The following is a 257,541-nucleotide window of genomic DNA, read 5'->3' on the forward strand; positions in this document are numbered from 1 at the left end:
AGTTACCTGGTTGAGGTTTTTTCCGGAGGTTTCCTTCAACCCTATATGAGCAAATGCTGGGTAACTTTCGGTGCTGGACCCCGGACTCATTTCACCGGCATTATCATCTTCATCTCATTCAGACGCTAAATAACCTAAGGTGTTGATAAAGCTCCGTAAAATAACCAACTAAAAAAATACATGCACTTGCTGTTAATATCACGTAGATTCGAATAAATGGACAAGCACACTTTTATTGTTAAACAAATTTTAATTTCAATTAACAAAAAAAAATGAACTATTTACAATAACAACCACAAATGTAGCACACGGTTAAGCCACCGGCGTAGCTCAAACGGCAGAGATGCTTGTCTACTGATCTGAAGTTGCGCTCGGGCATGTGTTCGATTTCCGTTTGGGCTGATTATGTGGATGGATTTTTTCCGAGATTTTCTCCAACCATTAGGCGAATTTCAGGTAATCTATGGCGAATCCTCGGCCTCATCTTGCTATAACCAAGTTCATCGACGCTAAATAACCGAGTACTTGATATAGCGTCACTAAATAAACAACTTAAAAAGCAAAGGGTTACGCCTTCATTTCATTTCAGCAAAGTCACCAACTAGTTCCTCTTTTATTTCTTAAGCGTTTATGTAAGTGGAATATTTTAATATTAAAAGTATATTTTTTCACTAAAGAACAGTCGAGATATTTCAAACTATCAAATAGCACTAGAGAATGAATACAACACTAACGTAATCGACATCATAAAAATGACTGCACACAAACACGAGACATAAAGAAACACAACATAAACACATGAACACAATTTAATACAGCACTCTAATACACGAAAATAAAAATACATGCAATTAATTAAAATGCAACATTGCATACAGAGCATAAACACGCTACAAAAACATCTCAACATACAGACAAGACAAAGAAACAAACACGACTTAACAGACGTACACAAATACACATGAAATAATTGTCACAACTTCTACATCGGACAAATAGGAAGATATTTTCAAACACGAAACAAGGAACATATCACAGCCATAACTAAATAACATAAAAATTCAACGTACGCAGAAGACATGACAAACTGCAACCACAACTACAGCAATATAGAAACTGACATGCAAATCTTACACATTTAACTAAAAAGTCAGATACTCGACACGTTAGAAAATACAAAATTTATAGACACAAAAACACCCAACTGAATTTCAAAACACACGTCCTCTTCGATACAGCATTATCAATCATGAACATACCCCGCCAAGACGACAGGAAACCGGAAGATAGCGTGGGACTTCATTAGAATTCAGAAGTTGATGCATATCACGTCGAAACTTATCAATTAATGTAAAATTTCATCAAAGTTTAACATTCACACAGTGGAGTAGTTGTTTATTTTAATAACTTAACAGTTCTTTAGTGATGTGTGTGTGTTAAAAGAGTGTAGTCAAGAATGAGGAAGTACACTTTACTTCAGTAGTACCGGTACTACTCAATTATTATTCTTTTTAACTTAAACTCATGAGGGGAGAAATTTCTCCTTCCTGTCACTCCTAAATGACGTCTCTGGAGTGGAGCAGTTTGGCTATGATTTGCGCCCATTTAGCTACATCCAGAAAACGTTGTCTCAAGCTCTCGATAAGAAAAAGGGATTCTACAACTAGGTATTCCAGCTTTACTTGACTTCCAAATGAAGCCATGCGAAGGATTTTATTTCACTTAAAAATTCATCTCCTTCGGCCAAGTTTGAACCCACGAATGTCGAATCCAATGGCCAGCATGGTAACCACTAGACCACCGAGGACGACGTGGATCACAACGCCTTGCTAATGCTACGCAAACCACAGCAGATGAATGAAATGGATTTTTCCCAGAGAAGAATTTGATGCTGTATGACTCGTGTTGCACCTTTTCTTCTACACAATAAACTGAAGTTAATTTGCACTTACCGAGAACTTTGTTGGGAGTTACTGAAAGCAAGATGAACAAATTTCGAAGGTACTGTGGGTTAGTAACCATAATTGTGTCCTTTTCCAGATCGAGAGTCACATTCTCGACGTCTTCAAACATAAGCGTGAAGTATTCCGTCCAGTTTACCTGTAGGAAACATAAATGCATATGAAAACATTCAGAAGGCTTTAGAAAATGAGATGAAGGAATTGTGACTGCAGGTACATGATATTAGGCCCTATTATTATTAGTGACATACGAAATATAAAATTTAAGGGCCATATTCATAGATATTCTTTGCGCGGGCTTCCGGTGGATGATCAGCGAACTAACGTTTTCGTATTCATAAACCAGTGTTAGCGATATGATATGAAATGAATCCTGTACAAGTAATCACTCGATAGTCGGGGCTAGTTTAGCACGCTCGTAGCGCAGGCTAGCGAAATGTCTATGCATAGCACAGTAATTTTCTAAACTATTGCTCCTAGCCGTACTGGAACAAGTTTTTTCATGATTCACGATGTGTACAATGTAATTAACTCCAAAAAATGTTTCACTTGTCATAATGTTTGGATAAAATGTTCGTATTTCATAACTTTTTCTTTCCTATTTTTCACGATTTCCTCCACCCCTATTTTAATATTGCTGTAAATAGAATTGAACCGGGCTTTCCAGAGATATATAAGGAGACAACAGAGATATTTTCCAGAAACCACTTGAAAAATTAAAGTTATTCAATCCACCAACAATCCGGGATTCCCATATGTAAGAAAAATCTGCAAACTCCCTTTTAGAGTCATTGAACTCGTATAGTCAATAGATTCGAGAAGCGAAAACAACTGTAGACCTGGGTCTACGAGCGCAACTATAAGTATGTAGGGGAGGCAAGCTTTTAGAATTCCAACACGGAAGTAGGGTCTGTATTCAAGTGCTATTGGATATGCTAGTGGAGCTAAATGACAGCTGTGAGCAGTATGGGAGTAAGATAAGTGCAAACAATATGAAGGCCATGGTTGTCGGAAGTGTTTAATCTTGAGAGGCACAAGCAATTGTTTTTATGGCTTATTTAATTACATTAATTAAATTGTACGGCTATCTAGCATCGGTGATAACGAGATGGTATTTGGCGGGATGAGGCCGAAGATTCGTCATGGGATCGCCTCACATTCGTCGTACATTTGGGGAAAATTTCAGAAAAAAAACCTGAACCAGGTAATAAATCCTAGCGGGATTCGAACTTACACCCAAGTTTTTCCTCGTATAACAAGTTCAGCTCGTTACTCCGAAGTTACACCGGTGACACCTTAAAATTGTAACAGAGCCCTCAAATAAATCACGGGACTTAGCATGCATTTAATATACCGTACATTTCAAGATAATCCGGGACTGACCTGCATAGGCTTGTGGCCCTCACCGCTGGTCCAGTTCTGCAACTGCTCAATATTCATTTCAACGGTGTTGCTCCTCAACGCTTCTCTCTCCTGCAACACAACCAAGCATAACGTTGAAAAGCAGATTTATAAACTCATACATACATAATAAATAAAACTGTAGATTGTGACAATTCTTACTATTGTACACATAAAATTGATACAGACTGGTGAAGTATCTGTCACAACCACGCACGTACAACTGTTACAGCTTACTGAAAGTACTGTCACTGACGAACTGTTAAGTTATTTGAATAAATAATAACTATTTTACTGTGTTAACTTTATAAATTTTGATGTTATGTTACCTGATTGAAAGAGTTTCAATGTTGTTTACATCATCCTATGAAAAAAAATAATGTTAACACAGTAAAGTACGGTACGTAGTTATTACTTACTTACTTACTTACAAACGGCTTTTAAGGAACCCGAAGGTTCATTGCCGCCCTCACACAAGCCCGCCAGCGGTCCCTATCCTGTGCAAGATTAATCCAGTCTCTATCATCATAACCCACCTCCCTCAAATCCATTTTAATATTATCCTCCCATCTACGTCTCGGCCTCCCTAAAGGTCTTTTTCCTTCCGGTCTCCCAACTAACACACTATATGCATTTCTGGATTCGCCCATACGTGCTACATGCCCTGCCCATCTCAAACGTCTGGATTTAATGTTCCTAATTATGTCAGGTGAAGAATACAATGCGTGCAGTTCTGTGTTGTGTAACTTTCTCCATTCTCCTGTAACTTCATCCCTCTTAGCCCCAAATATTTTCCTAAGCACCTTATTCTCAAACACCCTTATTACTTATTCAAATAACTTAACAGTTCATCAGTGATTATATAAGTGTTAAAGGATTGTATTCAAGAATGAAGAAAGTATTGCGTATCTTATGCTTACACAGCTGAAAAACTTCACATTCTTGCGCACAGATGGCTGAAACTGTCAGTCTTACCAACATACAATAGACACAGCCGCATGACAAATGAACATTAATATGAATGTGGATATGCAGCTGAAATAGACTGCTGACAACTGCTACTCCTGTTCACATGCTGCTAAAAGAACTACCTAAGAAATGTTACTACTGCTTAAACACAGCTGAAAATTCCCGCTGAGAAAACTGGCACTAATGTTGAGAACTGAAAAAGCCTTTACACTAAATTGATGTATTTTAATACAGAGCTGAAACAGCATGTTAACAACAGTTAACAACAGTGACATAACTTTCAACACACATCTGAAACAGTCTACCCACACAATTGAACTACCTTCAAAGTACAGCTGAAATAGCCTACTAATAAAGTTGACACTAATTTTAACATACAGCTGAAATAACCTACTGATAAAGTTGACACTAATTTTAACAAACAGCTGAAATAACCTACTGATAAAGTTGACACTAATTTTAACATACAGCTGAAATAGCCTACTAATAAAGTTGACACTAATTTTAACATACAGCTGAAATAACCTACTGATAAAGTTGACACTAATTTTAACAAACAGCTGAAATAACCTACTGATAAAGTTGACACTAATTTTAACATACAACTGAAATAGCCTACTGATAAAGTTGACACTAATTTTAAGACACAGCTGAAATAGCCTACTGATAAAGTTGACACTAATTTTAACATACAGCTGAAATAGCCTACTGATAAAGTTGACACTAATTTTAAGACACAGCTAAAATAGCCTACTAATAAAGTTGACACTAATTTTAACATACAGTTGAAATAGCCTACTGATAAAGTTGACACTAATTTTAACGTACAGCTGAAATAGCCTACTGATAAAGTTGACACTAATTTTAACGTACAGCTGAAATAGCCTACTGATAAAGTTGACACTAATTTTAACGTACAGCTGAAATAGCCTACTGATAAAGTTCACACTAATTTTAACGTACAGCTGAAATAGCCTACTGATAAAGTTGACACTAATTTTAATGTACAGCTGAAATAGCCTACTAATAAAGTTGACACTAATTTTAACATACAGCTGAAATAGCCTACTAATAAATTTGACACTAATTTTAACATACAGCTGAAATAGCCTACTGATAAAGTTGACACTAATTTTAACATACAGCTGAAATAGCCTACTGATAAAGTTGACACTAATTTTAACAAACAGCTGAAATAACCTACTGATAAAGTTGACACTAATTTTAACATACAGCTGAAATAGCCTACTGATAAAGTTGACACTAATTTTAACAAACAGCTGAAATAACCTACTGATAAAGTTGACACTAATTTTAACATACAGCTGAAATAGCCTACTGATAAAGTTGACACTAATTTTAACGTACAGCTGAAATAGCTTACTGATAAAGTTGACACTAATTTTAACGTACAGCTGAAATAGCCTACTGATAAAGTTGACACTAATTTTAACGTACAGCTGAAATAGCCTACTAATAAAGTTGACACTAATTTTAACATACAGCTGAAATAGCCTACTAATAAAACTGAAACTACTTTTCACACAAAAGGGAAATAACCTAATAATAAAACTGACACTATTTACATCACATAGCTGAAATAGCCTGCTGATAAAACTGACATTACTTTCAACACAGCTGAAATAGGCTACGGTACTGTGATTATTGCACTTTTACTACGTCATACTACTTTTTACGAATAAAACGGTACGAAAGGGCGTGTTTCAACCAGTCATGGCTGTTTATTGCTACAATTTTCTCTCTTCCCTAGCATTTGCTTGTTTTTATCACTTCCCTAACATTTGTCTCTGTTTGCCAACATTTCAAACTGCAAATTCTTTACGGTACTATACAACATGCTTTGCGATCGTCATTTGTTTACCGCATAGATAGTCAACTGAAAATGTCGGCTCCGTTTAAATGTTCTGGGGAAGCTGACAGTAGTGAAATAGAATTTTAGTAAGTCACTTAATATTTTATTGTATTAGAGTACTTTATTTCTTGTAATCTTTATATAGGTACAGTACTTTCTTTCAATCATGTAATAGTCAATTAAATTCTACTCGAGTTTTGATTATCTCTAGATAAATCAAAACCTCTAGTGAGATTACTGTTGATAAAAGATTACCTTATCTTGCTCAATATCTAGTCAGAAATAACGTAAAATACAGGGACATCGTTTTATTTTTACTTCAATTTTTATTGTACCTGAGTTTTTTAATGTACTTCACTCCCACCCCCTCTACTAGTAAACTTCCAACCGTTCTCCACACAGAACCAAGCATATACGTCAAAGTCGTCTTAAGGTCATAGTAAACACAAAAAGTACTGAGTGAGTATAGTATGTTCCAGAAATATGTTCGCGTTTTCCAGTGACGAAAGAGCTTTCAATATTGAATCATATTTTTACACAGATAATGTCATCCGTTTGCCTACATCGCATCCTGGTTTCCCCCACCCGCTTCTGCTGGCCCTCTGTAAAGGCTAGTGGCTGGGCTGTCTTAGCTCTTTTCTGAAAACATTAATTTCTGTTAGGAATTGGACGTCTACGTAATATTATACAACTGTTTAAAATAACATAAATAAAAGGGCCTCGTTAATTAATTGTCACGTGATTTCCCTCCTTTTTATACGACCCTGCGACAAAACTCTTGGACTGACTATACCTGCATGTCTGAGTAATTTTATCTTTTCGGATCGGGCAGAAGTGAAGACTGAATTTACAGTACGTAAGGTACTCTTTTATAGAGTAGGTACAGAATTATTTCAACATGAGTTACTCGTACCAAGGACGAAACTGGTAATTGGAATTTGATGCAATAGTCTGTAGCGCGATAATATGCAAAAAAGAACTGGAGCCTGTATCGAAATGTTAGGCCACCATTTTCAAAATTGTGTTTAAATATCCAAATTATGATCATTTTGAAATTTAACTTCGTTCTCTATATTGTACGCTAATGTGCTGTAGACAGTATAATATACACTGCATAATGAATACGTCCGAATGGATAGTTCATTTCGTGAGTAAAAACACTTCTTGTTAATACTGTACTGTATTTTGATTAAACAAAAACCTAATGACAATTATCGAGCTCAAAATCGCGACACGTGAGTTTCCAAAGACAATAGACACTTTCGTCAGGCATTGGAATGAGAAATCGAAGTTAAGAGCCTGTTTCCACTATAATTTAAACGTAGGGGAGACTGTTGTACCTTTAAACACTTTTCACATTTTATTATTTTTTAATTTTAGGAAATTAAATTTTTAAATAAAAAAATACACGAAATAATTATTGAAGATTCCTTTACAATGTCCTGTATGTATTTTCCTGTTCTACACATCTATTAAGGATGGAAAAAATAAAATGAAGGAATATGTAATGTGTTCAAAGGTACAACAGGTTCATGCACCTTGGAACGTACCCTCTTGTAAGTTGGAACACATGGAATATAGGTGGGAATATAGCTGTAAAAACTAACGATCATATTTAAAATGTATTTGCCATCATAAACCAGAGCAGGCTTCTCTGATTGAGATTTTATTTCCTGGAGGAGCAATAATTGCTTCAACAGCTTTCTTCAAGGCATCCGGATCAATTGGGGACCTCTTAATTCCAGACTTACTTTCTGCCATGATCTTAAAATAAAAGAAGAACAAAAACCGATAGTCTTGTGTACCTTGGAACATGTTCCATGGTACAAAATGTTTTATGTTCAAAGGTACAAGAGGGTGCACGTTTAAACAAATATGGCTCCCAAAACTAGAGATTCGAATAAATCATGGAAACTAAAATATGTTATTACTCACCAGATGGTAGGGAACACACCGTACTTGAAAGATAGTAACAAATACAATCTGGTTTTGTGTTAGAAAACATATCAATGAACGAAATGTTTACTTTTGGTACTAAAAAAACTTATTTTGTCCACGGAACTCACACTTTGCAATAAATCAAACTGAAACTACGACCAGAGCTACTTAGCGGCTTTCTCTACAATATACTTCAGTTTGAGTCCTCTAGGTAGCAGCAAAAATTAAAAAACAAAAAATGTTCAAAGGTACACTATACTAAAGGTACAACAGTCTCCCCTACATAGTTTTCAGTAGTGTTCATTATAGCTACAATTGAGCATAAATCAATGTCTTTATGTGTTTTATTTTCAAGTTGGCGGCATAGCGCTACCTGTCAGCTATGTTAGGTAATAACTTATAACATGACGTACCATGTGAACTGGCAAAGGGTCCGGCTTCAGTTTTGCCAGGCGTTCACTCATGTCGTATATGTGTAAAGCCGCCTTCAAGACTGCAACATCAAGCAGATCCTGGTCGTTGTTCCACTTGTATATGTACGACATGACCTGTTGAATGTACTCCAGATAGGGGTCCTCCAGGGCCTCCTCAATGTTCGACATCATCATTTTTCTCCGTCTCTTCTCTAGCCTTCTCCGCCTGTCGCGGTATCTGCAAACCAATAAAAGCGAGCTTTCACTCCAATTATGATATGCATAAAATATAGCTTCATGCTTGTTTAAAAAAAAAGTCGATTCAGCTATGGAGTAGCATGTTATGCATATCTATTAGTGTCCTGTAATGTTCGAACATGAGAGAGGCAACAGAACATTACAAACTTCGTCTTATTCCATATGAACACCTAACCGCAAGATCTGTGCTAAAATTCTTAAGTGCTTAAAACTTGAAGGGGTGGGTGTGGAGGACAGCGAATCTATATATATAATTTGAACTGGTAATGGAAATTACGGGAAAACGGCTGAACGGATTTTAATGAATGATCCGTCATTTTGAAGCTTGGAACCCAAAGTTTTTCAGAAAAATAGTAGTTTTCAATGAAATGTCAATTTTCCTACATTATTTTCCTATTTTCCAAAATCCATCTTTCTTCAGTTTTGAGAACTAATTGCATTTCAGCACGGCCGTGATTCCAGAATAAAACAAAACACACACTACAATAAACAATAGCTATTACACGAAGGCCATGACCTGCAGGATTGTTGACATATTTAGAGTTCAAATTCAATTGGTTATTAAAACTTAATTTACAGGTCTGATTCTGCGGTGTGTAATTTTCTTACAGCTGTGTATTGGATATTGAAATCTACAAAACTTGAGGTGGTTTGATGACATTATTACCATTAGAAATTAAATATTATTATAGTTAATGCCATGATATAACTATTTTTCATTAATTATACATATTAATGCTATACTGATTATATGAAAGTGAAACGTTTTGGGGTTATATAAGTAGATATAGAGAATATCTTAAATTAGATCTTCATTTCTATCATTTACTGAGTGGCGGCTATTATATATATGAACTACAAAACTTACGTAAGATAATAATATTGTTATTAAAAGCCAAATATTTTATAGTTATTAATCAAGTGTGATTGGGTCTTTTTTATATACTTAATGGCGGTGTATATGCGTCATTCTCTTTAGTAATGGCTCGAGAGAGCGCAAAAATTACAGTTCCTAAGGAAAGACGGTATTACTTACTGATAAAATAAGAGGCCTGCAAAATTTTGTAGCCTCCCGATCATTTCAGCAAGATCTCTTAGCAGAATAAAATGATTTTAACTTCTACATTTCAAGTTCTACATGGAGCAGCTATACCAAGATGCTATGTCTATTGTTCGAAAGCATAGCAAACCTGACTTTTACAATCCACTATGACCTGAAATAGCTATTGCTTTACTCCCACATGAAAACTCACTGATCGCCCTGACATTGTTACTTGCGTTTTCGCGTTGAAACTCAAGATACATACGATACATAGGTTCAAGAAAAAGTATTTGGCATGAAAAACCATTCAGAGGGAGTATGTTTCATTATTATGGAAGCAAACCTTTCAAAATGTCTGGTATTTTTCATTGAAAGAAAAATCTGAAAAATTTTTATTTGAACTTCTAATGAACTTAGTTTGCAGCGTTTGCTGCACAAGCCACTAGTATGTTTATAATAATGTGGAACAAACACAACAGGCCTCCTCCTGCAGAGCGGACATCGGCGAATATCGAACTTCACCATACTCGACAAAACTTGAACCGAACAAGGCGCCTGTAATGGACGACGCTAATGCCTATCGCATTTTCTACACAGCTAGAGTGGTCGTATTATAACAAGAGAAATAAGTGTTCAAGAACAACCCATTACAGTCTTCGTCTTTTAGTATTGTTGTTTAATCAATTGTGCGAAGACAGGTATAAAATTCTCAAGTGATACCAACAAGGCACCACCCATGAGGCAACTAGGTTAGGAGATAATAGGGTAGGGTGGTTAGTTTCTTCCCCTCCTTTATTGCATACATCGTTCACTATAGGGGAACAACTTGGAAAACTCCGTTGGTTTGCGCATACGTCGATCTTAATGAGTGACACAATATTCACCTCCTCCTTCCTAATTGTCAGCCAGTAACGGGAGAAAGCGTTACTTACGTAGACTTTCAATAAAGGAGAATATTTTCGCATGTTTTATACTTAATAATAACTCAAAAAGTAGTAGTCAGGTTCTAATAAGGAAAAAAGCATGTTGAAGAGTATTGTTTGCAGATTTTTAAGATGTTTGAGTCGCCGCAATGTAACAAATGTAAGACTTCTTAATTGAGGTTTGTTTTATACTACTTTAGTGTGGGAAAGGGCAAGGAAGAGGAAACTATGGGTCACTCTGTGGAATCATTCCCTGTTCTAGAGCGAAGTTAAAAAGTAAAGGTGATAGTGCATCTCCTTGCTTTAACCCGTAATGAATTGGAAAAGCATCAGATGGAAACTGGCCTATATGGGCTCTGTTGGTACTTTTCACTGAGATACATTTTAATTAATCGAATTAGTTTCTTGGGAATACCAAATTCAATAAGGATATTATATAAAACTTCTCTCTTAACCGAGTCATATGCCTTTTTGAAATCTATGAATAACTGATGTACTGTACCCTTATACTTCCATTTTTCTTCAATATCTGTCGAATACAAAAAATCTGATCAATAGTCGATCTATTACGTCTAAAACCGCACTGATGATCCCCAATAATTTCATCTACATATGGAGTTAATCTTCTCCTCACAGAAAGAACAAATAAAATGAACTAGTATTTGCAATACAAAATAGTACGTTATGCAACGAGCCTATAATGGTAGTAATTAAGACGCGAGTATGTTTGTTTATGAAACGAGCGCAAGCGAGTTTCATAATTTTCATACGAGCGTCTTAATTACCATTACAGGTAAGTTTCATACGACTTTTTATGCTCGACCATATTTCTAACTTGAAATTATTCATAAGCATTCATATTATTGTTATCTAAGTGAAGAGCGGAAGTGATCTTCTAAATTGTGAGATGTGAGCAGACGCGAAAGTATGGATTTTTTCCGAGGGACGAATGTCATTGACCTTGATATAATCTAGAGAATAACATGAACATTAATATTGATATAACCTGGAAATTGATTTAGAATTGAAAAACGAGATGACAAATTGAATTTATTTGAATATTATTTACAATTAACGCTAATTATTATAGTAACAGAACATAACCTTCTGCGACAGTATTGGATTTCCAGCCTCCGTGACGTTTCGCTAAATGTCTTTCGATTGCATATCCGAGAATAATTGATACTTGCGGTTTTATAATGTTACAATGGTGATTTCTCATTGGCTGAACAACTGAAGTATAATGAATAGGTGTACTTTAATGAGGTGCATTAAAGGGCTACTACCAGATGTACAGGGACATCATTTTATTTTTACTTGCATTTTTATTGTACCTGCATTTCTGAATGTACTTCACTCTCATCCCTTCACTAATGTCCTTGCTCCCGTCAGACACACAAACTTACGGCCGCTGTTGCATTCGAAGTCTTCAAGCAGTGAAGTAAACACTGCAGTGTATAGTGTGTTTCAGAAATATGATTGCGTTTTCTATAGAAGAAAGAACCTATATTAATAATATCGTACTAAAAAATTATATTCAAGAAACGATAAACTCAATTTCAGAGAATATGCTTCAAAATGTTTTTAATAATATGCGTACTGAATTGAAGCCTGCATTGTAATGAACGGCAACCATTTTCAGCAACTTGTTTAAAAATTCAGATTAGCTCTTTTTGAATTGAGGTGGCTAGAAGCAAAGGAATGCTAGTGACATTTGTAATAACATGAGTTAAGTGCATCCAGTGTAAGCTAAAGTATCTAAAATTTTAGTGGCAAAGGGATATTTTAATCGCATCACACATTAAAATTTAAATAAAAAAATTCACCGATTTTACGAAAGCTTAAATATTTAAACCCCATTTTCTCAAAAGTAACTTAAGTGCACTTACAGCCCTTTACTTATGACCCCCTCAATTTAAATGCACTCTCTATATTGTATGATAACATCAATAATTAATATCCTAAATAAAGTAGACATTACATAACGAACATAGCCGCCTGAAGAGTTGAGTTTTTGAAAAAAAATGTTACTACTCTACTGTATTTTGATAAATTCCGTAAAGTGATGATCAAACTGAAAATCGTAATATCGCAATTCCCTACAACATAAATGGATACACTACTTTTCTCTCCTCCTATTCCTAGTAAAATGATTGGAAGGGGGCAACAGTGTTTCCGAGTATAGCCAGGTTAATGTTAAAAATGTTGGTAAAAATAAAGTGATGTCCCTGTATAATTACTACATTTCGGCATGGTCGAGCATAAATATGTTTATTAAATGCTATAGGCTACTTTTATTCCTTATTTAACGATCGTTGAATCTGTTTGTAAAATAGTAATAATGTGTTGATGCCTATAGCCAAGGGCTTGAAACCAAATTAAATTTGAAGTGTCAGTATAAGCCCACGACTCTTACTCAGGCATCAGCGTAGAAACTTCGGGCGTGCCCAGGTGCAGCTTGTTCACAGTATTGTTGCGTTCCAGCGGAACCACGGATAGTCCCACCAGCAGGTCCTGCATCACTCGACGCTTCGCCTTCACGGAGACGGGGACCCACTTGAATGACGCAGTATCCCATTCGTCCACCACAGTCAGGTTGGGTCGCTCTGGCAGCCCTATTTCCCTCAAGAAGCGAAACATGGGCTCTAGTCCTTGAGCGTCCAGCTCTTCTGCAATAAAATGGCTGATATGGAAATTATCCATAACTTGAGACTAAAGATTTGGAATTTGCTTTCGTGTGTTGAGATTTAAGTTTTATGACGTTTCCGGTATACAGTTTTTGTAAGTTCCATCATCAGTCTAAACATGCATACCAAACTTTGTCTGCATAAACCACTTGATTATCCGACACAATTTATTTATTCTGAATTGCAAGTACTAAAAATTGAGCAAATATATAAACATACAGTGCTAATTTATTTTCACAAAAATCGAATGAATTTTATAGCTGAAAAACATATACATAACACCAGAAGAAATGTCACAACTCTTTTGGCAGAACCTAAATGCCACACTACAGCTGGATTAAGACACAGTAGGAATTATGGACCAAGACTATACAATTCAGTATTGAAGAATAATCCAGACCTAAGCAATTTACACATTCTTAAGTTTAAAAATAAAGTGAAAATGTTTGTATGATATTTGATCAATTTTATTATTTTTTAAGTGTTACTAGCATTATATGGTACTAATTTTATTGTATTTATCTGATGCATGTAACCTATAAGATAAAACATTGTAATAAATATAAATAGATCATTTTATTAATTAATAACAGTGTATATCTCCAATAAATAATTTCTCAGCATCGCCACAGATACACTTGATTGTACTTGTCACTATCTCTTGTCACTAGAGAGTTCTTGAAATTTATATTTTCCCCGCCATTCATAAAATATTTTGATATTATACCTCTTTCACAAAAGGGGAGATCTATAACTGAAACTAGATTAATATATTTCAGTATTATTTGTATTTATCCTGGTAATAATGAACAGTTTGACTCGTAGACATTTTGTTTTTGCAGCATTAACTTCCCATGATTGTACGAGAAGATTCGAAGAGAACGGCAGTTACAAAGACTTTCGGCTCCCCCCAACTACCATTAATGCACAACACAATGTCAATACGGCGGTTGCTGTCGTCTGCGATACAACAAACGTTTCTGTTGATTTTCGAGTTCGTCATTTTTTCCGGTTATTATATGCTTATTTAAGTTGTGTTAACTCTCGCTAGTGGTTTTATATTCTATTTTATCCGTCTTAGTATTTATTTTATTATTGTAAATATTTTTGTTTTATCACAATTATTATTATTATTATTATTATTATTATTATTATTATTATTAATGAATTATTTTGTATTACAATCTTTGTATCATTTCTGTCACGATTATTCTATTATTATTATTATTATTATTATTATTATTATTATTATTATTTCTATCATCAGCATTATTGTATGTAGACTACTGGACTGTACCCGAGCACGAGCATATGTGCTCCTGTCGGGTATCTATACATATGTATTCATTTCAAATGTAAATTGTAAATACATTTGAAATTTGAAATTTGAAATTTGAAACCCGACAGACCAGGCGACCCTCAAAAATATTCAGCTATATGAGCTTGAAGATGCAAACTGCAAATAGTTTACAAACGTAAAGGAAATAATTATCAACACATACATAGTTGAACTAAGAACCTTGAAACTCAATCACCGAGAAATCCTAACAAAAAGCATATTATTAACTTCTACGGGGGGGAGGGAGGGAGGGGGAGGGAGAGGGGGAGAGAGAGAGAACATCTGTGTATTCGTAAATTTTAACAATTAGCAGTAAAACAAAAAGAAACATTTCTTTCAGAGAGTAGCGACATCAAAGTAAATCCACGAATCTTGCAGCTGTAACACAACACTAAATCTTTCGCCGAAATGTATCCGATCTTTGATGTGAAATATCTATGTTCGAGGTTCAAAAGAGAAAAACAGTAATCTCACTAGAGTTTTTTATTTATCTAGAGAAAATCAAAATTTAATTGATTGATTTAATTGACAATTACACGGTTAGAAGAAAGTATTGTACGTTAGCACGGAGAAAAACCAGGAGTGGGGACTGAAAGCACAAGGCCACACAAGTTTCTGGTGTTTCCTTCGTCCCGCGCAGAGGTAAACACCATATAGTTGCCAGTTCTGTAACTACTTGGAGTGCACATAGTTTGCATTATCTGTTTAGTTTTCTTAGTGTACATTAAAATTAGTGAAATACGTGGCCACCATGGGAGTCTGTTGAAGGGAGTGACCAACATAGTGATGACGACAATAATTTAATGTTCGTACTTCTTTTGTTGGAAGAGGTTATTCATTAGAGAGACAAGATGCATATATTATAAAAAAATGTATACCTGTTTTTCAGTGCAGGAGAAAGCAAATGTGATTCACCAATTGCTAAAACTTCCCCTGGTTTTTCTCCGCGCGAACGTACAATACACCTTCTATGGTCTGTCCAAAACTACTTCCGACCTGACAAATGGGGCCTTTAGCATGTTACCATGGCAACCATTCAAATCAACCAATCACGAGAGACGCGTAACCATGATAACGGGACGGTGTTGCCATGTCTATGTTTACAAGTTGCACGTGAATACCACGGCCTAGTGGTGAACACAGTGCCCGGAATGATTTTGAGTTGGCTGGTTAGCGCGTGCTTTGTGTGAATTAAAAATATTATTTAGTTGTATTTTTTTTTTGTGTATCGATAATTATCACGTTTAAATTATATTAGTCGTATTATCTTCGTTGTTATTGGTGGAGTGTGTGACTAATGTGTGTTTTCTAGTTTCTGCGAGATTTTCTAGACAGGTGACTTGTGCAATGTCGGAAGGAAGGAAAGGCAGGCGGAGAATAAAGAATATTGTACGAAGTGCCACGTTAAAGAGTCAAATGCGAGAGGTGGTGTGTTATGTAAGAGAGTATTTTGAGAGGGAAAAAGATAATTTGGCGCAAGTCGTAATGAGAACTGCTGCTTGTGTTAAAAGTAATAAGAGCGCTGTTATCGATATTGGAAAAGAAAAAGGCCGTGGAGATTTTTAATCATAAATATTTTTTACAGTTTACAAGTTTTTCAACGCTTTTCTAACAATATTACATTGAAGAATACCGGCACTCATAAAAGTAAAGGCTTTGTATTAAATTTAAACCTGATTTTACAGTTTACAGTCCTTTCGACGCTTTTCTAACGATATTACATTGAAGACTACCACAACCACCACCACCACCACCAATAATAATAGACTAATAAAAATAATAATATGCACAAATTTTAATGCCTAGTGTTCAACGAATTGGTTAGAAATGTATGTGTTCATGTCAGCCGTTCATTACTGCACTCTATCGGCAGCACGCTCGCTTACATGAAAGATGGGAAACATGACAACACTGCTCCCCCTTCTCTGTAAGCTGTCAAGTCGGAAGTAGTTTTGGTCAAGGTATAGTTTACTTCCCCTTCTTTCTCTCCCTCATTGATTCATCGGCATTGGCAAGCATGGACAATACCCATACAGTGGCTAATCTCACCTGTAAGCATGCAGGATCTGTACAGCACTCTGGCTTGGGATACAGGTCGAGGTTCCCAGTCAGAAATGTTTTCTTGCAGACGACCTATAACAAAAGTGACAATACCTATTCATTAATCTACATTTCCTTGAAAGTAAACGAATCAGAAAGGATTAAACTCCACGTTCGAAACGAGATTGAACACAACCTACATTTCAGACGATATCGAAGGTCAGATGTTCGTGTGCGGCTCGCGACAGGATCATCTTAGCTGTCCGCGCATGCACGGACTTGGCTAATAAAAAACTAATCTAACCAAACCTAGCCTTAGTATATGCTAGATATGTAATTGGAGCACGAAGGCAACTTATTGATTTGATCTGGAATGTATGTATTTATTTACACTGCAAGTGGGCAAGCACCCGGTGGCAGTGGTATACACAATATAAACAATACACAATAAAATGATAAACAATACACAATAAAATTTACAATGCACAATACAATAAGAATACACAATACAATTTAACACAATAATTACAATTAATAATAAAACATAAATAAAATACCTAATTTTACAATACAACCTACATAATTATGTAGAGGCCCTACATAAGTTTCAATAGTCTTTCACTTTACTCTCATCTCACTCACTGTAGTGGCAATATGACGCATTTCACTGACACTTTAGAACACATTTCACTGACACTATAGAACACATTTCATTGACGCTATAAATTATCACTGATCGGAACTATTCATTGCACTGTAACACCATAACTTCACTGACTCACCTCGCTTCACTGATACAACAGTTCAAATAAGTCAAATAATTACACCCTTATGCATACTTATAAACAGAACTACAAAATTTACAAGCGAAAATAAATTCAGGTAAGTTTATTGCATGAGATGAGGTTTCAAATAGGCTACTTGTTTATACATATATAACAGTTGCCAAAGTAGATAAAAGTTTATTCTGGTATAAACAACTATGGCGATTCCAGACTGCTTGACGTTCGGGACATCGGGAGTGATCAACTCTCGAAGTCTTGAAATACTCACAAGCAGTCTTTACGTCAACGACGCGACGTATACAACATTGTCGTGCGGGTTTTCGGCTTTGCAGGCGCTGTTAGTCTTGCTTTCTCGATCGTTGTTCAACTGTAGTTTGAGTAGACCTGTACTGTTTTCGCTGTAAGAAAAGTCCTAATGTAAACATAAGTACGTGGCTGCCATACCCGTGATTGGCTCCCAGTCGAAACACTCACATAAAGCAGGAAAATATAATTCGTATTTGGAAACCATAGTCTTGTGTTATTTGAAAATAAAAAATTGAATTCTAGTTGTTAAATACGATGAAACGTATAACTTCACTCATACATAAAATGCTATGTAAAAGAAAAACTATTTTTTTTTTTACATATTATGTACAATGAACGCGGATGAATACCAACAGTAACACCGCGGTAGTCTGTTCTTGTAACAAGCTGGCGTCACTAGAGCTCATAGTTGTTCACGTAAGCACGTGGTACTGAAGTATGGCTTCTGCACCCTCGGTTTGTGTATGGTTATTAATCATAAGAGTGGAAACCTCTCAAAAGCGGAAAAAAAAATAGTCTTAAAGGTATATAATAAGTTATGTGATAATTTAATTACAGTAATTATAAAGTAAATGTTTCCTAAGCAAACGAATGCACAGTAGTGAGGTTTGGCCTACTTGACGAGTAACGGGAAATGTTTAACATGAAACAGAATGTACAACAGTAGGCGGGAACACGTACTGAGAATCTATGGCGCCAAACAGCGGCCAATGAAGCCTCACTTCAGTCATGTGCTATTGTTTACATTAGAATTTTTCTTACAGCGAAAAGATATATAACAGAGTGTAACTATGATTATTGACATTTATTTTATGTCGCTTTAGGGCCGAATTCATAGTCAACACTTATCGTAAGGAAACACTTAAGCAGTTGCTTATAATAATTTCCAATTCATAAATCCCACTGAAGTGAACACTTATTCAAATAAGGTAGCTTGTCAGCTTACTCAAGTGTTTCCTCATATGCATTGTAATCAGCTGATTCAGTGTACAATGGATGATGATTATAATTTAATTTATTGAGTTCTGTAATTAAAATGAAAATGAGTTTCGGCAAGTAAAAGATATATCAGAGATATGGAAAACACTTTAGAGATGTATAATGATCAACAATTTAAGAGGAGATACCGTTTCGACAATAACACTGTCGTGAATATTCTGGTGTCTCTCATTTCAATTCACAATACAACCATGAGACTTACTGATTTCGCCACTGCTGAAAGTACTGGTTGCTTTGAGATTTTATGATACAGCAGCATTTCAAGTAGGTTTAAGTGGCATTTTTTTTTTCGAAAAGTATTCACGTCACAACAAAGTGTTATTTGCATTTTTGTTTGTATTCTACCCAAGGAATAAGCTGTTTAAATTTGTGTAATTATATCATTTCCACTTTGTTTAGTATAAAAACAACTGAAAAATAAATTAAAATGATTTACTTACAGGAATATTTCCGAAGTTTGCATTAAACTCAACTGCAATTTTGTTCCATGTCAATTTCTTCTTTTGGAGAGAACAATAAATTATTATCAATTTTTTTTTACTTTCGACGATATCTCCATATTTCATAACTAGTTATCTTAGCTCACTTCTTTCTTTTCTGTAAAATGCTTTCTGGACATCTTGTATAATTTTTAGCTTTATAATATTTACTTCTGTATTTGTGTATGACAATAATGCCTATTTAACAATTTGAAGGCGCTGTAAAACAATTGAATGTAGGAAAGCGCTCACGTCTAGCCATGTTGCCATATTTCTTTCGATGTCAAGGGAATGCTCAGGGCATATGAATGAGAAGTATCTCTGCAATACGATCTGAAATAAGTGCTAAGGAAATGCTCATTACCAGGGAACGGATTTATATGGACTAAAAATATATGAAATATGTAAATATATATGTAGTTATTTTTACCAAAATATGGAATTAAATATGGATTTTTACCAAAATATGGAATTAAATATGGACTTAAAATTATAAAAAAATGACTATGTACGTTAAATATTGGTACATTTTAATCAAACTAAACAAAAAATATAATGGACGTACCTTATCTTCCAATGTAGTTTCAACAAAACACAATTTTTATTGTCTGTTACCATAACAATAGGTTACAAACATTTCTTTCAAGTGCTGAAAAGTGAATCTTCTTCTATTGTCTCTGAGGATAGATTTATACTGACTAAAAGAGCGTTCGACGTCACAAGAAGTAACTGGTACATAATTCAATTTCACAATGTCTGCTGGGGATAAGTCCAAGTTAATCTTCACTGTTGATTCACCACTCATCACAGCAACAACCTTTTGTAGTTCTTCATATCCAGGGTTTTTTGAAAGTACAGTGTCCACCTTAGCTCTTACTGCATCTGCAACTTTACCTCTACCACGATTCAGTTGTTCCACAGTACTATTTATAATTTCAAAACTTTCAGATAGTGAAAGGTGCCTATTTTGGAGACTTTTGAGCGTTTTTATGATGCATGAAAATGTATGCTGAATGTGAGCTAAGTCATTCTTCACACTTATGTCACAGGTAACTGTTTTCGCAGTATCAATTGAGACTGCATCTTCAGAGTCCAATGCAAGGAGAACATTGTTAATAGAGTCTATATGTTCGGCATAATATTCAACTGCTTCTAGCCATGTACCCCATCTAGTTAAAATTGGCTTTGGTGGCAATGGAATTTCAGGGTACATTTCTTTCAACACGTTAACTCTACTGGGAGCTTTGAGAAATACTTTTTTCACTGATGAAATCAACAAATCTACTTTAGGGAAATTGTCTCTGACCACTTCTGCCACACGATGAAATGCATGCGCCACACAAGTAAAATGAGTCAATTTAGGATATACAACAGATAATGCTTGTCCAGCTTTGACCATATAAGGGGCAGCATCGCTAATAAAGAATAACACATTATCGTACATAATACCCTTTGGCCACAGGATACCCATAGCTTCGTTGAACAGTTTAACTATAGTTTTGTTATTGCACTTTTCTAGAACATCACAATGTAAAAGAATTCGTTCAGAATATTGTTCACTTAACAAACCGATAACTACATTACCAACAAGTCTACCTTCTTTGTCGGGAGTCTCATCAATGGAAACCCAAATTGAACTATCTTTAATTTCATCTCTTATCTTCTGTATTGTCTCATCGTAGATGGATGGAGCATACGTCTTCCTAAGTGTTGACTCATCCGGGATTGTATGTTGAGTATATTTTTCAAGGAATTCCCTGAAGACCTTATTCTTTAGTTTGTAGAGAGGAATATCAGCAGAGATGAGAGAACGGCACAGGTCGATGTTAAACTCAGATCTTACATTCGATGTTGTTGGTTGTGTTAAAAACAATTGTCTCTGCTTGGAATTTAGTTGTTTGTTGGCCTGATGTTTACTAGTTGTAATGTGTTGTTGCACCAGGAACTTTTGTGTAGATGATACTGCACACTGACACAAATTACAAAATAATATTTTATTGTCAGTTGATAAACCATCTTCTTTAAATTCTGAAATGTAACTTGTTAGTTTTGATTTTAAATTGACTGAATGACGTACTTTTGGCATATTTACCGTCTTTATAGTATGATTTACAAAACTGAACCTATGTGTACTCTGACTGGCATTTAACTGTTGAGCTGCACAACTGAAGTCTGTTAAAAATTTTAAATTAAATTAATACAGTTTTGTAACTTACTTTCCCATTGTTGATAGGACTGCTAATTTTCAAATAACTCTGATGTTAAAGGGATTACTGAACATGTGTTTAAATCTCTATTGTTGAAATGTATTTTTAAAAGTTAATGGAATTTTGTTTTGTTTTATTGTTAAACCTAATATAATATGGACTGTTTTATATGAAATATGGAAAATATATGGAAATTAACGAAAATATGTACTAAACTCTAAAATATGGAAAAATATGGAAAATAAAAGTAGGATTTTTCAACCCTACACATTGTGAAACATAAAGATAATGCAAAATATAAATTATATTAGCTTTATAAGTAAATATGTATTTACATATAAATCCTTTCCCTGCTCATTACTTAAGTGTTTCCTCATTTTATAAGTGACGACTATGAATTCGACCCGTAGTTTGTATATATGGAGATTATATCTCCAAAAATTAACATGAAGATCTCATACTTTTGGATTTTACGTTGCTGCATTAATCACAATCAATGGATTTACCTTCAATTCGACGGAGCAACTTCTGCTGGCGGTCTGCGTACCAGTTGTGGACGACAGCCCCGTCCGGAGTGGGGTGCTCCTCGCCCCAGCGTCCACATGCGAAGGCGTAGAAGTTCTCGCAAGGATCCACATCGCGGTCCATGGACTGCAGCAGGGCAGCAGCTGACATGAGCAAGACAAACTACAGCAGTTTACTTATGGGGAAATACAAAGAACAAAGTACCCTTCCCACCCTTTACAAAAAGAACTTGAAAGACAATATTAGTAGAAGAGTTCCTCCTTAAGCACCCAACAACTACTGTCTTCCTCCGATGAGTTTAGCGCTGGACCTGAGGTATTCTTGCCATCGGTGCGGGGGGTTGCAGGTAGATTCTTTTGTTTCTACAGCCAAGCCGAGCCGAGCGGAGTGGGAAGTATTAATCGTCCAAAAATATGCAGTCTTCAGTTTGTAGTAGTGTGTGAATATTTCATATACATATTGTTTACTTAGGCCTATATGGTTTTGTTATTAATATATTAAATATATTGTTGCAATTTTTGCTCAAACATCACCCTGATGTTAGCTATGTTAATATTATATGAATTACACATGTTAAATATTTCACCGTTACAAGTCATTTTTTAGGAAACATGCTGTGGAAAAGTTTTTTTTTATTCTATTAGAATTTTAGAATATGTGTGATTGGTATCGTGAAAAATATATTCCTATAATGCCATGCGAAAATCATTTCTTGGTGATATCTTAAAATACAAATAAAGTAGTTTTACTTCTGAAGTGAGTTCAGCAGTACAGTATATTTAAATTGATTATAAATTTAATTCAATTCTACTAATCACTAAATTTTATAGTATGATTCTTCTTTTCATTTATATTATTGTAGTTTTATTATAATTTTTATTTTTATTTATTTTATTGTATTTGTATTTCTGGTGGTGTGATGGCCGTAACTTCACCAGAATAAATAAATAAAATTTTCTACAATACTTTCCTTCTCTGTACACGTAAGTACGATTGGTTGTATCTCTATTTCGCCAAAAACACGTTAGAAAACTAATAGGCATACTACTCTCGTAAATTGGACGAATGTTTTCAGTATGATTGTACCTCCTTCCAGACTGCCGCTGTCACTGTTCCCTCCCACTCCAGTACCGCGCTAGACTAATATTCTATTCTATTATCCATGTGCTAAAAAGGATCAATGTTCATCTCCCCTCTTGCTTAAAAAAGTCCCTTGTGCAGACACTTGTATTTCCCTATTTCGACTATGCGGACATTTTACTGACTGACCTCTCCAGCGACAATAAAATGAAACTTCAACGTGCTCATAATTTGTGTTTACGTTTTGTAAGCAATGCTCGTAAATATGATCATATTACCCCATCCCTGGAAGCAATAGGTTGGCTTAAACTAGATAAGAAAAGAAATTTACATTCACTTCTCCTTCTCTTCGAAATCTTGAACTCTTCTATTCCTTCGTACCTGTCGTCTCGCTTCACTTACCTTTCTTCCCACCATAATCTCAACACACGCTCTCGTCATGAAACAATACTAACAATACCATCCCATCGCACCTCCTCATACTCATCTTCTTTCACAATAGCCCTGCCAAGACTCTAGAATTCGCTACCTGCTAGCATCAGCGACTGTCGAAATAAAATTGAATTCAAACGAAAACTTACTAGGCACTTGGTCAGTAATCAATTTCTTGTAAATAGTTTCTTTAATCTATCACAAAATATTTCAATATTCATTAATTTCATCACTATACAATTTTGTTATTCTAGATTTAATTTGTAATTCAGTAAATATAAAATATTTTTTGTTTCTCTATGATAAATTATCTAGCTTTAATTATTCAGGTAATCTTTTCGTACTTTGATTTTATTGTAATTGTAAATTTAATACTAATTGTAATGTTATTTGTAATTGTAATTGTAAATTTAATACTAATTGTAATTTTATTGTTCATATTGTAGTTGGAATCTCCTGGTAGAGGGGCAGAGAAGGCCTGATGGCCTTATCTCTACCAGGTTAAATATATAAATACTAATACTAATACTAATCGGAACCGCATTCCTCTTAGCACTAAACTCCTCAGAGGATGACAGTATGTGCAAATTCGAACTTTTAAGGAAGTTTCATTCTTGTATAGAAACAAGCACAGAATATACGCCCCTACTACCTGCAGTAACTGCTGCGAAATGGGCGAGTATTATTGTAATTGGTTAGCCTATTTTAAGACGCTTTGTCAATTGCTGTAATTATCTAGCATCTGAATGAAATGAATGCAAAAATTATTTGAATTTTTACCCGATGACAAGTCTCCTAACTTACGTAATTTCGCAGGGCAATCTTTGAATCCACATATATCTGCAGACATTTTTTTTTTCTAAAATGAACCTGGTGAAAAATATTGCGCGTACACATCTATAGCTAGACCACTTAGAAAAGGCAGCTATGGCGGAAACCTAAATCATTTCCTTCTCCCACACTCGCTGCGTCTTCCCCTCTGTGCATTCCCCGACGTTGATCATCAATCAGAATCCGTGTCTTAACCGAAGTTGGCGATACTAGGCCGCTGTTATCGTGACTCTTATTGGATTGCGTTCTTTACTTCCGCTTCAACTGCACACTTCTGGTCAAAATATTTGTCCTCTATTTTCCGCACATGCTCACATAATTTCATCTATTTTTCGGGGGAATATTCATCAATGAGTTTATGATCTAACAATATTTCTCACGTAAAGACATGCCAATACTCCGGTTATAACTTAAACACACAGCACTATTACTAGTATTCATTTATTTATTTTATACTACCACTTCACTTCACTTTGGCGCAACTGTACTCCCTTCGAACTCAGCGTTCGCCATGAACAAGAACTGTGGGAGGGGAGGTTAGCGCATGCGCATTACAACTGCATTTACAAAGTGGTATCCCTATAACAGCCTATCATCTCGTAACTGCTTTATGTTTATGTAATACTAATAATTTTATTTATTTTAATAATAATAATAATAATAATAATAATAATAATAATAATAATAATAATAATGTTTTATTTTCCCTGGCAGAGTTAAGGCCATCAGGCCTTCTCTTCCACTCAACCAGGATCAAATCACATACAGAAAAATACATACCGGTATACAAATATTAACTTAAAAATAATAATAAACATAATTAAGTAAAAAGAGAGATTGAATACATATACACAATCAGTATTAACTTTAAAATAACAATAATAAAAAATATATAATAAAAAAGAGACTGAATACATAATCCCAAATAGGAAAATACATTCTAGTATACAGTATTAACTTAAAAAAAGAATTAATACATATGAATATAATCTCACAACTAAAGGAATAGTAGAATTAGTATGATCAGCACAGCACGTGTTACATTGAGACAATGACAATTATCTAGATATAAGTGTTAATGGAAAAATAAAGTAATGACTGTGTAAAATAATAGTAATATTAATATTAATATTAATAATAATAATAATAATAATAATAATAATAATAATAATAATAATAAATAAAAATTATACCTAAAAACTAATTCTGTGCATTTAAAATATTTCTAAACAACCTAATTTTAAACAACTGGGGACTAAGACTACCCCTGATTTCCAGCGGCAGCGAATTCCATGAGCGGGCCATGGCTATTGAGAAAGAACTTCAGTACAGAGATGTCTGATGACGTGGTATTGATAGCAACAGATTGTGCTGTGAACGTGTATTTCGATTATGATGTGAAGCTAGGAGAGTAAACCGAGAGGCAAGGTAGTTGGGTGTGGAATCATGTATAATTCGATATAGCAGGCAAAGAGAATGTACTAAACGTCGATCTTGCAAGCGGAGCCAGGAGAGTCGTAGAAATATGTAGTAATATATGTGGTAATAGTATTCATCCTAATAGAGAAAACAGACAATACAGGCTATCTAGAGTTTATAAGTGATTATTTATAATGAGTGCTAAGCCATTGTGTCCATATGGATGCCTATATTACGTATTTTACTTGATTTGTAATGGAATGCCAGATTAGTTGTGTACATTCCTAAGCGGAGGAGGAGCTAAGTTCATGCACAATAGTTATCATTTGACGTAAACACAGCAGCTACGTCCGAAATATTGTGAAAGAAGTGAATTCGATCATCTTTTCCTCCCCTTCCTTATGCCCATGCCTGTCCTGTCCTAGACAGCCATTCCTAAAAGCAGTGGTTCCCAAAGTGGGGGTCGTGTAAAGAGCTGAGATGATTTACAAAATAAAACAAAAAAGCTTACACTTTTCCAGAATGGACTAATTGTTGTTCTTTGAGATAAAGATTATTATTATTATGGTGATTATGATGGTTATGAACACTATAGGATCTAATAAAAATGTAAAAGTAAATACTTTCGTGGTGTCCATAATATTGTTACTTTCACTTGGCTAACGAGAAAGACAGGCTTCGGCACGAATCGAAGTCAAGTGATTATCATTGTCTAGTCAATGCCATCTTGACAATCGTTTAATATAAATACATGTTCAAAGTTCTAAAAAACAAAGGAATTGCTATATTAAACTCATGTTAAACGTGCATTTATATATAAACTTGTTCAATGGCTTTACGCCTTGGGTGTAAACTCTGCCACCCACACCAATGTATTTGCGGAGGAATTGCTAATATTTACGGTGATCAATCATCATGCACTTAGTTGTGCGAGGAGCAAGGGTCGCATTCCCAGACATACATCACTCAATGATATCATTAAAAGATCTCTGACGTCTTGTGGCATCCCGTCTCTTTTGGAACCACCAGGTATTAGTCGCGCGGATGGTAAACGGCCCGATGATCTCACCTTAATTCCATGTTCTAGAGGAAAATCTTTAATTTGGGACTCCACTTGCGTTGGCACTCTAGCTCCATCTCACTTGCCGAATACCTCCAGACGCGCAGCATCTGCTGCTGAATTAGCCGTGACAAAAAAGTCAATAAGTATGCTCATCTTTTAGACAATTATATCTTTGTCCCCTTTGCTGTGGAGACCTTCGGTCCTTGGAGTCATGACGCTAAAGTTTTAGTATCTCAAATCGGCCAAATTTTGATCTCCATTACCGGTGATAGTCGTTGCACTAATTATTTGCGTCAACGTTTAAGTATTGCAATTCAACGCGGAAATGCAATGAGCGTTTTGGGTACACTTTCCGAGTCCAGCCCTTTGGATGAACTACTTTTCTTGTAAAATTTATTTAACATAGATAGATATTTTTAGAATTATTTTTTTTTCATTAGTAGATAATATTTTATACAAAAAAAATTATATTTAGATGTCGTTCTATCTTATTTTTGTGTCAAATGATATGTAAACAATGCATTGGTATGCCATTTATAAAAGTAATATTCAGCGGAATAAAATATCTTTATATACCGTTTATTAAAAAAATTTATGTTGGCCATGTTATAACCAAAGCTCGGAACTTGGGGACTTGTGTCGTGTGCATGAGTAAGGTTACAGGTACAACGTACACAAAGCTCACGCTGCAAGTGCTCAGGGACAGTCGTGTGTACTAAGAAAGTGGCCACAACTAATGACACGAAGACGGACGAAGAAACTGTTATGTCGAAGCCAATGACGTTCAGAGAATTAAAGGTAAACGGTCTGTTTGAGGAATTAGAAAATACGTGTTATTCGAATGGGTATTATAGAAGTTTGAAAATACATTTTTTTTTTTCAATTTTAGATACAGAATTTCGTGGAGAATTCGGAGGAGATACATAATTTTTTTCGAATGGAGAGTTTATATTTTGTAAGTTGTGCCACACACAAACTAGAGGCTGGAAACGGAATTCATTGAAAGGCATTGCAGTCCCTCAAATTGTAGAAAAATCTGTCCATAGCCATGGATCGAGACGTAGAGGGACCTGCCCTAGTAGTGACATACTAATTGAAAACTATTTTCGAGAAAAAATTAGGATATACTTATCTTTCTCAGATACGAGATCAGCTAGCAACTGCTGAAAATCGAACAGAAAACAGTAACAGTGAAAAAATTCAGTATTTTAAGTCTGCTACCGAAAAATCTTCGAATGTAGGTAGTCATACACTGTAATAAAATGTACACAGCAGAACAGTAAATTTGATATATTTCTCATGTTTATTTTTATTATATATATGCTATGAAATTACGTGTTTCAACCGACCATAATATTATCAATATGTTGTTGCAGCCAGAAACCACTTTTGTAGCAGACCTGACAGTACCTCCGTGCTGGAAACGGGAGTTTGTTGACATTGAAGTCCGGTCGCTTAGTCACGTGCAAAGTCACAAGTCCCCAAGTTCCGAGCTTTGGTTATAACTAAGAATGTGACGTCGCACCGTAGCCTGTCTTTCCCGTTCGCCACGTTACTTTTAATAATGACGTAATTTAATATGCCTTAACTTTTTTTTTTTTGGTATGAAGGATACCACAGCAACATTATCAATGAAACAGCACAGCCATATCCCGGAAGTAGTGGCAAAGATAGCCGTAACCTCATTCTACCATCTCTTAAGCCTGGAGTTTGTATATCCGCATTATCTGACATTATTAAATATATCACGTCGGTGGTCACCAGTTACGTTGAGCGGTTGGAATTGCCCGAAATGAAATGAAAATAAATAAACAGTCGTCATCGGATCAAATTTCTGCATATTTAAAGGACAAAACTAAAATTCTGTATATGAAAGGAAAAAAAAAATCGGAGAAACAGATTTGATGTTCCCACCGTGTGCTGGAACTTAATATCTGCAACGTATCAGAGCTAATGGTTCCAAATAAATAAATTATGCTTTATTTAACGACGCTCGCAACTGCACAAGTTATATCAGCATCGCCGGTGTGCCGGAATTTTGTCCCGCAGAAGTTCTTTTACATGCCAGTAAATCTACTGACATTATTCCTGTCGGATTTAAACACACTTAAATGCCATCGACCTCGACAGGAATCGAACCCGCAACCTCGAGCGCAGAAGGCCAGCGCTGTACCAACTACGCTACCAAGGGCGACTAACGATTCCAAGATCAGGGTAATATACACTAGTTCAAGACTTGAAGTTAATTACATTTCTGAACTCACCTGTTTGAATGCATTCTGTGGAGTAGCAAATTTTAACAGTCGTGTCCTTTCGTGAATCTGCAAATAAATAAACAGATGTGAATCGAAGTACAGACTCCATGTTGAAGACCATTCATATAAATTAAGGCTACGTAGTCAGAAGTGGCTGATGGACAAAGCAGGATACTTATCTCCTCTCTTCTTCGTCTCTGTCTCTCTTTATCTCTCTTTGTTTCTATCTATCTATCTATCTATCTATCTATCTATCTATCTATCTATCTATCTATCTATCTATCTATCTATCTATCTATCTATCTATCTATCTATCTATCTATCTATCTATCTATCTATCTATCTATCTATCTATCTATCTATCTATCTATCTATCTATCTATCTATCTATCTATCTATCTATCTATCTATCTATCTATCTATCTACCTACCTACCTACCTATATCTATCTATCTATCTATCTATCTATCTATCTATCTATCTATCTATCTATCTATCTATCTATCTATCTATCTATCTATCTATCTATCTATCTATCTATCTATCTATCTATCTATCTATCTATCTATCTATCTATCCATTCATTTAATTTATTTATAATACAAAATTATAAAATCCATAAATACTTCTAAAAATAATTAAATAAAAATGTAAATTCAATAAAACAAAATTTAGTTCTTTGTTAAGATTCAGATATTCGAACATCACCTATCCTGCAATGGTCATCTAAAAGAAAAACAGTCCACTAATAATTATTTTTAACAAAATCGCCTTTAGAATAGCTAACCATAGGACACAGGAATAAAAAAATGGAAATCAAAGATCATGATAATATAAATAACAATATGAATAATAACATAAATAACACGAAAGAAAATAATTTGTTATCAAACAAACCCATAAATGAAGAAAATTAAGCTACATATTGAATTCAATATCCTGGAATTTTCATGACAAACTACCAAGGAAGTAACAAGATCACTCCACAAGAATAAAGTCAATTACTACTTAAAGTATATGAATTATTTATGTTATTCTTATTTCAAAATGTTAGTAGACATATAATAGACATAAAGAATTAAAAAAAATTGATATGGACAAAAATGTAAATAATACTTGAAATCATTAGTGGGGTAATTATATTATCCCCCTTGGTAGCAGGAGGGTTAAGCGAGTTTCGTTTCTGTATACTACAACAAAATACTGCAGGCTACTCACAGAGGACCACGACAAGGACAACGATGAGGACCGCTGAAAGCTTCAGTAGAGTCTTGAGACAGCGCTCGCGTTCCGAGCCAGATCTGAGAGCAGAGAGACGAGTGAGTGGGGAGTACGGACTGGAACTATCCCGAGAGGCATTGCCTTTAGGTAAGCGTTCACTGCATCGTATCGCACTCCTCGTACGAATCGCACGCAACGGATATTTTAAGTGCAGTGCGTTCACTGTAACGGCTCCACCTCATCGCCTCATCGGATTCCCCTATCAGCTGTTTAAAACATGACGTCGTACGATATTGATATTACTGAAAGCAGAGGAGTTGAGGTTAGGTCTATTAATTACGTCTGTTAGCGAATAAGAATTTGTAATTGCTTCATGCGTCTTAATTGAAAAGGAAGAAACGAAAGAAATATTGGTTACATAATATATTTGCAAGAAATGACTTGATTACTGTAATGGGAACGCCTCAAATTATATAAATCTTCGCAATTTTCTACACGCGAAATAAGTTTTCCGTCTGCCATTTTGGCGCGACACTGAACATGGCACAACATAATAGTAACAGTTGACCAATTAAAATTGACTTATTAAAGGAGGCCATGATCGCACGCATCGGAAAAGTTGCTCATCCGAGAAACGTGGACGGATTTGCCGTGAGGCGATGCGTCCGATACGATGTAGTGAACGCGGTTACATAACAATTACAGCAAAGATTGTCTTTTTCCGATCCGTGCGATTCGTCCGATGCGTGCGATACGATGTAGTGAACGCGTTACATAACAATTACAGCAAAGATTGTCTTTTTCCGATCCGTGCGATTCGTCCGATGCGTGCGATACGATGTAGTGAACGCGTTACATAACAATTACAGCAAAGATTGTCTTTTTCCGATCCGTGCGATTCGTCCGATGCGTGCGATACGATGTAGTGAACGCGTTACATAACAATTACAGCAAAGATTGTCTTTTTCCGATCCGTGCGATTCGTCCGATGCGTGCGATACGATGTAGTGAACGCGTTACATAACAATTACAGCAAAGATTGTCTTTTTCCGATCCGTGCGATTCGTCCGATGCGTGCGATACGATGTAGTGAACGCGTTACATAACAATTACAGCAAAGATTGTCTTTTTCCGATCCGTGCGATTCGTCCGATGCGTGCGATACGATGTAATGAACGCGTTACATAACAATTACAGCAAAGATTGTCTTTTTCCGATCCGTGCGATTCGTCCGATGCGTGCGATACGATGTAATGAACGCGGTTACATAACAATTACAGCAAAGATTGTCTTTTTCCGATCCGTGCGATTCGTCCGATGCGTGCGATACGATGTAGTGAACACTTACCTTTTTACTCCGTCTTATTTGATCTTTTAGGCCTATCTATTTTTTGTTAACATCCACAATTAAGTGACAGTGCAGTGTTACGGGTTGCATCGGCCTTCTGGCGCTAAGGAGCAATGATATTTCGCGGGTTACATTGGCGCGCTACCGCTAAGGTGCAAGATGCGCATAAGTATTACAGAAATAGTAACGAACATTTTTTCTAAGTCTTCTGAAGCTAAAAATGTGTTGTGAATTCCATAGCTGCTTCGTAAAGAATTTTTTTTCGATTTTTAACTACAAAATTACATTTTTCTTACGTATTTATCACAACAATTGTTACAAGTCACACCACTCTTGTGAATTCTTTAAGACTATATATTAATATGCATAATTAAACTGACAAGAATGAAGTTCCTAAAGTGGTATGATTTATAACAATAAAATTGTTGTGATAAGTGCGTAAGAATTATATAATTTTTAGTTGAATTTTTTTTTTTTTACAATTATGCCACATTTACAATCTGTCTACATTAGACAATAAGTAAATATTATAAAAGAATATGACATGAATGGAGATGTTATCCCATGACAACAATCCAAAAGAAAAATAACAATGTTTTAAATAGCTGTAGTAAAAATGAATGGAAGGTCAAGAGCATTGGTCCTTTTAAGCCTTCTTATTGTTTGACTGTTATCCAGCAAATAATTGAAAATTTAAAAACAAACTCTGTTCAAAGCAATTAACAACATAATTTTAGCTTCAGAATACTAGCCAGTTAAGGAAATGATACTTCTGAATAGTTCATTCTCTATTTGTAATATTCTTTTACCCTTAAAACTAAACAAAAAAAAAGGTATTTTAGTAACAACTTCAAATTAGTGTAACTCTGAAAATATTGAGATTAGGACACATGTTTATATGACATCTTTTGTTCAGAGTGTCTTCGGAAATAAGCTGCGTAAGTGGCGGTAAATCCTCGTGAATCACCCTCTATATGAAGATATTAAAAATAGTATCATAAAAATAATGGAAATATACAAAAATGTACTCATATTGTATTGCAAGGAACTGTATATGTAACTTTTAAATTATAAGAAAATTCATTCATGCGTTTCATACTCTAATGCAGCGTTTCTCAAACTATGGTCCGCGAACCACCTGTGGTCCTCGAGGTCTACCCTTGTGGTCCTTCAAGAAAAGACAGAAGAAAAAATAAAATTCAATCGAATTGTGTATCACACTATAGCTTAAAATCTCAGAGTTTGTAAATGACACAGGACAATCGTCTTTCACTTTTTCTCCCGTTACTGACATTTTACAAAATTTATTTACCCTACCCGTCTATCGTCTTCCCACTCTACTCTCAGCAACAAAAGAGGGATTTAAAGCACTATGAACGTGGTGTTTCTCGCCATCTTTTCCGTGCAAATCTGGCGCTGTGCCTGTTACCCAGCCAGGGACCACCCGAATTCATAACAGGACCGAAGTACCGAACCTTTTCATGTATTTATGACTTTCTTAATAGTTTTGCTGACACCCAGTCTGCACATTCAAATGGTCACGTACTGTACGTCGTACACCAATAATAGAACATGTGAAATTGCATCTTTACTTGTTGAAAATCAGGAATGTTTCTGCATTCATTTCTGTTTTCGCAAATGACGATATAAGACATTTTATTCCATTAACATTAACTTAATTAGTTAATACTAATATAAAATTAATTGAATTACATTAATTTTAATTAATTATTTCTACATTAAAATTTAAGTATACTGGGATTAAAATATGCTATATAAATGATGAATTTTCTTTCGAAGGGAACAAGAGTAAGGTGGTCCGTGAAACTGTTCTGACTTAAAAAAGTGATCCCCACTTCAGAAAAGTTTGAGAAACGCTGCTCTAATGGATATGACATAATAACTGAAAATAACACTAACTTTTAAGCAAAACATTTGAAAGATAATACACAACATTATTATAAGCTATAAGATAAACCTGTAGCTTGAGAATTAGCCTACTTCACTCTTTCAAACACTATGAGTATCATTTATTGACGTAAAATTATATTCTCATCTTTACTTACTTACTTACAAATGACTTTTAAGAAACCCGCAGGTTCATTGCCGCCCTCACATAAGCCCGCCATCGGTCCCTATCCTGAGCAAGATTAATCCAGTCTCTATCATCATATCCCACCTCCCTCAAATCCCTTATTTTTAATAAAATTAATTTAAGAATAATTATTAGTAACTTAATCTTGGTTGCTTCGGAAGCCACCATTTCTTTATATTATTTGTTCCGTTACTTACGAGACATCTCCGATCTCCACTCCGACGTGCTGGTCCCGATTCGGAGGTGTTGCATACATTTTTCCTAAGACACAAACGAGCTACCATGAAAGCATCCAAGTTCATAAGTAAGCTTATGGGCGTAGTTTAATGTGTATTTATGTCTGCATCTTCATGCCAATTAAATACTCTGTGCTCACTTCCTTTTTCCACAAGTCAATGTGAACAGTTGAAATACTGTATTTACAGGGAATGATAAATCATGTGAGATCATAGGGTAAATCCGGGTTAGATGGCCATAGTTTTCTAAATCACATAGAACAGAATAACCGTTTGGTAAAAAAAAAACGGAAAAAATCAAATACGTTTCTGCAAGGTTATATTTCACCACTGCAGTGTCTCAGGGCGCATAGAATTCACTAATAGTACATTATGCAACGAGCCTATAATGATAGTAATTAAGAATCGAGTATGGATATTTATGAAACGAGCGCAAGCGAGTTTCATAATTTTCATACGAGCTTCTTAATTACCATTATAGGCGAGTTTCATACGACTTTTTATGCTCGACCATATTTCTAACTTGAAATTACCGGTATTAAGATGTATACATTTTATTTGTAGGTATCTGACAAGATCGGAAGTGACCTTGTTCTAGGTCGTGAATTGTGAGATGTGCGCAGACGCGAAAGTATTGATTTTTTCCGAGGAACAATAATGTCATTGACCTTGACGTAGTCCCGTTAAACTTGATAATATTATAATATTATAACCTTGATTATTGAATTCGACATTGAAAAACGAGATGACAAATTGAATTTATTTGAATATTATTTACAATTAACGCTAATTATTATAGTAACAGAACATAACCTTCTGCGACAGTATTGGATTTCCAGCCTCCGTGACTTTTCGCTAATTGTCTTTCGATTGCATATCCGAGAATAATCGATACTTGCGGTTTTATAACGGTACAAAGCTGACTTGTCATTGGCTGAACACATGTAAGCTGAGTTATCATTGGCTGAAGACCTGTACTTTAATGAGTAGGTGTACTTTAATGACATGCATTAAAGTACTGCTACCGGGTGTATAATTAGTACATTTCGGCATGGTCGAGCATAAAGTAATAAAAAACACGTTTGAAATATAATAAGTCATTGGCCATCTCTCCCAACATGTATGAGTGAGATGGCCATAGGATATAGGGATAGATGACCACCATTATTTTTAATTATATACCTAACAATTTTTTTTTTGCAAAACAATGAGGTTTTATGTAATGGACACACAAGTTTAGTGTCTAAGTGCATAATTATGATTGTTTGAAATTTTTCAACAGCTTGATTTTTTTTCTCTTTTAGTGAATTTTCCTTAAAACAACACAGAAAGAAACTAAAAAGCCTATGAATTTTTATTGAAACAAAATCCCAGAAGGTCAGAGTAACAACATTTTCCACCATTCTTCTTTGTAATTTCATTTGCCATAGAATGATTCAATCCACTTTTTGTTTCGTCTCATTATAAGTCTACTGACCACATCCTGCACATTCATCGCTTTGGTCAGTTATTCGCATTTCACCTCTGAAAAAAACCCCTTGGCCCTACGCACCCTTTGTAAACTTTCCTATTTTGACTCTTCTTTCCAGGGCTTTTCTTGGAATATTAAATGTAATGAAGACTTGACGTACAGAAGTACCATATTTAACGACTTCAAAAGCACGGTTTAAGTCAAAGACGCGGTCGCTGCCTGACTTTGCTTTATATTTTGTCGGCATCTAAAAATAATGATAAAAAAATCGACACTATTATAGTCGCGACGCTGTTATTCCCGGCGTGACTCCGCCTCTTTGCTTACGTCTTAGAAAGTGATGGCTCTAAAAAGTCTAGGTAGGTAGTATCGTTCGCCATTTTTGTTCTTTCGTTGCCGAGCTACCGGACGAGGGATCTATTTGCCACACCGTTAAACGTTATCATGTCGTAGCTCCTATGATATTAAATCAAACGCACTGTAATTCAGCAAATAATTGAGCGGCAAATAACGTCCTCGTGTGCTTTCTGCGAACGCCAACGAAAGAGCCAAAATGGCGGGCGATTATATTAAGTATTTATCGAGCCTTCTTTATCTTCATAAGCGAATCATAAGACTCACACTTTTAAATGTAGCCGACCTGTAACGTGATTGGCTGCCGGAAATAAGAGCGACAGGACTATAACATAGTAATACTCCTCATGTGTAGGCCAACTATCCCAGAAAAATTCTGGCCATCTTTTCCTTTTTACGGGAAAGATGGCTATACCGTAATAATAAAAACTGACAGCAGTGAATAGAACAAATACAGTTAAGATAGAATGTTTAAAGATGCCTTACCTCTTTAATAATGCTTCAAGCAAAATTTTATCATAAAATGCAGTATTTTTATATTTTTATTCCAGAAGGTGTAAAATTATTGCTTGCTCACAAAATCACGAAAGGCTACAAAACGCGGAAATAATAACCTTATGTTTTCGCAGGTGCAACAATCACTTCGTTTAACTAATATCTCGCGGCAAACCGGTTTTCATTCGAAACGGATGATTAGAATAAAAATGAGAGCGGTTGGCCGTCTCACCCGTATGGCTACCTCCCCCGGAATTACACTAATACCACAGTCTAGTATATACAGTCACGAAGCTTGAGTTGTGAGGGTGCTAGGAAAAATAGACTGTGCCGTTACTATTTCGCATTGTCTGTAATGAGGCGATATTAGCGATCCTAGTGGTTAGCAACTATCTATGGATGCATATTTACTACGTATTGAGCTTCGTGATTGTATATACTAGACTGTGCTAGTACCTACTTGATTGTGATACACAGAGATCCGAATCAACTAAATTTTACGGAGTTCAAGAATAATTTAGGTTTAATTAAAGAGACTTCCAGGCCGGAAACCAATGCTGAGGTTTTCCTTCCCGGAAATGTCCCTTTCGATTTCCCCTGTTCGATACTGAAACGATATGCACAGCCTATAGGCCATGCTAGGTGTAAAACAGTCATAGTGTACGAGTCTCAATTTATTGCGTGTTACCAATAGAGAGAGAAAGAGAAGAAGAAGGCGGCGTAGCGACTGGCTACGGACTGGAAAGCCCTGGTGGTGGTGGTGGCGGAGTTAATAAACCCACAGTCTAGTATATACAGTCACGAAGCTTGAGTTGTGAGGTTGCTAGGAACAATAGACTGTGCAGGTATTATTTCGCATTGTCTGTAATGAGGCAATAGTAGCGATCCTAATGGTTAGCAACTATCTATGGATGCATATTTATTACATATTGAGCTTCGTGACTGTATATACTAGACTGTGATAAAGCATGGAACTGTTTATACCTGCATGCATCCATGAGCTTTCATGGCATGTACTTACTGACAAATGGCTTTAGAGAACACGGAGGTTCATTGCCGCCCTCACATAAGCCCGCCATCGGTCCCTATCCTGTGCAAGATTAATTCAGGTTCCTAGCATCATATCCCACCTCAAATCTATTTTAATATTATTCTCCCATCTACGTCTCGGTCTCTCCAAAGGTATATTTCCCTCTGGTCTTCCAACTAACACTCTATATGCATTTCTGGATTCGCCCATACTTGCTAGGTACATACTCCGCCCATCTCAAACGTCTGGATTTAATGTTTCTAATTATGTCAGTTGAAGAAAACAATGCGTGCAGTTCTGCGTTGTGTAACTTTCTCCATTCTGTAACTTCATCCCTCTTAGCCCCAAATATTTTCCTAAGCATCTTATTCTCGAACACCCTTTGCCTCTGTTCCTCTCTCAAAGTGAGAGTCCAAGTTTCACAACGATACAGAACAATCGGTAATATAACTGTGTTATAAATACTAACTTTCAGATTTTTTAAGCAGACTGGATGAAAAAAGCTTCTCAACCGAATAATAGCAGGTATTTCCCATATTTATTCTGCTTTTAATTTCGTCCCGAGTGTCATTTATATTTGTTACTGTTGCTACAAGATATTTGAATTTTTCCATCTCTTCAAAGGATAAATTTCATTGTTTATATTTCCATTTCGTACAATATTCTGGTCACGAGACATAATCATATACTTTGTCTTTTCGGGATTTACTTCCAAACCTATCTCTTTACTTGCTTCAAGTAAAATTCTCGTGTTTTCCCTAATCACGTCATCCGCATAAACAAGCAGCTGATGTAACCCGTTCAATTCCAAACCCTCTCTGTTATCCTGAACTTTCCTAATGGCATATTCTAGAGCGAAGTTAAAAAGCAAAGGTGACAGTGTATCTCCTTGCTTTAGCCTGCAGTGAATTAGAAAAGCGTTAGAAGGAAATTGGCCTATACGGACACTGCTGTACGTTTCACTGAGACACATTTTAATTAATGGAACTAGTTTCCTGGGAATACCAAATTCAATTGAAGTATTATATAGAACTTCTCTCTTAATACAGTTATATGCTTATGCAGGCGGTCCGGGTTCGAGTCCCGGTGAGTCCTCGGATTTTTTTTGCTGAAAAATTCATAGTGACACTTGTGGCGGACAGGGTCGCAATTGGGTTTTGTCCCCATATTAGGCATCTACATTATTTCGTTAACATTTATCCATTCCATCATCATTCCATAGCATTTCGCATTCTTCCTTTCTATCGCAATCTTGGTCAATTATTTGGCGATATTTATCATTACTAGGACTAGGATTTTGATGAAATTGCATCTTTTTTCTATTAAGCCAGAAACATAGCTGCTTTAGTATTTATATGTTAGGTGATAAACTGAGTGTTGAAGACATATTTGTTAGGGCATTTTTTTTTTTGCATCTTTTACCTGTTTCAGCTCTTGGGAGCATTTTTTGTTTTATTCGGTCATTTTTGAGACATTTTCATTTAATTTTGGCCATAAATCCCCATTATTAATGTAAAATAATGTTTATTTCCTTTGATATTTTCTCCACATATTTTGTCCATTAATACCCATTATTTTGTGTTTTATTTTAATCGTTTTTCTACACAAATATTGCGATTTTAACGTAGTACACCCCATGTAATGGATCAGTCCAATCACTCCTTCAATATAGACTCCTCTATACCTGCTAGTTCCGGATAAAAGTGGCCTTGTGGTGGACAACATGGTAACTACATCAGGTAAAATGATTAATTAAAGTGTACTACTTAGAAAAAATTGTGTAAAATTAAATAAACTTAAATGTTGGTACTACAATTTTAATTATTAGTCTAAATATTAGGTAGTACAAAACCTCTTTTCATACTAAACCAATTATGTAAGATTAATTTTTAGGGCATTTTAAGGGCATTTTTGAAAGATTATTAGGTCATAAATGCATTGTTCTTAGGACATTTTTTCATGATTTATAGGTCATCAAAATCCTAGCCCTAATCATCAGTCAAATAGGCCGAATTATCATCTCGCTTTTTGATAACAGACTAGCAAAAGCTTCATAAAACTTATCTTTCACATCGCTATAATCACACGACATTTTGTTGCCACTTCTGAAGGAAGATTGACCGGAGTTGAAGACTGACTGACCGTTGAACGTTGTAACAATGAACGGATTTAGTTCCAAATATTCTTCTAATTTTGGGACATCATCCAAACAAGAAATGGATAATGTCTCATTGGCCCGATGAAGTCCGAATCGACAATTTTACATTTAAATATTTAACATTTTCCATTTCCACACATGTTGCATGATATCAACATTATCCGGACAGTCTTCATATTATCCGGTTTTCGGTCATTAGCCGTAACATATAAATGCACGTTCAAGATGAGTTTAATGTGGCAATTCCTTTGTTTTTTAGAACTTTGAACATGTATTTATATTAGGCGATTGTCAAGATGGCCATGACTATTCCATGATAACCACGTGACTCAGATTCGTGCCGTAGCCTCTACGTATAGATATTATACAGTATGGACACTTCGCGTCGGTACCTTTGATGTAGCAGGACTGATTTCAATGACCTCCAAACCAGTTTGAGCGTGAGATTCTGCTTTCTCCCATGAGTTGCCACTGACATCACACCGGCTAGAAGTCGACACAGCGGAAATATAAAAGATACAATTAATACATCTAGGTACATTATGTACTGAAATAAAATAAATTGGACCGATGAAATAATAAATCCGTCATTAACTGTAATGTCTAAACTCTAGAGTTCCTTTATAATGAGAGTTGAGACGTTGATCCCCATCAACAATTAAAATATGTAATGATTTGATAGCGCTGAAAATGGAAAAACAAAACTCCTATGAGAAGTAAAACCATATACCTATATTATATTGTATACAAATATTAAACGAATTTGATACATAATTTTGTAACGTATTATATTATTTTATAATATAATTTATTATATATATAAAATATAAACAATTATTATTACAACTAGTTTGTCACTGAGAAATAAGGAAAAGCTGTTAACTTGAATTTAATTGAAGCGAAGCGTTACTGGATTATGCAATAAGGTAGGCGATGTTTGGATCCTGTGTCTCAACTCTATACTCAATTATTATCTTAGCGTGTGCTCGATTACACTAACCTCTAGCGCTTGAAAGTGGAACTAAACGCCGGCGCACACACAAACAAAACACAGGAAAATTCGCTCAGTGTCCATTCTTTGTAATCCCTATTCGCTGATAGTCTCTTCTACGTGTAGCTAACGCCTCTATAGGCTTCGGCACGAATTGGAGTCACGTGGTTATCATGGTCTCGTCACGGCCATCTTGACAATCGTCTAATAATAATCATAATAATAATAATAATAAATTTAGCTTCCCTTATGAAAAGGTTGCCAGATTTGACAAAGCGTATTACATATAATTTGGAAACACACCTAAAAGGTAAAATGATGCACATTAGAAACGGTTAGGGAATCAGATATGCAAAATGTCAGAAAAATGTATACCTAAGTAGCGTTTGTGCTCATTTGCAGTTAAGAAAGGGGGGGGGGGATATCATCAGATAGGGTAGAATGATTTGAATGTCGCGAGAAAAATAATAATACGGATTGATTGGCATAGATATCTAAACCACAACAGCCATCGGTTAAGATAACTTGAAATTTCCATTATCACTCCCATACAAATGATTTCTCAATATCTGAATCGATCCTTTGAGGGCATTAATGGCTATTTTCTTCACAATACTGTATGTTAGCCCCATGTTTTTACATTTGTTGGCAAAGAAGGAGGGTATGGTACCTCGTGCTCCCACCATCAGACCTATTACATCAATGTGGGACAGGTTATATTTACTGTATCTTTATAGAACGGGATTGTTGGTTCATTGATGCGTTTCTTTTCACTGTCCACCTCATGCGGTTGATCTGCATGTGTCTCAAATCTGATGGTGGGATCGAGAATGTATGCCGAGTTGTTCTTAATGGCAATGATATCAATTCGCCGAACACTTCCTTGTGTGGCTAGTCCCTGCACCTCTTGATGGACATGTTCAAAGTTCTCAAAAACAAAAGAATTGCCATATTAAACTCATGTTAAACGTGCATTTGTATATAAATTTGTTCAATGTTGGCATGTTAAGACTATGATGTCGCGCCGTAGCCTGTCTTCCTAGAAGTCGTGACTAATGCGTAGAAGCACTGAGGAGAAGTTTCATGATCATAGTCATTGTTGTTGTTGTGTCCAAAATGGCTGTTGTTTTTGTGTGATATTCGTTGTCGCATTATCAAAGATAATCTTCAGAAAAATGTTCATGCCAAAAACATACTGTAGACCTGCGTTTTTTCATTGCTGTTTTACCATAAGCTTCTTGAAGCATTCCTAATATCTCTGAAGGAGATTTATACCAAAAAAAAAACACATTTATTTGCGCACTCCTCTGTATCCCACATTTATCTTCATTTCGTTAGACACGTTCATTTCCATATTACGTGTTTTTTATTAAAAGATTTTAATTATAGAGATGCAAACAATCGACTATCACGTTTTTACCATATCCAAGAAGGCTTTGATTTGGAAAGTTATGAGGTATTTGTGTAACAATATTAATATTGTATTACACTCAATATTAACACATTATTAAAATATTGTGGTACAAGTGCTATGTGCTTAATCGTTCTAAGTAACACAATAATCTGAGAATTATTTTTGCTTTTCATTACATTTTTTTCCGAAAATACAATAAGAAATCTGTAAGTACCCGAAGCTGTATTGTGATAAATTATGTTTATGTAATGTGTCGTGAAGAAACTTATGTTGGATTCACCGATAGACAGGCGAGATTTGATGCTGAATAATTATTTATTGCATGGAGAAAAATTAAGAGACACTAAATTCATATAAAACAATAAAAGCCAGGGTCTCTTTTTTAATTTGTGATGAAAATGTTAGGCAATTAGAATAGTAGTTGAAATTATAACCTTGAAAAATGTGTCTGCAATGTATGTATGTATGTATTTATTTACACTGTAAGTGGGCATGCACCCGGTGGCAGTGTTATACACAATATAAACAATACACAATAAAGAAATGATAAGCAATACACAATACAATTATACAATACACAATAGGCCTGCAATTTTATATACAATACAATAAGAATACACAATATAATTTCACACAATAATAATAAAACATAAATAATATACCTAATTATAAATAATATACCTATAAATAATGGAAAGCTTCATGTTACCAACAGCATAGCTCCGGAATAGTCTACAATTTTGAGCTCCCAAGTTCTAGCCCTATTAAATTCAAATTACTGGAGCTGCTCAGGAAAGTGTGCTCGCTCTGTTTCTCTCTGTTATGTTCATACCGTAAACTGGGGTTACTTTGAACACAGAAGAAACTTTGACCATTTTTTTTTTTCAGAAAATCATATTTAGGTTTCTACATGCTGCGTTTGTTTTAGATGGAGGGAAAATTATCATAAAATCATTCTCATACCAAATTTACCCCCATCTATAACAAGTGTAGCATGTAGAAACCTAAATATGATTTTCTGAAAAAATGGTCAAAGTTTCCTCTGTGTTCAAAGTAACCCCAGTTTACGGTACTTCCGAATTAAAAATTAGTAAAATTTGCAGACCAATTGTCTGTTGCTAGCGAATATTTTTGGACAATACAGCAATAAAACAACTACTAGGAGAAATAGTGTATAATTTGGTGAGATCAAATGTATCCTAAGGTACCCAAAACTGTTCAAATTACCTGGGAAAGAATTACTGATGCTAGTGATATTACATTTCCTGGAGAGAGGATACCACAGGGTGAGCCTGTGCAATATCTAGGATCAGCATTAGATTCAGAATTAGTTTGGACTACTCACAATTCAAGCCTAGACAATCAGAAACTGAATTTACTAGGCTAATTGGAATACAACCTTAAAGGATCTTTTTAAAACAAAATATTTATCTTCTTAATAAAACCAATATGGATGTAATAATGCATAATATGTAGGGCTAGGATTTTGATGGCCTATAAATCATGAAAAAATGTCTTAAAACAATGCATTTATAACCTAAAAATCTTTCAAAAATACCCTTAAAAATGCCCTAAAAATTGGTCTTACATAATTGGCTTATTAGGAAAAGAGGTTTAGACTAGTAATTAAATTAAATTCTAGTATCAACATTTAAGTTTATTTAATTTTACATTTTTTTCTTAGTAGTACTCTTTAATTAATTATTTTACCTGATGTTGTTCCATATAGTCCACCATAAGGCCACTCTTATCCGGAACTAGCAGGCACAGAGGAGTTTATATTGAAAGGGTGGTTGGACTGATGCATTACATGGGGTATACTACGTTAAAATGACAATATTTGTGTACAAAAACGATTAAAATAAAACACAAAATAATGGGTATTAATGGACAAAATATGTAGAGAATATATCAAAGGAAATAAACATTATTTTACATTAATAATGGGGTTTTATGGTCAAAATTAAATTAAAACGCCTCAAAAATGACCGAATAAAACAAAAAATGCTCTTATGAGTTGAAACAGGCAAAAAATGCAAAAAAAAAATGCCCTAACAAATAATGTCAAAGTTCATCACATAACATATAAATACTAAAGCAGCTGTGTTTCTGGCTTACTAGGAAAGAGATGCAATTTCATCAAAATCCTAGCCCTAATAATATGGATTCGGTTCAAGTTTATAAGATAACACGGTCGAGACATAGGCCTAATAAAATTGGTACTTGGACTGATAGAGCATGCGCAGTGGTACACACACAGTAAGAAACTAGAACTTGATCAACAGACACCAAACGTGAACAGAGCAACTAATTTCTGTTACGTATGTCGGTATTAGGTCTTTCATCAACTATCCTAACAGAGTAATAATGCGTTAAAAATTTCCTCTACAATCATCACTACAGCGACTGTTTCTAGTTGCAGAAAAGATGGCTGAATTATAAATATCTTTGACTGTAAATACATATTATAAGGAGAAACACTATGGATCGTTACCTCAGTTCATGTTTCTGAAACATATAGGCTATGTGTACATAGGCTAGGCCTATAAGTTTTCATGATGATAATAATAATAATAATAATAATAATAATAATAATAATAATAATAATAATAATATATTAAATTAAATTATTAATACTACGTATATACAGTACATAATATTATCCTACAATTTCATACAACATATTATTTTAGTCCAACAGAGCTTCGTAAACGAATGGAAATAAATATAATTTCGAAGGAGAAATTGTTCCGGTGGCGGGTATCGAACCCGGGACCTTTGGTTAACGTACCAACGCTCTACCAACTGAGCTACCCGGGAACTGTACTCGACACCGATCCAATTTTTCCCTCTATATCCACAGACCTCAAAGTGGAAAAATTGTTCCGGGGCGGGATATCGAATGTGCACTCAATGTTGGTTGCTTGACGGTTGTCAGCCCACTTTGAGGTCTGTGGATATAGAGGGAAAAATTGGATCGGTGTCGGGTAGAGTTCCCGGGTAGCTCAGTTGGTAGAGCGTTGGTACGTTTAACCAAAGGTCCCGGGTTCGATACCCGGCCCCGGAACAATTTTTCATTCGAAATTATTCAAATCAACTTTATAGGGAGTTATACTTGAAAGCTTGATTTGCGTGAAAAAAATATAGTTTAAATACATGATATGACATTTACTGGTGTAAGAAATAAAAAAAACACTCGAATAAAACAACTTGCAGCATTGCGTCTGTGATAAGAAGAAGAATCACAAAAAAAACTTGCAGTAATTCACAAATAATCTAGAAGAGATGGGCGTACCCAGTCCAGGGCATAAAGGGGAAGGAAAAAGGAAAGGAGAGAACCCCGTCCATGTTCTTTCAGCTTTAGAAACGAACACATAATAAAGTACTGTGCATCAGTGGTGGATTTCAGGCGACCAGCGAGAGCCGAAAGTTATTATGCATGCATTATACAGGGACATCATTTTATTTTTACTTCAATTTTTATTGTACAAGAGTTTTTTAATGTACTTCACTCCCACCCCCTCTACTACTAAACTTCCAACCGTTCTCCACACAGAACCGAGGCCGCGTATGCAGTACTGAGTTAGTGAGTATAGTACGTTCCAGAAATATGTTCGCGTTTTCCAGTGACGAAAGAGCTTTCAATATTGAATCACATTTTCGCACAGGTACTGTCGTCCGTTTGCCTACGTCGCATCCCGGTTTCCCCCACCTGCTTCTGTTCGCCCCTCTGTGAAGTCTAGTAGCTGGGCTGTCTTAGCTCTTTTCCGAAAACATTAATTTCTGTTAGGAATTGGACGTCTACGTAATATTATACAACTGTTTAAAATAACTTAAATAAAAGGGCCTCGTTAAGTAATTAACTATCACGTGATTTCCCCTCCCCTTTCTACGACCCTGCGACAAAACCACTTGAACGGACAGTAGATAGCGTTTCTGAATAATTTTATCTTTTCGGATCGGGCAGAAGTGAAGATTAAATTTACAGTACGTAAGGTACTCTTTTATAGAGTAGGTATAGAATTATTTCAACACGAGTTACTCGTATGAAGGACGAAACTGGTAATTGGGATTAGGTACAATAGTCTATAGTGCGATAATATGCACAAAAGAACTGAAGCCTGTGTCGAAATGAACGGCCACCATTTAAAAAAATGTGTTTAAAAATCAATATTATGATTATTTTTCAATTTTAACTTCATTTTGTATATTGTACGCTAATGTGCTGTAACAGTACAATATACACTGCATAATGAATACGTCCGAATGGATAGCTCAGTTCGTGAGTAAAAACACTTATTGTTAATACTGTATTGTATTTTGAATAAACAAAAACCTAATCAAAACTATCAAACTCAAAATTGCGATATTTCCTAGTTTACATAAATGGATCAAATACTTTTCTTCCCTCCTATACCTAGTAAAGTGATTTGTTTTTATTTACGCCAGTATCATCGAACTCCAGTCTTGGAAGGGGGAGCAAGCGGTGTTTCCAGTTCTAGACCTTTAATCCAAAGATATAGCCAGGTTAATATTAAAAATGTTAGTAAAAATAAAATGATGTCCCTCTATAATCCATCACTCAGAAATGCTTGCATTCAGGTCTACTCGTATCGATCCGATACATAACTGTCTCTGCAGGGGAATGTGGAGTGGGGGCTTAAAGAGTAGTCTACAGTACCTCAATTGAGATATTAACGCCCAGGTTTGTATATAGGCCTATACTAGTCACAGGTGAAAAAATTTTATAACTTCAAGGAGATTTTATCTTCAAATACAAAAACTATTCAAGTGGCGTCTGTATAAAACAGCAGTGAACTAAACAATTGTTTTATTTTCAGGTGAACATATGTCAAAAACTAATGCAAGAGTGTTAATAATTTATCTGACCATATTTATTTTAGGATCAGGTATGTATTACATAGTTGAAGTCATTTCTTACTGCTAACAATGCATTTTTTATTTTAAAAATTTGGCTTGATAAAGCATAAAAATATATGCAAAAGTTGCGGCTTTGTTTATGAAACATCATAGAAATAATTCACATACTTTGAATGTACACTGGGCTGCAAAAGAACTGCCGATCCGAAATTATATCGTTTTCCGAGGACTTCAACAAACATGGCGAGGTGGAAAGCTATTTTCCTGAGATTCGTTTTTTAAACATGTAAACACGATCTTTATAACATGTCACGTTATTATTTAATATGAATTGATTTTCAATTATTCATATAATTTTATTTTACAACATTCATAAGAATACTACACGAAAATAGTGAAACTGCAATTTATATAGTATTCCACAGCCTTCCTTATTATCCATCGAAGCTGTCATTGTTACAATCGATATATTATATGGCCAGTTACGCTTCATATTGCATTAACAAAGAATGTATCAATTTATTTTATTATAAATACTGATACAGAACTGAAAACTGAATCTAATTGAAACATTTAACTACACATTTCTCCTTTGCATGGAATAAAAACTGTTTAGAAAATTCAGGCCAGTCTCTCTGTTTCTATTGCTTCCTAGGCCAAGTCCTCGTAACACGATAATATTTCAAATCAATAGCGACTTCGACTCGGCATTTCTTTTGCAGCCAATAACAAACATCGAAGACCTACAATTTTGGAACAAACGAAATAATTTTCTTATTCTTCATACGATAAGTCTTAGCCGTTGAACCAGCGTATAGGTAATTAAGTATGGACACTTCGCGTCGGTACCTTTGATGTAGCCGGACTGATTTCAATGACTTTCAAGCCAGCTAGAGCGTGAGATTCTGTTTTCTCCCTGGAGTTGGCGCTGACATCACACCAGCTAGCAGTCGACACAGCGGAAATATAAGACATATAATTAATACATCTAGGTACATTATGTACTCAAATAAAATAAATTGGATCCATAAAATAATAAATCCGTCATTAACTGTAATGTCTAGACTCTAGAGTTCCTTTATAATGAGAGTTGAGACGTTGACCCCAACAACAATTAAAATATGTAATGATTTGATAGCAGTGAAAATGGAAAAACAAAACTCTTATGAGAAGTAAAACCATATACCTATATTATATTATATTATATACAAACATTAAACGAATTTGATACATAATTTTGTAACGTATTATATTATTTTATAATATAATTTATTATATATAAAATATAAACAATTATTATTACAACTAGTTTGTCACTGAGAAATAAGGAAAAGCTGTTAACTTGAATTTATTTGAAGCGAAGCGTTACTGGATTATTATCTTAGCGTATGCTCGATTACACTAACCTCTAGCGCTTGAAAGTGGAACTAAGCGCCGGCGCACAGAGAAACAAAACACAGGAATATTCGTTAGCATTAGTTATGTGTTATTATGTAGATGTATTGTGTCCTCTGGTTATTGCTTTAATGTGTTCTTTGTATCGAGTTTGGAATGATCTGCCTGTCTGTCCAATGTAGAAACTGTCGCAACTAATGCATGTGAGTTTGTGTACAAACACAAAGATCAATTTCAGAACACACACACTATTTGACACCACATTTCAACACTTTTCAACAATCGAACGCACCCACACAACAGGCAGCGAAGTTCGAGATGACGCCGCGACCTAGTAGGCTCTGAGGATGGTGTAAAGAAGCACCGAAACAGCTGTAAGCTGCACATGCTAACACAATTAACACGAGTAAGATCACCATTTAATCAATTATTTAAATTCTAAAATATTACATTTTTCGGATCAAATTTCTGAACATTTAAAGGACGCGTTTAAGGTACAAAACTAAAATTCTTTCAATCATTCCTTAAATTGATTGAGCATATTGGGAATTAAATCAATGGCTTTTCCAAAACAGGCTATGGAATGTTTCACATAAAACCATTTTTTTCTCTTAAAAAAAAAGCAAAAAACAATCAAAATTGTATTATGCTTTTTTTGCAAATCTAGTCTTTCAGGTAAAGCTCCCTGTAAAGCAGATTTGAATAATTTTCCCTTGAAATTATTCAAATCTGCTTTACAGGGAGCTTTACCTGAAAGACTAGATTTGCATAATATATACGTCATAATATATACGTTAACAGAAAACCACAATTCCAAGTCACACAGAGATTGTGTGCACTCGATGTGGGTCTCTGGCGCTTCGTCAGCCCACGCGAGTTGTGTGGATATAAAGGGAAAAGTTGAGACGGTGTCGGGTGGAGTTCCCGGGTAGCTCAGTTGGCAGAGCGCTGGTACGTTCAACCAGAGGTCCCGGGATCGATACCCGGCCCCAGAACAATTTTTCCCTTGAAATTATTCAAATTATTCAAATTATGCTTTTTTTGTTTGAAATATCTCAAAGAATAAGCCCTTGAAATTAATGACATTACTTGCAGTTCATCCTGTATAGTTGAAAACCCAGCAATCAGAAGAAAGCTTTACAATTGATTAAGTTCTCAATTTGTCTACACTTATCTCCTAACTCTCTTGAAATCTTATTCACATACTGTACCATTATATGACAACCTGTTACCTGTCATCCTTATTTATGAATTCGTTTTCTTGTCGATTTTTTTTTTCTGTGAAATACAAAATGGATTATCTTACGAATAACGGCTGTCTTCAAATGTGATAAGATACGAGCACAACTGAAAACAAGAATACGACTGTCCTTTCAACATTTGCTAAGATAATGCTCGGACATGAAGCTAGAAGAGGCCAAATCCCGTACCAGGTATGAGTCTTCAGTTCATGTTACATAGCCTATGTGAGTGAGTTATTTGTTGTCAAGTTTTTATTGGGTTATTTTATCAACATCTCAAGTTATTTAACTTCTGAATGAAATGAAGGTGATAATGCCGGTGAAATGATTTCGGGATCCAGCACCGAAAGTTGCCCAGCATTTGCTCGTATTGGGTTGAGAAAAACTCGGACCACCTGGACTGGTTTCGCTGTCAGAAGCTCTAATCGTTACTCCACAGATGTGAACTATTTGTTTTCAAACTAAAGTACAGGGACATCATTTTCCAGTGACGAAAGAGCTTTCAATATTGCATCATTTTCCATTTGCCTACGTCGCATCCCGGTTTCCCCCACCTGCTTCTATTCGCATCTCTGTAAATGCTAGTGGCTGGGCTGTCTTAGCTCTTTTCTGGGAACATTAATTTCTGTTAGGAATTGGACGTCTGCGTAGTATTATACCCATACAATTGTTTAAAATAACTTAAATAAAGGCCTCGTTAAGTAATTAACTGTTAAGTGATGTCCTCCCTTTCTACGACGCTGCGACGTTAATCACTTGGACGGACAGTAGATAGCATGTCTGAGTAATTTTATCTTTTCGGATCGGGCAGAAGTGAAGATTGAATTTACAGTACGTAAGGTCTCTTTTATACAGTAGGTACAGAATTATTTCAACATGAGTTACTGATACGAAGTACGAACCTGGTAAATGGAATTACGTACAATAGTCTATAGTGCGATAATATGCACATTAGAACTGAAGCCTGTATCGAAATGAACGGCCACTATTTTAAAAAATGTGTTTAAATATCCATATTATGATTATTTTTCAAATTAACTTCATTCTCTATATTGTACGCTAATGTGCTGTAGCTGTAGACAGTATAATATACACTGCATAATGAATACATTCGCATGGATAACTCAGTTCGAGAGTAAAAATACTTATTCTTAATGCAGTACTGTAAAAGGTAAAAAAAGGTATCCCTGTAACATGCCATGAAGGCACTTGGGGGGCATGGAGGTAGAGCCCCATGCTTTCCATGACCTCGGCACTAGAATGAGGTGGTGTGGTCGGCACCACGCTCTGACCGCCTTTTACCCCCGGGAAAGACCCGGTACTCAATTTTATAGGAGGCTGAGTGAACCTCGGGGCCGTTCTGAAAGTTTGGCAACGAGAAAAAATCCTGTCACCACCTGGGATCGAACCCCGGACCTTCCAGTCTGTAGCCAGCTGCTCTACCAACTGAGCTACCCGGATCAGTTCATAATTAGCCTATTGCAAAACAGTAATACATTATAGCATAAAAAATACTAAAAGGTTTCATAACCTTATGACAATTTTAAATGGCTGTCATGTGAGTCATGTGATGTGAAAAACATTGTAGCCAACATCAGAACTGAAGTAGCACTTGATGATTTGAGTGTACGAACATTTCACTTGAGTTTCGCGGAATCCATTGTGCAAAAGCAGTTCTTAGCAGTAATAGCCATGATACTATCCATCACTCGAATTAAATTTTTACGCACTGTAGGAATGGAGAATTTCACACTTTCCTATTTAGACTCATACAACATCCCTTCGAAATGGGTGAGTTCAAGTGTTAAATTGAAAGATATTGTCTCTGTATTGTTTGAAAGGTCCAAGTGACAGGTTACCGATGCTATCCTCTACTCCAGAGAGACAACAGCTTTTTTTTTTGTCTCTGTTTTCACGCGTGAACAGTGTAAAGAGTTGTGCGATCTACAAAAACTCACATCTTCATCAGTAATGCAGTACTGTATCTTTATTAAACAAAAACCTAATGAAAATTATCGAACTCAAAATCGCGATATTTCCTAGTTTACGTAAATGGAAGAAACTACTTTTCTACCCTCCTATACCTAGTAAAGTAATTTGTTTGTGTTTTACACCAGTATCATCGAACTACAGTCTTGGAAGGAGGTAGCAAACGGTGTTTCCGGTTCTCTAAAGGTATAGCCAGGTTAATATTAAAAATGATAGTAAAAATAAAATGATGTCCCTGTATATGTAAGTGAGTTACTGTATTTGTCAAATTTTTATTGGGTTATTTTATCAACATCTCAAATTATTTAACTTCTGAATGAAATGAAGGTGATAATGCCGATGAAATGATTTCGGGATCCAGCACCGAAAATTGCCCAGCATTTGCTCGTATTGGGTTGAGGGAAAACTCGGACCACCTGGACTGGTTTCGCTGTCAGAAGCTCTAATCGTTACTCCACAGGTGTGGACTATTTGTTTTCAAACTAAAGTATAATCTAATACAGTGGGTGTAAAAAGTCTTTATACGCCAAAATATTTTAGCTAAATGGACATATGTGGGGTTTAATTACATAGTAAAAACAACAATTATTTTTCCTATACACGTAATAACCAGAGCTAGGAAAGTATAATATACACTGCATGATGAATACGTCCGCATGGATAGCTCACTTCGTAAGTAAAAATACGTATTGTTAATATTGTATTGTATTTTGATTAAATAAAAACCTAACGAAAGTTATCAAACTAAAAAACGTAATATTTCCAAGTTTAGAAACGTAAATGGATGCACTAATTTTCTTCCCTCTTATACCTAGTAAAGTGATTTGTTTGTGTTTTACACCAGTATCATCAAACTCCGCCCGTGGAAGGGGTAATAAACAGTATTTCCGGTTCTCAGCCGTTAATCCAAAGATATAGTCAGATTAATATCAGAAATGTTAGTAAAAACAAAATGATGTCCCTGTATAATAATAATTGCTTTACTTGCATCTTACACAACTTAGTATTTTATAAACATGGATTACTATAAATAGCAGCAGAATTACTATAAGAAATAATAATAATAATAGTAATAATTTATTTATTTATTTATTTATTTATTTATTTATTTATTTATTTATTTATTTATTTATTTATTTATTTATTTATTTATTTATTTATTTATTTATTTATTTATTTATTTATTTATTTATTTATTTATTTATTTATTTATTTATTTATTTATTTATTTATTTATTTATTTATTTATTTATTTATTTATTTATTTATTTATTTATTTATTTATTTATTTATTTATTTATTTATTTATTTATTTATTTATTTATTTATTTATTTATTTATTTATTTATTTATTTATTTATTTATTTATTTATTTATTTATTTATTTATTTATTTATTTATTTATTTATTTATTTATTTATTTATTTATTTATTTATTTATTTATTTATTTATTTATTTATTTATTTATTTATTTATTTATTTATTTATTTATTTATTTATTTATTTATTTATTTATTTATTTATTTATTTATTTATTTATTTATTTATTTATTTATTTATTTATTTATTTATTTATTTATTTATTTATTTATTTATTTATTTATTTATTTATTTATTTATTTATTTATTTATTTATTTATTTATTTATTTATTTATTTATTTATTTATTTATTTATTTATTTATTTATTTATTTATTTATTTATTTATTTATTTATTTATTTATTTATTTATTTATTTATTTATTTATTTATTTATTTATTTATTTATTTATTTATTTATTTATTTATTTATTTATTTATTTATTTATTTATTTATTTATTTATTTATTTATTTATTTAGAATATTAACGTGCAAAACAACAGCACAAGGCCAATTAGGCATACTGTTTAGCACGATACAGAACAGAACAAAACAACAAATGGTGATGAGCATGAATGATAGAAAATGATAATAATAATAATAATAATAATAATAATAATAATAATAATAATAGTAATAATAATAAACTCGATGCGCCCTGGTACTATTTTATTTACGACCTGGTTTAGATCTCTCAATGCAGATACGTAAGCTGATGATTTATTTTCGAATTTAATGGTTTAAATGTGTTACAATTTCAGGTATTCCTTACAATGAAAACGAAGAAGGGAATCTTACGGTGTGGAGGTTCTATAATCTCTTCTGGATATGTTTTGACAGCCGCCCACTGCGTAGTCAAGTAAGTATTATCTGACGGTTGTCCGAAAACGAAACAGAATCCATATATCTGAGAACTGATTTCAACCCGACTTTATTATAATGGGTCATTAGTAGAGTCCTGAGCTTAAACACCTAGGGCCGATCGTATAAACCATTTAATCTTAGGTCAGAGGTTAAATTGATCCTCGTTCTAGCTGAACTTGGAATTTTGTGTTGTATATAGTCTAATCTGAGATTAATTTGTCTTAAACTAAAGTCAACTTTGACTGAAGAAATTTCTCCGATTAAGTTAGATGATCCAAGTTCAGTTATTTATTTTCTGTTTGAAGTATACGAGTGGCAGATTGTGCAAAAAGAATAACCATTATTATTAATATATATGGTAGATAAATTTATATACTGTACATATCAATTTCTTGCCTTAATAGCCTATACAAACAGTCTTATATTTTAAAAAGTCTTTATCGTGTTCAGCAGTATCAAATAGCATAACCTATAATTATATTATGTTTATAACAACCATTAATTATTCATGAATATGATAGAAACATTCATAAATTTTCAATTAACTGTATTACTAAACGAAAATTGTCATTTTATAAAGCTTTATTATGTTTAGCAGTATCAAACACTATAACATAACAATTTGGAGAACGGTCAATCTTCTTATTGTACGCCATTATTTACAATGCACAAAACAAACCAGTGTCTCCAACAGAGTGTGCGGAAAGTCGCCAAAAAGTAGTTGGAAAGTCGCTAGATTTCTTATTATCAACAAAGAAAGATTAAATTTTGTCACTATGGGGTGCTAAAATGGTCGCTAAATCCCTATTTAAGTAATATAAAAGTTAAAAGAAATTGTGGTCTCGAAAAAGAGTTAAAGTCGCTAAATTGGCTATACTGAACAAACCTGTACAACATGGCCCGCGCATCACATACTTCACCTGTTTATGCGATGTTGCCAAGTCCTTTTCACGTGAACTTAGATTGCATTTGAACCTAGGTATTTTGATCGCAGAAGAGTTTTATACAATAGAAGAAGTGTCTGAACTCGGTTCACTTTCCGATCTTCGATCAAAATTGATCTTTAGTCAGAGAGTTTTATACAATTGGGCCCTAGAGTCTTCAAGCAACCCGCAACAGTGTAGGTAGGCCTATGTATGGAGTACAGCGCGAGGACATCCAAGCCCACCTAAAGTTAGATTTGCTGTTTTGTCGGTGACTGAAAAAAAATAATAAAGTTATCCAATGCAGGCCTACCTTCAATATAAAATGAAGGGTTCAGAGCCATAGTGGGCCAAGCGCCATTTATTAAAAACGAAGAAAGCAAGGGTTAAATTTAAGTGAATACCATAGTTTAATGAAGACTGACATACTTTTTTTTTTACTTGGTTGTTTAACGACGCTGTATCAACTACTAGGTTATTTAGCGTCGAAGGGCTTGGTGATAACGAGACAGTATTTGGCGAGATGAGGCCGAGTATTCGCCAAAGATTACCTGACATTCACCTTACGGTTGAAGAAAACCTCGGAAGAAACCCAACCAGGTAATCAGCCCAAGCCGGGATCAAACCCGCTCCCGAGCGCAACTTCAGACCGGCAGGCAAGTGCCTTAACCGACTGAGCCACGCTGGATTGACAAATCATTTTAGTTTGAATGTGTATACTTTATATTACTTGCTATATGTTTCCATTGAATTATGGTAATAACTTCATTTTAACCCTTGTTTTCTACGGTTTTAGTAAATGGCGCTTGGCCCACTATGGTTCTGAACCCTTCAAATGTTCTAAAATTTTTAACAAGAAAAATATATTTCCTGAAGAGTAGCTAAAAGATCCTAGACTATGTTGTTGATGTAGGCCTTTAGAATATTTCTATAAAAGAGCCATGCACTTATTTCATTGATTGTAGATTTTATTATGTGAAGTCCACACCTGTGGAGTAACGGTTAGCGCGTCTGGCCGCGAAACCAGGTGGCCCGGGTTCGATTTCCGGTTGGAAAAAGTTGCTTGGTTGAGGTTCTTTCCGGGGTTTTCCCTCAACCCATTACGAGCAAATGCTGGGTAACTATCGGTGCTGGACCCCGGACTCATTTCACCGGCATTATCACCTACATCTCATTCAGACGCTAAATAACCTAAGCTGTTGATAAAGCGTCGTAAAATAACCTACTAAAATAAATATTATGTAAACGCTTTACGGTTTAAAAAATATATACTGTAGATACAAATTTGGTATTATTTTTACAGATAATTGTTAGCTATTTCAATATTCTGAACAGTGTTTTATAAAGTGTAATGTATGTATATTAAGCATGAAAAGTTTTGTTCATTTAGCTTTTATAGTAGTTGAGATATAGAAAAATTATTTTCACTAAATTTTTCCAAGCCAATGGTGACCTCCCCCTTAACCCTTTGGAGCATAGTGGTTGTTCAGGAGAACCACCGTTTTCTTTCTTTCTAAATTTTATGGCACGGATATTCCACCAAGGAACCACCTCTTGAGTATACATACTGGGTGTTCATTTCAAATTGTGTCATGACGTCACTGTTGTGAGTCAGCGATTTGAAGAGAGTTTCAACTTTCATGTCAGAGAAGTTGCCTATTATTCAAGGCGTTCAATCTGAACTTGAGAACGTGTACGGTATAACTTGAACGTCGTAGCAACAGATGGCGGTCTGTACGGTCTGTATGCCACCATAACCTCTTTCGAACTTTATTTTGCGCGGGCAAATCGTACGCAGGGTATTTGTTATCATCGGTAACGGCAACATTCCACAACACAAATCAAATGCTCCGTGTCCATGTTGACCGTCGAAGTTAATGTCAACAAATACGTAAGTAATCGTCTTAACCCTCTCCCCATAAAGAAAAACCTCACCTCAGTACGTGTTTCCAAACAGTTCACATTCCTGCCACTACCGGCAATACCGTACGTATCGGTAAGTACTCTTCAGAATGAACGCCGTACTTGCCAGGCAACTTCTCTGGCACATAGGTAATACGCCTTTGCGGAAGTGTAGGAAGATTGAATTGTCTAGGCTCATCGGCTAGCCTCATGACGGCATACAGCGAGCCATGACACACTTTGAACTGAACACGCAGTAGAGGTGCCATCTGTGTTTTGAAATTGTGTGCAGAGTTAAAATGTTGAAAAAACTTGATCGAAGCTTTGTTATGATCCATGATATGGAAAACATACAAAATTAATTTGGGCTGCAAAGGGTTAAAGAAATTAAAGTTACGCTTCCAGACATTACTTTTTCAATTTTTCCAGAGTATTAGGGTAGATTACGCATAGTAGGACGACTGAAGGTGTTGCTTACTTAATATTCAAAGTTTACTTAATGTTATAAAATAACAATAATATTCATTCTTTCATAATTTTCTGCCCAAGGTCAGGTCTTTCACTGAAAACCCAGCATTCTCCAATTTTTCCTATTTCCTGCCTTCCTCTTAGTCTCCGCATACGATCCACTTATCTTAATGTCGTCTATCATCTTGTATCTTCCTCTGCCCCGAACTTTCTCCCGTTCACCATTCCTTCCAGTGTATCCTTCAGTGGGCAGTTTCTTCTCAGCCAGTGACTCAACCAATTCCTTTTCCTCTTCCTGATCATTCTCAGCATCATTCTTTATTCGTCCACTCTTTCCAACACAGCTTCATTTCTTATTCTGTACGTCCACTTCACACGCTTCATTCTTCTCCATATCCACATTTCAAATGCTTGTATTCGTTTCCCTTCACTTGTCGTAATGTCCATGTTTCTGTCCCATACAATACTCCACATAAAGCACGTCACTAGTCTCTTCCTTAGTTCTTTTTCCAGAGCTCCGCAGAAGATGCTCCTTTTTCCATTATAAGTTTATTTTGCCATTGCTATCCTTTTGACTTCCTGGCATCAGCTCGTGTTACTGCTTAGTAAGATTGTTATGGGGAAAAGTAGTCTATCAAAGGAATTTTAAAATGTCATATTTGTTCGGATCAAATTTCTACACATTTAAAGGACCTATTTAAAGTACAAAACTAAAATTCTTTCAATAATTTATTATCATAATACACTGCTCTCTTAAATTATTATTCCATACAAAGTAATAGGCTTTATCCTTACTTACTTACTTACTTACAAGGAACCCGGAGGTTCATTGCCGCCCTCACATAAGCCCGCCATTGGTCCCTATCCTGAGCAAGATTAATCCAGTCTCTATCATCGTATCCCACCTCCCTCAAATCCATTTTAATATTACCCTTCCATCTTCTACGTCTCGGCCTCCCCAAAGGTCTTTTTCCCTCCAGCCTCCCAACTAACACTCTATATGCATTTCTGGATTCGCCCATACGTGCTACATGCCCTGCTTTATCTTATGGGACAATTTATTACAAATTCATATGCACCATATGTTTTGAAGTTCGAACTAATTTCACTTAAAACAAAAAAAACAAACAGTTTCGTCCAGGGCTCCTACAAAAGACCTTTCCGGTTTCGAACGCATGTAATTTATGTTCTAGAAATCTGAGGTGCATAAAAATAGCATCAATGGAAAGAGATACTCAAAAAGTTTAGTTGTGGCAATATTGTTTTCCTGGTTGGTAATAGTGCCTCATATTAGCGCATATAAACAAATTTGTTCATTGTTGAGGCGAAATGGCTGCTATAGAGGACAGAAAATCGGTTGCGATTTCATCCGTACCGACTACAGTTGCTGCAAGCCCTAAAACCAGAGGCCAAAGTTCTACGAAGAAATTTCTGCATAAGTATGCAGACTTTAACTGAAAACGATGATGAATTTATTCGTTCCGTGGTGTTTTCTGACGAAGCCACTTTCATCTTTCTGGTAAGGTGAACAGACATAACCTCAGAATCTGGGGGTCGGTAAATCCGCGTACTTACGTGAAACTTAACTATAGGCTTGATGTGTGCAATGTTACCAAAAGGGACACATTGAACATCTTTAAGGTAAGGAATTAAACTTTTCGAGTTTCTCTTTCCATTGGTACTAGTTTCATGCACCTCAGATTCATAGAACGTAGGCATATGTGTTCGAAATCGGAAAGGTCTTTTGTAGGAACTCTGTATTTACATTTTGAAGAAGAAACAAGCAGTTATTTAATACTTTTTAAGCATAATCACTAATTTTACAGAATCAGACGCCCATCGGATATTACCGTAGGCGCTAGTTCTACCATAAGATCGTGGAAACGACCAACAGTCAAGAGGAAGGTGTCCAAAGTAGTTATTTATAATAAATATGTCACAGTCACCAGCGGCTATGACATAGCTCTTCTGAAGGTAAGCAAAGCTCATCCACAACAAATAAGATTTGTATGGTTTCCTAAAATCTAATCCAGCCAAGTCCAAAAAGTGAAATGCAGGGCAAATAACAAGTTACCGCTCAGTGTAGACCTACTCTCGGAGTTGAAGCTGGAGTAGAAGTGTCCGACTGGTAGCCCTACACATCTAACAACAGTTAAAACTAGTCTAGTCCGAACATACAAACAGTAGATATACGTACACAAAATGCCACAAACTGCGTGTTCTTTAAAACGGACATCATCGCCTACTAATGTCCAATAGGAACAAATATATTTGTCAAGTGTGATGGTGTGGCCTATCGTTCAGTTTGTGGAAAAGAAAAGGCATAAACTCACGAAATTTAATTTTCAAAGATATTACTCTTCATTCCGTAGCGCAGAATATGATAAATATGAAAACCAGGAACGTGTAGCTATTATTGATATGCTCAAGAATAAATTGTAGATATTATTATTATTATTATTATTATTATTATTATTATTATTATTATTATTATTATTATTATTATTATTCTGAATACTGTTGCTGAATTAGGTGTGAACAATGTAATTTCCAATTCAAATGTTCGTCAAATATTAAGCCAAGAAATTTAGTTTAATGTGACTGGCACACTTGGTGCTCGTTGATACTAATGTTTAAAATATTTTCATTTTCATTATATTATTATTATTATTATTATTATTATTATTATTATTATTATTATTATTGTTAACCAGCAACTTGTAGCTATTATTGATATGTTCAAGAATAAGTTGCAGATATTGTTGTTATTATTATTATTATTATTATTATTATTATTATTATTATTATTATTATTAATCAGAAACTTGTAGCTATTATTGATATGATCAAGAATAAGTTGCAGATATTGTTGTTATTATTATTATTATTATTATTATTATTATTATTATTATTATTGTTAACCAGAAACTTGTAGCTATTATTGATATGTTCAAGAATAAGTTGCAGATATTGTTGTTATTATTATTATTATTATCATTATTATTATTATTATTATTATTATTATTAATCAGAAACTTGTAGCTATTATTGATATGTTCAAGAATAAGTTGCAGATATTGTTGTTATTATTATTATTATCATTATTATTATTATTATCATCATTATTATTATTATTATTATTATTATTATTATTATTATTAATCAGAAACTTGTAGCTATTATTGATATGCTCAAGAATAAGTTGCAGATATTATTGTTATTATTGTTATTAGTATTGTTATTATCTTTATTATTATTATTATTATCTTTATTAGGCTATTATTATCATTATTATTATTATTATTATTATTATTATTGTTAGACCTATTAACCAGGAACTTGTTGCTATTATTGATATGCTCAAGAATAAGTTGCAGATATTATTGTTATTATTGTTATTAGTATTGTTATTATCTTTATTATTATTATTATTATCTTTATTAGGCTATTATTATTATTATCATTATTATTATCATTATTATTATTATTATTATTATTATTATTAATCAGAAACTTGTAGCTATTATTGATATGATCAAGAATAAATTGCAGATTATTATTATTATTATTATTATTATTATTATTATTATTATTATTATTATTGTTAGGCCTATTAACCAGGAACTTGTTGCTATTATTGATATGCTCAAGAATAAGTTGCAGATATTATTGTTATTATTGTTATTAGTATTGTTATTATCTTTATTATTATTATTATTATTATTATTATTATCTTTATTAGGCTATTATTATTATCATTATTATTATTATTATTATTATTATTATTATTGACTTCATTTTTCACTAGACGACGTGTTTCAATGAGTTGATTTTGTGCAGTATTGCAGTTTCAATAACCGGCTGATAAGTTATACCAAATATTCTTCAATGATCATTGTAGAGTATTTGGTTATACGTATGAAATTAGGTGAACGTCAGTCTGGCCCTTCCTACTTTTGGAATAAAGAGAGACAAATCCATAAAATAATTTTTGAAGGCATAAAAAGAACTGTAGGCTACAATAAAATTCATATTCAGTCAAACTCACGAGTCATGACATGTATATGATGTTGTTTAGTCAACTGTCCGAAGACAGGTCTGAACCCCGTAAGTAATACCAATAAGGAATGACTCATGAGGCAACTAGGCAGGAGATAATGTGGTAGGATGGCCAGTTCCTTTCCCCCTCCATTGCATACATCGCCGATTAGCTGCATATTACACTAGTCAGACTTCAGAAGCATACAAACAATTATACATGTATATGTTACTCATATATTTGTTTGGGACTGTTACGTTATATTTTCAAGGCACCAAGTTTTTACCATTAAAATTTAGGTGAGTTCTACGTTTTTCATCTATTACTTTTTATTTATGCACCTTTTTACCCAGTTCTCATATCTGAAATACTCTCAGACTTAGGATCCGGGACACTTTAGCAACCAAAGTAGGCACAGCTTGACTGCAGAGTTTCTTGAATATACAGTAGTATACAGACTTACTGTGAATGTAAAAAACGACGTGAATGTGCTGCGTTATATTCTACTGTTAATAATACAATCTAGTGACGGTGGAAAATGAAGTAGGTACATACCTCACAAGTTTTTATGTCCGTTAAAGGCGTTAGCGTTACAATGAACAACCATGTACATACTTGCAACTAGTTCGAAAAAACTGTTCACTATGAACTGTAAAAACACTGTGATGGCCTGAGTTCGTTTCGTAGGGAGAGACGGAAGGATACTGCACCTCTGATCACGAACCGGCACAGGTAAACAAAACTCAACGCGCCGCCTTACTCCATCTGTAGGCTACTTCGTTACACTGTTAACTTCACTTCATTCTTAAGTTGCCTCGGATCCTAAGCCTGGTTATCATATAAAAATTTAAGTTAGTATTTTAAATACGTTAATTTGGTATTACGGATACAGAATTAATAATAAGAATTAATTTCAGATAATAAAAATGGGAAAACACATATAATAATAATAATAATAATAATAATAATAATAATAATAATAATAATAATAATATTGTCGCCGCTTCTCTTATCTTGTTAATAGATGAGCGGCATAGACAGTAGAAGGGAAAGAGTTATAAAAACAATGCTTAAATTCAGTCATAATAGGGCATGCATGAAACAAACTCATAGTCGAACAATTATGTATCAAAACATAACGAAAAGTCGATTTCTTCATAATGTTTCTCTCACTTATCCATCATAAGCCTTTCTCCTACGAAAACTTACAATTCACTCGTAGGTCTAATATGTACGGGCTATTCCATATGAAATCGAACAGTAAAAAACATCGCATTTTTTATACTCAATTTTTTTCCCTACTTATACAAGGTACTGAGGGGAATGCATTTTCAAAAATATACTATCGAAAGTCAAACGGTTTTCGTATTATTGAGCGACAAATTTAGCGTATTTTATAAAAACAAGCCTCTTTCAGCGCTCAGAACTCTGGAACCATTTATTGCAGGACATTGAACGAGAGCTTATTTTGAAGCTGACATTTGGTAGGTTATGTTAAGAAGTAATCCTTGCTTTTATTGTACACAGAGAGACAGATAATCTGATTTTAATTGCTTTTAGGCTTTTTGGCCATTTGTAAAAATGTAAAAAAATATTGAGAAAAAACCTTGCATTATTAAGAGGGATTCGGCATTGTTTGCTTAGTGGTACGGCAGTAAGTTTCGAGGGTATTCAATAGATTATTTTCACACGCCTAGACTTGAACGGCGCAGTACTGCACGCACTGGCCGAGAGCTGAAGATAAGCGAGCGTTGGGCGTCATTTTACGCCTGTGTTTATGAAAACCTGTGATAAAGCTAGCACAGCCATGACTGCTAGACGACACATCACGTGTTTGTCTCCTGGCCTTGCTTGTCTCGGCTAAGCTCCCGTCTCACAGTCAGCTGGTTAGTTCACGCGCGTACTATTTATTTTCTTTATTTGATATTTTCAATACTTTCTTATCAACATACCATCAGTAAAAAATACGTTTATTTGTACTTTCAATTCGGAATCTAACTATATATTTTTAAAATATGTTTTCCTAGCCAAAGGCGTCTTAATGAGGAAAAATCTAAATTTCTCCATTTCCATAAAAAGTAAGAAAATCTGTTTGTATGTCAATATAAAGTTTAATTTCTGAGCATCAAAATAAACCATGATTTTGATCATTGGGTGAAAGGGTTTCGGAGCCACAACAGTTTAAAGTTGCTAATTTTATGAAAATACGATAAATTTAAATATTTTTAATTTAAACACTATGAAGTTCTGATGCCTCAAACTTTGCACAAAGCATTGTATCACAGTTCTCTACGTACAAAAAAAGTTTTATTGTATTTAGAAATTGTAAGGTCAATTTTCTCTATATTTCGGTCGATTTGAGATGGAATAGCTCGTACGTATTATTATTTGATACCCAGTATAGGTGTGACAGAGCTTTTTCTGCTTTAAAATTAATCGAATTATAAATAAGCTAGACAGTTTCATTCTAGAAACATACACGTCATTTTCAATAGTCTATCGAAGATCGACTTCGAAAAAGTGTTCATCATCGCACACTCGAAGTGGCATAGGCTAATCTTCGTAATTAACTTAATATTACTGTCTTAAATAGAATTGTAAATAATATTAATAATTTAATAATAATTTGGCGAAATCCAAATGCACTGTACATGGCAAAAAGGATGAATACAGTTGCAGGAACATTCAGCGTCATATGCCGTTGTTGTATGAAGCTTAGAAGACAGACCGGACCTAGCCTGTACGTAAACACAGAAACAAAGCGAGTAGAGTCATTCTACGAGATACGAGTGTATAGTATAGGTTCACGTACAGGAAGAAAAGACACAATGTTATCAGAGAGTTTATTTTCATAAACTTTGTGATCACCCCGAAACTTGTCACATATGCGAGTATTGCAAATGTCACGGCGTGGATATCCAAATGATATGTTAAATCTGGTACGGTATTCAAAGTCTTTGTTTAGTAATCATAAAACACATTTTTTTAATGTTGAGATTGTTGGGAAGTTATATTCGATTAGTTTTTGACTGACCATAATGGCTTTTCCTTCCCTTGAATGATTTAATGTGATTGAGCACACTTTCGAAGACATCATCAGATTTTTTTATCGTGATGATTATGATGTTTTCCTCGTTGATCTTTAGGTGGCATACCTGTAGACTTGAGAGAGTTCTGTAGTAGCAGAACGAGCTTGTAAGAGACCCCATGCAAGGGAATGAATGCTTTCAACTACACTGGTATTTCTTCCATGTCGTTAGGTTTTAACACCTTTTCCTTATAATAATATTTCCTATAATGTATGCTGCAAAGGAATATTTCAGAAGATCCCTCATAAGGGAAAGTAAGCCTATCATTTCAACAGCCAATGTACTTTTGTTTTTATATGTGAATTTATTTTTTTTATGACTCTTTATTACATTATGCATTAAATGTATCAAAGCACCCAGAGCATATTAATATTTTTCCCTTTAGGACAGGCATGTCAATTGATGCCCACAGGAGCAGGCGCGCGCTTTAGAGCCCAGGAGAGCCTGAGCGCTTTACAGCGGAAAGAAAAGAGACAGACGAAAGAGGTGGTATATGCCGCTTGGTCGAGCTATATTCAGGGATGGCCAGCACTGATTCAATAGATAAAGGGAAGAGAACTTATTAAAACTGTATCCATGTTAATTTTGAGATTTGCCTGAGAAGTATAAGTGCATTATAAGAATGTAAGTTTTAATTTTAATGCTCATTTTTCACAAGTTTGATTTTTTTATTCAAGAGAAATATTTTCTCAACTTTTCGTGTAGAAAAGTGAAATTTTCAGGTATGTGCCTATTTATTTAGTAGCCTTACAGAATGTTTTCGTAAATCTAATATACCGTATACACGTATTACTGAAGATAGTGTATTGAAAATTTTGAAAATATTCGCATGGAAATTGTTTGTAAGGAAATGAATTAACAAAGCAACTACTGTTACATCATAAGCAAAAGATACGTGCCCATGTGTTGTAAAAATGTCAGCTCTATAGCTTCTGCACATTTCGAGAAAATAATTTAATATTCTGATGATAGGAAGTTGCTCACCAATATCACCTTAAAAGCATAATGCGATAAGAGTTTTGTTATGTAATATTAGTTACACTTAAAACAGATACGGTACCTAGGTAACTTTGCTTTGCACTGTAATATTGTTTTGATTAGTTTATTGATTACTTTTGTAAGGCTAAAGATACCATCAATATAAATTCCAACTTATCATGTCATACTCAATCTCTTTCTTTGGAGTATCACTTTCTTTATGAATGATGTGTTTCATCCACTTAATACAGTATAATATTATACTACTATGGAATTTAAGTGAATATTCCTTCTTAACTCTCTATTATGTTATTAAGATTTAAAACACAAGTGCAATATTAAGAAATCAGTGTTAGTACTTTTGTTTTACAGACAATATAGATAACATTAAACAGAAAGAAGCCAAATAAAAATAACGACATAAAATTTCACGTTCCGTTTGAAGTTTGTGCACCACTGTTTTCTTAATCCAGCAGGTTGCTTATTCATATACACAATCCTTCCTCTTTCCATACTTAGCGCTTGCTGCCCGCGCACGACTTCAAGGTCAGAAAAATGCGCTTGCTTTGACATCACTGCTTTAGGATTTATGCTCATTAAAGGCTTGATTTAAATACATATTAGGCTATATTATCATAACAATTTATTTGGTTTTCTTCTTTAACCCAATCATTCATTCTCTTCTCCTACATATTATATTACCGTACTCTAATAGTCATTAAGTTAATTAATAGCTTATCGTAAATTGTTTGCATTAAATAACATAGACACTATGACTGCATCAAAACAAAGTACTAATGCATTGCGAACTCTCTGTTGCGGGTTACTATGAGTAGGAGGGACAACTCCTTGGTTGCCGCTCCTTCCTCCGCGTAAGAAAGGCACAAGGAACATCATGTGCTCATATGCTTATTCATCCTTCTTACCGTGTAGTCCTCAAATCGTTAAATATGTGAGCAAAATATTATACAAATTCACAATACGCTTAGTACGGAAAATAATAATTAGTACATTATTTTCCGATAGCATGCACTAACTTCTTAAATGTATTTGCTGTTTCTCAGTTTCCATTACTTAGCATAGGGTCGTTCAAAAGGGTTTGACCCCGCTGTAAGACTAATTTACCATATTAGCAATTCGGAAGTTTAAAAAGAAGAGTAGTTTATTTCATATATTATACTGTACACTTTTTTTTTTACTTGGTTATTTAACGACGCTGTATCAACGATGACTTATTTAGCGTCGATGAAATTGGTGATAGCGAGATGGTATTTGGCGAGATGAGGCCGAGGATTCGCCATAGATTACCTGACATTTGCCTTGTTGGGGAAAACCTCGGAAAAAACCCAACTAGCCCAAGCGGTAATCGAACCCGCGCCCGAGCGCAACTTTGGATCGGCAGGCAAGCGCTTTACCCGATTGAGCTACACCGGTGGCTTATAATGTACATAAAGCATGTGTTTAGAAATGAATAATTATAATTAAGTGGTATAAATTATATAATAATGATTGTATCCTGATTGTATTAAGGGGAGAGGATGGTATTTTTGGTGAAATATGAGTAAATTAAAAAAAAAAATCTTTAAAATACTCTGTGATATGTGTGGAATGCATAGCATAACATTTTATGGGTATTTGTGCCCTTATCGGATGTTGAGTCGCCATTTTTAAACTTCCTGCGTTGTGGATTTTTAAATCACTCGCCCACTTTTATTGTTGTTTCCGGTAAATTAAATTTAAAAAAAATGTTTCTTTAAAATACCCTTTGATATGTGTGGAATGCATTGCATAACATTTTATGGGTATTTGTGCCCTTATCGGATGTTGAGTCGCCATTTTTAAACTTCCTGCGTTGTGGATTTTTAAATCACTCGCCCACTTTTATTGTTGTTTCCGGTAAATTAAATTTAAAAAAAATGTTTCTTTAAAATACCCTTTGATATGTGTGGAATGCATTGCATAACATTTTGTGGGTATTTGTACCCTTAACGGATGTTGAGACGTCACTTTTAAACTTCCTGCGCTATGGATTTTTAAATCACACGCCCGCTTTTATCGCTTCCCAGTAACTTCATTTTTTTTTTTTTTTGCTACATTGCCAGACAAAAATGGATATAATTTCTGAACTGTTAAAGATACATGCATGAAATTTAGAACACACATTCTTTAGACTATTAGGAAAAATTTCTCTGTAACAGAATTTTGTTAATTGATTTCATTTTAAAAATACGTCCGTTTGTTTGTAAGAAAGGAAATCAGAAAATTGTTATTAAATTTTAATTGTTTATTTTACAAACGTAGGGTCCCATATCAAAATTCTGTTACAGACAGTTTGTAGAACATGCTTTTGCAAATACATTGCAAATAACTGTTTGAATCTATCTTTAAAAATGGTTTAGATAGCCTATAGTATCGGTTTAGTACAATTCTGCATTGAGTATAATTTTTTTTTCAAATTTGGGCCCCCAAATAATTTTTTTTTTTTCAAAATATTTTTATTTGGTTGAGTTGCCACAGTTATGAGCTCTCTACATACAAAAAATTAATATTTCACACCAAATAGGAAAAAAGTTTTAAAAAATACCATCCTCTCCCCTTAACATGGTGTCCTGTTTCTCCACATTCTAACTTAGTTCACTTATGATGGATGCGCCACGGTTGTTACTGTCTCGTACGCTGGAAGAAATCATAGCCTGTGCGGCACCGGCTTTACCCTCCTCCATCTGTACACACACCCCTCATCCCGGGCACGGAGCAAACCTACCGTGTCCCATGGTGTAAGGTGGTGGGCATGCCTGGTTTAATTTATACAAATATGTCTGCTGTGGCTGATAGATCTGTTACACAAGTGGTTCGGACTCCAGTCCCTATCAGGTCTGGAATTTTTCATTGACATTTATGGCGGACAAGATCGTACTTGCGGGATTTTCCTCTGTGTTCTCCCGTTGCTCCACGTTGGCCATCAACACCCTTCCGTCGACCTCCTTTCCATTTATCACTGCATAGTATTCCCTGATTGTCAGCCGATGAGACACATAGAATGTTGGTGTAGAGAGCAGCGGGGTTGCCTGCAAACCTTAGCGTAGTCAGCTGGTGTAGGGTTTGAATGCGCCAATGCACTTAATTGGAGGTCAGTGTAAAAGTTCTTATGGATGTAGCGCTAGGGTTCGTTCTTCCCGTTCAATATAACAATCTGTACTACTGTCTTCCTCCGACGAGTTTAGCGCTGGACCTGAGGTATTCTTGCCATCGGTGCGGGGGGTTGCACGTAGATTCTTTTGTTGCTACAGCCAAGCCGAGCCGAGCGTAGTGGGAAGTATTAATCGTCCAAAAATATGCAGTCTTCAGTTTGTAGTAGTGTGTGAATATTTCATATGCATATTGTTTATCTAGGCCTATATGGTTTTGTTATTAATATATTAAATATATTGTTGCAATGTTTGCTCAAACATCTCCCTGATGTTAGCTATGTTAATATTATATGAATTATTCATATTAAATATTTCACCGTTATAAGTCATTTTTAAGGAAACATGCTGTGGAAAAGATTTTGGTTTTATTCTATTGGAATTTTAGAATATGTGTGATTGGTATCGTGAAAAATTGATTCCTATAATGTCATGCGAAAATCATTTGTTGGTGATATCTTAAAATACAAATCAAGTAGTTTTACTTCTCAAGTGAGTTCAGCAGCACAGTATATTTAAATTGATTACAAATTTAATTCAATTCTACTAATCACTAAATTTTATAGTATGATTATTCTTTTCATTTATATTATTGTAGTTGTATTATGATTTTTCTTTTTATTTATTTTATTGTATTTGTATTTCTGGTGGTGTGATGGCCTTAACTTCACCAGAATAAATAAATAATAAATAAATAAATAAAATTTTCTACAACACTTTCCTTCTCTGAACACGTAAGTACGAATGGTTGTATCTCTATCTCGCCAAAAATACGTTAGAAAACTAATAGGCATACTACTCTCGTAAATTGGGCGAATGTTTTCAGTATGATTGTACTTCCTTCCAGACTGCCGCTGTCACTGTTCCCTCCCACTCCAGTACCACGCTAGACTAGTCGGAACCGCATTCCTCTCAGCACTAAACTCCTCAGAGGATGACAGTACCTCACAACTCAACGCGGCTAAATTCTAACGCCGGCATTCGAGTACAATGTTTCAGAGTCTAGAAATTATTAATAACGATTTAAATAGGCCTAATATTTTCATAACTGATTTCTTATTTAGTGGCCGGTACCATCACATAGCACACATGCTTCCAGGAAAAGAAATGATATCAATAAATAACGGATTCTCTCTCCACAGTTACGAAGGAAGCTGCCTCTAGATGATGAATACCTAAGCTCGATTACCATGATTAATAATACAGCGCCAGTTGGATTGCACTGCATCGTCAGTGGGTGGGGAAACACGGCATGGGTAAGTAGGAACAACTCTTTGAATTTTGATTGATAAAGTAATTTTATATTCAGAAATAAAGATTCCTCACTAATATTAACAGCATCAAAATGACAATAGAAGAAAAAGCACTGATTCAATATGAAAAACTTATCAGATTACCAGGAAACAATTGGCATTCATACAGTCCTCTCTGTAGATTGAAAACTCAAAAAAGTTTCATATCCATTGTTCAAGAATTAAAACAGAAAATCAATATCCCGAATTTAAAAGAAAACTTACAAATTAAACCAAACCCTTTAACTCTATTAAATATAGAATATAATCTAAATTTAACAGAAGAAATACTGAAATCAGAAGTAAACACTGAAATACTGAAACAATTGTCTTTAGAGACAATTAATATTAGGTACCCTCCACAAAACTGGCTTCATTTATACACCGACGGATCCTTGATCTCCAGAGAACAAGGTACCAGTGCAGGTGTTACATGCTGTCTCTTCTCACTTTATAGATCTCTTGGATATGGAACAACAAGTTTTGATGGAGAAATCATTGCAATAAGTGAAAGTCTCAGGAATCTTCTATGCCACATCAATAAATTTAAAAATGTAGTTATATTGTCAGACTCCAAAGCAGCTATTCTATCAATAGTCTCTAAACACACACCTTCATCTCAAACAGCAGAAATAACTAAAATGCTCTCTCAATTAATATCACTCAATAAAAGAATTGTATTCCAATGGATACCATCCCATTGTGGAATCCTGGGAAACGAGAATGCGGATGCTTTAGCAAAGAAGGGCAGCACTGCTACTTACAGACCTGTTACTAAATCTACGTATTACTCTGTGAAAAGATTTATTAAATCTACATACTTAGTCTTCAACAAACAAAATTTGATAACACAATCCCAAGGGAAAAAATGGAACTCTCTGCATCAAAATCCACAGTTAATTCCCGATTTACCATGAAAATCGTCTGTAGCTGCATTTAGATTGGCAACAGGCCATGATTGTTTGGCCACACACCCGCATAGAATTGGAATATATCAGTCCCCTAACTGTCCATTGTGCAACTCAAACCAAGAAATGGATTCGGAACACCTCAAAATCTGTGCTTCAGTGGCTGACCATGATAATATCTTTGAAAAATATTGGAGTGCAAGAGGTCAAATAACTTTATTGTCAAACGCCTGGCGTTAGAAAACAACAACTTTTCTAATCACAATTTTTGCTCTATCTCGGCGGTCCACTGATGAAAATGGATATACTCGTGCCTTCTGTGGTCTAGATTTTATATCATGTCCGTTTCCAGATAAGTATACCATATAGTTCCCATACTCTGGAGACTTCTAATATCACCACACGGTTGAAACAATCAGACATACCACAAGGCAACCACCGCGAAAATCTTGAATTGAATAGCATTTGAGAAACGTGCAAAATGTTCACATAGTTTCTGAACACTTTGTTCTTCAGGAGGGACCAGATATTAGCACGAGGAAGCTCTTGTTCGCTGAAGTACCAATTATTGATAAGGAAAGATGTTCCAGGCAACTTGGAATGGAAATAAGAGAAGGAAAAATATGCGTTGGTTGTGCTGAAGCTCATGGAAGTTGTCCTAATCACGTAAGTGAAAATAGGATTTCCACTGAAGTTAGGGTGACCAGACGTTCTCTTTTGTCCGTACAGGTTCTCCCTTTTAGGCCTTTGTCTGGGATCCGGGCGGAATTTTAAAAAAAATCAAGAATTGTCCTCCTTTTCGTAACTTGTATGCCTGATATTTTGAAATTGAAAATTGACGTATTTTTCAAGTAAGTTGCCTGTAGATCGCAGCAACATCGACGGAATATATTCTATGCCAACTGTCATAACTCTCTTTGCTTCTCCTTGTTGGTCGTTGCTCACAGGTAGCTAGTAAATCGATAAATCGAGGTGCAAGTGTAAATCTAAATAGATATTTTCTGTCTTCAATAATTATAGATCCCTTAAATTTCATATGTCGCTAACTGTAAAATAATTATTGATTTCTTTCATAATTATTATGTAAAAAATAGATATTGATGTAAGTTAAAGTATAATATAGGCCTAAACCTAAATATAAGTACAGTAGTGGCAAAAAAAAACGGACCGACGGAATGATCAGTCCCCAAAATGTGCGACTGCGCATGCCACGCCCGCATTCACAAGATAGCGAGTAATCTATTGAAATTGTTGCAGTTTCGACTGATGACGTAGCCCATTTCGAAAGCCATTAGAAAATAAGCTGGTAAAATTCATGTTCTGGGAATAATAAGTTAATTAAATAGTAAAATATTGCTGCAATCGAATAAATTTGAATAAGAAACAAAAAAAGTTTCCTTCCCAGGCAGGATTCGAACCACGAAAGTCTTAGTTATCAGTCTATCGTGCTCTGGAGTGAACAAGGCTCTGAAATGAGCTACAAGGGTCGGTCCTGTTTTTTTGCCACTAATGTACTCGTACAAATTATTTTGTCCTCTTTTTTTGAACAATGTCCTCCTTTTTGAAGTTTTGTGTCCTCTTTTTTGTCGATTTGAATCTGGTCACCTTAACTGAAGTGAAATGTAGTGCCGTAATTCTAATTACATGTTACAAAAACAGTTACTTTAATGTCTATGTGTCATTATATGAGGCGTATCCAGAAAGTAAGTTTCCCGATTTTTTCCCCTTGAAAGTAAATGTAATTAGCCGTGTCAATTGCGCATGCGTAACAGATCTATGACGTATCAATCATATGCCAGCCGGACAGGTCCCGCCTGGTGCCAGTAGCGTGGCAGCAGTGGTCCGAAATGGAAGCTCTTATTCCTTCTCCCGCCCGCCGCCTGCGAGGTTCGGTCGGTGATAAAGTTCTTTAATGCACAAAGCATTGCGCCAATTGAAATTCATCGGCAGCTCTGTCAGGTCTATGTGCCGAACATCATGAGTAAGCAGATGGTGCGTCGCTGGTGTAGGCAGTTTTCCGAAGGTCGTCAAAGTGTCCATGATGAAGAGCGCAGTGGGCGACCGTCCCTCATCAATGATGATCGTGTTGAAATGGTGCGGCAGTGCATCATGGAGAACCGTCGCTTCACGATTACGGAGCTGAGCAGCCATTTTCCGCAGATATTGCGATCCTTGTTGCATGAGATTGTCACTAAGCACCTGCTGTTCAAAAAAGTGTGTGCCAGGTGGGTGCCGAAAAACCTGACACCCGAACACAAAATGCAACGATTAGGAGCAGCACTGACATTTCTGCAACGGTATCACGATGACGCCGACGAGTTCCTCGACAGGATCGTCACGGGCGATGAGACTTGGATTTCGCACTTCACCCCGGAAACCAAGCAGCAGTCAAGCATTGGCGGCATAGTGGATCTCCGGTCAGGACGAAATTCAAACAGACGCTGTCGGTACGGAAGTGATGTGCACGGTGTTCTGGGACAGGAAGGGCATTCTGCTCATTGACTTTCTTCCAAGAGGTGAAACAGTGAACGCTGACCGTTATTGTGAAACACTGCGAAAACTGCGACGTGCCATTCAAAACAAGAGGCGTGGAATGCTTACTGCAGGTGTTGTGCTCCTCCATGATAATGCTAGTCCACATACGGCTCGGCGCACAGCAGCTGTTTTGACGGAATTTGGCTGGGAGTTGTTTGATCATCCACCCTACAGTCCTGATCTTGCTCCCAGCGATTTTCACGTTTTCTTGCACCTCAAGAAATTCCTGTCCTCCGGTGAGCGTTTTGGCAACGACGAAGAGCTGAAGACGTCTGTCACACGCTGGTTCCATTCACAGGCGGCAGAGTTCTACGACAGAGGGATACAAAAGTTGATCCCACGATACGACAAGTGTCTCAATTCTGATGGTGGCTATGTTGAAAAATAGCTGAAACATTGCTGTACCTGTTGCCAGTAAATGTTTTCCTGAAAGTGTGTGTTCTTTTTTTTTTAATAGGGAAACTTACTTTCTGGATGCGCCTCGTATTAATTTATTTAAATTTATTATCTAAGACCCAAATAACTGCTGAAAATGTCGCGAAATAACAAAATTTATGCCTCAGTAGGGTGATTGTATACGCAAGGCTTTATAATAAAAGGAAAAGAATATATGTAGTGTGTTTTAGGGGCACGTGACAGACTCCCTTGACGTTAAGATCAGAACGACACCAACTCTCTATAAAAAAACTGTACAAAGAAATTGAAATGGACAAATATTGATGCTCTTCCTGTAATCCAAAACTACAATTACTGGTATAGTTTCTTCGCAAAGCTACAGGGACATCATTTTATTTTTACTTCAATTTTTATTGTACCTGAGTTTTTTAATGTACTTCACTCCCACCCCTTCTACTAATGAAGTTCCAACTCCACACAGAACCAAGACCGCAGATAGTAAGCAGTACTGAATGAGTATAGTACGTTCCAGAAATATGTTCGCGTTTTCCAGTGACGAAAGAGCTTTCAATATTGAATCATATTTTCGCACAGGTACTGTCCGTTTGCCTACGTCGCATCCCGATTTCTCCCACCTGCTTCTGCTCGCCCCTCTGTAATAGCTGGGCTGTCTTAGCTCTTTTCTGAAAACATTAATTTCTGTTTGGAATTGGACCTTTACGTAATATTATACAGATGTTTAATTTAACTTAAATAAAAGGGCCTCGTTAAGTAATTAACTGTCACGTGATTTCCCCCTTTCTACAATCCTGCGGCATAACCATTTGGACGGACAGTAGATAGCATGTCTGAGTAATTTTATATTTTCGGGTCCGGCAGAAGTGAAGATTGAATTTACAGTACGTAGAGTAGGTACAGAATTATTTCAACATGAGTTACTAGTACGAAGGACGAAACTGGCAATTGGAATTAGATGCAGTAGTCTATGGTGCGATAATATGCACAAAAGAACTGAAGCCTGTATCGAAATGAACGGCCACCATTTTCAAACTTGTGTTTAAATATTCATATTATGATTATTTTTCAATTTAACTTCTTTCTCTATATTGTACGCTAATGTGCTGTAGATAGTATAATATACACTGCATAATGAGTACGTTCGCATGAATAACTCAGTTCGTGAGTAAAAACACTAATTATTCTTAATACAGTACTGTACTTTGATTAAACAAAAACCTAATGAAAATTATGAAACTCAAAATTGCGATATTTCCTAGTTTACGTAAATGGATGAACTACTTTTCTTCCTTCCTGTACCTAGTAGAGTGATTTGTTTGTGTTTTACGCCAGTATCATCGAACTACAGTCGTGGAAGGGGATAGCAAACTGTGTTTCCGGTTCTCTAAAGGTATAGACAGGTTAATATTAAAAATGTTAGTAAAAATAAAATGATGTCCCTGTACGATGCATGCCCTAACAGCTACTTATACCACAGTGGCAGACAAAAAACGAAATACAGACAGAAATATAAACAAAGGTATTGAATGATACTGTATAAAATAAACACTTGGCTAGGCTTTTCTTCGAAGTTGGACCTGGGATGAATCCATGCACCTAGGCAATTACTGGTCCATGTGCGCACTATAGCCTTTGTGCAATTGTCAGGAGCGGTCTGGGAACATTCGTGAATCCGAGAGTGACAGGCGGGCTATCTTACCACAGTCCTGACAGAGCCAGACGAATATCTGATAAAACCCAAGCTCTTAAATCCTATATGAGTATCGGAGAAATGTACCACCTCCAATATTTCATCCAAGCCAACTTTTAATTATTGCAGATGATGCGATAAAATGGAGCAAGTGGAGTGTGTTGGTGGAATGAAATAGGGAAACGGAAATATCTCGCTAAAAACCCACTGCATCGTTTGCTTTGTCCAACATAAATTGAGGACGTCATCCTAACAAGGGCATATAACTGAAAATGATGTTCCGAGATAATTGAGTTTCAAAGTTAATTGACTTTCTGTATGTAAATACCAATTATTACTGTATATGAATACTGTGTATGCCTTACATATTATGACTGAAAGTATATCAAGAACAAGGAAATAAATAAAAAAGAAAGTACGAAAGAGGGAGTAAAACATGTTTGTTTTCACCTCTACATACGCCCTTTTTAAGATGAACGTTTTAATTTCATTCAATTCATATGAATTTTAATAAATTTAACTCAAATATTATAAGTATATTGTCGGACCATCGGATCTATGCCCCTTCAGCGCTGTCGTCGTCCTTGGAAAAGTTAACGCCTCTACTCACCCCATTCCACCCGTTTCTCTACCATTATTACGTCAAACAGCAGGCCACGAACCTTGCCGAATAGGGATGTTGCCAAACTTCCGTCAAACAGTGTCATGTCTCTTGAATATTGCTTATAATACTGTAAGGTTAATTATTACTAATTATTCATAATTTAATTTAAGTAGTTCTAATGACGCTGATTGACTTATGCAAAATGCTATTAATAATCCGTGGCGCTACAGCCCGTTAAGGGCCTAGACCGACCAGCCGGCTGCTGGCCTCACGCCCACATGCCGAAGCAGAGGTGGACGATCATCCAACCAGAATGGAGGTATCGTGTGGTTAGCACGATGATCCCCCCAGCCGTTATAGCTGGTATTCGCAACCGGATTTCGCTACCTATCGTAGCTCCCCAAGTGCATCACGATGCTGGGTGGGCACCGGTCCCATACACTGGCCGAAATTTCATGAGAAAATTTCTTCCCCCATGAGGACTCGAACCAGCGCGCATTCCGTAACGCGAGTCCTAGGCGGGATGCCTTAGACCGCGACGCCACGGAGCGGGACGCAAAATGCTATTACTTGCTTAATAATATTTCTTTCACCACTCCGTGCTACAGTATTCATGTTGAGTTGAAACACTGGACTGCAAGTGCAAATAAACTGTCCCGCAAGAAGGCTCAAAATTGTGAGTATTGGGGGAGAGAAAGAGAGAGGGGTAGAAAAGAGAGAAATAGGAATACAGGGGGAGAAATAAATTACCGAGGCTGAGAAGGAATTAAGGTTCAGTTCGCATATCTTACGGGGGCACAGATCCGATGGTCCGACTATACTGAGCTAAACTGTGAGAAATGAGAACTTATTTGAATTTTACCCTAAATAACAAAATTAAACATATTAGATTACGATTTACCGAAGTACATACGATATTTTTCTCTGTTCCACTCTTCCATCATCATATTATGATGACGCAGAATTTCTGCAGTGAAATATCATATGTACTTCGGTACATCGTAATATATGATATGCGAAAAATAATCACTTTGTGATTTAAGACGGCCCTTATTCCGTTGGATCCCGGCAACTTAGTCACTCATAACAAGTGCACCTCTGCACATGTGTGGACAATTGTGCCAATTGACGCAGTGCACGAGGGTAGGCCACTAGAGGGAACCCAAGAGGTGGAACTTAAACTGAGAGTTAATATTTGAGGAGAAAAATTCGCTCCGGCGCCGGGGATCGAACCCGGGTCCTTGGTTCTACGTACCAAGCGCTCTGACCACTGAGTTACGCCGAATTCAATCCACAGTACCGGACCGAACCCTCCTCCTTCAATGTTTCCCTTTGTGGCCTGACTCCAAGTTAGGCATATATGTTGACGTATATGTCCAATGTCAACTGCCATTATACTAGGAGCGCACTCAGCTGAGTGACTTGTTTGGCCGGGATTCCGCAGTTACGTGCACAGTAATCTGTACAAATATATGCACTGCAGCTATGAGAATATTACAGATTTATTAATTTGTCCTACAGAATAATATCTGTAATATTGACAATTAATATTTGAGGAGAAAAATTCTCTGCGGCACCGGGACTCGAACCCGGGTTTTCAGCTCGTGCTGACGCTTTATCCACTAAGCCACACCGGATTCCAGTTCCGATGTCGGATCAAATCCCCTCAGTTTAAGTTCTACCTCTCAGTTTTCCCTTTGGTGGCCAACCTTCATGTACTGTGTCACAGAATATGTTACAGTGGCACAATGTCCAACGCACTATGTAGAGAGGTCCATACATTACGAGTGACTAAGTGGCCGGGATCCGATGGGATAAGCACCGTCTTGAATCACGAAGTAATTACAGTAGAACTTGGTTATAGCGACCTCGTTTTGTGCGACACCCCGCCTATAACGTCAAATATTCTGTGGTCCCAAATAATTCCCCATAAGACATAAGCTTTTCTACCTTGAATAATTTGAAAGGAAAAATTGTTCCGGGGCCGGGTATCGATCCCGGGACCTCTGGTTGAACGTACCAGCGCTCTACCAACTGACCTACCCGGGAACTCCACCCGGCCCCGGAACAATTTTTCCCTTGAAATTATTCAAATCTGCTTTACAGGGAGCTTTACCTGAAAGACTAGATTTGCTTTTCTACCTTGCTTAATACGACAAACGTATATGCGTCTACCTCGCATATAACGTCATTTTCAACCTCAGTTTGGAATAAGATTTTCTAAGAACCAAAGTATTTTAAGAAATATTTTGCTGAAATCTGGCAAATCCTTTACTGTTCCCTTCTGTCATAGACCTCTGGAATGCAGGCAGATTCCCCAACCCATTGTAACCTGCCCGAATTCATGCGGTATTAGGTCAGTTTCGACAGGAAGTTTTCACTAAGTGCACGCATTTTAACGCAGTATGGCCACTGAAAGAAGTGGGTGACACTTTAGAAGCCATTAAAATTGTGAACATTTATATGAAGCTAGAGGAGGGAGTATGAAGCTAGGAGAAGGAGCAGTGAAACTACAACTGAAATAATGAACATAGAATTTAATTTAGAAAGTGTATATTGGGTAAGTAGGAGACAACAAAGTAAAATGACTGATTACTTCACTCAGTAAATAAGCTTGGTGAGTAATGAACAAACTGTTTTATTACAGAATACTGTATTTATAACTGTACGTGTATTTTATTGTGTTCATGGTATGCTTAAAAGTGAATACATAAATCTAAAATAAGCCTAATTATGTTTATTATTTTTCATTTTCCACCTCACTAGAGTGATAATATGAATCTCGGTTACTACGACACTCGTTTATAACAACATAATTTTCAAGGTCCCTTGGATGTCGTTATAACCATTATAACGACATCCAAGTCCTACTGTACTTACGCATACCATATTATTATGTCCCACGCCATGGCGTCGTGATCTAAGGCATCCTGCCTGGGACTCGCATTACGGAATGCGCGCTGGTTCGAGTCCTCATGGGGGAAGAAATTTTCTCATGAAATTTCGGCCAGTGTATGGGATCGGTGCCTACCCAACATCGTGATGCACTTGGGGAGCTACGATAGGTAGCGAAAATCCGGTTTCGCAAACCAGCTATAACAGCTGGAGGGATCATCGTGCTAACCACACGATACCTACAGTCTGCTTGGATGATCGTCCACCTCTGCTTCGGCATGTGGATGTGAGGCCAGCAGCCGGCTGGTCTGCCTTGGCCCTTCATGGACTGTAGCACCATGGATTTACTTTATCATATTATGATGTACTGAAGTATGTATGATGTTTCCATGCAGTAATTCTGCGTTATCATATGATGGATGGACGGAACAGAGAAAAATTCTCTCCGGCACTGGGACTCGAACCCAGGTTTTCAGCTCTATGTGCTGACACTTTCTCCACTAAGCCACACCGGATTCCAGTTCCGATGCCAGATCGAATCCCTCAGTTTAAGTTCTACCTCTCAGTTTTCCCTTTGGTGGCCTACCCTCATGTTACATAGTAGAAATAACTTCAAGATACTCTTTACCAGTCTCAACATTTAACATTTTCTTAATCTTCATGCGGTATAGTCCAAAATTTCTGTCACATTGCGAGTACTTATGCCCTCTTACTGGAAATATATGCAACATTTTCACATTATATACTTTGGAAAACCATGAGATAAATGAAAGACATTACTTATGAGATGACCTAATATCACAATGAGCAGCTGTTTTGGCCAGTTCGTCATATTTACTGGAAGGTAAAATTAATTAACAAAAGAAATGCAGTCTTATATACAGTGACATCATTTTATTTTTACTTCAAATTTTATTGTACCCGAGTTTTTTAATGTACTTCACTCCCCACCCCCTCTGCTAGTGAACTTCCAACTGTTCTCCTCACAGAACCAAGCGTATACAGTCAAAGTCGCCTTAAGGTCGTAGTGAACACAAACAGTAATGAGTTAGTGAGTATAGTACGTTTCAAAAATATGTTCGCGTTTTCCAGTGACGAAAGATCTTTCAATATTGAATCATATTTTCGCACAGGTACTGTCGTCCGTTTGCCTACGTCGCATCCCGATTTCCCCCACCCGCAACTGTTTAAAATAACTTAAATAAAAGTAATTAACTGTCACGTGATTTCCCCCCTTTCTTCAACCCTGCTACATAACCACTTGGACGGACAGTAGATAGCATGTCTGAGTAATGTTATCTGTGTGGGTCGGGCAGAAGTGAAGATTGAATTTACAGTACGTAAGGTACTCTTTCATATAATAGGTATAGAATTATTTCAATATGAGTTACTAGTACGAAGGACGAAACTGGTAATTGGAATTAGATGCAATAGTCTGTAGTGCGATAATATGCACAAAAGAACTGAAGCCTGTATCTAAATGAACGGCCACCATTTTCAAAAATGTTTAAATATCCATATTATGATTAATTTTCAATTTAACTTCATTCTCTATATTGTACGCTAATGTGCTGTAGACAGTGTAATATACACTGAATAATGAATACGTTCACATGGATAACTCAGTTCGTGAGTAAAAACACTTATTGTTAATACTGTACTGTATTTTGATTAAACAAAAACCTAATGAAAATTATCAAATTCAAAATTACGATATCTCCTAGTTTATGTAAATGGATGAACTGCTTTTCTTCCCTCCTATTCCTAGTAAAGTGATGTTTGTATTTTACGCCAGTATCATCGAACTTCAATCGTGGAAGGGGTAGCAAACGGTGTTTCCGGCTCTGAACCATTAATCCAGGGTAATATTAAAAATGTTAGTAAAAATAAAATGATGTCCCTGTACTAATCTTTTGCTGTGTTCTACCATTTCTCGTCAAGATCTGCTAGGAATCGATTCATGATTACCTTTGATGAAAAAACACTGGTTAACTGAACCACTGGTGGTCATCTTCAGATATAACTGTCATTAATAACTAACCTTACTATTTTGTTCATTCAGGGAGATTCAGGTGGACCTCTTGCATGTGGAGGATATTTAGCAGGAGTTGTGTCCTTCGGAGCATATTTGTGGGGCACCATTCAGCCAGCTGTATTTACTGATGTAGCCTATTACAAGCCTTGGATCGAGAAGTACATGAACGGTGCTGATGTACCACTTAAATGTCAGTTTTTAGTCACGTCTTTGACTGTAGTGTTCGTGCTTCATTGTGAAGGAGTGTGGCTTTAATAATACCACAGAATTCCATATGATGAACACATACCGGTAATTTTCATTTTAGTAATTAAGTTACATTAACAATATCAGTAAGTGATATTATAAACTCAGTTTTAATGGCAGTAAGAGTGAAAGACAAAGACAGTTTCTGTATACAGAAAAGTAAGAAAAAACGAAAATACGACGATGATGATGATATAAAATTATTGGGGACAGGAAACGTGATTACTACTATAATCCAAATCTTGTAAAATTACAGTTGAAAAACAAAAGTCTTGTTTTATAGTTTTACTCCTACTTTTTCTCATGTACCTGTATTATGCTTTGAAGATATCTTACTGTATTATTATAAGTTCATAACTTTCATTATGTCGCAAAACAATTACTTTTAATTATGTTCCTAATTTAGAATTTAATTAAACATAACTGTCAAACATTGGATTTTGTTTGTGTACTTAATTTAATTAACTTCATTTTTCTCGAAAATGAAAGTAATGTAACGGTATTCCATTTTTCACATTTTAATAAAACAACTGACAGAAGAAATGCAAAGGAAAAGAACCTCAATTTTTGTAAACCCGGTCAAACTCAGTATCTGCAAATAAAGTGTGTCTGATATATGCCTATACACAGAGTGGAAGGGAACCTATTACATTAATTCACAGAGGTAAGATCAAGTCAATGCGAATAAGTTTTGTAATAGTACATTATGCAACGAGCCTATAATGGTAGTAATTAAGACGCGAGTATGTTTATGAAACGAGCACAAGCGAGTTTCATAATTTTCATACGAGCGTCTTAATTACCATTATAGTCAAGTTTCATACGACTTTTTATTTTTTTATTTTAGTAGGTTATTTTACGACGCTTTATCAACAGCTTAGGTTATTTAGCGTCTGAATGAGATGAAGGTGATAATGCCGGTGAAATGAGTCCGGAGTCAAGCACCGAAAGTTATCCAGCATTTGCTCATCTTGGGTTAATGGAAAACCCCGGAAAAAAACCTCAACCAGGTAACTTGCCCCGACCGGGAATCGAACCCGGGCCACCTGGTTTCGCGGCCAGACGCGATGATCGTTACTCCACAGGTGTGGAAGCGACTTTTTATGCTCGACCATATTTCTAACTTGAAATTATTCATAAGTATCCATGTTATTCTTATCTGACTGAGGAGCGGAACTGACCTTGTGCAATACCTCGTAAATTGTGAGATGTGCGCAGACGCGAAAGTATTGATTTTTTCCGAGAAACAAATGTGAACATTGACCTTGATATCATCTAGAGAGTAAAATAAACATTAATCTTGATATAACCTTGAAATTGAATTAGACATTGAAAAACTAGATGACAAATTGAATTTATTTGAATATTATTTTGCCGAAATTTCCAGCGATGTAAGTTGCAGCTCGTTATCACTAGTGTCCGCCATTTTTACTTTGTCTAATCTCGCGCTAGTTGTCTTTCGATTGCATATCCGAGAATAATCGATACTTGCGCTTTCATATTGCTACAATGGTGTTTTCTGATTGGTGGAACACCTGAACTTTAATGAATAGGTGTACTTTAATGAGGTCCATTAAAGGGCTCCTACCAGGTGTATAATTACTACATTTCGGCATGGTCGAGCATAAAATAAGTTTTCTGATATGTCCAACAGTTTTGAGAATACAAAATGTAATGTGTGGCAAAGCTTGGCTTCAAAGGTTTCTGGTTTATCAGGAAATGAATTTAATTCATATATTATTATTTATATTTCTATTGAGGTGGGGGTGAATAACTGCAATCATCCACTCAGCAAAAGAATGTAAACAAAAAGTCTCATCAGATACATTTATGATTATGATAGAGAGATAGAGACTAAACTACACCGATACCAAATAATGTGTGAAACAATTAAATGCTAAAAAATACTCGAAAGGACACACAGTTAAAGTACTATAAGATAATGGTAGTCCCCTCCCTTCTTTATGGATGTGAATCATGGATAATCAGACAAAAAGATTTAAAACATATTGAAACAGCACAAATGAAATTTCTACGAACTGTAAAAGGCTGTTCAAGGATAGATAGAATTCCTAACGATGATATAAGGAGTGATTTAAACATTTAAAATCAATTATATAATCCTATAATACAGACAAAACTGGAAAGATCATGTGGGGAGGATGGAAAGATCAAGAATGCCAAAATATAATCTTAAACTATAGACCATTAGGAAGAAAAGAGGTGAGACAGCCTAGAATGTGATGGAATTGAAGCAGAAACAGGACCAAGAGCCTAAATCCATGTGAGGCAGAAGGAGGGCCATTTTGGAAGTTTGACAAAGAGAAAGGTCCTTCCAACACTCGAGACTGAACACAGGACCTCTAGTCTACCAGCCAGTTGTTCCACCAACTGGACTATCTGATTGTCATACCAGATGAATTTACTTCTAGCTATTAAACGTGAACAAAGGTCCGTCCAATATTCATAGTTTAGTAGAAATTGATATATTATATCCTAGCCGTACCCGTGCGCTCTGCTGCACCCGTTAGAAATAAATATAAAGTAATTACATAATTAAAATAGGACATATGATCCAGGGAACATTCGTGTTTGATAGAAGGATAAATCGTTTATTATGTTACTTAATTTAAATTGTATTAAAAAAATTAAAATGCGATCACTTTGATCCAGAGACCACTCATTTGGTCATAAAAATTATTTTAGGAAATACAGGAAACGAATGTACAGAATAGCCTATCAAGTTTTCTGTGCATAAGAAGCTATTTTAATCTTACCTGTCCTCAATTCACTCAGAAGTTACTGTAATAACATTATAGCATTATGTTCATCTAGAGAAACTACACTTTCCAATGGTGAAATAATAATTAATTATACAAATCGGTTAATTTAGCTTCTGATATTATTTCATACAAACACAGGAACATTCTCTGTAGGCTATGTTTCATAGCTTTCGATTGTTGTTGACCAAGGCCCCTTATAGATGAAGTAATTTGTTTTTTATTTCATTACACCGCCTTAGATGGCGTTGTTATTGTAATTTTGAAACTCATTTATCTCATTACATATCCGTCCTATCAAAATTTTGCATAGAATAAAACTTATCGGAAATTATTTTTAAAGAAACTTTTGTTGTGTAATATTTTTCGTGAAAATTAATAATAAGGGAGATATTTCGATTTATTTAATTCAAGTCCCCTTATAACCCCACCTTTTAAATAAAATATTTTGAATGCCATATAGCCTAAATTCTAAGTTACAACGAACTTAATTTATATTCCAATATTCATATAAATCGGTTCAGCCATTATTGCGTGAAAAGGTAACAAACATCCAGACAGACAGACAGACAGACAGACACACAAACACAAATTTCAAAAAAGCGATTTTCGGTTTCAGGGCGATTAATTATATTATGTTAGGACCAATTATTTTTGGAAAATCGAAAATTACCAGTAAAATTTCGGCTACAGATTTATTATTAGTATAGATTGGAAAATATAAAACAATACCGTACTTTCTCTTTATACAAATAATTTACACAGAGCAGTCTTACAATTAAACCAAAATGGTCCTATTGTAAACTAATCCTAAATTGTCAACATAAAAATACAATCATGGCCATTGATTTAAAGTTACCATGGTTATTACCAACTAAAAATGCATAAAAAATTAATCTGATTAATGATGTCAGAATCTTCATATCAAAGCCTTGTTAGAATTCACTATGGACCATATGAAGCTCATGGAACTGTTCGCCATAGAATGCCAAGATTAAGAGGAATTCAAGGTAAGAATTTTTAAATGTAACTTATCTTTAAACTTCTTCCACAGACAAAACATCTCACAGATTCAAATTAGGGAGATTGTAAGGTTGCATCATTGACAGGAACTCACTGATGACTCTGTTGACATTATTCCTGCTTTCTGCACTTTCAATGAAGTAAAGGTAATGAACTCAGTTTCATCTGCGACATTGTAATACGAAGACAGTCTTTTTACAATTAGCAGAATTTTCGTCCAGTTTTATATTGGCCCATTTTAAGCTTTCGTTCAAAACATTTTACGCCCATACTGTCCTTGTCCATAGCATTTTGTCCATTTTCTTCATGAGCCATGATGTCCAATGTCACATCTAATTTGAAAATTAGGAAACACAAATGAAAATAGAGATAATTTAATTACATATTATTTAATACAAAATAATAATGACAAATGCTATGAGCATAGGAGTTAAAGACCGGAATTTATTCATTTTCTTCATGCTTTTCATCAACCATATTACTGTCATTGCAAGTTATCTTGAACTTCCTGAGCGGGGAAAGAGGGGCAGAGGGAAGGAAGTGCGTAACATGGGTGGAGCCAACTGAGTTGTTTGCGCATGCTCCGCATCATAATCTCTTGTCAAAAAACATAGAACTATTTCCTTCACTGCGTACCAGTAGTGTTAACATGGAGCAGCAACCACAGGGTAGTAATTATGGTGAAATCACACCACCGCGGAAAAAAGTAATGCTGTTATCCACACCGGAGAAAGAGAAATTATTGCAAATATAATATAAGTGTTGCGAGGAGGAAAAATTAAAGAAATGTTTGCTGGAACCTCTTGATAAGGAAAGTGAGAGAGCGGCTAAATACTCTGGCAAAAGTATTAGTTCCGTGAAGAGAATTAAGAATAATATTGAATTACAACCGACTGAACCTCACACTACTCTGGGAAAGAAATTATTGCTATAATAGTTATGTACAATAGTGTGTGTACTGTGAGCGACATAATGAATTACTGTTGTAAGTTATTTTGTTATAGTTCTGCAAAACATACTATTTCATTCCAGAATTAGGACTTGTGTAAAGTTGAAGTGGACGACTTCGATCAACATGTCATTCGGGATACAATCGAAGAATTCTATCTTGTTCAGAAAGTAGTACCTATGTTTAAGAAGATAATTCCGAATGGATGATGCCATTGACGAAATAATAATTAATTTTGGATCAAGCGATGAAGATGATGACGATGATGGTAGCAATGATAGGGATATGGATTGTGTATAATTGTAAATTAATGTAAATTCAAATAATAAGCCTGTAAAATATTGTTATAAGAATATGTACATATCAGCCATAGGTGTAAGTCATGTAGGCCTAGATAATGTATAGAAACAGCTGTAGTAACTCCACCATTGACAGTGCCCAGCTTGGATGAGAGAGGAGGAATGTACACACGATTATATTTAAATACTTACTCATTATAGGTTAATTAAAACCTGCTACGAAGCTATGTTCTCCTTTCAAAACCAGAGTGTCGTGAGATGATGTCTGTATTGAACCAAGTTCTTTTACAATAGAGAGCCATTAAGTGAAAGAACCAATGTTTTCTGAAAAGAGTCACGTTACCCGAGGGAGGGGCATCCTTGCCGTGCCCTTACGTTGATAAGTACATGCCGTACCGAGCAGTTCGAAAGACAGACTTAGGGGATGTAAGGTTCAAGATAACTTGAAATAACAGTACTATGCATCTTCAAATGGTACACAACTGCTCGCAGGTACTGCTTGATGTTGCCATTGTGTCTATACCGAGCATAATTTCATACAATTAGTTCAACGCATTGTTGATTGGTCACATACCAGTACTTCTTTGATAGAGGTGGTCTATATCGTGAATATCCTCCTCCAATTTGGACAAAAATGTTTTCAGTCTCTTGTTGTATAGTTTTAATACCATCTAAAACTCGCCATATATTTGCATGATGTGAAGCAATCAACTTTCCAAGTTTTTAATGAAATCCTTCAATGACATTATTCGTTCTATGTTGTCTTGATAGTACAAGCTTGTACTCATTCCAATTTGGTGAAGGAAATGTTGCTATATTTTCACAATTTCTTATAAAATAAAGGAATAAAATGGATAAAGAATAAAACTCGACAAAAATTTTGTATGAACATATGAATGCTGGACCAATAATCATGGACGCATGTGATGTGAACGAAAATTCCTGCAATGCTTTATTACTTTCTTACTGAATGAGCTTTCGACCATTGCTGTAGTGACTGGTAACGTGAGGAAAAGTTGCAGAAAACACACAATACGATGTAATGTGAAGAATGTAAAACTTGTATTCAATAACCACTGAAATACAGTGAAGCACAACAAATAATAATGAAATGGACATATAATTCCTATATTTTAACTTCGTTTCCACGTGGGTCATTACCGTACATTCATAACATCACTACACAAAAATCATCCAGTTTTGAAAATCCTGCAGATTCACATATGTAAGACATAATAAAAACCTAACCTAACCTGTCACAGATTCGTACATGCAAGGCATAGCCTGAGTGTACACCATGGTTTAAGCCACAGTCGCATTTGTCGCATTTTGCTACTCTACTTCTAAAAATGCAACAAACTTTGAATGTAAATGCGACAACCACATTGGACTTCAGAAACGAAGATTGTAATGGAGAAAATTAAATAAGAGATGTGTTTGAACTAATCTGAACTTAAATGAAAAACTAATGGCATGGGCAATCTTCAAAAAGGTATTGAGCAATAGATGTTTAGGAATTGATTTCAAAGAGTTGGTGCAATTCATGTAATTAAGTGAACAGTTTCTTCTAATTGATTTCTATAATTCCATCGCATACTGTAAATTGTGAGTGAGGATTTAGTTGCATGAATCTTGTAAAAACTGGAATTAGAAACTGGCTTTCAGTAAAAAGAGTTAGCATTCTACTAACAAATCTTGAAGGGCCTACTAGTAAAGAATTTCAATGTTTAAAGTGCCCATAAAATAACGTACTTTAATGTGAAGTAAATTCAGCAGTAATTCATTCTAAATATACCTACGTCTAATGATTTACTTACATAAGTATGTCTAGAGTGTGGTAAGATGAACTGAAAGTAATAAAACTCCAAGAAACAAATTACATAACTTTTTGTTTCTGCATACTTTATTAAATCAATGTCCCGAATTTAAAAGAAAACCTACAAATTAAACCAAACCCTTTAACTCTATTAAATATAGAATATAATCTAAATTTAACAGAAGAAATACTGAAATCAGAAGTAAACACTGAAATACTAAAACAATTGTCTTTAGAGACAATTAATATTAGGTACCCTCCACAAAACTGGCTTCATTTATACACTGACGGATCCTTGATCTCCAGAGAACAAGGTGCCGGTGCAGGTGTTACGTGCTGTCTCTTCTCACTTTATAGATCTCTTGGATATGGAACAACAAGTTTTGATGGAGAAATCATTGCAATAAGTGAAAGTCTCAGGAATCTTCTATGCCACATCAATAAATTTAAAAATGCAGTTATATTGTCAGACTCCAAAGCAGCTATTCTATCAATAGTCTCTAAACATACACCTTCATCTCAAACAGCAGAAATAACTAAAATGCTCTCTCAATTAATATCACTCAATAAAAGAATTGTATTCCAATGGATACCATCCCATTGCGGAATCCTGGGAAACGAGAATGCGGATGCTTTAGCAAAGAAGGGCAGCACTGCTACTTACAGACCTGTTACTAAATCTACATATTACTCTGTGAAGAGATTTATTAAATCTACATACTTAGACTTCAACAAACAAAATTTGATAACACAATCCCAAGGGAAAAAATGGAACTCTCTGCATCAAAATCCACAGTTAATTCCCGATTTACCACGAAAATCGTCTGTAGCTGCATTTAGATTGGCAACAGGCCATGATTGTTTGGCCAAACACCTGCATAGAATTGGAATATATCAGTCCCCTAACTGCCCATTGTGCAACTCAAACCAAGAAATGGATTCGGAACACCTCAAAATCTGTGCTTCAGCGGCTGGCCATGATAATATCTTTGAAAAATATTGGAGTGCAAGAGGTCAAATGACTTTATTGCCAAAAGCCTGGCATTAGAAAACAACAACAACAACACTTTATTAATTTTATCTTTCTATACAATTATTTATAATACTGCACAAGCATTTCGCAATTTGCACAAATATAATTTTTCATTTGTGCATTTTTGCGACAATTATTTATTTTCTAGCTTAAACCCTGGTGTACACTAGCGTGAAACTTCCGTAATGTCACCAAAGTTATGTTGGCATTACAAAGGAGACAGCTGAAGGTGTTGAAGCGAAATGGCAAGGGAACTATCTCAGTACTCGTTTAACCAAAAATAGTAAACTTACTGAGGATAATTTGTTATTCACTTTGTCTTTTATAATTCAGGAAATATAATCTTTAAGACTATAATTGAGAATATACTAATGTATGTATGTATGTTACTTGTAACGCAGATCAATTGACACAGAGAGGAATACCTGTGACATTGGTCCCTTCCTTCCACTGGGACAGACTTGAAATCGAGATAGGAGGTCAAAATATATTCTGCTGCCGCCAAACATTCCTTGAATATAATGACAATGGATGTAACGATCCTCTTTGCCTCAAAGCTGTAACTGCAGTCATGGAAGCCCTTGAGAGATTGACTCCATCACTACGTGACTACCATGAATATCTGAAAGTGTTTCAAGAAGCTCGGCAAACAGAATCCTTCAAAGAAGTTTCACTCTTCCAAAGATCTGTTGTTGAAAGTATTACTAATGCTGTTGCTGAATCATCTCATTTATTCTGTCGAAATATTATTGAAGATATCATAACTGAAGTCTTCATTAACAAAAGCAGCCAGGAAAATAGCAGAACAATTGTACACCATGCTGAAGCACCAAGTATTTCTGATTACATTTCCGAAGACATTGTAAATTTTGCTTGCCAATCTATAGAAGACAATCAGACTGGAAATTTCATGCACCAACTTGCTGACGATATTGTCAATTCGGTATTTTTTTCTACACAAGATGGTCGAAGTTCTAATTCTTCTGCAAAGTAGATGAAAGCACAAATAGACGAAGATATCTGCAAGAGATGACGAAATTGATTCCTGCACAAATGTATTAAGAATGCTATTTCAGATGGCAATAATATGGAAAAATAACTTTTTAAGTTAATATGTATCCTATAATATTAATAAAGTGAACATTAGCTAAGAATTCATGTTCTCATTTTAGATTTTTGAGATAAGACTTATCCCCACAATCTTCTTTCCCTTTATATACTTACAGTACAAACTCGATTATCCATTTTAATAGGTAAGGACATAGTGAACAGTCAATAAGAAAAAAAAAAAAGCATAATTTGTATTATACTTAAATCTATCTAGTGCCATTTAAGATGCTTTAAAAAGTTGGTTACCTTTTCTGTTCTTTCCTACAACTAATTTTATTTACATTCTGGGCTTACTAATTACTCAGAAATATTCGAGCAAGCAAGTGCGAAGTGAAATTTTTATGATAGTTCAAAAGAGTGAAAGTGTTCATTTAAATTTGGTAACGAAATGAACTAAGGTTTTTACATTCAATGATGCTAAGCCATTATAGAAGGCATAGGGTGACCAGATGTCCGGATTTCTCTGAACACGTCCTGGCCAACTTTTACCGAAATAAATAAAATGTTCGGCTTTTTCAATACAAGTAAAATATCCGACTTTCAAGAACATAATGTTGCAAGCATTGAAATGTATAAGAAAGTAATTTAAGGTCGAAAATCACATAAGGAATATTTAGATAGACGAACTGTTCAGTTCGATAAGTGTCTGTCTTTATTGGTTGAACATGAGAGATTTGGCAAAGAAAGGCTGTAGTTTTTCCTTCGAGACTATAGATTTACAATGGAGTAAATTTTTTGAATAGGCTTCGAATATTATGTGTTTCCATCAGTTTCAGTTCATATGTCAATTCTTTTTTGTTTTTTTTTCAGTAATGGGACATAGTACTTCGATTTTTATTGTATTTATAAATTTAATATTAATTGTAATTATAATTGTAATTGTATTCTTAATATTGTAGTTGTAATCCCCTGGTAGAGGGGAAGAGAAGGCCTGATGGCCTTATCTCTACCAGGTTAAATAAATAAATAAATAAATAAATAAAATACACGCACGCAAAATAGCTGCATACTAGCCATACCAACACATAAGACATCATCGTATTCATCATCATACACAATCTCGCTATCGCGCTTGTGGAATATCCTACCCAGTGACATCAGAGACTGTCGGAATTTAGTAGCGTTCAAAAGCAAACTTCTTAAGCATTTTCTTACTGCGTAGAGTAGGTTTAATTTGTACTTAATCAATAAAAGAAATGCTTCTCTCTTCTTAACTTTTACAATAAACTGTCTAGCTTTTATTAATCAGTTAATCTTTTAGTACTTTCATTTTTATATTTAATATTAATTGTAATTATAATTGTTTTTTCTTTATCCAATGCCACCAGGTTGTCTTTTCGACATTTCTGGTCTTCTCTCCTGGCCGTGGCTTAGTTGTAACTCACTTCTGAGGTTGGGGCACCTGGAAGGCGGAGTTACATTACCCCGATGATGTGATAGGATGATTATGATAATGTGGTGCCAGGAGAGGTCTTAAATCTAAACTTAACCTAAATTCCAGACCATGGACGAACAGGAAAAATTCCTGTGCTCTAACCGGGAATCGAACCCGGGACCTCATGAACTATAGCCAGAAGCTCTGACCACTAGACCATGAGGCTGGTCGTAATTATAATTGTAATTGTATTCTTAATATTGTAGCTGTAATCCCCTGGTAGAGAGGAAGAGAAGGCCTGATGGTCGTATCTCTACCAGGTTAAATAAATAAATAAATAAGTAAATAAATAAAATAAATAAATATATAAAATAAATGAATAAATAAATAAATGAATAAAATAAATAAATTAAATAAATGAATAAACTAAATGAATAAAATAAATAAATAAAATAAATAAATAAAATAAATAAATAAAATAAATAGAATGAATGAATGAATGAATGAATGAATGAATGCATGGATGGATGGATGAATGAATGAATAAATGAAACAAATAAAATATATAAATGAATAAATAGATAAATAAATAAATAAATAAAATAAATAAATAAAATAGAATGAATGAATGAATGAATAAATGAAACAAATAAAATATATAAATGAATAAATATATAAATAAATAAATAAATAAATAAATAAAATAAATAAATAAAATAAATAGAATGAATGAATGAATGAATGAATGAATGAATGCATGGATGGATGGATGGATGAATGAATGAAAGAATAAATGAAACAAATAAAATATATAAATGAATAAATAGATAAATAAATAAAATAAATAAATAAATAAATAAAATAGAATGAATGAATGAATGAATGAATGAATAAATGAAACAAATAAAATATATAAATGAATAAATAGATAAATAAATAAAATAAATAGAATGAATGAATGAATGCATGGATGGATGGATGGATGAATGAATAAATGAAACAAATAAAATATATAAATGAATAAATAGATAAATAAATAAATAAATAAAATAAATAAATAAAATAAATAGAATGAATGAATGAATGAATGAATGAATAAATGAAACAAATAAAATATATAAATGAATAAATAGATAAATAAATAAATAAATAAAATAAATAGAATGAATGAATGAATGAATAAATGAAACAAATAAAATATATAAATGAATAAATAGATAAATAAATAAATAAAATAAATAAATAAAATAAATAGAATGAATGAATGAATGAATGCATGGATGGATGGATGGATGGATGGATGAATGAATGAATGAATAAATGAAACAAATAAAATATATAAATGAATAAATAGATAAATAAATAAATAAATAAATAAAATAAATAAATAAATAAAATAAATAGAATGAATGAATGAATGAATGAATGAATGCATGGATGGATGGATGGATGGATGAATGAATGAATGAATAAATGAAACAAATAAAATATATAAATGAATAAATAAATAAATAAATAAAATAAATAAATAAAATAAATAGAATGAATGAATAAATGAAACAAATAAAATATATAAATGAATAAATAGATAAATAAATAAATAAATAAAATAAATAGAATGAATGAATGAATGAATAAATGAAACAAATAAAATATATAAATGAATAAATAGATAAATAAATAAATAAATAAAATAAATAAATAAAATAAATAGAATGAATGAATGAATGAATGCATGGATGGATGGATGGATGGATGAATGAATGAATGAATAAATGAAACAAATAAAATATATAAATGAATAAATAGATAAATAAATAAATAAATAAAATAAATAAATAAAATAAATAGAATGAATGAATAAATGAAACAAATAAAATATATAAATGAATAAATAGATAAATAAATAAATAAATAAATAAATAAAATAAATAGAATGAATGAATGAATGAATGAATGAATGAATGAATGAATAAATGAAAGAAATAAAATATATAAATGAATAAATAGATAAATAAATAAATAAAATAAATAAATAAAATAAATAGAATGAATGAATGAATGAATGAATGAATGCATGGATGGATGGATGGATGGATGGATGAATGAATGAATGAATAAATGAAACAAAATATATAAATGAATAAATAGATAAATAAATAAATAAATAAAATAAATAAATAAAATAGAATGAATGAATGAATGAATGAATGAATGAATAATGCAAAAGATGAAAGGAACAGATTGTAAGTAGATACAGTACAATTTTAAGCATTCCACATGTAAATAATTTCATGCCTATTTGTTGAAATACCCAAAGTTACTTACGGAAATTGTAACAGCTACAGTAGTCTACTGGCTTAGAGTACTGGACTTACAATCCTGTGAACCCGAGTTTAATCCCTGGTTTGTAACTTGTGTTGGCAAGCCTGCAGTCCAGGGGTTTTCTCTGGGAGCTCCGGTTCCCCTGTCGTGTCCCAACAAATATCCAGCATCATCTCATCTCATCGCAGGTGTAACATAAACTAGCCTCTGAGCTGCAGGATATATAAAGAAGTGTCCAGAAGCAGCACAGGAATTTCGCTATCTTCACTCGAAGTTGTTTCAATTTACGAATATTCCAACGTGTTTCTTCACCACAAAAAGTCTCCCTCTCTCTCTCCCTCTGTACGTATGTGTATGCTGAGTGTGCGCATGTGCGTGTGCGAGTTACAAATCAGATTGAATTATTCAACTGTGTTGAGATACGGTGGTACCAGATTGTTGAAACCCCCAACATCTTTATCATAAGCAACATCTTTTAATGAACAAACAGCATTACTGTATACAAAGATGGAGAGACTTTTCACTTATATTTCTTCAAGGTGTACTTCATATGGTTCAGACATGCAAGGGTGAAGGCATTTTACACTTACTTTATCTGCACAACTTCATTAATTTCTTTAATTTCTTTTCAATATATCAACAAACACATTCATACAATTTTAATAGTGAAAAATAAATAATGTACCAAGATTTCTTAACTTCACAATCAATCTTTCAGCACCACCAAAATTTCTGATCCTGTGCAGATGCAACATGTACAGCACATTCGTCTATACAATCCCTTCTTTCACTTTTATGACCTGATTTTTCATCAGATACTTTAATGGAGTCTAATGTTCCTACATAAACGTTTATTTCAAGATAATTAATGTGCATAAAAATATTTTATATCTCTCAGCTTAAATAACGATTCTCATTTACTTACGAAATATCTGCGATTTGTAATGAGAGGTAATATGGAAATACTGTGATTTTCTGTAAGCATGGGATGGAAAATCTGTGATATCTGCAATGATAGTAAACTTTACTTCTTTATTCTAATAATATACTGTTCTATGAATTTATAAAGAATTAAGATTTTAGTTTTTTAACTGAAGGAAAAGACGTTTTTCTGTCAACTAATATGGCTGTACAAAGCAATACGTTGACTTTGATTGAAATTTCTCTTTCTATGTACAGTAATTACAAGTAGGGATTTGAAAATGTAAATAATTCACAATGTACATAATCATAAAAACGGCATCTCATTAATTAATATCTTACTAACTTGCAGTCAAATCAGTCAAAAAATTATAACATAGGATCTTTACATAATGTTATGCTATCTGTATATATCATATAATTTAAGCTTACGGCCAGTGCTGAGATGTAAACAATATTATGACTGCACATAAGGATCGGCATAACTAATGCATTGTTATGTGTTATGATACGCAGCCTGGAAATATCTATGTCACGCTAGTGGTGAAAGAGTGGAAACCAAGCATGTCTACGTAAAACTCCCACAACCAACAATTTTTAAAGAATAAAATACAGTTCACTGTATGGCTATGGTGGGCTACACATTGTTCAATTCTGCAAAATCATGCAATTAAAATGAAGTTTAAATTTCTATACTACAATACTACATTTATAATACCACTACCACATACTTCAATGTGGGTGAAACAAATCTCCTGCATTTTTACCCCAGCTTCAAGCCTTCTTGTATCCAATTCTGGTCAAGACATGGTACTGTCAGAAGTATCAAATAAAAAAAAAAAAATTTTTTTTTTACTTGCTACAAATAATAAAACTGACAAAATAAATTACAGTCGAACATCTACTATTCCAATTATTTTGTCTCAAGGTAATTTCAGATTTCCAGATTATAATACACCAGTAAATGAAATAATATATATTTCTCTATTATTCGAAATTGTTGTTTAGTCAACTGTACGAAGACAGGTCTGAATCTCATAAGGCATCACTATTATATCGAAATATAATAATCCGTGGTGCTACAGCCTGTGAAGGGCCTAGACCGACCAGCCGGCTGCTGGCCTCACGCCCACATGCCTAAGCAGAGGTGGACGATCATCCAACCAGAATGGAGGTATCGTGTGATTAGCACGATGATTCCCCCAGCCGTTATAGCTGGCATTCGCAACCGGATTTTGCTACCTATCGTAGCTCCCCAAGTGCATCACGATGCTGGGTGGGCACCGGTCCCATATACTGGCCGAAATTTTCATGAGAAAATTTCTTCCCCCATGAGGACTCGAACCAGCGCGCATTCTGTAATGCGAGTCCTAGGCAGAATGCCTTAGACCGCGACACCACGGCGTGGGACTATATCGAAATATAATTTATCTTAATGGATGGAAAAAATTATTTAACTCTAATTATATCATCAAAATTTCGTATAGGTACATAAAAATATCGAGGTTGCTTTGGAAGTGAGTAAAAGATATAAAAAAAATTGTGCATAGATTTTCATAAATGGGTGGAAATACCAGTTGTTTAAAAAAATAACTCTCAACAAAACGAAAGATTCATTAGAGAAAGAGGGAGGGGGAGTTGGAGGGGAGGTAGAATGTATAGCAAGTTAAAGTATAGTCATTAAATTTGGTACTCAAAGAAAATTTACATTAGGAGTAATAATGTAAAATACAGTCTTGCGATAACTTTATCTTTGTAATTTTATAAATGGGTGAAAACAACAAAAAAATGTCTTAGAGATCAGCTATTTTACAAATTACGATAAGGCGAAAATTATTTCTTTATATCTCAAAATTCTGACAAGATTAAATATTTTTTGGGTTCCATGCACTTCGAAATACCAAGGTTCGACTGTAATAGAATACTCTGCACAATTTCATCACAAGTTCGAAAAATGCGAACAGTAACCAATGCAGACATATGTTTAAACAGATATCATTTTCTTTCAGGCTCCATACCATAGCACGTAACATGCCTTTAAAAACAGCTCTCTGACATCCTCATCTGATTGTAAATGTGGGCTGTAGTGGATCTGTAAATGTTCCATTTGGATCTGATAGTAGGTAACTTCTTCATTCAAGGAAAAATACAAGTACTCCATAAAATGTACATGAGTAGTAATTAACCACAATAATTTAATGATGTCAAAAATGAAGAAAAGAATGAGCATGTAAAGTCACTGCAGCCCTGAAGTACCAAACTGTTTGACCAGCAGACTATTATATAACATCATCACCAACTTTCAGTAATTACAACCTTCCTTAGACAGCCATAGCATCATCCAAGAGAGCTGTCAGCTCCCGCAAATGTTGCATTTTGCTACCAGTGGCTGGTGAAGCAGCAGTTGGTCGTCCAGCATAACTGAAAATAAATGAATATGTCTTAGTGTAATGAAAATACAGTGCATTCTTCAAAAATAGGTTAAATAAGCACATGCCAACCAGGGAATTTTACTAAAATTGATGTACAGTGAGAGACATAACTAAAGAGCAGGCAAAAATGTCTCAAGATCTGTAGCACAGTTCATAAGAGGCCACAGTTTTAATTCCTCCTCAGCATAGATATGATATGATATGATATATGATATATTTCGTCACAGCACTTCTTTACATGTAATGGTGTACCTCACATTTCTGTATCCGGTGCCACCATAACATATTATTACAATAACACATTATTTGCAGTACACGTCTACACAAATACTCCCAATTATTACACTATGTACCTTTTTTGTTATTTGGTCAAATTCCCCTTCAGTATTTCTCCTACATTTCATTTGCTATTCTCTATTTGTTCCTTAATTCTAATATATCTAATACGGTATTCCATACTACTTTCACACCCCCTTTATCCTCTAACTACTATTCACTAAAATCTCAATTTCAATTTACCTCTATAAATTATCATATTGAATTATTTGTCCTATTTGTTCTTTGACCTTTTCTCCTATCTTTCTCTTATATTCATTTACTGTTCCAACGTTCAAATGTTAGTACTAATTTTATGCTTCACTTGTTCACTTCTCTTAACCCTTTCTCACTATTTTCTCATATTCCTATTTGCGCTCACTTCCACTTTCTCACTATTCTGCTTACACCTAATCCATTGTCACTATTCTCACTTCCTATAAATAGCTACCTATATTTTATTCAACACATCTGCTTATACACTTTCTCTCTCCCCTATACTTCTCTATCTTTTCCAGTTTCACTTTGTTTGCACTTTTTGATCACATCCACATTTTTTTAAACGTTTCAAATATCTCTGCTATATCCTCAGCTGTCGCAGGTTTTGACCTTTCTTTACTGTTCGTCTCTGCCTTATTTCTATCTTTGTCTGTCTTTCTATTTATTTCTTCTTCTATTCCTCTTTTATTTTTCCCCCCCACGCTTTCACTTTCACATACTAGATTGTAGATATGTAATACAGTAAAATCCCTTGTAACCAGCACCCAATTAACCGGCAATACCAAAATAACGGCACTTTTGGCTGGGCCGAAAAAAAAAAAGTTTTTAAATCTGCTGCACGGTCACAGCCTGGGCTGTCAGTGTTGCCACATTAGGAAGTTCGCACAAACTTTCATGTTCAGAACCTAAAATAAAAAAAAGTGTAATACAGGGTCAGGCAGAAAGATCTCCCCGATCAGAAACATAAATAACATGAGTAACATAAATCCTATTCAAAATTTTATTTTATCGTTGTACAGAAGAATGTTTGCCATTTTGACAGCACTTCGTTTTAAATATAACTAGTGGCTTGTGCAGCAAATGCTGCAAACTAAGTTCATTAGACGTTCAAATAAACATTTTTCAGATTTATTTTCAATGAAGAATGCCAGACATTTTGAAAGTTATTTGTTTCCATAATAATGAAAGATGCTCTCTGTCGAGCCAATACTGAAGAGAACCACGCATATAAATATCCACACCACACCGCCATTAAATATATGAAAAAGACCCAACCCCACTTGATTAATAACTATAAAAATATTTGATTTTTAATAATATTATTATCTTACGTAAGTTTTATAGCTTTCAGTAACATATACTATATAGCCGCCACTCAGTAAAATATAGAAATCAAAATCTAATTTAAGTTATTCTCTACATCTACTTATATAACCCCAAAACGTTTCACTTTCATGTCATCAATATAGCATTAATATGTATAATTAATGAAAAATAGTCACATCATGGCATTAACTACAATAATATTTCATTTCTAATGTTAATAATGTCATCAAATCACCTCAAGTTTTGTAGTTTTTAATATCCAATACACAGCTGTACCCAGAAAATTACACACCACAGAATCGAACCTGTAAATTATTTTTAGTAAGTTAAGTTTTTAATAACCAATTTAATTTGAGCTCTAAATATGTCAGCATTCTTGCAGATCATGGCCTTCGTGTAATATTGCTTACTGTAGTTTGTGTTTTGTTTTATTCTGAAATGCAATTAGCTAGTTCTCAAAACTGACAACAGATGGATTTTGGAAAATAGGAAAATTATGTTGAAAAATTGACATTTCACTGAAAACTACTATTTTTCTTAAAAACTTTGAGTTCCAAGCTTCAAAATGAGGGGTCATTTATTAAAATCCGTTCAGCCGTTTTCCCGTAATTTCCATTACCAGTTCAAATTATATATATAGATATCATTCCTCACAAGCTATAGGTCTACACTCCTCAAAGAGTGATTGTGCGTCCTTCTTCCTCAAAAAATTATCACTCTATTATTCCAAATTGTGCAGCAGCACACGAAATAGTAACATGCTCGCTGTGGAGAGGTCATTGATGCATTTCTCGAAGGTTTTCTGGAGACCAATATGAAATGTTTTGTTTCTTGACGCAGTCAAATGAAAATGAGCTTAGTCATTCTAAGTCATTCCCTCCTAAACTACTGAACTGGGAAATATGGAGACGAAATTTTCTAGAAAAATGACATAATTAATTAAAAGCCCTTACTAAGCAAAAGATTAATACAAAGTGTTTTCCTCTCTTCAACTGACTACATAAGGCATAGTGGCAAAAAAAATAGTATAGCTATGTGTATGTCCATGCAAGAGGATTTGCAGTATACGTACGGGCTATTCCATATGAAATCGATCAGTAAAAAACCTCGCATTTTTTAAAACTCTAATTTTTTCCCTATTTATACAAGGTGCTGAGGAGAGTGCATTTTCAAAAATATACTATCGAAAGTCAAATGGTTTTCGTACTATTGAGCGACAAATTTAGCGTATTTTATAAAAACAAGCCTCTTTCAGCGCTCAGAACTCTGGAACCATTTACTGCAGAACATTGAACGGGAGCTCATTTTGAAGCTAACATTTGGTAGGTTATGTTAAGAAGTAATCATTTTTATTTTACACAGAGAGACAGATAATCCGATTTTACTTGCTTTTAGGCTTTTTGGCCATTTGTAAAAATGTAAAAAAATATTGAGAAAAAACCTTGCATTATTAAGAGGGATTCGGCATTGTTTGCTCAGTGGCTCGGCAATAAGTTTCGAGGGTACTACTAAGATTTAAAATCATCCGTCCTCAAGTGAGGTTGACCACTGGGATCCGGAATTAACAAACATAAAAGATAATGGGAAATGAAACGGGCAAAATATTGATTAGATTTGTACATTAAAACAAAAATTTACGAGTTAATATATAGATGATAGTGTAAAATTTGAAAAGAGGCTTTCAGAATTTCAGATTATTTTCACACGTCTAAACCTGAATGGCGCAGTACTGCACGCACTGGCCGAGAGCTGAAGATAGGCGAGCGTTGGGCGCAAGATTCAAAATGGAAAAAATATGTTTATTTGTACTTTCAATGCGGAATCTAATCATATATTTTTAAAGTATTTTTTCGTGGCCAAAGGCGTCTTAATGAAGAAAAATCTAAATTTCTCTATTTCCATAAAAAGTAAGAAAAACTGTTTATATGTCAATATAAACTTTAACTTCTCAGCATCAAAATAAACCATGATTTTGATCATTGGGTGAAAGGGTTTCGGAGCCACAACAGTTTAAAGTTGCCAATTTTACGAAAATACGATAAATTTAAATATTATTAATTTAAACACTATTAAGTTCTGATGCCTCAAACTTTGCACAAAGCATTGTATCACAGTTGTCTACGGACAGAAAAAGTTTCATTGTATTTAAAAATTCCAAGGTCAATTTTCTCTATATTTCGGTCGATTTGAGATGGAATAGCCCGTACGTATCTTTCAATTGCAATGGTTATTTAGCATCAGTGTAATTATGAGATGGTTGTGAATTTGCAAACAGAAAAGATTTTGAAATGTGGCTGTGGGAAAATCATTTGATGTATCTTTCCTTAAAAAAAAAAAAATTAGTTACTGCATGAATTATCAGAAATTATGTTAAATTTATACTTTTCAATAAGTAGACTCCTTTCATGTGTCATGCAAATCACGAAGTTCCTATACTATAAAAGCCTAGTATTAATAATCCACAACCTACTGTTGAACATTCACTCAGGAATTTTTAAAGTTAGTTTTATTAGGTTTCTTAAAGGTGTAGAATTGAACAGATCTTTTCCTTAATCCACTTAGTCAATATTTAGCGACCTAACGATTAAGAAGTCTATAGGCTTGAAATTACTCAATGTCATTTCCAAATTATAGTGCTAGGTTTCACAGATACAGAAATGTAAAAACTGCAATGATTCTTTCCAAACTACATTAAGTCAACTGGTGTAATATCCCATAATTAATTAAGACATTTTGGAAGGAATTATTCAAAATTCACTCACAATCACTAAAGCACTAATGGACTTTAGTGCTAAGATTTTAATCATTTTTCCTTAAAATCAACTTACTGTATTGGAGGAAATTAATTAATTAATTTTGTTCCCTATAGATAGAAAAAGTGACCTAAAAAGTGCAATTTTTCGACTTGGTGAGTTTTGGAAAGGAGATCTTCAATTGTGAAGTACAGTTTTCGAGCGACCCCCAATGGCATCATGTATGTAATTTCATTAAAACTGACAGACACTTTAAAGACATGGTGATAGAGGAATTTCATTTTGAAAGCATGATAAAGTATTAAAAAAAAAATTAACATAATTTTGTTTTTCAAAACTTGTACTTACGAATACTTTAGATTCAATACCATTGTTCCTACCTCACCATGCTGTCATACTTTCAGCTAACATGATAATTACTATTTTAATAGTACATTATGCAACGAGCCTATAATGATAGTAATTAAGACGCGAGTATATTTGTTTATGAAACGAGTGCAAGCGAGTTTCATAATTTTCATATGAGCGTCTTAATTACCATTACAGGCAAGTTTCATACGATTTTTATGCTCGACCATATTTCTAACTTGAAATTATTCAGAAGTATTCATTTTATTCGCATCTGACTGAAGAACGGAAGTGACCTTGTGCATAGCTCGTAAATTGTGAGATGTGCGCAGACGCGAAAGTATTGATTTTTTCCGAGGAACAATAATGTCATTGACATTGATATAATCTAGAGAATAACATGAACTAATTTTGATATAACCTGGAAATTGATTTAGAATTGAAAAACGAGATGACAAATTGAATTTATTTGAATATTATTTACAATTAACGCTAATTATTATAGTAACAGAACATAACCTTCTGCAACAGTATTGGATTTCCAGCCTCCGTGACGTTTCCCTAGTTCTTTTTCGATTGCATATCCGAGAATAATCGAAAACCTGAACTTTAGTGAATAGGTGTACTTTAATGACATGCATTAAAGCACTGCTACCAGGTGTATAATTACTACATTTCGGCATGGTCGAGCATAAAATTACTTAACCCATTGCAACATAACTGGCCATGCAACACGAACACAATCAACAAACCCAAAAACATAAAATGCTTTTCATGTTCTTTTTAGTTGATTATTTTATGGCGCTGTATCAAGTGTTATGGTTATCTAGCATCTGAATGAGATGAAGGTGATAGTGCCAGCAAAATGAGTTCAGGGTCCAGCATCGAAAGTTACCAAGCATTTGCTTTTAATGGGTTGAGGGAAAACCCCGGGAAAAACCTCAACCAGGTAACTTGTGCCAACCATGATTTGAACCCATTCATGTTCTTCATCAAAGATTATTGTTAGGAGTGACTATTTTCTCTTAATTTCAATACATGGCAACGTTGAAATTTATTTACCAGAACAAAAGGTTCTTCTTTATACTAATACTGATAGCAATAATAATAATAATAATAATAATAATAATAATAATAATAATAATACGAGGGGGGTCCAGGAAATAACGACCGTTTTGTTGTAATAATTAAAAAATATATATATTTATTTGAAAAAACAAAGTCTGTTACATAACTGAAGCTTCCTTTACTTCTCTACATAATCACCACCTACATTTAAACATTTGTCGTATCTGTTCACTAGCTTTAGAATTCCCGTGTTATACTCCTCTGCCGCCAGTTCATTAAGCCAGGTGTTCAATGTCTTCTTCAACTCTTCATCACTTCCAAAACGCGTACCACCCAGAAAGTCTTTCAGCTTAGTGAAAAGGTGAAAATCGCTAGGAGCAAGGTCTGGACTATAGGGCGGATGATCAAAGATTTCCCAACCAAACTGATCCAGCAATTCTCGAGTTGAAGCAGCAGTGTGAGGGCGGGTGTTGTCGTGAAGAAGCACAACTCCTCTCGAAAACATTCCTCGCCTCTTGTTTTGGATGGCTCGCCGTAGTTTTTGTAAAGTCTCACAATAACGATTTGCATTGATCGTAGTGCCTTTTGGCATGAAATCCAGCAAAAGAACACCTTTGCGATCCCAAAAGACAGTAGTCATGACTTTTTGTGTTGAGAGAGTCTGTTTGAATTTTCTCGGTTTCTTGGATGATGAGGGATGATGCCACTGACGTGATTGGCGCTTGGTCTCTGGGGTGTTGTGAGACACCCAGGTCTCATCACCAGTCACAATTTGATCAAGAAAGGCGTCTCCATCTGTGTGATATCGCATCAAGAATGTCAATGCTGAGGCCATTCTCTGAGTTTTGCGTTGGTCACTCAGTTGCCGTGGAACCCATCGTGCACAGATTTTGTGGTAGCCAAGATGTTGCGACATAATTTCACCAAGCAAAGAACGAGAAATGTCAGGAAAGGCAATATGCAATTCGTCGAGTGATGTGCGCCTGTCTTGCAAGATTCTGTCGTTCACTTTAGTCTTCAGGTCTTCTGTGATGAGTGATGGGCATCTGGGTCGAGTTTCATCGTGGACATTTGTTCGCCCATTGTTGAACATTTCGCACCATTTTCTCACATTTCTTTCATTCATTACAGTATCACCATACACTTCTTTCAATTGCCGGTAAAATTCTGCAGGTTTCAAATGTCGGGCATTCAAAAATCGAATCACACTCCTCACCTCACAGTCGGCGGGATTATCAATCACGTCGTTCATTTTGAAGTAACACAAAATGCACAATGGCGACTTGTTGCAGCCAGTACTCACAACATTATGAGAACACATGTTAAGGAAGCCAGTTGATTCAAACAAGGAAGGGGAGTCAGCTGCGCGGCGGGTATGCGCGAATGGTCGTTATTTCCTGGATCCCCCTCATAATAGTAATAATAATAATAATAATAACAACAATAATAATAGTAGTAGTAGTGTGTAGGGAAAGTTATGTGGATAATAATGTTGCCCTCACCTAATAGTTCTAGGTGCGGACGTAGGGGGTTGAATTGGGGGGGTAGATTTTTCAGAAGAATCAGAGCTCCAGCTCAAAAACTTTCCAAAAAAACTCTCACCCTGTTCTTCGTGTCGCCTTGGTCTGCAAAAGGCACCAAGACCAGTATTTTATTACAACTGTATTACAGACCTTATTAGTGTCTGTATTAGATGACTATACAGGAACCTCTATAGAAAGAAGTGTTCCATATTTTGGTTTTTGTGAAGTTAATCACACCAGCAAACTTCTCTCATACAGTAAATGATTAAGAGTTATTGCTGGAGTATTCAACTCCCTATATGTAAGATAGTTGCAAGAAGTCTTCAGTGCAATGACTAAAGGCAACTACCTGCATATACCGACATGAAACAGAATGTTGCTCATCAGTATTCTGATCCAATTGTATATTCCTCACTGCTCAATAAAAGCTGGGATGTGCGTTTTTAAGGACGAGGATCACAAGAAAATAATGCTTATCTTTTTCTCTCTTTTCTCTCTCTCTCTCTCTCTCTCTCTCTCTCTCTCTCTCTCTCTCTCTCTCTCTCTCAAATCTTCACTTACTTCAGAATTTTTTTTTTTCTTATTTTCAGATTAATTTCGTGCTTTTGAATTAGTTGGGAAATACCTTCCTGTAATGCTATTCAAATAATAATGAGTTGACAACCACTGTTAAATCGTTGTGGTATGAACTGTGTTCTGTAAAGAGCTTCAAGAGATGGGCCAATTTTTGTTTCTGAGAGTGTACATACCATTTTAACCTCGTGCAAATGTGACAACTCAAAATTATACAAGGAGACGCAGTTTTATCACACAGAAGTTAGAAATACTATAACCAGATAATGTATAATCTATGTCCCATCGTATGTATAAAATAATATGCAGCAAATATAATTTAAGCTATTTTAAGTCTTATATTCACGATGTTTTCTCCAACTGAAACAGGAGCAAATGTAATTTTAAATATTTTAAGTCTTACGATCAAGATGTTTTCTCCAACTGGAACAATCCTCTAAAATGAATGTTTCAATTGAAAGAACATTTAATATTATAGTCGCGACGCTGTTATTTCCGGCGTGACTCCGCTTCTTTGCTTACGTCTTAGGAAGTGAAGGCTTTATAAAGTCTAGGTAGGTAGTATCGTTCGCCATTTTTGTTCTTTCGTTGCCGAGCTACCATACGAGGAATCTATTTGCCACACCGTTAAACATTATCATGTCGTAGCTCCTATGATAATAAATCAAACGCACTGTAATTCAGCAAATAATTGAGCAGCAAATAACGTCTTCGCGTGCTTCCTGCGAATGCTAACGAAAGAGCCAAAATGGCCGGCGATTATATTAAGTATTTATCGAGCCTTAAGAAATGAATAACGTCTTCATAAGCGAATCACAAGATACATACGTTTAAATGTAGCCGATCTGCAACGCGATTGGCTGCCGGAAATTAAAGCAACGGGACTATAACATATACCAACATTTAAGCGACTATACAATAAATTAAAAGTTAAAAATACATACATGATACAGTGAAAGAGCTCGAAAACAGTGAAACTTTAGGAAAAATTTGTAACAGCAGCTATTCACAAAGCTTCTGAAAGTGCATATTTTCTTTCGCATCTATAATGTTAATGAAGCATATTTATAGAAGTAATTATGAAAAGGCCGTAGTATTTTGCAATAACGCCACAAAATCCACCATATTGTTATGAGTTTTTAATGTGCATTATGAATAATGTAGTAGTTCAAATAATCTGTGCTATATTATCCTTCATGATTATAAATTAATCGGGTATTACTTCACTCCTGTGCAATGTTAGTACAATAAGTGCAGATGTGAAGAAACTATTTTCCATATTCACTGTTACACAAAATTGCCGACTTTAATGACTGCTAACATAATGAACAAAGGTTAAATCAATTCTAAATTCTACACGTTAATATTAACCATTCTCGATGTTTTTTACTATCATCATTATCACAGAGGACAGAGAAGGAAAAAAGAATTCATCATAAAAAGAATTCTGTCATACACAAACCTTATTCTCAGAAAACGAATTCCTTACACTGCTAAGGCTGCAAAGGTAGAGCTCTTGGCTAATCAATTTAATAATGTTAAAAAATAATTGGCATTATAATTATTACACTATATCAAGGATTAATCTGGAATTTTAGTGTATTTCTCTCTGCTTATCTATAGAACTTACGTAGTTTTCATTATGTATATTTCTTATTGTTTAAATCTAAATCATATGGAGATATGATCTCCTTTTCTGATCCCACAAATGCTGACCACCGACATATATACTGCTTCTCAGATTCTACTGTTTATCAGAAATTCATACACTCCCACAAGTTACTGTCCAGTAGAGACATTTGTAGTCTTAATCGAGACAATGCACATAGAGTTATCCCTCTACAATTCAAGAAAATTTTGTGGAAAACGATGGCCTGTAATTTTATCTGGGTGAGTCAGTTTTTCATACAAGACTAAACTTTGTGGATAACGATGGACTGTAATTTTATATGGGTGAGTCAGTTTTTCATACGAGACTAAACTTTGTGGACAACGATGGCCTGTAATTTTATCTGGGTGAGTCAGTTTTTCATACAAGACTAAACTTTGTGGACGATGGCCTGTAATTTTATCTGGGTGAGTCAGTTTTTCATATGAGACTAAACTTTGTAGATAACGATGGACTGTAATTTTATCTGGGTCAGTTTTTCATACAAGACTAAACTTTGTGGATAACGATGGACTATGATTTTATCTGGGTGAGTCAGTTTTTCATACAAGACTAAACTTTGTGGACAACGATGGACTGTAATTTTATCTGGGTGAGTCAGTTTTTCGTACAAGACTAAACTTTGTGGACAACGATGGACTGTAATTTTATCTGGGTGAGTCAGTTTTTCAAACAAGACTAAACTATGTGGACAACGATGGCCTGTAATTTTATCTGGGTGAGTCAGTTTTTCATACAAGACTAAACTTTGTGGACAACGATAGCCTGTAATTTTACCTGGGTGAGTCAGTTTTTCACACAAGACTAAACTTTGTGGACAACGATGGCCTGTAATTTTATCTGGGTGAGTCCGTTTTTCATACAAGACTAATCTTTGTGGACAACGATGGCCTGTAATTTTATCTGGGTGAGTCAGTTTTTCATACAAGACTAAACTTTGTGGACAACGATAGACTGTAATTTTATCTGGGTGAGTCAGTTTTTCATACAAGACTAAACTTTGTGGACAACGATGGCCTGTAATTTTATCTGTGTGAGTCAGTTTTTCATACGAGACTAAACTTTGTGGATAACGATGGACTGTAATTTTATCTGGGTGAGTCAGTTTTTCATACATGACTAAACTTTGTGGACAACGATGGCCTGTAATTTTATCTGGGTGAGTCAGTTTTTCATACAAGACTAAACTTTGTGGACGATGGCCTGTAATTTTATGTGGGTGAGTCAGTTTTTCATACGAGACTAAACTTTGTGGATAACGATGGACTGTAATTTTATCTGGGTGAGTCAGTTTTTCATACAAGACTAAACTTTGTGGATAACAATGGACTGTAATTTTATCTGGGTGAGTCAGTTTTTCACACAAGACTAAACTTTGTGGACAATGATGGCCTGTAATTTTATCTGGGTGAGTCAGTTTTTCATACAAGACTAAACTTTGTGGACAACGATAGCCTGTAATTTTATCTGGGTGAGTCAGTTTTTCAAACAAGACTAAACTTTGTGGACAACGATGGCCTGTAATTTTATCTGGGTGAGTCAGTTTTTCATACGAGACTAAACTTTGTGGATAACGATGGACTGTAATTTTATCTGGGTGAGTCAGTTTTTCATACATGACTAAACTTTGTGGACAACGATGGCCTGTAATTTTATCTGGGTGAGTCAGTTTTTCATACAAGACTAAACTTTGTGGACGATGGCCTGTAATTTTATGTGGGAGAGTCAGTTTTTCATACGAGACTAAACTTTGTGGATAACGATGGACTGTAATTTTATCTGGGTGAGTCAGTTTTTCATACAAGACTAAACTTTGTGGATAACGATGGACTGTAATTTTATGTGGGTGAGTCAGTTTTTCACACAAGACTAAACTTTGTGGACAATGATGTCCTGTAATTTTATCTGGGTGAGTCAGTTTTTCATACAAGACTAAACTTTGTGGACAACGATGGCCTGTAATTTTATCTGTGTGAGTCAGTTTTTCAAACAATACTAAACTTTGTGGACAACGATGGCCTGTAATTTTATCTGGGTGAGTCAGTTTTTCTTACAAGACTAAACATTGTGGACAACGATGTCCTGTAATTTTATCTGGGTGAGCCAGTTTTTCATACAAGACTAAACTTTGTGGATAACGATGGACTGTAATTTTATCTGAGTGAGTCAGTTTTTCATACAAGACTAAACTTTGTGGATAACGATGAACTGTAATTTTATATGGGTGAGTCAGTTTTTCGTACAAGACTAAACTTTGTGGATAACGATGGACTGTAATTTTATCTGGGTGAGTCAGTTTTTCGTACAAGACTAAACTTTGTGGATAACAATGTCTGTAATTTTATCTGGGTGAGTCAGTTTTTCATACAAGACTAAACTTTGTGGATAACGATGAACTGTAATTTTATCTGGGTGAGTCAGTTTTTCGTACAAGACTAAACTTTGTGGATAACAATGTCCTGTAATTTTATCTGGGTGAGTCAGTTTTTCATACAAGACTAAACTTTGTAGATAATGATGAACTGTAATTTTATCTGGGTGAGTCAGTTTTTTATACAAGACTAAACTTTGTGGATAACAATGTCCTGTAATTTTATCTGGGTGAGCCAGTTTTTCATACAAGACTAAACTTTGTGGATAACGATGGCCTGTAATTTTATCTGGGTGAGCCAGTTTTTATACAAGACTAAACTTTGTGGACAACGATGGACTGTAATTTTATCTGAGTGAGTCAGTTTTTCATACAAGACTAAACTTTGTGGATAACGATGAACTGTAATTTTATCTGGGTGAGTCAGTTTTTCGTACAAGACTAAACTTTGTGGATAACGATGTCCTGTAATTTTATCTGGGTGAGCCAGTTTTTCATACAAGACTAAACTTTGTGGATAATGATGGACTGTAATTTTATCTGGGTGAGCCAGTTTTTCGTACAATACTAAACTTTGTGGATAACAATGCCCTGTAATTTTATGTGGGTGAGTCGGTTTTTCATACAAGACTAAACTTTGTGGATAATGATGAACTGTAATTTTATCTGGGTGAGTCAGTTTTTCGTACAAACTAAACTTTGTGGATAACAATGTCCTGTAATTTTATCTGGGTGAGTCAGTTTTTCATACAAGACTAAACTTTGTGGATAACGATGGCCTGTAATTTTATCTGGGTGAGCCAGTTTTTCATACAAGACTAAACTTTGTGGACAACGATGGACTGTAATTTTATCTGAGTGAGTCAGTTTTTCATATAATACTAAACTTTGTGAATAACGATGGACTGTAATTTTATCTGAGTGAGTCAGTTTTTCATACAAGACTAATCTTTGTGGATAACGATGAACTGTAATTTTATCTGGGTGAGTCAGTTTTTCAAACAAGACTAAACTTTGTGGATAACGATGGACTGTAATTTTATCTTGGTGAGCCATAATTATTTTACATAAGTCTAAGATGTAAGACCTCTAGTGTTTATTTCTCATCTGAAGAAAGCAATGCTCAGAATTGTTTATCATCCCTTAAGAAGTTATAGTCCTCAGCCAGGTTCGAAACTCAGATTAACCACTGAGAATGATAATGACCATGTTAATGTTAATCTTTTGAAATTACTGTTCTGCAAAGAGAATGGTAAGATCATTTCATGCCCAACACTGAATAGCACTATGCAACAATGGTGAGAAAAACTCTACATTAAATAAAAATTAATATTTTAAATGTCTCTTATTGTAGGAAAATAGTATCCACATTCCAGGCAAGGACGTAAAAAAAACTATGGTTCTCTCTGGAAATAGTTTGGCAGGATCAGTCTAACAGACTGCTGTCAGCAAAATGCTACATGCTATTATACAAAAATTTAAAATGTAGTAGAATCAGGAATACCAGTAAGGTTGCCAGATTTTAAAACTGAAAATACGGGAGATTTTGGAAATAATTGTCAAAATCCTTCCTTCAAGACATTATTGACATATACATATATTCATATACGAGGTCTCACCATCCTCATTGAATAAACATTGACTATAAGTAACCATACTGGAAATATTTATTAATTTGAGAAAAATTCGTTCCGACACTGAGAATCGAACCCAGGACCTCTCAACTCTGCACGTTGAGTGCTCTGTCCATCTGAGCTATACCAGGACACAATCCATGATGCCGGCTGAACTCTTCTCCTTATATCATCAATAGCCTATCATCCCTTGACAAAATAGTTGAAAATTAATGAGAATTTGTCATTGTATGGGTAAATTGCACTTAAAAATATGTAATTAGAATAACTTTCATAGTGTCATAGCACTATTCATATTTACCATTTAAATAAATAAATTATAGGAGAAAATATTATCAAATATGTGAGATGGGAGAATGGTGAAAATGTGGGTAAAATATGGGAGAACCCATAAAATACGGGAGACCTGGCAACTCTAAATACCAGCAAATAGTTATCCACGTTACTCTGGACAATCTTATCACTGTATATGGAACATAATTTTCATTTGTTACACAAGTGCAAAGTGTTAACACAGTGAAACATGTTTACTTCAAGTGCAATGCAGTTATATTATCCACACAAGTTAAAGGTACGGTCACACATAGCTACTTTTGCAGCGCAAATTTTGTACTGCAGCTGCAAAAGTTGCGTGTCATGTTCACACGTAAGCCAAAAGTAGTGCGCTGCACGCTACTTTTCGTGCTGCTCAACCCGAGTGCAGCAAAAGTTGCAACTGGAGGTTGCGAGTCTGTTCACACACAAGGCGCTACTTTTGCAGCCGCAGTCATGCTGCAGGTTTCCATCTCCGTGTTGACTTCTCAATATACATTTTGTGGTTATGTTCGCATTATTAATAAACTCATGCGAAAGCTTCCTTATCTATTATTTGCTTTTCTGTCGTATCTAGTATTCAGAAATTGACATTATTTTTACTATAAAGCTTTTAAAAACGCCTATATACTTAAATGATAACCAACAGTATATTCACGTAATCAATGTTGGCAACCCTCCTGTTTGGAACTACGCTACGGAAAATTTAAAAAATGAATTATATCGTCAGCAATTATGCTCAGACTGTGTTGTGCATTTAATAACTGTTACAAATAATTTATTTTCATCACATTTAACATTAAAATACATCCAAACAATAAAAGTATCATTGGCACATTTGGGTGGCAACACTGGTCACAACCGCAGCAAAAGTTTCAACAAAACCGATATCAAAAATGCTGGGGCTGCAACCCTGAGAACCCTGTTCACACGTCGCTACTTTTAAGCTGCGCGCAGCATGGAAAAGTAGCGGGCAGCAGGTTCGGCAGCCGCTACTTTTCGGGTTGCACCGTTGTTCACACGTCGCAGTACAAGAATTTCGCAATTTTTTGTACTGCATCGCTGCAAAAGTAGCGACGTGTGACCGTACCTTTAATAGGAGAAAATATAAAACTTAATATAAAATAGCTTGCATGAAAGATACACAGAAAAAGCTTCTGGTCTGGTAAATGTAACACAAATATTTTTTATCAAAGGACTAATAAACCGACTTTACATCATTCACCCAAGTGTCCTCTTGGAGTGATGCATTGTAACTAGAGTAGATATTTTTGTTGCTGTAGTGTTGCCCTTGGTGAACAATGGGAAGCAATCTACACAGCACCGCATGCAGAAAGGTGGAATGGGAGTGCCTCAAGAAAAGCCACCAAGCACAATCTCTGTCCATCATAAATTCTACTTGGACCCACTGAGATATGAACTCGAATGTAACACAAATATAACAAAAAAATCAACAAAATCACTCTTGGACTCCACACAAATCTGACAAAAGGAACAGAATTTACAGACCTTAAACATTACAGCATATAAAATGTCGCAGGTTTGATCCTGTAGTATCTCTGTCATAAAAAAATCTAGCACTTATGTTTTTACTCACAGTTATAATATTTTGCGAGAGTATTAACCGTTGAAGCTGAAAGACTTATACCACTATTGCACGCAAATGTCTAACTCTTAACCAAGGATTCGTATACCTGCATAATCGGGTAAATTCGTGTTGGGTTCGTTAGCCGAGCAGTTTAAAAGCTCATTCACAATGAAAATTAAACATAACATAAGCATTAACTTAACGTTACAGTAAAATCAAGAAGCCTTACCATCATTCACGATGGGAACATAAACATAACAGCACATATACTTGGTAACCATGGAAACATAACAACGACGCCATTTCCTCATATTCTGTCGTATGCTTCTGCGCTCCACGATTGTGTTCTGTTTGCAAATCTCGTAAGCATAAGCATGAAAGTTTGGAGTTTGCAAACTTTCATGTTAACATCTTACGGTAATGTTTATGTCAATGCTTATGTGAATCATTGTGAATGATCACATTTGGCAGCCTGGGCGCAAACTTCTGTGTTTATGTTACGGTTATGTTTAATTTTCATTGTGAATGGGCCTTAAGGCGCACAAGATATGTCCGGCCAGCATATTGTGCCAAAGATCGCAGGTTCACATCCCGGCCACTGCAGTCAATTGAGCCTGTGGTAAAGGATGGGGAGGGCCCATGTAAAACAATCGGTGTAATGGTACGCGTGGAAGCTGATGGGGTTTCAGTTGAACAAAATCTTTTCAATAGTTACAGTAGAAGAAACTTCTTCACACACAGTCTAAAAGGCAGACAACACGCCCAAAGCCACTTTTTCGGTATCAGCTATGCTGAAAATGTGTATTACCGTGAAAATGTCGAAATAAATGTTTATGTAATCATAATACTTTCCTTCTTCATACAATGGGAAAGTGCAAGAACTTATTGGGAAATTAGCAATGGCGAAGTTCCTACGAGACTTAGCCTTCCCAAAAAATTTGAGTTATACTAGTAACAGTAATAACGATGTATCGTAACACTTGGTTTCACTCCGATCCTTCCATATATTAAGTTCACTGTTGGCAGTCATTTCAGGATGGAGAGTTCAGTGCGAGAGGCTTGTGGCAGAAGCCTCTAAAGGCATGGTTACAATCTTGATTCGCAAGCTTGAGGGGGGGGGGGGACATCGATTGCTATACCTCTGTATAAAACGCAGCTAGCCTCAATAATAATAATATGTTGCACTATATTGTGTGTTCTGTGAATGTGCTGCATTGTTGAATGTTAGTTTAATCAAAAGTGCGTGCATGCATGTATGTGTTACATACTAATTTTATGTAAAATAATTCATACTGAGGGAATATTGAGATCATTATTTGCAGAATTAAAAGAGACACCGTTTTCAAGTTGGCTGTATGGAACAAAATATGTTTACAAAGATAGCAGAATGACACCACATTTAGATATTAAAATAGTGGGTGGAGGAAGACAAAATAGAAAATTTCAATTTTCATGGTGTAAGAAATATCCTTGGTTAACAGGGTGCTCTGAGACAAATAAGTTATATTGTTATACATGCTTTCTGTATGGGGGTGTGAAAATAAGTGGTCATCATCTTCTGGGATCTGTGTCACAAAAAAAATTGATAGAAAAGCTGAGAAACATCTGCTCTAATAAAAAAAAGATGTAAGGTAAGCAGATTTTTTTCAGCCTACTCAGTATTTACACCTTAGCTTCGCCACTGGGAGAACTAATCTTTTAACAGCGTGTTTCTGAAATGTATGAAATGTAGTGCTGTAATGTTTAGAGTCCAAAACAATAAAGATGCAAATCTCAATCACCTAAATATCCCCATGCATCCTGAAGACACAGCATTCAATTAGTATGTTAATTTTGTAAATAAGCACTGAAAGGTTGCTTCATAAAGTATATATTAGATAACGTAATCAAAGCTTACACTTTCCAATATTAACATGCACAACGATAAAAGGAATTAACAGAATTCAATGTTATTAATTTTCTATTATATAAGAAGACCAGCTAAATTATAGATATGTAATGTTCTAACATTTCCTTCATTCGATTTGCAATCTCTTGAATACAATGTTGATCCAGTAAAGTCATAAGCAAAACAAAAACATATTCATGAAATTCAGAACAAAAGAAGAACATAAAATGAGGTATCTAAAACAATACAAAAAATTTAAGTGAAAGCTATCATGGAGCCACTGCTTTTAGTACATTATAAGGACTGGTTCCAGTGCCAGGCACTACACAACTCACTGACTCTTCCCACCAATCTCAGCTCAATTCAAGTCCATTTTCACTCTGTGTACCTCACATATGTATAACAACAAGAAATGTTACTCATAGAAAACATGGACCCCTGAAATTTTGGATCAGCACATTTTCTCTCTTAAAAAAACTCCATACTCATTATTGTGGTCACATGAGTTACTTAAAGAGTTGGAGATGAAGTAACAGCAGGGTAAGCATATAGAATTTTGCCATTATTCATTTTTATCCCTGAACAAAGGAATTTTTACATAATTATAGTCAGTGGCGGTTCCTCGGGGGAGGGAAGGGAGGAATGTCCTCCTCACATTTTCTTCTTTTGAAATTAAATACCAAATAAAATATGTGCCTTAAAATTCGAGGAAGATTCGATAATTTTTAAGTTCACAGCTATACAAAAAACTCGGTTGATTGAGTTTTAAACGACGCGCCCTCATGTGCTGTAGAAAACTGTGAGAAAGATGCGAGATTGTCTGTGTGGAGCAAAGGCACTCCATTCCTCCTCTACTGCAGTTAACACACATAGACAACAGCGCACTAGCGGCCAGAGAAAGAAGCAGAGTTTTAAAGCAAGTAAATGAACGGAGAGGGAGGAGATCCTCCTCTGAATCAGTCATGGGCGGGAAATAGAAACCGACTGGTCATGCAGCAAGCTCGCTACCGCTGCCATCTAACAATGTTGCATTCAACCAGACTGTAACACATCTAGGAGGAGACACAATAAAAACAGTTTTAACACAAAGCTATGAAAGACACCATGTAAACTTTCTTTTTAATTATAAATCCAAAATATTATTCATTGCACTTTATATAGGCTACTATTCATGGTTTGAAACTTTCGTGGATATTTGAAAGTTAAAGTTGGTTTATGTAAAACAAAGAGGAAGTAGTTCTACGTAGTTGGCCCCTGAAATTCACTTCTATTCATTGTTTACTAGACAGGGCAACAGCCAAATTGTCAGTTTCGTACAAATATATTATTTTGAAACTGAAAGTAGGTACTCCAAACTACATCACTTTTAACATAAAAAATTAATCGGCCACCGGCAGCTTTGAACAATAATGATAGTATGACTTTACAAGAACTGACATTCTTCAAAAGCATGTGATACTGAACTTGTAAAATGTACATGTGGCAACACAGACCACGTGAGTGGGTGCAGGGTTCTCGCTTTCCTCATATTATTTCCCATTCCCATTTCCGTAAAACGGTTCTGGTTACGAGTTAGTAGCTAGTCTCTTCCAACACGTGTGATGCTGTAGTGTGCTCGAAAAATGCTACGAGGTTATGAATTTCCTTGTAATTGTTAATTTGCGCAATTATTCAACAATGAATGGAAGTGAAAACATAATATATTTTGGACAATTTAGGAAACTCAGTTTACAAGAACAGATTATTGCTATACAGAAGGGAAGGCCAACCCCAACACTACCTGGTCTTACATGTATGCATGTAGGCTAATTTGTAGCATGTTTCATTCAAGAAGGTGTCATTTCGTGCTGTTAACTTCTTTCCTCCTCTTAAGAAATATGCAGGAGCCGCCACTGATTATAGTAAACTGTATTATATAGAACAAACAGCTTTATTTCCTCAAATAATGGAAGCCACCCATTTTGACATCTACAAATCCATTAATCTCGGACAGATTTCAATCCGTAGGACCAGAGGCAAGCATGATAGTTAACATATCATTGAGAATGACCTTTTAACATATATTGTAAATCAAGTAAACACGATTATCTCATGTATAATAAAATTAGCAGTCTTTCTAGAAACACTGACCTGCTCTTCTCGGAATAATGTAAATTTAACACAATTGTTTCATGCAAAAATCATAAATAAAGAAAAAATTGAATGTGAATATAGACAATATGAAACGAAACATTTATGGATCTTTATTTCTTCATCTCGTAATCATTTTGGAGATTGAGTCTTTTTATTTTTCTTTACCTATACAAGATTATTCATTTTTATTTTGCTGGTTATTTTTTGTTATGATTAAATTAATTAAAAGTCAAGATTTTTACATCAAAATTTCCGTAGAGAAAACTGACACTGATACTTTAATTCAACTCTAGTTCTTCTAGGTAGAACAGCATTTCTTTTACTGACATTTCAACAATGAAATGACTTCACTACTTGAGGGTAAGATCATTATTTGATAATTCCTAAAGTTCTGCATTAATTTAATAATTTTATGGTATTAAATAACGAAGATAATTCTTCATACTTTACTTACCTAAGACCTCGGGACCCATTAAGCGTAGTGTTGAAACGGGGCTGCACGTAAGTCCATGCACCCTGATTTTTTGCTTCTTCTTGGGCCCAGCATATGGCTGCATTTGGATACTTTACACATTCTTTCTTCACCAGATCATAAGGGAATGGGGAGATCTGTGTGCAAATAGAAAATTTATAGTATTAGCAAAAGATCTATTTAAAAATTGCTTATTATGGAATCCTTATTTGTAAGTTACACTTTACAACACAACAGTACATTATGCAACGAGCCTATATAATGGTACTAATTAAGACGCGAGTATGTTTGTTTATGAAACGAGCGCAAGGGCGTTTCATAATTTTCATATGAGCGTCTTAATTACCATTATAGGCAAGTTTCATACGACTTTTTATGCTCGACCATATTTCTAACTTTAAATTATTCAAAAGTGTTCATATTATGGTTATGTAAGTGAGGAGCGGAACTGACCTGAATTGTGAGATGTGCGCAGACGCGAAAGTATTGATTTTTTCCGAGGCACGAATGTCATTGACCTTGATATAATCTAGAGAATAACATGAACATTAGGCTTGATATAACCTGGAAATTGATTTAGAATTGAAAAACGAGATGACAATTGAATTTATTTGAATATTATTTACAATTAACGCTAATTATTATATTAACAGAACATAACCTTCTACGACAGTATTGGATTTCCAGCCTCCGTGACTTTTCGCTAATTGTCTTTCGATTCCATATCCACGAATAATCGATACTTGCTGTTTTATAATGGTACCCATACAATGGTGTTTTCTCATTGGCTGAACAACTGAATTATAATGAATAGGTGTACTTTAATGAGGTGCATTAAAGGGCTGCTACCAGGTGTATAATTACTACATTTCGGCATGGTCAAGCATAAAGATTATATAAGACTCGATTATACAAGGGCTGAGGCATAGGAGCTAGTCTTTAAATAATCTGGTGCACTGCGATCTTGGAAGCTGTAATATGCTTTCCTTGTTCTACTTCCTGAATAGCCTGCCAACTTCAGTATAGGTTAATAAGTCTACTATGCTGTTAATGAGACTTGGAAGAGATTCACATAATAAATTCCTTAAATAACGGAAAGATTCAACTGAGCCATTTTTGTTTTTATTAATGACCGATGCGAAAAGTAGTCACCATCGCATAATGGTCGAATCCTTATTTATACAAAAATGATCAAGACTTTAAAATTTCACTACATAATCATCGCAGGGATATTTCTGTTTATCAGTCAAGATGTATTTAAAAATAACGTGCCTCTACTGCAACACAAAGTACCTTTGTGCGAGATCGTGCATATTTGCTTGGTTTCCACACAAAACCAATCTGCATAAAGTCTAAAATTCCACATTCAGTATTCCCAACCTAACACACACAACAATTTCCCTCTTCTTACCGCTTAAGTGACATATTGATTTTACTGCTTTAGGCTTTTAACATATTATTTTTAGAGACGTTCTATATAGTAATAATTATAAATTGGAAATTTACCACTGCAATTTCACCTAAATTGCACTGTTAATTATTGTTTTTAAATAGTTTCAAAAATTAAGTAAACTCTACAACTCCACTAAAGTTACTGCATTCGTGATGCAAGTAACATTAAGGAAGCCATGAAAAAATCAACAAGATTCCAGACTCATCATAGACTGGGGGAAAAAAAAAAGACAAACGTATATCACGGCCTGCTGGAGTATAGTAAACACAGAAAACATTTTAAAGCAACAATGTTGAAGATAGATATTTTTGTTTTGCAAATTTGCCGTCATTGAACAGAAACCAAGATGGAGATTTCATTACAACTAATTAGAAATTCCTCTTTCAGGTATGTAATAAACGATCTTCGCACAAACTACTGTTAAACTACATTTCGCTTTTTCAAACTTTTCCTCGAACATGAAAACTTCAACATACCGCTCTTGTAACGCATATTACTATTATGCTGTGACATTTCTTACATCACTATGGATTTCCTTGTTCTCCTTTTCCTACCTTCCTTTCTTATTTCTTTCTTTTTCTCCTTTTTCTTTGTTTCTGTTTCTTTCACCTTATTTATTTTATATTTTATTCTATTAGTTAGTGTGGTATGTTCTAAGTAGTTTTTCTTATTTATGATAGAAGTTCGTCTTTTTCCTAGTGTTTTATGTGGATGTCCGCTACAAGTCCTGTGTTAAAGTAAGGTATGCAGGTTACGAGATTAACAGTGTTTCCTTATTGGATTCGAGTCTAAGTATGAGGATTGGCTCATTTAAAATGTAACGTTTTTTCTCCCTCCCTGACAGATGGGACCTGCCACGAGTCGTCAAGAGTCGTAGAGTGAGTTGATGACGGACCATGGGACAGCAAACATTGTAGAGGGAGTTGACAGCAGACCATGGGAGAGTAAATGTAGTAGTGTCAGTAGAAGTCCTGTGTTAAAGTAAGGTGTTTACTTATTGGATTCGAGTCTAAGTATGAGGATTGGCTCATTTAAAATGTAACGTTTTTTCTCCCTCCCTGACAGATGGAACCTGCTACGAGTCGTCAAGAGTCGTAGAGTGAGTTGATGACGGACCATGGGACAGCAAACATTGTAGAGGGACTTGACAGCGGACCATGGGAGAGTAAATGTAGTAGTGTCAGTAGAAGTCCTGTGTTAAAGTAAGATATGCAGGTTACGAGATTAACAGTGTTTCCTTATTGGATTCGAGTCTAAGTATGAGGATTGGCTCATTTAAAATGCAACATTTTTTCTCCCTCCCTGCCAGATGGGACCTGCCACGAGTCTTCAAGAGTCGTAGAGTGAGTTGATGACGGACCATGGGACAGCAAACATTGTAGAGGGAGTTGACAGCGGACCATGGGAGAGTAAATGTAGTAGTGTCAGTAGAAGTCCTGTGTTAAAGTAAGGTATGCAGGTTACGAGATTAACAGTGTTTACTTATTGGATTCGAGTCTAAGTATGCGGATTGGCTCATTTAAAATGCAACGTTTTTTCTCCCTCCCTGCCAGATGGGACCTGCCACGAGTCTTCAAGAGTCGTAGAGTGAGGTTGATGACGGACCATGGGACAGCAAACATTGTAGAGGGAGTTGACAGCGGACCATGGGAGAATAAATGTAGTAGTGTCAGTAAAGGCCCATTCACAATGAAAATTAAACATAACTGTAACATAAACACAGAAGTTTGCACCCAGGCTACCAAATGGGATCATTCACAATGATTCACATAAGCACTGACATAAACGTTACTGTAAGATGTTAACATGAAAGTTTGCAAACTCCAAACTTTCATGCTTATGCTTACGTGATTTGCAAACAGAACACAATCGTGGAGCGCCGAAGTATACAACAGAATATGAGGAAATGGCGTCGTCGTTATGTTTCCATGGTTACCAAGTATGTTTGCTGTTATGTTTATGTTCCCATCGTGAATGATGGTATGACTTCTTGATTTTATTGTAATGTTAAGTTAACGCTTACGTTATGTTTAATTTTCATTGTGAATGAGCTTTAAGTGATCATGCAGCAGAAAATGTCGAGGCAAGGAATTAGTGATCGACTGCCGTCTTACATACTGCGACATCCTCTGAGTAACAGGTTTCGACTCCATTCGGATATGGGCTAGACGCCTGTATCATTCCATGTTGGCATTATCGGAAGGGAAACTGACGACACTCGTCTAAGTTACGGTGTTGAATGTGATGCACTGCATATGTGATGATACTGGAGACAACAAGATTTGGATGTATCATCACATCTAGTAGCTGTGGTAACTCTAGGAAGATACGACTTTTGCTTATTTTGGTTCATTGATGTTTAACATGGATCTTAATCGGAGTGTGTATGCTCAGCCTGCCAGTATCCGAGGTGAAACAGAACTGAGTTATATCAAAGTGCTGTGCAAGCAGGGAGAATCGGACACTATTTTAAGATATATGCATGCATACAAGATTTTTATTGTAATTCTTTTGTTGGTTTGTCATTAATTGTTAGGATTGTTAATTAAATTCTATTTTTATGGTGAATAGTGAGTGATTTTATTGTACTCTACTAATGAGAACTCAAACCTCATTATACAGTATAAAAAACCCATAATTAGCAGGCGGAGCAGCAAGTGTAACAATGCTCAAGGTCGAATGTGCGAGAACAGTAGTGGCAGCTGATGAAAGTGAATGGAGAGGGGGTGCGAGATGTTAGCACCAGGCCAATAGCCATAAATGTCTTCAGTCCAGTACAATTTGGTTGTGAGTGGTTGTTGTTTACGAGAGTTCAAATGCTTTCTTTAGGCCTAGCCAATGTTTTGGAATGCATAGAATCACGCATAATACTGTACTGCTTGACTGCAGTTCATTGATTCGGATGGGTGTGCTGAGTATGAAGGGATTCAGGGCAACGAAATAAGCAGTATACTGGCAAGAAAAGATCAAATCTCATTTATAGAACCTGAGCCTCTTTGGCCTGTCTTACATACTGTTAGGTACTGAATGACTAGTGCAGTAACACAAAAAATACTTTGATGAACATGATGTGTGGGTCTGATAAAGGTACGGTCACACATCGCTACTTTTGCAGCACAACTTTTGTACTGCAGCTGCAAAAGTTGCGTGTCATGTTCACACGTAAGCCAAAAGTAGCGTGCTGCACACTACTTTTCGTGCTGCGCAACCCGAGTGCAGCAAAAGTTGCAACTGGAGGTTGCGAGTCTGTTCACACACAAGGCACTACTTTTGCAGCCGCAGTCACGCTGCAGGTTTCCATCTCCGTGTTGACTTCTCAATATACATTTTGTGGTTATGTTCGTATTATTAATAAATTCATGTGTAAGCTTACTTATTTATTATTTGCTTTTCTGTTGTATCTAGTATTCAGAAATTGACATTATTTTTACTATAAAGATTTTAAAAACGCCTATATCCTTAAATGATAACCAACAGCATATTCACGTAATCAATGTTGGCAACCCTCCTGTTTGGAACTACGCTACGGAAAATTTAAAAAATGAATTATATCGTCAGCAATTATGCTCAGACTGTGTTATGTATTTAATAACTGTTGCAAATAATTTATTTTCATCACATTTAACATTAAAATATATCCAAACAATAAAAGTATCATTGGCACATTTGGGTGGTAACACTGGTTACAACCGCAACAAAAGTTTCAACAAAACAGATATCAAAAATGCTGTGGCTGCAACCCTGAGAACCCTGTTCACACGTCACTACTTCTAAGCTGCGCGCAGCATGGAAAAGTAGCGGGCAGCAGGTTCGGCAGCCGCTACTTTTCGGGTTGCACCGTTGTTCACATGTCGCAGTACGAGAGTTGCGCAGTTTTTTGTACTGCAGCGTTGCAAAAGTAGCAACATGTGACCGTATCTTTAGCTCTTTTGCAATAATTAAATAGGTATGTCCGACAAATTACTTATCAAAATCGCAATGCTATAATTAGCAAAATATTACAACATTTACAGTGCTAAACTTTTCGGCATAAACCGCCATCTTCAGAACACAATACAAGAATATGAAAAATTTCAAAACTGCCTGAATATCAGAGAGTATCAGAATTACAATATTTTGTAACCCTTCTTAATTTTTCCACAAAATATGCCTGTATTACCAGAAAAAAATCTCAATTTAAATAACAACACATGCCCCTCCTTTCCTTGGCTTCATTCAATATTTAAATAACTGTATTAACTTCCATAACCTCTGTTTAGTTGAGATATTAACGAATGAAATAAATCTATTAAATAAGGGAATTCTTACATGGAGAGAATCAGTTCAGTATTTTTAAGTAAAAATCAACTACAAAGGGTAGGTTTTATTACTAGGCTACAAGTCAGCAGTATAATTTTGAAACTACCGCAAATTATCGTATTATGTTCAACAACAACACATCACCATTATCATAATGCATAAATGTATACCTGCTCCACTCTAGCAATTGCCACATCCTTGTCAAGGTTCTTCTCATTGCGAGCTTTCTTCAAATCGTAATAAACTTTTCCAGAACAGAATATTAGCTTTTTCACTCCACTTGAATTGTCACCTGCTGGACCCTCTTCTGGAATTACCCTGTTAATAAATCATTATTTCTTTATTATATATTAATTGCTTTATCATTTCTCTTTCATAGACAATAAAGTCTATTTAATGCAAACCTTATACATATAAAAAAAAACACTGCAATTATATTAAAATTAAAAATATCTGATTGTTATTATCTATTTTGGTATAGTTTAAAAATGCGTTTAGATGAAGGTACATCACGCTGATCTATTCATGGAGTTATCCTGTACTTACAGAGCTTACTCTTCGAATTATTTCAAATAAAAAAGTTCATGTTAACATTAATTTGATTCTCAATAATACACGGCACTGGAAGAAATGAATAATAAGCAAAGTACTGTAGTAGGAACTATTAAGTATGAAATACAGCAATACTGCAAAAGTGACCTCTCAATAAAGTACAAAAATATGTGCTTATAATACAAAATGTTGCTTTCTTTTTTCTTCAAGTTGCACAACATTTTTTGTGCATTGTATGTTGGTGTAGAAAATAATTTTGGTTCTGTTTTATTTCACAGAATAATAATATTTATTAATAATGTATTTGTATTTAGTACAACTTGTTTTCTCTGCAGAGAACAACCTCCCATTTTAATGCATCTGGTCATAACCCTCCAGTATTTCCCAGGATCTCCCCTATTATTTGTCCCTAATTTTTAACAGTCTCTCAGATCCCGTATTTTTCTTCTCTTCAATCATTTTTGCATAATGTAAAAATTGTAATTCTAAACATTTGATTTTGCCGTGAATGATGATTATTTATATGATGAATTTTGTTGGTGTAGGAAAGAATTTTGGTTCTGTTTTATTTCACAGAACAATAATTTATTAATAATGGATTTGTATGTAGTACAACTTGTTTTCTCTGCAGAGAACAACCTCCCATTTTAATGCACCTGGTCACAACCCTCCAGTATTTCCAGGATCTCTCCTATTATTTGTCCCTAATTTTTAACTGTCTCCCAGCTCCCGTATTTTTCTTCTCTTCAATCATTTTTGCATAATGTAAAAATTGTAATTCTAAACATTTGATTTTGCCGTGAATGATGATTATTTATATGATGAATTTTGTTGGTGTAGAAAAGAATTTTGGTTCTGTTTTATTTCACAGAACAATAATTTATTAATAATGTATTTGTATGTAGTACAACTTGTTTCCTCTGCACAGAACAATCTCCCATTTTAATGCATCTGGTCACAACCCTACAGTATTTCCAGGATCTCCCCTATTATTTGTCCCTAATTTTTAACAGTCTCTTGGCTCCCGTATTTTTCTTCTCTTCAATCATTTTTCATATTCCAAGCACGAAATTAGGCCATTGTTGGCCTGTTTCGGTTCCAGCTATACAGGATCCAATAGACGTTTCTGTGGACGTCCAAGTCGTCGTCGTCCTTGAGGGTGGTATTTTAGCATTTCTTGGGGTGTCCGGCCAGCTTCCATACGAGAAATGTGTTCAAGCCATCTGTTTCTGTATTTGTAATTTTTTCTTCTAATGGTTGCATGTTGAGTTCCTGCAGTATATCCTCGTTGCTCTTGTGGTCCAGAAGTGTGTATCCTGGAGTTTGTCACAGATATTTCATTTCAGCTGCTCTTAATCTGCTCATATCTCTTTGTTTCAGAACTCAAATTTCGCTTCCATAGAGAAGAGTTGCTAGTGCAAGGGTTTTATATAGTTTTATTCTGGAATGTTTCTGTACTAAACTTGGTTTTAGGGTATGGTTTAGCAGTCCTAATATTTGTAAAAATGGCTGCAAAAGGGTATCTGTCGGATACAGGGGGGAGAGCCATTAATCCTTCCCATTGAAGGTTTTAAGGAACCAACCTGGACAAATACCCAATGTCCCATTCCTACCTTCCCGTGGTGCAGCTGTTAGTAAGCATAATTTTACGAGCTGAACTAAAGGGAGGGGCTACTCATCAATTAGCACTGGTCAGCTTGATGAGTTAATGACTGAATTTGGTATAATTTTCCTCTATCCAATAACTAATTCCCTCTTTACCCTTTCCTATCCAGTCCTCTGACTGAACTCTTACTTTCTTTGATCCCGACGGCATTAGAACATTCGAGGCCTAGGGGTTCATTTCCCTTTCCTTCCTCCTCTTTCTGCTTTTCTGTTCCTAGTGCTGACCTGCTATGCCACTAAAATCGTCCTCCAGTGGCTTAAGGAGGGAAAGCTGATGATCAACAAGATCTCGCAGCTAGGTCCAATGGACCCGTTGACCAACAGCAGGTGTGGTCCTCCAGACATTCTGGGGGTTGTGTGTGAATGAAGTAGCCACCAAAGCATTAAAATATGGTGTTCACTTAAATCGGCTACAACTTGCCATTTTCACTCCAATATGAAATGAGTACCATTAAGGTAAAATTATCCGGAGGTAAAATAATCCCCCAATCGGATCTCCGGTTGGGGACTACTTTAATGGTACAGAATCAACTAAACATCTTACAATGGAATGCTGGCGGTATAACAATAGCTGCATTTAGATTGGCAACAGGCCATGATTGTTTGGTCAAGCACCTGCATAGAATTGGAATATATCAGTCCCCTAACTGCCCATTGTGCAACTCAAACCAAGAAATGGATTCAGAACACCTCAAAATCTGTGCTTCAGTGGCTGGCCATGATAATATCTTTGAAAAATATTGGAGTGCAAGAGGTTAAATGACTTTATTATCAAACGCTTGGCATTAGAAAACAACAACAACAACAACATATTTGTAAAAATTTGTTAATTTTTCTGCTTATATCATTCTCTCCTTCATATGATATATTACATCGTAAGTATGAAAAGGAATTTATCTGTTCTAAAATCACATTTTCAACAACAATTTTGCTTCGGATTGGGTTTGTATGCAATCATTTTTACATAATGTAAAAATTGTAATTCTAAACATTTGATTTTGCCGTGAATGATGATTATTTATATGATGAATTTTGTTGTTCAAGAAATGTATTAAAATGTGCAGTCTTTTTAGAACATAATGCTTACCAGAAATAGGTTTAGTGCTCACCTATTTAAAATCAAACCATGTTAATGTTATAAATTTGAAAAAACTGGCTAGTTTTGTTCTAAGCACACCAAGTAGTACTGCTCATACAAAGAGGATGTTTCATCTCACGAATAATTAATTGGACAGACGTTCGAAATAGCAATTTTTTTTTCATTACATTTATTGTATTCCATAGATCTTACATTAGCATTGAGGGACAGTTTTAACTCCGGAATGTTTATCTTTAGGACTCATACTCATGTATGTTGTGGCTTTCATGTAACTGTTTTCTTAACGGGCACCAGTTTTTATAATGTGGCAGTTACATCACCCAACCTAAACCCCCATTATGCAAGGGGGACCGCACCTGTCGTTGGTCAACGGGTCCTTCGGACCTAGCCGGGAGGACTAAATAGATGTTACTTAGATCCACCGACCTTGCCCTTGATCATACTTGTTCTGTCGGATAAACGGAGTGTTCAAAAGTATTGGAAAGCACGACTGCTAATGGCTTCATTGCCAGATGCAAGGCACTAGACAACAACAACATTATTAGCATTGAAGCTTTAAGATGTGGAACAAGTCAAAATTTTACATGTTGTTGTTGTTGTTATCTAATGCTGGGCTTTGACAACGAAGCCATTAGTGTTCTTGCTCTCCAATATTTCTCTGTGGTGGATCCATCAGGTAGAACTTCACAGGTTATGAGATGATCTTCAGTCATTTCTTCTTCTTTGATGCATAGAGGGCAATTTGGATTTGCGTAAATTCCTATTTTATTCAGTGTTTGGCCAAATAATCGTGTTCTGTAAGCAGTCTGAATTTTGCCACTGCAGATTTACGTGGGATTTCTGGAATAATTTCTGGGTTTTTTATTAAAATGCTCCATTTTTTATCTTTGACTTTGGTACACAGTGCTTGGTTTTGCTTGATTTTATATTTATTTTTAATTAGTCTTTTGATGGATGTAAAAGGTAGGCTTGTATTTGTATTCTGAATTAAATTGAATCCTTTTTTGGCAAGAAAGTCAGCAGTTTCATTTCCAGCAATTCTGCAATGTGCAGGTATCCATTGCAATTGAATTCTTTTCTGTAGTTTTTGAAGTTGTTGGATCATTTTGTGACATTCTTTAATTGGGATTGACATCATTTTATATGAATTTATTGCATATAATGCTGCTTTAGAATCAGAGAGAATGACAGCATTTTGAAATTTATCTATTCTGTATAGTAGGTGTTGGAGTGAGATATGAATAGCCATTATTTCCGCATCAAAATTTGTTGTATGATGTCCTGCTGGTTGATAAAATGAGAATAACGCACACGTAATTCCTGATCCTGAGTTGTTATCGATAGTAGACCCATCTGTGTAGATATGTAACCATTCTTCTGGTGGGTATCTATTGTTCACAGCTTCTAATGCTACATAGCGCTTTTAGTACAGGTTTGGAAGTTTCAGACTTTGTAACTGGTTCTTCTAAATCTAGTTGAATGTTAATTGGTTCGAAGGTTGGAGGGTTTTCTCCGCTTAAAATGTTTTCTTTGGATTTAGGGAGATTCAATTCTGTTTTTATTTCCGTGACTTTGGACAGGAAACTTGTTTTACACGACACATCTAATCAAATCAGAGCTGCAAACTGCAGTCGACTTCAACTATTATTCGAGACAAAATGTCTCAAAATACTCTTAATTTAAGCCTAGCTGCCAAAGTGTAGAATAAAGTTGTTTTTTAGTAACTGAACCAAATAATGTCAATTTTTTATGTGAAATTTTGTCGATTCTTTAGTCTCTCGTATTTTCTACAAAAAAAAGTTGGCAACCCTAGGTCACACATGCTTAAATTATACCAACAGGACACTGAAATACACAAGGAGCAAAATACTAACAATTCGGCTTGCATTACATACCATGTCTAATCAAATTACGTCTCATAAGGCTGCATAGAAACAAATCTACAAAGACTGATTCACACTAATATAATGTATAGAATTGGATCTACATTCATAAGAACATTTTTTATTCAAACTAATCTCAGGAGTAAGTATGTTTCGTGAAGCAACCTATTTCTTAGACATTCTAGTACTGAATGTAACATATTTCATTCTTTAGACATGAACTGTACATAATTACAGAGAAAAGGTTTTCTTTATTCGAGTAATTACCTTAGAAATTCAGTGTTTTCAGTCATAAGATCAAAGCTTGACCTGGCCTCTGGATGTCTTAGAAGCGACTTTGGTGTCATCAGGATTAGGGGCTTACGGAATGGGAGAGCAATCTGGCGTCGTAGAATATGGAAGTAATTTGCTGGTGTTGAAGTATTTGCGACCTAAAATAAGAGAAATACTTTTATATTGTCCGATAACAGGAAAAAGTAACAATTAATGTATTTTTAAAACACGTATCTACTACATGAAGGGGGTGAGAATGATATAGTTCTAAGTCACACCGACAAAATTTTACAGGAGAGCGTGTTGAAGGTTAAGAGTCCAATGCTATTAGGTGCAGTATCATAATTGCTTCAGTGTATACTTATGTCATTTGTTGAGTAATTTTTATAATATTTTAATAACAGCTTCCCCATATGTGTAAGAAATGAACTCGCACAAAAAAAAAATTTGTTAAAAGAATGGCTTTGAACTATCTCATTCTCACCCCTTCATATAACAAATTTAAGAAAAGTAATGAAATATAAAACAGAATTTCTTCAAAAATATCTAAAGGTGCTGTCTTCCAGCCACAAGAACTTTAGAACTTCTCTGCCTGGGTATTGCAGTGCAGGAGTCATTCTGCCAGCACTTAAATTCTAGCATTTTGATTGAGTGGCAGAAAACATACAGCAGACATTACCACATACATTCTTTAGTTTATTTCTGCTGTGACAAGAGGAGTGTAGCGCTGTGCTTCATTACTTGAAATGTTCAGAAAATGAAAAAATGAGTAGAAGACGATAATTCGTGTGATAAAAATTTTGCAGGGTCAAACCATGCCAAATGGTCCAGAAATAAATTAACTGGTAGCTCGACCACTTTTAAAAATATTCAGACTCTGGACTCACTACATCATTATAAATAGAGAGCAGAAAAATATGAAATATCATATTTGACACCATTAATCACAGACAGTGGCGGCTCTTGCGTATTTCTTAAGAGGAGGAAAGAAGTTAACAGCACGAAATGACATATTCTTGAATGAAACATGCTTCAAATTAGCCTACATGCATACATGTAAGACTAGGTAGTGTTGGGGTTGGCCTTCCCTTCTGTATAGCAATAATCTGTTCTTGTAAACTGAGTTTCCTAAATTTTACAAAATATATTATGTTTTCACTTCCATTCATTGTTGAATAATTGCACAAATTAACAATTACAAGGAAATTCACAACCTCGCAGCATTTTTCGAGCACACTACAGCATCACATGTGTTGGAAGAGACTAGCTACTAACACATAATCGGAACCGTTTTACGGAAATGGGAATGGCAAATAATCTGAGGAAAGCGAGAACACTGCACCCACCCACGCGGTCTGTGTTGCCACATATACATTTTACAAGTTCAGTATCACATGCTTTTGAAGAATGTTAGTTCTTGTAAAGTCATACAAAAATTACTGTTCAAAGCTGCCGGTGGCCAATTAATTTTTTATGTTAAAAATAATGTAGTTTGCAGTACTTCCTTTCAATTTCAAATATATTTGTACAAAACTGACAACTTGGCTGTTGCCCTGCCTAGCAGACAATGAATGGAAGAGAATTTCAGGGGCCAAAGAGACCTGCGATACTACCATAGAACAAACTACTTCCTCTTTGTTTTATATAAACTCAACTTTAACTTTCAAATATCCTTGAAAGTTTCAAACCATGAATAGTAGCCTATATAAAGTGCAATGAATAATATTTTTTATTTATAATTTTAAAAAAAGTTTATATGGTGTCTTTCATAGTTTTGCGTTAAAACTGTTTTTATTGTGCCTCCTCCTAGATGTGTTATAGTCTGGTTGAATGCAACATCGTTAGATGGCAGCGGTAGCGAGCTTGCTACACGACCAGCCGGTTCCTATTTCCCGCCCATGACTGATTCAGAGGAGGATCTCCTCCCTCTCCGTTCATTTACTTGCTTTAAAACTCTGCTTCTTTCTCTGGCCGCTAGTGCGCTGTTGTCTATGTGTGTTAACTGCAGTAAAAGAGGAATGAATTGACTTTCCTCCACACATAGAATCTCGCATCTTTCTCACAGTTTTCTAGCAGCACATGAGCACACGTCGTTTAAAACTCGATCAACCAAGGTTTTCTTATAGCTGTGAACTTAAAAATTATTGAATCTTCCTCGAATTTCAAGGCACATATTTTACTTGGTACTTACTTTCAAAAGAAGAAAAATGTGAGGAGGACGTTCCTCCCTTCCCTCCCCCGAGGAACCGCCACTGATCACAGAGTATTGGAAATCATCATTCTTGCGTTTCATCTCAAGTAGAATCGATTTTTTTTCATAATATTTCATAAAAAGTTTCGTATTATGAACAAATCTACATATTTATTCATATTTCCCAACACCTAGTCCTTACTTTGATGTATTTCCGATCTACTGGAGAGTTTTGGAGGCAAGCATCGATTTTCTTAAAGAACCAATAAAATGCGTATACACAATATCATACCATGTTTACAAAGTCATTGTATGATGTTGTTTCACTTTGCAATTCGTTGGTCCGTATTTCTTCGAAGAAGAAAACAATAGAACAATAGAAAATGTTATAATAAACAGGGAGTGCTATACAGTATGCTACAGAACTTCGTCATCCCTATATTGAGGAATCACGACTTGGAAAACATGATCTTCATGCAAGAAGATACACTGTTCCACATCTATCCTTGTAGGATTTACCTCAAATGTTCCATTCGCAAAGTGTCTATACATTAATGTAACGTAAGTGAGAAGTGGTCAGTATGAAAGAAAGAATACATACTTTGAATTTCACAATAATTAAAAACTTACAATCCAATTGATGTCATGCAGTTGTCGAACAGAAAATTCCTCACTCTCTGGTGGAAAGTAATCAGGATCATCAGCAGACATCTGCAGAAACCTTTCTAGTCGAGCACTAGAATGTTCAGGTCCCTATATGGAAAAAGGACAAGCATTTAGAACATCTGACATCAAATTATAACAAATTACTAAATTAAAGCAAAGATCTATCAATAACAAAATCATAAAGAAATGAGTTCCTTTACAGTAAAACGCATGAACACAAATACCAGTATTTCTACAAAAAAACAATACTGTGATGGTGATGGTGACTGGAGTGGTGATGGTGATGGCAGTGGCAGCGGTGGTCATGGAAGTTTTCTCTTTAACTCTGTATCTATTTTCGACTCAAGTAGTTGGTGTGATATGAAACCTTTTAAATATACATGTATGTTATGTACTAATTGCCATGGCTGAACACCCTGGCACCTCCTCATGATAGTGACAGATGATGATGATGAAAAGTACTACAAGAAAACACGCTCCAACATTCTCTATTACAAATTCCACTGTTAACCAGGATTTGAACTCTGGTCTGTGTTGTTGAGAGTTAACACTAATAAACCAATGACATACTTCTAATATAAGTAACAGTTTGTTCTACAGGGTGGGGCATAGAAACCAAGTGTTTTTAAAATAATCATAAAACAGTTAGTTTTTGTTTTCAACACATTTTACTGGTAGAACAACATTTCTGAGAACATACCATTTCAATTATGAGTGGAAAATTACATCTGGCATGTGATGTCCGTCTGTGTTGACGCATTGTTTAAGGCGCTGACGAAAATTCACCTCTATTCTTTCCAGGGGATCTCTGTTGATTTGGGTGATGTGTTGACGTACTGTGTCCTTTAATTCACCTAATATTCGGGGCTTATCCTCGTAAACACGTGCCTTTAGGTACCCACATAGGAAAAAACCACGTGGACAGGTCAGGGGACCGAGGGAGACATGGAACATCACCAAATCTCGAAATGAGACGATTGGAAAACAGGAGGCAAAGAACTGCCATTGACGCTCTGGAGATATGCGCCATGGCCCCATCTTGTTGAAACCACCCATCTTGTATGGGTGTAAATGTAAATCGCCATGCAAAATCCGTCTTACCGTACAATTTCTGATTCCAAGAGCAGCTGAATGTCTTCGAGCAGAGCGGCCTGGGCTGCGCAGTATCGCTTATCTGACTGAAAATTTTCTGGAGTACGCACTCTGTGTTGGGGGCCGGGTGATTTATTCTTCAGTATTGCGCTTTTTTTTTTTTTTTTTTACCCAACATAAGATTGTGTCACGCACGGGAACAGAATCATTGCGATTAATACTGAATCTGTAGCAAAACTCACGCCGTATCGAGCTCACCGACTCGCCATTTCTAACAAAACAATCATACGCAAACATGCGTCCACTGCTCCATGATGCCGACTGCAGGTGAAATGCTATGAGCCACGGAATGAAATGTCACATGCCGCACGTCTCTCCCTTTCATAATGACAGAGTACAAGCCATTCCAAAAACACTTGGTTCCCATGCCCCACTCTGTACAAAGTAAAATAAGTACATATTTTCTAACACAAATTCCACTTCATGTTGTCAGGATTTATTCAGGTATATGTTATTGAGAGTTAACACTAATAAACCAGTTTCTGTCTGATGCTTTTCCAATTCACTGCGGGCTAGAGCAAGGAGATCCACTGACTATTTTTTAGGTTTGTGCTGCCATCTGTAGTATATGTTGTGAATTATATTACACAATTCTGGAAGGTCTCGTGTTCCCATAATACAATTTTTAATTTCTTTAACTGTATCAAATACATTAACTTTTTACCCTTGGGTATATATTCCAGTGAAATAAACTGCATATTTTAAACAACATCAGTGACAGTGAATATCCTTGTAATGCAAAAGTTTGATAACCCTAATAAAACTCACCATGCCTTCAAGACCATGTGGCTGCAGCATCACAAGACCGGACTGACGGACCCATTTGGCTTGCCCAGATGAAATGAACTGATCAATAATACACTGTGCTGTGTTGTTGAAGTCTCCAAACTGGGCTTCCCAACACACAAGTGCATTTGGATTCGTCATGGAATAACCCAATTCAAAGCCTGCAAAATTAAGATCACAGTCTAGTGCAATCTATACCTGTTACAAGTGACATAACAGTGGAACTGAAACACAATGTACATTCATCATGACCTCCATTAACCTACAAAATTATCCGAGATAGTAAAATAGTGTTTTCTAATTTGCTATTGCAGGTTAGAGTCCCACATTCTTCTACAGCAGCATGTGAAGATTATGACCCATCTCTTGAAACAAATTGAAATTTTTATTTAGTTTTGGAGTACATTAATTTCTTGTAAATAAAACGCAAATAACTGCCAATTTTCCCCTCCCCTAAAATTAGGGTGCGCAGATTATTCGATGGCATAGAGTACTCGCATATATACAGTAATATACCTCTATCCATATGAACCATTAAAAACTGAGGAATATTCCCAAATGTGACCTTAAAATTTAATTACAGTTATCAAAACCTAAAAAGATCTAAGCAATGTCAATTTTATTATAGAATATCGAGTCACTGCAGTATATTACCAATGAAATAAACAATACATAAAACACAGGGCCTGTAATAAAATAACCCTTACATTCGATTTATGTTTTCCAAATTCTGTACTTACTTACTTACTGACTTTCAAGGAACCCGGAGGTTCATTGCCGTTCATTGCCGCCCTCACATAAGCCCGCCATTGGTCCCTATCCTGTGCAAGATTAATCCAGTCTCTATCATCATATCCCACCTCCCTCAAATCCACTTTAATATTATCTTCCCATCTACGTCTCGAATTCCCTCAAAGTCTTTTTCCCTCCGGCCTCCCAACTAACATTCTACATGCATTTCTGGATTCGCCCATATGTGCTACATGCCCTGCCCATCTCAAACGTCTGGATTTAATGTTCCTAATTATGTCAGGTGAAGAATACAATGCGTACAGTTCTGTGTTGTGTAGCTTTCTCCATTCCCCTGTAACTTCATCCCTCTTAGCCCCAAATATTTTCCTAAGCACCTTATTCTCAAACACTCTTAACCTATGTTCCTCTCTCAAAGTGAGAGTCCAAGTTTCACAATCATACAGAACAACCGGTAATATAACTGTTTTATAAATTCTAACTTTCAGGTTTTTTGACAGCAGACTGGATGATAAAAGTTTCTCAACCAAATAATAACAGACATTTCCAAATTCTGTATGTCTACATAATTATATTTAGACATACAGAATCCTGTCAGATTAAATAAATAAATAAATAAATAATCATGTTATTTTATTCTTAAAATCATTCTTGGTGGTCTACTGGCAGCCGTGCTTGCCTGTAGATTGAAGTATTACAGAATCAAAATCAGCCAAGGATGCTGAATTGTTGAGTCGAAAAAATCTAAACTGCGGCTTTATCTGATAACTCCTTGTACATTTACTGTACTTAAAAGATCCCTTTCTATATGAATAATGGTACGTAAAGGCAACATCTATATCCAAACCAGCCATTATTCCATTTTTAATTCTCAGTAACAGATGCCACAAGATAAACTATGGAGACAACAAAGAAAAGAATTTTCGTTTTTTACCTACAAATTTACATCAAAAAATTTTAGGATATATATGTTTCATGAAGTTTATAGAAGTAAAAATTAGTTCAAAGCATTCTAACACTAAAATAGAAAACTGGTTCAAATTCCTGTACCAACACAACTTACCCAGAACTCCAAATTCAGACAACGAGCTATTACACACAGTATACGGTCCCTGATCAGGATACATGTGGCAAAGAGGCTTGTAGGTAGCTTTGTCTACTGCCTGATGATGAAGCACATGATGGCGGTGGCTGGAAAATAATAATAATAATAATAATAATAATAATAATAATAATAATAATAATAATAATAATAATAATAATAATAACAACAACAACAACAACAGTTATGATAAAGTGTTGTGAATCACTCATTTAACTGTCCTTTTGATTACTTTTTGTGTTACCTCTTAAGAACCACCTCATTACATAGAGAAATTCAATAGGAAGAGCCTCTTCCCTCACTGATCTCTAATTTTATTGGGAGGGGGGTGTGTGCAACGGTAGGGATCTTAACTTGCCATTATCCATCCCAACTCTATGGCTCATAGATGTAACTAGAGCCAAGGAGCGTAAAACACTCAGTTTGTCAGACTATCCAGAGTGCTCAAGGCACCTCAAGCAGTGGGTCTACATTACACTCATAAAGAAAGATGGAGAATTATTAGGATGTCACAGGAGAACCACACTACCTGGAGAAAACCCCTGAATCACCTGGACCATGTGCTTGCCCAACACAAGTTATAAATTCAGAGCATATCAACTGGGATTTGAACCAGGGCCCCCTGGCTTATAAGTCTAGTGGGCTAGCACTGAGCCACCATGGCAGCTGAATTTCCAACTGTTCTCTCTTTCTTCACCACGTCATGTACACTACAAGGGGAGAACATTTGAGGTTTCCCTGAACTCCAAGTTCGCCCTCTGCACATATTTGCTTTCTTCCTTGAATATTAGCTGCCATGTATTTTTTTTTTTCCTCCCCTGTCTGGACAGCTCTAACTTTTACTTCTGTTTCTTCTCTAAGTTTCTGCACTACTCTCGGACGTGTATAAAATCAGGCATTGGATCTGCATTCCTCAGTGTTTCGTTGTCAAGCTAGCAGTCCAGAGGGTTCATATCTCTGCCTCTCACTCAGTCTGCAGCCAGAGAATAAACTTATTGAAAAAGGCAAATTCGTACTTCTCCAACAGGGTTGCACTTTAGGCTCCTGACCAAGTTTTTGGTCTATTTAACTCTTTCTAGAGTAATTAATTGGTTAACTAGTGGACTTACTCGTGTTAATTATGTAAGATTTGTCCGGCTTACAGCTGTTTCAGTGCTTCACGCACCATCATCAGAGCCTACTAGATCACGGCGTCATCTCAAACTTCTCTGCCTGTTAAGTGGGTGTGTTTTATTGTTGAAAGGTGTTGAAGAGTGGAGTCGAATAGAGTCTTCAACACCTTTCAACAATAAAACACACCCACTTAACAGGCAGAGGAGTCGAATAGTGTGTGTGTGTGACTAGTTAATCAATTAATTACATTCAAGTGTTAAAAGTAGTGTACGCAAGATTCAAAATGGATCTTTCTAGAGTGTACCAGGCTCTTTTCACTAATAATCGCACAACAATATTCTTGGGTATTAGTTCGAAACCCGGCAATAAATCACGGATTTGACAAAACTAAAGTACTATATTTCATTATATTCATATTAAGCAAACAAATTACTTATATGAGTAAATGAAGTTACCTAATGCATGCTACAAATAAGTTTTGTTGAGGAAATAAGTCCTCAAATCATTTTTATTATTATAAAATTAAAAAATAAAAACAATTCAAGTGCATGCACTTGCTGATATAATTCATGAGAATTGTCTTATTGTTACAGTCACACACATTCTCTTACAGAAAGTCCATTGTCACCATTTCAGCACATACTTCATCCAACCCAACACAAATAAAAAAAAAAAATAGGTCATAGAACTGAGCTGTTTACTCAAAAAGATAATGTAATGGTATATAAGTGACACAAAACAAAATTTTAATACCTGAAGGTTCCTCTTTCAACATCCTGACCACTTAAGCGAACATGAATTCCTTCCTTCAGCAAGGAACCAAATGCCATTGCTTCACCAAGTGCCCAGTCCACAGTACGTGCCTCTACCATTTCCATTCGAGATTTCAGAATTCGCTCAATACCTGCATGAACAATAAAATGCTTTCATAAGTGTACAGACATTTTGAAAAATGCTCCTGAGAGAAAAGACTTCAGATACTTTCTCCAGCATTAACTATTTTTATTGTGACTATTTCACTCATGTAGTCATTCACTTATAGTGTGTAAGAATCCAATGAATTTCAACCATCAGAGGACAAAGAACAACGATATATATGCAGTAGAACTTGGTTATAGCGACCTCGTTTTGTGCGACACCTCGCCTATAACGTCAAATATTCTGTGGTTCCAACTAATTCCCCATAAGACATATGCCTTTCTACCTTGCTTATAACGACAAACGTATATGCATCTATCTCGCATATAACGTCAAATATTCTGTGGTTCCAACTAATTCCCCATAAGACATACGCTTTTCTACCTTGCTTATAACGACAAACGTACATGCATCTATCTCGCATATAACGTCAAATATTCTGTGGTTCCAACTAATTCCCCATAAGACATACGCTTTTCTACCTTGCTTATAACGACAAACGTATATGCATCTATCTCGCATATAACGTCATTTTCAACTTAAGTTTAGAATACGATTTTCTAAGAACCAAAGTATTTTAAGAAATATTTTGTTGAAATCTAGTAATCTGGCATATTCTTTACTCTCTCCTTTTGTCATAAATTTCGGAAGACAGGCAAGTTCCCCATCCCATTGCAATCTGTCCAAATTCATGCGGTATTAACGGTATCTGTGTGCAGTCAGTTTCGACAGGATGTTTTCACAAAGTGCACGCATTTTAACGCAGTATGGCACTAAAAGAAAAGTTTTAACATTGGAAGAAAAAGTTGAAGTAATTCATCAAATTGAGAATGGAATTAAAAAAGCTTACGTGTATCGTGGGTTTGGACTAATTAATTCCACAGTCCAAATGATTTGGAAGAGCAAGGATAAAATTGTTGCTGCATTTGAACAGAATAGATCGAAGGTAGGGGAGGGGGCAGTGAAATTGTAACTGAAATTATGAACATACTCGTAGAACGTAATTTGGAAAGTGTATATTGGGCAAGTAGGAGACAACAGAGTAAAATGATTGATTACTTCACTCCTCAGTAAAAACGTATGGTGAGTATTGAACAAACTATTTTAATACAGAATACTGTATTTATAATTGTACGTGTATTTTATTATGTTCGTGGTAGGCTTAAAAGTGAATACATAAATCTGAAATAAGCCTATTTAAATTTGTAATTTTTCATTTTCCACCTCATTAGACTGATAATATGAATCTCGGTTACTAAGACACTCGTTATAACAACATAATTTTTAAGGTCCCTTGGATGTCGTTATAACCAAGTTTTACTGTAGTAGGGACACCGTGTTAAATTGCCTATGCTGACTTGCCAGCTAGCAGAAACCTAGCGACGCTAGTGACTCCAAGCGGCAAGAGACTAATACTAATACTTTTTCCCATATAATGTTTGTAAATGAATATGGCAAAATATTGTACAATGTAGGCTAATTCGAGTTTAGATTTCTGTATCGAAGTTCATTTGCTTACCTTCCAATCAATTTGATTTCCTTCTCTCTGTCTCTACCAGTCTACACTTTCATTTATATATGACAGCATATGTAGAAAAGAGAATGTTTAGAAACAGGTGAATGATTAATTTTTATTCAATAAGAAATGGTGGTATGAAAGACAAACAACAATATACTGCAATTGGGTTCTGCATAACCTGCAATTATTATTTAAATAAGTGGCTTCTTCTCCTGCGGCAACTTATAACCCACCTCTTACATCTAAAAGAAACAGCAATTAGCTTCTTATTATATGAGAGAATATAACATCTGCAAAATGTAAATCATAATATCGAAGCTTTCGTATAAGTGAAATCAGAAATCATACCGCATATAAGATTTCGTACTTGCCCCTCTAATTCATTTGGAAATTTAAAGAAACTTAATTCTGTATCAAGTACTAGATTATTTAAGGTTCGTTCCAACAACAGTCAGGAACCGTCCATAACTATCGTGAGTATGTGCAGTACAGAAAAAGCGTTCCAACACAATCCGAACCAGTCCTGAACCGGAAACACGTACTGCAGTTGGGCGTTCCAACAAGCTTTTGACATGGGTTCGGAACGGTCAGAAATAGTCCGTGGATTGAGGCATGTACGGAAGAGTACGCAAGACGTGCATGCGCATAAGCTCACCAACGTCTCCTGGATACTGAAGAAAGACATGATCGACTGTTCACATCAATGAGGTTAAAGATGAAAAGTGACAGTGCAGACGAATAATAAAACTAGAGATTTAATTTACATTTTCGCCAAAAAGAAAGGGAATGGAAATTATTTGGGTATTGAAATAGTTAATTACAATTTCAACATGCAGCTTTGATTAAAAGTATAATAAATAACGTACATACATTAATAATTAAAAAAAGAACTATTTTTAGATGAGAGTCCCCTAGTACACGACTTTGAATTAGCGGAATTCTTGCCTTCCATATTTTTTGTCATCTTTTTATAGAAAATGATCGAAATTCTATTTTCTGCAATTAGAATTAGCTGCGAAACGATAATAATAAGCATCCCGTTCGTAGCAAAGATGATCACAGTTATAGCATCTCTGGATTTAGTACATAACGATCCGCGAAAGCGTTCCAACAGCGTCCAGTCCAATTTCAATCCCATAGCAGATGCTCAACTAGCGCATGTGCATAACATGGTACAGGAACCATACATGAACTGATCCATGAACCGCTTGTTGGAACAAACCTTTAGTATTGATGGAATTGGTCATAAAGGTTGTACTTGGCAAAATGAGGCCAAAGATTCACCATAGAATTAGTTGACATTTTCTTTACAGCATGGAAAAAGCTAGAAAGAACTGGACCATGTAATCAGCTCAAGCGGGAATTGAACGTCTGACCATAACTTCGGATCAGCAGGCAAATGCTCTACTTCACAAATCATACAGCATAATGATTTCAATGAAATTTATTATGTTGCCAAAACTGAATAACTGTATGACTAAATGTAATACAAACCTTTATGGATAATGAACTCTGCAGCATTGGGTGGTGGGGAAGACATTCTCTTTCCAATGTGTACAAGAGTGTCCTCTTTAACACCAGTTGGTGACACCTTCAGGGGATCTTTGCCCTCAAAAAATCCTGACCATGGGGAATCAAGCCAGTCTTTGTATTTGATGTGTGTTTCTTTGCGGGCATTTATATATGATTCCTCACAGATTTTCTCATACTTGTCCTTCACATCCTGTTTAAATAGAGATATTATTTGTTACTCAAGCACACACACTCTGAAACGTGCTATCACTAGTAAAATCTCACTTCTACATTAGCATATGAATACATACATAAGCAAATCATTTCAACATCTTTTTCATCTTTACAGTATTATATTAAGAAATACACTAGCCGTACCGGCGTGCTTCGCTGCACTTGTTGTAAACAAATATTATTGACTTAAATCTGTTATTCAAAGGAACTACACTTTCCAATGATGAAAGAATTATTTAAATCTATTAAATAGTTCCTGAGATTGCCTCATACAAACACACAAATACTCTCTCTTTATAATATAATAATATTTAGTATATTATAAACATATCATATCATCCGTACATTAATCCGATTGTTGTCCAAGGACTCCAAGACCGCCTTAAATAAATGCAGAGTCATTTGTTTTATCTTTATTACTCGTATTTTAATCTGACCTGGCCATCATATGAAAAGCATTGTTATTTTAAAACTGATATATCTTGCCATATGGTAATGCAGAATTCCTACACGGAAATAATATGTACTTCGGTACATCATAGTAATATCAGTCCTATCAAAATTTTGCATAGAATAAAACTTATCGGAAATCGGTTTTAAAGAAACTTTTGTTATGTAATATTTTTCATAAAAATCAATAATAAGGGAGATATTTCGATTTATTAAATTAAGGCCCCCTTATAAGCCCCCTTTTAAATAAAGTATTTTCAACGCCATATAGCCTATAATCTAAGTTACAAGGAACTTAATTTATATTCCAATTTTCATATAAATCGGTTCAGCCATTATCACGTGAAAAGGTAACAAACATCCAGACAGACAGACATACAAACAAAAATTTCAAAAAAGCAATTTTTGGTTTCAGGATGATTAATTATACATGTTGACACCAATTATTTTTGGAAAATCGAAAATTACCAGAAAAATTTCGGTTACAGATTTTTTATTAGTATAGATTACTGTAATTAAAATAAAATACAGTAGGCAGACAAAAAAAACTAATGGAGCTAATGTGAGAAGCATACGAAAAATTTTGCACACGAGCTCATGATTTCTTACTGGTTGAAAGTTCAGGAGTATAGGGAAGGAAGGAAGGAAGAAAAGAATGAATGAAGAAAGGAAGTAAGAAAGGAAGAAAGTAAAAAAGGAAAAATAAAAAAGGAAAGAAAGAACGAAAGGTAAAAAGTATAATCTTCTATGAACATATTACTAACTGCTTGAAAATTCTCATCAGTCATGAGTGCATGTACAAAAAGTTACAAATTTCACTCCATACTGAGCACTATATCTGTACAATACAATTATTAATTACATTAAAAATGGACTCTTCATTTAGCGGGTTTTCACGCATACAATGAGAACTTTCAAGAAGACTACACATTACAATCTTCTAGCCAAGTTTTAATAAAAAAAAAAAATATTACACACATACCTTAACTTCTTCTGGTGTTACAACGCCTTCTTTAATTAGCTTATCTGAGTACTTATCCAAAGCAGAAGGTGTCTTCTTTATTTTACGATACATTAGAGGTTGTGTAAACATTGGCTCATCAATTTCATTGTGGCCATTTCGTCGGTAGCACACCTATAAACAGAATACTTATTGAATAACACTGAATTTCTTCAATATAATGAAAGACTGACAAACTCCCTAATGAATGAATGCTTACTAACATTGTGGAATCAGTCACTGCCAGAAGCACCACATAAATGCAACAAGAGGCACAAATGAATCAGTCGGAGCTAAAAGGAACAAAGTCACATTTCACAACTTTTCAGGAGAAGCAAAAAACATTCCACTAATAACATAAATATTATATTTTTATTTTATAGAAGATTACAACAGGAAGTTTGGTAAATCGTGTTTTAGTGTCATGAAAATGTGTTTAGGGGATCATAGATATAGAGATCAGGTAGGAAGTTAAAAAAAAAAAAAAAAAAGTTGGGAAATTAAAAAGTGGCTAGTTTATAAATATAGTTATCGATTGAAGCTTATTGTAAAGAAGTAAATCTTCGAAAGTGATGTAGTGAAAATATGATAGATGATCTTAGTGATAGTATTTATAATTTTCTATGTTTTTTTTGAGTGTTGATTGTGGTTAAGAAATGAATGATCAAACTAAAGTGAACTAGATACTCATGTCAAGATTTAATAAGATTATAATGACATGTATTAGGTAGAAAAAAGATCCCAGTGATTATATCCGGGTGAAGTGTTACAAGTTAGACGTAATGTAGAAAGACGGAATTATGTATAAATTTAGTTAGCAAGATTAGAATGCTGAAAGGAACGTAAGTGTGTAACGAACAGATGATGGTCATTTAAGATCATTAAGAAGAAAATGACTGTTTGGAGTTAAGTTAATAGCGAGAGTAGATAAGTAGGCTGTCGAGATTGCATGCTAATTGTAGTTATATTAATAGAAAGTTATGGTGAAACCCGTATACATAAGTTGTGGTACACCATAACTAATATAAATGTTAATGACAAATACCTATATGTTATAGAAGACAAAAGAATGTTTAAAAGTCTTAGTTCCTTCTTCCACCATTCGATGCGCATGACATCTGTTGTTCAAATTGTTGCATAATCCAAAACTGTATATTTTGACTTAGTTCCTTTTAGCTCCGACCGACTCAAATCAAAGAAATAAGTTGATGAAAATAAAATAATACAACTTTTATGGTTAGTTTCATCTCCATCCATCCTGCCTACTTTCAAAGGTAGGTCGTCCTAACCTACGGGCCAACACAATGGGTGCCCCAATCTCAGAACAGGATTCTTCATCACAATTACCGAAAAAATAGGCAAAAAAAATAGGCAGAGGCACAATGTCAATATGTGCGGCAGTAAGGAGGAAAAAAAATCTTGAAAACTGACCAACAATTTAATGAATGTCACAAATTATGAACAGTGAAATGACCATTCAACAATCTATAATCTTCGTTATAAGAATAATCCTACAGTAAACAATGACACGTGACTGAAGTGAGGCTTCATTGGCCGCAGCTTGACGCCACCGATTCTCTGTACTTGATTCTGTGCACTGTTGTACATTCTGTTTCATGTTAAACATTTTCCATTACTCGTCAAAGTAGGCCTAACCTCACTACTATGCATTTGCTTAGGAAACTTATTTTATAATTAATTAATTGGATTCAACTCACTTAACTTATTATATACATTCAACACTATTCTTTCAATTCTTTCAAATCCAAGTTATAAAATTATCTTATGACGAGTTGTCAAACTAACTTACTATTATGACAAGTGTTGTATTGCATGTTTCCACGTATTCACATTTTTTTTATGTTCTAATGATATTCAACTTATTTTATATTTTTGTTTTCATATTTTCCGATAATGTTATATCTCTAATGTGATAAGTTGAGCCATATATAATCTTAATTTTCCTTATTGTGTGTACTTAGAAATATTGTATTCACTGTATGCTTTGTACTGCACTATTTTATTACTACTATTAGTATTATTATTATTATTATTATTATTATTATTATTATTATTATTATTATTATTATCATTATTCTTATTATTATTATTATTATTATTATTATTATTATTATTATTATTATGAATAATTGTCTTTTTTTTGTATGCCTCATTTATTTTGACCTGCTGTTCACATATTATTATGCTTTTTTCTTTCTTTCTTTCTGTATGTTATATATATTATGTCTGATTTCTTCTTATTTGTTGTTTATTTTTTATTATTATTATTATCTTATTCAGTTTTGTGTGTAAAATTGTAGTGTAATTTGTAAATTTGTAGTGTTTTTGTAACGCAGTCTTTACTCCTGGTTGAGTGTTAGAGAAGGCCGTATGGCCTTAACTCTGCCAGGTTAAATAAATCATTATTATTATTATTATTATTATTATTATTATTATTATTATTATTATTATTATTATTTCTTTCTCTCCACTTTTGAGAGGGTTTCCAATCTTACGTTTAGTAACCACACACACTGAGGATGCAGAATCCATACTATCACGTGTTTACGTGAACAACAAGCTCAAGTGCCGCCAGCATATTACAACAACGAACTACCTTGCTTGATATTACTCTTAATATTCATCTGCTTTCAAATTAAAAAACAAAATATAACAGTAGCTTTTCTTTTATACAGCATTTTACATATGCGTGAAGTTATATGCTTCATCGTATTTAATTCAATTTTTATTTTCAAATAATACAAGGTTGTGATTTCCAAATACGGAACTATATTTTCCTGCGTCATATGAGTGTTTCAACTGAGAGCCAAAAACCACTGTTCTGATTATTTCCATTATAAATTAATTCCGTTTAATTGAAATTGAACTTGCGCCATCTAGCGATCGGAGGCAAATCCAGTAAATCTAATACATGAAACCAACGAATTTACATATTTATCCACTCAAATCCATAATTATAATTTTATCCACTTACAAATTCATCACATGAAATTTTTCATGTTAAAAAACTGATTTACAAATCATGAAGATACAGCTTGTCCAAGTCAAGTCTGCGAGTGGGGATATCGGGATGGAATGTAAAGGAATGTAGAGGCAAAACACAGTTGCCACATAGGTCACTTGACGCTCAGATTTCAACGTGTGCACATAGTTTAAAATACACTACGGAGCGCACGCATTTTTTGTCCTTGTCTTCAGATAAAGGCAACAGTTACGCTGTCTCCTAGCCTCTCCCCCTCATGCAACTTTCTCTCCTACGCCCACGCTTGCCAATCAGAACGCCAAACCTCACTGTCAAGCAGAAGTAGAAGTACAGTCTATTTCAAAGCGTCTTAAATTGTCACCACTCTATGAACTGTAGTGCAGTAGGAAAACTTTGCTGTCATATGAGACTGTACTGGTCTCCTCTCGTTACCGCCTCCTTTCACTACAGAACTGCCTCCAACTTCCCCTCTCGGCTTGCAGACTTAACTTGGTCGAGCTGTAATTTCAATGTTAATAAATAAATTTATAAAACTAACGTTATCTCAATGTAAATATTACGCAATTTATAATTGTAAATACTTACAATGTCGATAACTACATCTTTATGGAAAGTAGCCCTCCATTCAGCAGCTATCTTACATACATGCATCACAGATTCAGGATCATCAGAGTTGACATGGAATATTGGAGCATTTACCACACGAGCTACATCTGTAAAGGAAATCCCGAAATATGACACAATAACTACAGCATCACTAGAATGCAGTAATGGTGATGAACCAAACTCAGTGCAGACAAGGAAAGTCTTATCTAATATTTATAATATTTACTTAAATGTGTCTTGATATAAAAATTTTTTCAGCTTCATGTGACTGGTCATTAATACAATTACCTGTTCACATCTTTCTTCTTTAACATGTTCTCTCAACCAATTTATAATAGAATTATTGAAAAGAAACTTTCATATCGAAAGCTTTCAAAATTTTGTTCAGAAGAAAATATTTCTGTTTACTGAATCAGGTATTATGATTATCTTAACATTAAAAAGACTTGTATTTTAGACGCTAACAGTTGTTGTCCACTAATAACTGACAAATAATCAACTCTTCTGCTATAACAAGATAAACAGTTATGTATTAAAAAATGAAAATTGATAATTAAAGCTTTAAGTTTATTGATGAACTAACAATCATTGTTGTCTTTACATCATATTACAGACAACATGCAGTAATTTTAATAGGTTTCTGCCATCATGGAGAATTGCTCCGAATCAACAGACATAATACGGTTAGTTCTCTCATCGCATCTTCAATCTGTCAGAATGCTTCCTATGAGGTTTATGAGGAGGTTGGTTGCATCTCTTCTGATGGCTCTACTAAACATGATGATATCATCATAATTGATCGGCAGAAGGATAAGGGTGTCATTCTTGATCTCACAATTCGTTTCGAGATGCACGAGCAACACACAAAAGGTGTGTCGTGAAAAAAAGTCATATATGAGCCTTGTTGTCAGCATCTCGGAGCACAATACCACATTACACATTGGACAGTTTTTGGGCTCATGTTCGGTGCCCGTGGCACAATCCCACGAGAAACTTTAAATCAACTTAATTTAAAATTTCTGATGCAACGATTGATGCCATAGGATCTCATGTGTTAAAATCATCCTTAGCTATAATTAGTAATCATTTGTACCCAACAAACTTTTATTGTAAATGATTTCCTATGTTTTCATATCATTTATCTTAATGTTTCCTTTTTCCTTTCAAATTATCACACAATTTTCATGATTATTCTTTATGAATTGATTAGTAGGTCGATCTATTCGAACCCTTATTTAGGGCGGCTTTTTTATTAAAAAAAAAAATTTTTTTTTACTATTTTTGGATATTCTACATAAAATAGACATGTAACTATTACTGACACATTTAAAGTTTTAATTCTACGCAAAAATGAAAAAATGTATCATATTACTAACCTGTGCAGTACGGTGAAGATCTTGAATGTCTAGGATCAGTTGTGAATCCAATCTGATTATTGACAACGATATGTACAGTTCCATGTGTTGTATAGTCTGGAAGATCAGACAAATGGAAGGTCTCATACACAATACCTTGCCCACAAAATGCTGCATCACCATGAAGGAGTACAGACATAACCTGAAATAATTATTTTATATTCATGAGCATTAAGATATCATTATGAGAAACAGTTGAGATAGGAAATCTGAAACAAAGTACAAGGAAAAACGTAAAGCCAATATATTCAAAACAAATTACTGTACTACAACTTCAGTTAATTTACATTTCCAGCACCCACCTTCTTTCCTTCACCATCTCCACGGTAGAACTGCTCTGCTCGTGTTTTACCCTGAACAACTGGGTCCACAGCTTCAAGATGTGAGGGATTAGCCACAACAGCTAATCTTATGTTCTTATTAGTTACCCTGTTGAGACGTTCAATGTATGTTCCAAGATGGTATTTCACGTCACCTGATCCCTGTGAAACCAACAATAATTAACGATTTAAGAGGAGAGGATGGTATTTTTTTAAACTTTTTTCCTATTTGGTGTAAAATATTAATTTTTTGTATGTAGACAGCTCATAGCTGTGGCAACTCAACCAAATAAAAATATTTTGAAAAAAAAAATTATTTGGGGGCCCAAATTTGAAAAAAATATACCCAATGCAGGACTGTACTAAAACCGATATATCTAAATCGTTTTTGAAGATAGATTCAAACAGTTTTTTGCAATGTATTTACAAAAGCATGTTCTACAAACTGTCTGTAACAGAATTTTGATATCAGTCCCTACGTTTGTTAAATAAACAATTAAAATTTAATAACAATTTTCTGATTTCCTTTCTTGCAAACAAACGGACGTATTTTTAAAATGAAATCAATTAACAAAATTCTGTTACATAGAAACGTTTCCTAATAGTCTAAATAATGTGTGTTCTAAATTCCATGCATGTACCTTTAATAGTTCAGAAATTATATCCATTTTTGTCTGGCAATGTAGCAAAAAAAAAAAATGAAATTACTGGAAACCGATAACAGCAGGCGTGTGATTTAAAAATCCATAGCGCAGAAAGTTTAAAAATGACGTCTCAATATACGATAAGGGCACAAATACCCACAAAATGTTATGTAATGCATTCTACACATATCAAAGGTTATTTTAAAGAAAAAAAAAAAAAATTTTTTAATTTAATTTACCGGAAACAACAATAAAAGTGGGCAAGTGATTTAAATATCCATAATGCAGGAAGTTTAAAAATGGCGACTCAACATCCGATAAGGACACAATACCCACAAAATGTTATGCTATGCATTTCACACACATCACAGGGTATTTTAAAGATTTTTTTTTTTTTTTGAAAATTTACTCATTTTTCACCAAAAAATACCATCCTCTCCCCTTAAGAGGCACTAGTTGATACTTTTTCTTACTTACTTACAAATGATTTTTAAAGAACTCAGAGATTCATTGTCGCCCTCACTTAAGCAGTCCCTATCCTGAGCAAGATTAACGCAGTTCTTAGTATCATATCCCACCTCTCTCAAATCCATTTTAATATTATCCTCCCATCTCGGTCTTCCCAAAGGTCTTATTCCTTTGCTGTGGTCATGCCAAAGAATCAGTCCCATTCCGAGACTTAAGTTGGGGGTGGGAGGGGGGGGGTTCATAACACACTCTTTTTAATGGTGATGGGTTCTTAGCCCTTCGCCCAACTCCCAAGCTGGAGAATCACTCCTTACTGGCTGTCCGCAACTGCTTATTCAATATATTCACAGTTGTCGCCTGTATCTGCAACCTGAGGACGCACCAAGTCATTGTGATAGGGACATATTTCTTGGTGTATTTTTTTTTAAGTTGATTATTTAACGACGCTGTTTCAACTACGAGGTTATTTAGCGTCGATGGTGATAGCAAGATGGTATTTGGCGGGGTGAGGCCAAAGATTCACCATAGATTACCTGGCATTCACCTTATCATTGGGAAAAACCTCGGAAAAATCCCAACCAGGTAATCAGCCCAAGTAGGGATCGAACCTGCATCCAAGCGCAACTTCAGACTGGCAGGCAAGCACCTTAACCAACTGAGCCACGCTGGTGGCTTTCTTGATGTATAAATTACAAGAGAAACTGCATTTTTCCTACATTGACCATACACTTGGATCATATTGACTTTTTCAGCATTTGTAAATATCATCTTCTGTACAATATTCAGCACAACTTCCTTCTACGAAATACTACTCAGCAATGACTCAAATCCTCAATGCTCTCCACTGGCAACGAAACAAATGTCAGCATATGGAGATATATACATACATTATCAAATAACATGTCACAGTAACTTGACGTATTAGATAGAATTAAGCACATTAGTCATGAATCACCTCTGCGTGCACGCGTGTGAGTATGCACACACTGCGATCATGATGGGATCGTAAGGTAAGCGAGAATATAATCATATGATCAAGTATAAACGTGACTTAAGACTTGCTGCTTTGTAGTTCATAGTCCTTACCTTTTTTTTTTAATGTGCAATGTTTTATTCAGCTGCTTATTTTTATTTATTTTATTGTCTCTAAGTAGTGGTTCAATGTTTCTCAATTATGTTGGGATAATAAAAATGTAGGAGAAAAAAACAGCAAAAATATTATAATATAATTAGAAAATCAATAAATGACAGTTATATTACTGAAAATAATAATAACTCACATGCCTGTTTTATTTCAATGTTGCAATTTCTTTACGATGACATTAATTTTAAAAATTCATCTTCTTTTTACATTGTGCAGTAGAGTCGTCTGAAAAATAAGATTTTTTTGAGCAAGTCAGCAAGTTCTCACATCTGTTCTCCTAAAAGTTTAAAGAGTTTCTGCTGAAATAAATATAGTCTATAGTCGATGTACTGATTTTAAACACTGAAATAACAGCAGCAAAGTTGGCATGCTCGGTTTTTTCATCTGTTATAAAATATATAGATCAGTTGCTTTCTAAATGATAAAACTCTGTTTCAGCTTGTACAATAATAAAAATAGCACACGTTATAAATTTCGGAATAAGATTCTTTTTTGTATGGTTCATTAATGAATTAATGCTTTTAGGTATAAAGTAATAGAGAAATAAATATCGCAACTTCCTCACAAAATAGATGAAAAATTCAAACAATATTTTCTTAAATATCTCTACCGGTGCATATGTCTATAAAGATGCACCAGTTACAAGTTACTGTCTCAATCATATTTTCTTTGAAGATAAACTTTCAATCACTATACAAAACAGCAAATCTAAGTTACATTTATATTGATCATACACATTTGTTTACTCTTGTATCTTGAGATCCCATAGTTATCCCACCTCCCAAAAAAAGAATACTTGTATTTGTACACGTTTATGAATAGGAGGAGCTAATTCTGATATTTTCTTCAAAATTTCTTAAATGTCCGTTTCCAAGAAAAAAAAATTCTGAAAGGTTGAGTTGAATTAAAAAAAAAACGTTTTTACCATAAACCATACTGTATTGTATCATCATATGAAAACTCTTTAAAATGAGACCACACCCAGCCCTGTACCTCAATTGGCGACGGATTTACACGTAGTCGAATATATTATCACCAGGAGGGCATTTTAAATAGTATTTTGGAAATTTAGTACTATCTTTTATTACTGCGAGTTCAAAAATAAAAGAAATACATCATTTTATTCTCATAATTACATAGGATTATTAAATATGACAAGTTTCAACAAAATCCCAGTGAAAAAATAGAGACGATGAACGACTGTGAATGTGTGAGTGTGTATAACATGTGTTTCGCTACAATGCTATAATTTGTCAAGGAGTCACCAGTTGAAGAGAGAGGTTTTCCTTCTCAATCAACAAAACACACATTGTCTAGGTTGCACGATCTTTTAACAAAGAGATGAAGATCAGAGGTGGCATTTGCAACACAAAGCAGTGGCATTCACCTCCTCTCTCCAACGCACTAAAAATTATGATGGACGCTATGGTAGCTTTTTATTTTTAAAATTGTGTGCTAACAGTAAAATCACTCATACCGAAAGTTTAGCATCAGCTTCTGATTTGTGATGGACATATTTTTTCAGTGGAACTATAGCACAATTAATGTAAAGATTTATAGGCTACATTAAAAATAAATTTTAAATTATTGAACACTATGATAAATTTAAAAAAATTAGTCAACACAATGGTGCAGTGCAGTTACAAATTTCGTAGCCCCTTTTGTGCAAGCTATTAAAACACCGAAACACTATCCTTAGAGCAGCGAAGGAAAATGGGAACTTAAACTGTAAGTCAGGCAGTCAGATGAAGTCAACTTTAAAACTATGGTTTACCAATATTCATAAACAAGGTACTCATGTTACTGGTCAATTCATGTGACAAAAAGCAAAGGAACTTGCTGAGAAAATGGGAAAAGACGATTCTGTAGCACCAAAAAGATGGTTTCACTGATGGAAGAAATGGGAAAACATCGAGTACAAACGAACTCATAGAGAGCAGAAGGATGCTGCAGAAAAATGAACAGAAGGTCGAGAATAAAGATCCACAATGTCTGCATGTCGGTTTGGAACAAACTCCCATACACTTTCAAAATTCCACTAGATACATAACATGTATTGTGGGTCCCTATCACCACGGCATGGCACGTCCTCAGGTTGTGGATCAAGGAGACGGCCTCCAGATATGGAGGGTAGCTGTGAATATATTGAATAAGCAGTCGCGGACAGCTGATGAGGGGTGGTCCTCCAGCTTGGGGGTTGGGCGAAGGGCTAACAACCCATCACCGTAAAAAACAGCTTGTTATGAATCCTTCAAATAAGCCTCGGAATGGGACATGATTATGTCTCGTGACGAGAAATTTGTACGAAATGGAAATATAAAAATTGGAAATTTGTCTTGAAGAGGTGGAGAAGTTCAAATATCCTGGAGCAACAGTAACAAATATAAATGATACTCGGGAGGAAATTAAACACAGAATAAATATGGGAAATGCCTGTTATTATTCAGTTGAGAAGCTTTTATCATCCAGTCTGCTGTCAAAGAATCTGAAAGTTAGAATTTATAAAATAGTTATATTACCGGTTGTTCTTTATGGTTGTGAAACTTGGACTCTCACTTTGAGAGAGGAACATAGGTTAAGGGTATTTGAGAATAAGGTGCTTAGCAAAATATTTGGGGCTAAGATGGATGAAGTTACAGAAGAATGGAGAAAGTTACACAACACATAACTGCACGCATTGCATTCTTCACCTGACATAATTAGGAACATTAAATCCAGACGTTTCAGATGGGCAGGGCATGTAGCACATATGAGCAAATCCAGAAATGCATATAGAGTGTTAGCTGCGAGGCCGGAGGGAAAAAGACCTTTAGAGAGGCCGAGACGTAGATGGGAAGATAATATTAAAATGGATTTGAGGGAGGTGGGATATGATGATAGAGACTGGATTAATCTTGCTCAGGATAGGGACCAATGGCGGACTTATGTGAGGGCGGCAATGAACCTTCAGGTTCCTTAAAAGCCAGTAAGTAAGATACATAACATTACTTCGGGGCCGAACTAATTTTGTTTAACGACGATTTTGGTACACCAACAGGGATCGAGCCACTGTTCTGATGTGACACGGTTGCGGTAATACACAGTGCCCAAACCAACATTTAAAAATAACATTCTGACCCATGATGTCAAATCATTATTTACTCTTTGATATAAAATAGTAAAAATAATTGCTCACATCGTCAGCAGCTTCCAATGCAGCAAACTGAGTGAAGATCTGTTCCAAGGGTTTGCGGCATACATTAGCCAGTACATTCAGGCGACCACGATGAGGCATGCCCATCACAATGGACTCAACACCGAGCTCTGTTGATTTGTCAATAACCTGCTTCATTGCTGGAATTAAGATCTCACATCCTTCCAAGCCAAACCTCTTCTCACTTGACCACTTCTTGGCAAGAAAGCTTTCAAACCTAAACAAAAAGATTTTCATTATTTTAAAAGAATGTCTACAAATAAAATAAATCCACATTTCATTAAACTCTAACCAATCTATATCCCTTTAATTTTATCTTCCTCTTTTATCATCGGTACAAACATATTCGTACTGTTTTTTTGAAATGTTGTCAAATGACGAGAGAAACAACAGATATTTCCAATAAGATTCTGCTACTGCCCATACTGTTGTTGCTTGCTTAGTCGACATAAGAAATGTTTTTGGTGACAGGGTTATTTCTAAAGGATTATGACTCTCTCATTCCTCCGATTTTACAATGTGACTTTTATTTGTGGGAAACTCTACAAAATAAAGTTTATAGGAATGATCCTACAGAGGAACTGCAGGAGAATTTACAGCAGAAATTAGGAACATTACCGAAGAATAACTCATGCGTGTGAATGGTAATTTCATCAAAAGATGTCAGCAATGTGTGACTGCAGGAGGAGATAACTTCCAGCATCACCTATAGCAAGGGCTCAATAACTGGTCCACTACTATTCTTAATACCAATTAATGATCGTCTTGAATTCATTAAAGCTATAACAATTATGTTCTACCTCTACTCTGAATGAATTACATGCTCTAACCAACGATATTGTATCACAGATAGCTTTGTGGTTTGAATCTAATGATTTTTTGTTTAATCAAGAAAAGACTATCAACATAACTTATAACCTAAATCATCTAATAAAAAAGGACGACACACAAAACTATACCAAATTTCTAGGACTTTTTATAGACTCAAGTTTAACATGGGAAAAACATATTGAATATATATGCACAAAGTTATCAAGAGTTATATATTTATTAAAGAAATTAGTAACGACATAGTCCTTTACACTCGACATAACATAGACAATATCATGAAATTAGAAATAGTGAACAAATTAATATTCCATACTGTAGATTACATAAGACTAGTACAAATTTTTCTGTCATATTATTATATAATAAGCTTCCTAGTCAAATTTACAAATAATACATTAAGAGCGAAGTGTTTCCATTAATTTTTAGAGTTTCAAAATATTTTATGTTCATTGTTCTAATTAAACTTTACTGTTTTCAATTATATGCGTATTTTCAAATGTATGTTTTTTTTCCCTTCTGTATTTATGACGAAGCCTATCACTGTATGTCTAATGGCTTATTGAATTGAACTGAATTACATTTGAAAATTACACTTCAAGTATTGAACGAGTTTCGAAGAGTAAGTACCAGCATTTCACAATATGAATATCAGAAGGTAACTTTTTTTTTTTAGTAGGTTATTTTACGACGCTTTATCAACATCTTCGGTTATTTAGCGTCTGAATGAGATGAAGGTGATAATGCTGGTGAAATGAGTCCGGGGTCCAGCACCGAAAGTTACCCAGCATTTGCTCATATTGGGTTGAGGGAAAACCCCAGAAAAAATCTCTACCAGGTAACTTGCCCTGACCGGGAATCGAACCCGGGCCACCTGGTTTCGCAGCCAGACGCGCTGACCGTTACTCCACAGGTGTGGACTCGAAGGTAACAAGGTAAAGCTATGTATAGGCAAGACTTACCCAGTGGCTCTAGTAAGACGAGCAAGAATCAACCTCTTTTCGTCATTGTCCATCTCCATGATGCCTGGACTTTCGAGTTTTTGTCTGATCCAGTTGCACTGCTCAAGAGAATTGATGAACATAAACTCACAACCAATGTGACGACAATATGCTGTCTCAAGTCTTCGCAAGATTTCACGCAGTGACAGGGCTTTCTCTTTTCCTCCAATAAATGTCGTAGATGGCAATTTGAACACCCTATCCATATCAGCTTCGTCTGCACAAGGAACATATTTTAAATAAAATTGCGGTAAGGACAAAAAAACAAAAAGAGTTCTGCTTTACATTAATTTGAGAACTGAATCAATATCTAATATATCACTATTGAGTTTATTGTTCTTGAAATCCAGAACTAAAAAAAAAAAAAGTTTCAAAAGTATTACACTAAGATAAGTAAATAATAGTTTAAACCTACAGTTGAGATTAAAAAGAAATAATATTTAAAAGTAATAATAAATATAATAAATTTAGCCATCTCAAAATTAAATCATATAATTAAAATGTAATAAAATGAACTTCAGTACAGTTAACATTGTTCTGAAATAGACATATAGAGATTTTTGAATGAAAAAATGATTATGAAGTTATAGAAAATTACTATGAACTAATACTTCTCTGTTACACAGGCCCTCTTCCTTTAAAAGAACTGAATGTATTAATGTGTTATATAAAAACATTTTGTTGCTAATATATGTATTTTAATTCAAGAATACTACTTTCTTCTTTGATTTTATTCAGCAGCAAAATTTTTATTTTTAACAAAACATGATTGTATTGCAACTCATGTTAATTATGAATTTACTCTTGCTCAATATGTATCACGTATGGAGAAGAGAATGCATTAATTAATATGGGGTACTTTATGAACTGCAAATAGTTAAATAAAATAAATCACTCCATGAACTATACTGTGATGCCAGAAAGCAACTGATTTATTCAAAATATCATGTTCTTTGTTGTTAACGGCAAAAAATTACAACTAATAAGTATTTATTGCTCGAATTTCATTTAGTTATAAAATCGACACAATCAGTGATACCATTTTACTTGTTTCTAAGGAAATTACAAAATAAAATAAAATAAAATAATAAATAAAACAGATTAATAACTGTTGAAATATAAATTAACATAAATTAAAATCAAAGCTTTTAAATTATAGCAACAGCAATGATGATATTTTATATATAAAAAGTGATCATAAAATACGTACTTCAGTTCTGTAAATGCAAATATAACCAAGTTAAAATTACACAAAATAAATCAGAAGAAAACTGAGTTGAGGTGAAACAAGATAAAATTAATAGAATTAAATATTATATTTTAATGGAGAAATATAAATGTAGGTCTACAGGCCACTGCAATGCTATCAAAAGTGTAAGTGTGCTATATCTTGAAACAAAACAGGCTGAGATGAAGTACTGTTTGCAAAATGTCAAGTACTTACCAGGATTTTAAGGCCGGGTGCACACAGAATCAGACAGAGCATGTTGCAAAGCAGCACAATGCAATGCAACATTACGTCTGATCGTACTTGACTCCCGTTGATTTCTTATGATGTGATGCACACAGAATCAGACGCGACAAGAAGGTCGCAAGCAGACACGAAGAGAACAACAATGGATGATTGTTTGAACTTGGTCACGGGAAGATGGTCTGATGGCTGAAGCATACTGCGCACTAGAGTTGGGTCGATTCGTGAACGAATCGTTCATTCGAACGACTAATAATAAAGAATCGTAAGAATCGATTCGTGGTATCAACGAATCGTCGTTCAAAAGAATCGTAACGAATCGTCGTTCAAAAGAATAGTAACGAATTGACATGGTATCATAACCCACGATTCTATTTACTTGTTTGATGTAACCTGTCAGCGGACATTTCCAAACCGTGCCGAATACTCCCAAGCAAGAGTAAAATCAAAATACTGCATTTGTTAAGCATGGAAAATAATGAACACAAACCTGAAATTTGCATAGTTAAATAGAGATGTAATGCAACAAATGTACTTCGTAATAAGGTTCAATTGATAAATTATAATTTAGAAACATTATCTTGGGTAATTTTGTAGACTAATGGAGGTCATGCTGAATGGTTCCAGCCAATGAGAAAGAGACAATCCAATGTCTCGGCTCTTATGCCATCTATGCGAGAGATGTAGAACGTTTTTGTTCTACGCGTGGTTTGCAAAGGAAAGTGTCCTGTAAGTCGTTCGTTGACGAATCATTGGAATCGCAGAGTAGGAAGAATCGTGAACTCATTGACGATTCAAAAGAATAGTTGGAATCGCAGACTGAGAAGAATCGTGAACGAATCGTTAGAATCGACTTCTGAAAAAGAATCGTGTTGCCCAACTCTACTGCGCACGCATGAGTAACCATGTCCACAATTGCAACTTTATCTATAGCTACACTATTGTTGTGTAGTCCACATTATTCAGAATGGAGCTCAATGCAGATAAATTAGTTGTTTTAGTTTTCCAAACTCACAAAACCAGCAGATCTGTTGTCGTGAGCAGACAGTCTTAAGCTGTCACAAGGCATTCTGAGACACTATCATCTGCAGGCATCTGATTCTGTGTGCACCCGGCCTAAGAATTCTGTTAAACTTAATGAAATTCTTTGATATCATCTATAAAATCAAAACTCAGCAGCAAGTTTTTATCATCCTTATTACAAAAGAGCTTAAAAATAAAGGCATGTTTCCAAAGCTGTATCATAAAACTTCATATTTAAAAATATCACACATGCACGCTTATTCACCATCTTCATGTGATACAATTGAATCGGAGATTGCAGAAACAATACATGTCACTATTTATGGCGAAATGACATGTGCTGTTTCTGCAAACCCCGATTAAATTATAAATAATATCAAAGTGAATATGTTTTTGAGTATGAAGTTTGAGGGCTTAATTTATAGTCTACAGCTATGTGCATTGAGGGCAAAAATCATAACTAATAAGCCAAGTTGGATATAAATTACATGAAAAGAAGACCAAAATTATTTTCAAAAACACACAATGGACATTTGAAATAATATTTTTCCATTCTCTCTCAAATAAGTTCATTCATACATCTCATTCGAACTTCAGTAGGTATACCATTTACTGTACATCTCAAGAAACAAATAAAAATGTGTAAATTACTCTATTAAAATTTGTGAAGTTTGAAACATGTAAACTGTGATGCCTTACTAAAATTATACCTTCATCCAGTTTTATTAGTACATACCCAGTTGACGCAATGGTAGTTTCCTTAATACACTTTTTCCCAGTGAATGAAAAACTAATTTAGCAAGTCACATTCATGCTACTAGAAACAGAAAGGCAAAAAGCAGTAGCAGGTATAAAAACATGCACGCATGCATGCATGCATTTAAGAGCATATATATAACAATCATTTAATGATCATATTTACATTTGAACACCAATTTGTAAAAAAAAAAAAATGTATATAGTTATTCTTAAATACAATGCTTTCCAACTCTGGATATAAAAACAAACACATTTAGATTCTTTTATTCTAAATTTGGATACCAACATTGGTAATGTGTACATTATACTGGGTGTTCATTTCAAAGTGTGTCATGACGTCACTGTTATGAATCAACGATCTGAAGCGAGTTTCAGCTTTTATGTCAGAGAAGTTGTCTATTAATCAAGGCATTCTATCTGAACTTGAGAACGTGTACGGTATAACTTGAACGTCGTAGCAACAGATGGCGGTCTGTAATGTCTGTGTGCTACCATAACCTCTTTCGAACTGTGTTTTGCGCGGGCAAGTCGTACACAGGATATCCGTTATCATCGGTTGCGTACGGTAACATTCCACAACACAAATCAAATGCTCCGTGTCCATGTTGACCGTCGAAGTTAATGTCAACAAATACGTAAGAAATCGTCTTAACCCTCTCCCCATATCCCGACACTAAGAAAAAAACCCACCTCAGTACATGTTTCCAAACAGTTCACATTCCTGCCACTACCGACGTTACCGTACATTGGCTATCAGTAAGTACCCTTCAGAATGAACGCCATACTTGCTAGGCAACTTCTCTAATGCATAGTCATACACCTCTGCGGAAGTGTAGGAAGATTGAATTCTCTAGGCTCATCGACTAGCCAGATGACGGCATACAGCGAGCCGTGACACACCTTGAACTGAATACCCAGTATAGTCAAGTCAATATATACATTAAACAATAAACCACTTGTACAATATTAAGAAAAGAATGGAAACAATGGAATGTCAAGAGATTGAAGGGAAAACTAAAGGGATACAGAAAAAATTAAGTGCAATATTTAAATATAAACATTAGGATATCCATGGTAAGTATGAATTTGTATGTATGCAAGCAAGTGTACGACACAAATAACCAGTACTGTTGAAATGAAAATATTTTCACGTTATTTTAAAAAGAATTATGATTATTCGAGAATTGGAAATCACTGTACTAAAAAGAAGACCCACCTATAAATTATTGCATAGAGAAAATATTCTTCCCACTTCGTTGCTAGGTCTACCATTCAGTATTGATGACTCGCATATCAAGATCAATTTCAAGAGAGGATATTTAAGAATATAACTTATATTCCTCCATAACATGCTTCTTGAAATTACAACAGCATCAATACAATTGCCCACCATTACAGATGATATATTTGGATTACGAAACAATTAACAATACATATCAGCTCGAGTACTTTTCAAACATAATCACACTAATTGTGCATACAAACATCATGTCGTAATAACGTTTCATTCACTAATTTCCATGTAAATAAAGTACTGATTAATACTGACAATATAAAATATGGCCATCATTTTCCATACTGAGGCAAAGCGCTTTTCTAACAAACATAAATTTTATAAAAATTTCATGCTTTCACCTTTCCACTTCATATTGCATTTGAAATTGGAATAATTTCTCTATTTCAACCACACATTTAAATAATTTCAAGGGAAAAATTGTTCCGGGGCCGGGTATCGATCCAGGGACCTCTGGTTGAACGTACCAGCGCTCTTTCCAACTGAGCTACCCGGGAACTCCAGCCGACACCGTCTCAACTTTTCCCTCTATACCCACACAACTCACGTGGGCTGATGAAATGCCAGGGACCCACATCGAGTGCACACATTCTCTGTGTGGCTTGGAATTGTGGTTTTCTGTTAACGTGCACAGTGACGTATATATTATGCAAAACCACAATTCCAAGCCACACAGAGAATGTGAGCACTCGATGTGGGTCTCTGGCATTTCGTCAGCCCACGCGAGTTGTGTGGATGTAGAGGGAAAAGTTGAGACTGTGTCGGGTGGAGTTCCTGGGTAGCTCAGTTGGAAAGAGCGCTGGTACGTTCAACCAGAGGTCCTGGGATCGATACCCGGCCCCGGAACAATTTTTCCCTTGAAATTATTCAAATCTGCTTTACAGGGAGCATTACCTGAAAGACTAGATTTGCACACATTTAATTGTTACACTGTATTCTAATTCTTCATATATTCACTATTTTACAACTGTAATCGAAAATTTTAACACACTAAAGACAAGTTCGACCATAAAGGTGAAAGTACGTTTTCTCTTAACAAAATATTCCATGGATGAGGTAAATCTGACAACTTTCCAATACAATAAATATTTCATACAGAAGAATGAGAGCTAAAAATCAAGAAAGTGCACAAATATTTATTATAATGACCCATCTGAAGTTTATTAATTATTTCTTCTATTAATAATGTGTATATCAACTAGGTTAATGACTAGTGGTAAACGGTAAACTGTAATTTTCGTAAATTCAAAGAGATTAAACAAGTTTGACAGTTCTGTTATGTTCCATAAATTCACCTGGCGAAAGAAATTTTGAATTTTTATAAACAAGCGTATACAACAAACAATTCTAAACTTAATACATTTTTAATCAAGGCAATTTCAAAGATCATATCACGACAATTTCATATGCGTTATTTTTACACTTTATTTTTTCCTCATTACATGATACTTTATTTTTCTCTCATTGTACAAAGTGTAGAGAGAAAGCACTGTAATGCCACATAAAACAGATTTCGGAATTTTCACTTATATACATGTGATGTTTTCAGTATCTCTTATAATGGAAAAGTTGTTTTCACACTGTTACAGGAAGGTAACTTAATAAGTGGCAGTTGTAACTTAAAATGATTAAATGAAAATATAAACTACACTCAAGCTGAGTATGTATTATTAATTAAGTATAATAATTTAACTCAAGCAAACGATAGGCCTACCATAATAAAAGAGCACCAACTGTGTGATTTTAAATAATTTACGTACGTTCCATCATGGAGGCCACTTTCTGCTGCAGATGCTGCGAATATGTCGTACTTGGTCTCTTACCTGGATGAAACATTGCAATATAATTGACAACAGACAAATACATTCATCATGCAAAGAAACATGGCTATCTGCTGTTGTTACCATACACATATTATAGTACGCAGTAGAATATCTTAGAGTTATGTGTATGATTAATGATTAAATGCGTTAGAAGAAAAGAAATAATTTAAAAATTTCAGTGTATAACCATCACTGCTTTTATTTTCATATTAGTGTCCCAAAACCGGAGCTAATGTTACATTTAAAATTAGTTTCAATATAAAATCTTATTAGAAAATAAATAAACTCAAATATTGTTCATCACAAATGAGTTTCTCTTAAAAGATCTTTTCCAGAGTATGATAGGAGAGAAAGGGATTCTATTTTCTCTAATAATTTTCAATTTTAAAGAATGGCTAAAAATAAAAACCTCTTTATAAAAGTTGCCATTCTACAAAGGATTCTGACTTTCATATTATGTTTGTGACCAACCTAAGAACAGAAGTTTCAGAATTTACCATTCTCAAATTTTAAGTTTTAAGACAAATTTCATAATGCTGGAGACAAACACTCTCACTTTTGTAAGTTATATTATCTCCAAGATATACTATTTGCACAAAAAATAGCTATCTTAAAAATATACACATCTGAAACGCATTCCAACTTCTACTAAAAACTGCAGATGCAAAGAAGCTATGTTAAGTATTAAGAAAGGAATTTTACATAAATTAATAAGCAATCATGCAGCTCAGAAATGTAAGCAGAGATTTAAAAGCTAAGTGTGTCTAGGGACTACTAACACAACATACTGTAACACTAACAACTATTAACAGCTTTATATACGAGTACATTCTATACAGCTGAAATACATGGAACATTACCGGATAATGCAGATATTTAAAATTAGTATTTTGATAGAAGAAAAAAGAAAGGAAGTTGAGAACACTGCACAGCAGTAATAATCGACCTAAAACTACTAGCAAGAAACACAAAACATATTCAAAACGGAAACAGTGAAAGGTATGCGATATTTTTTTTTCCAAGAAAGAGTTCAGATCACAAATACTTTTTTTTCTTGGAAGGAGGACAGGGTAAATCAACAATATAACATGACACACCTCAAGATGAATATAGTGTTATTAAAATGTTTTAAAATGTCGTAATTTAGAGCACTACTCTCAAAACGAGCTCGAATAGTTAAAAAAAATTTTTTAGTTGGTTATTTAATGTTGCATCAACTACTCAGTTATTCAGCATTGATGGCACTGGTGATAGCGAGATGATATTTGGCGAGATGAGACCTAGGATTCGCCATAGATTGCCTGAAATTCGTTTCACGGTTGGGAAAAATCTCGGAAAAAACCCCAACCAGGTAATCAACCCAAGCGGGAATTGAACTCGCGCCCAAGCACAACTCTGGATCGGAAGGCAAGTGCCTTAGTCAAATGAGCTATGACAGTTGCTAAGACTAATGTTAACAACACTGTTTCTATCTTCAATTAATACAAAAATTCTTACAGGAAATGTTTTAACTTGTCTGATATAAACTACATTAGGATAAATATAAACTATACAAATTGCCTTAAGAAAGATAATCAAAACATCCTAAAATTGGTTCTAAAATGTTAAATTCTTTTTTTTTTAATTGTGTATTCAAAATCACAAAGTGACGAATTCTGAACATTACGCCAAATAGACTGGACTTTCTATTAGTATACTATACAAATGGTTTCACCATAATCGTCAATATCTACAAAGATTTTAAAATTTTAAAGGCAGCAATGATTCAGTGCGTTATACAGGGACATCATTTTATTTTTACTTCAATTTTTATTGTACCTGCGTTTTTAAATGTACTTGACTCCCACCCCTTTCACTAATGTCCTTGCTAACGTCAGTCACACAAACTTACGGCCGCTGTTGCTAGCAGTGAAATAAACAGTACAGAGTACAGTGTGTTTCAGAAATATGTTGGATTTTCTATAGAAGAAAAAGCTTATGTTATTGAAGTTTATTTTCACACAAGTATGGTGTGTAGCATAACTGAATTTATCTGTATGGACTGAGCACAAGTGAAGATTAGAGTTACCAAAATTACGGTACCCTGTAATGTGGTACGGTACTTAACAGCATTATTTAAACAAGAGTTTTGTTTTACTATTTGTAGGTATGAAGGACGATTATGGAAACTGGAATTACAATGTAACCGAATGTGAACAACAGTTTTTCTTTCTTTTTTCACAATTTCCTGATTATATCATTACGAAATACTTTCGTAGAAATGTCATTAATCTGGCAGATAAATTTAAACCAAGATAGTGTACAGAAAGGAAGAAAAGTGTAAGATGCCCAACAAAGGTGACAGAAGATGCTGTAGAAGATGCAAGAGGAAAAATGCAGCGAAGTCTAATAAGTCAGTCAAGAAGTTAGCTGTAGAAATTGGGGTTTCTTACGGAAGTGCTCACAAAATTCTCAGGAATAAATTAGATTAGTAATATGCTGAATAAAGTAGGCATTACATAATGTATATAACCGCCTGAAGACTTGAGTGTGTGAAAAAAAAAATTGTTACTATTCTACTGTTTTTTGATAAAATATTGTAAAGTAATGACCAAACTGAAAATCGTAATACTAAATTTCCTTGTAACATAAATGGATACACTACTTTTCTCTCCTCCTATAGCTAGTAAAATGATTTGTTTACATATTGCACTAGCAACTCCAAACTCCTGTAATGGAAAGGGGGGTAACAGTGTTTCCGAGTATAGCCAGGTTAATGTTAAAAATGTTAGTAAAAATAAAGTGATTTCCCTGTACAAATTTGATGAAATGTTGTCTCCCTGAATTCTGATAATGAACCGATGTCTGAATATCTTATTATCTAGATTAGGTGAAGATTTGTGTAACTTGAAAAAAGAAAAGATAGTTGCCTTTCATATAATGTCAGTGTTACAGCATGAAGTAGAAGAAAATCTTACAGTATATCTGTACGAAGGTTGGAGCTGAAGAGTTAGTAATTTACTGTACCTGCAATTTATGTAAAGTATCTAGATGCCATCTAGATGACCTCGCTTTTTTATTCAGCACCCACGCATTCTTATTTCAGAGTTAAAATGTATATTCTCTCCTTACCGAAACTGCATGATTGGTGACAAATTTCATACATTTGAAAATCGCAAAGAAGCATGACACTGTATGCAGGTAAATAAAAACAACATTCTGCCTTAATAAAACGAGCAGATCAATTAAATGTATTCACCCATTGTAGATATTAAGCTTACGTAATAGCATAGCTTTGTCTTTCAGTAAATTTGTGTCACTATGTGAATTACGATTTACAAACAACTACTCCATATAGAAACGTCTTTTCAAATTGCAAACTCTTGTTTCTGCCCACTATTAGGCCCAATAAATTTTAGAACATATATTACTCAAATAATGTTTATATATATATATATATATATATATATATTTATTTATTTATTTATTCGGGGCTGCTGCCATGCAATATAAGTTACAGTATCTTACAAAAATTATAACAAATACTTCTGAAGAACAAGACTTAGACTATTCTTACATAGAATAATGTTTTCTACCATTTAGTCCCGTTTTCCAGTTCCTGTACTATATATATTGTTGCCACTAAGCAGCAGTAAACAAACTTACAATGGCATGTCCAAGCTATATGCCTTTGCCAGTGCTACATAGTATTTTAAATTCTCAGTTTCAGTGTTTTTTTTAGAAAACAAAAAAAAATATATATGTAATTTGAACAATGAAACTTACTTCAAAACGTAAAACCTGCTACTGTAAAAGAGGGTGAATAGGAACGAATTTTTACTACTTTTTATATCTTTGTGTGAAAGAGTAAACATAATAATAGACTCAGGTTGCAGTGTAAGCCTTCGGGTCCCTCCTCTATACAAGAGAAAAAAAAAAAAGTAATAATAATAATAAAGTGTTTATGTTTTTATTTGTAACAAATAAAGAAATAAACACTCACAGTTATCCATTTTGAATCTTGCGTACACTACTTTTAATACTTGAATATAAGTAATTGATTAACTAGCGGACTTACTCGTGTTAATTATGTAAGTTTGTGCGGCTTACAGCTGTTTCGGTGCTTCTTCACACCATCCTCAGAGCCTACTAGATCTCGGTGTCATCTCGAACTTCTCTGCCTGTCATGTGGGTGCGTCTGATTGTTGAATGGTGTTGAAAAGTGGAGTCAAATAGTGTGTGTGTGTGTGTGTGTACTGAAATTGATCTGTGTGTTGAGAATTTGACCGGAGTGTGTTTTAGTGTGATTGTATATTTCGTATTGTTCTAGTGTGTTGAGTTTTTGGTTCTTGGGTTGTATGTGTAGGATTTCCATGTCTGCATTTATGTTATTGTATGTATGGTTAACATTGGTTATGTGATCGGCATATGTAGATGTATTGTGTCCTCTGGTTATTGCTTTAATGTGTTCTTTGTTGCGACAAGTTCTACATTGGACAGACAGGCAGATCATTCCAAACACGCTACAAAGAACACATTAAAGCAATAACCAGAGGACAAAATACATCTACATACACCGATCATATAACCAATGCTAACCATACATACAATAACATAAATGCAGACATGGAAATCCTACACATACAACCCAAGAACCAAAAACTCAACACACTAGAACAATACGAAATATACAAACACACTAAAACACACCCCGATCAAATTCTCAACACACAGATCAATTTCAGTACACACACACTATTTGACTTCACTTTTCAACACCTTTCAACAATCAAATGCACCCACATAACAGGCAGAGAAGTTCGAGATGACGCCGAGATCTAGTAGGCTCTGAGGATGGTGCGATGAAGCACCAAAACAGCTGTAAGCCGCACAAATTTACATAATTAACACGAGTAAGTCCGCTAGTTAATCAATTACTTACGATTATATTTACTCTTTGACAAAAAGAAATAAAAAATAGTAAAAATTCGTTCCTCTTCACCCCATTTTAAGGTAATGGATACACTGAATGAAGTTGAAATGCAATGTGATAATAATTAGTGAAACTTCTAATTAATTAATGAAGGAATCGCATATACACAATACGTAAGCATACTGCTAACAGGCATAAAGGTATAAAGAGGATAGCAGTCACATGTTCTGGAGGCTATTCTAAAATGGAAGAACTCTGACGTTCCTTTGATAGGAAGCTGAGTGGAATCCAGAATCATTCCGTAGTTACATGAGAAGAGGGAAAATCTTGCAGCTAACTAAAATTGAAAAATCTGTTGTAGCTCAAGTACATTCTACGTTCATGTAGTAGCAGCCTCAACTTACAAATTAATGTCGTCATGGTGGTGGCAATGATGGCAGTGATGGAAACGGTATTTTGTTTAATGATTCTTTCAACTGCACAAGTTATTTATTATCGAAATTTAATGTGAACAAAAAATGGCTGATCAATTTTGTCTAGAATCATCTAGGCCTATGACGGACACTGTTCTTTTACTGTTGTAAATTTACAACAAAGGAGTCCCTCCCCCCAGTTTTACTTCCCTCCCCTGAAGGAAGACATGCTAAAGATTTTATTATTCTTTAAAATATATCAATCATCCTTGGACAGGTTTGGGTCACGAGACAATTGAGAAGAACGGTTTCTTATGAATTTAACCAAAAACTAAATAAAAGTTGTGTTCGAAATAATGTTCTTTCTAAATACATACACATACCTTATTAATAAAAATAACTGTGAGAGGGCATTTTCTACATATAAAGAAAGATATTTCATCTGATCAACAAGTTCATTCGTCATGTTTAAATGTTGAAACTATTCTCAGCCTTTATATTCAAGAACAGGATTATAAATCAGTGCAAGATTTGCTGCTTGGAATCAAACTGAACTTGTCTTGGTTTGTGGATTGGTCAGAATACTTTTCAATACTTTTTCTAAATATGTGTAAACTTATGTTAAGCATTGATTCAAAGTAGGCCTACTTTTCAAGAAAAATTTTATTTATATAATTTAATACTGTATTCATAATATTGAGAGTATCAGGAAATTTGTAATAATTGAAATTAGAAAGTCTTAACTGGATATCTACACGTTTTTATACATAATATTAATTTTGTATGCTGTATCCTGATATTTTCACGAAATATTAACCTAAAAATTTTATATCTTACTTGCGTGTTTTTCGTACTTGTTGGGGGGAAAAAATCCGTTCCGAAGTAGGGGTGTGTAAACTAAGCAAGGAAATAAAAATGACGTGACATTATGAAGAACATCATTTTATTTTTAAAAAGTGCATCAGAATAGGAACAGATCCCATTCGTCTGCTAATTCTCGCCCTTTAGGAGAACTAATCAGGTGGAGAAAAAGAACAAACCTGATGTCAACTGGGTGTTTGGTGACTTGGCAACAAATGAACACTTTGTCACAGCTGATCAAGGCCGCCAGGCCATGGAGTGCACCATACTTTCGCCGTTTTAACTGGCCAGTTAAAATGAAAGTAAAAAGAAAATGTAAATAGGAATTTAAACATTTGGATGAGAAAATTATGTGGGGAAAAAATAAAGTCCAAAACTGATGTTTCAAAATTTGGGATGCGAAAATTACGCAACTAAATATGGTATTTTAGCGAAATATTCACCGAAATCATGCTAAAATAAGCACCGAAATAGAGGTAAAAATCATTACAAAACCATATCTCTAGCCCATAGGATGTGAAAAACAAAGAGGGAGAGAATAGAGAGAGACAGAGGTGCGAAGGTGTAGCAGTCCAGTAGGAACTTTCATTCCTGCCTCTATCGCTACAAGTACGCTGTAGCAACTTCACTGTGTATAACAACCATACACTATAACACTGCTCACTACTTCCTCATTAAAACCACTCACCAGGGTATTCAATTCTACTTTTAGCGATTCCTACTTGGCAAGTAACTTCCACATCAACATAAACATAATTCGACAAAATTTTGGTATGCAGATTAATGTTAAAACATATACATAGAATGTTTCAAAAAACACGGCGAAGTTTCAGGGTTGGATTCCACACATGTAGAAGATCAAAAAATGTTACATAAATATAGTTAATTCAATAGCTGTAAGTTCCCTTATTCAGGACAAAAAATTTCAAAAAGCTACAATCATTAGGGCCAAATATATGGTAATCTGATTTCAGGTTTTATTTTTATAATTTTTTTCATACACCATAACTACCATCTTCCCTAATGTAACAAAAATAAATTACTGCTACTTTTCCTCCTTACGATTTACAGATATGTCAATTTTGTACACCAAGAAACATTAATTTTCTATTTATGTTCAACATGGTCTTCTTTTGAAGTGTGATTCTCTTGCAAATGGAAGAGTGGGTGTGATACACACACTGAGACATATATATTTTTTAAATTAATATTCCTCTAAATTCCAGACAGAATTAAGGCAACACAAACTTTCCATGTACCAATTCTGCACACCTACTTCTCTTGTCAGACTCAAATACTCTAATTATATATATCAATTATTTCAGAATTCAACCGAAGAAATTGATCTGGTTATAGAGGGGTTGTAGACAAGCAATTTGAGGTAGGGAACCCAGGATCTCCGACGAAAAATATCTCAGTTATCAATTGTTAAAGTTATTTACATCTGATACTCATAATCCTGTATTAAAATGAAATAGGGGTATGGAATGGTATGGAAAGCTTTCGGACATTATTAGGGATTGGATGAACCCCAAGTGTTAAAAACAGATCAACAGTATTTTGAAAAACTTAAGTTTTCACAAAATCTGCAAAATTGTCGGCAGATAATGACACAGTACACCACTGGACTGCTTTCTGTTTTACCTCCATTCATTTTCGTTATTATTGTACTGTTTTAGAGAACAAATATCGGCATGAAGTTGTGGTGTAATTGATAACACATCAGATCTCAAGCTAAAAGGTGGTAAGTTCGAGTCCCAGCGTGTTAGTCCTTTTTATCCCAATTATAATTGTGATCGAGTTTAATAATTTAAGTATGACTATCATTATTATTATTATTATTATTATTATTATTATTATTATCATTATTATTATTATTATTATTATTATTACATAATTATTTTATTGGTGTTGTAAAGATGAAAAGAATTGTCAGTGTATTATATTAATTATGTATTATATTGTCTTGTATTGTAGTATTGCATTGTATGGTACTGTATTAAATTATGTTATATTCATAGCATTGTAGTAATTTTCTATCATACTGGTTGAGAAGAGAAGGCCGAATGGCCTTAACTGTGCAAGTTAAAATAAACCATTATCATTATTATTATTATTATTATTATTATTATTATGTCTTATACATTGATGAAAACTATGAATTCTTTGTTTTCTGAGCCACCGAAATACATATTGTAGTATTTATTTATTATGCTTTGCGTAAGAGCATACTGTACAGAAGTAATCATTGGTTCAGTACAGTTCAGATCAAGTCAGTTATATTGGACTCCTATGCAGCTCAGTTGGACACTGGTATTTGTTTGACACACATTAGCCTTTGGTTGCGAAGGTAACAAGTTCATGACCTTTATGTGTTCTGTGTTATTATTTTTATGCATTTTTGTCCCAAGTTGTATGAGATTCGTATCTTGTCCAGAGTAATGGATATGCATTTCTCAAACTTCTTTCTTTCTTCACCCTTCTAAACAGTAAATACTTGGAATAATTACTGTCATTATTACGTACATTATAAAATAGCTAGAGCTTGTTTTTTTTAATCTTACAGCACCCAAGTTTAAAGCTACATACCTTAAGTTAGAAAAAAGTATGTGCTGAAGTTCGTATGTTTGGCCTCATCCTCTGACAGAAACCATCTAATGTGCTTACTGATTGTGCCACAGAGACACAGCGATATTGTACCCAATACATTTTCAAATGTACTGCAATGCCACGTGCAGGTTCAGTCAGTAGCATACTGGCCCGAAAAATATTTCACGCTATTACGTCCAAGTTTGGACCCACAGACCTCTAGTACCCTATTTCAAAACAACCCCTTAAATTTCTTTGGTTGAATTCTGAAACATCCTGTATATGTTATGTTCATTTTTTATCATAGTAGAGTTTATAGTTTATATTTTGTCTATCCAGGGTAAGAGAAAGAGGTAGTGATTTGCAATCAGATAAATATTGACTATATTATTTTCACATTGGCTATGCACATGCGAATTTATTTTAACATAATGTGATATTATTCGTACAACCTCAAAGAACACATAACTTAAAAATCACCTGAACATAAATCTTCTTAAAATTATTATCATAATAAATGAAACAGCTTTTTTTTTGGTAAAAAAAAAGAAATAAAAAAAAGAAGAAGCCATTAAAATATTTTATGAAAGACTAATACGTCATATTTTCTAAAATTAAATTAAATAAATGCTTTTTAAAACAATAATTCAAAACGTCTAAGCGGAACTATAAATAACACTTGTAAGCCTAAATACTAATACAGAATGTATATAATAATCCGTGGCGCTACAGCCCGTGAAGGGCCTAGACCAACCAGCCGGCTGCTGGCCTCACACCCACATGCCGAAGCAGAGGTGGACGATCATCCAACCAGAATGGAGGTATCGTGTGGTTAGCACGATGATCCCCCCAGCCGTTATAGCTGGTATTCGCAACCGGATTTTGCTACCTATCATAGCTCCCCAAGTGCATCACGATGCTGGGTGGGCACTGGTCCCATACACTGGCCGAAATTTCATGAGAAAATTTCTTCCCCATGAGGACTCGAACCAGCGTGCATTCCGTAATGCGGGTCCTAGGCGGGATGCCTTAGTCCGCGACGCCATGGCGCGGAACACAGACTGTATATGGTGAATTTAAAAGGTCTCAAAAATGCAGTCAGTATCTTTCTTTCAGATAACACTAATTTTCTAGGTAAGTGTATTTGCTATTCATCACTATGTAGATAACATATGTAGTATTAAAAATATGTAAATAATAAATAAATAAAATATACTTAATGTACTCTAATAATTAAAATCGTGGTATCTTGTATTTTTGTGTACATAAGAAATGGACTAGTTATAGGCTACACCAAATTAATTAACCTTTCAATTTAACATCTAACCAATCTCTCAATCCAATTTATAAAAATGTTATATAAAGTATCGTGTAATCTTATTTTCTATGAGTTAGGCATCATAAATATTTAATGCTGAGTGTAGTTTTTCTCTTCTCTATACACAACCAGAAATGCCTACACAAATATATTGTTTTAAAACCATAGAAAGTCTTATAAAACTTAAATTTTAGTATATCTCAATGATGAAATACGAGAAATTTAATTCTTTATATTCTGAACAAAAATGCTGTGTCAATTATACAATCGATACTTTATTTTGCTCCCAAATATGAAACAACAATGGTTCATTGCTTCATATGTTAAGCATAATAAATATACAAGCACAAAGATATGTATGTATATATTTATTCGCACTGCAAATGGCATATACCCGGTGGCAGTGGTAACTAATTACACTCAATAAGGTACATAGATCATTTACTTACAAATAAATAAATTTGAAGACAATGTGGTTAAAAAATAAAATAAAACTGCAACACACACATACATAGTTGCTTCTATTATCACACTCGTGTGTGTGTAAGGGAAAGAAGAAAGTAAATCATGGGAGTAATGAAATATTAACATCATTATTATGTTCTATTTAAATGTATCATAAAGAAAATAAATTTCATTGACATTCTGTAAATGAATCTCTTTCTTCAAGAAAATATTTACCTGCCAATATATGATTATCTTAGTTAATCATTATTATAAATTGAACAATTTAACACTTCACGAAAATATAGGGAAAATAATAAAGGGTGTGGCAAAACATCCTCCCTAATTTAAAGTTTAAATAAAAAACAGACGTATCAAAATAAGGAAATTCTATTAATATTAACAGTGGGAATTTTTCATTTTTTTAATAACGTGTCTCTCAAGTAGTGTCCTTCACTATTAATGCATTGTTCAATGCAACTTCGGAAATTCTGAATCACTCTAGCATTTCTTGAGGAATAAGACCAATTTCTTCCTGTATTGCATTTCTTAGGTCTGGCAAAGTCCTCGGCCGATGTTTGAACACCTCAGCCTTAAGTTACCCCCATAGAAAAAAATTGCAGGGTGCAAGGTCTGGTGATTGTGCTGGCCAGGGGACGTCGCCACACGAAGAAATTAAGCATCTGGGAAACATCTGAGCAGCGACAACAGAATTACCACTTACCAGAAACGATACCACAGCGTAAACACGTTCTTCACCCGTCCACGGCATAGTTGGAATTCGTTACAGATTACAATTTGCACTAATTGAATGTCAATTCCGTGTATTCAATGTCCTATTCAATTCTTGTTGTTTTGCGCATGTCATTTGATATCGCTATGGCAACGCATGTAAACCTAAATTTCCCACTGTTTAGATACAATTCATATTAATACAGTTTCCTTATTTTGATCCATCTGTTTTTTATTTAAACTGAAAATTAGGGAGGATGTTTTGCTGCACGCTTTATAATAAGTAATGGTGCTTGTGTTACAAAATTTAAAATTTCTGAGTCACAAACATGCTACATAGTTTCTGTTTATAAAAATATGTATCCTATGTAAATCAAGTACATTCTCATTAAATGTTTTCATAATACCTAACTAATGAAACAGCAAAATTGTTAGGAAAAACTGGTCAAATAAATTATTAATTACAGTACCATCTTTTTATTGTACCTTACAGAACAAATTTCGAAAGTATTTACACAATACCTAAGCAAACTCAAATTTTAACTGAAGTTTCATTCCGTGCTCGCTAATTATAACCGAAATTCAAGGATTCAAATCCAGCCAAGGACAAAAGGAGCAATACTGCATTAAAATGTGATTAAAATAAATGAATAATGTAACTTATTTATGATGCCCAACTACTTTTACCTATAATTCTAAAACCTGCATTTCAAGATCTTTAAGAACTCAACATCACCAATAAGTGATGTGCTCTACCAGTTCTTACCAAAAGAATAGTGACTATAGAGCAATTCTGGAGGGTGTTTGTCATCCAAGTCTGCGCTTGATATTCCCAATGGGTCCAGCTTGGCAATATGATGACCTCGGATCTGACAACACAATGTAAGAAGGTTCCATGGCATGGTAATAGGGAAATAAGTGAGGTTTCTAAAGCTACATATTAAGTAAAGATAAACACAATAAGGGACACATGAAAAAACTATTCACATAAGGGCCACAATCTAGAAAGTTAGTTGCATTTTAAAAGAAAATATTGAAACAAAAACACATGAAATCAAATAGCACATAAAACTTTTGTCACATAAAACTTTCAGCTGATTTTAAAATCCATTGGAAAATTAAGCTGTAAATGTTAGAGAACTCAATATTATAGTTTCTTGTGTTGGTCTGTATCAAGTTAACGTAAGTATGCTCTTAAAATCGAATTTTATGTTAATAATAATAAAGACAAACAGAAAACTGTACAAAATAAATTATTTGTCAATTACAATACTGTCCTAGTCTGAGTTTAGAAACAATATGGATCATAATCTTTATTTTAAACATCAGTTTTGTATGATACTGGACCAGTTCACACAAGCAACTACAATTTCAATGTTACAAAGCAATTCTCCATTAAAAAAAAAACATTTTCAGTTAGTTAAAGCGAAAAAGCTTGCTTTATGTTATATGTAAACACTAGGTAAAACAAAAAGTTATAAAAGCCATTATAAAAACGGTATAAGCAGCGGAGTACATACACAAACCAGACACCAACTCACTCGTCCTTTATTGATGACAATTCTGGTACAAATCTACCCCTTCACCAGGCACAGAAGTTTCTAAGATTATTGGTATCTATACTATAAATTATTCACTATGATTTTATAACATCCACATATTTCACAAAATAATCCAGCACCGTAATTTTTCACTCAATCGCAGCACCTAGCATCAAGTTATAGGCTCATTCTCTCAATTTCTGTAATTAATTACCATTTTCAAAATAGTAACCATAAGATCTTAATAATTGTGCTGCTCTAAAAAAAAAAAAAAAAGAGAGTTCTATACAATAGCCTATACATAGTTTTCATTTCACGTAAGTGCAGATGTAGAGTACAAACTAAACAAAAAAAATATGAATGTCTCATATTTCAATACCTTCAGTACTGTACCTCAACGTATTATAGACTTCAATTCCATTGTTCCATTAGTTAATTATATCATATCATATATATATATATCCCAAGTGGGTATACAACATTTGGATTTAAATGAAACCCAGGATCCAGGTACAAATATAAGAACTAAAGAAGATAAAGATACTGTCAACTTATGAACTGTAAATGGAATTGCTTTCATGTGACAGATATATGACTAAATGACTAAAGGCTGGTTCACAATAAACCAGGAACGAGAACCAGAATGAAAACGAGAAGCAGAGGACGTGAATGTGAAAATTATTGATTCACAATAAACCGAGAACGTAGACGACTATGCATATTGATATGTATGTCAATAACGATATGTAAAGTCGATATCATACATTCTGATGTTATTTGTGTATAAATGACCAATGGCGTTCTCTCATGAGTACAAGGCAGCCAACATAAACACAGGTTAACCACCTTCGAAATTTCAACTGAAACATTTCATTAGGTAAAAAAGGTAAAGGTAAAGGTATCCCCGTAACATGCCATGAAGGCACTTGGGGGGCATGGAGGTAGAGCCCCATGCTTTCCATGACCTCGGCACTAGAATGAGGTGGTGTGGTCGGCACCATGATCTGACCGCCTTTTACCCCCGGGAAAGACCCGGTACTCAATTTTATAGGAGGCTGTGTGAACCTCGGGGCCGTTCTGAAAGTTTGGCAACGAGAAAAAATCCTGTCACCACCTGGGATCGAACCCCGGACCTTCCAGTCCGTAGCCAGCTGCTCTACCAACTGAGCTGGTACGGGACTATAAATATGCCCATGCATCTTTATTATCACAACCTATTTTAAGTCTATCATAACGTAAAATAATTAGAGAAGAAACATTTGTAATAGAACAAAAATGAACACAACAGTAGTGATTGAATTGAAGCATGAATATGTAGTGTGTAATACAACCAATACAGTAATAAAATATGATTCGCTTCCAATCGGTGTTCAAAGATGCAGCTATTGAAAGCCACGTATTCTCCTTCATTTTCTCATTTTTATACGAGGCGCGCCACTTATCATAAGTGTGAGGATTTTCCTCAACACTCAATATTAGAATCTCATCAAATAAAATTTGCTCCATGATGCACAGCACAGAACAAAATAACGCATAGGTTATGTCACGGTCTTCTTGCTACAAAATATACGACGACAAAATAGCTTTTAGATGGCAATAGAATGAATCTAGTGGGCTGTGATCGGAAACGTGAACGCCAAAGTTGAAACTTGGCCAACTCTCCATTCCCGATCCCGGGCTCTGGCAAGCTTTTCGTTAATTGTGAATGCTCACATTTAAATGTACACATTTTAACAATTTTACAGTTTTCGTTTTCGTTCTGATTCTCGTTTCCGGTTTATTGTGAACCAGCCTTAACATACCTATCATTGTCCATGGCATATTTCCTTTGCGTATTTCTAAGGAACATAGTTTAAAAAACTGTTCTTGAACAAGTTCCGATTTTTTTCAAATCAAACATGCTGCGGAAAACAGGTGTAGTTATTACGTATTAATTACCTATGATGTACATATACAAGTATGTAAAGAGAGAAGACATCAAGAAGAATACGACGACAAGCATGAAGAAAAGTTTGCTAAGCAAAGGTTCAATACTCTAGTACTCGTATTATCAGTAATAGGAAAATGTATCGTATCATGAGTATCGTTAACTGCAATATGGTGATGCCAATGTTAGAAAGTAATCCAAGAGTGCAAAGAATCGGTTTCCAAATCATTATTCTCCAAATTGTTACATATGTACTAAAATATATCTGCATGTGGTTTATAATTATTGACAAATCAGCCAAAATTTTCTGAACTAATATATCTTTTGTTATTTAGGGAAATATTTTCAATAATCTCGCAGAATAATGATTATCGAGGAAAATCATTTTAGATGAAGACAACAAATATTTTCACACATTATTAAGTATCATCCCAAAAACTAGAACTGACATCTGTCAGCAGTACATTTTCAATACGAATATTTTGTTTGGTAAATTGCTAAACATGTGCATGCAAAGAAAAGTACCGTATCAGGTACTATTTTTTTCTAAAGAATTCTTTCACTGTTCTTTATTGTAAGAATTTTCAAAATATATAATTTAAGGAATACATTTAATTCTGGTATACAAGTAGTCACCATTTTGAAATGTTTGTTAACTAAATGTTATGCAAGGTTTTACAATAACTGTGAATTATTTAATAAGCAATAAAATGTTATATTACGTCTTGTAGCTTATATCAAGATAAAAATAAAGAATTTAGTTTGACATTGACGTCAAACTTAGAATTGAAATATTTCAGGATCTCAATGAAGAGTGTAGCATTATATTCAAGAACAGACGAACTTAAGCTGTAAAATATGATACTCCATAGCTACTGCTGCTAAATCAAATATTGTATAATCGTGAAAAGTAGAGTTAAGATTTCCGAAGACTATAGAAAAGGACATCAGTCAAAGCTTTGTGAAAATTTTATTTCATCAAACACTACAAACTACATTCCACTGCAAGAGATCAACCAGAGAACAGTGTTACAAAGTTAAAAATAAAGAAATTAAAATTTCAGCGTTTATTTTTCATATTCACATCACAGCAGAACATTGTGAGAATTGTTTTGTAAATGACAGATTTCTAAAATAAATTCTCAGAACCTGATTCACTAGGAAGTTGTCATCAAAGATGAATACATAGGAATGTAGTTTCGAAATATAAATGACTAAATCAATTAACAGAACTGAAGAAATACATAAAAAAAACACAGAATATTTCATTGTAACCAGATTGTCATATTATAATGATCAAAATGCGGTGGGATGGGGAGAATTCTGGAATTTTAATTTGATGTGCCATCAGTTTCTGTTTTTAGAGAGGATTTTTTCGAATTCGTTCTCAGATTCTTTTTATCATTACTGGAGTTCGAAATCAACGAGGTCGATCTGTCATCCAAGTAACTTGTATCGCTGAATGGTACAATAAATGAATCTAAGGTTGATTCCAAGTGACTTCAATAACTTAAAAATTATGCTTGCACTTATGCAATGCAATAACCGTCACTCTGTTTTCTTTTATTGGCCATTCTACCTCAGTACATCACTGTTTATTATTCCCCAATATTCCCCTCAACTTATCGCAGGCAGTGAAATACCAGATGTGCTTAGTTTGTTAGAGAATCAGTGACCTAAACATGTGACAGAATTTATGACAAGAATATGATAATATACGGCAATAATAGACAAAATATCTGGTACAAGTACCACTAAAAACTTACCAAACATATTTACATGAAGCCTTACAGGGTATAATGAAATTTGACTGGATAATGACTATTATTTACATAACAAAAAATATTCATCACTGTCTTAAATTTTCTACGAAAATAGTTTTGTATGTTATTTATATGAAGGATAAAATTTTACAAACTTTGCAAAAAAAAAAAAAATAAAATAATAATAATAATAATAATAATAATAATAATAATGATAATAATAAAACTGTACCTAAGCTTAAATATACATTTTAAAGACAATTTATTAAAACAGCCATTAGCAATGCACACAAACAGATAGCACGTACCTGTCCACAAGAACAGTCTCTGATAGAGAGAGAAATTTTCTGCTGTGTAATTAAAGATACTTTTTATGTACAGCATTTACAAAATGGTTACACTTACTTAAAACGATAATAGTCTGTAGCTAGTTCACAGCACTCATAGTGTAGGTACTTCTTTACAGCATTTACAGTTGTCTTTTTTTTTTTTCTTTTAAGTAGTTTCTGTAACATTTTTCTTATTTTAACGAAACTAAAACTATATTAATCTGGGAGGAAAGTTAAACTGTACTGATAGCCAATGAGAATTCATTAATGTGCACGGATGAATGATCTATGAAAGTTTATATTCCGCCAATTGTAAATAAATGACTATAAACTACCTTGGACCACAGCAAGGCCAGAGTCAAGCAGAAGTAATATAGCCCATGTTCCAACCACCTGAATTTGAATAAAGGGACAAGCAGTACTGATTATAATCATCCTATATCACAGTAATTCCAAAATAAAGCTAGGTTTCCCGTAAGGACCCAGCACCTAAAAATCACCTTAACTATTGTCTACTACTATACATCAACTACCTAGGCTACTGTGTTTTTAAGTTTACTACGCATTGAAGGTTTATATACATATAAATAAGCATATTTAAAAAAAATAATCAATGGGAAATAAACAAGTACTGTATATTATTTACAAGGCAGGAGAATAGTGTATTATTATTTTCAAAATGTTCTTTTTGTTCCAACAGCCTAATAATATCACCTTTAAATCAAAGTGTCTTTCTACTTTATTAGTAATGTGTCGAAAATGCTTATAAATAAAGAGGTTGTCAAGAATATTGATCGCCATTCTTGTAGGATAACAGTAGAATCAAAATTGTCAAAAGAAATAGTGTTCTGAGTCTCATTGTTTTCATAACATAATGTAAATAAAAATTGCATTATATTACAACATTACCTCCAATTAACTATGTGTAAGATTTGAAGTCTACAATTCCTGTTACTCCCAGTCAATAATAAGATTTACGAGGCGTGTTCTTAAAGTACGTTCCAAAAGGGTGTAGAAAGTAAACGGGAAAATATTTACAAACCATTTTTGTAGCATTGTATTCCCCACACTTCAATTACTTCTCACCATAATCTCCACCATTATTGAGGCATTTATCGAGTCGTGGCACAAGTCTTTCTATCCCCTCATTGTAGAATTCACACGCCTGCGAACCACTCCGCAACATTTGTGGAAAATTCAAGGAAAGCGAAGAAATTGTGAACCTCCTGTCCTCATGAATTTTTTCATCGACAGCACGCACCAAATCGTCATTGATCAAAGATGGCCGACCGGTATGCTGCTCGTCATGCACAGAGATGCGGACCTCGTTGAACTTTCTAACCCATCTCCTGACCATTCCATCACTAATGGCATCATCACCATACACCTCACAAAGTTGATGATGAATGTCAGCTGGTTTGATGTTTCTTGCATTCAAGAAATGGATAACAGACCGCATCTCACAGTCGGCGGGGTGCTCGATCATTTTAAACATTTCAACTGATCACAACTAACCACACACACGGACTAAAGCTCTGAAACTGCATGCACAGCTTGCCTGAGGACTGAAGAAGAAAACACGCATGCGCAAAATAACGATTGCAGCGATGCGACAGCTATAATTGAAAATGGAACTTACTTTAAGAACACGCCTCGTACTTATAAATACTGTGTTCATGTAACATTAGATGACACACAAAAGGAAATCTGTTGTGTTGTGAATTTCATAATATCTACAATAATTACATGTCTACTTTTAAATACTACAGGGTTAGTTTGCAATGCCATATGTAACTGAAAGTAAAAACTGTAGGTAATCAATACGAGGCTAGTTTCAAAATTGTCCTTATGACATTAAATAGTGGAATATTGTATGGTTCTCTCATATAGAGTAAATTTAGTATGAGATACAACCATCAACTTTACTTTTCCGTAGAGGAAGAGATACATTAGAAGCCATGACACTTAGATCCAGAAGAAAGCATGGAAACCACCAGACCACCAAGGATAACACTTGGTATCGAGAGAAAACACAGAATTTATCCTGAAGTCTGCCATTTCTTCTGACGTGCATGATTCCATACGCAATATTAATTAAATAACTTTGAATCAATAAACATTACCCATGCCAAATTATTCATTCTAGAATGCATGTACATTATGTCAATTAATCTGTCAATGGGATTAAGACAATCAACTAATGACAAAAGTTTTTTTGATTAGTGCCTCAACAGACAATGGTGGGAACTGCAAAACTCAAACTGCACTCCATGATAACCAGAAATGACAGCAGAACTAATGCATTTTTTGTACTTTGATACATAGAAAATAGTGATAATTTTTATGACACTACTTCTTTTACCAATTTTTTTTAATGTAACGCCTTTTTAAGTATGTTGATCAAATCTGTGACAACCTGTACAAATAAAAGTAAAAGTAAAAAAAAAAAAAAATCGCAATAGTTAAATTTTAAGATAAACTTATGTGATTACTGTGGTAAAGGACATTTTGAAAAAATAAACATCGAACTTCTTTAGAAACTAAAGCTAATTTTAAGAAATATTACATCTGGTCTTCGCATAACCACACCTTGTCAATGGCTATGTATTCCGCTTGTCAGATGTTGAACAGTCAATATTCCTCCGATGTCGAACAGAGTCAATATTCATGTTTCAAACTTCACTGTTTACTTGATATTCTCTGACACACAAGTCTAATACAGACTGATAGGAATGAACAGAAGGTTATCATGGCTACTTTCACTTCACATACTTTGGACATTATTTTAATGCATGTACCGTACCGAATTTAAATAAAATGACAACCAAGCAAGCCAAAAGTTTGTTGACTTCCAATGCTCCATAATCAGTACTCCTATTATCAAGTAAATAATTCATATGATGTTTATCATGTCAATTAGGCATGTGAATATTAAAATTAAGCACTAACTGTGAGGTATGGTTACACCATTTAATCAGAAGACTTGCAATGCCAAGAGTTACTCTTGCATGAACAGGTGTATACTTCAAAGGCAAATGATCGCATAAATTTAAAATACCATAATTATAAAATGGTTTTATGATTTAAAGCGATCATTCTATTGAATACCTATCTAACAAAAAAAAAATCCCAATGTTGCTGCATCCCACTTTTAACCTAAACTTTTGATGGAGTCTTTTCATATAAATTTCTCATCACAAACATTTTTAATGTTTATTTCTAGATCTGATATCATAACAGAGCATTGTTTCATATTAATTACTTTCAACCAGTTTAGGTCATGTTTATATAAAAACAGGTAGCAAGATGCAGTAAGACTACGCAAATAAAGGTTAATGAGAGAAACAAAGGAACACTGTAAATGTAATATCTAATAAATGCAAGATGTTGGGTAATTACAAGGCATAATCAAAAAATTTCCAAACTGATAACATAGGTATGCCACCACAAGTATGATCTTTTCCCACAATTTTATGTTACTGGTATAACAGAACCTGCTAAATTATTTCCTGTTTAGACCCAGACAATAGCACAAGGCATGTTGAATTTTACCTGAGTAAAGGCACAGTCTACTATATACAGTCACGAAGCTTGAGTTTTGAGTGTGCTAGAAACAATAGACTGTGACGGTACTATTTTGCATTGCCTGTAATGAGGCGATATTAGCGATCCTAGCGGTGAGCAACTGTTTAATGTTTGCATATTTACTACGTATTGAGCTTCGCGACTGTATATACTAGACTGTGGTATAGGTGTGTGTATGTAGTATTTTCTGCAATTCATCAGTAAAAAGGAGGCAAGAGATCTGAAATAAACAGTGCATGTACATCAAATTCTACTTAGAATTTAATGATCAAAGAAGCATTTAATGAACAGGGGAAAAAGTTTTCAATGGTTTACAAAATTCAAAAAGTTTTCCAGATGGCTCAAAATGAACAAAACTAATGCAATTGCATTGACATTATATGTAAAGACAAAACCAATAGACAAATATTATTTATGCTCGACCATGCCGAAATGTAGTAATTATACACCTGGTAGTAGCCCTTTAATGCACCTCATTAAAGTACACCTATTCATTAAAGTTCAGGTGTTCAGCCAATGACAAGTCACCTTTGTACCGTTATAAAACCGCAAGTATCGATTATTCTCGGATATGCAATCGAAAGACAATTAGCAAAAAGTCACGGAGGCTGGAAATCCAATACTGTCGCAGAAGGTTATGTTCTGTTACTATAATAATTAGCGTTAATTGTAAATAATATTCAAATAAATTCAATTTGTCATCTCGTTTTTCAATTCTAAATCAATTTCCAGGTTATATCAGACTAATGTTCATCTTATTCTATATCAAGGTCAATGACATTCGGGCTCGGAAAAAATCAATACTTTCGCGTCTAAGCACATCTCACAATTCAGGTCAGTTCGCACATAACCATAACATGACCTAATTTTGAATAATTTCAAGTTAGAAATATGGTCGAGCATAAAAAGTGGTATGAAACTTGCCTATAATGGTAATTAAGATGCTCGTATGAAAATTATGATACTCGCTTGCGCTCATTTCATAAACAAACATACTTGCGTCTTAATTACTACCATTATAGGCTCGTTGCATAATGTACTATTCCAAAACAAACAAGATATTAAAAAATTGAATGATTACAAAATATTATGCTGTTTTTGCATTGACTTTTCTTTAATTTATTTAATACTAAAATGTCGTTGAAAAAGAAATGTAGTAAAAATATCCCGAAAAGCTGATATCCGAAGAATGGTTGTTTACCACAACAATGTATAAGTTCACAGTGCATTATCTGTACATAAATGTATAGTCTAAAACAACATTTGTGTAGTCCTAACCCTCCTTATTGATCAGATTAATCACCCTACGACTCTATTCTCTTTCCAACCCTTACAATGGCATTGAAAGGAAACAAAACAACAATTTTCATACTGGGAAAGGCGGTAAGGAGGAGAGGGGGAGAAATTTAAGTAAGAAACACTTACTAGCTTTCTTGAAAAGCAGACTTCTAGAATTGCTTTCGGCTGAAAACAGAACATCACCTATCTATCACCTCTCAAAGCTAATACAACTTTAAAGGGGATAACTGAGATAATAGATATACACTGATACAGTTGTTGAGAATTATTAACTTGGGGTGGGGGAGGGGGACAAAAAAATCAGTCTGGAAATTTTCTGATCAAGCCTTGTTATGTTCTACTATCACAATGCAAAATTTTGTGCAATGATTTTGGCAGAACAAAGTGCATACATGCACAAACTGTTAAGTTTGCCTATATGATGTTTGAATATAATGTATTCTAAGGTAGTTAAAACATAACAAGAAGTGAAGTCATTCATAAAGTGAACTATAACTGAAACAGGACACAGTAACCAAGGAATGTGTAATGGTATCAAATTATGTTCAGCACTCATTATTATTCAAAATGTCACACGGCCCACATCACCAGAGACTGCCTTACCCATGTAATGGCGTACAACCTGCTCAGGTGGTGCCCCTTTGCGGTCAGTGTAAGTGCCATGAAGATCAGCATACATAATACCCAATGGGTCCAACTCAGCAACTAAATGTCCTCGAGCCTGTATCATATCATTCAATGAATTTACCAATAGTAATGAGACATGTCAACAAAATAAAACCTCTTTTAACGAGAAGCCGCAATCTAAAAGTGCCATAGATTAATACTAAAGTGTTTGAACAGTAGATTTCAAAACACCTAGATTATAGGATAACTGCCAGCCTTTTTTTTTTCTCTAAAAATTAATTTTTGTGAAGGAGTCGACACTATAATCTTTTCGCTGTAAGAAAAATCCTAATACAAACAATAGCACGTGACCGAAGTGAGGCTTCATTGGCCGCTATTTGGCGCCATAGATTCTCAGTACATGTTCCCGCCTACTGTTGTACATTCTGTTTCATGTTAAACATTTCCCGTTACTCATCAAGTAGACCTAACCTCACTACTATGCATTCATTTGCTTAGGAAACATTTACTTTATAATTACTCTGATTAAAACTCACATAACTTATTATATACATTTAAGACTATTTGTTTTTTTCCGCTTTTGAGAGGGTTTTCACTCTTATGTTTAATAATCACACACACCGAGGATGCAGAAGCCATACTTCAGTACCACGTGCTTACGTGAACAACGAGTTCAAGTGACGCCAGCTTGTTACAAAAACAGACTACTTTGGTATTACTGTTTGTATTCATCCGCATTCTGACGCCAGCTTGTTACAAAAACAGACTACTTCGGTATTACTGTTTGTATTCATCCGCATTCTTACGCAAGCTTGTTACAAAAACAGACTACTTCCGTATTACTGTTTGTATTCATCAGCATTCTGACGCCAGCTTGTTACAAAAACAGACTACTTGGGTATTAATGTTTGTATTCGTGGGCATTCTGACGCCAGCTTGTTACAAAAACAGACTACTTCCGTATTACTGTTTGTATTCATCCGCATTCATAGTACATAACAAAATATAAAAGTAGCTTTTCTTTTACATATGAGTGAAGTTATGTGTTTCATTGTATTTAACAACTATAATTCAATTTTCTTTAGTTTCAAATAATAAAAGATGATAGTTTCCAAATATGGACTATATTTTCCTGCGTCATGTGAGTGTTTCAACTGTGAGCCAATCACGGGTATGACAGCCACGTGCTTGTGTTTACATTAGGATTTTTCTTACAGCGAAAACAGTATAGCTACCTTGACTATTAATCGATAGATGTATGTGTGCCAAGAGCAGCTACAATGTTACGATTAAATCACTGACTGATATGCATGAGGTATTTCGGTCCAGTGTCTCTCCTTCTACATTTATTTTCTTTGTCTTTTAGCTTTACTTTTATTGTTAAATAATTTTATGCTATTGGTGTATTACTATACCTTCATTACATTTTACATATGCTGAAATATATGATTATCTCTTATAGGTACATCATACTTTATAGTCCGCGTCACCGTTTTTGGCGTGTGAAATAAGTAATGGGAACGTTAAGTGCGAGTGTTTTACCTTTAGCATAGTCAGTCTGACAACTGGGTTTGGCAAATGACTGATGTGACGTGTATAGGAAGTGGTACCATTCTCAGCTGCACTAGCAACATGCTCACAAACTGGGCACTATACTCTAGGACACACGCCAAAAACGCTGGCGTCAATTATAACTACTTACGCCATGGCCCAAATTCATAGCTCGCCTCTGATAACTATGTTGCAATATACATCATATTAGAAAAATGAATTTTGTACGTTACAATATACGTCATATTAAAAAATTAATAATTTTGTAGTTTGGCACATGCAGAATGTGAAAACATAATGTAAAATGTAATAAAATTGTATTACAATATGAAACTTATTTTATAATAAGAAGAATTTGAATACAAATTAAAAAGAAAAATATGAAAGTAGATAAGACTAGAATCTAAAACATCAAGCATATCACTCATGCAATATAGCCTATTGTGCTGTAACATATAGCAACTACTCTAAAAATGATTCATAATCTAGGAATTCAGTGCTGCTACTTAAAAAAAAAATTATAGCTGACCAGCTATACCCGTAAACTAGGCATTGGAATCTACTCTCCAAATTTTCATTATTTGATTTAATTAAAATACATCTTCAGATCTCAATCTTCCCTTCAAAGTCATTATACATAAGGATCGCCCAAATAAATGTTCATTAGTACTCTTTAACAATGTTGTTCTATTACACAATGTTGTGTACACAGTAAGACATAACATTTTCTAATAAATTTTTCCAAAAAAATATATTCCAATATTACATTAAATAATCAGTTACCCTTTCAAAATGTTGAACTATTCAAGTGCCATTCATATTAAAACATTGCAATTGTCTTTCTATCAATATGTAAGTTTGTGCTTCCATAGTTTTAAAATCCACTTCTTGAAACAAATTCTTCCAGACCAATTATGTTCTTCCATCAACTCCCTATATTATAACAATGCACTTCTGTCTATCTCCTTTTGCTTCTTATCTTTTTTACTTTCTTTCATTCTTCTAATTCCTTTTCTCAAGTTTTCTTTACTCCTCATGTTACTTTTCCCTTCTAACTTATCATCCCTTCCCCCATCACCTTCACAATAATCATCATAATCAGGGCTTAAAAAAATGTTTGGTGACTCACCAGTCAGGCAAAAATTTCACTTGTCAGCATGGTCGAAGCAGAAGCACAGAATTTTTTTTCAGTCATCAAGTAAAGATAATCACTAGTCACAAACGAACAGACAAGTGCTTTTTCAAGACCTGATCATAATCATACTCATACTCAGTGGAAGCACAACAACCACCAATCATCCATCCATTTCTACCATTTACCCAACCACACAATGAAGAATTCGTCTTTTTTTTCCTTTTATTTTTTCGCTCCTTCCTCCCTATTTGTTATATTTCTTTCCTTTCTATTCATGCCTATTTATTTCTCGTTCATTTTCTTTCGTCCTTTTTCTTTCGTCTTTTTTCTTTCGTCTTTTTTTCTTTTTTTATCCTATCTTACTTTGGTTTTTTTTTTCATTTTCCCTCTTTTTTTTGCTTTATTCTTCCTTCCTTCCTTCCTCTCTCGCTTTATTTATTTACTTACCCACATTAATGATGAAACAATTTTCTGAAATTCTAAAAACACATCTGCATATAAAACCATGCATTTAACCAGTGTGAGTAACATGATACAAGAGAAATAATTACGACAGAAGCATAAGGAAGAAAACTGTGTTAAAAATAAATCAATACAAGTTGTTTAAAGATTTCGTGGATATGGTCAGTCAGCCAGGCCGATTACCACAGCAGAAAGATTTTTTTAATGTAATATTACCAGCATAAATGAAGTTAATTTAGCATTATTTGGGGAAATATTCTTAAAGTAAATATCGGTGGTATAACTGGGCAGTCTGTAACAGTAATAGTCGTTTTTATAGTAATGAGAACGATCTATTAATATACTTACTTTTACACCTTGTTGACTGATACAATTGCCCTTACTTCACGTCTAATTTAATTTAAAAATATTTCTCTTCAATTTCAATTTAACATTTATGTTATTTACATTATGACAAAATTACATTAAAAAGGGAGAGAAAAAAAATTACAGTCTGTAACTTCAAGATTAAAATAAAAATTATGAGAAACATTATAATAATTTCACAAACTCATTTTCCCTGACACAAAATACCAAAGTAAAACAGAAATACAAAGTTGTAAGCAAACCTTAATGACATAACAGGTCAATCCCAATACAAAATACATGATGACCAAACATATTTACTTGAACATGCAGCATTAATCCACACCAAGTAGTTAAAATTATTATTAAATACAGGGTGTCTGACATACGAGGAGATGAGCATAAAAAAATGTGGTATTGCACAATTATCACATGACTCATGCATACAAAAAAAAAAAAACCTTTCATTACTGCTGTGCTTGCTCAGTAGCTCAGTAGCATCACTGACTCTGCTGTTGTAACATGTATTTGGTTGAACAGCATGTGTTTATATACTATACTTTTGCTATATGTGAAAATTAGAGATGAGGTCATTATACTTTTGCTAAATGTGATATTTTTACAGAAAACTTCAAATTTCCCTGATATCTATTCAATTTCTAATAGTAGGTACAGTAAAACTCCAATAAGACGCTTTTCAAGGGACCGGGTGTAAAATGCGTTTTAACCGGAACCGCGTATTAGGCGGGTATACTAATTTTGACTCATATACATTATCTATTAGCATTTTTCTTTATTTAAATACATGATTCATTACAGGTAATATAGTATTACTGCATTATGTAATTACTGTACTGCAAGTCAAAGACATTTGAAGGGTACACGGGAAAAACGATCAAGGTCCATCAAAAATTGAAATTGAATTAATAATGCCATATTATAGTGGAAAGGAAGTACTATCATGTGGTCTAGCTAGTAATAAGAAATAATCGTTCTTGACATTGCACTACGTCAATTTCTATTAAATACACACATAAGAAAGCATTAAGTGCTTAAACTTTAAATTCGTTTTTCTCGAAACTTTCTAAAATGGACCTTGATCGTTATTCCCGTATACCCTTCATTTACAATATGTACTGTACTTAATTATTTCGAAAAAAAAAATCCATTTATAGTTGTTTGCCGTGTGCGTGTTGTCCACACTTCAGTTTCTGTGATTACATCCTCCCAACGTTGCAACTGTAGTGATTGGGTCGCGATTTTTTATTATCGTTCTTAATGTCGATGATGGGATTCCTACTGCATCAGAGAGTTGTTTCTGAGTAAAAGTACTGTTCTCATCGTACTTTCGTAAGATTTCCAATTTTTCCGACACAGAAAGGCCTTTTCGTTTAATACTCATTGTAATGACATTCACAGACACTTCAATACACTAAAGGACAACAAACTGCCCAGCAAAAATTTCCAGAATTTTATTACGGCCGAGTGAGGAATGTTGTTTGAGAGAGAGGGTTAGCAAGAGGGTGAGGTATTGTAACTGTATGTAGGCTTTAACCACGCAGATAAGGAGTCGAATAAGAGAGCGTAACAAGAGGGTGGGGTATACTAAGGTATGAAGTATGAAGGTTTAAATGCGCAGGTAAAGAGTCGAATACCAGTACTTTTCAGGTTAATGGCACCAGTGAGTTCAGTGACCAAGATGTTTCATTGCTGTTACAGTACATTGCTGAAAATTACATCGAAAATATTCCACAAAAATAGCGTATTAAGCAGGACTCGAGTGCAACAAACGGGGTATTTTATAAAGGCATTATATATGAAATGTGCAGGGACCAGACAAAAAAAGCGTATTACATGGGATAGCATAATAAGCGGGCGCGTCTTATCGAGATTTTACTGTATATGGTTTACAAATTAGTGACGAAACTTCGTGCAATGGGATTACTGCTGATAAGAAAGAAAACTAAATGTATACATACTCTTCCTGAAGATAAATTGGACGAGATATGTACCTGTTTAGAAGTCAGTCCAAGAAAGTCTACTCCTAAGTGAGCACAACAAACAGGGGTATCAAGATCATCTGCATATTTCGTAATGTAAATGTTAAAATTGAAGTCATACAAAAAACCGTGGTTAAGCAGGTCCTGCCAATGGATGTAGTACCTACAAAACGGGATTATGTAGAACTGGTATTCTACAGTAACAATACCTGGTTTCGTCTTAGCAGGTGTTGATAGCCAAAATAACAGATATTGCTGTTCAGAAAATCTGCTTAGGCCTATCCTGCATGAAGCTCCTTTACATGACGTGAAAATCAGGGTATAATGTACAATAAGTACGCGTAAAATTATCAGGCCAATGTTTTTCGTGAATATCATGAATTCTGAAATATTCAGAATGGAAACGAATAAATCAAGGAGTGAGACAGGGTTGTAGTTTATCTCCTCTATTATTTATAATATACATGAATCACATTATTAAGGAATGGAGATTGAAACCACATGGAAGTATACCGATAAGTCGTTTGTCCCAAATAGATACTTTATTATTTGCTGATGATATTGTGTTTATGAAAACTTCAGGATAATTTACAAAGTTTGGTTTACAACTTTAATCAAATGGCAAAAAGTTTCAATATGGAAATTTCAACTGACAAATCTAAAGTGATGGCTTTTTTTAGGAAAGGAACCAGTCCGTAGCAAAATATGCATCAATAATAAGATCATCGAACGAGTCAAAAATTTTAGTTAGCCTATCTCGGTTATCAAATTTCATATGGAGAAGAAAAGGATTTGAATGAGAAAATTATTAAATTCAACAGAGCAATGGGGATAATTAATCAGATATTCAAACCAATCTTAGTACAAAAACACATGCACACCAGAATTTATAAAAGATTGGCCAGACCTATACTATGTTTTGGTAGTGAAGCTTGGACGATTCGTAATATTGATTCACAAAGATTAACAGCGGCAGAAATGAGATTTATGTGTCATACAGCAGGATACACGAGAATGGATCACATTAAAAATTTTAACATTATATTATGAAAGAACTGCAGATTGAACCGATTACGGAATACCTACAGAAATAGACAAAACTGGAGATCACATATCATCAGACTGCCTCGTTCTAAAATTCCATGCCAAATTTTAAATTACCATCCTGTGGGCAAGAGATCCTTGGGCAGACCATTCAAGCGTTGGCAAGAGACTGTGATGGGCCACTAGGTCCAATACATGCAAGGATGATGATGATGTTAATAATAATATGTTGACTATTCGTTCATGAAGTGATAGAAGAAGAGAAAACTTATGCTTATTTTATGCAGGATAATGTGACTGTGCATACTACAGATACAGAAATTAACAACATCATAGAACAAGAACTTCACACTGTTTTTACAACATTTGTAAAAGATGTGAAGTATGCATCTTAGCATTTCGAGACTCTGCTTGAAATTAAGGTGAGTGCAGATTTTTCTATCTACAAAAACGTTAACTGCTTAAATGCAGAAAGGCTAATGCTTTCTGCCACCAAGGTCAGGACGAAGCTGGCAGAAAACCTCCTTCTACATCAGACACGCATTATTAGGGTATGTGATTTGCTTAAAGAGTGGCAGTGGTGGCTTGTGTAATGCACAAAATGTTATGTTAAAGTTACTATACAATACGATGAAACAATAATACAATAAATATGGCTTAGTGTCATTCTATAACCATGTTACACGGTACTACAAAATTCAGAAAAACGGTGATACAATATAGTCACTTTTAATAACAATCTAAATGTTTTGTACTGATAACTTTTTTTATGTTCATGTTGCAATTCAATACTATATGATTTCCTAATTAAATATTCTCTAAAAATATGTAGGTGAAAATGAATAGGTCTCTTGTATAAAATAAATTTTACTTCTTTGTATGTCATCTGAAAATCATCATGCATTGAACTTTGTTTTTCTAAACTGAAGTAGTGCAGTTCTGTAGAATTTTCTATTTTTAGAGAAAATACAATATTCAAAGCACTTCATGGCCTGCTGCCAAGTAGAAGTGAACCTATTAAAATTGTCTAATAACTCACAACAGTGAAATTTAACTGCTAATAGGAGGGATATTTACCTACCTGAGCATTATGGGAAGATAAATCGGAAAATAAATGGTCATTTTCTAAAGTGACTGCTCAATAGAGGTGGTCATCCCAACAGTTTTTACTCTATCGAATTTTTCAAATAAAAGAATAATTCCCATTTCATTAAAATTTATAAGTATGTTATAGTAATTCTTACAATAAAAACAATAAATCATAAATAAAACTATTTAAGATAATTTTAAAATTACAAGAATTATTTTACCCTCTATTATACAAATGAGATTTCCACACAAACAAACGAGTATTTTTGGCATACCTCGTATTGATTTTTTTTTTTAAATTGTGCATACAAAATATAAAAGCTTTCACTAAAAATGTATTTCTGTGAATATCTCGAAACCATTTCATTTTCAGTAATGCAGAAAAACTGCAAGTGAACAATTCTTAGAAATCAAAACACAATGCTGGAAGTCGAAAAACTGACTTTTCTAACAATGTTCTAAACAAATAATTCTTATGGAGCTTATTACTGTAGTCATCTTCAGCTCAAAAAATTCATATGAACATAGGTCTGATTCTGCATTGTTATGCAATTATTTGCCAGTTTGTTATTTTCAACCAGATCCACTGTGAACCCCTAATGGTCAACCAAATTTTGGTTACCAACAAAAGGATTGAAAGTCTCTGTTATTGTATTTCCATATAGAAAATGTGTTTGTATCTAATGCCTACCTACTTCACTTGCGTGATTCGGGTTCCAGATACTGCAGATAGATGGCAGGACTGTAACCCATTTTCAAGTTGCACACCACTCCAGCGAGTCACATTATGCATGATGTGTATCTGTGAATAATTATGTCATGTACTAGGGTGAGTTATTAACAATCGTCTGGAAAACCTTGACTTTGCAGATGATATATGTTTGCTAGCACAGAGATTTAGGGATATAGAAGCTAAAGTTGAGAAATTACAAGAGGAAGTAGGAAATGTTGGATTGAAGATAAACTCCTCTAAGACAAAACAGATGAGGGTAAATTGTAACAATAAAAATAAATTGACAGTAAATGATATAGAAATAGAAGAAGTGGATACTTTTCTATACCTAGGAAGTGTGGTTACAAAAACAGGTAGAGTGGAAGAAGATGTGAAAAGACGTATTCGCTAGCAAATGGAGCAATTGTACAGCTATATCCCATATGGCAGAATAACAACATCTCATTGAAGACAAAGCTCAGACTGTTTAACAAAAATGTAAAATCAGTCCTCCTCTATGGTTGTGAAACGTGGAAAATTACGGATGTAATGAATAAAAAGATACAGACGTTCGTCAACAGATGTCTGAGACGTATTCTAAATACAGGGTGCGTCAGAAAGAACGGATGGATTTCACATGGCAAGAAAATTGTAAAGATTCATCAAATCAAAAATTTATTGTTATCAACATATTCACCAATACATGCAGTTTATTTATGGAAAACAACATTATCCATATGATGTCCTTGGCTTTCAATACAGGCATCGAGGCGTTTTCTGATGTTCGCCATCACTTTCACAGTCATAGCTGGTGCAACTGCCACGATTTCTTCGCGAATCGCTGTCTTCAGTTCGTCCAGTGTATGTGATCGATGTTTACAAACTTACGCCTTCAAATGGTCCCAAAGAAAGAAGTCGCTGGGCGCGAGATCTTACCGTAGCCTCGGACAATCTCAGTGCAATAGAATTTCGTCCAGGTGATTTCTTCTTTAATGTTGAACCTGTGATACGAAATGAAGCCACCCACCGCAAAATTGTATTCCGAGTTGGAATCCTAGCGTGACATCCGATGTCGAAATGAGTCCTGAGTGGCGATCACAGACTCTTCATTTTTCAAAAATGTCTCTACGATGAAAGCACGTTGTACACCAGACCAACACCATATTCTCAACTGAAACTGCATTCTATGGCTGACCCAACAGTCATGATCCCCCTCACTATATCTCTCTCCTCGTTGCGTATCGATAGTTTGAAATCCATCCGTTCTTTCTGACGCACCCTTTATAAGATGGCCGGAAATAATAGCAAATGAAGAACTGTGGAGAAGAACTAACCAATCACAAATATGTTATCAAATAAAACAAAGAAAATGGAATTGGATAGGCCACACGCTGAGAAAGCCAGATGGAGCTATTGAGAAGACTGCAATTGATTGGAATCCATAAGGAGTAAGGAAGAGAGGACGTCCTAGAAAAACATGGAAACGATCAATAGAGGAGGAAGTAGAGAGATGTGGGAAAAGCTGGAAAGAGGTGAAACGGATGGCTGGCGACAGAGTACGCTGGAGGAACTTTACTGTTGCCCTATGTTCCACCTAGGAACAACAGGATACAAGAAGACAAGAAGACTAGGGTGAGTGTATGTGTGTAAGTGCTCGTGTAGTTGTAATGTAGGAAATGGGTGAGGATGATGAAGGTGAGGAAGGGAGAAGGGGAAACCCAGTGCCAGCACATAGCCTACTCCTGTAGAATAGCATCAAGGGGGTCGCCAAGCTTAACGTCCCCATCTGATAGACGAATCAATGTAACAGTCACACTTTTTCTTATTGCACATCCACTTCAGTCTACAAGCAGGGCTGTCTTAACAGCATTATAGGTCTCCAGGCAAAGCAGTGCACTGGGTCCTACCTATACAACTACTCACAGAAGTAAAACTGTGATTTGTGGAAGCTCTTCCAGGACATGTCCACTCGACTGCAAAATGTGATCGAGATTGGAGGAAGATGGACTAAATATTGAATCGTGGATTTTGATTTGATTTTTTAACTTTTAATTGTTTGAATTTTCTAAGGCAGACGCCAGTATGCTTGTTTTGTTTATGCCACGAAATATATTTTATGTTCGACCATGCCGAAATGTAGTAATTATACACCTGGTAGCAGTCCTTTAATGCATGTCATTAAAGTACACCTACTCATTAAAGTACAGGTGTTCAGCCAATGACAACTCAGCTTACAGGTGTTCAGCCAATGACAAGTCAGCTTTGTACCGTTATAAAACCGCAAGTATCGATTATTCTCGGATATGCAATCGAAAGAGAATTAGCGAAAAGTCACGGAGGCTGGAAATCCAATACTGTCGCAGAAGGTTATGTTCTGTTACTATAATAATTAGCGTTAATTGTAAATAATATTCAAATAAATTCAATTTGTCATCTCGCTTTTCAATGTCGAATTCAATAATCAAGGTTATATCAAGTTTAACGGGATTACATCAAGGTCAATGACATTATTGTTCCTCGGAAAAAATCAATACTTTCGCGTCTGCGCACATCTCACAATTCACGACCTAGAACAAGGTCACTTCCGATCTTGTCAGATACAAATAAAATGTATACATCTGAATAATGTCAAGTTAGAAATATGGTCGAGCATAAAAAGTCGTATGAAACTTGCCTATAATAGTAATTAAGACACTCGTATGAATATTATGAAACTCGCTTGCGCCCATTTCATAAATATCCATACTTGCGTCTTAATTACTATCATTATAGGCTCGTTGCATAATGTACTATTTATTGAGTATAAAATTTTTCTTTCTTTTTTTCCATTTGTAGCTATAATGTCATAACAAATGATAAAGTCATGGCATAATGCATTCATGAACATGATGTTAATTAATTACTAAAACAGTCATAAAAGAGACAACAGCAATTATATTTTCTATCTTAAAAACAAAAAGAAATAAAAATCACTTGGTGATGTTCGAACGCACGACCTCACAAATACCAGCCCTGAATGTTACCAATACACTACAACTGTAACACGTAGAATACTTTAATTATAAGTGTATATAGCAGGCATCATGGTCCAACAACATCTAACATCACATGTCTCCAAATTGTAGCGGAGATACCCTAAGGGAACTTAGTATCTAGAGAGCGGCCACTTTTTCTTTAGACAGTTGTACATCTATTATCAAGCAGTAGATCTCACTTGACGATATGTGTCAGAGGAAGAACAACTGTTTGTATACATCTGAAGTCTGACTAGTGTAATATGTAGCTAGTCGGCAATGTATGCAATGGAGGGGGAAAGGAACTGGTTATCCTACTCCATTATCTCCTGGCCTAGCTATCTCATAAGTGGAGCCTTCTTGGTATCACTTGTGAGGTTCAGATCTGTCTTTGGACAGTTGACTAAACAACAACATTGTAGGCAATAAAACCAGCAAAATTCCTCACGCAAATGGAGACATGCCAATAAAAATCTCTGAGTCTAATTTTCTCCTTCTATCAAGTTAGCAGCATATTTGAATGTTGAAGTGATTGCTAGGAAAATTAGTGTCAAATTCGTGTCTGTGCATAGATTAGCATGGGACCCCTATCCTTGTGGTGCCCCTGGGCAAATGTCTAGCATGCCCATGCGTTAAGATGGCACTGTCTACAAGTAATGGTGTATACACAAGTAGCTGTATTATTAAATTTTATAATTAGTAATCAATATATGGTGAACTTTTAACTTGTCTTCACCTACAAAGTCTTAACAAATGTAGCCAAAACAAGTATGGACACAGTTTAAAATTCGTTGATTGACCCTGCAATTCACACATGTGCAACCGGGTACACCCACAAAAGGGGATTTTTTTTAAATATTCTATACAAGAACAAATTCATCCATATACTAACACGCTATTTTATAAAGCACTGGTTATTCTTGTGATGTACGGAAAATTGAAAACTATGACAAACTAACCATTTTAATACTAAAATTCATAAGAGATTTGTGCAACTTAAAAAGAATGTTTTCAACATTTTTACTCTAGGCAAGCACTTGTCATTTAATGTACTGTATTAGTCTTTTTATGAGCTTCATCTTATGACTACCTACCACAATTATTACTTTTCTTAAAATTCAAAATAATACAGATAGTAACTATTACAAGCAGGACCCATGTTTATACGAACTTTTACTTAAAATGACTTCAGAAATAAACTCGTAAATGCAGGTATAAATTAGTGAATCACCAGTACATATAAACCATAAGACAAATTAAAAAATTAATTAAGTGCGCACACACGCACGCACACACTCACACTTGGGTGCACAAGATTCATTTGTCTTTTTTTATTCTGTTAGTAAACTTACACACGGACAATATCACAAAATGCGCAAAAGCATCAATGTTTCACATATTCATAACTTTCATTAATATGCTGCATGATTGAATCTTCAATGTATGAAACGAAAATGCATTCAGAACATTTCTAACAAAATTAACGGTGTCACGCAAAGCAAGTGACATATTCTCTCTTTCATAATACACAATAAATGAAAATAACCTTTTTTATGTCCAGATATGTTAAATTATCAACACTTACATCATTACGAAAGAACAGTCTTGACTATTTGAGCAACAGTGTATTAAAAAAGTAGTTCAGAGCCGCTGCCATGAACACAAAGTAAAGATTGCATACCATAATGTCTTTGTGCATCCACATTTCTCGGCATGTCTCATTGTTTCTCTACAGCTCTTTCTGCTTTGAATTTTACTCAATATCACTACACAAACAGTAGTAATGATATAATGTATTGTACTTATAGGTTTGCAGATATAGCCTAACATATAAAAAAAACCTCCAGATGGTTAAGATTGGTGCAACTTCTTTTTTTAGTAGGTTATTTTATGACGCTTTATCAACAGCTTAGGTTATTTAGCGTCTGAATGAGATGAAGTTGGTAATGCCAGTGAAATGAGTCCGGGGTCCAACACCGAAAGTTACCCAGCATTTGCTCATATTGCGTTGAGGGAAAACCCCGGAAAAAACCTCAACCAGGTAACTTGCCCCAACCGGGAATCGAACCCGGGCCACCTGATTTCGCAGCTAGACGCACTATGGTGCAACTTAAAAAGTAATTTTTCAACATTTTTACTTTAGGCATGCACTTGTCAGGATAATGACAAAAAAAAATAAATTCTGAATTGAGAGGAAATTGGCCAGTGAATTTTGTAAGGGACCCCAACATTCCACAATTGGGTTCATTTACGTGATGTGATTTTTATTATCCTTAAAAATTTATCACTCTATCAAGGTTAGAACCCAAAAACTTCATGAACATAAAAAGAAAACTAAAAATTACTCATTCATTTCATTTTTCTAATGTATGTAAGCACACTACCGTTTGATTTTCATGTACGAATCTTTAAAAGCAATATATCAAACATATAGTTTTATTGACGAGTTTCACGCTTACCAAGAACGTATTTATTTTTTTGTCAATATTAGTTGATTATTGTATTGTATTCTTTCGCTTACATTATTCTTAATTATAACTAATTTCGGATTATCACTCAGAGAAAGAATATGTGAGGTTGGACTTAAAATATCCACTTTATAAAGAAGGTAATTATTGTCATTTATGTATGAAATTAATGTATTTACCAATGCACTGTCATTCCATACATGCATTTCTTATGTCAACACAATCTACGAAATGCATAAGACCAAGTTTAAAAAGTAAAATCTTAAGACATGAGTAAAATGTTACACTGAAACAAAAATAACTGCACACATAAATCATGAATACTGGTCAGTATAATACCTGGTATGATCGTATAATGGCCTGTACTGCAAGGTGATCATCAATGACCTTTTCGTTTATTTGACCACCAAGTGCTGGTGACCCTCCCAAATACGGTGCTAAACTTGTGACTGGGATCTGATTGCGACCAGGGGCTGCTAAGGAAGGAGGGGGTTGATATGCTTGACCTGGGGCTGCACCAGCTGAACTGTTGCGGAAGAATGAATCCCATGACTGTAAAAGAATAAAAACATGTGTATGTTTCAATTATAAAAAACCAATGGCAGAATAACAATATTTCTATTCGTAAGATTACTATAACAGGTAACTTTTACAATATGATTACAACATACAAAAATAAAAGAGATGTGAATGTGAAGATGAATGGTACAAGGAGCAAGGGAAAAGGAAAGAAGACTAGTGCTGGGAACTAGTAAAAGGGTTGAAAAGCATTCTTCAAGAATGTGTGTTTTAAATTTGAGTACTATATTATAGACTCAAATATAGTTTAAATGCAGAATGCTCTTACATTCTGTTTTGGCCTGAACAGTCCTGTTTTTTATGTTGTCCCACCCATCCCATCAGTTTCCCATTTTGTCCCATTTTCCAAACATTTTCGCAAGTTGAAGAATTACACATTTGCAACATTCTGATGGTACAAGTCAATGTAAAGTTTAATAACCTTGTATGTATGTAAACTCATTGAGAAGAGCGAAGAAATGAGTTGTTTTTAACATCTAAGCTCCAAACATTCTATTCTTACTTCTCTTGGTCCACCTGCCATCTCTCCAATCCCTTCTACAAACATGCAATTTGTAAAATACGATAAAGTTTAAATGCTAAATGATATGTTCGGTGTGCACTGGGTTGGACAAGGTGGACCTCAGTCATGGCCTCCACAGTCACCAGACCTCGCACCGCTTGATTTCTTTCTATGGGGATTTGTGAAACAGCACGTTTTTCTGACAGAACCTACATCTATAGATGACTTGAAACAAAGGATCATCCATGATATCTAGCATATCTAACATGCAACACTTTTAAGCATGACAGAAGAATGTCAGGATCGAGTGAGAGGTCAGATTGGTAAATCTCTTTAAGTACTAGTTCTGTCCTTTCGACAAAAAGAAAACATTCCAAAAACCCCCAATTTTGCCCCAAAAATTAAAACACTTACAAAAAATGAGCGGAAAGCATGTTCAATGCATTGTCTCAATACTTGCATATTCTCAATTCTTTTTGTTAATACATTGTGAGATTTGATAAAGCCTGAAGCAAAAAAAAATCCGAGGATGTTAAATCCAGTGATCTTGGCACCCAGGTCTGTTACCTTCTTTCCCAATTCAGTGGTATGGAAATCACTTGTTCCGATAGGTCTGAACAATGGATGCATAATGAGATAGTATTCCATTATTCCAAGTTCAAACTTTGCGATGATTTTTGTGTGCAATACCACACGTGTAAGGAAATCATCGGATCAGTGATGAACTAAAAAATAAAAATATAAAAATGAAAAATGAACTAAAAGTTGTATAAAATGAACTAAAAACCTTGCACACTCATGCGAACTTTATACAGTAAAACTTCTTTTATACGTTTAACAGTTGTATATTTTTCACGCTTATATATTTTTTTCTGAAGTCCTGGCAAAATTCCTATACTTTCCATGTTAATTTATTTCGGCTATACATTTTTCGATTATATGTTTTTTATACATATCATATTTTAAACTCCAGGACATATGAGGAGACAAAGAGGAAGGCAAAAAATAGGAAAGACTGGAGAAAGCTGGGTTTGCAGTGAAAGACCTGCCCTTGGGCATAACACTATGAATGCATGAGATATGAAACATCAGTCATATGTTCTAAATTAATTTTATTTGAACTCAAGTTTGCCATGAAAATGTAAGAACGTGAAGATACAGTACATGTTCACTGTTAAGATGCGGCCCACTTTGAAATTCGTGGAAATTCGAAGCCGCCCATGCTTACCTTCACCAACCTTATGTCCTTTAATGATACTGTTTACAGCATTAGAAGCAGTGGAACATTTTGTAACACACCATGATGTAAATGAATAAATTATGGAACAATTATCACAATTTGAGGGCATAGTTTATTCATTAGGAGCAAGCAGTCCAAAATAACTGACTTTTTAAAATAATCACATGTTATTAAATGTACATCAATGTCGTAAAATTGTATGTTGAAGTTGGAAACGTAATATATCAGCCAGCTTTGCCTCTAAGCAGCTAAGATTTCCTCCAAATAAACTTACATTCTTCAAGAATGTGTGTGTGGAATGTGTGTTTTAAATTTGAGTGCTATATTATAGACTCAAATATGGTTTAAATGCAGAATGCTCTTACATCCTGTTTTGGCCTGAACAGTCCTGTTTTTTATGTTGTCCCACCCATCCCATCAGTTTCCCATTTTGTCCCGTCTTCCAAACATTTTCGCAAGTTGAAGAATTACACATTTGCAACATTCTGATGGTACAAGTCAATGTAAAGTTTAATAACCTTGTATGTATGTAAACTAATTGAGAAGAGCGAAGAAATGAGTTATTAACATCTAAGCTCCAAACATTCTATTCTTACTCCTCTTGGTTCACCTGCCACCTCTCCAATCCCTTCTACACACATGCAATTTGTAAAATACGATAAAGTTTAAATCCTGAAAATTTAGAAAAAAGAATTATGTGCTGCAACGTCAACTAGTAAAAGGGTTGAAAAGCACTGGGAAGTTTAAACAATTGCTTTCAGGAAAAAAAATGAAAATATGTAGTATCAATAACAGACAGTTCATTTTAGAGCAATAAACAAAAGGTTTTACAAGTAATTTATGCTCTTCATGTTCTTTTAAGGATTGTAATACATATTAGTTTCTATTAAAATATTTTAATATGTATTATTTTTACTAAATTTATGTTTTTAATGCCTAGAAACATTATTTCAGAACCTATTTTAATATTTTTGAGACCTATTTTAGGTGACTAAAATCACATTTTTTACAGCCTAAAAATCCAAGCTCTACTTATTATACATCTTGATTACACAACTTTTAACACTGCATCACTTCGGAATAAGTATGGTAAGACTTTCCTGTGTTAAAGTTCAACATACCTCGTTTACATGTTTCGACCTATTTATGGGTCATCTTCAGAACTGGTCGTTGTTGGTCTTGGCGCCACTTGTTCTATTTCCTGTGAGGGTGTGTTCCTGTGGTATACTATAGAGTCAAAGAGTGTGTGTGTGTTTTGAAGTTGAGTTGTGTGTTGAGAATTTCGTTGGGGTGTGTTTTTGTGTGTCTGTATACTTCATATTGTTCTAGTGTGTTTAGTTTCTGGCTTTTTGGTTGAATGTGTAGTATTTCCATGTCTGTGTTGATGTCTCTGTGGGTGTGGTTAGCATTTGTGATGTGTTCTGCATATGTGGAATTGTTTTGTAATTTTGTTACAGCTGTGATGTGTTCTTTGTAACTTGTTTGAAACGATCTGCCTGTTTGTCCTATGTAGAAGTTGTTGCAGGTGTTACATTTGAGTTTGTATACGCCTGTGTGGTTGTATTTGTTTGTTTGTGTTGTTTGTGTGTTGAGATGTTTCTGTAGAGTGTTATTTGTTCTGATGTTGTAATTTAATTTCTTGAATGAGGTTGCTTATAACTCGTTACAATTTCTTTTGCTCTCCACAATTGTCAAAAGTCTAATTTCTGTTTATCTGAGATCCTTTCGCAGGCCATAACAATGTATTACAGTTATATTTCCCATCTGTTCTGAATCTTGTCGTTCTCATTTTCGATATGCATGGCTCTAAATTCAAGATTGAGATATTTTAGCTCCTTTAATAATAATATGCAAAAAGAAAAAGAAAATTCAAACAGCAAAGTACTGATATCACCGGTCATAATGTTATATTTATTATCCTTTAAGTTCAAAGATTTTAGTCCGTATAGTGTTGTCATTCAGACACAACTTATCAGCTATTCTGACCTATTACACAATGTCATGTGCAAATATTCCAAAATATTGCAATGTCATACGAAGATATAAATGTATAACTTCACAGCAACATAAAACACAGCTTTATGAGGAAGTACACTGCATCTCAGAGGATGGAAACAATTGTAGAGTACATATTATAGTGAATGGCAGAAGCCATGGATCCCACAATAATGATGGGGAAGAATATAGAACAGACTGCGGATGTTAATGAAGAAAAGGGGATCATTTACCGCCCATGCATATCGCACTTGAGAGAAATATAACTTGCCTATTAATGCAAGGGAGGCTTGGAGTACACCTCATATAAATTGATCAACACATTTCTAAAATCATTTGATATAAAGGGTGTAACAACTTTAATGTTTAGAATTTCTGGAACATGTTCCCTGACACGTTCTACGTTGATTAAACCTAACATACCTATATCCAAAATTGAGAGGTTACAGAGATAACAGAGCTGGAAATAATAGAACTTCTTGCAGCTCCAAGCATTATACCGTTTATACAAGGCCTATTTTATGGCATTACTAAGTAGAGATACATAAGAAACATTTTACTTTTAAGAGAAATTAAATTAAACTTGTTTAGGTTGCTAAGGAAACAAAAGAGATAACAGTTATAAACCATATTGTGACTAGTCTTTTTATTGAGTTTTGACCATTAAAACATGCCTTTTGTGTACACACATCAGGAATACACCGACATAGTTTATGTGTATGGACTGTGTGATGGCAATGCAACAGCAGCTGTTTTGGCATATCAAGCACAGTTCCCAAATCGTAGGATTCCTAGTGCACAGGTATTTTCACGTGCCCATTGGCAAATTTCACAGTCTGGTCAACTTCCAAGTGCTTGTGTGAAGAAGGAGAATGCACAACAACAAGAACAGGCACAGGTACAAGACATGATTATTGATATTGTAGACGAAAATCCACGGTTAAGTACACGGAGGATTGCTGCACAGCTCGACGTAAGGTATGGAGAACATTACATAAGGAATGTTTGTATCCATATCACGACCAAGGAGTACAGCATCTTGAGCCACAAGATTTGGCTCCTCGTTTGAATTTATGTAACTGGTTAACGGTTGAACCTCAATTGGTTGCAAAGATTTTGTTCACTGATGAGGCTACATTCACCAGAAATGGCATAACTAATTTTCGAAATAGTCATACATGGGCATATGAAAACCAGAATGCAATAGAGAAAGACATTTTCAACGTCGATTTTCTATTAACGTGTGGTGCGGTATGCTAAACGACAGACTTATAGGCCCATTCCTCTTTGATCACAATGTAACAGGAGAAGTTTATGAATTATTTTTACGAAATGAACTACCAGGTTTGCTGGAAGATGTTCCGTTGGCTGTGAGACATGACATGTACTTCCAACATGATGGTCATCCTGCTCACTTCTCTCTCCGTGTGCGAAACTTTTTGAATGAACATTTTTTTCAATCGTTGGATAGGTCGTGGTGATCCTCAGGCATGGCCTCCAAGGTCACCTGATTTAACGCCTTTGGATTATTACCTGTGGGGTGATATGAAAAGAATAGTGTATGCAACAGAAGTTGACACACGTGAACAGTTGCGAAACAGAATCATTGCTGCTTCTGAATTAATAAAGAACAGCCCTCGTACCATTCAAACAGCCACAAATGGACTTCTGCGTAGAGCCGAGAACTGTATTGCCGCTCAAGGAGGACATTTCGAGCAGAAACAGAATTAATCACATTTTCCGCAAGAAGTACAGTGTTTGGAATCTTAAGGACATTTTTTTTTTCAACTTTGCACCTCTTCTTTCATACTCACAAGTAGTTGATATTAAAATGTAATATGGTAATAATAAAAATAATGACATAGACATGTCACTTTGGGAAATTGGTGTTATTTCTTTCAGTATTCAGCGATAAAATTAAACTAAAAATATTTAACTTTGGGGTACAAATACTCCAAACCTATAGAACTTTGGATATAGGTATGTTAGGTTTAATCGACATAGAACGTGTCAGGGAACATGTTCCAGAAATTCTAAACATTAAAGTTGTTACACCCTGTATATAGTAAAGCTACTCAAAATATTTGTATTATATTAATATAATGAAAGATTCACTAATAATTTTACATACATAGGTTGGATAAAAAGTAATGGCAACACTGCTGTCACGTGACGATGGTGCGTTCAAGAGTTGCCAGCTGTGTGGACATGAACAAGGACTGTTAGATGAGTTAGTGCACCCAGCGGCGACAGTACTCCATCAATCTACTGCAGTGTGTAGAACGTTCACTTCCATAGGGATAGTGCAAGCACCCTAAGACCATCCTTACAAAACTAGAGCAATGTTCCTGGATCAAAATTGAAATGGCACGAGGTCAGAGTGCACAAAAATGTTTTCAGGGACTGCATAAAGCATGTGGTGATGCAGCGTTGCCATATCGCACAGTTGCACGTAGGGTTTAAGCATTCCAGTACCAAAGGGAAGGTGACGACTTTCTTGGACGAATCGTCGCTATGGACGAAACCTGAACTCGCTCGTATGAACCAAACTTGAAACGCCAATCAAATGAATGGAAGCATCCCGGTTCTCCTCGTCCAAAGAAAGTGCACCCTACACAAAGTGCTGTGAAGGAGATGTTCATTGTGGCATATGACATTGATGGGGTAATACTGCACCACGCTGTACCTCCAAGGCAGACGGAAAACGCGGACTACTGGAACATTCACCATACTCACACGATATGATCCATGCGATTACAATCTTTTCACCAAAGTGAAAGAACCACTGCAAGGGACCGGTACAATACCAGAGATGACCTTATCCATGCTTTAGGGCGGACAATACAGAACATCAACAAAGATGGATGCGCTGATGGTGTACGACGCATACCAAACATTTGGCAAAAGGTAATAAATAAGGGGGGGGGGGGACTATATAGAAGGTACGTAAATGTTGTACCCCTGTGAATAAAGCTATGTCAGAAATATCGAACTGTTGCCATTACTTTTTATCCAACCCAAATATAATTATTTGTACAATCACTTCTCGTAAATATGTGTATTACTGTATCTATAATTTCCGTTTCAGGATATTTAATGTTCACTGTAAGTACAGTAAAATCCCTTGTATCCAACACCCAAATAACCGACAATACCAAAACAACGGCAATTTTGGCCAGGCCAAAAAAAAAAAAAAAAAAAAAAAGTACCAGTAGTCATTCATTCGAAAGGGAAGAGTCAGCCAAAGATGTGAGCGATTCTTGTGGATCGCACATGCCACATATTGTGTTTACTCTTTACATTGTTCACGTGTGAAAACATAGACAGAAAACCCTGTTATGTCCTTGGAGTAGAGCGGGTAGCATTGGTAAGCTGTCACTTGGGCCTTGCAAAAGTGCGCAGATATGATATCTTTAAATTTACCGTTTGAACTCGCCCATTTCAAAGGGGTGTTGGATGAGTCTAAATAGGAAAGTGTGAAATTCTCTGTTCCTACAGTGCATAAAAGTTTCATTCGAGTGACAGATAGTATCATGGCTATTATCACTAAGCGCTGCTGTTGCACAATGGATTCCGCAAAACGCAAGTGAAATGTTCTTACGCTTAAATCATTGAGTGCTACTTCATAGTTGCGACGTTGGCTACACTGCACTTCATGTCACATGGCCGCCATTTAAAATTGTCATAAGGTTACGAAAACTTTTAATATTTTTTAAGCTATTATGTATTACTGTGGTACAATAATTATGAACTGATGAATGTACATTACCGTATTCAGTACTAAAAATAAACATTGTACATATTTCAAAATTTTATTTTTAAATATCTTTATGTAAATTACTACATTTCAACATGGAAAAAAAGGTTTGTGCAATACAGCATGTCTTTACATAACCTATAAACGTATTTTCCAATTATTTGACAAAATGTTCTGGATGGGAACACTCATACACAAAATGCATTATACTGGTCCAAAGAAAACCTAAGATGGACATGTGAAACTAATAACCCTGGTAGGTACTCCAAAAGTTATGGTGTGCTGTGGAATACTAGGTGATATGGTTGTGGGACCGTATTTCTTTGATGGAAATGTAAACCAATACACATATGGCGAAATGCTGGACAGCACTGTAATGGAGTTCCTGTGATTTGCCACTGAACAAATGGTTTCAACAAGATGGAGCCAAGGCACATTATGTTCTAACAGTTCGCCAGAAACTAAATGAGATGTTCGGTGTGCACTGGATTGGACGAGGTCGACCTCAGTCATGGCCTCCACAGTCACCAGACCTCACACCTCTTAATGTCTTTCTATGGGGATTTGTGAAACAGCACGTTTTTCAGACAGAACCTACATCTATAGATGACTTGAAACAAAGGATCATCCATGATATCTAGCATATGCTACATGCATCACTTTTAAGCATGACAGAAGAATGTCAGGATCGAGTGAGAGGTCAGATTCGCAAATCTCTTTAAGTACTGGTTCTGTCCTTTCGACAAAAAAAAAAAAGACATTCCAAAAACCTCCAATTTTTGCCCCAAAAATTAAAACACTTAGAAAAAATGAGCGGAAAGCGTTAAAATTTCGAAAAAAAAAAGTTCAAAGAAAAAAAACTGAAAACTCCCAATTTTCGCAAGTAACTTCAAAATACAAAACATTCACAAAAGCAAAATATAAATTCTAACGCTTTCTGCTCATTTTTTCGAAATCTGCCTTCAAACTTGAGCCACATTTTCACATAGGTCCTAAGCCTACGTAGGCCTATTTATCACACAAAACACCGTGACGAAACAAAAACCCACGCAACTTTTCCTCATCCTTATATAACCATATAAATTCCGTAGCACGTATACTGCAATCTCTATACAAACAACAATCACGAGACGTAGAAGTACACACTCCTTTGTACTGTCCTCTTTCCAACGCAGAACTAATGTAAAAGTGACGGAAACAAAAGGAAAACAACGAATATCGAACTAATGTTACGTCATCAAATATCAACTTATACACGTCTAGATCGCGATAGAATCTTGCACGGACTTGTTAATAAAAACCTGAACTAACTAAACCTAACCTTCACGTAAATATCACGCTAATCGAATTAATGTTACGTCATCAAATATCGACTTATACAGGTTCAGCTCGCGATAGAATCTTGTGCTCACTTGTTAATAAAAATCTGAACTAACCAAACCTAACCTTCGTATATGCAATATGTGTAACCATAGCACGAAGGAAACTGCTTGATTTGATCTGATATGTATACGCGAAAATAAATTCACGTAATAAATATCATGTACCACAGTGAAACGGTTCCTGTCCTCTTATAAACATAAAAAACAAAATGGCTCACCACCACTTCCAATCGGCCGATATCCGTAGGTACGTAAATATAAATCTAAACTACGATTGTTTTCCGCTCACTTTTTCTCGGAGTTTCCACATTAGAAATAATAATCACAAACTTCAAACAAATTAAATTCATAAAAGAAAACCAAAACCAGTACTTATAGATAATTACCGTAGCCTATTTCTAATTAGAGTCACAGTCTAATATATACAGTCACGAAGCTTGAGTTGTGAGAGTGCTAGGAACAATAGATTGTGCCGGTACCGTTGCTTATATAATCTCGTAAGTAACGGCCAGTATACTGTATTTTATTTCATGGAGTGCAGTTTCATAGAAAGGACTTTTCCGACAGAACTTCTACTGCCTCCATACTAATTGGTTGTCATAAATGTCTTCCTTACTGTGACGGAAATCTTGTCTTCTCCTGTCAGTAACCAATCACAACCCTCGTTCAGAAGAATTGACAGGCTTCCGTCAAATCCACGTGGAGGCAGAGTTGCCACATATCTTTTCCAAATTCCAAGAATCCCGTCAGTCTCACTGTCTCATTTCGAGAGTCACCAGGACTGTGGCAACTGTGCAATGTTGGGACGAGGGGACAGGATGTAATTGTTTGTGTAGGAAGTCATAAATCTGTAAGTGGGTGTTCATAGGAGCCATCGAACTGCACTCCTTGAAATAAAATGTAGTATACCACTAGTGGTTAGCAACTATCTATGGATGCATATTCACTACGTATTGAGCTTCGCGACTGTCTATATTAGACTGTGTTAGAGTAATGTTTCCCATTTATCAACTGACTTCTGTGTCACACAGTATAAAAAATAAAAATTTGCCTTATTCATCTTCGAACAAGGCACAAACGTTAATCAAACATTTCCTAGAGGCGCAAGTCATAGAAAAGATTGGCAACCTCTATCTTAGATGAAAGTAATAGATATTCATGACTGTCACTGCCCACAGGCAGACATATGACAATGCTGCAAACAAAATTGCAGTGGAGAAAGAAAAAAGAGCTTGCATAACTATTAATGACGAACTAAATGACAAAGTGTTTGTTCCTTAACATTATGTACAGTAATGTCCCTTCCACTGTATTCTAAAAAATTTCTACTGCCCTCTACCTTGAACATCCCGTCAGGTCGGACCATATTTTTTATTGAACCATACAGTACATGTCCTGGTTAGAGATGAAAAAAAGTACGTGTCTACCAGTACAGTGGATAGAAGTAAAGCATAACTCTCTTAATGAGCATGCGCCAATGTGATTTGAGATTGGCGCTTGATCCGCAATTTTTTCTGATCGTCAGGAAATGGTTTGGTGACGATTTGATATGGTGCAAGAACGACTGACTTTGATCAGCAATAGTCAGAGTTTGAAGTAAACACTAAAATCGATGTGCGCATGCTCATAACGGACTGAACGGATGGAAACTGCTGCAGAAACCGTTGCTTATGGGATTACACAAGCTGGCGCAAAGCACGATCGAGAGTAGGTCTCTGTGAGTCATGACAATTTCTGCCGCTAGGTTCGCCTCTCTGCCCTATGAAATGATGAATGGTACCATTACAAAGCATTGTGCATCGTGAAAATAGTTCGATTAATTGTGCATTACTGATTGAGTACGAATATTATAAATATGCCAAGCATATTACAGTGTTATTTGAAGTTTGTTCTTCTAATTAATACCATAAAGTAATGAAATAATATAGCCTAGGCCTATATGTGATTTTATACTACCGGTATTGATGTTGATCGTGGTAAATTAATCCAATTTCACAGTGTTGTCTTTTGTATTGTGGTTCATAACAATTATAACAGTATGTGCGTGGAAATGTTTTTAAAATAATAAATTCTAGCTCATGACTTTAAGTGGTCGTTTCAATGGGAGGTTATATTGGAAAGATGATCACAAATGGATAATTTACTGCAAGATACAAGAACTGAATATAAGTGAGTGTTCCGTTGAAAGTGAAAGTGAAATTTTCGTTTTACAAGAGCTAAGTAGGCGTACACGCACTAAAATACTACAGCGTTTACTATTACTATGCTCAATAGATTAATCAGTAGGCCTATAGAAATGTTTTCACCACTGCAAGAAAAAATAGCGCAATAATTATACTTCTCAGTTATTGTGACGTCCGTATTTTTTTTAAAAAGAGAGGGAAAAGTTAGGCCTTCTTGCAAATGCGTAATTATGAATTCAAGGAAATTAAAGATAATGCAGTACCTTAATTAGTTGCAAAATCTTATTTAATAACAATATTAATAATATTAGGTGAAAAGGGTAGGCTATAGTGCGTATATGTAAGATGTCAAGTTAATTTATTTCCGGAAATGTTTGGTGTATGAACTGAAGTACAGAGCAGACAGTCCCTCAGTTTATATGTAATATGTTTTAATATCAAGAATGACAGCCTTTTATGGTAATATAATTGAGGAGTAGAAGTTTGCAAATTACGTCTATTGTCCATAAAATATTGTAGGAAGCATTTAATAAGCAATGGTGAGTCCTTTAAATGTCCCAAATGTCAATGTCTTTTAAGTGTTCTGCTATGAATATATAGGGCAGAACAGCGCTCCGAGCGGCGGAATTGGCATTACGAGGGAACCACTTCAGACTCGTTTTTCAAGCTCTATGCGCCAGCTTGTATAATCTCGTAAGCAACGGCAGAAACAAATCTGATAAAATTACATTAAAATGTCATTCCCAAGACTAAATAGTTAATTTCGACACAATATAGTTTTAAAAACCGTGCACTTTGGATGCAGATCGGAGTTCTAACAAATCTATTCCTTGTAGACTGAGGAAACACAGGTTAAATTACTGACACGTTATTCTGTGTCCAAAAACGTACTTCATATCGTCCTGTCTTATTTACGGTAAATGATGTTTCTCACCTAGGCCTATTCTGTAAATTCAATTCCACCATAAAGGGTTGTTCATATGTTCCAGCATTAACTTCCTTCAAATTTCACACCGATTACAACTTTCGAATCAATGCTTTTCACTAGGTACATCGCCACGTTGGGCCTCGGAATGTTCGTATTACGTCATAGTGTCACCTGCGTTGCGCAAAAATGACACAAGCGAATGTCAGTCGAATGATCCAGCTGTAGAGATTTAGCGGGAACATTACCGTAGTAATCTGGAGACTAGTCATTGTATATTATTTATTATGCCTGAAGTTCATGCCAGGTTTAAGAAGCTAAGATTTACTAACAGTCCTGTGGCCACCAATTTCGTAACATCATACGTTCTCCATAATTCATTCCCTCAAACACTTAACCAACGTTTTACCTCTCAGCCTTAAAAAGAACCTGATCCAAACTTTAGTGATGCCCCACTTCGATTATTGCGATTCTCTATTCACGAATCTAAATACTGATCTTGCCCATAGACTACAGCGTGTTCACAATATCTGCGTTCGTTTCGTTTGTAACATTAGAAAATTCGATCATGTAACACCGTCACTAGAATCGTTGTCTTGGAGTCCACTTAAAGAAAGAAGATTCTTCAACTCTCTCTTATTACTAGGCTATTTAAAATCATCCACACCTCCACACCCTCTTACCTAGCATCTCGTTTTGTTTACCTTTCACTACCTCGAACCCGGAACATGTACCTTCTCTCTATTCCTCTGCACAGAACATCCTTCTACTCATCATCTTTCAGCATATCTATTCTAAGCCTCTGGAATTCTCTCCCTGACCATGTCAGAGACTGTCGGACAATATCAAAATTCAAATTTAAATTTAAAAATCACATTCTAGTTCGTGGAATTGCTTGTTGAACACATATTAGGTTGCGCAACTTCACCTTAACCCATGACATATAGTAAATATTGTAACTATGCTGTTGTAAAATTGAAAATTAATATGTAATGTATTTATTATTATTATTACTACTATTACTATTATTATTATTATTATTATTATTATTATTATTATTATTACTGTCAGTCATCAATATCATCATTGCTGTTTCCTTTCTTTTTTCTTGTATTAGCTCGATGAGAGCTCTATAGTGTTCTTTTGACTCTGTTGACCCTTTACAGGGCTTTAACTTAATTTGTATTATTTTCATCAGTGTTTGTATTTCTTTTTTGTATTTATATGTGCTATCTGGTAGGATGGAAGAGAAGGCCTTATGGCCTTAATCCTGTCAGATTAAATAAATAAATAAATAAATAAATTATAATTAGGTACCGGTATACCAACAACAGTTCAACTTACCACATGAACACTTTTGGGATCCGCCAGCCAAGCATTGTACATTTCTTCAACATATGCAGAGGAACTTCCATTCAAAAATGGCTCCGTTTGAACAGGTGCATTGTAATGTCTTGTACTTGAAACCATAACTGTACACGTTGGATTCCCAGATCTAAGCAGCCACGAAGCAAATCGTTCTGGTCCTGCCGCATTATGAATCAATGGTGCCAATGGCACCAGATTGTTCAACACTGTCCGAACACGATGCATATTTATTGCTGCTGTTGTTCTAAAATGAAGGTAAACACTTTCGTCATTAATCTACAACAAACTCAATTCACTAAGTCTTTCATCACATAACAAGAAGTGTGCGCAAAACTAAAGAACATAGCCAATTTCAGAATGTGCGAATAGAACAAGGATAACTGTGCCTAAAGTGAGAGTCGATGTATTAAAAAAAAATTGGCACTCATTCATTCAACCTAGAACACTCCATACCAATATAGTTTGGTCTACGTCCAATTTATTTATAGTCGGATATCTAATAGTCTACAAGTTACATCAGGGATTTAAGATAAATCCAATATTACGTATTAATTTATTTACAACTTTCACCTGGCATTGATATTGAAGAAATTTTAAAGAAAGAAGCCGAAACACAGGCTTGCAAATTATTTAAAGACCTTGAAATGTTACACATAATGTCAATAGTAAATAAGTAACATTTTAAAACTGCTTGTTTCATCGTTTTAATCAGCGCAGTTTTTTTTCAACGGAATTTAAAAATCGTGTAGCTTTCGAAAACGTCACTGTACCCCCAAACACAGCCTCATTTTATAGTATTATCTTCCGGGAGAGATATTTCGTCGGATGACATCACTGGCATAGCATCTTAAAAAACAGATGCTTGGAAACATGTGAATGATAACTAATATTTTAATACAAAAAAATAACCAAAATATAATAGAATTTTCTGTCCTTCGAGAATGGAAAGTGTAAAGACACGATCAATATTTTTGGCACAACCCTATTGTGTAATTAACATTGTACTTCGTAATAACAGCATAATATTATTAAATGATGTATCAATGCTTTTCATATTAACATTAAACATATTTACACAAATTCAACACACATAAAACACTTTCGACACTTTATTCTTACTTTCGATCGAAATTTTACGCAAGACTCAATTCATTCCTCCCAGCACCGTTCACCATTACACAGCACGACAGGCCTTACAATATAGCAAATGCAAAATGTAATGTCTGGTGGAATTGCTACACCTTCTTTTACCTTAAAAAAGTAAAGTATAGCATTAGGAGCAAAATTACGTTAATATTATCATTCCAATCACATATTTCTCCCACATTTCTATAATAATAAATGTTGCCCCTTTCATTACATAAATCATCGCAATAATAAGCTCCCAAGTTGTATGTTGGTAAACCTGAACATCTAGAATAGTACACTCGTCTGCTCAGTGCTCTATCTTTACCTGTAACCCTTGATCACATACTGTAACCACAGTCTAGTATATGCAGTCACGAAGCTCAATATAAAGGGAATATGCATCCATAGATAGTTATTAACCACTAGGATCGCTACTATCGCCTCATCACAAACAATGTGAAATAGTACCGGCACAGTCTATTGTTCCTAGTACCTTAAACAACTCCAACTTCGTGACTGTGTATACTAGACTGTGCTGTAACCCCCTCGGTAAAATCTACCGCTGTGGAGTAATGGTCAGCACGTCTGACTATGAAACGAGCGGGCCCGGGTTCAAATCTTGGTTGGGCGAAATTACCTGCTTGGGTTTTTTCTGGGGTTTTCCCTCAACCAATTGAAGCAGAATTGCTGGGTAATTTTCGGTGTTGGACCTCGAACTCATTTCGCCATCATTAATTCCTATATCATCATCATCATCATCATCATCCATACGATAGCCTGGGTAAGTTCACGGTGTGGCGTGCTGTACTTGTAAAAGAGTGCGGCCGTTCAACTACCCAATCATTCATAATAGTAGGAGTGGTAAGCACAATAAGCCTCAGGCTGCAGTGTAAGCCTTCTGGTCCCTTCTCTGCATAAAGAGAGGAAAAAAAAAACCCTCCGTAATCTCTGATCAAGAGGCTATTGCACCTGGTCAGGGCTGTAACCAATATGTGCCCGTAACCCTGTAATTTGTAATTAATCCACAGCTGTGGAGTAACGATTAGCACATCTAACGGTGAAACGGATGGGCTTGGGTTCAAATTCAAAGATGTTATATAGGAGCAAATCCTGCTTGGGATTTTTTATCGGAGTTTTCCCTCAACCAATTGAAGTAGAATTGTTGAATAGAACAAGACAGCGGCCCCTTCTCGGAAAAAAAATAAATAATAATAATTAGGCTAGGTCACATGCACATGTGCAATATCTAGAGTAAAAAAAAAAAAATAGAATACTCGTAACTTCAAAATTCTTAGTTTTGCATAAAATGTTAAGTTGTTAGAAATAAATCAAGTGAAATTCTACCAACATTTTAGAATAAAATCAGGTATTGGTATACAAAGTATGACAAAAACATTTTTTTTAACTGAATGCTATATTAATTTTTACTTATTTGGAATCTGAATTAAATTTTGTATGAAACCTTAAACATCATTACACTCATGTTATAGAATACCGGTATCACAACATTTGAAATATTAATGACTTTTCGGTAATTTTCCCTACTAAAAAATTTAAATGCCTTAAAATCCGATACTGTACGAAATAAATAAGATACTTGTACTCCACTACTGTGAAATAACGGTTAGCACGTCTGACTGTGAAGAAGAGGGACCAAGTTCAAATTCTGGTTGGGGTTTTCCCGAGGTTTTCCCTCAATCAATTGAAGCAGAACTGCTGAATAACTTTCGGCGTTGAACCTCGGACTCATTTCACTAACTTTTATTCAAATGTCATTATTTTTATGCTTAGTTAGTAATCTTCCAAGTGAAGCCTCTATTTCGCAGGAAAATTAATTTTAAAAAGAGAGCTCATGTGTAGGGGATAGACGAAAAAGAAAATCAAGAAGTGATTAGTGCTAGTTTAAGCTTACTATACTGCCCGTAAAAAACAGACCTGTCCCCTTTTTGGCCTAGATGTCCGAGTTCCCCATAATTTTAGTCGAGATGCGACAAAGTCCCGTACTTTAACCAAACTTTATTTCTTAATGTAAAAATCAATAATTTCTGTAACTGATCTTTACTTAAAAATAAATGTTGAAATTATTGTTTTGATTCCAGACCTGTCTTCGGACAGTTGGTAACAGGCCATGATTGTTTGGCCAAACACCTGCATAGAATTGGAATATATCAGTCCCCTAACTGCCCATTGTGCAACTCAAACCAAGAAATGGATTCGGAACACCTCAAAATCTGTGCTTCAGTGGCTGACCATGATAATATCTTTGAAAAATATTGGAGTGCAAGAGGTCAAATGACTTTATTGTCAAATGCCTGGCATTATAAAACAACAACAAACAACAGCTGGCTGAACAACAACATAGCCTATATTACAAAAATGATATTGGTTGTTCTAAGACGGGCAGACACTATGTTAACAATTATTTTAACAACGGAAAGTGTTGTGCTAATCAGAAGTTGGTGGATCGAAGCAATGCATTCGACAAGTTTCTTGAACCAAGAGTTACTAAGGACGAAATTATTGCTTTTAAATTAACATTAACATACCTTATAAGCATCACAATTCCTTCAGAAGTTCAGATTGTAGGCTTACTCAAATAGAAAATATTTTCTTATATGAAAACAGCTATTATATAATTAAATAATGTTAGAACGAATAAAGGCAGCAACTCTTTCCCAAAGCTTTCCAGCTTTTGCTTCTATAGATTCCCCTTCTTCTTCTTATCATCATCATCATCATCATCATCATCATCATCATCATCATCATCATTGTATATGCTTTTAAAATGATTACTAGTCTGTGTAGCTCTACTGATGAGAGGAGCGTTTTTGCAAAAGTCGATAGATGCAGAAATTTTCGATAGTGAGTGACATATGGATATCGTATGTTTTCTAACTCCGGAATCGATCTATGAAATCAGATTTACCAAAACTTGATTCATACCGTATGTAGAGACTACCAAACCTTCCAGGTTTTTCCAAAACTCGATAGATCCTGTCACTTAGTGTAATTTCTGTAAAATCTTGATTTCTGCATCTATCGACTTTTGCAAAAACGCTCCTCAATTGTACATAGGCCTACTGTAAATTGAATGGTAGTCTGTATAGCTCAATTGATGAATTGTATATGCTGTAAATTGTATAGCAGTCTGTATAGCTCAACTGATGAATTGTTTATGATTATAAATTGAATTAATCTACTTGATATTAATTGCACAAATTTGTATAGCTTAATGAAAGTATGCTTGTAAATTAAATTATTCTGCTTCCTTTGTATTGTATATGTTTGTATAGTTTTGGCCGATGAATTGTACATGCTTTAAATTGAATAGTAATCTGTATAGATCTATTGATAAATTGTTTGTGTTTGTAAGTTGAAGTAGTTTGCACGATATGTATTATCAATTTCTGTGTATCACATCTGGTTGAATTGTTTACGCCTTAAATTTAATTAACTTACTTGTTTTGTATTATACATATAGCTCAACTGATAAATGATGTTTGCATTTGTAAATTTAATAATCTGATTGGCTATGTATTGTATACTTTTAGTAGAGCCATCGATGTAGCTCAGTCGGCAGACTCGCTGGGCTGCTGATCCGGAGCTGCATTCGGGCTTGGGTTGGATCCCTCTTTGGTCTTTGGTTTCTTCCGAGGTTTTCCACAGCCGTGGGACTGAAGCCGGATGGTCTATGGCGAGTCCTCGGGATCAACCCCTTTGATTTGATTACTCCCCTTTAAGTTGATTACCTGGTTGGGTTTTTCCGAGGTTTCCCCAACCAAAAGGCAAATGTCGGGTAATATTTTGGCGAATCCTCGGATCTCACCTCATCTCACTACATCTCGCCAAAATATTGTAAAAAATTGCACAAAATTGTAAAAATTGTAGAAAATTACTAAATTGTAAAACTGTAAAAATTTGTAAAAATTGTAATTGTAATATTGTAAAATTTTGACTTGTTCCACATCTTAAAGCTTCATTGCTCATGTAAGATCTATGGAATAAAATGAATGAATGAATGAATGAATGAATGAATGAATGAATGAATGAATGAATGAATGAATGAATGAATGAAATGAATCATCATCATCACATCATCATCTGTACTCATCTTTGGGAATAGGGAAAACTGACTATAGTAACTTTTGAGGAATATCACTTTTTTTGATGTCGAATTATCCAGACGTCGTACAAAATTTTGTCCAATATTCTTTTGAGGAGATTAACTCCACACTTAGTTATGGCTTTTAGAGAACCTGGACATTCATTGCCTCCCTCACATAAGCCCGCCATTGGTCCCAACCCTGAGCAAGATTAATCCAGTCTCTACCATCATTATCCCGTAATGCCTGTGTACTTTCAAATAAATAAATATCCCATCTTCCTCAAATCTATTTCAATATTATCCTACCATCTACGTCCCAAAGGTCTTTTCCCTTTGGCCTCCTAACCAACACTCTACATACATTTCTGGATCTGCCCGTATGTGCTACATGCCATGCCCATCTCAAACGTCTGGATTTAATGTTCCTAATTATGTCAGGTAAAAAATACAATGCATGCAGTTCTGTATTGTGTAATTTTCTTCATTCTTCTGTATCTTCATTCCTATTAGCCCCAAATATTTTCCTAAGCACCTTATTCTCAAACACCCTTAATCTCTGTTCCTATTTCAAAGTGACAGTCCAAGTTTCACAACCATACACAACAACCAGTAATATAATTCTTTTATAAATTCTAACTTTCAGCTTTTTTGACAGCAGACTGGAAGACAGAAGCTTCTAAATTGAATAATAACAGACATACTTATTCTGCATTTAAATTCCTCCCAAGTATCATTACATTTGTTACTGTTGCTCTAAGATATTTGAATTTGTCCACCTTCTCAAAGGATAAATTTCCAATTTTTATATTTCCATTTCGTACTATGTTCTGGTCATGAGACATAATCATATACTTTGTCGTTTCAGAATTTACTTTCAAACCCATAACTTTACTTGCTTCAGGATATACTAAATGGGATCATAAAAAAAATGAAGACGTCCTACAAGAACTGGGAATGGAACCTTATTGCAGTATATTCATCAATATGAAGACAACTAGCTTCACCATGTTAAGCATATGCAGGGTGCGAATCAAGATTTCTGATAGAATCCTAGATAGAGAATACCACACATAAAATTATTATTATCCTCAACGCTTGGTAGCACTGAATTGGTTGTCTTGCATCTTGATTATAATTATATTTATATCCATGAGCAGACTTAAGATAAGATGTGTAATTCCTAAGTTATTGATTGTTGTCAGCTTGCCGGTGATGATAATAAATCAATATTATTTTCTTTAGTTACTTTATACTGTATTTTATAAAATATACTCGAATTAAAACAATTATATTTTGTGAGGGGGATAGAAGTTTTCCTTGGCAGGGATGTTAATATGAATTTATGAGAGGGGGATAACTTTCCAACAGGGGGGGGGGGGGACAAGGATTCCTCGAGCAATCTTGAACTACAGACCAACAGGGAAAAGATTACTGGGTCACTCTGTGAGGAGATGGCGGGAAAACTTTTGTGGACCGGAACAGTCCCTCTAGGACTATCCCCGTGTTAGGAAGATAATAATAATAATAATAATAATAATAATAATAATAATAATTTTTATCAGGGTTTACAATATCCTAGGGCATCTTCGTGCACCCAGGATTGTATAGCTTAACTCCATTCTTCTCTATTCTCACATGCGTCATCTTCCAATCCCCTTTCTCTCGTTGTTCTAATTATTTCTTGTACATAATAATAATAGTAATAATATTAATAATAATTTTATTATCGCGGTTTACAGTATCCTAGGACATCATTTTGTGCTCATTTTCAAGATTGTAGGCTATAGCCTTTCTTCATTCTTCTCTATTCTCCCATGCGCCATCTTCCAATCTCCTTTCTCTCATTGTTCTAATTATTCCTTGTATAATAATAATAATAGTAATAATATTAATAATAATTTTATTATCGCGGTTTACAGTATCCTAGGACATCATTTTGTGCTCATTTTCAAGATTGTAGGCTATAGCCTTTCTTCATTCTTCTCTATTCTCCCATGCGCCATCTTCCAATCTCCTTTCTCTCATTGTTCTAATTATTCCTTGTATAATAATAATAATAATAATAATAATAATAATAATAATAATAATAATAATAATAATAATACCGGTAATAATAATAATAATGATAATAATAATAATAATAATAATTCATTTGTAGTGATCTGCCCGAGGGCAGATCTTTCACTGCAAACCCAGAATTATCCAATCTTTCCTATTATGCCATGTTTGCAATTTTTCTTGGAAAGATAAATGCCTTAGCTTCCTGCACACCATTTTCTCTTTCTCATATTAGAAGATCCCAGGAGGCCACAACGTGATCAATAATAATAATAATAATAATAATAATAATAATAATAATAATAATAATAATAATAATAATAATAATAATGTTATAATGTTATGTTTTATTTAACGACGCTCGCAACTGCAGAGGTTATATCAGCATCGCCGGATGTGCCAGAATTTTGTCCCGCAGGAGTTCTTTTACATGCCAGTAAATCTACTGACATGAGCCTGTCGCATTTAAGCACACTTAAATGCCATCGACTTGGTCCGGGATCGACCCGCAACCTTGGGCATAGAAGGCCAGCACTATACCAACTCGCCAACCAGGTCGACAACAATAATAATAATAATAATAATAATAATAATAATAATAATAATAATAATAATAATAGCATCAATATTTCATTTGACGATGCGTTTAATTATTGCAATGGTTATCTAGCATCGAAATCCAAGTGGGCGAAAAAGTACGAACAAATTTATCTGAAACACTCTGTCGAAACAGAATCCTTATACTGTACGTGCCGTTTATTTACTACATGGGGCCCACAGAGGAAATCCTGCCGAGGATTTTTATTCATCGGCCTCGGTCGAGTTTGAAGTCACAAACCTCAGGTCCCTAAAGATAGGTGATAAAGATCATAATTATGTTTATCCAGATTTTCTCAGTCTTAATTGTAAATAAATAAACAGCCGACATGTTGATGATCCGTACAAATGTCACGTCTCGATTATATGAAGCGAGTCGGCGAAGACTATTGATTGAGGCCTGCAGTACACCAAATGGGAGAACAGCTGTCACCCCTCGCCATTTCGCGATGGACTCTTCCTGTAGCCTATGTTTAAAGGTGACGTTAAACCCGTCTTACAAGCACTGGCAAATGTTATACATTGAATTGAATTGAAAGAGAAGTGAGAAGAGAAATTTAAAAAGTACGCAAAACGCGTCCTCGCAAATGGTTAGGGGCTGAAAGAAACTGAATATGAGAGCTCCAAGCCTGTTGGCCACTTGTCTCATTCCGGATTACGCTGCTCCACTGAAGGAGCTCTAGAAAATTTTGAAGGGGAAAAGCCGAAAATGGACGATATATACAGTATGTCGGACTATTTATTGAGAGGCATATCTCTGTCTGTGTTTTAATCTTCGCCTGCTTTTCCTTTGTCCCGTGCTACTATGTGTTCAGCGCGATATTGGACCTTCTCATCTAGGACATTATAAGATATCATAGCAGTAGCAGCCAGTGATCGAAATCCTCGGTGAGGCCAGATGCAACTAGTTTAAGTGCCTCCTATAGGAAATGTTTATGATATTATTAATATCATTTTTACTGTATTATTATTATTATTATTATTATTATTATTATTATTATTATTATTATTATTATTAGTCTACTATTAATGAAAAATAATAATTTCACCAAATAAGCTGTTATGCTGTGAGTTTCAGTGATTGTTTCAGTGTGATGAAGCTACCCACATTACATGTTGAAAATGCTTTCTTTTTTCTTTTTTTTTTTTTCCTTTGACAGCAACGAACAAGGCCAACAGAGAAGTTTATTTTGCAGCACATTACCACTTAACCATTTATGTTGCCCATACCAGGATGCAATAGAAACTCACGTTTTAAAATTATGTGTCAGAAAAATTGTCAGCGATGTCGTAGGTATCTCGGTAGATTCTCTCTTTATTTGCAACTTCCTTTCTTTCAATATTATTTCTTCTCGGAAAAGGACACTAAGAATGAATTAACTACACCAGCATTATTTCCCGCATTTGTTTCTGTTTATATTTTCTCGAAATACATAACAACATTGGCCCAGATTCACTACTGTACTACGAAGTACAATAGTACAACACCCTCGCTTAAGTCATAAACTAAGACATAAGGGGAGAGAATAGTGTGGGTCTCTGCTGGAATTTTTGTTATTTATGGCCTATTTAAAAAGACAAGTCACCATTGCTATTCCTACCCCACTCTATCCTTGAGGCCGACCCATGGATGGGAGGAGGGAAACCTGACCAGGCCACGAGGCCAGACGAATTGTGCCTCAGCTACAATGTTTTAAGCGCAAGCTGAATGCCCGCGAAAATAGAGGAAATTCAGAAGCCAGACCCGGCACGAGCGATCCTGGCCTCAGGAGCAAATTTTACTGTAAAACAGGTCTATATACATCACAAGCCAGACCCGGCACGAGCGATCCTGGCCTCAGGAGCAAATTTTACTGCTAAACAGGTCTATATACATCACAAAGTTTTCAAATGTTTCTATAGCGATATATGCTTCATTCAAATACCTAATACATTATATAAAAACACAAAATTTGATTTCGGTTAAGCCAAGTGATTGAGGCCCGGCCTCACTTGCCTCAGTCAATCAGCCGCCACTGTATCATAGTGACAAACTAACAAGATTCGAATCATAACAGGCTTTCATACAATAATAAAGCTAGGCTCTTTAGTCACTGAGTAAGTTATACCACGGCCAGACGACTATTATCCAGAGTCGTTAAAAATCAGAACACTTTCGAAATCAGTGTAACTTTCTTGAAAGATTTGCCGTGCCGTACATAAATCTGTGCAAGTTAGGCAAGCAGCCTATTACCGAAAATGACAATCAAAACATGTAGTAGTGTATTGAATTGAATTTTAGGAGGAAGTATATGTCACAGTCTAAGACTGTGTCTTAGACTGTGGTATATGTCCCAGCACTGCGACCTACACGATCGATTGACAACCCTCGAACTCGAATAGGCGCATTCCCAATCCACACCGACTGACTACCCTGTTCGTTGCGTACTCATGTTTCGAGCAGGAAATCCCAATCGTCTCTAGGCTTGCCCCTCCGTTCATCGCCAGCTGACGTTCGGGGAATGTTTGTGAATATCTGTTATCGAACAATCGCTCTCTTGTACGAATACAGCACGCTGCATCGTGAACTTATGAGGGGAGGTACACCATTGCCTGCAAAAATTTAATGAAATTCATTTTTTTTATATCTCAGCTACTATAAAAGCTAAATGAACAAAACTTTTTAAGCTTAATATACATACATTACACTTTATAAAACCTATTCAGAATATTAAAATAGCTAATAATTATTACCTGTAAAATTAATATCAAATTTGGACATTTTTTACAACCGTAAATCATTACATAATAAAATATACAATAATTAATTAGTATCTGCATGATTCTTTTACCGGAATGTTTTAAAAACCTATATCAACAACATAGTCTAGGATCTTGTACCTGTTCCTTCAAGAAGTATTTCTAATCGTTACCTTCAATATTAAATTTTCTAAAAAAATTAAGAAAAAATATTTCCCAAAGGTATAGATAAAAGATCCTAGATTATGTTGTTGATGTAGGTCTTCAGAATACTTCTGTAAAAGAATCAAGCAGATATTTAATAACTGTAGATTTTATTATGTAAATGCTTTACGGTTGTAAAAAAATATGCAAATTTGATATTATTTTACAGGTAATTATTAGCTATTTCAATATTCTGAATAGTGTTTTATAAAGTGTAATGTATGTATATTAAGCATGAAAAGTTTTGTTCATTTAGCTTTCATAGTAGCCGAGATGTAAAAAAATGAATTTCAATAAATTTTTGCAGGCCAATTAACTCGTCTATATAATGATAACAACGATATGTGAATAAATTATGGTAAAATAAGTCCGAGGTCCAACGCCGAGTTACCCAACAATTCTGCTTCAGTTGGTTGAGAGAAAACCTCGAAGAAAAACAACCAGGTAATTTGTCCCAACCAGAATTTGTACCCGGGCCCGCTCGTTTAACAGTCATTATCAGCTTGTACAGGGACATCATTTTATTTTTACTTCAATTTTTATTGTACCTGAGTTTCTGAATGTACTTCACTCCCACCCCTTCTACTAATGAAGTTCAACCGTCCTCCACACAGATCCAAGACAGCATATACAGTCATAGTAGCCTTACGGTCATAGTAAACAGTACGTTCCAAAAATATGTTCGCGTTTTCCAGTGACGAAAGAGCTTTTAATATTGAATCATTTTCGCACAGGTACTGTCGTCCATTTGCCTACTTCGTATCCCGGTTTCCCCCACCAGCTTTTATTCGCCAGCTAGTGACTAGGCTGTCTTAGCTCTTTTCTGAGAACATTAATTTCTGTTAGGAATTGGACGTCTACGTAATATTATACAACTGTTTAAAATAACTTAAATAAAAGGGCCGCGTTAAGTAATTAACTGTCACGTGATATCCTGCCTTTCTACGACCCTACGACATAACCACTTGGATGGACAGTAGATAGTATGTCTGAGTAATTTTATCTTTCCGGATCGGGCAGAAGTGAAGATTGGATTTACAGTACGTAAGGTACTCTTTTATAGATTATGTACAGAATTATTTCAACATGAGTTACTAGTACGAAGGACGAAACTGGTAATTGGAATTAGGTATAATAATCTATAGTGCGATAATATGCACATTAGAATTGAAGCCTGTATCGAAATGAACGGCCACCATTTTAAAAAATGTGTTTAAATATCCATATTATGGTTATTTATCAAATTTAACTTCATTCTCTATATTGTACGCTAATGTGCTGTAGACAGTATAATATACACCGCATAATGAATACGTCCACATGGACAGCTCACGTCGTGAGTAAAAAGACTCATTGTTAATACTGTACTGTATTTTGATTAAACAAAAACCTAATGAAAATGATCAAACTGAAAATCGCGATATTTCCTAGTTTACGTAAATGGATGAACTACTTTTCTTCCCTCCTATACCTAGTAAAGTGATTTGTTTGTATATTACGCCAGTATCATCGAACTCAAGTCGTGGAAGGGGGTAGCAAACTGCGTTGATCCAGAGTATAGCCAAGTTAATATTTTATTTTATTGGGTTATTTTACGACGCTGTATCAAACATCTAGGTTATTTAGCGTCTGAATGAAATGAAGGTGACAATGCCGGTGAAATGAGTCCGGGGTCCACCACCGAAAGTTACCCAGTATTTCCTCGTATTGGGTTAAGGGAAACCCCCGGAAAAAACCTCAACCAGGTAACTTGCCCCAACCGGGATTCGAACCCGGGCCACCTGGTTTCACGGCCAGACGCGCTGACCGTTACTCCACAGGTGTGGACAAGTTAATATTAAAAATGTTAGTAAAAATAAAATGGTGTCCCTGTAGTATGTAGATGTTTCCCGGCTAATGTACTGTATAAATTAATTTGGAGTAGTCGGAAAACGTCGAGAGCATTCGCTGTTCTATAACCTACAGCACAAATAATGAAAGTGTCCGAAATAGTGACATTCCATTTTGACTTTTTATTAGTCACAGTCAAGACATGCTCTATTGTTCCTAGTGCTCTCAATTGCAAAAAATCACCTCAAGCTTCGTGACTATAGTATATTATACTAGATGTGCTAACAGTGTTTACTCACCACGTATAGTCGCGGCCGCTACCAATTTAAAGTTTATTGTGTGCATAATGTCGAAAGAAAGAAAACTGCGTGGTCATGGTCAATATACAATATATAGGCCTACACTATGATTCAATTTTGTGACGTGAAAAAGACTTACAATACCTATAAAGACTGCAACATTGCGTGCTACAACAATTGTTAAAAAATAACACTATTAGCAGAATACTAAAAGAAGGTAAGGCGGCCGAAGGGACATGTAATATTTCTACGTGAAGCATCACCTACCAATGATAGTAACAATATATTTCTATTACAAAAAAGAGTAATTAGAATAATAGTAGGTGCCAAATCTAGGGAGTCGTGTAGGGCTATTTTCAAAAATCTACAAATAATGCCCATGGCTTGTCAGTACGTATATCTTTTCATTAATGATCTTCCTCGTATGCAATCGTGAAAACTTTGTAACTAATTCAACAGTTCATAGCATAAATACAAGTCAAAAAATGACTTTCATACTCCATCAGCAAGCCCATCGTGCTATCAAAAAGGAGTGCGTTATATGGCAGTAAAAATTTTTAATATCCTCCCTATCGATATAAAAAATGAAACTCAAAACATAAAATTATTTAAGGTCAAATTAAAGAAGTACCTAATTTCTCACGCCTTCTATTCTGTAGGTGAATTCATGGCATTCAGTAACACTTCATGGAATTGATACAAAAACTTTGTGTTGTATTAGTAGACTATATTGTAAATATGCGTATATATATATATATATATATATATATATATATATATATATATATATATATCATCTAGACTGTGACTATAAATTAAGATTTTATAATAGTATTAAGTTTTTTTTATTTGTTCCATATTCTAGCTGTAAGCATGTATGAATACCATGGAATGTTAATAAATACAATACAATACAATGAAATTGTTCTGGATTATAGGAGATTATACGATATCGTAAATAATAAGACGCAAATTTCGATAAAAGTAATCTCAGCATTAAGAAAGCTTTATAATTTTTGTGAAAAAGAACTTAGGTTTCGTTGATGCAAAGAAACATTAAGGAAAACTGCCATATCGATAAGATTTAGGTTAAAAAATACAAGGACAAGTACAGTCCCGATATAGTGGCAAAGCGAGCACATTATATGCGTACCTTAAAACTCAATGAATCTGAAGAAAAAAGACCAGTAGGCTAGTTTACTTGGACAAAAATGTGACACGGTACGGAAATGTTGATAGTTTTTAGTGGGTTATTTTACGACGCTGTATCAACATCTCAGGTTATTTAGGGTCTGAATGAAATGAATGTGACAATTCCGGTGAAATGAGTCCGGGGTTCCAGCACCGATAGTTACTCAGCATCTGCTCATATTGGGTTGAGGAAAACCCCGGAAAAACCTCATTCAGGTAACTTGCCCCGACCGGGATTCGAACCCAGGCCATCTGGTTTCGCGGTCAGACGCGCTGACCGTTACTCCACAGATATGGACTGGATGATAATGATAGTGACGATTGACGACAGTGAAATAGACAGGGCAGAAGATGACGACGAGAGTGGAACAGAAACAGCGGAAGAAACTGGAACAACTGACTGCGCGGGTGAAGGGGAATGCACAGTAGAAGCTGCTGTGCCACTTTAAGTATACAGGTAAGATAATTATAGTCTATAGAATTCAATGTCAATATTATTTACGCATTATACAGGGACATCATTTTATTTGTACTTGCATTTTTATTGTACCTGCATTTCTGAATGTACTTCACTCTCACCCCATCACTAATGTCCTTGCTCCCGTCCGACACACAAACTTACGGCCGCTGTTGCGTTCGAAGTCTTCAAGCAGTGAAGTAAACACTGCAGTGTATAGTGTGTTTCAGAAATATGGATGCGTTTTCTATAGAAGAAAGAACCTATATTAATAATATCGTACTAAAAAATTATATTCAAGAAACGATAAATTCAATTTCAGAGAATATGCTTCAAAATGTTTTTAATAATATGCGTAAAGAATTGAAGCCTGCATTGTAATGAACGGCAACAATTTTCAGCAACTTGTTTAAAAATTCGGATTAGCTTATTTTGAATTGAGGTGGCTAGAAGCAAAGGAATGCTAGTGACATATGTAATAACATGAGTTAAGTTCATCCAGTGTAAGCAAAAGTATCTAAAATCTTAGTGGCAAAGGGATATTTTAATCGCATCACACATTAAAATTTAAATAAAAATTTCACCGATTTTACGAAAGCTTAAATATTTAAACCCCATTTTCTCAAAAGTAACTTAAGTGCACTTACAGCCCTTTACTTATGACCCCCTCAATTTAAATGCACTCTCTATATTGTATGTTAACATCAATAATTAATATGCTAAATAAAGTAGACATTACATAACGAACATAGCCGTCTGAAAAGTTGAGTTTTTTTTTTTATGTTACTACTCTACTGTATTTTGATAAATTCCGTAAAAGTGATCATCAAACTGAAAATCGTAATATCGTATTTCCCTACAACATAAATGGATACACTACTTTTCTCTCCTCCTATACCTAGTAAAATGATTTATTTACATATTGCACTAGCAACATCAAACTCCTGTAATGGAAGGGGGCAACAGTGTTTCCGAGTATAGCCAGGTTAATGTTAAAAATGTTGGTAAAAATAAAGTGATGTCCCTGTACAAACAAATCACTTTACTACTTTACTAGGTATAGGAGGGAAGAAAAGTAGTTCATCCATTTACGTAAACTAGGAAATATCGCGATTTTAAGTTTTATAATTTTCATTGGGTTTTTGTTTAATCAAAATACAGTACAGTATTAACAATGAGTGTTTTTACTCACGAATTGAGCTATCCATTCGGACGTATTCGTTATGCAGTGTATATTATATTGCCTACAGCACATTAGCTTACAATATAGAGAATGAAGTTAAATTGAAAAATAATCATAATATGGATATTTAAACACACTTTTGAAAATGGTGGCCGTTCATTTCTTTTGTTCATAATATTACGCTATAGCAATTAGCAGTTTCGTCCTTTGTACTTGTAACTCATGTTGAAATACTTCTGTACCTACTTTATAACAGAGTACCTTACGTACTGTAAATTCGATCTTCACTTCTGCCCGATCCGAAAATATAAAATTACTCAGGCATGCTATCTACTGTCCGTCCAAGTGGTTTTGTCGCAGAATCGTAGAAAAGGAGGAAATCACGTGACAGTTAATTACTTAACGAAACACTTTTATTTAAGTTATTTTAAATAGTTGTATAATATTACGTAGACGTCCATTTCCTAACAGAATTTAATGTTTTCAGAAAAGAGCTAAGACAGCCCAGCCACTAGTCTTTACAGAGGGGCGAGTAGAAGCAGGTGGGGGAAATCGGGATGCAACGTAGACAAACGGACGACAGTACCTGTGCGAAAATATGATTCAATATTGAAAGCTCTTTCGTCACTGGAAAACGCGAACATATTTCTGGAACGTACTACACTCATTAACTCAGTACTGTTTACCATATGCGGCCTTGGTTCTGTGTGGAGGACAGTTGGAACTTCAATAGTAGAAGGGGTGGGAGTGAAGTACATTAAAAAACTCAGGTACAATAAAAATTGAAGTAAAAATAAAATGATGTCCCTGTACATATACAGCTAATACACAATATTAATCAGAATGATTTTCAGAACATAGGAGAAGTAATAGTAGGAGGAAGAAGAATAAAGTGTGTAAGATTTGCTGATGATATGGCGTTGTTAGCGGAAGAGGAGATGATACTAAGGGATATGTTACTGGAGCTAAATGACAGCTGTGAGCAGTATGGAATGAAGACAAATGCAAACAAGATGAAGATCATCGTCATAGGAAGAAAAGTAAAGAAGGTAAACTTGCGAATTCTAAATGAGGCAGTAGAGCAAGTGGACAGCTTCAAATACTTGGGGTGTAATATAAGCAGTAACATGAGCTGCTGTCAAGAAATCAACAGGAGGATAGCAATGGCAAAGGAAGCTTTTAATAGAAAAAGGAACATCTTCTGCGGACCTCTGGAGAAAGAACTAAGGAAGAGACCAGTGAAGTGCTTTGTGTGGAGTGTACCATTTTATGGGGCAGAAACATGGACATTGCGATTAAGTGAAGAGAAGCGCATAGAAGCATTTGTTATGTGGATATGCAGAAGGATAGAGCATGCGAAATGGACAGAGTAAGAAACGAAGCTGTGTTGAAAAGAGTGCATGACGAAAGAATGATGCTGAAACTGATCAGGAGGATTAGATTTTTTAGATTAGATTTTTAATATTTCACCTCGGTACAATAATACAAGCTTATGGACATAATATAATTAAAGAATATAATTACAAACAAACAAACAAACAAGAGAAATAGAAATAAAATAATACAAGCAATATGGAAACAGGAGATGCAGTAGTATTAACAAAATTTGAGACCGAATGAGCAGCGCTCGTGTTCGGTCGCAGTTCAGATATAATATTAATAGGCCTATAAGAGAATATAAAATAAAATAAAATAGGAAATAGAATTAAAATTAACAGTTACAAAAAATATATAATACCATATTAATGTAAGAGAAATATAGAAAAAAAAATAACAAAAATAAATAAGTAAAATAAAATAGGAAATAAAATTTAAATTTACAGCGGCAATGGAATTATATAATATAATATTAACACTAGAGAAGAATAATATCGCACGTGAAAAGTAGGACTATATATTTCAAAATTATAGAATACAAATATAATATAGGTTGGTTAATTCATACACATAGGCTATATATTTATTTAATCAAATTGAAGATATTAACACGTTTCTAATTTTCTTGTTATATGTTAGTGGGTTACATGTTAGAAGTTCTGGGTGTAATTTAGTTAAAGCATTGTACAACCAAGGGCCAAAATTAATGCTATGCTTTAGACCAGCAGATGTGAGACATTTAGGTTCTACTAATGTTAAATTAATATTTTGTCTTGTGCCATAATTATGTGTCTGTAATACAAACTTATTACGATTTTTATGATAAAATTTTAACAGCGTATACTTATAAATTTGTTCAATATTAAATACATTAAATTCAGAATAAATTAATTTAGTTGGATAATCGAAACGTTTCTTCAAACAAATTTTAATTATTCGTTTTTGTAGTAAATTTAAAGGACTAAGATTAATTTTTGTACTTCCACCCCAAACAATTATACCATATTCAATGATAGACTGAATAATGGCCAAATAAACATTTCGTAGACTCTAATGGGTAAGTAGCATCGAAGATTAACGAATTTATAAAATTGGCTGGGTCACTGGTTGAGTAGAAACTGCCTACTGAAGGATGCACTGAAAGGAATGGTGAACGGGAGAAGAGTGATAGACGACATTAAGATATATGGATCATATGCGGAGACAAAGAGGAAGGCAGAAAATAGGAAAGACTGGAGAATGCTGGGTTTGCAGTGAAAGACCTGCCCTTGGGCAGAACATTATGAATCAGAATGAGCTCCAGCGAGGTCCCAGGACTTCATATTATACCACTACAATATTATGTTTATGGAATGTAATGAAATACATTAAATTCAGACAAGATTCTCTCCATTTTTGTAATAAATAACTCACTAGGCCTTGCTAACGCAAACGATCACTTGCCAGACTGTCGTAACAAGATGACAGGAGTGCCAATCCAGCGTTATCCCACCAGTGCTACGTACTACTACGCTACCGTAATGAAACGGATACTAGTACCTTCGATATTGCACAGCGATAAGAGGCTCGCACACTACGCGACCGCTACTCAGATGTTTGGAAGACGTTTTCTAATGATGATGTCATGATTGCTTATTAGTGATGGGCGAAGTTGTTCTTTTCCCGGAACAGTTCCGACGGTTCCGGTTCCGAAAAAATACTATGTTCCAAATAACAGTTCCGAAATAACAGTCACCAGTGGTGATGAGTCGGAGTCGTTGAGTCGTTCAAACGAACGGTACAGTACCCTCCCTCTTCACCATAGACAAATAACACCATGCAGCTCACACTGGAGCACTCATAGGCATGACACAGTACACATTCTTATGTATAGATGGCACTGTAATGCACATTCGAATCGATTTTGGAAAATTGCTGTGCATGCGGACAGAACTCAAAAGCTTAATGTTAGTAATTACACAGCTGTTGACTACAAGGATAGAATACAACACTTTGTTTTCGTACATAAAGTTATAAAGACATGGTAGCCAACTAAAAAAAATAACATAACATTTAAAACATATGGTATGTAATTTCTGTTCTCTCTATTACATAATAAAAAAAAAAAACAAATCATTAATTTTTATTTTTACTTTTCTTAATGCACAGTTATAATAATAATAATAATAATAATAATAATAATAATAATAATAATAATAATAATAATAATAATAATAATAAATATTACAATTTCATAAATAAAAAAGATATATATTGGCAGTACTGAAACCTGGAAACCCCGCAGTGGGTTAGTAAAATGTTGGAATCGCATCTTTACCAAAGTGTAATTTAAACTTCGCATTAAACCTCGCTCTCCAAATCAGTACTTATATGGGTAGTTTCCAACAAATAATGCTACAACATTTTTGTCGTTCTTTGATAACAGAGAAGATAGCACAAAAACTTGTGCTTGTCAGACTTAACCTCAACAAACGACATACAGACATTGTAACTAAACCACTCATTACCATTTACGATTTTAACCTTTGTATAGAATCAGCTGATCAATAAATTAATAATAGTATGCGTACTTTATGACTTTGTAGAATGTTTATAAAACAGAATTAGTCAACTAATGGTGAAATAAACCATAAAGCGGGAATGAATATTACAGATTATTAAATACTTACTATAACATTACAGATGATTGGCCAGTCTTACAAATGTTGATATTAAAGTTCGCGCCACCGCAAGGATTTCAATTTCCATGCGCCCCCCTCCAACCACGTGAGAGTTTCAAGTACCAACTTCATCCAACGAAGTTCCAAGTACAACATAAGGTTCGTTCCAACAAGCGGTTCATGGATCAGTTCATGTACGGTTCCTGTACCATCTTATGCGCATGCGCTAGTTGAGCATCTGCTATGGGATTGAAACTGGACTGGACGCTGTTGGAACGCTTTCGCGGATCGTTATGTACTAAATCCAGAGATGCTCTAACTGTAATCATCTTTGCTAAGAACGGGATGCTTATTATTATCGTTTTGCAGTTAATTCTAATTGCAGAAAATAGAATTTCGATCATTTTCTATAAAAAGATGACAAAAAATATGGAAGGCAAGAATTTCGATAATTGACTTCAATAGTTCTTTTTTTAATTATTAATGTATGTACGTTATTTATTATATTTTTAATCAAAGCTGCACGTTGAAATTGTAATTAACTGTTTCAATAACCAAATAATTGGCGAAAATTTAAATTAAATCTCTAGTTTTATTATTCGTCTGTGCTGTCACTTTTCATCTTTAACCTCATTGATGTGAACAGTCGATCATGTCTTTCTTCAGTATCCAGGAGACGTTGGTGAGCTTATGCGCATGCGCGTCTTGCGTACTCTTCCGTACATGCCTCAATCCGCGGACTATTTTTGACCGTTCCGAACCCGTGTCAAAAGCTTATTGGAACGCCCGACTGCAGTACATGTTTCCGGTTCAGGACTGGTTCGGATTGTGTTGGAACGCTTTTTTTGTACTGCGCATGCTCACGATGGTTACGGACGGTTCCTGACTGTTGTTGGAACGAACCTATAAAGAACAACGAGAACAGTGTAACTGCAGCTGTCATTGGTTCATCGGAACAAGCTCCGACGTTCCGACTGTTATCTCGGAGTCGGAACATACCTTGTGCAACGCGGTACTGCGAGCCCGCAACAGCTGGGCAAGTGAGCAGCTCGGAGTCGGAACACTGTTATTTCGGAACAGGAGGTTCCAACCTACTGTTCATTTTTGCAACAGTTCCGAGGGAGTCGGAACATACCTTGTGCAACGCGGTACTGCAGCCCGTAACAGCTGGGCAAGTGAGCAGCTCGGAGTCGGAACACTGTTATTTCGGAACAGGAGGTTCCGACCTACTGTTCATTTTTGCAACAGTTCCGAGACCGGAACAGTTCCAAAATAACTGTTGTGTTATTTTTTACCCATCTCTATTGCTTATCAGTATCACTAATTATCTGAGGAGGAAGAGAAGACAGAGCTATTGAAAGAAGCCGTAGAATACATTAGGAACAATGTCAATTGACGGGCTTTTGTTTATACCCAAGAACTGCAAAATGACGAAAAAAAGTTTCACTTATTTGATCTTTAATTGGTCCTAATATTTGCAAACAATACACTCACTACAGAAGATGTGTGTCTGTTGAGGAGCGACTACTAATAACTTTCAGGTAAGCATTAGTAAATAAAGTAGATATATAATTGTATTTTATTGTGAAAGTAAATTATTCAGAATACATAATGTTATTTATCTACACCCGTTACGTAATAGAGTCTTATCCCATTCATTTTAAGCGGGATAAAAGTTCATTACCACACTCGTTTTCAGGCAGAATGACAGCATCAAAATGTATTGAAACTAAGTATAACATAATATTAAGTTAAAATGTAATCATTGTATTAATTTTATCTGGATATGGTTTTTAAAGCTTGCTCTTCAATATCTGAAGGCAATGTTTCAGAATCACTCATCTCAAAACTTACAAATTTGCAGTAAAAACAAACTTTTATTTATAGTAACATCACAGTCTAGTATATACAGTCACGAAGCTCAATACATCGGGAATATGCATCCATAGAGAGTTGCTAATCACTAGAATAGCTACTATCATCTCATCACAGACAATGCGAAATAGTACCGGCACAGTCTATTGTTCGTAGTACTCTCATCGCCTCAAGCTTCGTGAATGTATATATAGTAGCCTCGTTTAATTATTAGGCAGCGGCATTACTTTTAAGATTTGTAGGTCTTTATTGCATGCACCGTTAATAAAATGAGAATGCGACGTTGTCACGTCTTGTTTGTTGCTGCCATATATTTATATAACATGGAACAAGACACACTGCTAAAATTTGCAACTCTGGTTTATATATATATATATATATATATATATATATATATATATATATATATATATACATTCCGCGTGGAGTATTGTAGCGGCCTTCAAAAGACTTGACGACAATGGTCAGCGCGACATATTTAAAATTATTGAAACTGCAAAGCTTCCGTCCATACACTCCGCGTGGAGTATTAGAGCGGCCTTCAAAAGACTTGACGACAATGGACAGCGCGACATAATTAAAATTATTGAAATTACAAAGCTTCCGTCCATACACTCCGCGTGGAGTATTAGAGCGGCCTTCAAAAGACTTGACGACAATGGACAGCGCGACATAATTAAAATTATTGAAACTACAAAGCTTCCGTCCTCTTTGACACCGCTAGCCTACTAATTGAACGTGGCTACTTTACTAGACTGTGGTAACATTGTGGTCATGGATTTATAGTAACATAATACATTATTTTCAACTGTTACCTAGATATATACTTGATAGCTTCAATTTTCTGCTTCTCCAAAAAAAAATAAATAAATAAATAAAATAAAATAAACGTCAAATTGTTTTTGCTCATTTTTTAATGGGTGTAGATAAAATATTGTACAATACATGTGTGATAACGCCCTATTAATATATTTGTGTGGTTGCACGAGAGTGCGTAGCACACGCGTATATCTATAACCTAATGTTCTTATACCCTTTTTGTCGTAAATATCTATTACAAATATGACTTAAAATACCTATTTTTCAAGGAAAAAAAAGAAATAGTTATAAATTTCCCAAACTTCCTTCACTGTACGAAGTATTGGATGTACTTGGTGAGAGATAAGGAATGGAAACTGGTAAGGAACTGGCCGTGTATAATGGACCGCGAATTTCGTCTAGTAATGCTAGAACTCTTCTCTTGAAGAAACGGAAGTGAGGTTCAGCCAATTCGTCTATTTCCGGCAAAAGACTAAGCAGAAAGAGCTTTCTTGGATTTTCGGAATTAGAATGTCTTTTGTTTTTAAAATAATCAATGACTGTTTTATCAACTTCACTTAGAGAACTTTTGGGCGCTTTTCTTTTCGGAGCAGAAGGCTCTGATCTTGACTCATAAATCACTGGTTCAGATTCTTCTGTTTCATTTTCATGCTGTGCTGACTCGGCCGTTTCATCATCAAATACATGATCGTGGTCACTAGTGGAGGGTGGATCTGGAATGTTTCCCGCTCCAGACCTTACTGATTTTACATAAGGCAGAATAAACTGCATGTATTCATGCAAGTAATAAGGTTTTGACTGTTTCTTCCCTTCACCACTTCTCGGTTTATTCTTGTTCCGTACAAAAACTGAGCGTAGGTTTTTCCATTTCTCCTTACAGACCACCACTGAAACGAAATGTTTTTATGATTAACTTGTTTTTGAGGGCTAGAATTCAGTACACTAAGTTACTTCACTTAAGTTTTCGACATACACTATCATCATCATCATCATCATCATCATCATCATCATCATCATGCCTATTACAGTTATTGTCATACTGTTTAATCGTTGTTATTTATTTTATTTATTTATTTATTTATTTAACCTGGTAGAGATAAGGCCATCAGGCCTTCTCTTCCCCTCTACCAGGGGATTACAACTACAATATAAAGAATACAATTACAATTATAATTACAATTAATATTGAATTTACAAATACAATAAAAATCAAAGTACTAAAAGATTAACAGACTAATAAAAGCTAGACAGTTCATTGTAAAAATTAAGAAGAGGGAAATTTTTTTTATTAACTAAGTAAAAATTAAACCTACTCTACGCAGTAAGAAAATGCTTAATAAGTTTGCTTTTGAACGCTACTAAATTCCGACAGTCTCTGATGTCACTGGGTAGGGTATTCCACAAGCGCGAAAGCGAGATTGTGTATGATGATGAATACGATGAAGTCTTATGTGTTGGTATGGCTAGTATGCGGCTATTTTGCGTGCGTGTGAAGAGATTATGATATGATGACAGGTAACTGAAACGGGAGGCAAGGTAGGTAGGTGTAGAGGTGTGAAGGACTTGGAAAAGGAGAACAAGAGAATGAAAATTTCTACGTTCGTTAAGCCGTAGCCAGTTTAGAGTTTGGAAGGATGGGGTAATGTGGTCAGCGCGACGGACATCGCAGACGAAGCGAACACAAGAATTATGAACACGTTGTAATCTTTGCGACTGGTTGACATTGAGGTCGGTCAGTAGAGAATCACAATAATCGAACTGGGGCATTACTAGTGTTTCCACTAGTATTTTCTTGAGTGATGGCGGGAGGAATTTCCGAATGCTGTTTAAGGAATGTAGTATGGAAAGCACTTTTTTGATAATATGGGTTACTTGATAATTCCAGTTTAAATGCTTGTCAAAGTAATCTCCAAGGTTTTTAACAAAGGAAGCAAAAGGGATTATTGTGTCGTTTAACTTGACTGGAAGAGCAGGAGTAATGTTGCATAATAGATGTTGGTGTCCCACTAGGATTGCTTGTGATTTTCTTGCATTGAGAGTCAAATCAAACTTTCTGGCCCATGCAGATATGGATTGAAGGTCCTCGTTAAGATTGTGTATTGCGTCATTGAGTGAATCAGGGGTTGTATGGTTATTGTTATTATTACTACTTAGTTTTGGAGCAGTCAGTGATGTACTACGTTACCTAAGGAGTATGGAATAGGCCAGGCATGTCAATTGATGCCCACAGGAGCAAGCGCGCGCTTTAGAGCCCAGGAGAGCCTGAGCGCTTTACAGCGGAAAGGAAAGAGACAGACGAAAGAGGTGGTATATGCCGCTTGGTCGAGCTATATTCAGGGATGGCTAGCACTGATTCAATAGATAAAGGGAAGAGAACTTATTAAAACTGTATCCATGTCAATTTTAGGTTTGCCTGAGAAGTATAAGTGTATTATAAGATAGTAAGTTTTAATTTTAATGCTCATTTTTCACAAGTTTGATTTTTTTATCCAAAAGAAATATTTTCTCAACTTTTCGTATAGAAAAGTGAAATTTTCAGGTATAGGCCTATTTATTTAGTAGCCTTACAGAATGTTTTCGTAAATCTAATATACCGTATATACGTATTACTGAAGATAGTGTATTGAAAATTTTGAAAATATTCGCATGGAAATTGTTCGTAAGGAAATGAATTAACAAAGCAGATGATTATGCTACGCCACTGATGCAGACTGTGACTGTACTTAAGTCGAGCGGCCGTTCATTGACTAGTGTTGTGTACACGAACAGAAAGTGGAGTGAGGTTGCCACTGTGTTTCCCCTTCAGTACCCGACCCCTGGTCTAGACGTATTATAAATTCGTCAATGGTGTCCTCCCATTATTGCGTCATTTTTCCAGTAGTCCTGTTCGAGATGCACCACATGGTTGCAGAAGCCCGCCCAGTCTTCACTTGTCATCTGATCAACAGCTGCTCTGGTCGTCTCCTGTAGTGTCTTCAATGACAGGTCACCAGCAGGATTGTTTTCACGAACGCATCTTTCACCGCGCTAGCTCTATACCAGTCGTGGCGAAGAAGAGTTCGTGCGCCGAGCCACTGTGTAACCTGCAACGTGCATAGCACCTATGGAGGAGGCGAACACCCGAAGGGGAAATGAAGCAACTGTCTGACTCAGTAACGGATTTTCATTTTCCTTACGTCCAGCATTTAAATATAATTTTATACAGTACAAGGCTACAAACTAATGTTTCGTACGTACAACGAAAAGAGAAATGTACAAGAAAACATTGGCCACATTATCACGACCTGAAATTAACTGTCTTCAAAATGTCTCTGCGTCAGAGTTTCAAAATCAGAAATTAAGTCATTTACTGCCAGACGTAGTTGATCACGAAGGTGTTTGTCTGTCTGTCAGTCGTGATCTACATTTGGTTTTCACTATTTTCATTGTTGAAAATAATTTTTCACAAACGTAAGTTGTAGCGAACATGGCTTCAACAGAGCAAGCGAAAGAACGAAGCTTCGGATACTTATTTTTTGACAAAGATTTGAAAGTTCAACATCTGTCAAGTCCTTACATCTAGCTTTCATTGCAACATCACATTGTAAATCTATGAGTTCAAATTGAAGATCTAACCGCATCATTCGTACATCTGCTGAAAAAGGGTCGATGTACAGAGAGATGTCATGCTCTAAATTTCTTAAATCATGAAATCTGTGTTCCACAAAATTCTTGTTTAAGAATGTTCAGCATCTCAATGTAATTATGTAATTTATGAGCAGCAATATTCGGAAGAGACTGTAAACATGGAAAATACTGGAGTATTCTCACCACATTGGCAGCAAAAAAATGAAACTTTCGTTTTTGTAGATGTACAGTACATGTATTGGAGAGAGACACTGCGACGATACGCCACTCGCAGATCAGAGGCAAATACAAATGGAACGGAGTTTGACTCCAGTGAGTGAGAGGGTGGGGGTTGCTATCCTTGCGAGCCACAATGTGCTCGTGAGTCGCATTTTCGCCGCGGCTGCTCTATACAATTGAGATCGTACATGTGGTGGGAACCTAAGTACGGTACTAAATGACCATTCTGTTTCAGAAGCTGATCAACTCTGAATAATTTTTTTACTGGTTTATGTAGGTTAATTAGGTACATCAAATCACATTTTCTCATAGACGACGAAACAGGAATGCATTTCTTATCGAACCATGATATCATGTTCTTCTTGACAGCATATTTCGTTAGTGTGAAACTGTAACTATGTTTCCATTACTTTTCGAATGCCCTACTATTAAAAAAAAAATGCACAAATTAATATCATTGTGCTAACCTACCTCTCCTTCCCAGGAGATTTTAGAGTCACACTTGTATATCTGGCAGCTCTCTCGGTCGCCTTATTAATATTTATCGTTAAACATTTCTCTTTCGCCTCTTGATCACAACGAACAACCACTGACCTTATTATTTCCCTCTCCTTACTGTGTATAACCCTAGATCATATGAGCCGTTCATAGCAGAAGTGGTGTAAATCAAAATTGGGTGATGAGGTTTAAAGTAAACATTCTGTAAAATACAGCGAAAAGTAGCAATTAATATGTCCTTCGTGCTATCCACTGACTACTAATATTTTAAACAAATTGAATATTAATTGCTACTTTGCGCTGTATTTTACAGAATATTTTTCATCGCTATGTTAAAATCGTTTGCACTTTGAAGAGAACAACCGCCAGGATCGCCACCCGTCCGCCGTAAACGAACACGAGATGGCAGTACAGTCGCTAATGCAATTCAAATGGGAATTATGACGTGACTCCTTATGTAACAACTAGATGGCAGTGTAGTAAACCTGACAAAAGTTGTTAACGTCAAAACCTATAAGGCCGATCTATCTGGGATATAACCTTGTTGCATCTCATATTACAGTACTACCGGTTATTGCACAGGGACATCATTTTATTTTTACTAACATTTTTAATATTAACCTGGCTATACCTTTAGAGAACCGGAAACACCGTTTGCTATCCCTTTCCATGACTGTAGTCCGATGATACTGGCGTAAAACACAAACAAATCACTTTACTAGGTATAGGAGAGAAGAAAAGTAGTTCATCCATTTACGTAAACTAGGAAACATCGCGATTTTGAGTTCGATAATTTTCATTAGGTTTTTGTTTAATCAAAATACAGTACAGTAATAAGAATAAGTGTTTTTACTCACGAACTGAGTTATCCATGAGAATGTATTCATTATGCAGTGTATATTATACTGTCTACAGCACATTAGCGTACAATATAGAGAATGAAGTTAAATTGAAAAATAATCATAATATGGATATTTAAACACATTTTTGAAAATGGTGGCTGTTCATTTCCATACAGGCTTCAGTTCTTTTGCGCATATTATCGCACTATAGACTATTGCATCTAATTCCAATTGCCAGTTTCGTCCTTCGTACTAGTAACTCATGTTGAAATAATTCTGTACCTACTCTATAAAAGAGTACCTTATGTAGTGTAAATTCAATCTTCACTTCTGCCCGACCCGCACAGATAAAATTACTCAGACAGGCTATCTACTGTCCGTCCAAGTGGTTATGCCGCAGGATCGTAGAAAGGGGGGAAATGACGTGACAGTTAATTACTTAACGAGGCCCTTTTATTTAAGTTATTTTAAACTGTTGTATTAATATTACGTAAACGTCCAATTCCTAACAGAAATTAATGTTTTCAGGAAAGAGCTAAGACAGCCCAGCTCTTACAGAGGGGCGAGCTGAAGCAGGTGGGGGAAATCGGGATGCGATGTAGGCAAACGGAGAGTATCTGTGCGAAAATATGATTCAATATTGATAGCTCTTTCGTCACTGGAAAACGCGAACATATTTCTGGAACGTACTATACTCACTAACTCAGTGTTGTTTACTATATGCGGCCTTGGTTCTGTGTGGAATTTCACTAGTAGAAGGGGTGGGAATGAAGTACATTCAAAAACCCAGGTACAATAAAAATTGAAGTAAAAATAAAATGGTGTCCCTGTATAAATATATCTTCACAGAACGCAGAACTGCTCAAAATACAACGAAATCTTCGATCACACTAAGCAAGCAAATGTATTTTGAACGTCTCGAAGACTGTCCTCCCCTCTCCTGCCTCGCTTCCGCTAGAAGCGACGTATCTACTCAACGCGCGCATCTCTTTTACCAGCCCAGATGTTTCGCGGACAGCAGCACTTCGGAATCAGGAGCTCTCTCATGGCAATAGAAATACTGGCACAGTACAACAAGAAGTGTAATGTAATAAAACACCTTTATTATTCCTTACTATTATCGTCATTATATAAGTGGAGTATTAAGACTAGGTTCCCTTTAATATAAAAAAATGTGTTTGTTACAAGTATTCGAAGTAAAACTGTTATAATGTGCAATCAGTGTATAGAACGAATAAGCCTACATAATGTAAAATATTTGGGTATAATGATTGATTGAACATATTTTAAATAAGAGCTTACAGAAATTTGGGATTTATAATTCATAATTCTAAAGATTTGAAAAATATTTTTTCATTGATTACACTTTATAATTGTTTTGTACGCATTAAATTATAATATGCTTCTAGAATTACGTACCCAGTAAGTAAATATCACAAAAATCAAATTGAAAATTATTCAAAAGCGGTTTTAAAGATTCCTTCATTTTAAGAAGCATCATCGATCAGATTTTCGAAATACAATACCTTACCACAGTCTGCACATTTAATTTAAATTATCATCACTTACAAAATATGGCAGAATTATGTTTGGACAACGGTTTGTTTACAAACTGATAAATAATTTAGTCGATAACAAGGACCTTCTATAATTAGGTACCCAGTAAGTAAATATCACAAAAATAAAATTGAAAATTATTCAAAAGCGGTTTTCAAGATTCCTACATTTTAAGAAGCATCATCGATCAGACTTTCGAAATACAATATCTTACCACTGTCTGCATATTTAATTTAAATTAGCATCACTTACAAAATATGGCAGAATTATGTTTGGACAACGGTTTGTTTACAGACTGATAAATAATTTAGTCGATAACAAGGACCTTTTAAATTAAATGAAAACAAAATCTAATTTAAGAACTCGTCTACATTTTATGACTCCACTCCAACAAACACGTAACATCAAAATTCATATTTAATGAGATTATGTTCAGTATGTACCCGTGCGCTCCGCTGCACCTGTTAGAAATCAATATAAAGTAATTACACAATTAAACTAGGACATTTGATCCAGGGAACATTCGTGTTTGATAGAACGATAAATCGTTTAATATGTTACTTAATTTAAATTGCATCTAAATAATTAAAATGCGATCATTTTGGTCCAGAGACCACTCATTAGTGCAATGACAATTCCTTTAACATGTTTCTAATTTTTATTACATGCAACCATAGTTTAATGAACATTGACATCATTTAGATTTAATGTGTATACTTTATTTTACTTGTTATAGGTTTCCATTGAATTATGGTAATAACTTAATTTTAACCCTTGTTTTCTACGTATTTGGCGTTTGGCCCACTATGGTTCTGAACCCTTCAAATAACTTAAATTATATAATATTATATTATATTATATTATATTATATTATATTATATCAGAAGTTACTGTAATAACATTATAGCATTACGTCCATCTAGAGAAACTATACTTTCCAATGGTGAAATAATAATTACTCGTAATTACACAAATCGGTTAATTTAGCTTCCGATATTACTTCATACAAACACAGAAACATTCTCTGTAGGTTATCTTTCATAGCTTTCGATTGTTGCTGTCCAAGGCCCCTTATAGACGAAGTCATTTGTTTTTTATTTCATTACACAGCCTTAGATGACAGTTATTTTAATTTTAAAACTCATTTATCTCATTAAATATCAGTCCTATCAAAATTTTTCAAGGAAAAAAACTTATCGAAAATTATTTTTAGCGAGATATTTCGATTTATTTAATTCAGGCCCCCTTATAACCCCCTTTTAAATAATGTATTTTGAATGCCATATAGCCTGAAATCTAAGTTACAACGAACATAATTTGTATTCCAATTTTCATCGAAATCCGTTCATCCATTATCGCGTGAAAAGGTAACAAACATACAGACAGACAGACATATAAACAAACATTTCAAAAAAGCGATTTTCGGTTTCATGGTGGTTAATTATATATGTTAGGATCAATTATTTTTGGAAAATCGAAAATTACCAGAAAAATTTCGGCTACAGATTTATTATTAGTATAGATACAGCATGTGACATTTTGGATTTAGATTTCAGCTTTTACATTATGCAGTATATGAGAATGATATTGGAAGCTTACAAAATGGAAGTTTACAAAATACCAGACTTCTAATCCTTGAATTAATTTTTTATATAATGTATTTTCTGTATGTTATAATTTAATTCAGAATAGTGTCATTTTCATTGTTTTGTTAAGTATTATAAAATTGGTCCTTCCCCCGTCTCTCCTTCATACATTCTTTCCACTCTTTCTGTTTTCTCTCTCTGTTTCAATTTGCAATTATTTTATTTTGTTTATAACATAACACATGTAACTACATACCGAGAGCATGGTCAAGGCCGGTGACCTGCGCTAGAGGCACGTGGAGAAGAAAGCAGTGGGGATACACGTTTGGAGGCAGTGCGACAGAGAACACATGCTACAGACCGAGTAAAAACAATGACTATTATTTAATGTACTTACTTGTCAATGGACTCATTTCACTATAGGTTGAAGTTTTCCGCACCGCCAGTATAACTCTCTCGTGAGGAAGAGCGACTACCATCTACACGGTATCAGCGATTGCATCAAACTGGCCTATGCACCCCCTGGTTAGAGATGGCCGATATTTCACAAACCGATATTTTGTCACAGATAAACCTGTGACTGATGACGCGAAATATTTGTGACAAAATATCGCTATCGAAATCTGCTCCGTATTCAGTACTCTGTGACTGATATTTTCTCCTCTACGTCATAGGTTTGCGCGTGCGCATGATACAATAACAGCAATCTGGCGGTAGTTTCTCCATCTTATTATAAATGATGTAGTTATTACACGATTTAAATAATAACACCATTGGTTACCAGTACTTAATCTTGTGTAAAATCCTGTCTGAACAACTGTTTTGTTTTGTAATTATTTTCCAATGTTTTTCCGAATACTTATGTTTCATTAATTTTTATTCTATGACTCAATATTATAATGTTAATGCACGACGTAAAATAATTTATCCATTATATTATATACAATAAAAAGGATCAATTTTTAAAACGATTAGGATAATCATATAACCTCAATTTCTCCATACCCAACTACATTTAAAAATGATCAACTGGTTCAATATTTATAATATAACCTCTTGGTACATGAGGTTAACTTTTGACATGTTACTGTTCAGTTAGGTAAATATTTATTTGTTAATGGTACATGTTCTTTGTTGGATTTTCCCATATAAATCACTGATGAGTGGTGTGTATAGAGAAATCGTATTCATATTTCACTGCTCTTCAATATTTCGTGCTAATTTTTATCGGTGTGACAAAATATCGGTGTAATTCATGCATATTGTGCTTACGTATCGATATAAAATATCGGTGTGACAAAATCACCGATAAAAGTCACATATATTTAATTGTCACAGATACTTGAAAATATCGTTTAAGCTCATCTCTACCCCTGGTTACGTTCGGCAATCTCATAGACTCGTCCAATGCTTGCGCGCATCCTGTTTACACCGGCCGTGACTATGCTGTCGGGCTGTACTCTGTTGTAACATCGAATTCAAATATTTGAACACATTATATTATTGCTTACCTGTACTATTTTGCTGCCGTGCAATCTCTGCCCATGCTTTCTCAGTCACATCTCTCCTTGCGTATTCCGCCAAATTATGGTTATATAGGCACGGATATTGTTTTACTAGTTGAACGAAGACAATATTGTTCTTTTCTTCTTCAGGCATCTTAAGCAACTAGTCGCGGCAAGGTAGCGAAGAGACTGACATGCTGAGTCGCGTACGACTTATCGCCAGCAGATGGCGTCGTTATCTCGTATCCGTCGCGCTAGTGGGAGAAGTTCCATTTAAAACCACGTGCAGCGACTTACAAAAGACGTACTGTACTCCAACCACGAGAAAGTCTCCAAGGAATGAAACGAAGCGGGGTGATGCTGTGAATGATGGTCTTATAAGATGTCATAAGGTCACACACGTGGGTACTCGTATCTCTATTGGCTATCTCTCAAAGCACAAACCATAACACTGATATACACATTTTTATACTACCCTAGTTACAAAATTAGATCACTGTTAATCTCCTGGTCTTTTAATCCCTCCATACAGGAAATAGCATATTATGCAGGAGAGCGCATGATTTTTAAACTGACGTTATAACTCTAATATTATCTATCTACTTCGCTCCAATAGATGACGCAATAGTAAGCACATTCCTTTCACGGTTTATCTCCTGGTTGGAGAACAGTAGCTTAGCGGTATCGTAGTAGCGTAGCACTGGTGGAAGAACAGAAAGTTTTCATTCGTCTTGTACAATACATATTATACTATGTCTTAAATCAAGTAAATAAAGAGAAAAAACAATCAACAATAACATTACTCACAATAAAATTGATATGACATACAAAACTATTTTAATAAATGAAATGTAGGCTATAATAAGGCAGTGAACATATACTGTACCTATTTAATAACTTCGATAACACTGGATCCAACGTTTATAGGTTGAAACCTGGCTGAGAGCGATGGATGTTAAAACAGGGTATGTCCAGGAAGAAAATAAAGCTGAGATTCTTGTGTCGTGTTGCACAAGTACTGTATTTACGTTGCCTTGCGTTTCACGCTCTACCCGTGTGGTTTCAAGCGTTAGAAAATGAGCACTAAAGTTTGAATCCTCATGGTGGAAGAAATTATCTAATGAAATTTCAGCCAGTGCATGGAAATGGTGGCTATCAGCATCATGAGGAATATGAGGAGCTGAAGTGAATAGCATAATTCGATTTCGTATAGAGAGTGTTTCAAAAGACCTACTTATGGCTTTTAAGAAACCCGGAGGTTCATTGCCGTCCTCACATAAGCCCGCCATCGGTCCCTATCCTGAGCAAGATTAATCCCATCTCCCTCAAATCCATTTTAATAATATCTTTCCATCTACGTCTCGGCCTCCTCAAATTTCTTTTTTCCTCCGGCCTCCCAACTAACACTCTATATGCATTTCTGGATTCGCCCATACGTGCTACATGCCCTGCCCATCTCAAACGTCTGGATTTAATGCCCCTAAATTATGTCAGGTGAAGAATACAATGCATGCAGTTCTGCGTTATGTAATTTTCTTCATTTTCCTGTAACTTCATCCCTCTTAGCCCCAAATATTTCCCTAAGCACCTTATTCTCAAACATCCTTAATCTCTGTTCCTCGCTCAAAAAGACTTACTAATTAAAATTGTGGCAGTAGCCACTGAGTAAAGAAATATTACAGTGAAATCCCCATAGTTCTATTTTAAATATTTTTTTCAAGTTATTCTGTGAATCTGTTAAAACTCAGTCTCAATAATGAAAGACAATCCCTCAAAGCCTAAAGAAGGGAAAGGGTATGTTACGTACGGTATATGTAAGAAAGTGATTCCCGATGTTTTGTTTCTCTTCGCTCAAATTATTTCCACATTTTAATAGATAAAATTGCAAACTCAACCTAATTCAAGAGTGATTATGAGTTGGAAGATTGAAATGTTTAGCTTTTATGTTGTTTTGAATTAAAAAACATTCCAGGAAATAATGTCGGTCTATTTCTGAGACATCCTGATCCTATATAAACTATAATCGCCGGAGGGTATCATGGTGCTGACTGTTGCTCCAATACTGGTTGGATGATCGTTCACCTCTGCTGAGGACGTGAGGTCACCAGTCGGCTGGTTAGAGTTGGCTGTCCCTAGATTGTCACACTAGGATTCCCGATAGAGTGTTCCGTGTAGAAATTTGTCGTCCATTTTCCGCTACGTTGAATTTTGATAGTGATTAACCTCTGCAGTTTAAAACGTCGTTAAAAAGTAGTACAGCAGCATTGAGAATATTTCAAAACCGTTTATAAGAGAAAAATATTTATTTGTAAATATCTCAAAATCATGTTTTACGGCATCACATTTCCTCTGTTCTTCGTGCAAGGTGAAAAAAAAATTGGAGTTATTACACTCTTCCTTTGAAGTTTTTTGTTCCTTCCACGGATTATTAAATGGTCATGTCTGTGGTATATTAAAATAGTATTCAAAGTTCTATTGTACGTGAGACTACACGGGCTAAAAGACGTGTTAAAATAATATGAGAAAAAATGTCAATTGAACTGCAGACTAACGCAGTGAAATTCTAAATACTAACAAGGCCATCATACAACACAGATTACATACTGTAGCTATTGCATCTTTGTTACATACATACAGTAGTAGTCTACATATTCGATGAAGTTCTGAAAAATGTGAAGTGTTTTATAATAATAATAATAATAATAATAATAATAATAATAATAATAATAATAATAATAATAATAATAATAATAATAAAATAATAATTTTATTTAGCCTGACAGAGTTAAGGTCACACGAGGAATTTGTATTTACAATAATATGTTGAAATCTTTTGTTATTAAAAATGACGAAATTGTTATTTTGAAGCCTCGACAGAATACTTCAATATGCACATAAAGGTACATTGAAAGCAAAAAAAAAAAAAGATGTAGATCTAATTGTTATTTTAAAATTATTATTGCAACTGCGTAATTTTACGAATTATATTCGTGTTTAACTATTTTATGGTGAACTAGTTGATTTTCCTAATTATATAAAAATAACGTAAAATAAACCCACATTCACAGAATGACAGTATGTAATTTATTGCTTCACAGTCTGTACATTTTACGGAAAACAGCACATGTGTGACATGTGTCGCTTTTAAGGTTGGCAACATTGCTCTGAAAGACAGAGAGCGAGCAACAATGGCTTCCAGATCGTTCTCGATGTTTCTAGAACTGGCAACATCCATAGAGCGGATGTTCACATTTGGTTAGTCAATTACACAACTTTTGAGATTTTGTTTTCTTATTGTTACTTTATTTATTCAATTCGAACTACCCATTTGCAAAGTAAATTCACTTTATGTTGACTTTTAATCTTTTATTTCTTTTCAGGAATAATATTCTAAGATAAAGTGTGACATAAAATGGTATTTTCAATGAGAGAAGGTTCTAGATCTGACGTCACCGGAAGTTCACTGCTGTCCTCCAATGAAATATTCCAGAAAAGCCGGTAGATGGTTTTATATAAGGAACTGTTGCCCGGCGTGCGTTAATCTGTCTCGAAACAGTTGTTGAGCTGTAAGCGTGTGAGTGGTGCACAGTAATAGGGATATATTATATTGTGTTGCAGTTAAGCGTTAAACAAGGTGTGTGAACACAAATAAGTATTGCTGATAATTACGGAAAAAACTCCAGAATAATTTTAACGAATTGTTTTTACAATTTTATACTTACGTTTTAATTTTACTATATTTCAGATGCCTGAAGACGTTCAGATGCAAGATGCAGGCGAAGTTGAGACTTTCGCCTTTCAGGCGGAGATTGCTCAGCTTATGTCCCTGATCATCAATACATTTTATTCGAACAAAGAAATCTTTCTCCGGGAGCTGATTTCCAACTCCTCTGATGTAAGTACATTTAATTATGGCATGACATTTCTGTGGCGTTTACACTTATTGATTTTGTGACTTGTGTACAATATTCAAACAAATCTTTGATCTGGGAAGCTTTAGGTGAAATTAGCTTTGGATAAATTTCAGAACACTGATTCGTTCCCTTTCCTCTTATTTCAAAATTCCGACTTTGTGTACACAAAATAAATTATTGGCACCGAAAAGTGCCTTTTCGTAAGCATTATGAAAAAGTTGATTTTATAGGGAAATGGGATAAATTTCAGAACACGGATTCCTTCCTTTCTCTCTTCAAAATTCCAACCTTGTGCACACAAAATAAATTATTGGCACTGAAAAGTGCCCTTTCGTAAGCATGATGTGGATGCGCATTCGGCAAACTCAGACAAATCTGCTCTTTTTAGTATCTTAGGATATAATTGTTAGTGACGAATCCGTATACTGAAATTTTCCCCGGTAAGCTCTCATGGCTTTTCTTTCCTTTCCTTTCCTTTCCCTTAGTCGACCTGGTTGGCGAGTTGGTATAGCGCTTGCCTTCTATGCCCAAGGTTGGGAGTTCGATCCCGGGCCAGGTTGAGGCATTTAAGTGTGCTTAAATGAGACAGGCTCATGTCAGTAGATTTACTGGCATGTAAAAGAACTCATGCGGGACAAAATTCCGGCACATCCGGCGACGCTGATATAACCTCTGCAGTTGCGAGCGTCGTTTAATAAAACATAACATTTTGTAACAATCTTTCCTTTCTTTACAGGCTCTAGATAAGATCCGGTATGAGTCCTTGACTGATCCCTCAAAGTTGGAGAGTGGAAAGGAGTTGTACATCAAGATAGTGCCCAACAAGAATGATCGCACACTGACTATTATTGATACGTAAGTAGTATTTTCACTATGCAGCTATTTTGTAATTAACTTTAAACCAGTTTCAGTTGTTAGGAAACCATAAAACCGAACAGGGTAATTTTTAGCACGATTGACTGCGAAATTTGCAATACAATTCTGATGTTAATAAAACTACAGTAAATCTTGCACTTCAGTGCGTAAAATGTAATTCATTGAATACCCCCCCCCCCCTCCGGAATAAGGTAGGCCTATATGATGCATTGTTTCCCTATGTACTTACACTATTCCGAGAGGAGGGGAGATATTCAATTATAGGTCTAGTTTAAATTTGAAATATTCTCTTAAGGGGGAACTAGTGAAAATTTGGTCAAAAAATCTAAATTTGTTTATCATATATAATCTTAGGTTAATGGCGGATTCATTTCTACCAAATTTTTTAATGTACCGCCATTTTTAAAGACCCATGCGTTCCCATTTAAAGTCCGCCTGCAGTAGGCGGTTCCCCGTTGTTTGCATACCTCAACATTGTGCGATATATTTCAAATTCCGCGTACTTACCATTTTATAACTAGCCTATTTTAAATAAGACTGAATGTCATGTACCTACAAAGGTTTGATAACGTAATAGGTTAGTGACAAGTAGGCTAGGCTCTTTTGAACTGGCTGGTGTGGCCAATTCCCCCCCCCCTCCATTTTTTATTGATGAACAGATCAGTTTCCTTTCTTGAGTGCACAGATAAAAATCGCAACTTCGCTTTGCTGTGCCCGCAAGTTTCCCCACTACCCTAAATTTCATTGATTAATCTTTTTCTAGTACAAAGATAAAAATCACAACTTTGCTTTCCAGGGTTTTCCAATTTCCACTGCCCCGACCTCAAATTTTATTGATTTCACAACTTCTGTTTTGCAGAATGAAAGTACAGGACAGCAAAATTCCTTCAGACTAAGCAAATATGACAAAGAAACGTGATATTCTATTTTGGAAATAAAATTCCTTTACTCATACTTGTCCTCCACCCGTTACACACATTTGCAACTTTTGTATCTATAGTGTTCCTGCAATGGTTGTCAACACGGGTTGTGCATTTATAATCGGTTGACTGGATATGTTTCAATCTACTTTCATCTTGCACATGGTTATTTTATCGGACATGAAAATAAATTTCATGTTTCAAATCTAAAGTTTTTCCTATTACGTGAAACTGTTAGATGGTGGTGATAGTAGGGGAATGCTTTGCAGGTCACTGCAAACTTATTTAAACAACTACCCTGCTTTTCCTACTCTTAATATGTCTAATATAGGCTACAATCTTAAAACTGAGACTATGAAGAAACACTAGTGGTTTGTTTTCATCCAGACAGCCTAGGTTTCCTGGCTAGGTCGTGTGGAATTTATGAACAAAGACGTTGCTGAAGGTTTTTCTCGGGGTACTCCTGCTTTATCATTCCACCAGCACAATCACCCCCTCATTTCATCTGTAATAGTTCCATGAGGTGAAGTCTGTGGGGGGGGGGGGAACTAGTTTGTGTTCCTGATGTTGATACACTGGTAGTAAGGAATTGGGCTTACCAGGCTTCACGTCTAAGCCGGGACCTGTCTCTGTAAGGATTGAGTCAGGATGATCCACCAGTTGGACAGTTGTTGCATACATAGGACATGCTAAATGATGCAAGGCTGCATCCCTCGAAAAGCAAAACCAAACTTATATAAACTATCTTATGTAGTTCGAGAGAATTTTTTGATTAATTTTCTTTTTTCACAAGAGTAATGAACATCTTCATAGCTACTTAGTGTAGTTTCCTGAATTTCTTTTTTCGTTCACTTACAGAGGCATTGGTATGACCAAGGCAGATCTGGTGAACAACCTGGGAACAATCGCAAAATCCGGCACAAAGGCATTCATGGAAGCTCTGCAGGCAGGTGCTGACATTTCGATGATCGGGCAGTTTGGTGTGGGCTTCTACTCTGCATACTTGGTTGCAGACAAGGTAACTGTAACATCCAAGCACAACGATGACGAGCAGTACTTGTGGGAGTCTTCGGCAGGTGGCAGCTTCACGATTCGTCCCGACCCTGGAGAACCATTGGGTCGTGGTACAAAAATAATTCTACACATCAAGGAGGACCAGACTGAATTCCTGGAAGAGAGGAAGATTAAGGAAGTCGTGAAGAAGCATTCCCAGTTCATCGGTTATCCCATCAAATTGCTTGTAGAGAAGGAGCGGGACAAGGAATTGAGTGATGACGAGGCTGAAGAAGAGAAGGAGAAGAAGGAAGGTGAAGAGGAAGGAGAAGGTGACGAATCAAAACCCAAGATAGAGGATGTTGGAGAGGACGAAGATGAAGAGGGTAAAGACAAGAAAAAGAAGAAACGAACTGTAAAAGAGAAGTACACTGAAGATGAAGAATTGAATAAAACTAAGCCGATATGGACACGCAATCCAGATGATATCAGCCAGGAGGAATACGGAGAATTCTACAAATCTCTGACAAATGACTGGGAAGATCACCTTGCTGTAAAACACTTCTCTGTTGAGGGCCAGCTTGAATTCAGAGCTCTTCTCTTCGTTCCTAGAAGGGCTCCATTCGATCTCTTTGAGAACAAGAAGCGGAAGAACAATATTAAACTGTATGTTCGCAGGGTATTCATCATGGATAACTGTGAAGACCTGATTCCGGAGTACTTGAACTTCATCAAGGGTGTGGTAGACAGCGAGGACTTGCCACTCAACATTTCACGAGAAATGTTGCAGCAGAACAAGATTTTGAAAGTTATTCGTAAGAACTTGGTCAAGAAATGTCTGGAATTGTTCGAGGAATTGGCAGAAGATCCTGACAATTACAAGAAATTCTACGAACAGTTCAGCAAGAACTTGAAACTAGGAATTCATGAAGACAGCTCAAACCGCAAGAAGATATCGGAATTGCTCAGGTATTCTACTTCTGCTTCAGGAGACGAGGCATGCTCTCTCAAGGACTACGTGGCCCGCATGAAGGAAAACCAGAAGCACATATATTACATCACAGGCGAGAGCAAAGAACAAGTCGCAAACTCTTCATTTGTCGAACGAGTTAAGAAGCGTGGGTTTGAAGTCGTGTACATGGTGGAGCCCATCGACGAGTATGTGGTACAACAAATGAAGGAGTATGACGGAAAGCAGTTGGTGTCCGTGACAAAGGAAGGTTTGGAGCTACCAGAGGATGAAGAGGAGAAGAAGAAGCGTGAAGAAGATAAGGCTAGGTTCGAATCCCTGTGCAAGGTTATGAAAGACATTCTCGACAAGAAGGTAGAGAAGGTGGTAGTTAGCAATAGGTTGGTAGAGTCTCCTTGCTGTATAGTCACATCTCAGTATGGCTGGACAGCGAATATGGAACGAATAATGAAGGCGCAGGCTTTGCGGGACACCTCAACGATGGGCTACATGGCAGCTAAGAAACACTTGGAAATCAACCCAGACCATCCCGTGATGGAAACCCTCAGACAGAAGGCAGAGGCTGACAAACATGACAAGGCTGTTAAGGACCTGGTGATGCTTCTCTTCGAGACCGCTCTCCTGTCGTCTGGCTTCGCATTGGAAGAACCACAGGTACATGCAGCCCGCATCTATCGTATGATCAAATTGGGTCTTGGAATTGATGAGGAAGATCCACAGGTTACAGAAGAAGCTTCTGCCGACGCAGAGATGCCACCATTGGAAGGAGATGGAGGGGAAGATGCTTCTCGCATGGAAGAAGTGGACTAAGCTGATGTGTGTTTAGATTGGACTTTGTGATCCCGAGTTAAGTCTGATTGTTCGAAGCTATTTTCAGCTTTGCTCTCGTTCCAAATTGTAATAATTTATCGTGTAGATAAGCGAATAGTGAATGCGAAATAGACTCAATTGTACATTGCATCATTCATTCATGTTATTTAAAACAGCGATATCATTCCACAGTGTTTTTTGTGTTCGAAGTATGAATGTAACTAGTTCGTAGTTAGTTTTTGAATTAAACTTGTTCTTTTGTAAAATGTCTTTTTTCACATCCCTGTTTTCGAGTTTTAACAGTAAGTTGCAGGAGTCTTGAGTGAGAGTATGTGACTTGTAAGAGTAAAGCAACAAGAACGGTGAATAAGTACATTTCCAATGTGTAGTGGGTTTTGTCGTTTAATTTTTTTTTATTCTGTGTTCTCTTCAGATTTTTACTCTGTACAATTAAACCCTGCAAAACTACACTGAGTTATTAAATATGTGAAATAAAAAATTAATTTTGAACTTTAAACTAAGTTCTTTTCTTGGACTCTCCCAATTAAATTTGAGCCAATTCCTTTTAATTAGATGGGGGGGGGGGAGAATTGGTTTACTGAATTATTGACACTGTATTGAATATTCATTAAAATACCAATGACAAGTTTACCTTCATAACTTGAGAAAAGGAATGGAGAGTTGGGTTTGTAAGAGTGTACATTGAATATATATTTTATAATGCTATTTACCAGATTAATAATTGAAATTGTGAGCAATAAGTTATAATCTGATATCGACATTCATAGGAATTGATTATCTATAATTAAATTTTGTTCATCCCTTGCTGATATGGATTGAAGGTTATTTGAAAAGTAAAGTTGGAGGTTAACAGATCAATAAAATAATTATTTGTTGGTAAATTAATCGGGGGGGGGGGGGGGGAAGGTTGAGAATAGAATACTGAAAAATAATTCAGTCACCTGTGATCCAGCCAGAAGAGTCTCAAGAACGTTATCAGATGCTGAAGATCAAGACAACTAAACAAAACAAATAAGAGGTTTGTATTACATTTAAATCTTGTACAAGAAATAAACTGTTGGTCACACTTTTGTAACTTTACGAAAAGAACTGATCTCCCCCCCCCCCCCCCCAGTCTTCCAGCTGGTAGGTAGGTTGGTTTAATTACGAGCATGTTCATGAAACCTTAGGAACATACAATGGTAATTTAATCCTATAGTTTACGATGGAATGAACTGACATTCACTGGACTTAAGAAATTATAAATTTTGTACATAGTAAATAAAACTTTAATATCAACCTGCAGCATTGTCCAGTTCTTGAATTTTCGTTGTTTGTAGCACGAAGTGTGAGTCAAGCAGTAGTGAGTTTGCCTGCTGATCCGGAGTTTCACTTTGGCGTGAGTTCGATTCCCTTTTGGGCTGATACCTATAGTTGGTTGTTTCTGAGGGTTCCCCAACCATGAGGCGAATGTGTGGAAATATGGAGAATTCTCATGACTCTTGCTATCGGCTATCGCCAATTTTAGCAATGCTAAATAATCCAGTAGATACAGTGTCTTTAAAGTAAAAAAACATTTCGTGCTACGCATGTATCTATAGATGAGTTTTATGCCCAGAATAACTGATTTTGTATGAAAAACTTTAAATATGGCTGCTTCTGCACAAAATTGATCTTTGGAGCACAGTCGATTTTTAGTGTGGTCACATGCTGCATTACAAATGACACGTGTTGGAAATTTTCTCGGATTGGTGTGAACAAAAATTTTAGACCACCTGTGGTGTAAGAGTCAGCATGCTGGTCTCCTAAGCAGAGGGCCCAGGTTCGATTCCCAGTCAGGTTGAGATTTTTCAGGGTTTTCCCTCAACTGTAAAGCAAGTGCCAGGAAATTCGGGTTACAACATCCCTGAATATTACTAGCCTCATTAATCACCGAAATCATAAATCAGTAATACATATACAGTCGCCACCTAGTTGGCAACAATACAACCAGTCTCAATAATTGTACACAGGTCTTCGAATTTCACCCAAAAGATTAACTCTCTATATGACCAAAGATGTTAAAGCGAGTACAAATACCAGCGAGAGAAAAAAAAAAATTAATGCATACTTGCTATATTGGTAAAAATTCTCAGGGATAGTAAGTGTCCACTATGTAATGAGTAGAGTCCTAGAGTCTCCAACCTGCAACAGTGTAATTTACAAAGATACCTCGGCAGCATCTACACAGTTCAGGTCTGCTGTTCTGTAAACATACTTGCTTACTTACTGGCTTTTAAGGAACCTGTAGGTTCATTGCCGCCCTCACATAAGCCCGCCACTGGTCCCTATCCTGAGCAAGATTAATCCAGTCTCTACCATCATATCCTACCTCCCTCCAAATCCATTTTAATATTATCTTCCCATCTACGTCTCGGCCTCACCAAAGGTCTTTTTCCCTCCGGCCTCCCAACTAACACTATATGCATTTCTGGATTCGCCCATACGTGCTACATGTCCTGCCCATCTCAAACGTCTGGATTTTATAGTCCTAATTATGTCAGGTGAAGTATACAATGCGTGCAGCTCTGTGTTGTGTAACTTTCTCCATTCTCCTGTAACTTCATCCTTCTTAGCCCCAAATATTTTCCTAAGAACCTTATTCTCAAATACCCTTAATCTCTGTTCCTTTCTCAAAGTGAGAGTCCAAGTTTCACAACCATACAGAACAACCGGTATTATAACTGTTTTATAAATTCTAACTTTCAGACTTTTTGACAGAAGACTAGATGACAAAAGCTTCTCAACCGAATAATAACAGGCATTTCCCATATTTATTCTGCGTTTAATTTCCTCCCGAGTGTCATTTAGATTTGTTACTGTTGCTCCAAGATATTTGAATTTTTCCACCTCTTCGAAGGATAAATCTCCAATTTTTATAGTTCCATTTCGTACAATATTCTGGTCACGAGACATAATCATATACTTAGTTTTTTCGGGATTTACTTCCAACCCTATCGCTCTACTTGCTTCAACAAGAATTTCCGCGTTTTCCCTAATTGTTTGTGGATTTTCTCCTAACATATTCACGTCATCCGCATAGACAAGAAGCTGATGTAACCCGTTCAATTCCAAACCCTCTGTGTTATCCTGAACTTTCCTAATGGCATATTCTAGCAAGAACTAAACAAAGCTAGACACTGGGGATTAGTGCTCTAGCAGAAAAATTTGGTGGTAAGCACTTTATTAGGAAAGAAGAAAATATATTTTATCAGTAATAAGGAGAAATTTTCCATTTGAAAGAAAATGTGTTTATAAACTTGTAATGCATGTACACACAATTTATTTTAAGTTTGTGCTGACATTTTTTTTCATTTGTTAATTTCAGCCTTTAATTAAATCAAGCGTCTAGATGCATTTTACTTGTAAAAATTAGAAGACAAATTCCAGGTGCCAGCCATGGCAACTAAAAATTTTGTGTGGCGCCTGTTTTTTTTTTAGTTCAACATTTTTAAGACTTCAGATTTCCTAATACATGTTAACAAAAGCGGTTGTAGGAAGGAATTCGAATGTGCTTTTTAGATTAATATTGTTACACTTGTGCATTCTCAAGATGTCCTACATAGCTACAGAGCATGTCTTGAGAGAATGTTCAATGTTCAATATAGTCCAATAAATGTACCTTTATCTTAGCTCGAATGGTTTTCTCATTGCAAAGTGTGCTGACTCCTGAAAACTTATTTTTGTGTATTCCAGGTTAAAAATGTCTTTTATTGCATATAAGCTGCCTTTAAATGAATACTTGGTTTATTATTATTAAATCTGAGTGGTATAATTTGTACACGAGTACTGTTTAAATAGATTTAACACGGTACTGAAGTGTGCAGGACGACTACTTCAATGCTGCATGAACTGTTGATTCACAATTTGCTCTCTCTACCAAGTAGAGTTAATATGATTGTCATACGCAGTGCAGGTCTCTAGTAGGAAATGGTCGTAGTGTGATTTTAGTTAAATTTAAATTGTTGTTTTCTAATGCCAGGCGTTTGACAATAAAGTCATTTGACCTCTTGCACTCCAATATTTTTCAAAGATATTATCATGGCCAGCCACTGAAGCCAGATTTTGAGGTGTTCCGAATCCATTTCTTGGTTTGAGTTGCACAATGGGCAGTTAGGGGACTGATATATTCCAATTCTATGCAGGTGTTTGGCCAAATAATCATGGCCTGTTGCCAATCTAAATGCAGCTACAGACGATTTTCGTGGTAAATTATAAATTAACTGTGGATTTTGATGCAGAGAGTTCCATTTTGTCCCTTGCGATTGTGTTACCAAATTTTGTTTGTTGAAGTCTAAGTATGTAGATTTAATAAATCTTTTCACAGAGTAATACGTAGATTTAGTAACAGGTCTGTAAGTAGCAGTGCTGCCCTTCTTTGCTAAAGCATCCGCATTCTCGTTTCCCAGGATTCCACAATGGGATGGTATCCATTGGAATACAAAAATTTAAATTGTTGAAAGCTTTATATAGATAAAAAGAACCCTGAAAATTTAGCTCTGCTCGGAAGATGGGTAGAAAATTACTAGATCAGAGATGCCAGAAGCCACTTCTGTATGAAACTGTAATTCAGGCCAATGAAGTGCAGTAGTGATTGTTGCTACATGTGTTCCAGCTATATAGGAAGAGTGGATTTACATGGGTGAGAACAGCAAAGACTTTTTCATGGAGCTGCACGGGTGCATATCACAATTTAAAATAAATTATGCTTAACCCAGTATCATCAGCATTCTTGAACGAAACTTTCGATGAACTATTGAATTATTTAAAACAAATAATTTCACTGTGTTAATATTTAATTTGTGAGGTTATTTTACCTGATTGACTAGTTTTGTTGTTTCCTTCATTTCATGAAAAATATTTTTAGCCTACTGCCTAGTTAGGTTGTAGTAACTCTGTATGTCATTCAGCTGGTTCGTTAACTTAACTGCAAACATTGTTTCATCAAAAGTAGTTTGTTTCAAAGTGTAATCCTAAATTGAAACTTTGATAAGTTCCTCAGAATGATCTGAAGTTGAAAACTATAATATATGTAAAGCTTATTTAAAACTCGTTTTCTGATTAAAAGGAACTCGCTGAGAAAATTAACAGCAGCAGCAGTAGCAGTAGTGATAAATATTAAAGTATCAATATTTCCTAAACTGTAGATACCTAAGGAAATTATCTTATTTTCACCCCCCCCCCCCCCCAGTAGCCAGCTATCTTTGACACAATTATGTGGGGGAAAAAAACTACATCAGAGATTATTATGAACATGCATATTGTGTTGGCTTACCAGTACTTGTAAACTCACCTGAAAGAAGAAATTACGTACAATTTGGTTTTAGAAGTATTCATAGTACCATAGATGCTTTGTGTAGACAGCATAAAATAACTTGGAAACAGGATCTACGTAACTTGCGAGAACAAAGCAACCACTCTGTGAAAGCAACACGTGGCAAGACTATATAGAATAATGGCATCACATTACTATCGACTGAGATGCACTAGCAAATATGCTGGTACTATTGATTATATTGAGAGTCGATTCAATATTTTGGGTGTCATTATCACAAAATCCACTTAAAGTATTTCTTAAATGTGGGAATCAATTGCATTATTCTTATGGTAATTTGGCTGAGACTTAACGGATTATTCCTTAAAAACGGGAACATTAAAATGAAGTTTTACAGTATTTTCTTTGAATGTAGAGGCTGCTAATGCTATTGTATAGACCCACTGAAAATATAACTTTTTTACTTGGTTATTTAATGACGCTGTATCAACTACGACATTATTTAGCATCGATGGGATTGGTGATAGCGAGATGAAGCTGAGGATTTGCCATAGGTTACTTGACATTTGCCTTACAGTTGGGGAAAACCTCGGAAAAAACTCAACCAGGTAATCAGCCCAAACAGGGATTAGACCCGCACCTGGGCACAACTCCAGATCAGCAGGCAAGCGCCTTA

At 35.0% G+C, this 257,541-nt stretch overlaps 4 protein-coding genes and 1 long non-coding RNA gene across 15 annotated transcripts in view; 2 read left to right on the plus strand and 3 right to left on the minus strand.

Annotated features, from left to right (window-relative positions):
- LOC138706800 (neprilysin-11-like) overlaps window positions 1-36,908 on the minus strand; it is a 57,676-nt gene extending 20,768 nt beyond the window's left edge. The window contains exons 1-10 of one of the 5 annotated variants that reach the window (XM_069836531.1): window positions 36,437-36,907; window positions 34,087-34,150; window positions 30,444-30,526; window positions 29,235-29,291; window positions 22,127-22,288; window positions 16,854-16,937; window positions 13,195-13,447; window positions 8,556-8,793; window positions 3,345-3,434; window positions 1,953-2,100 (exon numbers count right to left, since the gene is read on the minus strand). In XM_069836531.1, the coding sequence (XP_069692632.1) occupies window positions 1,953-2,100; window positions 3,345-3,434; window positions 8,556-8,793; window positions 13,195-13,447; window positions 16,854-16,937; window positions 22,127-22,288; window positions 29,235-29,291; window positions 30,444-30,526; window positions 34,087-34,145 (1,174 nt within the window). In that variant the 5' untranslated portion in view covers window positions 34,146-34,150; window positions 36,437-36,907. Of the gene's footprint in view, window positions 1-1,952; window positions 2,101-3,344; window positions 3,435-8,555; window positions 8,794-13,194; window positions 13,448-16,853; window positions 16,938-22,126; window positions 22,308-29,234; window positions 29,292-30,443; window positions 30,527-34,086; window positions 34,303-36,436 lie in introns of those variants that run through there. The other 4 variants (XM_069836539.1, XM_069836521.1, XM_069836547.1 and 1 more) reach the window with 4 other exon arrangements.
- A 6,322-nt stretch (window positions 36,909-43,230) lies between these two features.
- Window positions 43,231-71,025, plus strand: LOC138695810 (chymotrypsinogen A-like). The gene is made up of 7 exons (XM_069820086.1): window positions 43,231-43,324; window positions 46,880-46,948; window positions 49,650-49,747; window positions 53,667-53,764; window positions 58,889-59,036; window positions 69,499-69,612; window positions 70,909-71,025. The coding sequence occupies exons 1-7, from the start codon at window positions 43,231-43,233 to the stop codon at window positions 71,023-71,025; spliced, it is 738 nt and encodes a 245-aa protein (XP_069676187.1).
- Window positions 71,026-94,275: 23,250 nt separating this feature from the next.
- On the minus strand, window positions 94,276-212,257 carry Ogdh (oxoglutarate dehydrogenase Nc73EF). 7 transcript variants are annotated; one of them, XM_069836564.1, is made up of 21 exons: window positions 212,166-212,257; window positions 210,689-210,956; window positions 197,121-197,333; window positions 172,657-172,759; window positions 160,559-160,621; window positions 154,213-154,468; window positions 152,405-152,639; window positions 146,956-147,135; window positions 146,615-146,795; window positions 145,218-145,345; window positions 141,611-141,763; window positions 139,927-140,155; window positions 136,749-136,899; window positions 134,844-134,971; window positions 133,013-133,191; window positions 131,057-131,179; window positions 128,230-128,393; window positions 122,934-123,081; window positions 116,994-117,148; window positions 104,351-104,473; window positions 94,276-97,027 (listed from the first exon to the last, which is right to left on the minus strand). In XM_069836564.1, exons 1-21 carry the CDS (start codon window positions 212,240-212,242, stop codon window positions 96,928-96,930), a joined length of 3,357 nt encoding a protein of 1,118 aa, XP_069692665.1. In that variant the 5' UTR covers window positions 212,243-212,257; the 3' UTR covers window positions 94,276-96,927. The 7 variants fall into 7 exon arrangements, with proteins under 7 accessions (XP_069692665.1, XP_069692669.1, XP_069692668.1 ...); XM_069836568.1 differs by lacking the exon at window positions 212,166-212,257 and adding an exon at window positions 211,832-211,978; XM_069836567.1 differs by lacking the exon at window positions 160,559-160,621.
- A 20,530-nt stretch (window positions 212,258-232,787) lies between these two features.
- LOC138706936 (uncharacterized) lies at window positions 232,788-243,456 on the minus strand. Its single transcript, XR_011334142.1, has 2 exons — window positions 243,075-243,456; window positions 232,788-234,121 (listed from the first exon to the last, which is right to left on the minus strand). It is a non-coding gene; the product is annotated as an uncharacterized lncRNA (long non-coding RNA).
- Window positions 243,457-246,542: 3,086 nt separating this feature from the next.
- On the plus strand, window positions 246,543-251,817 carry Hsp83 (Heat shock protein 83). The gene is made up of 4 exons (XM_069836572.1): window positions 246,543-246,702; window positions 246,814-246,963; window positions 247,719-247,837; window positions 249,637-251,817. The coding sequence occupies exons 2-4, from the start codon at window positions 246,814-246,816 to the stop codon at window positions 251,549-251,551; spliced, it is 2,184 nt and encodes a 727-aa protein (XP_069692673.1). The 5' UTR covers window positions 246,543-246,702; the 3' UTR covers window positions 251,552-251,817.
- The last annotated feature ends 5,724 nt before the right edge of the window (window positions 251,818-257,541 follow it).

This window comes from Periplaneta americana, chromosome 1, assembly GCF_040183065.1.
Source record: "Periplaneta americana isolate PAMFEO1 chromosome 1, P.americana_PAMFEO1_priV1, whole genome shotgun sequence".
Lineage (NCBI taxonomy): Eukaryota > Metazoa > Arthropoda > Insecta > Blattodea > Blattidae > Periplaneta > Periplaneta americana.

Bases quoted from the DNA above. Each gene is read 5' to 3' on its own strand.
- LOC138695810 (XM_069820086.1), top strand. From the start codon at position 43,231: ATGTATCCTAAGGTACCCAAAACTGTTCAAATTACCTGGGAAAGAATT. The intron at 49,748-53,666 runs GTATGAGTCTTC...TTACAATTTCAG, and splicing joins GAGGCCAAATCCCGTACCAG to GTATTCCTTACAATGAAAAC. The intron at 59,037-69,498 runs GTAAGCAAAGCT...CTCTCTCCACAG, and splicing joins ATGACATAGCTCTTCTGAAG to TTACGAAGGAAGCTGCCTCT.
- Ogdh (XM_069836564.1), bottom strand. From the start codon at position 212,242: ATGCATATTCCCTTTATATTGAGCTTCGTGACTGCATATACTAGACTG. The intron at 147,136-152,404 runs GTGAGCAATTAT...TTGGTTTCACAG, and splicing joins CATTGGAAGCTGCTGACGAT to GGATCAGGTGACGTGAAATA. The intron at 117,149-122,933 runs GTATACATTTAT...ATTTGCACACAG, and splicing joins CAATTGCTAGAGTGGAGCAG to ATCTCCCCATTCCCTTATGA.
- Hsp83 (XM_069836572.1), top strand. From the start codon at position 246,814: ATGCCTGAAGACGTTCAGATGCAAGATGCAGGCGAAGTTGAGACTTTC. The intron at 246,964-247,718 runs GTAAGTACATTT...CTTTCTTTACAG, and splicing joins TGATTTCCAACTCCTCTGAT to GCTCTAGATAAGATCCGGTA. The intron at 247,838-249,636 runs GTAAGTAGTATT...GTTCACTTACAG, and splicing joins ACACTGACTATTATTGATAC to AGGCATTGGTATGACCAAGG.